Source organism: Choloepus didactylus, chromosome 5 (genome assembly GCF_015220235.1).
Source record: "Choloepus didactylus isolate mChoDid1 chromosome 5, mChoDid1.pri, whole genome shotgun sequence".
Taxonomy (NCBI): domain Eukaryota; kingdom Metazoa; phylum Chordata; class Mammalia; order Pilosa; family Megalonychidae; genus Choloepus; species Choloepus didactylus.
Window position 1 is genome coordinate 69068480 of NC_051311.1, and position 288358 is coordinate 69356837.

Below are 288358 nucleotides of genomic sequence, written 5' to 3' on the forward strand. Positions count from 1 at the left end.
AGGGGAACATCACAAAATCAACAGAAAGGTGGGGACTGCCTTGTCCCAAGCAAGCCTTAGGTCCTCACTTCATTACAGTCCCCTTGTCCTGATTGTAAAAGAAAATATATATATACCTCTTTCATTAAATTTGGGAAATTGTCTGCCATTATTTCTTTGAATATTCCTTCTGTCCCCTTTTCTTTTTCTTCTCCTTATGGGACCCTCATAACGTGTATATTGGATCATTTGATGGTTAGGTGGGTGTGGGGGTTCCCCTGGGGGGAGGCAGGCCTTTAAGTTACAGATACAAGAGACTGCAAAGAAATCTCTATCCTCTCATTATTCCTAACCCCCTTTCATCCTTTGCTCCCAAAAGTTTTATTGCTAGTGAGAAAGTAAAAAACAAACAAACAAACAAAACAAAACAAAAGTCACACAACAAAGCACTGCCCTTGACATTCTGAAGTTGGCCTGGTACTCACAGCTAGGTCACATTGTTTTCCCATTAGACATAATCATCTCACAGGGCATCGACCTCAGAAAAAGTTACTCTGAGGTCATGATAAAAAGACACAAAATGGGGCCATATCACAATGTTGTCTAAGCATAGACAACAACAAGGTCAATGTGCAACCCACAGAATACACACATCCCTCTCATTTGCTAAATGAGGGAATTTGTCTTCTTTACTCAATCATAGAATTGCCCATTCTTTCTGACTGCATCCAATCTAGAGCAAAACCCTGCTTTCCTGGACCCTCTCCCAAATCACCCAACCCAAACCCAAATCCTAATACCCTCTTAACTGAGACACCCCAGAGTTCCTCAGGATGTGTGTTCTCCTTTGCTTCAACAAGTAATAAACCAAGCCTATTTAACTACAGGTGTGTTCCTGGTGGTCTCCGGGGCAGTGACACCTGTGTAAAGGCAGTGGTACATCATGTTCATTCATATATGAATGCAGGACATTTTTATTGAGTACCATCTATGTCCCAGGCTCCCATTCTAAGGGCCGAATACAATAAAGATCAAAGCAGACAAAAATCTCTGCCCTAAGAGCTCACATTCTCATAGGGGAGACAGACAACAAGCAAGATGAGTAAATTGAATATGTAGCACATTGGAAAGTGACCATAGCAAAGAAGAAAAATAAAGCAGGATTCATTTTTGGATGGAATGGCCTGGGAAGGCCTCACTGAACTGAAGGAGGTGAAGAGTGAGCCTGGAGGATGTCTGGAGAAGGTAGAGGAAATTAGGTGCAAAGGTGATGAAGAAGGGGCCTGCCTGCCATGTTTGAGGACCTTCAAAGAGGCTGGTAGTTAAGTAAAAGGAGACAGAGAGGTAAGAAGCAGGGTCTTGTAGGGCCTTGTAGGGACTCTGACTTTCACTCTGAATGGGATGGGAAAGGTTGGAGGGTTTTAGAAGAATGATGTGATCTGACTCCAGCTACTGCCTGAGGCAAGCCTGAAGGAGCACGAGAGAGAAGGAGGAAGGCAGTAAGGAGGCTCTTGAAATAGTCCAGGCAGAGATGAGAGTGATTCGAATCAGTTATTTAGAAGAAATTCATAATATTTTTAACAATCACCACCCAGAAAATGACATAGTTAATCAGTAACTTAATCACAATAGTTTTATTTTCATTTTATTACTCTAAACTTTTCTTCTTTTACAGACAGTGTAGATTTTAATTCATGCAGCATGGTGATCTGTACTGATCTTTAAGGTTTGAGGGAATACCCTGGACAGACTTTTTAAAACATACATCTGGCTCCTGTTAATGTATTAGAGAGAATTAATTTTGCAAATTTATTACTTTTTTTTTTCATGATGTTGCGATTTTGTTTTACAGACTTTTAGTATGTCAAGTCTCTTCTCCTAATTCAATAAATGTAATGTTTTATTTCCAGACACTCAAGGAAAATACTAATGTGGTATTTTGTTGCCAATAATAAAAATATAGGCATAAATATTTATCAGAATAGAAGAAAGAGCAAAGCCATCCAGTTCAAAGCTGTACCCTCAATTTTGCAACACTAATTGTTAGCCTGGTTTCTAATAAAAAAGGTTTCAATGCAAAAAAAGAAAAAAAGCCAATAATGAGAAGCCTTTTCTCCCTCTCCCTCTCTGATGGCTATTACTGTCTCAATCTAATTGTTAATCAATGTCCTATCCTGATGGTTCTTAAATTCTTTGCTCTTGAAATACCAGTGTTCTGCAAGCTGGCTCTAAGGGTCCCAACAAGAAAGAAAACATACCTATATATATATTTTAATGGCAGAGGTTTCTCAAGTAGTTATTTCCTATAATGTTTTCTCAAAAGATCCATGCCTATTGGTTTACAATATAATAAACTATGATAAAATCTCTTTAAATCTCACAATTTGCATTAGCTACTAAATTTTATTATAGCTCCATTTCTTGTCATTTGCAAAGAACACTGGTATTCCTATCCAAACAAATTTTAGAACTACTGTGCTATCTTTATTCTACAAAACTGCTTCCTTTCCAACCTTAAAAATAAGGTTATGTTTTGTAAACATATGAAAATAGCTGTTACAATGTTACATGTACGAATGGAAAATTCACTACTATTCAATGTAAAAGATTGCATTTTTTTATGAAGCAAGAACAGAAGTGTTGTCAAGAAATGCAATCTGAAAGAGCATATAATTGTCTTTTTATAGCAGTATAGATTCTTAGCTGTTGTCAAAAAGTGTTAATTCTCTTTTAGGACTCAAAATTTCTTGCAGCCAAGATGAACAGTTTTCTTGGAAAAACACACAAAGTCTCAGGAACACATTTGAAATAAATTGTTGTGTCAACCTGTTTTAAAACCAAGCTTCTCAAAATAATCAGTTGATTTAATCCTTCACCTTTTAATTAAAGTCTTTAAACTGTGAAGCAATCTAACAGTCTCTGATAAATTACTTAATCCCTTTTAATGTCTGTTGTCAAGACTATAACTTAAAACACCTTCCTCTCCCCCATAAAATGACCCAAGCCATTGACTAAGAGAGCTGGAGTACTGGGCAGGGTATCCAGACAGAAACTAGGGATGGTGAGCTGAGGCTGAACCTCAAGTCAAAGAACTGGAAAAGCATTTAAACAGGAGAATTTTATACAGGGACCCCAGATCCTGGATCTGAATGTCAGGGTAAAAGACTGGGATGGATGGGCAGACACTTGAGAGACCAAAGTTGTGTCCAGATCACATTGTCTTCTTTCAGGTAGACATGCTTATTTTCAAATTCTGCCTCAGTTCTGAAAGAATTGCCTTGGAAACTGAAGTTGGCTTGGCTTTGCAAATAGCACCAATCTGTCTGTACAAAGCATACAGATTGGAGGAAGGCACGAACAGGTGAAATGTACAAAGAAGAAAGAGTAAAGCACTGTGGTTGATTACTGGTAGAGGTGTAAATTAGTATACTTCTTTTTTTAAACCTAGAGACACCCCTCACCCCAGGTCACCAGGTTGGACCAGGGTTTTCACATTCAAGTTTGGAAGACTATATGGTATTTGGGCCTCTCCAGCCCTAAGTGAGAGGCAGATTCCTAATCCTGGAGTCAGGTAGGCCTAGCTCCAAATCCCCATCATCTTCTAGTTCCTGGGTCAAATGGCTACTTTCAACCTCAGTTTCCTCATCTGTAATGTGGGGACCACCTCCTGGTGTTTTTGGGAAAATTAAATAATACTGAAGGCTAGCATTTATAAAGTATACTCTTTATAGAGAACAAATTGAAAATTTCTGTCTAAATTACAAAGGCACAAAACCTTTCACCTGGAAATTCTGCCTTCCTGTTATTCATAAGCATTCCTCCTAATTACCAAGATTGGAAACATACGTCCATTACAAATTGTGGTGGCCTCTGCAATGGAATACTATGCAGCTCTAACAAAGGATGAGATTGTCTTTACATATTAAAAACGGATAATCACCAGATATTATAATTCTTCTTTAAACTACATATTTGTTTTATACATGTGTACATATAGTTCAAATTTTGAAAAGTCATAAAGGTGGATGTGTAGACTATTCTGCCATTTTCCAAGGATTGTGATGGTTAAATTCATCTGTAAACATGACTAGGCTATGATGTCCCGTTGTTTGATCAAGGAATCACTCTCATAATTGTTACTGTGAAGATATTTCATGGACTTAAATCATCAGTCAGTTGATTGCATCTGTGGCTGATTAAATGTACAGTCAACAAAGGCCTTCAGCAATGAGTAAGGTCTTATCCAATCAGTGGAAGTTCATAAAGGGAGAACTGATGATTTCAGCAGTCAGATAGAAGAATTTCTCACTTTACTTCAGCTAACCAGCTACTCCTGGGGAAATCATCTTCACCTTCATCAGAGTTTCCAACTTGTGGCCTGCCCTTTGGAATTCCTACTTGCCAATCTCCATTGTCTCATGAGCTAATCCTATAATAAATCTCATAATATTCTCTTTGTTCTGTTTCTCTGGAAAACCCTGACTCGTATAAGTATATAAATATATACATATACACAGATATGTTTATACAAACATATACATATACTCACATATATTATGTACTGAGGAATATCACCAAAAGGGATACTCAGATACTGAAGAAATGGTTACAATGCTTGGAGGGGAACCACTTGGCTGAGAATGAGAAGTGGGCAGGGTTTGGGGCTGTTCTGTGAGTTGAATTATGGCCTCGAAAAAGATTTAAGCCTTAATCCTCTGTACCTGTGAATGTGACCTTAATTGGAAATAGGGTCTTTACAGATATAATCAGATGAGGTCAAGGGAATACCAAGGATTGCCAGAAGCTAGGAGAGAGACATGGATCAGATTCTTCCCTAGAACCTCAGAGGGAACATAGCCTGGCCAACACCTTGATTTCAAACTTCTAGTCTCCAGAACTGTGAGAGAGTAAGTTTCTGTTGTTTAAAACCACCTAGTTGGTGGTACTTTGTTACAGCAGCCCTAAGGAAACCAATACAGGGAGATTTCTTTGGGAGGTGTTCCTTTTTAGTACCAACTGAAAAATTAATGTAATTGAAAAACTAACAAAGTTCTTAGAAAGCTAAGGAAAATGCAAAATAATTCTGAGTATAAAGAAAATCAGGATGACTTCATAGCAAAAGTAATGTCTGAGTTGGATTTTGTTACAAAGATAATTTTTTATAATATTACCTAAAAAGTGGTATGCTTTTCTGCAATCTGGCAAGAAAAAGTCCTTTCCAGAAAATAAGAAGGTTTTTTGTTTTTGTTTTGCTCTTTGTGGGTTCTGGAGGGAGGGAATACCACCATCCAGAGCTTTAAGTTAAAGCTTATTCTGACAGGATATTAGCAGCTAATTATGGGCTGGTCAATTATCTATAGTAAAGGAAACTAACCATGGTTCATGGTTCAGCAGCTATTCAATAGGAATACTGAAGATAGGCTTCAAGAAATTGATCAGCATTATTAAGCACAACAAATTGCAGTGCACAATACCAGTATATTAATTACAACAAGTGGGAAAATAGCCTGTAGAATAATAGCCCTTTGATTGTAAACATGGCAAAACCATAGTTATAACAGATGAAAGTGTATGGAGGAATTGGATATGAGAAAGATGCTTTGGATGTTCTTTTCCATTTCTTTAAGTGCTTACTAGTTTTGGGTGAGTTATCTATCCTAGTTTTAAATAACCCAGGAAGCTGGAATCTACTTGTTCAATTTCAGATAATTTTTCCTTGGATTTTCTTAAGCACTTCAACTGTATTGCATTTCATCCAATTACACCTTTGTGACCAAGATTAACTTCTGATACAGTCTTTATTCTTTAAATTTATGATGCTATTTTTTTCTTTTTATTCTTCCTCACACTTTATTCTTGTAAATGCTTTTACACAGGTATATATACATACACAAATATATATATATACTTATGTATATACATATATATATTTTTATACATGTATTTGCACATATATACATATTCATATGTATATACACATACATATATATATATATATATACGTATATAAACACACACACATATATTTGTAACACCCCTCTCCAACAGGGTGAACCAGGGCTCCATTATCCTCCATATATTTACTTATTTGATCAGTTTCTCTGTGGGTAACTGCTTTTCATCTCCGTGCTGTACCCCCTACCACCCATGCAGATGCCCTTCTCACCCTGCTGGGGCTCTAACATGTTGCACTGGCCACAGAGCTGATCTCCTTGCCCACACACCACCCACATGGCACCTGCCTCAGTCCACTCAGGCCCCAGCACCCTGTGCCAGGCCACTCAAACCCCCATTCCCTATGCATGAGGATTTTCCACAAAGTTCCCTGGGTAATTGTAATGTGTAGCCATTGCCAACTAATATTATATATCCACTTAGTTCACACTTATGAAGCAAATAATTTTAAATTAAACTAATGTCTCATACCTGAAATATCACTATCAACCTTCAGTAAATCTGACTACAAGATGTCAAAACCACCAGAATTAAGCATTCCAAAATAATGTAATACATAAAGAAAGCAAGCACTGTTGGAATTGTGTTTGCATGTGTTTTCCTTCTCTTTTCAGTTTGTATCCTGTATCACTCACTATGATGATATTTTGTTTCTCCTTCTAAGGCACTAGGCTTCCACTTCAGGTACAGGGCTGGGTAAATAAGGAAGCTCTTGATGTTGCAGTTGAATCAGTCAGTCTGAATTCCTTCAGGATGTAATAACATATAGTATAGATCATCATGTAGCCAAGTGAATTATGCTGCTTCTATTTTTAAAAAATAAACATTTTACAAACACCAAATATAGTAAATTAATTCATTGCATGAATTTTTAAAAGATCATTAGAGAACTTCTACATTTGGTTGCCCATTTACACAAGAAGAGACTGTGATATACTTGGATAGTAGTAAAAAATAGTTGAGTTTCTGCATTAATTATAACAACACACACTAATCATGAATATGAAATACATTTTAATTCCTTAAAAATAAGTTCAGGAGGAAGATTTTGGTGGAGACTGAAGAGGCCTAAGGCAAAGCCCTATCATCTCAGGCTTCTCAGTTTCCTCAGCTTTTTTCCTCATCTGTCCCTTTCCTCTCCCTCAGAATTTGTATTCCCCCCCCTACCTTTTTTTTTACCTTTTGAGAAGGGGATGGTTCTTGAACAGTGCCTGGCACATAGTAGGCACTCGATAAATATTTGCTGTTTGTTGAATGATTTTTCTCTTTCCACTCTGGGAAACCTAGATTTCTGCATTCTGGGTGACCTTGATTTCTTCTGGGGCCTACCCCTCCTGTCTGTCCAGTTAATAATTCTCTCTTTGGTATGTCTCCAGAATGCTGGGTTTCATCTAGATCTCACTTAGAACTGTGCTGTAAACCAATGGCCACCATCCTAAGCCCACGTAGTAGTCAAGGAAAATGGAAAGCGAGTTGATAGCAGGTAGAAGTTGCTACAAGGAAGGGGTTGGGATTTTACATTCTAGAGCCATTTTGAGAAGGGGAATCCAGGCTCTGTCATGATTTTCAGGTATTTTGCTGTTCCTCTCTCAGCTGCAAGGAAGGTGTTACAGTATTAACCCCACTTCCAGTTTCCCTCCAAGCTCTGTTCTGAGCTCTCAATTCCCTTAGGAAGTGTCTGCCTACTCTGTCAGTGGGATCCCTTTCTCCCTCACGTTGAATTCCTCCTTTGCCTGGTCCATGAAGAGGGAAGAGATTGACCTTAGTCCCTAAGCCTCCAGAAAGCCTCCCACCTCCTGCCACAATCCCCACCTTCTCTTACCCCAAAAAAGGAATTGCAGCCCTGACATGGAAAGGTGTGTGCTGCCACCTAAATGTTTGAGGCAATTTCCTGGAAGAGGGGACAGGACACCCTCCACCTTTTTGTGACATCTCATCTCTTGCTACTGCCTCCAACCCTCCCCCATCCTTAGTTTTTTTCATATTCTACACTTCAAATTTCTATTTTGTGTTGAACTTGCTGCTTTTTTTTTCATATTGAAAAGATGACTGTCCCAAGAGCCAAAAATAAATGGGAATTGAAAAAGAAATAAAAAATAAGTTCATTTGTTCAACACTGTTCAAGACTGTTAATTACATACCATACACACAAGCCATAAAATTTGAAAATATTTTGAAATAATTTTTAATTTCTACATGTAAGCCTTGTATTCTAGTTTGCTAATACTGCCAGAATGCAAAACACCAGAAATGGATTGGCTTTTATAAAAGGGGGTTTATTTGGTTACAAGGTTACATTCTTAAGGCCATAAAGTGTTCATCAACAAAGGGCACCTTCGCTGGAGGATGGCCAATGGTGTCTGGAAAATCTCTGTTAGCTGGGAAGGCACATGGCTGGCGTGTGCGCCGAAGTTCTGGTTTCAAAATGGCTTTCTCCCAAGACGTTCCTCTCTAGGCCGCAGTTCCTCAAAAATGTCACTCTTAGTTGCTCTTAGGGTGTTTGTCCTCTCTTAGCTTCTCCGGAGCAAGAGTCTGCTTTCATCGGACGTCTTTAAAATGTCTCTGTAAACTACAGTTCCTCTTTCAGCTTCTGTGCATTCTTCAAAGTGTCCCTCTTAGCTGTAGCAAGCCCAGTCCTTCTGTCTGAGCTTATATAGTGCTCCAGTCAACTAATCAAGGCCCATGCTGAATGGGCGGGGCCACACCTCCATGGAAATTATCCTATCAGAGTTATCACCCACAGTTGGGTGGGGTGCATTTCCATGCAAACAAGCTAATCCAAATGTTCCAAATTAATCCCCACTAATATGTCTGTCCCCACAAGACTGCATCAAAGAACATGGCTTTTTCTGAGAGACATAATACATTCAAACCAGCACACCTTGTGTGGGTCACCTAATACAACATTCTGAGCTGTTCCTATCACTGATTCTAGGTTGTACTAAAGCTGCATTATATAAAGGTTGTTCTGGAATGCCTATGAAAAGGCAGAAGCAATCCCAGCATAGAATAATAGCCAATCCTTGAACATGCAATATACTAAGAAATACTGTTCCCTAAGAATGGGATTTGTTTTATTCACATATATGTGATACAAGGGAACATAGTATTCATTTACTTGGATCTGTTATGACCACTGGACTTGTGCTTAGTTAACAGGCTTTGTTCTGTAAAACAAAACAAAACAATAAAACAAACAACAGAAGACAACTGTAGATCATTCCTGTTAGAAATTCATAGCATCTACAATTCTAGCATGCATTGTAAAATTCAAGGAATGTGCCAAACTATGGAAACTTAGATTTCAATAGACAAGTAATTATATATGCAGGTTGAGTAGAAATATAACTTTAATTATTGAATTTGTTAAAGCTCTTTCCAAGAAAGAATCAGGTTCACAAAGAAGCTTACTTGCTAAGAAATATATTATGATTATTATTCTCAAAAAATATATAAAGAGTATGAACCCAATATCTGTATGTGAATCTTTTGCACTTTATTATTTTTTAAAGTTTAATTTTCTCCATTCAGCATCTTTTCAACTCTTTACTCATGACTCTACTTAAACATTAAGAATCTATGAATACTTCAACAGATCTTTCTGCTAGCATCAAACTGAGTTCCAACTTACAAATGGTTGAAGTAACTCCTGTGACTAAGCTTTCTTAGATATTTCTACAGTAACATAGCACATATCAGGAAGATAAGTATTTCAAGTAATAACTGCTAATGTGTGTCACATTTATTTGAGGAACTCAAAAAGCCATGAAACAACCTAATATCAATCTAACTCAACATGATTGAACACAAAGAGGGTTGTATGCTGCTATGGAAGAGAAAATAAGTGAGGGAATAGGAAGGGAGGTTTTGGGTAAACAGATGAAATAGAGAATCAAAACAATTATTACCATAATAAGAACAAAAAATGTGACTATGGAGAGACAAAAGTTTAGTCCTGTCTAGTTTCTGCTTTGTTGTGTATTATTGTGAGGTAATTGGAAAAGAAAAGAAAGCCTGTAGATCAAAGTTACTAGGAATTAGCAATGATGTAGAGATACCAAGTTTGAACACCGAAACCATGTTATTCCACAAATAATCTTTCAAATCTTTTACTTTGTCTTCGATACAGGTAACAGCGGACAGGTTTTTCCCCATCATTAAAAAAATTTCATGACTAAATTTTCTTTCTCCATTGAATTAAATGATTTAAGAATTATCTTTTTCACATTTTTTTAGTACTTATTCTGTCTGCAAAAACTAAATCTCAATATCTATCTATCTATCCATCAATCTATCTAATCTATCTTTTCTTTCTGGCTCCTAAGAAATTTTCTGATTTAAAGTACCTGTTGACTATCATCTCTAAATAATTATAACAGTATGTGGAAAAAATTGAAACCTACTTTTTGCATGTTTGTGTGTTTATATACTGCATGCTTTATTAAATTACCATTACTTCAACTGCTGCCTGTGGATTTTTTTCTTTTTTAGAGAAGTTGGGGATTTACAGAACACTCATGCATAAAATACAGGATCCCCATATATCATCCTATTTTTAACACCTTGCATTGGTGTGGAACATTTTTCACAATTCATGATAGCACATTTTTGGAATTGTATTATTAATTTTAGTCTGTGGTTTAACCTAGGGTTCATTGTTGGTGTAGTGTAGTTCCATGGATTTAAAAAAATATATGGAAAAAGTACATTTCCCCTTTTACCTACTTTTATGACCAAAAAAATATTCATTTTCTGAAGATTTCTGAAACATGTTACATACTTCGTAAAAAAATTGCAACATTTGTTCTAAACAACAGTCCTCTAATACAGTCCATCATAGTATGAATGACATCTATGGAACACATCTTTTAAAACACACTTCTTTACAGTTTATGCAAAAATCTTAATCAAATAAAGAAATGCACTTATACTCTAATGGAAAACATTTATGTCTGTAATAATTTAGGAATTCTTCACAGACATCAGTTATAATACATATTAAAGATGTAGCTCTCTCATAAAGCCATATTTTCCTATTGCTTAATTACATTTAGTTTACTAACCTGCTTCGGGGAATACATTTTGATGCTTTTACAAGATAAGTATTAGGTTATGATAATCCAACATACTTCAAGAAGCTGATTTCAGAGAAACTGTGCATGTAGAAAAAAAAGGGACAAGAAATGAAGCAAGCCTTGACTATGAGTAACAAATGTATTAAGGTAACAAGTTCATAAAAGCAATTTGAAAGATACTGCATTTATGAATAAAGTACACTATGCTAGAAAAGAAATTGTTGTGTTCCTAGGCATTTAAAAAATAGTTTTAATTCCCCTAAGAAAGGATATTTCTAAAAATGATTCTAAAATTTTCAAATTGAACAAAAAGTATATTTTACCTTTGCTTTTGTTCGCTGCTTGTCCTATAGTCACCCGATGTAGAGGCTGAATGGCCAAAGAATGCCCTGTCATGGTTCAGAGAAACACGTAATTCCAGAGGTAACTTAGTCCTCCAAGTTAAATTGGAATCTTGCACTAAATCTCTTGATAACTAAAGTTAGACTCTCTTAAAAGCATCTTGGTGTAACTGACCACTGCTTTCCGAAACTATCCAATTTCAATTAATTGTCTTAGGAAGAAAAGAACTTTGATTGAGACTGTAGTTGGAAAATTGGAAGGTAAAGAAGATTGTATATTTAGGATTTCCAGATTAAAGAGAAAAAACAGGTCAAGTGGTTTGCATACTACAACATGCATTATTTTAAAAACACATCCTAATGCACTATTCTTGAAGATAATGGATTAACAGACTCAGTGGACATTAGCTATTATCTTCAGTAAATACGACATTAATTTACTACAATGAATAGTTCAAGATGGTGAACTAAGAACATCCATTTATTACCTCATTTTCAGCACATTTCATTAGAATAAATACAATGTAAAGCTGAAAACAAGAAGGGGTGACATGACTCAGACTGGAAGATGGAATTGAATAAATGAACTTTTTAAAAGGGAAAACAAGCATAGAAGAAAGACACTTTAGAAATATGAACACATCCTTCCATTGGGGAAAGAGAGGCTCAGTAGCAAACATGCCCCCCACTCCCCGCAATTGGAAGTGGATGGAGGACCAATTTTCAGAGCAATCAATTAAAATTTGCTTCCAGTACAGCAGAACTAGTCAGTCAGTCAACTTCTCATAGTATGTAGAATGGAAAACAGCAGAGACATTTGAACAGAGGACAATTAAATTTAGAGAAAGATCTTCCTAGCTAAGTTTCACAGTTTGGATGTTGGTCTAAATACAAAAGCAGAGCTAAACTTGATATAACTAGGTCGCCCTGGTGGGGATGGAAGGAATGAAAAAGGATAGGTGGCTAAAACTCAAGGGAATTATGTAATTCTCCCATGAAAATTTTCTTCTTACTTTGATAATTGTGAGGGTTCCTACCACACTGCCCATTTTCTTCCCATATTCTCCAGCTGGAATCTTGTCAACATACACCAAACCTCTTCACAGAGTGGACAGTCTATCCACCCATTTAACACAAGGATCCTGTTGAGCAGCTATACCCAAATGCAGGCAAGAAAAAACTCTTAAGATGGTTCCATCAATCACTCTGTTCCTTCAAAAATATGAATGAACTGACCAAGGATCTTCAAATATTTGATAGAGACCTACAGCATAAAGAAAGGAGATGAACAAAGGAAAAACTGGCCTCAGAAGAAATGGAAGAGAATAAACTATAAAACAATAACAACAAAAATCTCAAAGAAGTTGACAAAACTATTGAATCCACAAACCAAAACAAGGCTACTTTGAAAAAGGAGCAATCACATTACAAGAAAATGTCTTTGAAGTTAAAATATATGAGTGTCAAAATGTGGTTAGGCTAAACTGGTATTCTAGAAGAAAAGTGAGCAAATCTATAATAAAAAGCAAAAAAAGACAAAAAGTTGGATTACGTAAGAAGCAACACAGAGAACAGATCTAGAAGAGCCAAGACTCATCTAATAGTAATGTCATTAGTGAAAAGAGAGAGTGGGGAAAGAAAGCCATGTGAAAAACGGAAGAAAATTACTCTGAGCTGAAGATTCAAGTCTAAATTAGAAGAGAAAGTCAGGCGGCTTTGTGCTGGGAAAGACACATAGTGGCCATCTCCCAGCCGCTGCCTAGCCCCTCTTTTCTATTATGTGCAGATGTTTTAATTCCACAGCCTGGGGCAGTTGTTGGGTCAAATGAAAATCTGTGACAATATCTTAAATCCCCAAACCGGGAATAAGCAGCCCCAGCTGCTTATTCAGTGTGGGAAATCTCAGTGGCCAGGGCACCCCCCCTCCCCCGCCTTGGTTGTATACATACGCGTACCCTCGGGCTGCATTGATTTGTCTTTCCTCTCCAACATAAGGATGCCATCCACCAATGCTGACCTAATCAACTGGCCTCCCTGGAAGACTGGTCACCATGGGATCTTTTCCCTCTGCTCTTTTGGACCCTTTGTGCTGTGTCAATAATAAAGCCGTCATTTGCTGAAGGTTTCTATTGTGCCCGAGCCTATACTCCCACAGTGAACCTTGTAGCAACTTGCTCCACACTTTTCAAAGAACGTCTTCAATATAAAAACTGTGGCATGAATTTACTAAGACCAGGAAATACATTTATGATACACTACTTCTAAGATGAAAACATACCCTCCTTCTAATTAAAAAATGGGTGGTATAGAGTCATTAGTGACTGGGGAGAACAAAAGTCTGATCAAAAAGTTTATGTGCAAATAAAGGGTACAGTGATTTTTGAGCAACTAACAGGAGGTAAGATATAACACTGTGCTAGAAATAGACAAAATGTCATTGTTCAGGTAATTCAGTAGAGAGACGAACTTTCTTTGGGTTCGTAACATGTACTATGTAATAACTACCATCTTAAAAGGTATAGTTCATTGGCTAAAGTTATTTGTAGTATATTTATATTTTGCTTATAGATGAGCCCTTCATTAATTTCTTTTAGAGAATTATCCTAACCATAGGAATAACATTTAAATCTTGATCTTTTATGTAAGAAAAAATAGAGGTATGTATATTTGATGTCGGATTAATAGACATAATTAATGACTTCTCATTTTTATGAAACAATTAACTGTTATTCTTTGGAAACAGAATTATGCAAGTCAAAATAAATTGCCATAAATATAGTATTTACTATGTTTTCTCTTCATTTTTCAACTACAGTGATGGTTAAGTTTACATGTCAACTTGGCTAGGTTATGGTGTCCAGTTGTTCGGTCAAGCAAGCACTGGCCTGATTGCTCCTGTGAGGATATTTTGTGGATTTAAATCATCAGTTGATTGCATCTATGGCTGATTACATCTACAATCAACAAAAGACACTGCCTTTAGCAATGAGAAAAATTTCATCCAATCAGCTGAAGGTCTTAAAGGGAGAACTGATTATTTCAGCAATCAGAAAGCAGAATTTCTCTCTTTACTTCAGCCAGCCAGCTTTTCCCGGGGAATTCATCTGCACCTTCATTGGAGTTCCCAACTTGTAGCCTGCTTTATGGTGTATATATATATATATATATATATATATATAGAGAGAGAGAGAGAGAGAGAGAGAGAGTCAGCTTTGTTTCCCTGGAGAACCCTGACAAACACACAAATACATCTACCTTAATTCTTATTCTTATGCTCTGATTAGGCACCGCTGTAGCTTAAACAGTGAAAAACAATATGTATCCTGCACTGATGTGTATCCTGTGCTTGATACACTCACTGGTTCTTGGGTAAAATTGGCCATACCTCTCATTCTCTCTATACCTTAATTTCTTCATCTTCAAAATGGTGATAATATTCATTAATTTATGTCTTCTCCTGCTTTACTGGAGTTCAGTGACTATCAAAACCCTGATATAATAGTTGAAAACTTGTCATCACTGTAAACATGGAAGGAACGACTCCTTGTCACTTACCGGCTTAGTACCAATTTTAATAGCTGCAAAAAGTTTTGTGCTTGGGTAGGAGACCCTAACTACTAAAACTGCACCCTTGGTATAGTAGGATACCAACAAAAATGGGAACTTAACAAATAGCTCTCAATTTAGCTTGCTGCATTTCATTGCCTCTTTAACTTTTAATTCACCCTAATATGAATGAATGAATGAATGAATGATGAATGTATGAATGGAAAAACAAATGAATCTAAATCTGAGGGTGATACAAAATTAATGAATATTATCACCATTTTGAATATGAAGAAAATAAGGTATAGAGAGACTGAAAGGCATGGCTAATTTTACCCAAGAACCAGTGAATGTATCAAGCACAGGATACACATCAGCGCAGGATACATATTGTTTTTCACTGTTTAAGCTACAGTTCTATCTGCATGCCAGGAAGAAGTAAGTACGAAGGTGCAACATTTGGAAAATATCATTGAGGAAATGTGTTCCTTAGAATAAGGGGGGAAAGAGTATTTGGGGTATTATAATTTCTTCTGAACATTTATGAAACAAGATAATCTGTACTGTAACTAGGTCAGGTTAAGCAAATTCTGAGCCATATGAATTTTTCAAACAAATTGCCAATGCATTAATTGAGAACTGAAAGAAAATAAATTGCCTAGATGCAGTATACTTTAATAAACTAACAATTTTTGAATCAAAGAGTTTCCCATATAAATTCTATTTTATTGGAGTCTGATAGTGTTTATATCCTGATATTAGTGATTGTTAAATAAAATTTTGACAAGCTGTGGTAATATTTTGGCCAAAGTCGAACCCTACCTAACAGCATTCAATACATCTAGAAGGTAATGGTTGCCTTCTTTAGCATCCACATTTTTGTGTGTCCCCTTTCCCACATGACATTATCACAAATTCTCGTATTTGCTATAAACTATTGAGGTTCTCAAGACCATTGTAGCAATATCTACTCACAAGAGGGACTCCTATTACTATCCAACTAGATGAGTGTATTTATTTAAAAAAAATAAAGTTGCAGATAGTATACCTTAGTTGAAATTCTTTTCAATTATTAAAAATAAAAAGATACCTTGACTAAAATCTTAGTTCAAATAAAGTTAATTAATGATCTGGTTCCCCAGTTCTCTCACTCATCCTCCTGTATCAGCTACACAGGACTTCCTGATGTTCTAGAACACTCTAGACCTGCTCTAACTTAAAGGCTTTTGCACATGTTTTCCCCTATTCTGTGAATGCTCTTCCCCAGATATTTTCCTGGCTTGTTCCTCTATAACTTCAAGTTATCTCAGAGAGATGCCTTATTTTACTGAGCTACATAAAATTACCAGTATTCTCCCATACTATCTAATCCTTTTATCCTACTTTATTATTCTTCACAGCACTTTCACCACTTGATCTATAAACATATTTGTTTATTTAATGTTTATTTATTATTGTTCATTGTTCCACACAAGAATTTAAGCTCGGCAATGGCAGAGACTTTGGTATGTATGTTCACCTCCATATCCCCAGTGCTTAGCATGATGTAAGTATACTATAATTATTTGCTGAATCAATTAATGGAGTCAATGATTACCTTTTTTCTTTAAAACCCATAAATATTTTAAAAGAGGCATGAAGTTAAGGGGAAAAAATCAACATTTTCTACTCGGTATATCAAGGAAAAAATGACACTGTAGTAGAGAATAAAAAAAAAATCAGCAGAATCATAGAGAAAATCATGCTGAGAAAAACTGATAAATTAGCAACAGAAGCCTTATTCTTCCCTGTCAAGAGGACTGAAGAGCTGTACTGGCAAGACTCTCCATGCCAGCCATAATAGCAGTGACACACAAATCCATTGTGCATGTCCTTTATTGTCTTCAGTTTAGTTTTTTGAGAAACGATGAAGCTGAGGCTTTTAAGGATGTATTTCCTACTGCTACTTTCAGGCATATGTAGATAAGAAGAAGATTCAGGTATTTTTCGAACACACCTTCCATTATTGTTACATAGATTTTTACTGCAGAGCTGGGCTGCTGATGTCACATTTACTGAATAATATCCCAAGCGTCCTTGAATAGATTGTTGCAGAGATAAGCAGGTCTCCTGTAGGAAAAACAGAGATATATTTAAATCACTCTCAATTTGTGATTCTATTATCCAAAGGATATTAATGCCTGAGGTTTGTATCTGGTAAGGCTAATGAGGAAGAGGATTTCAGGGGATTAATCATTTAAATGAGGGTCTAATCCCTTATAAAGTCACATCTTGGATTAGGAATATTATGACTAACAATTTCATATCATCTCAAGGGGAAGATGATTTCACATTTTTTCATTGGAAAAATGTAGAGATATTTATAGCAACAGTTTGAATAGATAATCACTAACATTGGATGATTTTTTAAAAATCTAACTTAGTGAAGCATTTTTAACACTTGTATGTAACACATGTTAACATTAGATCAGCTTTTTCTAAGATTCCAAGTCAATCCCATTTTTCTCCTTATCTCTCCAGAGATAACCATTCTCCAGAAGTTGATGCATAGTTTTTACACCCATGTTTTTATTACTTTACTACATATACATGTAATTATGAAGAATATATAGTCTTATTTTGTGTTTTGTAAACATTTAAATAAATGAATATATTATGGGATTTTTTTTTGCAACATGCTTTTAATTCTCAACATATTTTTGAGATTTTTTTCACGTTGATTATGTAGCTTTGATTCATTCATTTTAACTGCTGTTCAGTATTTCATCATCTAAATATACCATACTTTATCCATCAGTCAAGTGGTAGGAGGTAGAATATAGAAGATCCTTATTTATGAACAAATGTCCTAGTCATTTGTACTAGGCTACAGGATCCAGTGACATAGGTAGGGTTTTCTTCCCACAATGTATATCATTCATTGATGTGCCGGTAACGTTGAGTTTTAACACTAGGACTCAGATAAACCAGAAGAATCTAACTGGAATCTTGACAAGTGCCTGTTTTGATTCATATAGAAAAGGACCATTGGAAAATCCCAGTTTGTTTGTTAATATTATAAATTGAGTCTCCTATTAGGGTTTCAATTATTTTGCTCACTATGAACATTAATGAATAATTATACTCAATATATTACAGTGGAGTATTTTCTCAGTAAGAGAAGGCCACATAATTGTGAGTCCATCTTGTCAAGATTTGAGAGGCTCAAACGGGAAGCTCTAAGCAGAATAAAGTTTTTAATGACAAGTAGTTAAACAAGGTAGCACTTTGGTCAATAACAAGTTCTGAAAGTGCTGTGTATAGTATTATTTGATCCAGGTACATTGATTTTAGGCCAGCCTCCCACTATATTTGGGGACATAAGCTATTTTCAGTCATACAACATTCTTGGTTGTAGGCATCTGAGGGGTTTCTAGTACAGATGGAATAAAAACAAATAAAAATGACACCCCCTCCCCCAGCCAAAAAAAAGTTTGCAGGAAGCTATAATATAAACCAATTTAGAACAGCACTAGGCAAAAACAAAGTTCATTTCGTTCATCCCCTGTTCTGTGCCAGCCCTCCTTAAAACATGTAGCTTCCAGGACATCACATTCTCCTGCTTTTTCTCTTACTTCCTGGATGTTCTTTCTCAATCTCCTTTACTGGTTCTTGCTCATCCTCCCTACCTCTTAACTTTGGAGAACCCTAGGGTGAATTCTTTGATCTTTCCTCTTCTCTAGCTAAACTCCATTCTGCAGATAAACTCATCCTGTCTTATTGCTTTAAATACAATTCCCAAATGTCTATCTTTTGACCTTATTCCTGAACTGACTGTAAACCCACCCACCTACCTGATATCTTCCTCTGGACATTTCATAGGCATTTCAAACTTAACATACTACAACCCAATCTCCTGGTTTCTCCCTAACCTGCAAATCTGGCAGTTTTCCCCATTCTTAGCTTATACCACCTTACTTTTCCTAGTGTCTCAGGAACAAAACTTTGGAGTCATTTTTCTTTCCATTTTTTTTCACTCCCATATTTAATTCCTCATTAAGTCCTCTTTAGTCAACCTTCAAAATATATCCACAATCCAATCATGGCTACCATTTGGATTTGGGTTGCCATTAGTGCTCACCTAAATTATTGCAATAGCTTCCCTTTAGTGCCCTGTAATCTGTTCTAAATACAGCAACAATAATTCTGTCTATAACAGAATAAAATAGAAATTAAAAATTAAAATGGTAAACAAAGAAAATCCCAATTCTTTCCAGATTAAAAATACTCTCCCAAATAACTCAAAGAGGAAATTTAAAAATACAATTTCAAACTAATTAGAAAATAATAATCAGAACACTGCATATTAAAGCCAATAGATACAGCCAAATTAACTCTTAGAGGGAAATGTCTAGTTTTAAATGCTTTTGCTGACCAGGTAATCTGATTACCAAATAAGAAACGAGGCATTTTGGCATCAGCTTTCATTTGAATTCCTACTCAGCTATTCAGCAGCATAAGTGTTGGTTGATCTAGTATTAAGAGGTGTGTCCTTTCCATGTATGTTTTCCTGCTCCTGTAAAATCTGCATCCTCTCAGATATTTTTCTATTCTTGAAAGCGCCACCTCAGTTGCTACCTGCTTCATTGAGTGGATGTCTTTCCTATCTCCATTTTGTTACCAGTAGTGAGCCATCAATTTCTAGGACACCTGAAATAACCTTTCATTCCTGACCACCAGTGTGTCCACTCTTAGCTTCTAATTCTAAAACTTTATCCAAAAGAATGTGTACTTGTTATGCAAATTTGTCTCCTATTCTGTCTTTGATGCTGAAAATGTCTTAACAGACACTTTAAGGCATGTTGATATTAAACACATGATAAAACTCCTTATTTCAAAAGCATTGACTTTTTAAAAAGAAAGAATACAAATAAATAAAACATTTAATTGAAAGAGTTAACAAAATAATTTTTAGAAGAGCAATCTCTGAAAGGAAAGATAAAAAAGTGTAAACTAATACATTAGAAAATTAAATTGATTGATAAATCCAAGAGCTAGGTTTTCAAGAAAAGGAAACTATAAAACATTTACATCTAGCAAATCTAGTTAATAAGAAAGAAAGGAAAATATATATAAATAAGACAAGCAGAAGTTTCAGAGATTTTTTTAAAATTATAATTCCATAAATCATGTATTCTGTGATAACAAGTTAAAAGTTTTAATGATAAATTACAAAAATTGATTCAGGAGATAGAAAACAACTAGAAATGGATCAAGTTAGAGAAGAAATTAATTGCCACATAGAAGGTTTCTAAACCCAAACATTTTTTGTATATGAGTTACTTTCAACTTTTAAGGATTAGATAATTTTTGTGTTATAAAATTATTATAAAAAGAAAATAAAAAGCTATCTTTGAAGCAATATAACCATGATAGAAAAACCCACAGAGAAGAAAATCACAGGACAATTTCATCAGTAAATGTAAATGCCAAGTCTAAGCCAGGGACTGCAACTGTCAAAGCCTACAAGGACAACTAATGAGTTGGCACAACTGAAGAGAGGAAGCCTCATGTAGAGGAAGTGGTTGCCTCTCAACAACAGTGAAATCTGGGCCATTGGAGTCAGACAACTCAACTTTTCAAGAGAAGTTTTTTTTTTGCACCCAAAGCAGAAACATTTATTTATATATAAAACATAAAAGTTTTTAATTTTGAAGTCCCATTTATCTATTTTTTTCTTTTGTTGCTTGTGCTTTGACTATAATTCCTAAGAAATACTGCCTAACCCAAGGTCCTGAAGATGCTTCCCTACATTTTCATCTAGGAGTTTTATAGTTCTGGTTCTTATATTTAGGTTCTTTAATCCATTCTGAGTTTATTTTTGTAAATGGTGTGAGGTGAGCATCCACCTTCATTCTTATACATATGGACATCCTGTTTTCCTGGCACCATTTGCTGAAGATACTATTCTTTCCCTATTAGGCAGACTTGGCACCCTAGTCAAGAATCAGTTGGCTATAAATGTGAAGTTGATTTCTGAACTCTCAATTGAATTCCATTGGTCTATACATCTGTCCTCATGCCAATGCCATGCTGTTTTGATTACTATGGCTTTGTAATAACTTTTAAGATTGGGGAGTGCAAGCCCTCTGACTTCGTTCTTCTTTTTCAAGACGGCTTTGACTATTTGAGGACCCTAACCATCCCATATAAATGTGATGATGATTGGCTTTTCCATTTCTGCTAAAAAGGCTGTTGGAATTTTTATTGGGATTGTGTTTAATGTGGAAATCACTTTTAGTAGAATTGACATCTTAACAATATTTAATCTTTCAAACCATGAACTCAAATGCCCTTCCATTTATTTAGATCTTCTTTGTCTTTTAGCAATGTTTTGTAGTTTTCTGTGTACAAATCCTTTATATCTTTGGATTAGATTTATTCTTAGATATTCCATTCTTATAGCTGCTGTTGTAAATGGAATTGTTTTCTTGATTTCTTTTTCAGATTGTTCATTATTGGTGTGTAGAAACATTTCTGATTTTGGATGTTGATCTTGCACTCCACCACTTTGCTGAATTCATTTATTACCAAGAATAGCTTTCTTGTTGATTTTTAAGGATTCTCTGTATACAGGATCAAGTCATCTGCAAATAGCAAGAGCTATACTTCTTATTTTCCAATTTGAATGCCTTTTATTTCTTGCCTAAAAGCTCTGGCTAGACATTCCAGTACAATGTAGAGTAACTGGTGACATTGTACATTTGTGTTTTGTTCCTGATCTTACAGGGAAAGCTTTCAGTCTTTCACTGTTAAGAATGTCATTAGCTGTGGGTTTTCCCATATATTCTGTTCATCATGTTGAGGAATTTTCTTTCAATTCCTAATTTTCTAAGTGTTTTTTTAAATTAGTTTTTGAACTTTATTTATCAAAACATTAAAAAACAAACAATAAAAAAAAACACTTCAAACAAAAACAAAACAATGGAATAAGAAAAACAAATTAACCTAAAATAACAACATTGCTTCCAGTATGTTCCTACCATACCCCAAGAAAATTAACAAACCATAACCCAACAAAGAAGAAAAACAAATAATCTAAAATAACTACATTGCTTCCAACATGCTTGCTCCAGTTTGCCAATGCTGCCTTTTGCAAAATACCAGAAATGGATTGGCTTTTATAAAGCGGGTTTATTTGGTTACAGAGTTACAGTCTTAAGGCCATAAAGTGTCCCAGGTAAGGCCCAACAATCAATTGGGTACCTTCATTGGAGGATGGCCAATGGTGTCTGGAAAACCTCTGTTAGCTGACAAGGCACGTGGCCAGCGTCTGCTCTGGAGTTCTGGTTTCAAAATGGCTTTCTCCGAGGACATTCCTCTCCAGGTGTCAGCTTGCTCCTGGGTTGTGTTCTCCAAAATGCCTCTGAAAGCTGCAGCTCCTCCAAAATGTCACTCTTAGTTGCTCTGAGTCCCTCTGTCCATGAATTCTTTTATATGACTCCAGTGATCCAATAACACCCACCCTGAATGGGCGGGGTAACACCTCCATGGAAATTATGCAATCAAACATTTCACTTCAGTTGACTGAGCCACATCTCCATGGAAACACTCAATCAAAGAATTCTGATCAACACCAATAACACCTGCCCACACAACATTGCATCAAAGATAATGGTGTTTTGGGGGGAAAATTGCACAGAAAGTACAGACAGAGTTCATATACCCTATCTCTCTACACAGATACATAGTTCACTCTATTATTAACATTAATGAGGTACATTTGTTATAATTGATGGACTAATGTTGATACATTATTAGTAACTAAAGTCCACAGTTTATATTAGGGTTCATTCTTTGTGTGGCTTTCTATTGGTTCTGACAAATGCATAATGTCATGTATCCACCATTACAGTATCATACAGAATAGTTTCACTGACCTAAAATGCCCTGTGCTCCACCACATCCCTTCCCTCCACCCACCCCACCCCAAACCATGGCAACCACTCATCTTTTTACTGTCTCTATAGGTTTGCCTTTTCCACAAAAGTATACACTTTTCAGACTGGTTTCTGTCACTTAGCAATATGTATTTAAGGTACTACCACGTTTTTCCATGGCTGATAACTCATTTATTTTTACCACTGAATAATACTCATTGTATGGATATGCCACAGTTTATCCATTCTAATTTTTGGCAGTGATGAATAAAGCAGCTATAAATATTCATGTGGAGGTTTTGTATAGACATAAGTTTTCACTTCCTTTGGGTATTGTGCTAGTTTGACTCTGTTATGTATCTCATAACAGTCAATGCTCTTTTAATCCACTCCTGTAGGGGCAGACCTACTGTGGGTGGGATCTTTTGATTAGATTGTTTCCTTGGAGATGAGACCCACCCAATTGTGGGTGGGACCTTTTAATTAGATTGTTTCCATGGAGAAGTGATCCTGCCCATTCAAGGTGGGTCTTAATTAGTTTATTCGAGTCCTTAAGAGATCTCAGGGAGAGAGAGAGCTCAGAGCCAACACAGACCCAGATGCTTGGAGATGCAGACAAAAAGGTGTTTGAAGATGTTAAGAGATGAAGCCCAGAGTTTGCCCCAGAGAAGCTAAGTGAGAACCCACAGACACTTAAAGAGAAAGCCACTGGAATCAGAAGCTGAAAGCAATGCAACTTGGGAGCAAAGGACCAGCAGACATTAGCCATGTACATTCCCAGCTGACAGAGGTGTTCCAGATGGCATCAGCCTTTCTTCAGTGAAAGTATACTCTTGTTGAGGATACTAAGAGAAAGTATCTTCTTAGTTTGGACACTTTCATGGCCTTAGAACTGTAAACTTGTGAACTAATAAACCCCCACTGTAAAAGCCAATTCATTTCTGGCATATTGCATTTTGGCAGTTTAGCAAACAGGAACAGGTATATATATACCTAGGAGTAAAACTGCTGGATTATATGGTAAGCCTACATTTAGCTTTGTAAGAAGCCACAAGACTATCTTCCAAAGTGAATTTACTATTTTGTAGTCTCACCAGCAATGAACGAGAGTTCCTTTTGTTCTATATCCTCACAGCATTTGGTGTTGTCAGTGTTTCGGATTTTAGACATTCTAATGGGAGTTTAGTGATATCTCTTTATTGTTTTGATGCACAATTCCTTAAAAATATATGCTATCAAGCATCTTTTCATATGCCTATTTGCCATCTGTATATCTTCTTTGATGAAGTGTCTGTTCAGTTCTTTCGCAAATTTTTTAATTTTTTTCCTCATTATTGCGTTTTAAGAGCTCTTTGTATATTTTGGATACAAATCCTTTGGTATGTGTTTTGCAAATATTTTCTCACAGTCTGTGGCTTATCTTTTCATTCTCCTAACAGTGCCCTTTGCAGAGCAGATATTTTTAATTTTAATGAAGTCTAACATCAATTTCATCTTTCATGGATCGTGCTTTTGGTGTTGTATCTAAAAAGTCATCTCCAACCCAAGGTTATCTAAATTTTCTCTTATGTTATAGACCAGATGTTCATAGTTCTGCAGTTTACACTTAGGTTTATGAACTATTTTGAGTTGCTTGTGAAGGGTGTTAGATCTGTGTCTACATTCACTTTTTTTTTTTTTTTTTTGCATGTGGATATCTAGTTGTTCCAGCACCATTTGTTGAACAGACTATCCTTATTCCATTGAAATGTCTTTGCTCCTTTGTCAAAGATCAGTTGATCATATTTATGTAGATCTATTTCTGGGCTTTCTATTCTGTTCCACTGATCTATTTGTCTATTCTTTCACTAACATTGTGCTGTCTTGATCACTGTAGCTTTATGACAATTCTTGAAGTTAAGTAGTGTCAGTACTCTGACTTTGTTCTTCAGTATTCTGTTGGCTATTTTGGGCTTTTCCTTCCATATAAACTTTGGAATCAGTTTATCAATATCCACAAAATAACTTGCTGGGATTTTGATTGGAGTTGCCTTGAATATATACATATATGAAGAATTGACATTTTAATAATATTGTCTTCCTATCCTTGAATAGGAAATATTTCTCTACTCATTTAGATTTTCTTTGACTTTTTTCATCAGTTTTATTGTTCTCTTCATACAGATCTTGAATATATTTTGTTAGATTTATACCTACATATTTCTTTCTGTGTGTGTGTTAATATAAATGGTATTGTGTTTTTAATTTCAAATTCTAATTGTTCACTGCTGGTATATGGGAGAGCAACTGATTATATATATCAACCTTGTATCCTGCAACCTTGCTATAATCGTTTATTAGTTCCAGGGTTTGTTTGTTTGTTTTTGGTCAATTCTGTGGGATCTTCTACACAGACAATCATACTATCTGCTGACAAAGACAGTTTCATTTCTCCTTTCCCAGTCTGTTTACTTTTTAAGTTACTTGTCTTGTCCTGTTGTGCTAGCTAGGACTTTCAGTACAATGTTGAATAGGAGTGCTGAGAGGCAACATCCTTGCCTTGTTTGGCATCTTAGGGGAAAGGATCTAGTTTCTTAACATTAAGTATGCAGTTGTCTGCAGGTTTTCTGTATATTTTCTTTAGGAAGTTGAAGAAGTTTCCCTCTATCCCTAGCTGCTTAGAGTTTTTGCCATGAATGGGTATTGGATTTTTGTAAAATGCTTTTTCTGCATCTTTTGATATGATCACATGATTTTTCTTCTTTAGACTGGTGATGTAGTGGACTATATTAATTGATTTTTGAATACTGAACCAGATTTGTATACCTGGAATAAATCCCACTTGATTATGTAATATATCTTTTATATATGGTTGGATTTGATTTGCTAATATTTTGTGGAGGATTTTTGCATTTATGTTCATGAGAGATATCAGTCTGTGAGTTTCCTTTCTTGTAATGTCTTTGTTTGGTTTTGATATGAGGATAATGTTGGTTTCATAAAATGAGTTAAGAAGTGTTCCCTCTATTTCTGTTTTCTGGAAGAGATTCTAGAGAATTGGTATCATTTTGTCTTTAAATGTTCAGTAGAATCTACTGGTGAAATCGCCTGGGACTGGTGCTTTCTATTTTGGAAGATTGTTTAATTGTTGATTCAATATTTTCATAGTTATAGGCCTTTCCAGATTATCTATTTCTCCTTCTGTAAGTTTTGGTAGATTGTGTTTTTCAAGCAATTTGTCCATTTCATCTAAGTTATCAAATTCATGGGCATAGAGTTCTTCCTAATATACCTTTGTTTTTCTTTTAATGTGCACAAGAACACCTCATTTTAAAATATTCCCATATAATTCAGTTTTTTTCTACAACACAATGTGGGTAGTACAAAACATCTCCATGCCAAATTTTTGTAAACAAGTCCCATGTTTGAGATCTCAGATTTATATAAAATGAGGTTTCTGTCATCTCTCTACTATGCCATCATCTAAAAATCAAAATTAGGGCACATGTTGGTGATTGTTTTACTTAAATATAGGTTATGTGGTAGTACATTAAAAAATCACTTTTGGGGGCTCTTGGGAGGGCACCTCAGAGTAACAGTCTTTCTCCAGAGCAGCTAAAGTCAACAGTTTACAACTTAAGAAGCTGTGGACAGAAAATCATCAGCATTTTCTATTAGAAGCTCCAAAGTAAAAATCAAAGATGACGTATTCCATGTAACTGGTGTAGCTTTACAATCAAACTTATTTTCAAATTGCCAACTCCATGTAGTAGGACAGATTTATTTATCTAATGTTCACCCAATCAATGCTGTGCACACAGATTTTGATATAAGAAATTTTGCTCTTTTAAAAGGAGATGGCTCCAAGAAAGTATGCTGAGGGAGAAGAAAAAGCAAGTCCCAAAGTACACTGTATGATTCCATTTATATAACATTCTTGAATTGATAAAATTATAGAAATGAGGAACAGATTAGTGGTTGCCAGGGGTTAAGGAAGGGGTGAGAGTGGAGAAACATGAGGGGTCCTTGTGGTGACGGATATCAATCGTGACTGTATCAATGTCAATATCCTACCTGTGATATTATATTATAGTTTTGCAAGATTTTATCATTGGAGGAAGCTGGTTAAAGAGTATGTCATCTCTATATTATTTCTATTAACTGGATGTGAATCTACAATTATTTCAAAATAACAATTTTAATTAAAAATATTGGGGTGGGGGGGTGCTCAGAGACCTGCAGGGAGAATCCATGTATATGGAGGAGAAGAGCCTGGTCAGAGAAAGGGGAAGTAGTGGGAAAGGTTTGGGAGATAGGGAGATTTGGTAGTTGCCATTATCATTGAGACTTTGGGGTAACAAGAGAAATATTTAAAGGTGATGTTAGAAAGTTTTATTTGTGTGGTTTATCCTCCTCCTCTGTTTCATTATGAAACTTTTGATCAAATAGAACTTGGTTATCATTACTTTTGGAATTGGATTTGTGGGTTTGGGGAGATGAGTTTACATATCAGTTTCAGCAGCTCTTGAGGAAAATGAACTATCTCTTAAAGGAGTACACCAGAACCCAAAAGTGAATTTTGTCTATGTGATGTAAGTTAGATTTAATCAGACCATTTCAAATGTGTACTTCAAATTGGGGAAAATCCGTTAAGCCATTTTTATGTAATATAGTAAAAGAAACAACATATGGTTTTATGTCTGTATATGTGTGTGTGTGCATGCGGGTGTGTATACAGAGAGTGAGAGAGAGAAGTTTTGGCTGAAATTCAAAGCGTAAGACAATGGTTAATAACTGAGGGGTTATGAGGCATTTACCCACCTCCAGCCTATATAAAGAAATGGCTAGAAATCTGTAGGAAGAAGGAAGTTTTACTAAAGGAATTTGAAGGAGTAAAAAGCCCTGGAGCCATGTGAGAACCTCATGGAGCTAGGGGATTACAAACTCTGTAAGAGGTTCTAGGGACAAAAGTGGTTGAAACAGAAAATAATCTTGCTCCCATAGACCTCACATTCAAGTACGGAGAAATGAAAATAGACAATATAAACAAATAAATTTCATAGCATATGAGAAGGTGATGAGTGCTATGGAGAAAGACATAACAAGGAAGGGAGATGGAGAGTTTTGGACTGGTGGTGGTACATATTTCAGTTTTAAATAGGGTATTCACAGTGAAATTTGGGCCAAGTCTTGAAATGAGAGCCATGCAGGTATCTAGGGGAGAATGTTCCAGGAGTCAGGAGTTTGAATGCAAGGAAGACTCTGTGACTGGTGCCCAGTGAGTTAGGGGGAGAGTAAAAAGAGAAGAGCACAAAGAGATAAAGTGGAGAAGAATGTCCTGGAGTTTGGCTAAGGGGACACGAGCTGCTGGAGACTGTCCTCTGGGGAAGTTTGTAGGCAGAAGGCTAACTGGAGTAGCCCACAAAGGTATTGTTGAGGACAGACAGCAGCAGAGGGAGTAGCCTATGCGCAAACATTTTTACAGAGCAAGAGTACAGGAGTATGCAAAGTAGAGGCTAAGCCTAGTTATAATTGTGCCTAAGAGTCTCCCCCAGAAAACCTCATTTGTTGCTCAGATGTGGCTTCTCTCTCTCTCTCTAAGCCCACTCAACAGGTAAACTCACTGCCCTCCCCCCTACTCTGGACATGACTCCCAGGGGTGAAAGTCCCCCTGGCAACGTGGGGCACGACTCCCAGGGATGAGCCTGGAACCAGCATCATGGGACTGAGAAAATCTTCTTGGCCAAAAGGGGGAAGAGAAATGAAACAAAATAAAGTTTCAGTGGCTGAGAGATTTCAAATGGAGTGGAGAGGTCACTCTGGAGGATATTCTTATGTGCTGTATAGATATCCCTTTTTAGGTTTTAGTGTGTCGGAATGGCTAGAGGGAAATACCTGAAGCTGTCAAACTGCAACCCAGTAGCCTTGATTCTTGAAGACCATTGTATAACTATTTAGCTCACACAGTGTGACTGTGTGATTGTGAAAACCTTGTGGTTCATACTCCCTTTATCCAGCATATGGACAGATGAGTAGAAAAATGGGGACAAAAATAAAATGATGGTGGGATGGAATGTTTTAGGTGTTCTTTTTACTTTTATTTTTATTTTTATTTTTTGGAGTCATGAAAATGTTCAAAAATTGATTGTGGTGATGAATGCACAACTATATGATGGTACTGTAAAACAACTGATTGTACATTGTGGATGGTTGTAGAGAATGTGAATATATCTCAATAAAACTGTATTTTTAAAAAAAAGAGTACAGGAGTATGCTCATGGTCCAAGTGGGTGCCACAGAAGTTAGCCAGGCATATGTCTTCCAGAAAGGAATTGGTCCATAAAACTCAGGGGAAAGGGGACCTTGGGGAAAGAGGGAAGGGGAAATTGCAAGGTCAGCTAACGACTGAATTGTCAGTCAGAGAATCTTACAATGCAGAGGATGGGGGAGGGGTTGGAGGTCTCTAACCAAACCTCAGCAGCTTCTCAAAGGAAAGAGAGACCCAGCCCCTACATGGCAGCCATGTGTGACCTTCCACAGTCAAAGATAATTACAGATGTGACCAAATAAATACAAATAACATTGCCCACTTTGCTTACTTTCCCATCCTCCCACTCCTTTTCATACACCTATCTTCAAAGCAGCTGAACAAAGAAATTGACCATGCTCCTTTTCCCCATACCTCAGATTCAAATTTAGGGTGTGGGAGAAGCCAAAAGTTTTAAACTGAATAATAATGGTCAACATTTACAGGTACTTTTTTAAGTGTTTTGCATGTATTAATAATGGAAATCTCAAAAAAAAAAACCAAAAAAAAAACCATGAGGTAGATACTATTATTACTGCTATTTTACAAATAAAGAAATTGAAGCACACAGAGAGTCAATGGCTTGCTCAAGGTCATAGGGCTAAGAGGTGAATAAGTGAGGATCTGAACACAAGCAGCCTCACCACCTCCCGACCCCTGCTCCTAACACTCTGATTTACATCACACTGAATGAGAAAGTGATTGCTAGTATTTTTATATTATATGAGACCATATTTTTAATACCTGAAAATGAGCCTGTCTGTCAATACCCGGTAATGAGGAAAAGCTGTGGCCTCTGAATTTTCACTTCGGCAGTGGGACAGGGTGACAATAGAACACATTCAAAGGCAGTTGTTTAAAAATAAAAGTTATTTCCTATGTGCACTATTATCAAGAGTAAATTATTAACAAATCTTTATTATATATATTATACATATATACATACATTTCCTCCCATGTGTATTTTTATCATTAGGTAATCCGCTAAACAAAGAATCATTTTTGGAGAATCCACCCTCCCTAGTATTACTGAGATAATATTTATTCTTTAAATACAGTATCTTTTTTCATTGTTACCATATACTATGTCATATATTCTACTCAAACTTCTGCAAAGTAGGTTTTATTTTAGTACTGTTGTTAGGACAGAGAAACTGAGACTCCAAGAGGTTAGTCAACTTGCCCAAGATTACAACACTAGAATGTAAAAATTGGATTCTAACTCAGTACTGACTGATTTGAAAGCTTATGTTCTTTCCACATATTACTAACCACAGTGGCTGGTACAGAATAGATGCTCAAAAATGTTAGTCCCTTCCCCCTGAACTTCATTAAAGTCAAGTGAGCAGATTATGAGCAATCATTTGGTTCTGAGGTAAAGCAATTTTTAAAAATTCAAGGTGCTGACAGATGAGTCATTGCTTACCTTTGAAGCAGCATAATCATATCCTCCCCACAGTATTATTCCTGCTGCCCCCAATGCGGCACTCTCACCAATTGTATGTATTAAGTCCTCCTAGAAAAGAGGAGTCTTAGGGATAGTTTCTGTCATACAAATTTAGCCCTTGACAATTCAGTAATAAAAATTGTTATCAACTCTAGTAAAGATGCAACACCTATAGTAAAGAACACAGTGATAGAGAAATATTTTCTTTGTTTCTGAAACAAAGGACCATAGAGCAACTGGAAAAGCTAACTGTCTTGGATTTTTACATTTAGTTGATAAATATTTGTGATGTGTCATGAAAAGTTCTACATACTGAGGATATAAAAATTAATTAGAGCCCAGTTTTTTCTGTTCTTGAGAGACTGCTTTAGTCTGATGGTTGAGCCTCACATATAAACAAATAAGTATAATATAATAAATTAAGTTCTATATTAGTAAATCCACAAGGCATATTTAGATTAGGGGAAATGTTTAACTCTGCATGGAGGAGTCTATGAAGGCTTCCTTTATGAGGTGAAATGTCAAATGACTCTTTGAGAATGAGTAGGAATTCACAAGTCAGAGTAAAGAGAGAAGAGTTTTAGGTCTAGAAGGAAGAATAAGAGCAGAGGCTTATATGCAGAAAATAGCATGGTCCATCCAGAGAACTGACAATTCCTCCCTGTGGTTAAAGCACAGATGATCTGGAGAGAAGTGAAGGCAGCTGAAGCCTTGAATATAAGCAGGATCAAAATTTGAAGTCTTTTATCTAGTTTAAGGAGTTAGTATTTAGTTACAAATAATTTTTAACATGGGAAAGTCACAAATTTGACCTTTGAAATATATTTCTGGCTGTTGTATGAAGAATGCATTAGAGACAAGTCAAGATTGTAGGCAGGGTCACCAATTAGAAGAAGATGGAAACTATTCAGTGAGAAATGATCAAGTCTTCAACAAAGGCAATGTCAATCCTCATAAAGCAGAAGGGACAGATCAAAGAGCTATTTGGAAATTAAGACAGTGTTAGTTACCCATTGGATAATGGAGAGTGCAGAAGAGAGGTATCCAAGTGACTCTTGAGTTGGGTGAGTAGATAATTTACCAGATGAGAAACTGAGGAGATTATGTTCATGATTATAAGTCAAGAGGAAAGAAAAAGGAAACAGGCAGAGATGGAAGATAGAGGGGATGACTGATTGGGCAATTTGCATTCTTTCCTTCCTGCATGTTATGGAGAGGCAGAGTTCCAGTGCAAAGGTGGAGTGCTTAAAGACTAAAATGAGAAAAAATATATAACCATGCTACAGCAAAGCCTTTCTGCATTATAGCAAGGTTCCAGTAATACTAGTACTTGTGGTCTGAAATTTGTCTAAGTAATACAAGAAAGGAAATTGTTCTTCCATTATACTAACTTGCCTTACATTCCTTTAACATGAATCAAGTCTCTTATTCAAGTTGAGACACTTCTGAGAGAAAATGCCAAGCAGAATTGGTTGGGAAAAAAAAAAAACTGCATTGGAAAATTATGTTACTCAGCCAACAGGTGAGAAAAATCCATACTGTTTGTTGAAATATTAAACATGGAAGGCAACAGGAAAGCATTAATATACTTCTATGTAATAATACCTATGTAGTTCTAGACTTTTTAGTGAGTAAGGTATGTGGTCTACTGATTTCTGAAGTAGAGCTCAGAAGTGATACCCATAATTTATTTCAAAAGTCTAATATCATGACAAATGGGAAAAGCATGAACAAGTCTTTCATCAAATTGTGTCTCATCTCATGCTCCCATTTTCTATGAAGATGAATTGACTAAATGGATTAATATTATTTGCTGCTGTTATTATTATTAATAACATATTATAAGAGGCAGGGCAAGATGGTGGCATAGAGAGGTGTGGAATTCAGTCCTCTAAAGCAACTAGTAAATAGCCAGGAACAACTAATAAATAGTCTGTAACAACTGTTAGGAGCCATCTTTGACTGGACACACATTGTACACCAGCCTGGAATGGGTGGAATGGCTGAGATCACAGCATAGAACTATAAGCAAAGCTCCCCAAACCGCAGAGTTGACACTCCTCCCTCACTGGCATTGCAGGCTGAGTTTTAACACTTCTCTGTGGAAAAAAGAAGCAGGCTACCTGCAGCAAGGGAAAGGAACTCAACCAAGCTCCAATTGCAGTTTTAATTAACAAATTTGTACTACTGAATACAAGCTACAAACACAGATAAACCCAGAGAAAGCAGGAAAGGAACCCTGAGGTCTCTTCCAGCAGACAGGAGGCGGGGCTGATGGAAAAAAATAAAAAACAGGCTTTGGAGATGGCAGAGCTCAGAATACTAGAAAACAGCTGTGTCCCAAGAAAAGGGGCACAGAGAACTGGGTACCAACACCAGTCAACCAGCGAAACTGGGGGGCTGGGGACTGGCTCTGAAAAGGGGCTTTCTCTCTTTTTCCTTTTTTTTTTTTTTCTCCCATTCTAGATAGCTCATTAGAGAAAGCCTCAGGCATTTTCAATTGTCAGCACTAACCCAGGCAAGGGTGGAGTTAAGAGAGTCAGAGAGACAAAGGAGGAATTCAAGTGTAGGAGATAATTCCCTAAAGGGTATATTTTCCCTAAGAAAAAGGGGACAGGGCCCAGCTCAAGTGGTGGCCCTCCATTAGAGAATTCAGACCCCAGGCCTAGGAGGAATAAAAAAAACAGCTCAGCTTCTGACACCCTTGGACCCAGGACAGGACAGAATCTGCTGAAAAGTAAAGGGACTGAACCTCTTCACACCAGTGGGGAGCTGCAGGCTAACACACACTGCCTGTTGGACAGGATAGGGAAAGCACAGAGTCTAGAGTCCTCACAGGAAAGTCTGACAACCTTCTGTGTCTCATCCTCAGGGAAATGTGATACTGATTACACCTTCCTCCTGAGACCTGGGCCCATCTGGTCTGAGATAGAGAGGGATGGGGGTATGGGAATTTTGGGTGTTCTTTTTACTTTAACTTTTATTCTTATTCTTTTTTGAGTGTGTTAATGAAAATGTTCAAAAATTGATTGTGGTGATGAATGCACACTATATAGTGGTACTGTGAACAACTGATTTTACACCATGGATGATTGTATGGTATGTGAATATATCACAATAAAATTGAATTTAAAAAGATGTAACATACTATGCCTGAAATATTTTAGTCACTCAATAAACACTTCCTGAATGAATAAATTTCTACCCAGTCCTCTCAAAAGAATTTGAGAAAGTAACATGATTTGAGTAATGTCACATAAGGAATACTTGAGAAAGAAGAGTTTTATGAACATGATTGATGTCTTCACATAAAGAAGTGGCTATAGAAAAAGGATTCTATTTTATTTATGTTGTAAATTAGAACTAGTGACATGAGATTATCAGGAGGTAAAGTGCATTCAACATACTCAAGAATTTCCTAGGAGTTAAAATTGCCCCCAAATGGCAGTTTTTCTTATGAATTAGGGAGTGCCCCATCAAAAATGTTCAAGGAGAGGCCAGGCAAGATGGGCCTCCTGTTTCGGTAAGAGGCAGAGTAGACACCTGTAAAATTTCTCTAACTTTCTGCAATGATTATATGATTCTTTCCCTCCTAATGAATATGCCATTTTGAATAATAATAACTTGCAATGCCAAAAATGTCAAGTCCAGTCAATAATATTTGGATTAATGGATTTTATTCTGGAATATCTCAGTAAATGTTGACATAAGTTATCTAAGAGTTTTGTAATGTCTATCCAATAACCCTGTTCTTTGTTGGGTACTGGAATAATAGAATTGTTAGCTCTCACATATGACAGGAAATTTAAGTTTTTTTTTTAATCTAGCCACCCATCAATTGATTGAGTCCCTACAATAATGACCTAAGTGATGATATAGCTAGAGCTTGAACATGTACTATATTCACAAACTCATTATCTCCTCATTTATGTTAAGTCCAAAAACAATATCAGTTTATAAAAACCACTTTTAATTCTTTGACACTAACCACTAGATCACATTGCAGATGCTTACAGACAAAATTAACAAAATCTGCATTTTTCAGTTAATCTAATAAATTAAAACATAAACATGCAATACAATGGAAAACACAGTTGTTTAATAATCTATCCCAAACTTTATTTTGTATGTTCTTGATTTGAAAAATTGCTCCTAAGCTTTCATATTGAAAAAGCCAATTCTGAAATTTCTTCCTGGTAAAAATCACATAATTTAACTCAAGCTTAACAACTATTCTGCAGAAAATTCCTATAAATAAACTGGTAAGAATCATCATCCAAAATCTCTTAAGTAAATATCCAATACTGTGACACTCTCTCAGAATTGAGTTGACATGTGAAGAAATATATGCCTTTAATAATACTGTTCAATAATACTTCCTTAAGGGAAAATAAATTTCCTAAAAATTTTTTCCTAGACTCTATATAGTCATTCTACTAACTTTCCATTTTTATGTGGGTGACTGTACTTTTTCTTACCTGAGACAAAGCCTCCATACTATGTAAATAAAATGGTCTGGAAAAAATAAAAACTGGCAAAACATAGTCATTTCTAGCCATTTCGGCAATCCTCATGGCTTCTCTAACTCGATAGTGAACAAATTTTAAAGCATTTAAACTTGAATTCAATATTTTATCCAAAAATATTGAAGGATAAAGTGCAGTGCTTTTTTCCCACAGCCACAGGAGTTGATCATTGCGAAAAATTTCATCATTTGGGCAATTACCTGTGTAGATCTGTGGATTTATCCTGTAATCATAATTGTAACAGTCTGGGTAGAGATAAAAGCCCCATAAACATTTTGGTCTCATTTCCAAAGCCAGTGTAAGAGTAATGTTCATAAAATCCCTTCCAGCATTTTCAAATTCCTGTTGAGCAACTGTTTTCACTTTTGTATCAGACCAATCAGGATGGTGGTTTCTAGTGAAGGCTAAGGAATGGTTTTTATATATTATTTTATTGCCCCAATTTCTATCCCATTGGGGTTTCCAGTTTTCCCAGTCAATGACAACAAGTCCTTCTGATCTCCACCAAGGGATAACTTTTTCAATGTCATCAGCGGTTTTCCTAAGGTGCTTAGAAAGGCTCATATTCTGCGGTATCCCTCCATTAATGGATTTTCCATCTTGAGAAAAATAAGGGTAACGCCCTAATTCATTAGGATAAAATATGGCAATTGTTGATCCACTTTGAGTCTCTAAAGAGTTTGATATAATGTTAAACAATTTAAGATTTAGATCCACATTGAAGAAATGCTTACACTGCATCGTAGGGGCAGCCCAGAAAATGTTGAAAGGTCGGTTCTTGATAACAGGAGGCATTGCTGGTTTGCTAGCTGCATGACTAACCCTGATAAACAGCTGTAGCACTCCTAACCATGCCACCCACAGGTTATACATGGCTTGTCGTTCTCAGCTTTATAGCTGTTTCCTGTAAAATAATAAGAAAAATATTACACATGATGGTGCCGTATGTTCCTTCCGTTTGATATTACAAAATGAATATCAAATAAAGTAAAATCAAGGCAGTGTTTAAGCTGTCCTCAAAGTGACAGGGATTTTTTTTTTAATTTATGAAGCCTAATTTATAGTTTCAGCTGCCCTAGGGACAAAAAAATGAGGTGTTATTTTTTAAGTTGAAATGTGAAAAAAAAAAATCCTGTGCATAAAAAAGTAAAACTTTTTACACAAACCCTCAGCTATGTAAACTCTACACTTAGCTTTAATTTCCTATAACTCTGACTACACAAACCCAAACCATCCTGTAATGACAAACCTTTGGTCAGAGGGAACTAGAAAAGAATGAACTGATTACCTTAAGTCCTTGTTGATTACTGGAAAAATAACTCTAAGAATATGGCCTGTTGAAGATCAACAAACATTGACGTTTAAACAAATATTGAGTAGAACAAAAAGAAACAAACTACACTAGCAATAAGCAACATCTTGCTTGTTATTTGTGACCTCGAGGGTTTTTTTTTTTCTTTCTTTTTTCGCTTTTGAGACAGAGAATGAGCCACCCACAGAACCAGCACAGGCTGAAATGAAAGAAAGGTACAGAAGGCATTACCTGCTGTCAGTTACGGATTTTGGTGCTACCATGTTCTCTCATGTACATAAATAAGTCTAAAAATCTATTAGTTCTTCAATGCCATGGTTTTCTTATGAAGAAATTTGACTGTATTTCCACCAGTCAAATCCCAAATGAAACTTGGCTCTTTAACCCCAACTTCTAAATAGTCAGTTGGACCACAAACTGCCAGAGAATCTTCCCAGAGTACAAGCAATAATAATTAACACATTCTAACCAACTGGACCTCACCCTAAAAAAACAATATGGTTGAAGTTATTTATCCAAGTAGCTTTATCATGTACACATTTTTAAAAATAAAGGAAACACCAAGTTTTCTCTGATGTAATTAAACTCAGTCTCATTTAAGAGTCACACATTACTTCTTATGTGGTTCTTGCTCTTTATTTAATGTCTTAAATGCAGGAAATGACACCAACAAAAATCACACGTTAACTCTAGCAACACAGCACCCCAAGTAGGCAAAGAACATAGGATCCCTGCACATTGAAGTTTTATCAATGTATGTGAATGATAGTGTACTCTTTTAAATAAATTTGATATTATTGAGACAATGATTAGTTGTGGAAATTGTTATTATAGTATCAGATGAATCCTCTCCAAACATGGGATCTTAATATACACATACTCCTCCAAAAATATAAGAGTGAATGTTCTTCATCTTTGTCTAGGGTTCAGGGACAATATACGAGTGCTGTTAGAGTTTCCTAGGCTGTTCAAACATATACCAAGCAATGAGTTGGTTTTAACAATGACAATTTATTAGCTTATGGTTTGAGGCTGGGAAAAAATTCAAATCAAGATGTCATCAAGGTGGAGCTTTCTTCCCAAAGACCAGCATTCTGAGGCTGGCTGCCAGCTGTCCTTGGCTCCTCTTTCACATGGCAAAGCATGTGGCAATGTCTTCTGATCTCTCCCAGGTTCTGTCAATGTCCAGCCTCTTTCTTCCTGTAGCTTTCTCTCTGTTTGTCTGAACTTCATTCTCTTATAAAGGACTCCAGTAATAGGATTAAGACTCATTCTGATTGAGGTGGGACACACCATAACTGAAGTAACCTCATCAAAAGGTCCTACTTACAATGGGTTCACACCCACAGGAATGAATTAAATTAAAGAACAGTTTTTCTGGGGTACATACCACTTCAAACCACCAGACTCCACCCTCTGGATCCCAAAGGACTTGTTCTTTCTATATGCAAAATACAGTCATTCCATCTTAATATCCCAAAGTCTTAAACCATTTCAGAAGCAATGCTTAGTACAAAGTCTCTTCAGAATTGGTTGTGGGTATGGTCTGTCCTGGGGCACAATTTCCTTCTGTCGGTGGATCTGTGAAACCTGGAGAACAGGTTATCTGCTTCAGATACACAATGGAAGGAGAGGCATAGGATAAACATTCCCATTCCTATAGGGAGAAATTGGAAGGAAAACAGGGGTGACAGTTCCCATACAATTCTGAAACCCAGCAGGACACACTCCATTAGATTTCAAGGTTTGAAAGTCATCTATGGAGTGATGTTTTGTCCTCTGGGATAAAGCAACATCACTACCCCTTCCAAGTGCTTGCCCAGTAGACATGCCCTCCTCAGTGGGGTAAAATCTCCACCATCTCCAAGCATCAGGATGGCAGCCAAGCTCTCCACAAATGCCAGGGCACAGGCTCCACTCTCTCTGAGCACTGGGGTGGCAGCATTCTTCCTGAAAAATGGGGCAAAAGGCCTGCCTTCTAAGTGCAGACACAGACTCACCTTTTCCACATATATACGTGGGCCTGCTCTCTTGACCTGAGAAGATGTCTTCAGTTCAGACCTTCCATGGTTCTGCCCTTGAAGTGATTTTTCCTTCAATTTGTCCCTTCTGGGTCCCTCTTAGTCCAGTATGGCAGTGGTTTTGTTCGTATAAATTATGCAAAAAGCTTATCAGTTTTGCCTGTAGTGTAGAGGGATCCAAACCATCAGACAGAAGAACTTTCCACAGGTCCTTTCTGGGTAAGTGCATTCAAATCCTGACTTCCATGGAAATTTTTCACTGGTTCCATGTTCAGTTAAACCCTCACACTATATTCTCTGGGGAATCACTTTCCAGAAAATCAGTATTTTCCAAACCATCAATTTCTTGTTTCTTTCTGCCCAGGAGTTCAGTTCTCAGCTTATCCCTTTCCTCTTGCATTTTTCTATAAGCTTCAAGGAGAAACCACGCTGCATTATCCACATTTAGCTTGGAAATCTCCTCAGCAAAACACCCTAGTTCATCACTCTCAACTTCTGCCTTCCATCCAACATCAGAACTCAATTTCACCAAGTTCGCTGTCAATTTCAAACAAAAATCACCTTTCCTCCAGTTATGGGTAACACATTCATCATTTCCTTCTCAGGTCTTGTTGGAAGTACCTTCAGCATCCATATTTCTACGTATAGTCTCTTCAAAGCAATCTAGGCCTTTACTATCAAGCACCTCGCAATTCTTCCAGCCTCTACCCATTACCCAATTCCAAAGCTGTTTCTACATTTTTGGTATTTGCAATAGCAGCACTCCACGTTTCTGGTACCAAAAATCTGTCTTAGTTTCCTAGGCTGTTCAAACAAATACCATGAAATGGGTTGGACTGAACAATGGGAATTTATAAGCTTATGGTTAGAGGTGGGGAAAAAGTTTAAATCAAGGTGTCATCAAGGCAATGCTTTCTTCCTGAGGACTAGCATTCTGCGGCTGGCTGCTGGCAATCCTTGGCTCCTCTTTCACATGGAGAAGCACATGGTGGCACCTGCTAGTCTCTCCCTTCTCTTTCGGTTTTTTTGATGTCCAGTCTTTTTCTTCCTGTGGCTTTCTCTCTGTGTGTCTGAATTTCATTCTCTTATAAAGGACTCTGGTAATAGGATTAAGACCCACACTTAACTGAAGTAACCTCATTGAAAGGTCCTACTTACAATGGGTTTATACCCACAGGAATTGATTAAATTTAAGGACATTTTTTTCTGGGGTACACTCAATTTCACCCCACCACAAGTGCTCACTATCCAAAAGTATTACTCTTTACCTTATTCTTTCATGACTGCATGAACTGGATATATGTGCCAAAAAAAACTGATATCTTTGGGGAAAAAAAACTTCTGTTAGATGCCATGTCACACTACATTTTTTCCTTTTTTAGGATATTTTAAAATATGTTCTCCACATATATAAATAATACACAATCTATCTTTGCCACTTGCCTATGGAAATTCTATTACTTTGGGATTAACTTAGCCCCCAGTGTGCATTTTATAACAGACTTCTACTACAGAAACAAAATAATGCATTATGAATAGTATGAATTTTTTAATGTAACAAATTCTTTCCCCATGATGCTTATTGAGATTTTATTCCATTTTCTAGCTAGCTTTATCATTCAGAGTGGAGGACAGATCTACATTTTTTTACTTATAACATTTATTTTATATACATATATAAAATACATATATACACATACATATACATATATATATGTACACTTAGTTTCTAATCAACAAATCTTTACTGAGTATTTGGTATGTTTCAGGCAGTAAGCCAGGTCTAGGGATATGGTGGTGAAACCAACATAGTTCTTTCCATTACAAAAAGTTCTAGACACAATTGTGTTCACTACAGCTATGCTTGGAATAGATAAAGGGTAGAAATAATATATATGCCATCAACAGAGAGTCTGTCAAATAGATTGTGAAATACATTATGTTAATTCCATTAAATAATCTGAACTAAATATTTTTCCATTTTCTCATTTCTCTCAACTTTTTCCTTATTTTGCCATGAAAATCTTCACAGTGCAAAAGTCAGCTTTAAAGAGCCAATTCCAGATTGCCTCCTTACCTCTCCCTCCAGTCTCTGACACCCCCACTTCTACCTTGAAGGAGCCAACAGCAGCCTAGTGATTGGGAGAAACTAGCAGAGAAAGGAGAAGAAGCAAACCACACATCCCATTTCCTATGGGAGACTTTCTTCCATGGGAAAACCAAGTCAGGAAACTAGAAAAGTTAACTTTTATCAAACTCAGAATGTAATTTTAATAAACTTTAATAGTTTACTATTTAATCTAGTAACTTAATAATGTTTATTTAATGACTTCATTAGTCACATAAATGCTAAAATCTGGCCATGGTAATGCAGAATCTGTAGATGATGGTGTTCTGGTTTGCTAATGCTGCCTTTTCTCAAAACACCAGAAATGGATCAGCTTTTATAAAGGCGGTTTATCTGATTACAAAGTTACAGTCTTAAGGCCATAAAGTGTCCAAGGTAAGTCATCAACAATTGGATACCTTCACTGGAGGATGGCCAATGGCATCAGGAAAACCTCTGTTCATTGGGAAGGCATGTAGCTGGCGTTTGCTCCAGAGTTCTGGTTTCAAAATGGCTTCCTCCCAGGACATTCCTCTTGAGGTTGCAGATCCTCAAAAAATGTCACTTTTAGTTGCTCTTGGGGTGTTTGTCCTCTCTTAACTTCTCAGGAGCAAAAGACTGCTTTCAAAGGCTGTCTCCAAAATGTCTCTGTAAGCTGCAGCTCCTCTCTCAGCTCCTGTGCATCTTTCAAAGTGTCCCTCTTGGCCATAGCAAGTTTGCTCCTTCTGTCTCAGCTTATACAGTGCTCTAGTAAACTAATCAAGGCCCAAGCTGAATGGGCAGGGCCACACCTCGATGGAAATTATCTAATCAGCATTATCACCTACAGTTGGGTGGGCTGCATCTCCATGGAAACACTCAATCAAAGACTTACAATCTAATCAACACTAATAACATCTGCCCCCACAAGATTACATCAAAGAACATGGTGTTTCGGGGGACATAATACATCCAAACCTGCACAGTCGGCAACTTTGAGGGGTTTGGCCTGATGTTCAGTTCAATCTGTTGGTATATGCTTCAAATAAGTTGGGGGTTTTCAGAGTGAATGAAACAGCAATGTCTGAATCAGCAATGAGAAACATCTGCTCCTTCTCTGGCTAGTGAGTGTGACAGGTGAGAAAGATAACAACCATCAATTAAAGGAGCTGCAGGGGAAGCAGCACCCTCAGAGGCCAGCCAGTTTTCTATAATAGCAAGAAAGTAAATGGAATATTCACAGAAGATATATATGAGCTAAGGGATTTTCTTGATGGTAGATTTTGAGTTACAGAGCACTGGTTTGATGGGTCAGGCAGTACTGTGAATTTGGCTCTAACAGATACTATAGAGAGGAAAATACAAGCGATGAAGAACAACCTGGGAGTTTGGGTGGCATGTGTTGATGGTGATAAAGACTTGATGGAATGATTCCAATGGATTCTTAAGGAGAGGTAGAAAGAAAATCAAATTATCATAACAATAATTCAAATTATAGCCTCCTTCTTGTCATTGATATCTGTTGTGGGCTGAATTGTGTCCCCTAGAAAGACTGGTTGAAGTACTAGCCCCCAATACCTATGAATGTGACCTTGCCTGGAAATAGAATGTAATCAAGTTAAGATGAGGTCATACTGGTTGAAGGTGGTCCTTAAATCCAATGACTGGTGTCTTTATAAGAGAAAGGAGGGAGAGATTTGGAGTCACAGACACCCAGAGACACAGGGGAAGAGGCAATGTAAAGGCAGGAAGGAATTGGAGTGCTGTAGCTAAAAGTCAAGGAATGCCAAGCATTGCTGGCAACCACTAGAAGCTATTGGAGGCAAAGAAGGCCTTGCTGACACTTTGATTTTGATCTTCTAGCTTCCAGAACTGTGAGAGAATAAAATTCGGTTTTAAGCCACACTCTTTGTGGTAATTTGTCACTGCAATCCTAGGTAACTAATACAGAATCTCAGACATTTTGTAATGGGAAGTGTCGTGGGAGAGAGGCATCATTTTGCCAGCAGCACTCAGAGTTCTGTGTGCTTTTCAATTGTGTGAGAACAGTATCAAAGATGAGGAAGATGTGGTCTCACCATACTTTTTATTTTACATTCTCATCAACTGGAACCAGTTAAAATGGTTCTAAAACAGTTGTAAAAACTGTTTCATATATATTCATCTCTCTTTCTCTCCCTATATATTTTTTATATAAACATATATGCATGCATATGTATCTAGTAATGTAGATAGATGGATGGATGGATGGATAGATGGATGGATGAGAAAGAGTTCAAGTTCCTACTCAATCAGGGATTCCATTCTTCCAACTCAATGACAGCAAGTCTTTTGAATATCTCCTGCAGGGATTTATTTTTTACATCCTATGGAAGTTACTACTCATCAAGCTCAGTACAATAAAGCATTATTAACTTAGGATGAAAAATCACTTTGTGTTTTAGAACAATGCTAAACCAACGTAGGTTTGTATCTATATCATAAAGTCCCTTGCAATGTGTTATGGGGCATTCCAGGCAACAACAAAAGGTTTTTTTCTTAAAGATGATCCTTATTAGCATGAAAGTTGCAACCCAGTGAAAGCACCAGCATTGATAGATCTTTTAATTGCAGGTTACTTATGGTTTTGATTTTCTTAGAGAATGTAATAATAGTTTTCTAAAAGAAAAAGAAGAGAAACATTTCACTTCTTGAACATGTATATTCACTTTCCCTCCCACAATGCTGACAGAACCTCATCTTGTCACCTATTCACTGCTGGTGGGGATGTAGAATTCTGCAGCCACTCTGGAGGGCAATATGGTAGCTCCTCAGGAAGCCACATATAAAATTTTCATATGATCTGGCAATCCCGTTACTAGGTATATACTTGGAAAAGCTGGTCAATTGCAAACGTTTGGAAATGGATAGCAAATACTGTGTGATGAAACATAGTATTATAAATGCAAAGCTGAGTGTCAGTATGGCAAAAAGAGGAAGATTAGGGTCGTGTAAGTCACCAGAAGGAAAGCCAGAGGATAAATCTGGGACTATATATCTCAGAGAAACCTAGAGTGGATGATGATGGTGGTTATTGTACAAATATAAGAAAGTTCTTACATGAACTAGAACAAATGTACACCATTATTACCAGTGTTAATAATGGGGTGGTATATGGGAAAAAATACAATTAATGCAAACTAAGTTAACAACAACATTGTAATATTCTTTCATTAATTGTAACAAAGGCACTATACCAAAGCTAAATGTCAATAATAGGGGGATATAAGGGAGGGGTATGAGATTTTTTATTTTTTTCTCTTTCTTTTTGGAAGAAATGGGAAAGATCTCATGTAGATTCTGGTGATGAATGCTTAGCTATGTGATTATACCAGGAGCCATTGATTGTGCACTTAGGATGGATTGTAAGATGTGTGAATAAAAATTTTTAAAAGTTTATGTGTATTCACTATGGGTCAGTGAAATTCAGATTAAGTATCCATGACTAATATGGCACACATTTTTTAAAACTACATATTGCAATCCGCCCCCCACAAGTTTTGACATAAGAGTGTTAAAAATTTCCTACGATTAAAACCATGAAACAAAAATAAAACCCTTCACTAGATTAAAGACTCAAAATAAACAGATTTAGTCATCAGTGACACAATTTAAAGAGATTGAACAGTCTGCTTTAAGGATTTAAATAGCACTGCATACTTTCAGGAAAATATTTCAGAAAGATCAATCAATGGAGACATTAAAAGATGCAACATAGATGTGATGGAACTAAGATATGAATTAGAATAACTTGAAATGATAAAGTACTTTTTTTCCAATATTGAAATAGCTGAATTAAGGAAAAATTTTCACTTCAACCAATATAAGACTGACACACAAATTCATTCTTCAAATGCTTGCTGTAGTTTCCTGTGACAATCTTTGGTATTTTAAACATGTGACCTTTTGTATAAGGCTTCCATTAAGCATATGCAGATAAGAAAATTATTCAGACATTTTATAAATACACCTCCCATTATTGTTACATTGCCTTTATTGCAGAGCTGGGCTGCTGCTGTCACATTAACAACATAATGGCCAAATGATTCATTAATTAATCTTTGCCCAGTTAAGCAGCTATCCTAAAGGAAAAATAAAGATCAATTTATTCTAAGCTTAAAATAAACATTTAGAATAATAATAACAACAAAAAGTTACTACATATTAATAATTTCTGAGCAAGGTAACTGAGTTTCAAAGATAAAACATTAACTCTCTTAGAAGAAAATATATATTAAGTACCATTGTGCTATGAGGTCTGAAATATTTCTCAACATACAAAATACATTGACAACAATACAACAGATTGATAAACTTCACAATGTCTAAATTGAGATAATTTGTTCATCAGAAACATAAAAAGAATGTTAAAAGACAATATGTATTTCGTGGAATTTAAAGGAAATAATTTAACAGCATCACTTTCCTGTCCACCAATCATGTTTGGCTAAAATGAAAAACAGACTCATGTTACATTTCACAAATCACTCTGTCAATTTTCCTTAGAAAATGTATTTATTTTGACAGGTCTTCTAGATAAAGAAACTGTATGAGTTGTTATCCAATAGCTTTACATTTTGGGGATAAAAGCATTTATAATGTGCCTAAAGATGTAGCAACATGGAAAAAAAACTTATAGCTTAATAAATGAAATACAACATACAAAAAAAAAAAAGACAAATATGTGTCGACTGGGGGATGGTTGTTACAAAGCATATAACTGACAAAAGATTGATGTTAAAGAATATAAAAATCCCAACAAATCTATAAGAAAAGTCCAAATAGTCCAAAAGAAAAATGTGCCAAAAACAAACAAACAAACAAACAAACAAACATAAAATCAGGAATTTCTCAGAAGGGTGAAAACACACGGCCAAGAAATATTTGAAGAGATGCTTATTTGGAATAAGGAAAATAGGAATGTATTTTCTTTGGGATAAGGAAAAGGAAAATCAAGATCATAATGATATACTATTATATACCATTTGATTGAAGGAAAAGAAGTTGGCAATACTAAGTTTCTGAGAGAAGATAAAGCCACAGGAGGTACATGTAAGAATATTTATAGTAGTATTATATACACTAGCAAGCACCTGAGAACAACCAATGTATATATCAATGGAAAGTGGATAAATACATTCATACAATGGAAAATTATCCAAAAGTTAAAATAAATGAACTTCAGTGAAAGTGATTATATGGATGGATCTTAATAAAGTAATATGTGAAAAAAATGAAAGATCACATATAGTCTTATATAGCATTATACCCTTTGGATAAAGTTTAAACTAATTAAAATAAAAATGGATATTTTTAGAAAACAATAAAACAATGTAAAAGGGAAACCAAAGGACTGATGAATATAAGATTCAGAATAGTGACCTCTCACCCGGGGAGGCTAAGGAATCACATAGAAAAGGAGGATGATACGGTTAGATGTAGATTATTGTCAAGGTTCTAGCTTTTGTGAGGTGATGAGATAATGGGTTCTTATGACTTTAATAAAAAACTAACTTAACTAAATAATAATGGGTTATGATAAATCCAATTTTGTTCACTGAAGTTCCAGAAGTGTGGACTAGGGAACATAGAGGAAGTGTGGATCCCTGATTATTGTGAAGCCACTGTTAAGAGCCTTAGACTGTCTCCACCCAGATTTCTTTTACATGAGAGAAAAATAAACCCTTATACATTTAACCCTACTAATTTGAGTTGTCTATTATACATGACCTAACCTTATCCTAGCCTATACACTGTTGAGCTGAACTTGCCTGTTAAATCTTAAATCCATCCAACCCAAAATAAGGACTCACTTTTCAACCCCACCATCTTCCAGTTGGATGAAACCTGCTGAAGACTCTTTCTAAGGATTAGGAACTATCTGGAAATTAAGGAATTCCTTCCAAATTGGGAGCAATAAAGTGGTACTTTAAATTCATGTTTTTAAGATGAAGAAAAAAACAGATTTCTTGCTGTTCCACATCATCTCCAAAGTTGCTTTTAGTAATAAATTTATAATCTTCAAGAAAAAGGGCTTCTTACGAGATATATGAAGGAAGCTTTTGAAACTTAACATAACCATGCTAGCCTCACATTTTCAGTCTAAAATTCATGTCACATCCAGTAAAATGATCTATTGTTAGTTTCAGAAAGTTTCCTTCATCAAATATAATTACCTCATTATTTCCTATTTAATGAACCCATTAGTGGTTATGTTTGCACAAAGACAATTATAGTATACAGCAGCAGTTCTCAAATATTTTGGTCTTAGGACCCCTTTTACACTCTTAAAAATTACTGAGTTGCCAACCATAGCTCTGGGATCATTCCAATCTTTGGGGTTTCTACCCAAATTTCTATTTTCTCACCATCACCTTTGCCCCATCCCAGGACTTAGCTCAGATGGAGCATGTGGAATCCCTTTTCAGCGATTTACTAGCATCTAAATCTTAGTCACATCACCTCCAATTCTCCTCTATGCACATGTTGTTTGAATATTAAATCTCTTTTTTCAGAAAGACTGCTCTAAAATCATCATGCTTTTTCCCATTTTATATTTTATAGTACAATAATTATGCTAATAATCTTCCAAGCTTCAGTTATTGATATGGATATTTGGAGGGGAAAACCCAAGTCCCTGCCCTCAGGTGACCCACTGTCTGGTGAGGAAAACATGTAAACAGAACCTCACAGTATATGATAAGTCCTACAACAGTGGGGTGGAGGCAGAGTGATACAGAAGCACAGCATTGGGGGTCCTCTGTACTTCATCTGCAGTGGGAAACCAATGGAAAGAAATCTATTCTGAAGCCTTACTAGTCACAGTTGACTTATGAAGAAATTGCAAGATTTAGCCAGGCAGAATTATAGCGAGGCATATGCCTGGAAAGGGTTTCTAAGCAAAGTTATCTGTAGCTGCAACACAATGAAGCCAGAACAAATATTTCACCTTCTGGGACTTCCTTGCCTCATTCTCTTACTCTGGAGTTTATTTAAGGTGCTTGTCTGCATGTGTTTTGTAGGAAATGTACTGAAGATTATTTAAATTTTTGTCTTTTTTTTTTTTTTTTTTTGCTCCAGATTTAGCGAGAAAGGTCAAAATCTCTTTGTTGCTGTTGGGAGGTGTTCTCCCACCAATCGTTGCCCCATGCCCTTACATATGCACACCACTTCAGGATAGATACTCAAGGTTTCAAAATTTTGTGTCCACTTTAGAGGACATCAAGTTTTGTGGGATAGAAAAGTAACTCATCTGTTGAGTGTAAGAGTCAAAAAGGAAAATGTCTAATAGGGAAGCCCCCTGAAGAGAGTGCAAACATAACTGTTAGGTCCCACTGGCTTCCGTTTCTTCCCTCATTGGAATTAGCAGTTTAATTGTCCATATAAAGGAGTAAAATGGAATACAGCCACTCACTCCTCTCCCTTCATTATCCGAATCTTATCTGTCTCTTAAAACATGTCGAAGAGCAAATTTTCAGAGTAGGAGTCTATATTTCATAATATAAATGGGAAAGTCATGCATTTCCTCTCTGTTCAAAAACCTCAACCAGCTTCTACAGCTTCTATGAATACACTCTTCAATAACTACATAACAATACACCAAGGACTTCCGTATAAACTAAATCATTTAAGACATCAATTACCTCATTATTTCCTATTTAATGAACCCATTAGTGGTTATGTTTGCACATAAACAATTACAGTATACAGCAGCGGTTCTCAAATATTTTGGTCTTAGGACCCCTTTTACACTCTTAAAAATTACTGAAACTCTCAAAGGGCTTGCCTTTATATGTGTTATTTCTATCTAGAGATAGTTTCCATATTCAAAATTAAAGCAGAAATTTGGAAAATTTTTATTGTCATTTAAAAATAATAATGAGCCCATTATATGTTAATAAAGTAACATATTTTATATTAAAATAACTATACCTTCCTAATATATATTAAAATATTGTCATTGTTTTACATTTTTTGCAATTGTTTTTAAATGTCTAGCTCAATGCAAGACAGCTGGATTTTCATATCTTCTGCATTTAACATGTTTGACATCACACATCATGTTGTCTTTGAAAAATTATACTGTTCACTTACGAGAGGATAAGAGTAAAAAACTGCAATGTCTTAGCATTATTATGAAAAGAAATTTTACCTTGAAGATTCCCTGACAGGGAGTCCTCAGACTATATTTTGAGGACCACTCCAGTACAGTGTGACTGCACATTATGCTTTCCTCTTATTGGTAGCAGTTTCTCACCTCCAATTCACTGTTCAACTCTATCAAATCTAGATTTAGTCCTAACCACTCTACCCAGCCTGCTCTGTCCATGGCCTCCATATCGCCAAATCCAGTGAGTATTTCTCTGCTCTTTTCTTACCCAACCTCTCAGCAGCATTCAACACAATTGATTACTTCCTTTCTTCCTGAAATTTCTCTTTTTGATTTTTGTGAAATCACACTGTTCCTCAACACTTTGCATGGCTGATAGTACTCATCCTTTAATTCTTAGCTCATAGTTCCTTCCTCAGAAAAACATCTCTGTCGAATGGCCCCCTTCAATTACATGCTATCTTATTGCTGTCTTTCTTTCTCTTATAACTCATCATTTCTGTAGTTATAACTATTTGTTCATTTGTTCATTGTCAATCTTCCCCTTTAGAATATAAGTTCCATGAGTCTGGAACTTCGACTATTCTGTTCAATACTATATTCCTGTGTGTGCAATTTGTTGGTTAAGTAGAAAACTTTTCCACCTTGCTGCTTTTCTTTAAAATTACTCAAACAAATCAACACACTCTAGACAAAACTTTCAATTGGATTATCCAATTTAACAATAAGTTAGACTTAGTGCCAAATTTTTTTATACTGTACTTGAGGACTTCTTGTCTCATTCATTCTGAGAGAAGAATTTTAGATGCAGAAAAGAGGGAACATTCTCTAATTCAGCAGCCTATATGAAGTAAAAGTTTATGGTAATTTAGGTCATGTCACTTACTATTAAACATGGTTTTTAAACCATTCTTTGCTCTTCTTTTGGGAATGAGATTAGGACATAAATAAATAAAATTCAGACACGACTCAGACTTTTAAAATGTTTTTGATAATACAACAATGCTGAAACATCAGTGTACAGTTGAAAAGTTGCCAAGACTTCTAGGAATGTTTTAACATTAAATCCAAATGTATTTGATACTACAATTTGTAACTAAAACCTGGAAAACTGAAAGTCTTGCTATTTAAATCACTAAGGGAGAAAAGAAATCTGGGAAACTCTGTAATCACTAATCCAATTTTGTGGCACTGCTTATAAATTGTAAAATGTAGACTACATTTTTCTGAGTCCACCAATACAATAACTCAGGGTCATGTTCACTGAATTCTCCTACAGAAAACTTCTGGTCAGACAGGAAATTATTATAGTAATACATTAAGTGACTTTATTAGTAATCTCCAAACTTGTCTCTAGACTTCTACCACTCATATTATATGTAGCAGTCACATGGAAGACCCAACAATGAACAAGGAAAGGATTTACCATATAATTCACATAATTTCACTGTATGTACCTAATATATATGTTGCCCTAGAATGGGAATAATATATTGGGAAAAGTGCTGTCCCCTCATCAGATGCTTTGATGAATTATTGGTTTCTTCCCCTGTTATTCAGTAGAACTTGGTTTATATTTTGAGCACAGCACTTTTCATATTGCTTTTAGTAATTCTTTGTTTTCTTGCCTGGTTCTGCTTCTAGACTATGAGCTCATTGATGGCAAAAGTGATGGCTGGTCCTCTTTATTTTTCCAGCACATGAAACAGTAGAGTGCACACAGAGAAAGTGCTACAGATATTAAATAAAGTGCTATAGATAATTATTATTAATTAATCAGTAACTAGCCATACAAGTTATATCACCATACACTGGTCTGTATCCACATATGTAAAAAGAAGACAAAATTTCCACCCCATAAATTACTAGGCAAGATTGAGAAACAAATGAGATAATATATTGGAACTTGCTTTGAAGAAAAACACTAAAATGAAGCATTATATAATTCTCAGCATTCTTTAATTATTTAAAAAGCTGAAGATTCAGGCATAATATTCTGCTTACTACTCAAAGGATACCTCAGAGTGACTGGCATAGCTAAGAATTTTAAATCATTTCCCAAATAGTTAGAAAGTGCTCTTTTTCTCATTGTAATTTAATATTAAATCCCAAGCTATGTCTAATTGGGGGGGGGGGGGGCGGATATACAGATTGTGGAAATACCTATGGAAAAGGAAAAACACTCTCGAATGAAAGATTGGAAGCATATAAATGATAAAAATAGGCTGAAACACTAAATTCAGCAAATTTAGAGTTTAGCTGAAGCTGGAATTGTATTAAAATGAATGGCTTTGTGAAGCCTTTGATGATTTTAACACTCCTTTCTGAAAAAAAACAGAATACTCAGGTAAGGCAAACAGGTAAAGAACAGATATTGTGCTTTAATATAATAAGTTCCAGAACCAAATAATGATAGAGCTGAAATGACTTGGGAGATTTCATTGACCAAATTTCTTATTTCATAGAAAAGAAAACAGAGGTACAAGAGGAAAACTGATTTTTCCAAGGGGACACAGTATATTAGGAACAAGGGCAGGACTAGATCTCACATCTGCTCCACCTTCCTGTTTTGTACACAGCACTGTCTTTGTTGATTCCTGCTGTCTCCACCTTCCCAAATCACCATGTGAATGGAGGCCAAGATTAAGGAGAGGCTTGTCTTTGAGACCCTGCTTAGGAGATCTCACCCCCAACTCCAGAAATGAGCATACAGTAATTAAATTTCTTCAGGCAACAGAGTCAGAATCTGAGTTCACTGAATGCAATCCAACCACTGTCAAGTATAAAGCTATAATTATAAAGTAAATAAGATAGAATGAAATCTATTATAAAATAAAATAATAGCTACTTAGCTTAGGAGATCTCACCCCCAACTCCAGAAATGAGCATACAGTAATTAAATTTCTTCAGGCAACAGAGTCAGAATCTGAGTTCACTGAATGCAATTAAACCACTGTCAAGTATAAAGCTATAATTATAAAGTAAATAAGACAGAATGAAATCTATTATAAAATAAAATAATAGTTACTTATTGATTTAATTTATAGCTTGGGAAATTATTTTGCTTAAGACAAAAATTTAAAATGCCTGGTAAACGGATCAATGCCTCAGCTATAGCCAAGGACTAGAGAGATTCTAATACTTAGAACCAATTCAATTCAACAAACACCAGAGTTTACCATATTCATAGCTAAAGAGTGTGCTAAAAAGGGATTAAAAAAAAAAGTGAGTATAGACACAGCCCCTGCTGCCACGTAACTCAAAATCTACTATGTGTGTGTGGGGGGTGGCGTACGTGTGTATATATGTGGGGTGCAGGGAAGGGGAGGTGGGGGAAATGTACATCCCAAATAAAATGGCAGGCAGAATAGTAGGAGTGCAAATTTTTTTTTTTTAATCTTTAAGAAAATGGCTGTTTTATTGCAAAATTAATTCATGATCAATGCAATCTAATTATCTTTACTTAAAAATTTAAACAGAGATTTCTCAGAAACAAAAGAGGGAATGTTTTGATAATATGTAAAGATGAGAAGACAGTCTTTTGAAAAGAGCATTCTACCTGAAGATTATTAAAAAATTTACAGTAAAGGGGGCTGTAGAGGAGAATGGGATATCTTTAAATTTAACTTCCCAAAGTCCATATGGACATTTAAAATTAGCAAAACAAGAAAGGGGTTTCCTTTTATTTACTATCAGAAACTTCTGCAGCAAGCATCTGCAGAAATCATTCGTTCAGGAAGTATCAAGTATTTCTGAAGTATCTAGCATCTAGCATTGGTTGCTTTGGCAGTAGTTACATTCAGAGTTTGCATTTTAGTTTTTTCTCTCAAACTCACTAATCGGCAAAGTCACTCCTCCTTCCCTGGGAAAGAATAAGAGAGGATGCAGATAGAAGATACTATTCACTCTTGAATACTAGCTGGAAATTACCTGCCCTCAAGAACCATGAAGAAAAATGTGCTTGCCTAACACTCACTTGTGTATAGTATGACCAGACATTCTGGTTTGCAATTTACAGCCATGGTCCCAATGTGATTTTCAGGAATGCACCCTTTAATTTTCAAAACTTTCCCAATTTGGACAGTAAGTTATATGGGCACCATACATATGTGGCAATTGCTCTAAGTAGACTCAGGAGAATAATAATATTTAAAATAGAACTTTCATCATACATTCTACTACTTAACCCTACACAATGGAGGAATGCGAAATATTACCAAAAAAAAAGGACTATAAAATCAAACATGAAATAAAAAGAGGGGATGTATCAAGTAGATTGATAGTCTGATTTACTAACTTTATTCTTTACATATGAGTTAGTTAAAGTCTTTTAAACATTAGAGTAGGTTTTTATATTTTTTAACATAACTATAGAATTTTTAGTCATCTTAAATAAACTAATTTATAATTTTTTATCCTTTCTCTCCATGAGAGAAAAGGTGTTAGATAATCCTTCATTCAAGCTAATGATATACAGAAATATTTCGTCTATTCTTGAGAAAATATTAAGGTTCACAGATGGAAATAGACCAAAATTCCTTTTTCTGGATTAATAGCTCCCAATGCTACCTCCATTCCCACTCGATTCCACTTAAATTAACAGAATGATACTTTTAAAACATTTTTAGTAGGTGTAATAAGTGAATGATATCTCCAAGTGCCTCTGTCTAGAAACCAGGAATGAATGAGAAATAATATGAATAAGTATCTAAATTGATCATCTTTTCCATCTGTCATTGAGGGACAGAAAGATAAGTGAAGACTGTTCTTCAAGAAATTTACACTCTGGTTAATGAAATAGACATAGAGAACAATGCTGCATAATAAATTCTATTTCAAAATGATTTTGAGATTTAAAATGGATGAGTATTATACTAGGAAGAATTGTTAAAAACCCATACTGTAAAGAAATGGTGACTGTATTCAAATTAAATCATGGTAGATGACACACTTATTTGATTTTCTAAGTACCAAAATAAAAGAAATTTCTATTTTTACTTTATAATGAATTCATATACTAAAAAGTGTATTCAGAAAAAATGCTTATTGGAATGGAAGTCAAAGACAGATCTAGCTTAAAATGTAAGACATTTGTTTGCAGAAAAAATGTCTGATAAAAAGAACAAAAAAACATGGAACCAAAGTGAAAAAATGAAAAATGATTAACAAAAATGTTAACGAAAGGATTCATAATTGCCTTTCAAAGTATTATATTTTTTAAAGAGCTAAGAAAAACGAGCCTGCTGATGAAAAAGTAGGGAACTGAAATTATTGGCTAAAAAGGAGCTATGAAAATAAATATTTTTTTCTGTATTGCTTTAACAAGAAAATTAAAGGGAAATGGACAATTAAATGATATTAGGCTATTAAAAGAGAGATAGGAGAATACAAGCAATGTGAATCAGTCAGAGGGAAATCGTATCACTGGAGCAATACTAAAAGGGTTTACAATGAGTCTACTGATGTATTTAATTCTGATAAATGTGGGAGCCCTCACCTAGATTATTATAATAGCCTCCAACAGGTCTCCCTGCTTCTATTCTTGCCCCCTCAATCTACTTGCAACATGGCAATCACAAGGTCTCCTTAAAAACTTAGATCATGCCACTTCTCTGCTCAAAGATCTTAAATGATTCCCCACTTCTTTCATTGTAAAAATTAAGGCTTTACAGTAACCTGCAAGGCCCTATATGAACAGTCTCTCCTCTTATGTCTCTCCCCTCCCTCTCTCTACGACCCTACAATTGGCCAGCCATGTGTTTCCCACAGAGGCTTTGCTGCAACTCAGCAGTTCTTAAAGTATGTCCGAGGGATCCCGGTATGTCCCCAAGGCTCTTTCAGGGAGGCCACAAGGTCAAAAACAAAACAGAAGCTCTTTGGGGTCTTCAATAATTTTTAAGAGTGTAAAAGAGTCCTGAGACAAAAACTTTCAGAATTGCTGCTCTAGTTCATCCTTGAGCTTCCAGTGCTCTTCCTTCAGATATCTGTTTAGCTTACTCCCATACGTTCTTCAAGGCTCTCCTTATACTTTCCTCTCCCATTGAGTCCTACCCTTACTACCACTTCCAACTCCTCGACTTTTGATTCCTCCTACATCCTCTACTTTTTCTTTTTTCCTTACCACTTACTGTCTTCCAACATACTATACAATTTACTTAAATATTATATTTATTATTTGTCTCTACAACTCTAGAATGCAAGCTTCAAAAGGGTGGGCATGATTTCTGTTTTGTTCAATGATATAACCCGGGCACATGGAACAATGCCTCGTATATAATAGGAGCTTGTTGAAATAATGAATAAATGACTGATGAAGAGTTGATTAAAATAGATTTCCAGCAAGTAACACATATTCTTCAACATTTAATAAAATATTAGGAAAATGCTTAAGTGTCTATATACATCTAAAGAACAAATAATAACAAAAATCATCATGATTACAGCTTTACCGGTGAACCAAAAGTTTGTCATCTGTATCAGTCAGTAAAGAGACTGGATTTGATGCAGAACCAAATAACCTGAAATTTTCAGTGTATTGTAATAACTAAAGTTTATTTCCCACTCATACTACATGTTCATCTTGGGTCATCTATGTACTCTACTCTGTGATGTATCATTTTTATGCCAGGATCCAGACTGACAGAGAAGATACCATCTGAAATATTGGCAGTCACCATGGCAAAGGGAAAGAAAGCTTTGGAAGGTCTTATACCAGTAATTACATATTCCAGCTTGGGAGTGACACACAGCACTTCTACCACAACTCATTAGCCAGAACTAGTCACATGGTCCCACCTAACCAAAAATGTGACTAGGACATATAATCCTATCATTTACCTGAAGGCAGAATGCAGACATATTACATGAACAGCACTACCACATGATGTAATTGTGTTTGAAACCTGGAAAAACAATTTAATAATCAAGTTTAAAGAAATTCCCTGTGAAATTAGTGAATTCTATTATAAATAATAAGTGGTATATTACAGATTGATATCAGTAAACAGGTTATAATATGTTACATTAATCATAATGAACTTTATTAATGGTTGGGATTTGGGAGTCTTCATTCATTCTCTGCATCTTTTCTTCTTTCCTTGTCCCTTCCCTTTCTTCCATCCTTTCCTTCCTTCCTTCCTCCTTCAGCAAATATTTATTGAGCGCTTCTATGTACCATTAATGGTTTAAGTGATGGGAATTCAACAGTGAATAGACAAGATTCCTATACTCACAGAGCTTATAGTCTACTGGAAGAACAATGACAACAAACAAGTAAGCAGAATTTAAAAAGTCTAGATAGTTATAGATTGGAATAAGTATTATGATGGAGATAAACATTTGATAAAAAAAATAACTGGAATAGTCAGTTATTTGAGTCACCTTTTTTGAGGTGATATTTAAGTAGAGACCTATAGACTGTTGTGATGGTTAGGTTCATGTGTCAACTTGGGAAGGTGATGGTACCCAAGTGTCTGGTCAAGCAAGCACTGGCTGAACCATTACTGCAAGACATTTGTGGCTGCTTAATAAACCAGAAGGCCGGTTTATTAAATCATCAGTCAATTGGCTACAGCTGTGACTGATTACGTCAATGAAGGGCATGTCTTCCACAATAAGAGAATGCAATCAGCTGGATTTAATCCAATCAGTTGAAGACTTTTAAGTGAGACAGAGAGAGGACCTTCACTTCTTCAGCTAACCAGCAAAGCATTTCCTGAGGAGTACATCAAAGTTGTCAATTCGCTGCCTGAGAAGTTCATCGAACATCTTCATTGGACTTGCCAGTTTGCTGCCTGCCCTATAGAGTTTGGACTCATGTGTACCCACAGTTGCGTGAGACACTTCTATAAATCTTGTATTTATAGATATCTCTTGTTGATTCTGTTTCCCTAGAGAGCCCTAACTAATAAAACTGTGAAGGAGCTAATATTGTGAAGAACCAGAAGAAGAGAATTCCAGACACACAGAACATATGCAAAAATCCAGGCATGACTGAGAAATACCAAGAAGGCCTGTGTGGCTTGAGGAAAGAAGAGTGGTAAGGAATGAAGTTAGAAAAGCAAGTAAAGACCAAACCATGTAGGGCTTTGTTGATGAAGACAAGGGGTTTAGATTTTATTTTAAGAGCAACAGGTAGCCATCAAAGAACTTTAAGCAGGGGATTGACAAAATTTATTTTATATTTTTAAAACATCACACTGGCTACTGGGTAAAAAACAGAATGGATGGGAGGGAATTAGGAAGTTAAATGCAGAAATCCAGTTGGTTTGGATTAAATTGAGATAATGGAGATAGAGAGAAAGGAATAGATTCAAGACATATTTTGTAAGAAAGTCAACAAGACTTACTGCTGGATTATATGTGGAGAAAAAAAGAGGGAGAGATTAAAAGATTGAGGAAATTGGCAGAATAATCAGGCAGTTTATTGAAATGGAAAGGATGGGAGATAAATAAATTGAGATTGTGGGAAATCAAGAGTTATTGATTTAACATCTTAAATTTGAGATGCTTCTTAAATATCCAAGGGGAGATGTCATGCATTCTGAAAGTTTTAAATTAACACTAATTTAACAAATTGTATGCATTTATTACGTGTAAGGTACTACACTCAGTATTTTATATGTGTAATAAATTTATGTCTTACTAGACCCATATATTTGCAGAAAACTGTAATTCCCTTACATTGTCTACAATTATTCTGGTCTTCAGCTTGAATCCCTTACATCTTATTAGGTACAAAATCAACCAAATGTTGAAGTCTAGTTACATTTAATCCTATGCATCATTTTTTTAATTTTCTTGAATAAAAGTATCACTCAGTCTCTCATATGATCTCCCTCCCTCTTATCTCTCTCCCTAAGGATGGTGTCCTTTCATGTGGGGGTAGTTGGAAAGAGCTTATAAAACCTCATGACAGCAGTCTTGGAAGCAATATCCTTTGCCTTTTCTGATTTCTAATGCACAGTCAAAGAAATAATGACAGAGAACATCCCAAACTTAGCAAAAGACATATATGCACATCTAAGGTGCTCAGAGAACACTAAACAGGATACACATAAAGAAAAATACGTCCCATAATATATTTACTACACTATCACATGCAAAGGACAAGGAGAGAGTTCCAAGAGCTGCAAGTACGTCCCAATTAGATTAAGTGCTGATTTTTCATCAGAAACCTTGGAGGCAAGAAGGCAGTAGGTTGGAATACTTAAAATGCTGTAAGAAAAAAACTGCCAGCTAAGAATGTTATATCCTGTGGGACTCTTTCAAAAATGAAGGAGAGATTAAGACATTCACAGATAAACAAAAATAAAAACTGAGAGAATTTGTCACCAGTAAACTGGCTTTATAAGCAATGCTAAAGGAAGTTATTAAGGCTAAAAGGAAAGGAAACTTGACAGTGGTTAAAAGCAGTATAAAGAAATAAAGACCTATGATAAAGGTAGCCATTTGGGTAATTGTAAGTGCCAGTATTATTGCATTGTATTGTTTGGTATGCAACTCAATTTCTTATGTCCTACAGGTGCTAAAATGCAAATGCATAAATACTAATGGTAAATCTAGATTTACATGATTGTTATGTATTTAGGATGTTAAATTTTAACTGCATGGTAATCACAAGGAAAACAGATGAAAAAATATATCCAGATAGATGTGAGAAAGCAGTCAATATGGTACTGCACAAAAAAGCAAATAAATATAAAAGTAGGCTTTAACAGAAGTGAAGGACAAACAAAGCATATGACTTATTAAGGCTAAATAGCAAAATTGCAGAAAAAAGTCCATTTAATGTAAATGGATTAAAGTCTCCATCAAAAGGCAGGGGTTGGCAGAATGGAGTGCACGAGACTCACTTTAAGTCAAAGACACAAATAGGTTAAGGGTGAAAGAATGGAAAAATATATATACCATGCAAATAGTTATCAAAAGAGAGCTATGGTGGCTATATAATACCAGGTAAAATAGACTTTAAGTAAAAAACACAAGAGACAAGAGACAAAGGTGGTCTTTGTATACTGATAAAGGGGACAATTCAACAGGAAGATATAACAATTATAAATACATATGCAACAAACAGCAGAGCCCCAAAATATATGAACCAAATACTAAGAGATTTGAAAGGAGAAACTAACGGTTCTGTATTAACAGCAGCAGACTTTAACACACCACTCTCAATAACGGGTAGAACATCTAGTCAGAAGATCAATCAATAAGGAAGTTCAGGATCGAATACTACACTAACCAACTACAACTAACAGACATATCTAGAACAGTTCACACAACAAAAACAAATACACATTCTTCTCATGTACACATGGATCATTCTCCAGGACAGATCATATGTTGGGTCATAAAACATGTCTCAACAAATTCAAAAATATTGAAATCATACAATGTATATTTTCCAACCACAATGGTATGAAGCTAGAAATCAATAATAAAGGGAGAAACGGAAAATTCACAATAGGTGGGAATGAAAGAACATAGTCTTAAACAACCAATGGCTTAAAGAGGAAATCAAAAGTGAAAAAAGGAAATATCTTGAGGTGAGTGAAAATAAAAATGCAACATGCCAAAAATTATGGAATGAAGTGATACCAGTGCTGAGAGGGAAATTTATAGCCCTAAATTCCTATATTAAGAAAGAAGAAAGACTTCAAATCAGAGACCTACCCCCCAAACTGCAAGAACTAGAAAAAGAAGAGAAACTAAACCCAAACCAAGTAGAAGGAAGGACATAGCAAAGATTAGTGCAGAGAGCAATGAAATAGTGACTAAAAAACAATACAGAGAGCCAACAAAATGAAAAGTTAGCTCTTTCAAAAGATCAACAAAATTGACAAGCCTTTAGTTATACTGACAAAGAAAAAAGAGAGATAAAAATAATGAAAATCAGAAATGAAAAGGAGGACATTACTACTGATCCTGCTGAAATAAAAAGGACTGGAAGAGGATACTATGATAGCTGTATGCCAATAAATTAGACAACCTGGAAGAAATGGACAAATTATTAGAAACACACAAACTACCTACATCGACTCAAGAAGAAACAGAAGATCTCAACAAACCAAATACTAGTAAAGAAACTGAATCAGTAATCAAAACCTCCCAACAAAGAAAATGCCAGGACTAGATGGCTTCATAGGGGTATTTTATATTCCAAAAAGACTTAACTCCAATTCTTCCCAGACTCTTCCAAAAAATTGAAGAGGAGGGACTACTCCCTAAGTCATTCTATGAGTCCAACACCACCCTCATCCCAAAACTGGTTAAAGATACCAAAAGAAAAGAAAATTAGACCAACATCTCTTATCAATATAGATGCTAAAATCTTAAACAAAATACTAGCAAACTGATTCCAGCAGAATATTAAAATAATTATACACCAAAAGCAAGTGGGATTTATCTCTGGTATGCAAGATTGGTTCAACATAAGAAAATCAATTAAATTAATACACCACATTAATACAAAGAAGGAAAAAGAACACATGATCATCTCAATTATTTAGAAAAGGCATTTGACAAAACACAGCACCCTTTCTTGATAAAAACACTTCAAAAAATAGTACTAGAAGGCAACTTCCTCAACATGATTAAGGGCATATATGAAAAGCCCACAGCTAACATCCTACTTAATGAGAAAGACTGAAAACTTTCCCTCTGAGATCAGGAACAAGACGAGGGGTTCCACTGTCATTACTGTAATTCAACATTGTACTGGAAGTTCTAGTCAGAGCAATTAGGCAAGAAAAAGAAATAAAAGGACTCTGAATTGGAAAGAAAGAAATAAAACTTTCCCTGTTTGCAAATGATATGATCCTATATAAAAAAAAAAAAAAAAAAAAAAAAAACCCAAAAAAATCCATAGCAAAGCTTCCAGAGCTAGTAAATGAATTCAGCAAAGGGGCAGGGTACAAGATCAAAACCTAAAAACCGGTAGTGTCTCCATACACAAGCAATGAACAACTGAAAGAAGAAATCAAAGAAAAAATTCCATTCACAATAGCAACAACAACAAAAACAAATATCTAGGAATAAATGTATCCAAGGCTATAAAGGACTTGTACACAGAAAACTACAAAATGTGCTAAAAGAGATTAAAGAAGAGCTCAACAAATGGAATGATATTCCATTCATGGATTGGAAGACTATCATTAAGACATCAATACTATCCAAAGAAATTTATAGAATCAAGGCAATCCCAATCAAAATTCTAACAACATTCTTTGCAGAAATGGAAAAGTCAATCATCAGATTTATACGGAAGGGTAAGGGGCCCCAAGCAGCTACAAAAAGAATGAAGTTGGAGGACTCACATTTCCCAGTCTTAAACTTATTACAAAGCCACAGTAATCAAAATAGCATGGTACTGGCAAAAGGACAGACAAATAAACCAATGTAATAGAATAGAGAGCTCAGAAATCAACCCTCACATTATGGCCAACACATTTTTGATAAGGTGACAAATAACACTCAATTGGGAAAGAATAGTCTCCTCAACAAATGGTTCTGGGAAAACTTGATTTCCATTTGCAAATAAAACAAAGAGGATCCCAACTCACACCATATACAAAAGTCAACTCAAAATGGATCTAACACCTTGGTAAAAGAACTAGAACTTCAAACTTCTAGAAGAAAATATATGGAAGCATCTTCAGACCTTGTGTTAGGGCAATGGTTTCTTAGACTTTACCCACAAAGCACAAGCAACAAAAGAAAAAATAGATACATAGGACCTCCACAAAATTATTTTTTTTCCTCAAAGGATTTTATCATGAAAGTAAAATGACAACCTACACAAGGGGAGAAACTATTTGGAAACCAAATATTTATTATTAAATAAATAATATTAAAGGATTAATATCCAGAATATATAAAGAAGTCCTACAACTTAACAAGAAAAATGCAAAAACCCAAATAAACATTGGGCAAAATACTTTAACAGACATCTCTCCAAAGATACACAAATATCCGGAAAGCACATGAGAAGATGCTCAACATCATTAGCCATCAGGGAAATGCAAGTCAAAATCATAATGAGATACCATTTCACACCCATTAAAATGGCTACTATTTAAAAAATAAATAAATAACAAGTGTTGGAGAAGCAGAGAAATACAAATACTCTTTCATTGCTGGTGGCAATGTAAAATGGTGCAGCCACTATGAAAAACAGTTTGGTGGTTCCTCAGAAAGCTAAGTTTAGAACTACCATATGACCCAGAAATACCACTACTAGGTGTATACCCACAAGAACTGAAAGCAGGGACTTTAACAGACATTTTCACACTGATATTCATAGTGGCATTATTCTCAGTTGCCAAAAGATGGAAGCAACTCAAGTTTCCATCAACTGATGAATGGATGACTGGATAAACCAGATGTGGCATATACATACAATGGAATATTATTCAGCCACAAAAAGGAATGTAGTCCTAATATATGTGACAAAATGGATGAACCTTGAAGACACCATGATGAGTGAAATGAGCCAGGCACAAAAGGACAATATTGTATGATCTCACTGGTTTGAAATTATTAGAATAAACAAACTCATAGAGTCAGAATCTAGAATATAGGTTACTGGGGCATGGGGCAGGGATAAGGAATGGGAATTTAAGGTTTAAAATGTGCAGGGTTCCTATGTGGAATGACAGAAATGTTTTGGTGATGGATGGTGGTGATTGTAGCACAATATTGTGGACACAGTTAATTAACAGTACTGAACTATATATCTGAATATGATTAAAAGGAGAAATTTTAGATCGTATATATGGTAACAGAATAAAAATTTTTAAAATTCTATGGAACTACACTACACAAATAGTAAACCCTAAGTAAACCATGTATTTTAATTAATAGTACAATTATAAAAATGTGCTATCATCAATTGTAACAAATATTCTACACCAATGCATGATGTCAGTTTGGTGTGGTATATGAGAATCCCGTATTTTTATTCATGATTGCTCTGTAAACCCACAAACTCCCTAATAAAAAAAAGAAAACTTGTTATTAGGCCTCTTGTCCTGCTATGTCACTCCCTCTGGCAAGTCCTCCAGCCAGATATTCAGTAAATCAGGGTCAGTCTATACTTCATGGGATCAAAGGCAGACCAAGAAAACTAAAGCTGCAGACTTTCATCCATCTGACTATAGTACATTACTGAGTTTATTTTTATGTGACCCAAATTGGTATATGCAGCCTGCAAGTTTGCCTCTTTCTAGAGTCCCAAATGTTGAGTAGGAGCATACAAGAGCATCTCTCCACCCTCCATGTTACCCTCACTAACCAAAAAACCACACTGTAGGTAAGAGCCAGAACTGAGAGAGAGAAAAATGCAGAGAGACATCTGTTTCCTCCACATTCACTCTCTGGATCTTGTCTCATTCCCCCAATTCCCCTTATTTCAAAAGGAGTGAATTTACCTCAGAGAGTTGCCTAGCAGTCACAGGCAGAGGACATGATGTCTCTCCATCACCAGAGAACTACTTAGCTGAATTCTCCAAACCTACAAGGCTATTTTTGTCTTGCTGTATAATCCAAATTTATGTGTTAGAAGCAGAATTTTAATTTATTCTTTGTATTTGCATTCCTCATATAACAAATCCTAAATTCATCCTACACAGATGGAGGCCACCTTTACACTAAGATAAAGGTCATGAGCTCAGAAAGGCAAAAAAGAAAATTACATTATTAATTTTCAAAATATTACTCAAAATATATTTATTATCTGATTTAATCAGTCTTCACATCAAACTTATCAGATAGGTTCAATTATTACTCCCACTTTAGAGATGAGGAAACTGATGCTTATAAAGGTAACATAATACAGATTATAAAATGACATCTCTGAGACTCCAACCAGGTTGGTCTATAGAGCTTATGCTAGAATGCCTTCTCTTGAAATTTTTGTAGTTAATCCTTGGAAGAAGAGGAAAATAAAAGTCAAGGATTCAAACACAATAATTGTTACAGATGAATATAGATTTACTTAAAAGCTATACCCTAATAAAAGTCTGAACACAATACAATCAAGTAATGCATAGTTAGGAATGGTGTAAGACAGTAGCACAACCTTGCAGAGAGAAAGCTGGAAGCATTCTGGGTATGCATCCAAAGGTGAAAATCAACCCCAAAATCCCACACAGCAAAAATCTATTCTTTGTTCATACTACATCTTTCACATGAGTTGGCAGACACTGCTACTCCACACGGTGACTAAGGGATCCCAATCAATGGAGGTACCAGTATTGTGTAGTTGAACCACCTTGAGCATGCAGGTTCTTCAGTTATCCTCTTAGGGAAAGAGAGAAACTTGAGAAATCTGCCTGGACTTGTCACCACCTCAGCTTAGAAATGACACACTTCACTTGCACTCATATTTCATTGTTTAGAACTATTCCTACAGCTATATATATATTTGCAAAGGGACCAGGAAATATAGGAGAGCAAGTGGAATAATTTGTCTGTCTCTGCCACATCCCATGAACATAATTCACAGAACAAGCCCTCTACCCTTCATTTCGCAGGTTGCTTTTATGTCCAGGATAAATATTATTTTCCTTATTTCAGAGACTTTAAATTTTGTGGTTGGAAAAGAATATTAAAAGATCTTTATAAATACTTTAAATTATTAAAGTTTAAGTGATAGTTCTAAGGTCATTGTAAAAACAATTTTAAAATGAGGCAGTACTATGGGACAAGGAAATGCCCGAGAGCACAGCATAAAATCTGTAAGTAAAAACTGCGGATCCAAGCTGGGAGACCCCTTCCCCAACAGCCCGAGCTGCAAAGACTTGAGGTGCTAGAGAGAAGCTCTCTCCCAGCAAGCGAGTATAGCTCAGCTGAGCTCCAACTGGGGTTTTAAGCAGCAAGTGTGAACTGCTCACTACAAGCTATGAATCCCCAAAAAGCAGACAGAGGCTTTGGGTGATGACTGACCTTGGAGAGCCAGATGGTCACCGCGGACTAGCCCTAAAGGGAACTTTCTTTCCTTTTCTCAGCTTAGTGGAGAAAGCCTCAGCCATTTTCAGTTTCCAGTGCTCTGACCCAGACAAGGGTGGAGATAGCACAGGCAGAGAGAGACCATTGAAATGTTAATGACCTCTCCCTGGGGGGGGGGGGGTCTATCTTCTCTAAGAGGAAAGGGGTGGGTCCTAGCTCTACTACCTGCCTTCCATTCAAAACCAGACCCCAGAACCTGGGGGAAAACAGCCATGGGCCACAACTCCTTATGCTGGTCTGGAATTACAGGCTGACAGGTGCCACCTGCTGGGCAGAAAAGCACAGTGACCTGAGGTTTCACAGGGTGTACTAATTTTCTAAGACACACCCTCAGGGAAACCGGATACTGAATAGTTCTTCCTTCTGGGACCTGAGCCCATTCTGGTCTGGGAAAACTGATTGGGGTAACCAAGGAAACCATGCCTAGATGACAGAAAACTACAACCTACACTAAGAAAAATGAAGTTATGGCCCAGTCAAAGGAATAAACTTACACTTCAACTGAGATACAGGACTTTAAACAACTAATAATAAGTCAATTCAAAAAGTTTAGGGAAGATATGGCAAAATTGCTGAACCATATAATGAAAACACTGGGCATACATAAGGTAGAAATTGAAAGTTCGAAAAACTAACTGGCAGAATCCATGGAAATGAAAGGCACAACAAAAGAGATAGAAGACACAATGGAAACATACAACAGCAGATCTCAAGAGGCAGAAGAAAACACTCAGGAACTGGAGAACAAGGCACCTGAAAGCCTACACACAAAAGAACAGATAGAGAAAAGAATGGGAAAATATGAGCAATGTCTCCAGGAACTTAAGGACAAAATGAAAAGCAAGAATGTATGTGTCATTGGTGTCTCAGAAGGTGAAGAGAAGGGAAAAGGGGCAGAAGCAATAATAGAGGAAATAATCAATGAAAATTTCCCATCTCTTATGAATGACATAAAATTACAGATCCAAGAAGCACAGCATACCCCAAACAGAACAGATCCAAATAGGTCTACGCCAAGACACTTAATAATCAGATTATCAAACGTCAAAGATAAAGAGAGAATCCTGAAAGCAGCAAGAGAAAAGCAATCTGTCACATACAAAAGAAGCTTCCTAAGACTGTGCAGATTTCTCAATAGAAACCATAGAGGCAAGAAGGAAGTGGGGTGATATATTTAAGATACTGAAAGAGAAAAACCACCAACCAAGAATCCTATATCTGGCAAAACTATCCTTCAAATATGAGGGAAAGCTTAAAATATTATCTGACAAACAGACAATGAGAGAGTTTGTGAACAAGATACCTGCTCTACAAGAAACACTAAAGGAAGCACTGCAGACAGAAAGGAAAAGACAGGAGTGGCAGGTTTGGAAAACGATTTTGGGAGATAGTTGCACAGCAATGTAAGTACACTGAACAAAGAAGACTGTGAATATGGTTGAAAGAGGAAGGCTGGGACCATATGGGACACCAAAACAAAAGACGAACGATAAAGACTGGGACTATGTAACTCAGGGAAACCTAGGGTGTTCAATGATTGTAATAAAAGGTACAAATATGTTTTTACATGAGTTAGAACACATGAATGTCAACATTGCAAGGTGTTAAAAATAGGGTGGGATTGGGGGAAAATATAATCGATGCAAGCTAGAGTCTATAATTAACAGAAACATTGTATTATGCTTCCTTTAATATAACAAAGGCAACATACCAAAGCTAAATGCATATGGGCGGGGGTAGGGTGGAATAGGGGAAGGGTATAGGACTCCTGGCATTGGTGATGTTGTCTGAATCTTTATTCTACTTTAGGTTAATGCTATCTTTCCTTTTGTCACTTTCTAGCTATCAAGTTTTGTTTTGTTTTTTTTTGTTTGTTTTTTCTCTCGTTCTCTTTTCTTTTTCTTTTGCCTCTCTGCCTTCTTTGACTCTTCCTCTGTCTTTGTGGAAGTAATGGAGATGTCCTTATATAGAGAGTGGCGATGGTGCTGAATACATAAATACATGACTATACAGGGAACCAACGATTGTTTACTTAGGATGGAATGTATGGTGTGTGAACAAAAGTGTCTTAAAAAAATGGGTTGATGAAGAAACCCTGAGGGCACTATATTGAGTGAAATAAGACAGACACATAAAGGCAAATATTGCAGGGTCTCACTGATATGAACTAATTATAATATGTAAACTCATAGACATGGAATATAAGTTACCAGGATATAGAATGAGGCTAAAGAATGGGGAGCAGTTACTTATTATGAGCAGAATGTTCAACTAGGGTGAACTTAAATGTTTGGAAATGGACAAGGGTGATGGTAGCATGTTGTGAGAATAACAGTGCTGAAAGGTGTGTGAAGGTGGTGGAAACGGTAAGCTCAGAGTCATGTATATCACCAGAAAGAAAGTTGGGGGTTAAAAGATGGGAATGTATAAAACAGTGAATCTTGTTGTGGACAATGTCTGTGATTAACTATACAAATATTAGAAATCTCTCTCATGAACTAGAACAAATGTATGTCACTATAACTAGAGGTTAATAATAGAGAGGCATATAGGGAAAAAATATATACTTATTGCAAACTATTTACTACAATTAGTAGTATTTTAACATTCTTTCATCAACAATAACAAATGTACTATACCAAAACTATGAATCAATAATGGAGGAGGGGCATGGTTAGGGGTATGGGAGGATCTGAGTTTCCTTTTTTTTGTCTTTATTTCTTTTCTGGAGTAATGAAAATGTTCTAAAAATTGAAAAAAAACTTAATTGTGCTGATGGCTGCACAGCTGCATGATGGTACCATGGGCAACTGATTGTACACTTTGGATCTTTGGATAGTTGTATGGTATGTGAACAATCTCAATAAAAAATCAATACATACTTAAAAAAAAAACTCAGTTGATATCTTTAAGAAGAGTAAGGAAGTAGCACCATCTGGTGGGTGAGAATGAAATGAGAATTTGGGAAATTGCTTTTTGAGAGTAATTGTGGGTATATGATTATTATTATTATTATTATTATTGCCATAGTGGTAGTAAAGTTTCCCAATAAAAGCTTTTTGAGAGCCTCCAAATTGGGACCTGAAGAGTGAAAACCTCTTTTCAGAAAATAAGAATAAATAGTGTTTATCATTTCTGATTGACAGCTGCTCAAATGAAACCCAGGTAAATTAAAGCAGCCTCTTGTAATGACGAGAAGGTTATTTACAACCTGAGACCATTATCATCCAAGAGTTGAGCATCTTGGTAATTTTAGAAAGCTTACATTCGTTAGGCCAATACATTCGTTAGGCCAAAGCTGAGTGTAGGCCTTCAATTTGCTTAGTACCTATTAGCAAAAGGCCAGCAGAGGGGCTTCTTCACACCTATGTATTAGCCTATATCAGAAATTAATGGTGAGATTTTTTGACAAAGGTGAGAAAAATAAAAGTCTTCAGCATCTCTGTTTTCAAGTATCTGTGCCCCATTTCCTTCCTTAGTTGACATTTTCTCAAAACTTTAAATTGTTTCCTTGGGAAACTAAGTTTTGGGGTTCTATTTGTGCATAATGAAAGGTAAACTTAAACAGGGCAGTAATATCACTTCACTGGGGCTAGTAATGAAACTGTTCTGGAATATCAGCCTTTTCTGTGATGTTCAGTAGGAAGGGAAGGGTATAAGAAAAGTCACAGCAAGCAGACGCTAAAACATATAATGGGATAACCATCCATTTAGCATTAAGCCTTGTTAAGTCAGGCTTCTTTAAACAGTACCTACTTGATTTTGCCTCATTGGACATTAGAATTATATTTATTTCATAGTACTCAAATATATATGTCAAAAAATTCTAGTCAGTAGTTCTATAGTAGTCAAGAAAGATGGCCTAGACCAGGGGACGAGAACCAAAACTCTCGAACCAGGCTACCTGATTTTAAATCCTGGCTCTGCTGCGGGCAGAGTTCTGTTGTTAAAAAAAAATCTACTTCCAGATCTACTTCCTTAAAGATTTTGTGAGAATCCTTAAACCAGAGCAGCAAAAGAAACACTCTCGGGTCTGGTGAGGTCTGGATAACAATTCCTGTGCTGTCCTCATTTTCTATTTCCCCATGTCAGTACTTTACACTATTCAGTGTTTGAATTGTCCTTCAGGGCCTTATAGGGCTTTAAAAATAGTCCTTAGTCCTTGCATTGGCAAAAGTTCAAAGTTCACTAAATAAAGCTTTATAGAGGTTTCATTTCCCAACAATATAGTTTGAAACAGTTGGCTTCCTGCTTTACTTGTAAACCCTGGGGGAAGGTTTTTATTCATTTTCTTGGCCTATATACTTTTATCCTGAGTGTTCCACACTATGTGATGTGTTTCTGTCACTTGGCACTCAAGGAGCCAGTTCTATTCTGTTCCATTTGTTGAAGTCCAAACTGAAATGGATTCCTCCATGGTGCAGTACCATAACTCTTCTTATTAACTATTAAATATTCCGCAAGTAGTATTTCTGATTAACCCTGTTACACCTGTAGCAGTGTTGGCTGGTATCTAGGTTTCATATTTATTACTGTAAAAACAGTTAGCTCAGCATAAAGGAAAATATGCTGTTGAGTTGGTGATTTAGCAAATACATCAAATTGTTCTAAAGCCTAGAAGACAGAAGGGAACTGTATTTACTGAGAGTTTACTGTGTGGGAGGCACTACTTGCTTTAAGGATGATTTTGGTCTAGGTCAGGGTTGGAACATGGCATGAGGTCTTCAGTCTGCCCTTGAAAGCACAACTCTCTTTTACAGGATGTCCCAGAAGTTTCTTGACCATCATAGAATGTCCTGGAACACTGAAACAAATGCCCAGATACACACTTGGTTTTGCATAGGCCCAGGATATTTGTGGAAGGGAACAACTCAAACCTGGTCCAAAAACTGTGTTTAGGCATCCACACAGTCCAGGAACTGGGATCTCCTGAAGAAGTTTGGTCTGGAGAAAAGGAACTCATAGTCTGTTAAAAGAAGACATCTAGGAGAGCAGGTCTGGCCTGGTAGCTCATCTGAATATAAGAGAGAGTAGTGACACAAGACATGCTCGACTGTCTCTGACTTGCTCTCTTTGCCTCAAGTATCTGTGTGCTTTTAGGGGCCTAACTGTTTTTATGTGAGAAACATCTCTGGTCATGAAACACTAAAGGAGTTTTCCTACTGGCTACAGAGGGAGAAAGCATGAGATCAACAGTGTAGAGGTGAGAGCAGAAGATATGAGAAAAAGGAATTGGAGGCAAACCTCACACACTGGGTTTCCTAGAAAAAATAAATTTGGGGGAGTGGTTTCAGCCCAAACATGGAATTTTCTGCCAGTCAAGCAGGTGGGGCTCAACACCTTAACATCTGGGATATTATTATAACTACGAAATATTTATATGTATTGCCAGATGAAGTTTAAGGCTATTTGGGTTAAATGCATTTAACCTTCACCATTAATTTTACAGAAAAATTAAGGCTTAGTAAGGTTGTTTGCCCAAGTTCACAGAGATCATAAGTAGCAGAGCCAAGAATCAAACCAGAGCTGTCTGATACCAAAAGCTGTGATCTTTCCCCTATACCCTAAAGTTTATGGAAGATAAGCTATGGAAGAGTCAAAGGTGTATAATCAATAAGCATTTGCAGTGGTCCAATAATAATGATAATAAGCAACCGATATTGAGTAATTACTAAATGATGTGATTTGCCTATGCGACAATATGATTTACTGAGAAATTTATCAGTATCTTAATTTTTTTCTATTGTGTTTTATCAGTGATAAAATGAGGTCATGGCTCTATGCCCTTGATGTTTCCATCTCCTTCATTCCCAGAGTGAGAGTTCACAGGACTTATTTTTCAAAGCCCTCAGTCAATTAAAGGATAAGCTGTACTGTCCCAAAGAGAATGAAAATGTAGACTGCGGGCGAGTGGCCTAACCCTTGAGTTGCTTCTCCTCAAGGGAACATGGGGAGGGGAGAACTGTAAATTTCTTCAGGCACTTGGACTCAGCATCTGGAGGTAACAAGATGTTATATGGGAAAAAAATGTTTGCATACATGTGAGAATTGGCCATTAAATGCTGTGCCTTGAGCACCTTGACTAAGATTTTATGGTTAAGCAGTGAGCAATAAGGAAGACGGTGAGTAGGCATGTGTCAGCCCACCCAAAGAGGCAGTCTCCAGGTATGGCAAAGTTGTGTTTGACTACTATCATGTTTGTGCAGGTTGTACACACAGTGGTCCTGTATGTAGCAACCAAATGGAGTTAAGGGAAAAAAATGGCCATTTCTAATGGACTAAGAACCAGGCCCTCTCCCATTTTCCTGTGAACATGTAAGCCCTGGAGATTTTGTAATCTCCAATGAAGACCATCCCCAGTAATAACTGATATTGGAGTTCTTTCGACTTGGCGAATTGTGATCTTGAGATAACTTTCTTTAGAAAATAAAGAAACATGACATGTCTCGTACATTGAACGTCATATTCGCATCTGTTACACATACATTAACTCATTCTCTATTCACAAAGCATTTTACTGAGATTCTATTATCATCCTCTTTTTACAGGTAAATAAATTAGAGCTTAAAAAACTTGAGCAACTTCCCCATATTCATGCAGTTCATAAGCCTTTCTTAATACTAAGGATTTAGGCCTTTAAGATTTGTCAAAGGCCTATGAAAAGCCTTCTTAATACTAAGGATTTAGGCCTTTAAGATTTGTCAAAGGCCTATGAAAAGCACTGCAACAAAGCCTCATGCATATGCCTTGAAAACTAATTCAAGAAGTCTGTTACCACAAGCATATAAACAAATTGTTCCCCAGCATAAATAGGATTTGTAGCAGAATTTATTTTTATAAAAAAAATCTATTGATATTCAATTAAGTATAGAACATAACAGGGTTGTCCATAAACTAAACAGGCATGCCTTAGAATGTAGTTGGAGAAATAGAACAAAAATTAATAAAGTTATCTTGCACTAAATTTCAAGAGGGTGTTACAGATACTAGATGTTACAGGAATTTGGAGAGGAATACTATTAGATAGTATGGTGAAAAGATCACTAGACGATAAGTCAAGAGACAATAGCTCTAATTCTGACACAAGCCGTGTCACTTATAGCTCCATAGCCTTAAGATTCTTAAGTTCTTTGAGCCTCAGATTTGTCATTTATAAAATGTTGATAGTAATATGTTCTCTTCTTCTCTCACTGGATTTTTAACATTAAAATGTGCCAAAAAATTACAAAACTATAATGACTATGTAAACAAATGAAAGACTACTATTTTCTCCCTATTCATTAATGCCACGTCTTCATGATTCATGATAGCTGTCCTGAACTAAGAACTTAATTTGAGATGAAAAAATGTGGAAAACAATCAAAGAAACCTCAGAAGGTACTATTTTACTCTGAACATATTTTCTATTAATCAATTTTTGAGTATTTATGAAGTAGCATATAGAGCATATGTTTCAAAATGATACATTCTATTTTTCCAATGAAACATGTACATTTAACAGCCCAGTTAGGAAATACGGTAACACAAGGATGCTCATTATTGTTTGTGGTAGATAATTTGCCTGTTGTGGCCTGAGTATATCTTTGCTCAAATATTCTCTGCATTTGGAATACTTTTCCTCATAATCTCCCCTTGTCCAAATACAGACCATTCTTTAAGGTTCAGTTCAATAACCCTTCTAGTTGAAATCCCCAATTCCTCTAGGAATTCCTTAGAAAATGTGCACTACTTCTTCAGAATTGTATTCATCACTTATGTCCTAAATTATAGTTATTTGTATTCTTGTGTTGTTTCCATCTCCAGAAATAACAATCTTCTTAAGGATAGCATTTACCGATAAATCAGTCTTCCTCAGAGCCCACTAAAGCTCCTTCCCTAAGATGTCTCAATAAATATGTGCTGAATAAATAAAACTTCCAGGTTTATTCTGTTCTCTGGAGTTTGATCTCTTCTAATTTGTGTTTAACAAGTCCCATAAGTAAATTCTGTCAGATTGACTGTAATCTTTTATATATGGTAGTGGTCTGATGGTGAATATGTATTAGGTAGTGAATGGATGGAAAGCAGCAGCATGGGACTTTAGCCATGTAAAGAATAAGCTTGAAAACTGGCTTAAAATGGCATTTTAAATGAGGGAATTTTATGAACAGAGGCAGTGCAATAGCCCAGCTTTTGAAGTGTACACTGGTGACTGAACATTAACCAAGGTACCTCCTTGTTCTCACATGAAATGTTTTTGATATTGATCAGTGATATAAACTAACTGCTAAATATATAACAAAAGCAAAGTGCAAGAATCTGTGTACCCATCAAATATTTCACTTTCAAAGATATTTCTGTGCCCTTAATGAACAGTGTGTACTTTCCATCTAAATTCAGAACACTTAACACACTATAAAATATGTGAATAGACACAGTGGTACAAAGAGACAGATGACTTCTTAAGAGTAGAAAGCAGAACTGAGATCTATTTCAGATACTGGAATTTAAAAATTCCAATTTAGCATGCTTAATGACTAATATTCCTTGTACCTCTGGGGGAAAATTTGTCAAAATAGTATGGTTAGAGAACAGAGATTTGTTATTGAGTGTTCTTCAACTGGTTTTAGCACATCTAAAAGTTCCTAAGGCCAGAATTATTCTAGAAGACAATAATAATAACCCAGAACACATTCAAGTTCATTAAGCCAATATTTACTGGTTGATAACATGTGCTAGCACTAGGTTGAGTGCTGAGGACTCATCCATGAAGAAAACATGGCTCTCACCTCAAGAAGGCCACTGTTTAAGTGGGCGGGGAGAGACATACATGCCAAACCAGCTGGTAAGTCTTGATTGTAGTTTAATGTTATTTGCTTTTTCCTGCTGTTGATTCACCATGGTAAAGTAAATGATCTCCTTTCCTGTTCTTGAAATTGTGAGGTGTGCTCTCTCTTTATATGGCAATTGCCCATTTCTCAGTCAATAAACACAAACAGAATCCTTCAGAAAGAAAATTAAACTGTTTGGAGTTCAGGCCTGTTGAGGCAGATTATGCTAGATCATATCAGAAGGTGAATAGAGGTTATTTTTTGGAGTTGAAGAAGGGGTGACTGAGCACGAGAGGTGGGCTTCTCAGGTGTATAGGGTCTTGGATCCTGTTCCTATTCAGAACCCTGGTAGATGGTAGAACCTCTGATAAGGAACATATGTCGGTGGCTAGTGACTCAGCCTCTGTTGCTATACCTTGAGAGCCCTAGGGAAGGTTCCTGGGGCCGAGTTGAACATGGAGGAAGGGTACATTGCAAGCAACAGATCACCCAACCATCAAATAGGCTACATGAGCATGATAACTAGGCAAAAAGGGTAAACTAAAGTGAAGATTCCATTCCTCCACAATGAGATTAGATTAACTATATAATGCCCCTGGGAATCTTGAACAAACCAAAGAAAGGCTCTTTGGTAACTAATATTAGACATACTGACAGTCATGGAAAGGAAGTTAAAAGCCAGATTTATTTGGATTTTTCAAAATAAACATGACTTCTTTTACCAAAGAAAATGTATACCCCTTACAGTTATATATAAATATACACATATATAAATGTGGTAAATATTAAAATAGAAAATGTACTATGTACTAGAGTTGCTCACAGAAGAAAGCAACTACCACATTCCTAGATTTTAAAACTTGTTTGATTCCACTTTAGCATTTCTCTACTGGAATATGTCTTAAAACTGATGCATACTGTTAACGTTATGTTTTGTTTTTCTTTTTTTTCCTGAAATCCTGATATTATAGAATCAAGGAAATATCATAATTCCCTATAGGGAAATGCATTAGTTTGCTAGGGCTTCCATAACGAAATACCACAAACTGAGTGGCTTAAAACAACAGAAATTTCCTCTCTCATAGTTCTGAGGGCTAGACGTCCAAAATCAAGATGTTGGAAGGCCATGCTCTCACTGAAGGCTCTTCTTCTGTTATGGATTGAATTGTGTCTCCCCACAAAAATACACTCAAGTCCTAACCTGTGGTCCTGTGAAATATGATCTTTGAAGATGTTACTAGTTATGATAAGGACAAACTGAATTAGGATGAGCCCTAATCCAATATGACTGGTGTCCTTATAAGGACATGAAATTTGGACACAGAGAAAACAACCATGTGACAGATACAGAGATTCACACCATGATTACTGGCAAGCTACTGCCAGCACTGTACAAACTTCAGAGGAAACATGGCCCTGCTGACACCTTAATTCTGTCTTCTAGACTTCAGAACTGTGCGACAATAAATTTCTATTGTTTTAAGCCACCTGTTTGTGATACTTTGCTATGACAGTCCTAGCAAAGTAAGATACTTTCCTTGCTTCTTCCTGGATTCTGGTGGTTGCTGGCAGTCCTAGGTGTTCCTTGGTTTTTATCTGTATCTTCATCATCACATGATTTTCTCTCAATGTGTCTACCTCTGTTTTCAAATTTCCCATTTCTTATAAGGATACCAGTGGTTGGGAGTAGCGGCCACCCTAATCCAGTATGACCTCATCTTACTTTACATCTGAAAAGACCCTATTTCCAAATGAGGTCACATTTATAAGTACCAAGGATTAGGACTTCAACATAACTTTTTGGAGGATGCAACTCAACACACAAGAAGAAGAATGGGGAAAAGGAAGGTAATATAGAAGAATTGATTTCTAAATTGACTCAAAAAATGAGGAGTGAACAAAGTAGAATAAGGACAACATGCACCTAGGTGAGAACGTGTAGATAAAGCATAGTGAGTGCAAGAAAACCTGAGCATCTTTGGCAGGCAAATGATTTGGCACCTCTTTGAACAAATATACAAAAACTATTTGTTGAACATTTATTTAGAGGGCATGTAAAATTATGTTAATAAAAAATTTACATAGAAACAAATTTCCTTTATTGATTGACTTCTACTTGTCAGAACATAGCCAATATGACAAATTTAGTTTTTATTCATAGATTTAAAATTTGAATAAAAGATGAATCAAGTCCTTATTAAGCAGCATTGTAATCTGCATTTTGGGGCCTTGGAATTTGGACTGTAACTGCATGTACACAAGACAACTAAGTAAAGATAAGTTGATGTGATATTTTTATTTCTGCTCAAGGGCTTGCCTCTTTGGGCAGGAGTAGGACCAAAAATTTACATTTTGCCAAGAATGGCAAGTCAAAACCTGCATTATCTGGCAACATATTTTCAATGTAATCTGGGACTGTGTAGCCCCAGCTGGGGCTGTTCATGTGGCCCACACCCTAATCTGGCTCTAAGTTCAACGAACTTTGAGAAGCAAAAGTAGAACTAAAGACGTGTTTGTGGGAGAGATGGGAAATGAGGCAGTGTAGCACATTACTGTTTAAATGAAATACTTTGGCATATACAATCTCTCTTGATCTTTGCATCCTTGTGATTATAGGTATTATTGTCTCCATTTTAAAGATGATGAAACTGAGACTGAGGAGGTTAACCTGCCTTAGACCATCTTAATCAAATAGTAAGTGGGAAATGGAAAATTGAGCATAGGTCTTTTGAATCTCAACTCATGTACTGCCCACTACCTAAACACTGTGGCTATCTAATCCAAATGAGAAAATTTTTGTTTATTAAAAAAATCAAAATATTTAATTTTAAATAATATTTATGTCCCAACTATTAAAGAGAAAGAATAAAAGTAAATTATCCAACTGTTTTATGTTAGAAAAACACAACATCTCCCTTTGGTATACTCACTATAGGGGGCTCCTGCAGAATTAACAGGCTTGCTAATGGTGGAGTCCATGGCTCCTTATCTGATTCTAAAATGTGAAAGGTAACATAGGCAACCACCTCAAAATCCTAACCTGTCACTGCCAGGGCCCCTCCCACATCTTAGAGGGTTCCTTGTTTTCAATGGAGTTGGTGGCCCTTGTGAAAACTGACAAATTCAAATCAAAGCAATTGTGGTTTGTAAAGCTCTTTATAGAGTAAAGGTAAGCAAATTTATTTGTAGCAAAATATACACAATAAAAATCCCTTGGGATAAACATTACTAAAAAAAGTTGCTGAAACACTGGATTTTTAACCACAAAGTAATTTCCTAGTAATCAGTTTTGAATGCTGACAAGCTTGTTTTCTTCCAGGCTTTTTATGTATCATCTCTCTAATTCCTTTCTTTAGCAACAGTAAGAATGTTCCAAAATAATTCTTTTCAAGGACTCTCTGTCAGCAGCTGTGAAACTCTAAACTTTTGTTTTTATTTGACTGGTCATTAAGTGAGGTCAGTGTAGAGCTTATATCACACTTTTTGGCTGAATTAAGTGGCTTCTCAGCCACTTAAAAATGTAAGGTTCTAAATTCCCAACATCCCAAGAGTTTTTTAAAACCTGTTATGATATTGCTAAAATGTAGTACACAAAAAGGCGGGGCTAAATTTCTGACTATGTAGGTTTCAAATAGTTTGAAGTCATTCATCTGACAACATGTATTAATAAACAGGTTGAAATTAAAGAATCTGAAAAAAAATTAAAGATGGGTATACTTTAAAATACCAGAGGAATTATTTAGTATATAGAAGGGCAACTAAAGTATATGACAGTCAGGCCACAGAATTAAACTCTCTTTTACAAATATGCCCTATTGCTCTTACATGGACACACAGACACACAGACACACACACACACACACACACACAAACACACACTAGCAGCCAGGTACCTTTGGCAGAAGGTCTTACTAAAATAATAAAATTGGCTTATAAACATAGTTTATGAAAATTACTTTATTGAAAAGGAGTGACAAAATGCTATTGTGCATGGTGGTGATTCGGCATACTTCATTTCTTTAGTAGAGGTTCAGCATGCCTATGAAGTTTCTCTTCAGGATTGGAAAGAGTTGACTGTCCAATACTGAAGTGTAATCACTTATGTCATAAAATAATAGTAGTTAAAATCATAGGTAATTTCTTCAAACTCCGTAAATAGTATTTAATAGTCTTCATATTTGGCTTCCAATTATCTTTTTAAACTTATATTTGCCCCTCACCACCCAAACATATCCTCTAGCAGCATAGAATGTGGACTTTTCTGTCATTATATCTTTGTACAAATAAGTATCTTTGCCTAGAAACACTTCTATCTCTTTTGTGTCTGTCAGAATTTTAATTTTCTTCAAGGCTCTATTCACATATCATCTTCTCAATGAAATCCTTTCCAATTACTCTGGGGAGAACTGAACAGTTCTCTCTGTGTCTTAACACTTTGTTTAATTCTATATTTTGAAACTTAACACATTCATGTGTGTTCTACCACCGGATTAATTCCACTAACATTTATAGCATCAGTAATATAGGAAGGACTAGGAATACAATTAGGAAAAGCAAACAATTGACCAAATAGAAGGAAAAAAAGTCTCTGCATAGAGGAGGCAAACAAATCCAGAGATTTATGAGCAACTTGTCTGTGCATTATCAGTGCCCCAGGCTTAATGTATAAGAGGCATACAATGAAAATTTATTGAAATTAACGGAATTGAATCAGAATTTCAGGGCTGGAACTCAGGTTTCCTGATCATGAATAAAATAAAAACATTTCTTTAAGCAGGTATCTGTTGCTGTCACTGCTGCACTATAGAAAAGACAGAGGCTTATTATATAAAGATTATACATATGCATAATGATGAAAAATATATGCAAATCCTCCTACAGTAGAAACCCATTAGTCAAAAACCTGACCTTGAAATATTTTGAGTATGGTTAAACTAGTTTCAATGTGCAGTGTGGGTATTAATTCATATTACAGAAAAAAAGGACTTCCATGATGCAATAAATTTAGGAAACATAAAGTGTTTTGAGAACCTCATTTGAGAACTGCAGGTCCAAGCACCCTACTTTTCACCTATGCTTACAGCCCACTTCTTTGGTGGGGGAAAAAATCAAAGGTCTCTTTACAGATGTTCCTAAATGTCATGAACCTAGAAATGCAATATAGTTTTTTTTTTACAGAGGATATACTGTGTGTTTTTTTAAAGCAGGAGGATCCTTCTAGTATATAGTGAATTTTTACTCATGATTTATCTTTGACATATTCATGAAGAAAAATTTTGATAAGCAGAGTTATAGTGAAAAAAGACAGCATTAAACCAATAAAATAATTATTAAATAACTCAATATGCTATTTAACATCTCAATATGGATGTCATAGGTAGCCAAGAGCAAAGGCTATCTCTCTGTCTAAGCCCACTCAGCAGGTAAACACACTGCCCTCCCTGCTACATGGGACATGACTCCCAGGGGTGTAAATCTCCCTGGCAAGTGGGACATGACTCCTGGAGATGAGCCTGGACCCAGCATCGTGGGACTAAGAAAGTCTTCCTGACCAAAAGGGGGAAGAAAAATGAGACAAAATAAAGTTTCAGTGGCTGAGAGATTTCAGATGGAGTCGAGAAGTCATTCTGGAGGCTATTCTTGTGCATTATATAGATATCCCTTTTTCAGTTTTAGTGCATTGGAATCTCTAAAAGGAAATACCTGAAACTGTTGAACTGCAACCCAGTACCCTTGATTCTTGAAGACGATTGTATAACTATGTAACTTACATGGCGTGACCGTTTGATTGTGAAAACCTTGTGGCTCACACTCCCTTTATCCAGTGTATGGGCAGATGAGTAGAAAAATGGAAACAAAAATTAAATGAATAATAGGATGGGATGGGAGGGGGTGGGATGTTTCGGATATTCTTCTTTACTTGTATTTTATCCTTGTTTTTTGGAGTAATGAAAATGCTCAAAAATTGATTGTAGTGATAAATGCACAACTATATGATAGTACTGTGAACAACTGATTGTACACTGTAGGGTATGTGACTATATCTCAATAAAAATGAATTTTAAAAAGTGGAAAAAAGAGCAAAAGCAAAATTTTCATCATAATTTTTTAAATCTTCTTTTGTTCAAAAAAGTATTTTAAAACTCATGCTTTAAGGAGGGAGGGGTGAGATGGCAGCATAGAGAGGTGTGGAATTAAGTTAGTTCCCTGGAGCAACTAATAAACAACCAGGAACAACTACCAAATAATCTGGAACAACTGCTGGGGACAACTGTGACTGTCCACACATCGTACACCAATATGGATTGAGTGGAATGGCTGAGATTGCAGCATAAAATCTGTAAGTAAAAACTGTGAACATGCACCGGGATCCCCCTTCCCCCACAGCAGGCTGAGCTGCAGGACCTCACTGTGGGAGAAAGCAGCATTCTTGGAACAAGCAAATATAGCTCAGCCCAGCTCCAACTGGGGTTTTAATTAACAAATGTGGATGCTGAATACATGCTACAAACATAGACAAACCCCTAACAAGCAGCAAAGTACCCTGAGGTCACCCCCAGTGGAAAGGAGGGAGGGCTGATGGAAAAAAAAAAAAAAAGGGAAAATACAGATGCTTTAAGAGACTGACCTTAGAGAACCAGAAAACACCTATACGCTGGGAAAGACAGCCCAGAAGACCAGGTGCTCTATAAGACCAGTGGGCAAAATTGGGGGGCCATGGACTGGCTCTGAAAGGGGGCTCTCTTTCCCCTTTTCTCTCTTTCAACCTGAGTGGCTCAGTGGAGAGAGCCTCAGCCATTTTCAGTTCACAGCACTCTGACCCAAACAGGGGAGGAGTTAACAGAGACAGAGAGACAAAGCAGCTATTCAGATGCAGAAGATAATTTCCTAGGGGGTATATCTTCCCTAAGAGGACAGAGGTGGTGCCCAGCTCTAGGACCAGCCTGCCTTTTCAGAACTCAGACCCCATGGCCTGGGGGAAAACAGTCAAAGCAGAAACAAACTAAGCTAAGAATTAAAGAGGCCACACCTCCTTAAACCAGTCGGGAGTGACAGGCTGACAGGCACCACCTGCTGGACATGTTAGGAAAAACACAGCAGCTAGAGGTCTCACAGGAAAGTCTGTCAATCTTCTAAGACACACCCTTCAGGAAACTTGACTCTGAATATAGTTCTACTCTGAGACCTGAACCTGGTCTGGTCTGGGAAAATCTGATTGGGGTAACCAAGGAAACCAGATGCCTAGAAAACAGAATACTACAAATTACATTAGGAAAAACAAAGATATGGCCCAGTCAAAGGAACAAACTTACACCTCAATCAAGATAGAGTTGAGATATTGTTTCACTTTAATGAAACAATCAAAGATTTTCAAAGAAATATGCTAAATCATATCAAACACCAACTCAATGAGTTCAGGGAAGATATGGAAAAAGAGATGAAGTATATAAAGAAAACACTTGGTGAATATAAGGTAGAAATAGAAAGTTTGAAAAAGCTACTAGCAGAATCTATGGAAATGAAAGGCACAACACAAGAGATGAAAGACACAATGGAAACATACAATAGCAGAGTTCAAGAGGCAGAAGGAAACACTCAGAAACTGGAGAACAAGACACCTGAAATCCTGCACACAAAAGAACAGACAGGGAAAGAATGGAAAAATATGAGCAACGTCTCAGGGAATTGAATGACAACATGAAGCACATGAATGTACATGTCATGGGTGTCCCAAAAGGAGAAGAGAAGGGAAATGGGGCAGAAGTAATAATAAAGGAATAATCAATAAAAATTTCCCATCTCTTAGGAAGACATAAAATTACAGATCCAAGAAGCGCAGCATATCCCAAACAGAATAGATCTGAATAGGCCTATGCCAAGACACTTAATAATCAGATTATCAAACATCAAAGACAAAGAGAGAATCCTGAAAGCAGCAAGAGAAAAGTGATCCATCACATACAAAGGAAGCTTGATAAGACTATGTGCAGATTTCTCAATAGAAACCATGGAGGCAAGAAGGAAGTGGGGTGATATATTTAAGATAATGAAAGAGAAAAACCACCAACCAAGAATGCTATATCTGGCAAAACTATCCTTCAAATGTGAAGGAGAGTTTAAAATACAAACATTATAACTCCTCACTAATATGGACTAACTACAATGTGTAAACTCTGAGAATTGAATCTTAGAGCATAGCTTATCAGGGTATGCTTACTGTAATGGTTCCTAGATTGTAAGCTCTTACAGCAGTCACCTGTATTCCTGAGTTGTAATGCCTATCTCCAAATTCTGAGATGCTAAGGTCTTTATGCATAACCTGGCTGGTCTCTGGAAATTTGGGTATCTGTGTGACACCTGAAACTCAGAGCTAGAGCTCAGCAGCTATGAATGTCAGTATTACTGCATACAGCAACTGTTTAAAGAGCTGAAAAAGAATCCAGACTTCAATTAGAGATATGAATGAAGCAGATCTGGTTGGGACTAAAGCAAATCAGGCAAAAGGACGATACTGACTGTGTTTTAAAACTTCAACTTCTATGTGAGACCAAGGGAAGAGATGTTTATTTGGTGCAGAATATATATTTTCTGCAACACACTAAATAATTAACTTGTACTGTCAGTTTATTCAAATGCCATAATTATATGGAATCTTGAATAGGAAGTGAGATCTGGTAGGTTTGCACAGGTTCATGTGAAATAGTGATACATCCCAAAGTAATTTGGGCAGAGAATAAAAATATATTTGCAGGGCCTCCCAAAGGAGATGGAGGAAAATGCAGATATGTTGGACATCCCCACCTGGGTTATTACTGACATTCTCAGAAACATTGAGGACTAACAATTTAGTAGGCCGAGCCCTCAATCTTGGGGCTTGTCCTTATGAACCTTGTTACTGCAAAGGAGAGACTAAGCCTACTTATAATTGTGTGTAAGAGTCTCCCCCAAAGAACCTCTTTGTGGCTCAGGTGTGGCCCTCTCTCTCTCTCTAAGCCCACTTGGCAGGTGAACTCACTGCCCTCCCTGCTACATAGGACATGACTCCCCAGGGTGTAAATCTCCCTGGTAACACAGGACATGACTTCCAGGGATGAGCCTGGAGCCAGCATCGTGGGACTGAGAAAATCTTCTTGACCAAAAGGGGGAAGTGAAATGAAACAAAATAAAGTTTAGGTGGCTGAGAGGTCTCAAACATAGTCGAGCGGTCACTCTGGAGGGCATTCTTATGTGCTATATAGATATCCCTTTTTAGGTTTCAGTGTATTAGAATAGCTAGAAGAAAATACCTGAAACTATTGAAATGCAACCCAGTAGCCCTGATTCTTGAAGACAATTGTATAACTATGTAGCTTTCATGGTGTAACTGTGTGATGGCGAAAACCTTGTGGCTCACACTCCCTCTATCCAGGTTATGGATGGATGAGTAGAAAAATGGGGACAAAAACTAATGAAAAATAGGATGGGATGGAATGATTTCAGTGTTCTTTTTTACTTTTATTTTTTATTCTTATTTTCATTCTTTTTGGAGTAATGGAAATGTTCAAAAATTGATTGTGGTGATGAATGCACAACTATATGATGGAACTGACAGCTGATTGTATACCATGGATGATTGTATGGTATGTGAATGTATTTCAATAAAACTCAATTTAAAAAAATAGCCTCCTGTTCACCCCACTGGTGAAGGAGGGATTCCTGCATGCATGGATGGGATGGCTGAATATATGGCCTTCACTGGACAGATGTGATCAATAGCAATTTGTCAGTCACATATACTCAAAGCCTGGGAGAGGAGAACACTGCACACTGTGGAGAGACACTCAGGAGCTGCGCTTTGGAACAGAGTGAACAACCAGAGTCTGTGGGAGACAGTCTTTGTAGTATCAAGAGGGTAAAGTGTCCCCTGGTTTCTGTGGATGTGATTGGCTTGTTTGAATAATTCCACGGGCTGGCAGGGAATGAAAGCCAATACCCAAGGATAAGCAGGAACTGTCCCTGATCTGTTTGATAAGGAGGATTGTTTCATTAGGGGACCTTATCCACAGGAACAGAATTGGGAAGGGAACTTGTGGTTGAGCTAGATGAGGCCCTCCCAATTTCACTGAATGTCAAGGCAGTACATAATATTAGGCTGTAATTTTAAACCTTATACCACACAAATTTTCTTCTCTCCAGTACTCTGATCTGCAAACTTAGCTACTGCAGTCTCTCCAGACACTCAGCTCCTTGTCCTCAACTCAGGGAGTGCATCAAGCTCCACCTCTGTTCCTCTTCCTTGTACCACAGTCTGGAAACTGTCTCAAGGCAGTAAACTGGGACAACTGTATCACTCACTTCATTTTTTTTCCACCTCTCAGGTATCACCATCTTTTATTGCCTGATGTCTTCAAAAGTGTTGTTCCATATATTTCATCCAGTTTTTTTTTTTTTTTCAGATGTTTCAGGTAAGGGGGTATATCTGGTCCTTGTTACTTCATCTCGGTCAGAAGCTGAAGTCCCAAAAAGTTTCAAACATATATTGTCTACATACTCACAGTCTAAAACTGCAAGGAACTGCAAACAAATCATGAACTGTACTTTGTAGATTTTTTTTTTGGAGTGTTATGCATGTAGGATTACTGAAATAATTTTGCATGTATTGTAGGATTTAGGAAACAACTAAATACATTAATGTTAAGAATGAGGTTTTGCACTATGGGAGAAAGGAGACAGAAATATGGAATGGAAAGAAAATGATGATGAACCTAGGCTTTTTAATGTCTTTTCTCCTCCTATACTGTATATTCCCTTTCAGATCAATACTTTGACTTCTACAAAATCATCTATCTCTGAAGCAGGAGGTAAAACAAAGTGCTGCTGAAGACAAGTAAGAAGGTGAAGATGGGTAGAACCATATGAATTGTTCTAAATTAAAGGAAACCAAAAAAGACATGGCAATTAAATGCAAATTGTGATCCTGGATTGTATCCTGAATTAGAAAAAATAGCATAAAAACATTATTGGGAAGCTAAACCATGGACTATAGTTAATAGTACAATTACTAAAATATGTTTTCATCAATTTTAACAAATATACCACAACAACGCAAGGTATCAACAATAGGATGGTATATGGAAATCCTATAATTTATGCATGATTGTTTTGTAAACCTACAACTTCTCTAATAAAGAAAAAAAAGTGTGTAACTGAAAAAAATATGGGACAACTGGTGAAATTTCAATATGCATTATATATTCAATTACATTGAGTTGGTGTTAAATTTCATGCAGATGATTATTGTACTATGATTTTATGAGAATATCCTTGTTCTTAGAAAATACCCACTGAAGTATTTTGGGGTAAAGAAGTATAATATCTGAAATTATCTCTCAAATGGTTCATGAACAAATTAATAACATGTATAGATAGATAGACAGAGATGATAGGTAAATAGATAATAAACAGAAATAGATGCTGAGTGATAAATCAGTTGTGGCAAAAGGTAAATTGTTTATGACACTGAAGGGTATGGAGGAGTTTCTTGTGCTATTCTTGTTAAGTCTTCTGTTAGAACTATTTCAAAATGAAAAAAATAAGTTATAGTTTGGAATTTTAGAAATTCAGTTAGTATTTCTCCAAATTATTCTAAATTAACAAAGGCTTATAGAAAATAAACAAAAACATTAATGAATAAAATTGCTCTGATGCCTTCCTTAAATTTCCCATTTTAGAAATATAAAATAAGAAGGAGAAGGAAAAATGAGCTCATGATGGAATTAAAATAATTCTGTTATTCATTAACACATTTTCTAAACTGAATACTTTTTATAGCAATACAAAGTTCTGTTTATAATCAAAATACACTTATCTAGGACACAATCTAAAAGTAGCTCAGTTTTATAGAAATAAGCAAATAGTCTTTAATTCAAATCAGCAAGTATATAGTGAAACCTATCAAGTGCAACAGTGCTTTAAGCACCTGGAAAAATGAAAAAAGAGAAACAGAACCTATCCTCAAGAAGTTTATAATTTTATCAAGCTAAGAATTTTTGCATGCATGAATTAAAAAGTAAAATAAGTGGCATATGATTTAGTGACCAAATGTTAAGTATTGATTAGCCTGTCCAACTGAAATATAATGCAAGCCACGTATGTAATTTTAGATTTTCTAGTAGCCAAATTAAAAAAATTAAAGATATCAGGTTAATCTTAGTAATGTTTTATTTTGCCCAATATAACCAAAATACTATCATTTTGACATGTAAGCAATATAAAATTATTGAGATAATTTACATTCTTTTTTATAGTAAATCTCAGAATTCTGTGTCTTTTACACTTACAGCACATCTCAATTCAGACTAGCCACAATTCAAGAACTTAACAGACACATGTGACAAATGGTTACCATTTTGCACAGGGCAGATATAGACAATGATGGGAAAATTTTTCCCATAAAAATAGCACAATGGCAGTGTGTGGATTAGAAACTGCATCCATGTGGTCCTTTTGTAAATTTGATCCAAGTTTCCTCTGGTCTCATCATCCTGTGTACAAAAATGAGTTTCTATTAATGCCATTACTCAGTTGTGGAAGTTTGTTGTTCTCCTTTGCACTTGTGAGACTATGGTCTGTTGCAAAATTCCCTTTCATCATAAGTATTTTTTCAAGAGTCCCCAGAGGTGTCTTGTCCATGTCCAAAACCAATCCTTTCACCAAGTCTGGATGAGAGGTCACTTGAATGGACACACTATCACTGTCAAAAGCTGTGTATTCCAGTACATCCCAGATTTGCAGTTTAAGGCTCAGAAATGGCACTGCATTCCAGTCACAACTCCTGACTGGAATGCAGTGTGCCATTTTCAGCCCAAAAATATAGAAAATGACTCTCTCCCAAATTTTCTCTCTTCATGAAAATAGTTCCTTCATTTCCCACCCAAAGCACCTCTCCCCATGGGGTTCTGGTTTAATGCAAGGTCAGGAAAGAGACAACCCATTGCCCTCCATAGCATCTGTTTCTAGTTCCCAGGTTCCCATGCATAAAACTTCCTCAGACTTCTTGCAGCCCAAAACAAAAGCCCTCGTGCCAATGAACCCATGAAAATCAGGCTCTTCTTTGGACTGTCCTATCAGTTTTCAAAGATCCTAGGTATTCCTCAGCCCTAGCAGTGGACTCTGTCCAGTTTGAAGCTGAGCTCTCTGAGATATAAGGTTTTACATGCAAGTTAACTCAAATGCAGAGTTATTTAGAATTATACCTTACTTTACATAGTAGATGTTTCCCTGAAACATTTATGTAAATTGGAAATGTGTAAATTAATTTTTATTTAAAATGAATTATTAACTGTTAGGTGCACCTGGAAGATCCTCCTCTCATTTTCCAGATGAGAAGAGTGGCCTCTGCAGTATGAACATGCAAGCTTGAGATACCTAGGGACACCTCTATTTTTCCATATAACTGCAGGTCTTCTGTCTTCTGGTTTAGTGGCTTTCCATTATACCAGATGAATAGGGAAATTTGCTATTTTAAAGATTCAAATGGTAAATTATTTAAAAAGAGGGGAATGGGCTCTTGTAGTCTATCATCTAATGGGAAGAAAAAATAAAAAATAAAAAAATCCAGAGACTGAAATCAAGAAGGCTGAATCTAAGCCCCTGTCACAAATTGGCTACACTCTGTGTTTTATATGAGGCACAGAACAGAGTGACTCTGTTTCTGCATTTTTTGTCCTATTCCAGATGCGGTTGAGGACTAACAGAAAAATAATTGATTATTTTCTATGTGTGTTCTAGTATAAAGTATAAAACATGAGCTGTCTTGGCATTTTGAAGTATTTTACATGTATTTTCTTAATATATTTGATGAGTTGTTCTCTCATTCATTCATTCATTCATTCAAGAGGTGCTTATTTAACACCTACTATGTAACAAGGACTAAGCTAGGCACCAGGGATACGAGAGTGAAAAACACATTTTCCCTGCTCTCAGGTTGCTTATGGAGGAACATAAAGACAAGAGAAGCAATTTCAATACTGTTTAACACAGTGTATGTAGCTGAAGAGATACCTAACCTAAAGAAGGCAACCTGGAAACAGTGATACTTGAACTGAGACATTAATTATGGGTAGGAATTAGCTAGAAAAATGGCAAAGGAGGGGGGGAGGTAAATAATATAGAAATGAAGAATGAGTAAAGAAAGTGGATCAGAAGACCAGAGACAAAATCACATATTCAAGGAACTGAAGTTTCAGGGAGAAAGTACCAAGAGATGAGGCAGGTGAGATAAGCTTGAGCCTGATCTGGAAAAGACTTGAAGAATGTTAATGATCTGGACTTTATCCTGAGGGGAATGGAAGATACCCAAGAGGCTGTGAGCAACTTTTGACAAGATCTGATTTGCATTTCAAAAAGATCTATGGCTGCAAAGGCAAAGCAGCAAGGAACAGATTTAGCAGGAAGAAGATGCAGAATTGTCAGGATTTGGTGACTGATTAAAGGTCAAAGTAGGGGAGTATGCTACACTGCATGAGCAAAGCATAGAGGCAGGAATCAGCATGTGAAGCAATGTTTCATCCGCACCTGATTGCCCACTGCCCCAAAAACTGCCATGTTTGACATAGTATGAATGAATGTTTGATAAATGGATGGATGAATACGGATTTGCTGACTAAATGAATTGAATAATTAAAAAGAAGGGAACCAATTGGCTGTGGGATGTCTATCTGTAAGAGCCTGCTTTTTGCAGGGGACCAGAAGTGGAGTCACTGAGAGATTACCAGAAATGGAGAAAAAGTAAGCAGAATCTGTCTTGCTTCTGAACCCAATATAATTTATTTTCTGCAAGTATCTCGGGAGAAAACACTAGGTTCCAGTTTTGTTAATACAATTACTGATGGTCAATTTTCTATAATTAATTTTAATAGAGGATGTAGAAATAAGCACGTAGCCCAGCAAATTCAGGTTACCATTTGATTCTTAGTGTTTAGACTTAGTCAAAGTTTTTAAATGACGCCTTTATGGAAAACAGAAATAGGACTGATAGGACTGTTTGCATGTCTCTCTTTTTAGGACCAAAGCAAGTAATAGGAGGCAGAGGGAGGGGATGGTGGGTCAAGGGTTTGTGTTGGCTTGGAAAGTGTCCAGTGGTGGTGATTTTCTTATTACTTTGTATATTTATATTGTTTGAATCACTTTCTAACGAGCATGTACTACATCTGTATTCCAAACGAAACAAAACTTAGATTTCACACCAAAAGCATGAACAACAAAAAAAAAAAAGAGAGAGAGATAAATGGGACATAATCAAAATTAAAACTTTTGTGCATCAAAGAACTATGTCAAGAAATTATCAAGAAAGTAAAAAGACAACCTACAGAATGGAAGAATATATTTGGAAACTGTATTAGTCAGGGTTCTCTAGGGAAACAGAATCAACAGGAGATATCTGTAAATATTATGAGATTTTATAAAAGTGTCTTATATAACTGTGGGAAGGCACGAGTACAACTTCCATAGGGCAGAATGCAAGCTGGCAATTCTGATGAAAGTGTTCGATGAATTCCCTACAAGAAGCAGGCTGCCTGAAGTAGAGACAAAAATTCTCTTCTGACTGTTGAAGTCACCACTTATCCTTTTAAAGCCTTCTACTGATTGGATGAAATATCTCTCATTGCTGAAGAAACAAAGATATTTGCTTCATGTACAAATATAAACATATTCATAACAAAACAAGGAAGATATATTCATACCATTACAGTCCTCATTTCTGTACCTGGTCACATGGTCATAGTTCATATGTCACTACCATCTTCTACTACCTATTCCATATTCCCTTTACCCTCAGCAAGCACCTCAGCTGGCCATGGTTCTTTGCCTGGTGGGGTGACCCAAAACCATTCCTGAAGTTTCTGGCCATTGGTACTCCTGCCTGGATTGGGTTGTTACAGTTTTCCATTGACTTTAATCACAGGACACGGCAGTATTAAGAGACGCCTTAGGGAATCTCTTAACTCCCACGAAAACTCTTCTTTACCTCCACTGTGTTGTTGCAGTCCTATTTCTCCTTGATACCCAGGGCCAATCACCCCAGCCAGCAGAGTAATCTCCTACTTTGCCTGTTGATTCAGAGGCATAAGGAGCCCAAAAAGGCCAGGTGGCAGTCTTAACTTCCAGTTTAATGGAATTGTTGTAATGTCTCCTGGTGGAAGCACTCCTCCTTTTGGAACCAAGACCTGTAGACCAGCAGAGCTTAAGGTTGCAGAGACAGGAAGAAAAAATGGATCACTAGGGGTAATAGTGAGTGGTACCATTCCTATTTCTACCCCTTGATTCCTGGACCTGTGAATTCTGGCTATGGGAGAAACAGAACCATAGAGTGGACACTGATTCAGGGCATACACAGCCTCCTGGAGAACACTGCCCCAGCCCTGCAAGGTATTGTCAACTGATTGGCACCATAGAGTCTTCAAAAGGCCATTTCACTGTTCTGTTGATCCAGCTGCTTTAGGATGAAGGGAACACGGTAAGACCAGAGAATTCCATGAGCATGTGTCCATTCCCACACTTAATTTGCTGTGAAGCGGGTTCCACAATCAAAAGCAATACTGTCTGGAATGCCGTGATGGTGGATAAGGCATTCTGTAAGTCCACGGATGGCAGTGTTGGCAGAAGCACTGTGTGCAGGAAAGGCAAACTCATATCTGCAGTGTGTGTCTACTCCAGTTAGAACAAATCGCTGTCCCTTCCATGATGGAAGTGGTTCAATATAATCAACCTGCCACCAGGGAGCAGGCTGATCATCTTGGGGACTGAGTGTGGGTCTCTGCTGCTGACAGACTGGGTACTCTTCATTGGCTGTAGCCAGGTCAGCCTTGGTGAGTGTAAGTCCATGTTGCTGAGCCCATGTATAACCTCCATCCCTACTGCCATTACCACTTTGTTCATGAGCACATTGGGCAATGGCAGGAGTGGCTGGGGAAAGAGGCTAACTGGTATCCACAGAACAGGTCATCTTATCCACTTGGTTAGTAAAACCTTCCTCTGCTGAAGTCACTCTCTGGTGAGCATTCACATGGGCCACAAATATCTTCATGTTTTTTGTCCACTCAGAAAGGTTTATCCACATACCTCTTCCCCAGACTCTTTGTTACCAATTTTCCAATTATGTTCCTTCCAAGTCCCTGACCATCCAGCCAAACCATTAGCAATAGCCCATGAATCAGTATACAAACACACCCCTGGCCAGTTCTCCTTCCAAGCAAAATAAACAACCAGGTGTACTGCTCAAAGTTCTGCCCACCAGGAGGATTGCTCCTCACCACTGTCCTTCAGGGACATCCCACAAAAGGGATACAGTGCTGCATCTGTCCACTTTCGGGTGGTACCTGCATATCATGCAGATGAATGTGCAAACCAGACCTGAGTATTCTCTTCCTCAACTGACTGTATGGAACTCCCCAAGATGCCATAGCTCTGCACTGGGAAAGAGAGGGCAATGTGGCAGGAGTGGGGACCATGGGCATTTGGGCCACCTCCTCATGTAACTTACTTGTGCCTTCAGGACCCATTCGAATCCTATCTTGTATACATGACATCCTTTTTATGATGGAGTGCTGCTGTGCATGCCCAAGTTATGGCTTGGAGGGTCAGACAACACCCAGCTCAAGGTAGGCAACTCAGGTTTCATGGTAACTTAGTGGCCTATGGTTATGCATTTGGTCCCTACTAAGGCCCAGCAGCAGGCCAAAAGCTATGTCTCAATAAGAAAGTTATCTGCAAAGGACTGCAAGTCTTTGCTCCAAAATTCTAATGACCTGTGCTGTGATTCTCACATAGGGGCCTACCAAAGATTCCAGACAGCATCTATATTGGCCACTGATAACTTCCAGCACCATTGGATCTGCTGGATCATATGGCCCAAGTGGCAGAGCAGCTTGCACAGCAACCTGGACCTGATCCAGAGCTTCCATTTGTTTTGGTTCCCACTAAAAACTAGCAGCTTTTCCGGTCAGTCAGTAAATGAGCTGGAATAGCACACCCAAAGGAGGAATATGTTGTCTCCAAAATCCAACTAGGCATTGAGACTCTTTTTGGTTGTAGGAGGGGCCAGATGCAACAGCTTTATACTTTACCTTAGGAGGTATATCTCAACATGCCCCACAACATTGGACACCTAGAAATTTCACCAGAAATTTCTGGAAGGCCCCTGTATTTTTGTTGGATTTATCTCCCATCCTCTTACACTCAAATACCTTACCAGTAAGTCTAGAATAGTTGCTACTTCTTGCTCACCAGATCCAATCAACATGATATCATCAATATAATGGACAGCATGATGTCTTGGAGGGAGAAATGATCAAGGTCCCTACCTACAAGATCATGACACAGGCCTAAAGAGTTGATATACCCCTGAGATAGGACACTGAAGGTATACTGCTGCCTTAATAGCTAGAAGCAAACTGTTTCTGGTGGTCCTTACTAACAGCAATTGAGAAAAGAGCATTTGCCAGATCAGTAGCTGCGTACCAGGTACCAGGGGAGGTGTTGACTTGCTCAGGCAATGACACCATATCGGGAACAGCAGCTGCAACTGGAGTCATCACCTGGTTAAGTTTACGATAATCCACTGTCATACTCCAAGATCCATCTGTTTCCTGCACAGGCTAAATAGGAGAGTTGAATGGGGATTTGGTGGGAATCACCACCCCTGCATCCTTCAAGCCCTTAAGAGTGGCATTAATCTCTGCAATCCCTCCAGGAATTGCTTCTGATTTACTATTTTGCTAGGTAGAAGCAGTTCTAGTAGCTTCCACTTGGCCTTTTCTACCATAATAGCCTCACTCCACAAGTCAGTGAACCAATGTGGGTATTTTTCCAGTTTCTGAGTATGTCTATTCCAATTATGCATTCTGGAACTGGGGAAATAACCACAGAATGGGCCCAGGGGCCCAATGGACCTACTGTGAGATGCACCTGGGCTAAACCTCCATTGATTACCTGACCTCCATAAGTCCCTCCTGTGACCGGTGGACCAGAGTGACCTTTTGGGTCTCCTGGAATTAATGTCGCTTCTGAGCCAGTATCTAATAATCCCTGAAATATCTGATCATTTCCTCTTCCCTGGTGCAAAGTTACCCTGGTAAAAGTTCATAAGTCTCCTTGGGAAAGGCTGGAAGGAAAATTAACAATGTAAAATTTTGGCAGTGTAACAGGGTCCTTTCCCAAGGGACCTGGCTTTCCCCTCATTCAAGGGGCTCTGATCTGTAAACTCTCTCAAGTCTGGGTATTGATTAAGGAGTCATGACTCTCTGTTTTTGTAATTCAAGTTAACTTTTGTTTACTTGACCAAGAACTCTTCTGCTTATACAGGTCAAGTAAGAATTTAATAGACTGTTCATCTATTTTTCGTCTAGGTACCCCATGACCTACTAGCCAATGTTGTAGGTCTCTCTGAGTCAGATTATTTTGATTGCTGCTTTGAGTCTGCTGTCCATTATGATGGCAATGCCCATCTTGTCTTTGGCGATTAAGTACTGCCACATGGCTTCTGCCAACTCAGGATTTGATCATCCTCATTGTGTTTAAGGATTCCAGTTCAGTGACAGCAGTTCCCAGAGAATGCAGATTATTATTACAGTAATATCTGACCTACAGAGAAGGACAACCACAGAGCTCTTCAAGGACATGGTATTAGTCTCACAAATTTATTCCTTATACTTCTGGTGAAAGGTGTATCCTCTGGACATTCCTGGCATGGGTGAGCAGGTCTTACATGGTAAATACACTCTAACATTCCAATCTCCCTAAGCCTTCAGATCACCTCATCTACATTATGCCATGGCAGTTCTGGAATTTCTACCTCAGATAATGTCGGCCACCTTTTGATCCATGTTCTAGCCAACCACCCAAATTGTTAAAGCCCTTTCTAACCCCTTGAGCTACAAAATTGAATCCAGAATCTCTGCTTAGTGGGCCCTTATCAATAAATTCAGCCTGACCCAACTTTATAGTCCTTCCACCATTATCCCACACCCTTAATATCCATTCCTGCACATTTCCCCTGATTTCTATCTATAAAAATTGGAAAACTCACGCAGTTCTTTTGGGGTATAGAGTGCCTGCTCATGGGTCATACTTTGTATGTCACCTTTTGGGGCCTGTTGGGACTTTAGTCTAGTTATAAGTTTGGAAGAAAAGAGCGAGGTGGGGGTGGGTCACGAGAAGAATTAGAAGCGTCTTTCAAGCCAATTACCTGAGAACATTCCATTGCAGTTTCATCTGGTGAAACAGGAATAATCTCTCCAGACTGAGGAGTGAGGGCTATTTCCTCAGGGGAGGTGGTTACAGGTTTATCAGGCACTGTAGGGTTAATTTCTTCAGGGGGAGGTTGGATGGCAGATTCCTCAGAGCATACTGGAGGTTGGGTAGCTGTCTCCTTAGGGCAGGCTGGAGGTCAGGTGGTTGTTTCCTCAGGGCAGACATTACAGGTTTATCTGGTAAAAAACAGCAGAATCTAGGGTTTCAATGTCACCACTGCCATCATTATCAACTCATATGTCCTCATTCCAATTTTCAGGATCCCATTCCTTTTCAATCAATGCCCTCTCTTTGAAAGAAGACACCCTGCAAGTTTGGGAATTTAGTCAACGTTGTAACTTGGCCACTTGCACAATGAGACCCTGGGTCTGGTTTTCAAAGATCTCAAGTCAGCAGCTACAGGAAATAAGATTTTCTTTCAGGGCATGCATAGAAACTTTCATCTTTCATGTAGTGCTTAAGTGAAAATTTGAAGTCTTCTATTCATTCTTTTCTTTTATAACTGTATCCAGTGTATTTAGGAGCAACTAGCCAACATCAATATACCCTTTAACTCCACAAAACTCTGTTAAGGTGTCAAAAACACTCTCACCCAGAGCCTTTCCTCTTAAAGGTGTATGGGTAGCAGTATCCAATGGTGATACTTTGTGTATCTCTATTGCCAACTCACACCATGGACTGTCAGTGCCATCCTCATTACTGGAAACAGTCATTAGTGCTTTTGAATATAATCACAGTATAGAACCAATTGCAAAAATCCATTTTTAAGATTCTGTTTCTCAAGAACCACACCCAGTACCAAAGCTGTATTAGTCAGGGTTCTCTAGGGAAACAGAACCATCAGGAGATATCTATAAATATTATGAGATTTTATAAAAGTGTCTTACACAACTGTGGAGAGGCATGAGTCCAAACTCCATAGGGCAGGCTGCAAGCTGGCAACTCTGATGGACGTTTCTGATGAATCCCCTAGGATGGAGTAGAGATTAAAATTCTCTTTTGGCTGCTGAAGTCACCGCTTCTTTTAAAGCCTTCAACTGATTGGATGAAATGTCTCTAACTGCTGAAGAAACTCTCCTTAGTTGATTGTAGATGTAATCAGCCACAAACACAATCAACTTACTGATGATTTAAGTCCATGAAATGTTCTCGCAGTAACAGGCCAGTGCTTCTTTGACCAGACAACTGGGCACCATTACCTGGCCAAATTGACACATGAACCTAACCATTACAGAAACCATATATCTGATAAGGGTTTAATATCCAGAATATATCAGAAATCCTATAACTCAACCACAAAAAGACAACCTAATTTAAAAATGGGAAAAAAGACTTGAATAGACATTTCTCCAAAGATATACAAATGGCTAATAAACACATAAAAAGATGCTCAGCATCATTAGCCATCAGGTAAATGCAAACCAAAACCACAATGAGATACCATTTCACAGTTACTGCAATGGCTAATATTAAAAAACAGAATATAGCAAGGTTGGAAAGGATATGGAGATATGGGAATCTTCATGCATTGTTGGTGGGAATGCAAAATAGTGTAGCCACTCTAGAAACAGTTTGGTGGTTCCTCAAAAAATTAAGTATAGAATTATATGACCCAGCAATCCCACTTCTGAGTATACACCCAAAAGAATTGAAAGCAGGGACTCAAACATGTATTTGCAAACTAAAGTTCATAGGGGCATTGTTCAGAGTTGCCAAACAGTGGAAGAAACTCAAGTTTCCATCAAAGGAAGAAAAGATAAACAAAACGTGATGTATACATACAGTGGAAAATTCCTTAGAAGGAATGAAGTTCTGATGCATGCTACAACATGGATGAATCTTGAAGACATCACGTTGAGTGAATTAAGCCAGACACAAAAGGACAAATATAATATAACCTCAATTACATGAAATAAGCAGAATATGCAAATTCATGAAGTCATAAACTAGAATACAGGCCATCAGGGGCTAGGGACAGGTGGGAAATGGGGAGTTAATGCTAATTGGTATGGAGTTTCTGTTTGTGTTGCTGGAAAAGTTTTGGCTACAGATGATGGTGATAGAGGCACAACTTTGTGAATGTAATTATCACCACTGATTTGTATATTTGAAAATGGGTAAAATGGCAAATTTTAGTTTGTATATGTTACCATAAGAAAAATCATAGGTCTGTACAATGCAGCGAACCCTAATGAAAACTATGAGTTATAGTTAACAGTATAATTACAACAATATTGTTACATCAATTGTAACAAAGGTATCACATTAATGCAAAATGTTAATAGGGAAAACTGTGTGAGAGGAGGGTTTATGGGAACTCTATATGGAAACTCTACTTTTTACAAGATTTTTCTGTAAACTTAAAACAGCTCTAATTACAAAAGGGAGAGAAAACACAATGGGGCAACAGAAATTAAATGCTTATAATAAAAAGAAACAGAACTCATAGCCTAAAAACTTACAATTTAGGTTTAAATCCACTTATGGGATTTTTGCTATTATTTTATAAAATACGCTTTTTTTTAAAAATATTTTGTGATAATCTTTTAAGGAAGCTGTATTAGTCAGAGTTCTCCAGGGAAACAGAACCAATAGGAGATCTCTGTAAATATGAAATTTTATAAAAGTGTCTCACACAACTATGGGGATGAACAAGTTCAAATTCCATACAGCAGGCTAGAAGCTGGCAACTCCAATAAAGGTTTTCGATGAATTACCCAGGAGAAGCTGGGTTGTTGAAGGAGAGATGAAAATTCTCTTTTCTGAGTGCTGAATTCATCACCTCTCCTTTTAAAGACTTCAACTGATCGAATTAAATGTCTCTCACTGCAGAAGACACACCCCTTGGTTGGTTATAGATGTAATCAGCCATAGACGCAATAAACTTACTGATGATTTAAGTCCACAAAATGTCCTCACAGTAAGTTAGGCTAGTGCTTGTTTGACCAGACAATTAAGTATCATCACCTGATCAAGGTGACACATGAATCTAACCATTACAGTCCACCACTTGTCAACTTGGCAACTATACACATTACCTTAAACCATATTTGATCTCTAAATAAAAAGCAATAACAGACATATTTTTAAACCGAACAATATTCAGCTGTCCTGTGTACAACAAGAAATGCACTAAACCTCTCCAGAATAGGTTACAAGTTCTCATATAATATTCCCTCTTAAACTTGGTATCCTTTAACATAAATACCACAACATGAACAATACAACTTATGTCCTATGGTATGGGGATAAGCTAGAGAAGACAACAAAGATAAATTTCATCAATGGCCACACAGCAAAGGATAATCTTTATGTAGATGTACTGAGGAAAGACATACTAGTTATGGAGGGATCCCTAACACCATCAACTGGTTATTTTACCACCAATCACAAACACAGATCAACAAGGAGCCTCATCTCTTATTATAAAGGCCTATTTATATTTGTACATCTATATGTACATGTGCATATATAGCAATGGTTCTCAACTGGGGTGATTTTGTCCCTTGGGGGACATTTGACAATGGCTGGGGACATTTTTGGTTGTCAAAGCTGGGGGGGGTGTGCCAGTTTGAATGTATTAGGTCCCCCCAAATGCCATTATCTTTGATGTAATCTTGTGTGGGCAGACCTATCAGTGTTAATTAGATTGTAATTCTTTGAGTGTTTCCATGGAGATGTGCCCCACCCAACTGTGGGTGATGACTCTGATTGGATAATTTCCATGGAGTTGTTGGCCCACCCATTCAGTGTGGGTCTGAATTAAATTACTGGAGCACTATATAAGATCAGACAGAAGGAGCAAGCTACTACAGTCAAGAGGGACACTTTGAAGAAAGCACAGGAGCTGCAGATGAGAGACAGTTTGAAGACGGCTGTTGAAAGCAGACTCTTGCTCCAGAGAAGCTAAGAGAGGACAAACAACCCAAGAGCAACTGAGAGTGACATTTTTGAGGGACTGCAGCCTAGAGAGGAACATCCTGGGAGGAAGCCATTTTGAAACCAGAACTTTGGAGCAGATGCCAGCCACATGCCTTCCCAGCTAACAGAGGTTTTCCGGACACCACTGGCCATCCTCCAGTGAAGGTACGCGATTGTTGCTGCGTTACCTTGGACACTTTATGGCCTTAAGACTAACTGTGTAACCAAATAAACCCCATTTAATAAAAGCCAATCTATCTCTGGTGTTTTGCATTCTGGCAGCATTAGCAAACTAGAATGGGGGTACTACAGGCATCTAGTGGATAGAGGCCAGGGATTCTGCTAAACATCCAACATCACAAAACAAAATATTATCCAGCTCAAAATATTAATAGTGATGAGGTACAGAACCCCTGATATATAAGAATCAAAATTTATATACAGGCAGTCCTCACTTTACATGGTACCATATTAGCTGAGATTTGATCTCAGTGGAGAATGAAGACATGGTTCCAATTTGCATGAACTTCAGTTAACATGATACAATGCAAAGCAAGGACTGCCTTTATTTAGTTGTCAGTTAAAGTTGAACTATCCATGATATAATAGAGAAAAAGAAAAATTTCAGAGATAGATCTTCTCTTTAGCCTACTGTTCCCAAGGCAAAGTATTCATATTCCTGAAACTTCTTTCCAAAATCTATGTGTTCCTCATCATCTTTTTCTATTAATTCAACTACCATTATCATTTTCTCTTCCTTCTCGTGAAGCTCCCATATCCAATAAATTCTCAAATCCTGTCAACTCTATTCTTACTATATTTACCACATCCATCTCCTCATTCATATTCTCAGTGAAACATCCCTAAGCCATATCTTCCTTTTTCCTCTCCAGACTACCATAATAGTTTCATAACTAAAGAAAGAATATCCATTGTATAATCCATTTTAAACAATTTAATAAATAAAATGTATTTACTAATAAATTACTTTTCTTAAAGCACAACTCTGATCATGTAAATTTCTCATAATTCCTTGATCAAAACCCTCTAATACTTCCGCATTGTCTACTGAATAAGCTGATCCTATTGCACTCCTCTAGTGTCATTTCTCAACACTCCTACATGATTAAGGTTCCGCCTGAGCAGGATTACTATACTTCATTACACGGTCACACCCTTCTCTTTCCAATCCACATGCCTTTCCCCATACTGCTTACTCACCCTGAAACTTTGCCCCTGACTCATCCTATTCATCCTGTTACCTGTTTTTCAAGGACATCAAACTTTAATGTTGGCTTTTCTACAAGGTCTTCCTTGGTTTCCTAGAGGGACAGGGAACTTTCAAGAGACTTTTTGTTTTTTAAATCTCACTTACAGGTAATGATTCCTAAATGCCCATCCACAAACATACTGTCAGTGACAAAAGTTTTCTCCTGCCCATGATAAACTGAGATGAAGAATAACAATGTAGTGAACTTTTTAAAAGGTAAATTTATTCAGTATAAGCAATTGTCTTTTATTTTGATAATCTATCCTAATTTTTAGAATTAAAATACACTATCCCTCAATGAAATTTTGGTAAAAGAAATAATGGCTAAAATCCTTACCTTAGCATAAATAAGAGCTGTTAAACTTATGTTTGTCATATCAATTTTCAAGGGAAATTTTATTCATCTGTGAAATCCCAAAGTCTGTATTTCGTACTTTATCTTATATTACTAGGTGTTCAAGTTGTTTTCTTCCTTTTTTAAAATCACTTTCTGTTATGGACCTGAGACAGCTCTTATTACTCCATGAGATTATTTGCAATGGTACTATATAAAGTATAAAGCAGACAGATGTTTGCATCTCATAATCTCTCACATTTGACGGTTAACTGAGGTGGACATTGTGAAGTGTCGCCCAGATCTCCCTTCCAGGAGTACTCGTTACCTCAGCTGCTGGGAGTACTGTTGACAGATAGGCTTCAGTTGCCAGTTCCTTCAGGGACTGCCCGGACTATAGAGAGCCACTTCACCTAAACGCATGGCACTTCCTTGACAGCTCACATCCAGTGACTAACTGATACTATTTTTAGAACTCTCTGAGGGAATAGAGCTAGAAAGGTTCCAGAGGTTTTCATGGGATCAGCCAAAACTGTTGCTGGGTCTGCATCACAGTTATATTTCTCCTTCTGCCTACTCCTGCTTCTTTCCCTTCCATTCAACAGATATAGATCCCCTGAATAGTCCTATAAACTCTGGAACATTAATCGTGGACATTCTTATAAACTCCTAAACAGTAACTGCATTTCAGAGTTGACTCTCTATAAAATCCAACCTGCTTCATTAACTCTTTGAAACCCAAAACTATATTCTTTATCTCTGTATCCTCCCAAGAGCCTGTTTCTTGAACATAGTAGATAACTTGAAGCAACAAGAAAGGTTAATTAAGGTAGACCCTCTTGCTTGAACTTATAATTCTCCCTAAGAGGGGAAAAAAAAAAAGATTAAACAGATACAGGTAATAAACTCATTTTTTTTGCTGTTACAACATCATAAAAATTCTACTTCAGCATTAGTAGAGTTTTAGAAGCTGACATGAGAAATAAAATTCAAAATGTCAAAATTGCATGTCATCCACTTAGAAAGGTTCATAGATCTCTGAAAACAAAACTCTAGCACACAAAAAGGAAATTATTAGAAGGATGGGTGACTCATACAAACCTTACACAGGACAGAAATGAGGGAAAACTGGGGAACACGGCAAAAGGTAATGGACAATCTCCCTAGTGAGCCACCATCAGAATGAATCAGCTCCTTTTCTGGTTCTGGGGGTACTCCTCTTAAAAATCAAACTCCAGGGAAGAATTGTTTGATTGGCCTGGTTTGGGTCACTTGCCCACCCTGTAGTAAAAAGATGACAGCACACCTGGATGGACAGTTCTACCAGCACTATATGCAAAAGGAGAAGATGTAGCTCCTCAAATGACAACTGAAGTGCTAGTACTAAAATAAGGATGTGTGCTTATGTACAGTACACACTGATGAATCTTTCTGCCTTATACAGGTCTTACCAGATAACATAAGCAAAGAACATCCTGAAATTCTTGGCCCCAATATGAATTAAGCATGTACTGTAGCAGTCATTATCCAATAAATGCAGCCAAAATGCCCTATAGTTTCACATATGCAGAGATGCTAAATAAATGAAAATATAAGACCTACCTCATCTAAAGCATATCTATGAAAGTAAAGTGAGGGCAGGTTGCTTGAATTATTGAGATCATTGCACAAATTGTCGTGGTTTTTTTTTTTGGTAACAGAAATTTGATAATTAATGCTATTTATTTTTACTATAATGATGTAGTATTTACATCATATATGATTTTGGATGGATTAAGTGGCTGACTAACATGATATTGCTTATTTTCTTATTCTTCTAAAGTTAACCTTAAACTTACATGCCTTGTCCTTTTTTACTGAATTTATTTACATACCCTTGTGGTAGGGTTGCCAGATAAAATATAGTTCAAATTTAACTGGGCATCCTACTTTTCTCCCCTAAATTTGGCAATCCTACTTTATGGTGTACACCTGATGCTTTTGCCTATCATTCTCTCTACTGCTGGTGATCACATCCCTCATTTCCTTCAAAAAACTACCTTTCCCACTATTAGTACATGTGTTATGGGTGGAACTGACCCCACAGGTGCATAACCAAACTTTACAAATTGGAACACCAAAAACACCATGCCACAGTGACTGGTTTAATAATGGGCCCATGACCCAGATCAAGACAATGAGAGCCAGACCTAATACTTTTACTCTAGATGTGAGAAAAAGGGAGTTTTCTCATACTGTGAAGCTGGTAAGTTATAATTTCTCAACCTTTAGGGGGCCAGCATATGGAGAGGGCCTGTCCAAGAATCATAGCAAATAAATCGTAAAGATGGAGAATGAAAGGTGGAGTTCTAACAGCATCATTGAGCCCTAGATCCAGCTAAGCCTAATGAAGTCCACCTTGGACTTTTCAGTTATGAGAGCCAATAGATCCAATTCACTTTTTTTATATATATATATAAACTACTTGCACTTAGATTTCTGCCACCTGCAGTTAAAAGTTCCTTCTACCAAAAGAAAATTTAGGCAGAAAAGGCATATACAATAAAATTAATAAATAGGAAATCAGAACCAAGTAAAGGAGGATGAAATAAATAAATAAACCAATCCTAAAAGTTATCATAGTTCAATGACTCCAATGTATATGTACACTAGTGATAGTTTATGAGATGATTTATGTAGTACATAAATAACAATTCTTAATAGTTTAATATTTATTTTAATGTGAATTAAAAGTATAGCTAGCAATCAAATACAAGTGTTCTTTAAATTACATACGATAAGGTAAAAAAAAATATTAAAATTAGAATTTAAATTATTGTTCTGGAAGTATATGGCAAACATCGTGAAAGTAAAATGTCTGAAATTTTAAAAGCATTCATGTAGTTAATGTGATTAAGCATCAAATTATGCTCTGAGTATCCTAGCAGCAGGGGTAGGGAGGGTGGGAGAAGAAATACGTTATTTTAAAGCTATCATCAGAGAACAGGAATAGTGTCAATGCTTCTGGAAAGCCTATTCTCTGCAACTAAATTTCAAAAGAAATTTCTCATGTAGTTCTTTTATAGAGAGACTAATTTATATTACTTAGCGAAAATATTCTCAACAATAGTTTTATAGCCAATATAAAAGTTAATTCATATTTTTTTCATTTAACAATCTTCTATAACGTCAAGAGTTTAAAAAATTTAACAGTGCATTTAGTTCTATGAGAGGCCAAGTTAATGTGGTACAACCATGCAGCCTTCCAGGGATCTAATTTAATCCAAAAATAAAACTTAGGTTATGTAGGGATTTGGATGGGGAGCATTTTCATTGAAAACTTCCCTAAATCCCATGTTTCTTACTGTTTCGTGAGTAGCTGAATAGCAAACTATTAGGATTTATACTGTTTGTCCTGGTTTTAGCATACTAGTGTTCTATATTGCTTGAGGACAGATTCATATGCTTTCAAAATCAAGAAAACAAAAAGACAACTATTATTGACTACCAAAGGAAAAGGCTCTTTGCAATTCAAAGAGTTCTATAACACCCACAATTAGAAGCCTTCTCATAATAGGTAAGGCATAAACATAATTTCCCTCAGAACAGAATATAAATTTAGCTATCCACTTTAGTAAGCCTTTTCAATTAGAAGTTATAAGAATAGAAGTTGGAGAGTATAAAACTAAGAATCTAAATTTGAAGAAAGAACAAGCAATCTAATGAACAAAAGCAAGAGGCAAATGAGAGAAAGATCAGAAAGAGTTGGCACTGTAAAGCATATGTTTTGGAAAGAAATTAAAATAGCTTAAGGAAGAGAAAAATGAAATAAGTTAAACCTATGATAGGAACATATCCACAAAATAAACCCCCTTGGGACAATGTCTTGCTATATTAAGGAAAAGGAAGAGTATATTGTTTGCTATTTTTAGGTATAAAACAGTTTTAGTCATAGCCTTGGTTTAGATAAATACTTCTAAAGACTAAGAGAAAGAAAGTTCCTGCACTGTTTTGGTAGTAAGCTAGTTGAAGAAATGCTGGCTACAGAAAAATGGCTACAAAAACAGTTATTCCTTTAAGTCTTAGTTCCTGATAATTTTGAACATTCGAAAGTTATTTTTTTCTTTTCTTTGTATAGATATTTGCCTCATAAAGGATTAATTTTTGAAAAGACAATTTTTTTCATTAGCAGCTAATACTACTTCTAAGAAAACTGAAAGAGGAATTAGGGACAAATTATTAGAGTAAGAGACCATGAGACGTACCTTTCTCATCACACTTTACATAGAACTCGGATATTCAATACTGTCGTATATGTCAAGAGCAGTGACTTCCCCACCATATTAATGATTGCATTTTAAATCCTTGACTTGCAAAAATTCCTAACAAATAGTTAATTGTATACTGTCAATTTCTCTCTTTACCTTTATTGACAAAGCCCCTCTTCCCAGTCCCTACCCAAACTTGCTAAGAAAACAAGAAGATTGTTCTATACAGATAATACCTTCTCTTGGCCAGCACCATTCTTCACTCTCAGAGTGACAATTCATTTATCACTTATAGTTTTGTTAATCAAAAGAAATAAACACAAAAACTTCCAGAAATATATGTGTGTATATATAAATATATTCATTTTTTCCTTGAGAAGCTGACAATTTTTTATTTATATTTTGAACAGTGAATAAAATGTTCAAAATAAGTAGCTTCTAAGCCCTTAGTGTTGTGTATTTTGCACAGAAAGATATTTAGACAGAACTTTTTAATATAATATCATGTAATTCCTGGGCAATCCAGTACTACCATTGACTATATTTCTAGCATTAATAGTCATTGCCATTTTTAAAATAAAATTTTGTTTACTTTGCTTATGAGTTTTTTATGTATCAGGAGTGCAAATGAAAGGAAAAAGGATTGGATAGGAAGCTGGTACCTGGCAAAAGATCTTCCAATGAAGGTTAGGAGAATTTCTGAAAGAACTTTCCTGGCTGTGGAAGGTTACTTGGCATTTATACCCAAATGGGTGAGAACAGAAGTCTCAGCCATTATTCAAATATTTAGCATCGAGAGATATAAAAAAAAAAATTTTTTTTTTTTAATCAGAAAAGGAGATAGAAAGCTTTAAGGAATCTGGAGTAGTAGATCCCTAAATAATCCTTCCTTTATCTATCCCTCCCTCTGTTTTAGCTTCTTCCATTGTTAACCAACAAATACTTATGAGAATCTGTGTTAGGCCGTGGGGGATCACATACATAGAAAAATATATGGAAACATATACATGTAAAAACACAGGATCCATTCCCTTATAATCTAAGGAGGAAACAAAAAAGTACAAGTAAGTTTAATTCATTTAAACCATAATGGAATCACACACAAGTTGCAATGCAGGCACAGAGGAACAAGGGGCAACTCACCTGAGAAATTCAGAAATGGCTTTACTTGACCTGATTACTTAAGGAAAAGCTTACCAGACAGACAAAATTAGGGAGACAGGAAAGAAGACATTCCAAGCCAAGGGAATATGGTATGAGAAAATGTGACTAAGTAACTACAAGTACTGATGGATCCTAGAGTTTGAGGGGCCAGAGGTAGGGAGTAGGAGAGGAGTTACCAGAGAATGAGGCTGAATAGGTGGGAAAGGATAGATTTTGAAAGGCTTTATATATAAAGTTAAAGAGTTTAAGTCTTATCCAGTCCCTACACAAACTTGCCAGTAAGGAATGAGGAGTCTCAGAAGAATTTTTTTAGTAGGGAAGGTAACATGATCAGATTCTCATTTGCATGGTGGCAAAAATGTACAAAATGAATTGGGGCAGTGAGACTAAAAACAGGGAGACTAGTATGGAGGTCAAGGATGGCCTGATTTAGGGCACAGGCAGGAAAGATGAAAAATAATATAATAAAGACCAAAGAAGAGAGACAAAATAATAGAACTCTGGATGGCATCCATGTTTAAGACACAGAGCCCGTAAAAAAAACTTAGAGTGAGTGGTGATACAGGTCAGAAAGATAAACACCATAATGGTTGATTGATAGTGGAGAGCCTGCAAAGGAAAAAAAAAAAAAAGTTAAATGTTAAATGTTAGATGTCACATAACTAAGGTTTAAATATGTTTTCAGGGATTTAGTAGTTACTAAGTCATTGGTGACCTTAGTCATTGAAATGTTGAAGAAGGAAACAAGCTTACATTGATGAGTAAAAGGAAAAGGAAAAATGGAGATGATAAGTGTAGACTATTCGTCTTAGAAGCTTGGTTGTGAAGAGATACAAGTTAGTAGCTAAACAATCAAGCTAAACAGTCAGTTAAACAGGCAAGAGATATTTGAGCATATTTATATTTTTATTGGAAAAAGCCAATGGAGAAGGAAAGATTAAAAAACATAGGAAAGATGGCGAGTAATTGATGAGGAAAGTTTACAGAGAAATATAAAGTATACAAAGGCAGAAACTATTTGGGGAAAGGCAAAGAGCATAGAGATGCCAGACCTAATGGGTACCTGAGTTACTTTCATTGTTACTTGAAGAATTCCAAGGGCTGTCACATGAACTCCATGTGAGGAGAGTGCTAACTATGGTAGGATAGAGAAGTCTGTGACTGTGTGGGAACTATCTGGAAATCAATTCACCACTGTGAATGAATGGAATTGGTGGTAAATGCAGCTTCAGGTACTATGTTGGTTTGGATCTATTATGTCCCCCAGAAAAGCCATGTTCTTTAATGCAATCTTGTGGGGGCAGACCTATTGTGAGTGGGATCTTTTGATTAGGTTGTTTCCATGGAGATGTGACCCACCCAACTGTGGGTGACCCTTTTGATCAGATCATTTCTATGGAGGTGTGATCCCTGCCCATTCAAAGTGGGTCTTGATTAGTTTACTGAAGTCCTTAAGAGAGCTCAGGGACTGACACAGGCCCAGATGCTTGGAAATGCAGACAGAAAGACATTTGGAGATGCTAAGCTGAGATGAAGCCCAGAGTTTGCCCCAGAGAAGCTAAGAGAGGAACCCCAGATGCTTAGAAAGGAATGCGCTGGAAGAGCAAGCAAGGATGCACAGGAGCTGCGAGAGAGAAGCTAAGAGAGACAGAAGCCCAGAGACATTTTGAAGAAAGCTATTTTGAAACCAGAACCCAGGAGCTAAGGACCAGCAAACACTAGCCACGGGCCTTCCAAGCTGTCAGAGACCAGATATCACTGGCCTTTCTTCAGTGACAGTATCCTCATGTTGATGCCTTAGTTTGGACACTCTTATGGCCTTAGAACTGTAAATTTGTAACCTAATAAATTCCTTTTATAAAAGCCAATCTATTTCTGGTATTTTGCATAATGGCAGCTTTAGCAGACCAGAACAGGTATTATGGAAAAATTCTGGTTCAGAAGGTACACCCTACTATCTAGAGAGACAACAATCCAGAAAAGTGGACACTAAGAGAATTTAAAATAAAATAACAGGATGCTTAGAGTGAGGGCATAGAGGAGGTGGAATTACTTGGAAATCTAGGAAATCATCATCAGAGAGCCCTATAACTTGCAGAAGAAATCTATTCTCTTAGACCAATATTCAATAGAGGCAAAACTCTGTAGAAATATTAGCAAATGATATTCAACAATATATAAAAAGGATAATGAATCATGATCAAGTGGAGTTTATCCCAGGAATGCAAGGCTATTTCAACATTCAAAAAATCAGTGTAATTTACCGTATAACACGCTAAAAAGTAGAAACCATATGATCATATTTAACATATACAGAAATAGCATCTGACAAATTTTATCATCCATTCATGAGGAAAAACTCCCAGAAAACTGGAGAAAAAAGAGAATTTCCTCAATCTGATAAAGGACATCTAATATCATACTTAATGAGCAAAACTTATAGAAGCAGAAAACAGGAAAAAATTAAAGAAAATCAATCAACACAAAGATGGTTTCTTAAAAGGGTCAATGAATTAATGGTAAAAAATTGTTATTCCTAAAATTTTGTTAAGAAAACACCTTTTAATGCACACTATGTGACTGAATATATTCAATAATTTCAAAAACTTGGTTTATGACTATTTGATACATGATCCAAAGGTCTAGTTATAAGCTCAGTTTATGTTTATACTATGACTTATTTTAACAGCCACAGCTGAAAGACACTTTATAAAAGATATATAGATACAAATGGAAGTACCCCATTAGTTGTGCTTTAATGAATTCCATACACCTTTAATGAATTTGTCAAAATTTTGATATAAATTTCTTACAAACTAACTAAGAAGTGTTTCATTTCCATATTTTCCCCTGAATATAAACCTCACTAAAATATTTTATTTGGAAAAATTTTTCAAAGGCTAGAAGATTCTGTTTCAAAGTTTTTAAGTTCAGAAATACAAGTTTTTACAGGTAACATATTTTATCATTTTGGACCTCAAAATCACATAATGACGGATTCATTCCCATATAGTCATTTCAAAATATTCTTTGGATAAGTTTCTTTTGAAAAGCAGTGACTTTCTCAATTATGGTTAAAAATCACCTTTACCTTGAAGGGACATATTAGATGTGTGTCTCTTTTCTTCCTCCTTCAAAAACATCTTCTTGACAGCTATTTGTTGTCATACGAAAGATCAACACACTTGGAATATTTGTCTGTTTTGAAAAAAAAGTGACTCAACTTACAAGTTAACGTTACAAAAGAATACGATTCAAAATTTACAAGAAGGTAACTAGTGAATTTTTTTGTAATAAATGATCTTCATGATAATTTCCTATATCATTAAAAACTATCTAAAATACTATAATCCGTAAATCATTAGTTTAGCAATCCAGGATCAAATTGGCTTCTGGCTATCTCAGTCCTACAAATGCTAAAGATAGTTTCTTTCAGAATTGTCACAGAATGTCCCTGAGTGTCATGCTGTGCTCTGAGGTTGGAATTTATAAACTAGAGTTTGTCATTCTTACTGGTTAATGTATCCAATACCATCTCACAGTCTTTGAATTCCTCATACCTTTATTATTTGATGGCCAAAAAATCCATGCTCTTCCTTAGAGCAAGGGTCAGCAAACTTTTTCTGTAAAGGGTCACACAGTAAATATTTTGAGCTTTTAGGTCATACAGTCTCTATCACAACTACTCATCTCTACAGTTGTGGCACAGAAGCAATTATAGATGATACAGAAAACAGTGAGTATGCCTGTGTTCCAATAAAACTTTATTTATAAAAATAGGCAACAGGTCAGATTGCGTCCTTGTTGTAGTTTGCCAACCCCTGCCCTAAATACTTGTTCTCAGTAGGTACTAGATTCTAATAACTAGAGGCAATAATATACTTCTGTTTCTCTGCTAGTTTTCTATCTTGGAATATGAATGAGTTTCACTACCTCCTGCCTCATCACAGGCAGAGAACCAATTCTAAATAACTCAATTTCTGTGAATAACTGTTGCTGATGACCACCTTCATTGTACACATTTCAGGTTCACAGTGCAAACAATAGAAACCGACCCTGGCTAACTAAGTCAAAAGGGAATTTATTTAAGGATATTGTGGGACTCATAAGCCAGTTCATTTCTCACGGATAGGTCAGTTTGTTAGACCACCTTCCTTTTCTACTTGATATCATATTAGTTCACTGCAGTAAATAACATAATGCTGACATGACCTGAAGAGCAGGAATTGCAAGTAGCCTAACTGAACTTGTCAAATAAATGAATGCCAGGGGAGTTAAACATAATCAAATACCTCAGGGAAGTTTCTGGGGGTCTAGTGTTCAGAGGCATGTAAAAATACATCCTTCAAAATGAAGGGCATGTTGTTATTTCTTCCGCGGCTTTTCAGTAAGAAGGCGGCTTGGTGGGCCTCTTTGGATGGTTATGGCAATAGTCATAATTGGATGCCTTGTTTCAACCTATTTATGCAATGATCACAAAATTGCTACCTTGGAGCGGATCAGAGACCAAAGAAGTCTCTGCAGAAAGCTCAGACTGAGGCCATTGTCCCTTATGATACAGCAAATATAATAGTGCATGGAGAGTCTGAGGAAGATTAGGTTGTTGTATGGACCTACATTAAAACAGGAAATTGTGACAGGAAGATACATTCTCCCTATGTGTATCAGAACATTATAATGTAATACATATAAATATGGCCAAGTAATTTGAACTAATATTCTTGAAAACCTTTTATTTGGGAGATCCTTGAGCTTTAGTTCCATTTAGTAGTAATAGCTATCATTTGCTGAGCAACTATTAAGTTACAGGAGGCTTTGTAGAAGGTCTTATTACATACATTATTTCAATTTTACTGCCTACATAACCCCATGAGATAGGTATTATCTTCATTTTACAGAAACTGAGGCTCAGTGAAGTTGAGTAATTTGACCACTGTAGAACTGGTCTTTTAACCAAGGTCTCTGTAATGTCCATGTTCTTTCCATTATATTATGCTGCCTTTCAATGAAATTTAATCAATAGCTGTTCATGTGTAACAGCCCAAATATATCCTCATGTTTTGTTATACTTTTTTGTATTTTCTGATTTTAGGCACAGGCAAATGAAGAGGTTGAACTTCATAATTGTTATGATCCTCTTTGGCTCTAAAGCACTGATTCTAAATTAAGCTATTGAATTGAATGACTCCCAAACAAGGAATAAGGAACTTATTCTAACATGACCACTGACTCTGGTTAAATCATTTGACTCATTTGACTCAGTGTTTTTCCTCATTGAAAAAAAAAAAAAAAAAAAAGCTAACAATGTTAACTTCTAGCCATGGAGAACTGAGAATCATGCTGATTGATTTAACAATTAACAATTATCAAGTATTATATACCAACAAAATAAGGGAGTGAATCATGACAGATTTAAGAAATAGAGGATCCAACACAGAAAAGATGTGAAGAGTAATCCCAGGATAGAAGCAAAAGAAAATTCCAGATAATAGCTATGTAGCCAAAAGAGCAACAGTCCAGATTAATATAGGATAATGTAGGGCTCTGTGAATGTATCTCATAGATTCAAAATACGTGTGAAAACAGTATGTGGAAGGGTTTTATAGTTCTATTAAAGAAACATAAAAGGAATAGAAAAAAATTAAACAAAAGGTATACTGAGAAAAATATTGAGGGTAAAATTAAACAAAAATACACTGGCACAAGAATGTAAATAGAAGCATTGTGCATTACTTGACTTCTTAGGGATAATACACATTATTCTGTGTGATAATGATTTAAACACAAATTGTGTTGTAACTCTATTGGGGAAGGAGAAACAGAGGAGTGATAGTTTAAGAGAGACAAATCTTTACCATTTAAAATAAGAAGTTAACTGATAATGCTTTAAATTGATAAATCAACAGATAGCAGCTTATCATGTTATTTAGAAATATATATGTTCAAAGAGTTCAAAGTAGATGTCTGGGGATAGATGGGGGTAGAGAAGAAGTAAGCCTGGAGCTTGTGGTTTTTGTTCTTGATGTTGTCGCTGTTATAAGCTTTGAATATTATTTGATTTATTAAATTATACATAGGTATTACTTTTATAAAAAGAAAAATTGATTTAAAGAATTTATATGGTAAAGGAGGCCATATCTTTAATACTTTCAGCAAGGCAACGGGGACATGTGGTATCTTTAAATCATCCTAAGTATGCAGGCTGCCTACCTGTCTATAATGTAGATTGACTTTGAGCTTAATAAAGAGGCCAGTTTTTCTTCTCTCATCTGGAATACTTAAACTGAGAGGCACTGAATATTCATTAAAGTTAAACAGCAGTAGCCAGAATACCAGTAAGCAGCATCCTGGGAACTATAAGATACTTAGCTTTAAATCGTTTAATAAAGGTAGGTTTTAGGCATATGGAGACTAGGCCATATAGTGATAGTGACTATCAATGGTTGCGATGGTTTGGAGCTTTATGGATCCCAGAAGATCATCTGCTCAAAGCTAATCTATTCCTGTGGGTGTAGACCTATTGTGGGTCGGACTTTTGATTAGGTTATTTCAGTTGAGGCATGTTCCAGGTGAGTCTTAATCCTCTTACTGGAGTCCTTTATAAGAGGATGAAATTCAGAGAGAAAAACAAAGAAGCTGAGAGAGAAAGACACAGAAGCTGAGAGAGAAAGCCACCGAAATAAGGAGGAAGCCACTAAAGAAAGAGGCCAAAAGAAAGGAAACCCAGAAGAGAAAGGAGAGATCAGCAGACATCACCATGTGCCTTGCCATCTGACAGAGGAGCCCAGTATTGCGAGTTGCCAGTCTTTGGGGAGAAAGCATTGCCTGCTGATGCCTTGACTTGGACATTTTCACGGCCTCAGAACTGTAAGCTTATAAACTAATAAATCCCCATTGTTAAAAGCCATCCCCTTGTAGCTGTATTGCATTTTGGCAGCTTTAGTGAACTAAAACACTGGTTAATTAATTAGCCAGAATAAGAATTCAATTTTCCACTAGCATAAATAAGACATCAGAATAGGCTGCAAGTTATTTATTCCTAAAAATACAAGCGCCAAAGGAGCTTGTACTCAAAATGAGTTTAAAAGAGAGAGGGAGAAAACAACGGACAGTTTGCTAGCTTATTTTTCAAGATTTTAGTTGAGAAAAAGAAGGTATTCAACATTTAACTTGGAAGAACATGTATTAGGACAAATTCTCTTAAGCACTGCTGTATACAACATTTATATAAAAATGTGCAGATATTTTACAACATAAGCCTTTTAAATCTATGACACCTGAAGGCTGCATGGGAGAAGTGGCATTCATCAGCCCTGCAGTAACCAGGTTTGTTGCTATTCTATGTCTATAATCTAGTTCTGCCATAGTTAAGCAGCACATCAGTACCAACAATTATGGCTACAATTGCTGCTGAATGCCAAAGATCCCTGTGCGCGCTACCTCTACATTCCCCCAAACTGAAGGCTGTCACTATATTTTAAATCATTAACATTAGCAAGAGGAACAAGGTGTTTCAGAGGACTTGAAACAGTACATAAACAATGACATTTGTAGAGAAGAAAAATGGCTAACAAGGGCCCAGAACAAGAGAAAATTGTGAAGTATGATAACAGCAGGGAAGGCATCTAAAATATGGCTTCATTCCCAGAAGTAAGCTACCCTAATGCTTTATTTTAAAATGAAGGCTTTACCTTAAAGGATCATAGTAAAGAGAGAAAGAAGAAAATAAAAGTACTGGAACAGATTCTAGTTAGTCAAAGAAAGTCAAATGGAAGAAATTAAACTTAAGAATTGCCTTATTCTTATAGTTACAGACACTGTAATACTGCATATATAAACAAAATCCCTATAGTCTTCTTAGCTTATGAACTTAAAGATTATTCAGTTAAAGGGAAGTAGAAAACTTCTTATTTTCTGGATCAAATCCAATCTTTCAAACTGGGTAAAAAAGAATTTGAGATAAGAAAATAACTTTACAAAGAAAACAGAAGAGAAGGATGTTGTGTTCTGCCAAATAGAGGATATGCTATCAAGAATGAAAGGAAGAAAGGACTTGCTAAAACTTTTGAAACAAATACAGCCAGTACTGCTTGGTCTCAGGATGAATGAGGAAAAAAATAGAATCCTTTATGCATGGTAAGGGGGGGAAAAACATACTGCTTGTTCACGTGCTTGAAAGAGCAAGGAAGCCATATTTCCAAGGTAATGTTCATGCTTACATTTTTCACATTTTAAGAACAACATCAAGGAGTTGGAATAAATACAGAAGAAGGCAAATGTAACAAGGGAGTAGAAAATGAGAACTTAAATTGCAATTTTATGGACAAAGTACTCTATTTAAAGCTTTGAGGAAAAATTAAAGAAATGGTTTGTATTTTAGTTTCCTGGGCTGCTCAAGCAAATACCATGAAATGGGTCAGGTTAAACAATGGGAATGCATTAGCTTATAGTTTTGAGGTTAAAAGAAAGTCCAACAAGGCATCATCAAGCTGATGCTTTTTCCCCAAAGATTGGGGCTTTCTGGGGCTGGCTTTGGCGATTCTTGGTCCTTAGCTTGTCACGTGGCAATGCACATGGCAGCCTCTCCAGTCTCTTCTGGGGGTCCTTGATTTCAGCTTCTTACTTCCTGTGGCATTATCTCTCTGTCTGAGTTTCAATTGGCTTATAAAGGACTCTAGTATTAGGATTAAGACCCATCCTGATTAAGGTGGACCGCACCTTAACTGAAGTAACCTCATCAAAAGGTCCTACTCACAATGGGTTCACACCTACAGGAATGGATTGAATTTAAGAACATGTTTTTCTGGGGTACATACAGCTTCAGAACACCACAGTTTAGACTTGAGATAAGTCTATGGTGATTATAATTTTTAATCTTCATTTCTATAGAAAACAGAACAAGGGTAAATGGTCATAAAATTGCACTTAGAAATAGACATTTAAAATTTCCTGAAAGAAAAAAATGATTAAAATAATGGTTTAGGCTAACAAGACATTGTGAAATTATTGGAACCCAATAGTTCTCAGCATGGGATAGTTTCTTCTTCATCTCATAGCTACACCATCCATTCAGCTATCCTGCTACAGCTTAGATTTTCCACAACTGTCCCCAACCTCTCTCACTTTCCTGTCTTCAAAATAGTTTGGTGCCCTACAAGTTCTAAAAGCTGGCATTTCTAGCTTAAGGATTTCTATCATTTAATTTCTATCAATTATACATCAATATGATTCCATCTCTGAATTTAGAGTTTAAAAATTTTTGTTATACTGGGATTTTATATATATATATATATCCTATTTGGCATAATATATAGCCAAATCAGAAATTCTACTAACAGAGTTATGGCCCAAATTAACCACCATATTTTTGGTGAAATAGTTGGAGTTCTAAATTTGAAGGAGGACACTTTTCAAAGAATCAGGCTTACATAGAACATAGGAAAAAAAAAAAAAAAAAAAGACACATTTTAGTGCAACTCTTGATCCCTTACCTAAGGGAAAGAAAACAGAGCAGACCAAAAGCAATGACTGTCAATAAGAGACAACTAATATTTGAGTAACCACTATGTATCAGGTACTTTACATATGCCATCTTGGTAAATTTTACAATTTTGAAGTAGGTGTAATAATCCCTATTATATTGCACCTTTATGAACTACAAATTGTTTTCATTTTACAGATGAGGAAACATCAGAGAATGAAGCCCTTACTTTTGTTACTATTCTAGTTTGCAGGTTTGAAAACATTAGGATTCTGATACCTATTATTTCTCAAGAGTTTGTAATGCTTTCTGCTATCTGTCATTGTGCTTTCAACTTACAGGAACTGCACTTTTCATAGGAGACAAATTGATTTAGCTTCTAGGATTATTTTTAGATCTTTAATTCAGAAGCAACTCCAGGTTTACGTTTCTACTGCTTTTCTAAAAAAGCTAATTATTTTATAAATGGTGCTTTTGGTTTTTGTAAAACTCCTTCTCTCCATAACGTTATCAATCAAGTTAAATTTTGAAATATCGTATTTTAGGTGAGGACTCCCAAAACTCTATGTTTTCATTTTATTTTGCAGATTTATTCTTGCTTAGCCAATTTCATTAAGGGCAGCTTTAATTTGAAATTTTCATAACTTTTCAAAATGCATTGAAAGTACTTTGTCAACGTTTAGTATAAAAGAGATTTGTATTGGAAACTATCAGATTTTAGAAATGACTAGTTTTACCAAATTTTAATTGTTTTGATTGATCTGATACATGAAATTCTGTAAAATGAAATTGAGGAGTTAGTGAGCGTGATGGTAAAGTTTACGCAATAAATGCTTATTTGTATAATGTGAAGAACAGTCAAATGAGTATTTTATGATTCACTACAGTTGGTATTATTTATCGTCTCCAAAATTTCGTTTTACAAACCAGTTGTCTGGTATTTCATTTACTGACCAAATGGGGTTATCTTAGGTAACTCAATATTCTGAGACATACAACCTAAAAATAAAAAAATAAAAAATTCTTGAGATTTACTTCTAAGGATTAAACCTGATATCGTATTTTCCTGTGTGACATTCCAAAACGGATACATTTATTTTGAATCAAAAGAAAACAGGTCTTTGGCGTTTGAGAGAAAAAAATTATATTGAGCTTAAACAAAAGGTGTATTTTCCAATTTACATGACAGGGAAAAAGTGTTCAGTGTTCAAGGCCCTTAAAAAAAAAAAACCTGAATTTAAGTGTTATTTATATATTTAACCCACATGAAACGCCAAGCCACGGGTAGAAATCTTTCCTAAGTGCGTTTGGTTTTTTTAACAGCCATCACCGGATCTCTCTTTCACAATCCTAGGAGAGGCCTGTTTGTTCCTCCACTCCCACTGTCGAAGTTGGGACAAAGGTTTTGAAACCCCAAGCACCTGAGGCTGTGACCCAAACCGGCGAGGACCAGAGGGGAGCGTGTCTCTTCTCCCCAACTTTCCGTCTCCGGATTTCAGATCTTTTTGACAAGCGATGTGAGCGTTCTGCTTCCAGGCTTCAGAAAAAAGAGCCATTCAGAAGCGTGTGACCTCGGTCCTCACGGACGTTCACGTAAAGGTGTGCGCCCGCATAAAGGAGACCGGGCGACTCGGCCGCCGAGGCTAGCGTCTATCTTCTATTTTTAAGCAGCCACTAGGCCTCGCAGCCCACAAATCTGAACCGGAACCTACGCCAGACCCTCAGCCCCTCGCCAGACCGCGAAGCCTGTGCCTCGGCCGGAAGGAGGCGGGGCTTCGGACCGGCGCGGCGAGGTCCGCCACGGCTAAGGGGTTCCTCCCGCGTTTCCGGCTCACCCCCGTCTCTTGGGTCCTGTGGTCTCGCCCGTACCCGCTGCCATGTTGGATTGTGCGGCTACCGCCGCCGCCGCCGCCGCCGCCGCCGCCGCCGCAGCCGAGGGAGCGTTGGAGGAGGAGTTGAGAGTTTAGCGCAGGAGCAGGACTGAGAACACAAGGCGCCTCCGGCCCGAGCCTAGCCGGACAGGATCTCGGAGCTTCCCTTTCTCAGCGCGGCTTAAAGGCGGCCCGCCGTCTCATCCTTCTTTCCTTGGCCTCCTCCTCCTTCCCGCTCCGGAGAATCTGCGAGATGCTGCGCCTCTGATTCCCCTCCTCCCGCCTCTGTCACCGAGAGGGGGAACGAGCGCTCGCCCACTTGCTGGAGAAGACGGCCCTGGTTTACCAGCTCCGCCGGCGAAACCATGAGCTCCGGCCAACAGCAACCGCCGCGGAGGGTCACCAACGTGGGGTCCTTGCTGCTCACCCCGCAAGAGAACGAGTCCCTCTTCACCTTCCTCGGCAAGAAATGTGTGGTCAGTGGCCGAGACCTGCGTCGCTAACCCCGTTGTTATCTCCCGGGCCCGGTCTTGAGGGCCAGGAAGGGGGAAATGGGAGCGGGGAAGGAGGCGGGAGAGGCGCGGGGAGGATCCAGCTGCCGGCCTGGCCTCCCTCCCTGGCGTGGGCTGTGGACGCCGGGGAGGCAGGACGCCGCTTCTCTAAGCTGCCAGGGCGCAGGGGAGTGTCACCTCCGCAGGCCTGCCCTGGAGCCTTACCGGGACGGCCCCCCATCCGCGCCCTTGCTGCTGGTTCAAACTGCTCTCCGGCCACAAGGGAATTTTGTTGCTTGAGCCTCATGACCCCAGAAACCGGCTCCTTCTCTGGCTTCACCTCCTCGATCTGAGGGCCTTTTTCACAATGCCAGTGGTCTGAAGAGTGGCTAGGTCGGGAAATAAAGCCCAAATATGAATGAAGCGGACCTGAAGGTGGTTTTTAACCCCTCTGTAGGGTCTTAGGAGGGAATGAAGTCTAACGTAGGTTCCTGGGCCTTCTTCGGTTCAGAAAACGAGGTCAGGAAATGTTACTGCTTCCACTTGCGGAGAAACAGAGTTTATTTCCCCAGCAATTTCACCCAGGCCCGCTTTCTACTCTGTTCCTCGCTGATTTTTTTTTTTTTTTTTTTTTTTCTATTTTTAAAATTTGCATTAGTGGGAGGGGGTGCTTCTCTTCCGCAACCATTCTCAGGGAAATAGCAATCTCGGTAGTAGTTGGCCTTTGGGCCTGAGAATAATTCTTAGATTCCGGGTGTGTGGAGGATTTCAACCCCAGATGGTTGGTTGGGAGCAAGCAGTTCTGTTGTGGGATGGGGAATGTGTGTTGTTGACGGAAGCATTCATTACATTGGCTGCTGGCAATTTTGGAGGTGGGAAGGTTCTGCTCCGTGGTGTAGGCCTTGTCAGGCTGCATCTTACTGCGGTGGCTTGCTTGACCTGTGGTTGAGCTTGTTGAAACGCTGTCTGAATCCCTCTTCCTTGCTTATGAGCACCAGCAGATTATGTGCCACTGGGACCCAGGGAATTACCTAAGGCAATTTCAACAGGGATGTACCGTTTTATAACCTTCTTTAGTAAAGTTAAATATGTCAAACCAGACTACACCTATTTGTTTAAGAAGATTAGACAATTTCTGAAAGTTAATGGATTAATTGTTAACTTCACAGGAGGCAACCCTTTGTATCCTGTGCCATCCAGTTGGAGATTGAATCATTACATTCAATTTCAGATGTTTTTCAATGTTTCATAAATTAATCTTTAAGAACATAATTTAGGTTTACTTATCAGAAGTATGAAACAAGAGGTAGACATAAAATCGGAATTTTGGGAAACAACTTTGAAGATAATCAAGTCCTCCCCTTCACATTCACTTTTTAAACAAATGAGAAAACTGATCCAGTGTGCCCGAAGTCACACAGCCATTTAGTAATGTAACCTGAACTAGAAAACCAGGACTCGTAATGCCTCGTCTGTTGTATTTTCCACTATCATGTTGTTTTAGAAGGTATGTTCTTAGTTGTTAACTGATTTTTTTCTAAAAGTGGTATTAAAGGAATAATCACTTCATTTTTTTCCATCAACAATGTGATTAAAATGTAAGGTTCTCAGCAGCTAATTTATGCATATTTTCAAGTTAGGAAAATTTCTAGCACTTTGAATGTTTACATTCTCTGCAAATGAATAAAAATAATTTGAATTTTGCTGGCTTATTACATTTGCTATGTAATGTGTATCAAAAAGGAAGTAGCCGTATTATGTTTTACATACCAGACATACTAACTTTAGGCAGGAAGGCCATTACATTTTTACAGAAGTGCACTGACTAATTGTTCTGAGCTTTCTAGTAGTGTTCACTAGTTTCAAAAAATGACACATGGAAGAATGCTGTGATAAAGAAAGCATTGCTCACTGGTTAGTTTAAGTGGACTGGCTAATAAGCTACTGAATTAAGATTGCCAAATGCTCAGTTTCTTTATGTCATCTATTATTAATGAAGGCACTTTAACTTTTGAATTTTTTCTCATTTAAAACCACACTGTTACAGTTTCCTGCTTTTGTAGGATGAAATTGTTGCAAAGATTATCTTTAATATTTGAAGTCCCCAGTTAATAGAGAGTGGAGTAAGAATATTTTAATTTTTGGGGATAATCCTTTTTTCTTTGCGCTTTATGCAGCAATTGTTAGTTTAAAACAATACTGAAATATATTGTCTCAATAAATCAAGCATTAAGATTTTTTTTCTGCTCCCCACTTTGTTTTTTAATGCAATTTTATTGAGATATATCCACATAAAGTACAATCCTCCAAATTGTACAGTTGTTCATAGTATCATCATATAGTTGTGCATTCATCACCACAGTCTTTGAACATTTTCATTACTCCAAAAAATAAAATAAAAATTAAAATAAAAAACATCCAAAACATTCCATTCCCCTCCCCCCCACATTGTTCATGTACTTATTTACTTTTTAAATGTTCATTCATTATTTTTTTTAACTTCATCAAAATATTTAAAAACAAACAATAAAAAAACATTTCAAACAAAACCAAAACAAAGGAATAAGAAAAAGCAAATAACCTAAAATAACCACATTGCTTCCAACATGTTCCTACCATACCTCGAGAAAATTAACAAACCATAACCAAACAAAGGAATAAGAAAAACAAATAACCTAAAATAACTACATTGCTTCCAGTGAGTTCCCGCCCTAGCCCAAGAAAATAAACAAACTATAACCAAACAAAGGAATAAGAAATACAAATAACCTAAAATAACTACATTTCTGCGAACTTGTTCCTACCATACCTCCCAAAGATTAACAAACCGTCGTGGTTCCTGCACATTCCCATAACACTAAGTTTACCCTCCTTAATTTATCTGTTCTTGTTAGATTATTGTTCCCCCTACACTATTTGCTGTCTGTCACTAGGTCCCCTACATTCTACAATTTAAAACATTTATTTTACATTTTTCACAGAGTTCACATTAGTGGTTATGTACAATATCTCTCTTTTTGTGCATGGCTTATTTTCACTCAGCATTATATCTTCAAGGTTCATCCATGTTGTTATATGTTTCGTGACCTTGTTCCTTCTTGCTGCGGCATAGTATTCCATTGTGTGTATATACCACATTTTGTTATCCACTCATCTGTTGAAGGACATTTGGATTGTTTCCATCTCTTGACAACTGTGAGTAATGCTGCTATGAACATCAGTGTGCAGATACCTGTTCATGTCACTGCTTTCAGATCTTCCGGGTATATACCGAGAAGTGCAATTGCTGGATCGAAGGGTAACTCTATATCTAGTTTTCTAAGGAACCACCAGCTTGTCTTCCAGAGTGGCTGTACCATTATACAGTCCCATCAACAATGAATAAGAGTCCCAGTTTCTCCACATCCTCTCCAGCATTTGTAGTTTCCTGTTTGTTTAATGGCAGCCAGTCTAATTGGTGAGAGATGATATCTCATTGTGGTCTTAATTTGCATCTCCCTAATAGCTAGTGAAGATGAACATTTTTGTGTGTGTTTCTTGGCCATTTGCATTTCCTCTTCAGAGAACTGTCTTTTCATGTCTTTTGCCCATTTTATAATTGGGCAGTCTGTACTATCATCGTTGCGTTGTAGAATTTCTTTATATATGCAAGATATCAGTCTTTTGTCAGATCCATGGTTTCCAAATATTTTTTCCCAATGAGTTGGCTGCTGCTTCATCTTTTTGACAAATTCCTTTGAGGTGCAGAGGCTTTTAAGTTTGAGGAGTTCCCATTTATCTATTTTTTCTTTTGTTGCTTGTGCTTTGGGAGTAAGGTCTAAGAAGTGACCTCCTAATACAAGGTCTTGAAGTTGTTTCCCTACATTATCTTCTACGAGTTTTATGGTACTGTCTCCTGTATTGAGGTCTTTAATCCATTTTGAGTTAATTTTTGTTGATCTTCTCAAAGAACCAACTTTTTCTTTTATTTATTCCCTCTGTTCTTTGTTCTCTGTGTCATTTATTTCTGCTTTAATCCCTGTTATTTTTCTTCTTCTTTGTTTAGGATTAGTTGGCGCTTCATTTTCTAGCTTCTTCAGTTCCATTAGTTCTTTGATTTTAGTTCTTTCTTCCTTTCTAATGTGTGTGTTTAGAGCTATAAATTTCCCCCTCAATACTGCCTTTGCTGCATCCCGTAGGTTTTGATGTATTGTGCTCTTATTTTCATTCATCTCAAGATATTTAGCAATTTCTCTTGCTATTTCTTCTTTAATCCTCTGATTCTTTAGGAATGTGTTGTTTAACCCGCAGATGTGTATGAATGTTCTAAATCTTGGATGGTTATGACTTCTAACTGTATTCCATTGTTTCCAGAGAATGTGCTTTGAATAATTACAATCTTTTTTAATTTATTGAGGCTTTTTTTATGGCCTAGCATATGATATATTCTGGAGAAAGTTCCATGAGCACTAGAGAAGAATGGATATCCTGGTGATTTTGGATGTAATGTTCTATATATATTTCTGTTAAGTCAAATCCATTTATCAGATTGTCTGGGTTTTCAATTTCCTTATTGATCCTCTGGTTGATTTATCTACAGAAGAGAGTGATGTATTGACGTCTCCCACAATTATTGTGGAAATATCCATTGCTTCCTTCAATTTTGCCAGTGTTTGTCTCATGTACTTTGTTGTAGCTTGATTGGGTGCATAGACATTTATGATTGCTATTTCTTCTTGCTAAATTGTCCCTTTCATTGATATATAGTGTCCTCCTTTGTCTCTTATAACATCCTTGCATTTATCTGAGATTAATGTGTTACTCCTGCTTTCTTTTGGCTGTAGCTTGCATGGAATATTTTTTTCCATCCTTTCAGTTTGAATTTCTTTGTGTCTCTGGGTCTGAGATGAGTGTCTTGTAAACAACATATTGATGGTTCATATTTTTTAATCCATTCTGCTCATCTACCTCTTTTAATTAAGGAGTTTAATCCATTCACATTCACTGTTATTACTGTGTAGGCATTTCTTGAGTCAGCCATCATATCCTTTTGTTTTTATTTGTCAGATATATTTTTTCCCTCTCCCTCTTTATTTCCTTTAACGTACCATTATGTGCTGGTTTGGATGTATTATGACCCCCATAACACTGTGGTCTTTGATCCAGTCTTGTGGGGGCAGATGTATTAGTGTTGATTAGGTTGGAATCCTTTGATTGAGTGTTTCTGTGGAGATGTGACTCAATCAACTGTGAGCAAGACCTTTTGATTGGGTAATTTTCCATGGAGGTATTACGCCACCATTCAGGGTGGGTCTTAATTGAATCACTGGAGTCCTACAAAAGTGTTCACAGACAGAAGGATGAGCTGCAGCTTACACAGACATTTTGAAGATGACCATTGGAAGCTGATGCTGACATTTCAGAGAACACCATTTTGAAATGCGCCCTGGGAGCAAGGAGACACTAGCCATGTGCCTTTCCAGCTAACAGAGGTGTTCCGGATACTAACAGCCTTTCTCCATTGACAGTACCTTACCTTGGACACTCTGTGGCCAAATAAACCCCCTTTATAAAAGCCAATCCATTTCTGGTATTTAGCATAACTGCATCATTAGCAAACCAGAACACCTTAGTTTGGAACACTAAAACTAAACTAAAACTCTTTAGTTTAAAGAACTAAAACTCTTTAGTTCTGAGCCCTTCTCCATACCTCTCTCCTTTCTTTTTTTCTCTGCCAGTAAGTCTCCCTTTAGTAACTCTTGCAGGGCAGGTTTCGTTTTAGCAAATTCTCTCAGCATTTGTTTGTCTGTGAAGACTTAAGCTCTCCCTCAAATTTGAAGGAGAGCTTTACTGGATAAAGAATTCTTGGTTGGCAATTTTTCTCTTTCAGAATATTAAGTATTTTATGCTACTGCTTTCTCGCCTCCCTGGTGGCCACTATTTAGTCTTATGTTGTTTGCCTTGTATGTGGTGAATTGTTTCTCTCTTGCTTCTTTAGAACTTGCTCTTTGTCTTCAGCATTTGCCAATCTGATCAGAATATGTCTTGGAGTGGGTTTTTTGGATTTGTTCCGTTTGGAGTTCATTGGGCGTCTATGATTTGTGAGTTTATGTCATTTAGAAGGGTTGGGAAGTTTTCCCCGACAATGTCTGAATACTCTTCCTAGACCTTTACCTCTCTCTTTCCCTTCTGGAACACCGAAGATTCTTATATTTGTGTGTTTCATGTTGTCCATCATATCCCTGAGATCCATTTCAAATTTTCTGATTTTGTTCTCCATTCATTATTTTGTACTTTTACTGTCTAGAACATTTTCTTCAAGTTCGCTTACTCATTCTTTGAGTTCATATAATCTGCTGCTATGTGTTTCTAGGATCTTTTTAATTTGATCAGTAGTTTTTTTTTAATTTCCTTAAGCTCATCTTTTTTTATTTACTCTTGTAAATTCTTCTTTATTCTCTTCTAGGGTCTTCTTGATGTCCTTTATATCTTGAGCCATGATCTTGTTGTTTGTGATTACTTCTTTGATTAATTGTTCCAACTTATGTGTCTCCTCTGGTTTTTTGATTTGGGCATTTGGGTTATCCGTATCTTCTGGTTTCTTCACATGCTTTAAAATTTTCTGTTGCTTTTGGCCTCTTGGCATTTGATTATCTTGATAGGGTTCTTTTAGGATATGCAGACTTATTTGAACAATTATCTATAATTTGACAGAGCTACACCTTGGTGGAATGCATGTTCTCTGATCTACCGCAGATGGCACCCTCGAGCTACCTATTACCCTCAAGCCAGTTCTCCCCAACTTCATCTGTGCAGCGAGTGGGTGTCCAAACTTTGTGGAGGTCCAATCAGTGTACCAATTTTCCGTGTGCAGTTGGGACCACCAGCCCTGAGGGTGGAGATAGTGTGCCCTCTGCAGAACTCCCAGCCATTCCCAGAGTCTTAAAACTGCTGCATGAGTCCATCCCTTCAGCTCAGATTCCCCTCACTCTCACTGCCACAGGCCCACAAGTCCCTGGGATTGATATAGAGCTCTTGGCACTTCCGTGTGGGACCCCACCTCTAAGCTGTGCACTCCGTGGCCCTCCATGGAGGAAGACTGTGCAACATCACAGGTGAATGGAATCCTCAAGGAAAGCTCTCTGCTGCAGCACTGCAAAAGGGCATTTTCCAGCCCTCTGAAAAGCTGGCTGTTTGGGACGTGGTAACGTCCCACTTCCGCGGTCCTCTTCTTGCTGCAGCAGCCTGTTCTTGGCTCCGGGACAGTTAGCTGCAGGTGTGCAAAAGACTATCATCTATGCCAGATACTGAGGTGGGTGCCCAGGGCATGGAAAGTACTCCCCACAGCGCTCAACTGCATGACTCTTGCTGCCGGATCTGCAGCCCCTTTCTGGGTTTTTAAACTAACCTGCCTCCAGACGCTGACCCGAGGTTTCTCCCCACTGTTGCACGGCTGCCATTTCCCTAGCAGCCTCGAACACTCATTTGATTCCAAATGCAGACTCTCAGTTTCACCAAATGCACAGTCATTGTGGATGTAGTGGACCTTGTCCAGCCGGTAGAACCCTAGAACTGCTATTCTAGAGCACTTTCTGTCTTTTATCTAGTGTTTTCCATGGAGAAGTATTTTGCTCTGTCTCTCCTAATCTGCCATCTTGGATCGACATTTTTTTTTAAATTGTGGTAAGGTATGTAAAACATAAAAATTGCTATTTTAATCATTTATAAGTGTGCATAAGTGTGCAATTCATCAACATTAATTACATTTACAGTGTTGTGCTAGCATCATCACAATCCATTACCAAAACTTTTTTAATCATCCAGAACAGAAAACACTCTACCCATTAAGCAATAACTCCCCATTCTCCCTTTACGCGGCCCTTTATAGTGACTTTTTAAAAATTTATTTTTAACTTGACCTGAAAGTTTACTGTAGAAGTCGGTTTCTTTTGAAAGAGTACTCATTAAAGACCTGATAGTTGGAAAAAAAAAGAGGTATAAGAAAGATACCCCAGAGTATAAAATGCTGCTAAAAATGACATGAAGAGGTCAAACTTATGAGCCAAACCCAGAGTAAGTTGGGGACATTGAAATATTTTTCAAGTTTCATTTTAAAGTTAAATTTCTCTCTTAGATTTGGAGAAACTGAAACTATTTAGAGGTGAAGTTATTTATTTACCATACCTGTGGTTCCAGAATAAAAAACTTTAGAATGCACGATTTCCTTCCTGCCATAAAAATATCAGAGGGAAAAAGTACCTAAGAAATTATCGTATTAGTAAAGGAACTGAGTGATTTCTATGCATTGCATAAGCCAGTCAGAAATCTAAATGATTTCCTCAGTTTTTATCAGTGAAATATCATGATCAAATATTTGAGGGTTTAATGAATACATACCATCATACCAATATCTCAGAATACAAGGAAGTGATAAGGAAGATCCATTCCTTACCCTTCAGTTGTTTACTGAATAGCTGGGGAAGACAGAAAGAATGCATGAGAAGATATTGCAGTATAAGGCAGCATATAATACAGACTTGAATAAGAGGAAAGATAGTTATCATTGTGGGATTTGATCCATTCTTGTGAGGCGTGAGCAGGAGGACCTTAAATGGCTTATAGAATTTATGTCAGGAGCAAGAAAGCACCTCTGTGTGAGCAAAAGTTTGGAGTAGAAAATATTCAGGTAGTGTTTGGAGATATTGAATAAAATCAAAATAAAAAGGATAATGAGGGATAATAAATCTTTGGTCTTTGTGCTCAATGGCAGATACTGCCAGTCACTCACAGCCTCTGTTCCTACTGAGTCCGGATTGATTCCAGAAACTTCAGCATATCCTTTCATGCTTGCACTGCTAATAAGTCCACGTTCATAGTAAATGAAATCTAGATGCCATTCCAAGGCTAGATGCTGGAAACATTGTGAGGCAAAAACTGGCAGTATTTGGTTGTCTGTGTGAATTCCAGATTACAGCAGAACCTCCTAGTGGAAATGGCTGAACAGTCAGGATTGTATGACTAGAGCTTTTGGATTAGACACCTGTGAAGGTGTCAGCACAGGTCAAAATTACAAAGTGGGTCAGCCTAGCCCATGTCTGACTTGATAAGCATTTGAGAAGGATGGCTTTTGGTGAGGAGTTGAAGGGGGAGAGATATGGGCACTTCAATTTGCCAGAAAAGTGGTTTCATACATACTGTTCTGCAATTTAACTTTTTCCACTTATATTTGTATATCTTTCGTATATTTCCATATATTTGTATCTACTGCATCCTTTATATTACTACACCCTATATTTTGTCTGTTTCTTTTGAAAATGCTTTTTTCTTTTCTGCCCGAAGTATACTCTGGGGTGCATTGGGGTGTCGTATTAACCTGTGCAAAGTAACAAGATTCCATTCCCCATTCTGGGTTCCATGCAATCATGTTGTTTAAATAAACTGGCCATATGGGTTATATTAGAAAGCATGCTACAGAGAATATAAATGTACCAAATAAACATCTCTTAAGTAACAGTCAAAACTCAGGAATAGATGTGGCTGCTCTAAGAGGTTACAGTCTATGAACCTTTACAGCAAGCCTCGTTGAACACTCCACACTCTTGCATCGTCGATTACCCAATCTCTGTCCACATGTTGGCTTCTTTTAATCTATTAACCTATACTGATGGATAGTTTGACTTCCCAAATTTTTGCCTTTAGGAACAATGCTATACTGAACATTCAAATGAGTATTTCTATAAGTCCTTCACAATTCTATATTATAAATCCTTAAGAATGAAATCAGAAAGCAGGAGCATTAAAAATGTTAATAGATACTGCTGAATTGTCCTCCAAAACAGACATTACCAAAACTCTTTATTTATTCATATCAGCATTAAAAAATATTTTAAAAAAATATTTTGTTCTTGAAAGTCTCACAAGTGGAAAAAAAAATCTTATTTGTAGTTTTTAGTGAGGTTGTACATCTTTTCACATCTGTTGGCCACTTACTGTTCTGTGAATGGCCTAATCATGTCTTTAAACCATTTTTCTAATGGGTTGTTTGTGCTTTTGTTATTGACTTGGAAGAACTGTTTGTATATTAGGGATATGTGTTGCAATTTAGGGGGGCAGTTTTTAAATTATCTTTTGACTTTTTTAATGGTTTTTTTAGTCATTGCAAAGGTTTTAAATTTTTGTGTAGTTAAGTGTAATTATCTTCCTATTACATCAAGTTTTTATTTAACACTTTCCTAGCTCATATTTTCCTAGTACCTTTCTGGTTTTAATTTGAACATATACATCTTTGTTCTATCTGGAATTGACTTTGGAAAACAAGCACAGTAGAAATCCAGCTTTAACCTTTATAATATACTAAATTACAGGGTGTATTCAGATCTGTTTCTACATTCTGTTCTACATTTGTCTGTTTCTTTGCTGGTACACAGAATTTTAATTATTGTGGCTTTCTAAAAATGTTACAATGTGATGATGGTAAGTACCTCATTCTTCTTTTTTCAGTATTTTCTAGCTATTTTTATATGCTTTACCTTTTTAAAGATTTTATCCTCCATCTCTCCCCACCCTTGCCAAAAATATTTGCTTTGGTTTGAAATAGCATTGGATTTGCTGATTGATTTAGGAAGAATTGACATCTTGAGGTGTCCCATTAGAAAACATATTTTTTTATTGTTTTGTCTTCTTTCCTTCTACAGTTTTTTAACTTAACATATTTACTAATCATTTCTTTTTTTGATAAAAAATTTAAGTACGAAAGTAATACCCAGTTATACTCATTTAAAATACATGCATACACATACTGCACCAATACTGAGTAAAAAGTGAAAGTGCTTCTCATCAACCAATACAATTGTATTCCATAGAAAACTCTTCTTAGTTGTTTGATGTGACTCTTTCCCACCCTTTTTATATGCATGTGTGTATGTGTATATATATATATATATCCATTTTAGCTGTAAATATCATGTTCTGGACATATATTGGCAGTTTATGAGGTACATATAGAACTACCTCATGCTTTTTTTAAAAACACAATTTATGGAAACTTTCAAACATATAAAATAGAATATTGTAATGAACTACATGTACCCATCTCTCATCTTCAGTAGATGTCAACTCATGCTCAATATCTCTAGCCACTTTCCCCTTCCTTGTATTATTTTTAAGTAAATCTCGGTCTTGTACTTTTTTCCCTGATCAGCCTGGCTACAGGTTGCTCAATTTTATTGATCTAAAAGAACCAAGCTTTTGGATTCATTTTTTTTCCTATTGTTTTTCTGTTTTCTATTTTATTGCTATGCCCTGCTCTTTATTTCCTTCTGCTTGCTTTGAGTTTAGTTTGCTTTATTTTTTCAGTTTTTCTTAAGGTGGAAGCTACTGAGATAACTAATTTGACCATTTTTCTAATACAGTCTATACATTTCCTCCTAAGTTTTGCTTTAGCAGTATCCCACATATTTGAATGTGTTGAATTTCCATTTTAAAACACTTTCTAATTGCCCTCTTCATTTCTTTGACCCATGGGTTTTTTCTAGAAGTATGCAATTTAGTTTCCAAATATTTAGGGGTTTTTCAGTTATCTTTGTGTTACTCATTTATAATTTAATTCCATTGTTGGATAACATACTGTGTAACTTGAATTCTTTTGTATTCATTGAGCTGTGATTTATAGCACAGAATATTGTCTAAATTGGTTTTCTTTGCATACTTGAAAATAATATTATTCTACTCTTGTTGGCTAGAGTGTCTCACAAATGTCAGTTAAGTTAAGTTGGTAGATAGTGTTGTCTTCTTTATCCTTACTGATTTTCTACTTGCTCTATCAGTTATTGAGAGAGGGGTGTTGAATTCTTCGACTATAATTATGACTGTGTATTTCTCCTTGTAGGTTGCTTCATATGTTTTGAAGCTCTTATTAGATGCATAAACACTTAAAAGAACGTCATCTTGATGAGTTGACCTTTTCATCATTATAAAATGATCCCCTTTATCCCCAATATACTTCTGCTTTATAATCCATTCTATCTGAAACTAATATAGCTACTGTAGCTTTCTTTTGATTGGTGTTATCATAGTATATCTTTCTACATTCTTGTACTTTCTTTGGATCTGTTATTTGTCTTTATATTTAAAGTGGATTTCATAGGCAGCACATAGATATTGCTTTCTCTAATCCAATATGATTATCTTTACCCTTGAATTGGGATATTTGGGCCATTTACAATTCATGTGATTATTGATATGATTGAGTTTAAATCTGCAGTCTTGCTGTTTTCTATTTGTCCCTTATGTTCTTTCATCCTTTTTCTTTCTCTTCCTCCCTCTCCCTCTCCCTGCCCCCTTCCCCCTTCTCCCTTTGCCTTTCTTTGGATTACTTTAGTGTTTTTAATCTCCTGTATAATTTCCGTTTTATCTCCTTTTTTTTGCTTGTCAGCTTGAACTCGGATTTGTTATTTTTTGTAGTTGCTTTACTAGTGTACATCTTTAATTCATTAGAGTCTATTTTAAGTGTTATTTATATCACTTTACACTATGGTATAGGAACTATACCATAGTATTCTTCCATTTCTTCCCTCCTTGCTATTGTGCTTTATACTGTTGCCATACATTTTACTTCTCTATGTATTATATACTCCATGATACATTGTTACTTTTGTTTCAAACATTCAGTTTTCTTTTAAAGAGATTTAAATAAGAGAAAACAACTTAGGTGTTCACCTGCTTGGTTATCATATCTAGCACCTTTCATTCCTTTATTTAGATCCACCTGCCTCTCTGGTATCATTTTCCTTCAGCCTGATGCACTTTTTTTTAAAACAAGCATCTTTTGTAGTGCACTCTGCTGCTAATAAATTCTTTCATTTTTGTATATCTGAAAAAGTCTGTATTTTGTTTTCATTCTTGAAAGATATGTTCACTGGATATAGAATTCTAGATTAATAGGGGTTTTTTAACCCCCAGTACTTTAAAGATGTTGCTCCCATGTCTCCTGGCTTGCATTATTTCTGACAAGAAATTCATCCTGCCATCCTTATCTTTAATTGTCTGTACATAATTTATCCTTTTTCTTTGACCACATTAAAAATTTTTCTCTTTATCACTGCTTCTTTGTGCCTTTTTTTTTTTTCATTTTAAATTCAATTTTATTGAGATATATTCACATACCCTATAGTCATCCATGGTGTGCAATCAGCTGTTCACAGTACCATCATATAGTTGTGCATTCATCACCCCAATCTATTTTTCAACATTTTCCCTTATACCAGAAAGAATCAGAATAAGAATAAAAAATAAAAATAAAAAGGAACACCCAAATCATCCCCCCCATCCCACTCTATTTTTCATTTAGTTTTTGTCCCCATTTATCTACTCTTCCATCCATACACTGAATAAAAGGAGTGCAATCCACAAGGTTTTCATGATCACACTGTCACCCCTTGTAATCTACATTGTTATACAGTAATCTTCAAGAGTCAAGGCTACTGGGTTGGAGTCTGGTAGTTTCAGATATTTACTTCTAACTATTCCAATACAATAAAACCTAAAAAGTGTTATCTATATAGTGCGTAAGAATGTCCACCAGAGTGACCTCTCGACTCATTTGAAATCTCTCAGCCACTGAGGCATTATTTTGTTTCATTTCGCATCCCCCTTTTGGTCAAGAAGATGTTCTCAATCCCATGGTGCCGGGTCCAGATTCATCCCTGGGAATCACTTCCTGCATTGCCAGGGAGATTTACATCCCTGGGAGTCAGATCCCACGTAGCGGGGAGGGCAGTGAGCTCACCTGCCAAGGTGGCTTAGTTAGAGGGAGGGGGCCACATCTGAGCAACAAAGAGGCCCTCACGGGGGGACTCTTAGACACAATTGTAGGCAGGTTTAGCCTCTCCTTTGCAGTAACAAGCTTCATAGGGGCAAGCCCCAAGACAGAGGGCTCAGCATGTCAAGCCATCAGTCCTCAGTGTTGGTAAGAACATCAGCAACAATCCAGGTGAGGAAGTCCAACACCTCTGCATCCTCCTCCAGCTCCTCAGGGTGGGCCCTGAATGTATATTTTTATTCTCTGCCCAAATTACTTTGAGATGTGTTGCTATTTCACTCTAATCTATACAGACCTTCCATATCTTACTTCCTATTCAAAGTTCCATGTAATTGTGGTGTTGGAACAAACTGACTGTAAAAGTTATATTGTTTAGAAAATGTAGATCCGACACCAAATAAACATTTCTTCCCTTGGTCTCATATGGAAGTTGAAGTTTTAACACACAGTCAGTTTCAGCCTTTACCCTTCGACCCGATTTGCCCTAGTTTTAACCAGATCTGCTTCCTTCATATCTCTAACTGAAGTCTGGGCTCTTTTTCAGCTTTTTATTTTTAACAGTTGCTGTATGCATTAATATTGACATTCATATCTGCCAAGTTCTAGCTCTGAGTTTCAGATGTCACAGATACCCAGTGTTCCAGAGACCAATCAGGTTATACACCAAGGGATCAACATCTCAGAGTTTGGAGACGGCCATTGCAATTCAGGAATAGATTTGACTGCTGTAAGAGTTTACAATCTGGGGACCATTACAATAATCATTTCCCTTTTAGGCTGTGCTCTAAGATTCAATTGTGAGTTTACACATTGTAGTAGGTCAATATTGGTGAGGCTTTGTAGCGTTTGCCTTTGTTTCTGGCATACTTGACTTAGAATGCTGTCTAAAGGATCCATTCACCTCCTTGTGTGTCTCACAACTTCACTCCTCGTAGTTGCTCAGTATTCTGTTGCATGCATACGCCACAGTTTACCATTCTGTTCCTCAAGTCACTGTACCCTTAGGCCATCCCCACCATTGCAAATCATGAATACCTCCTCCATAAACACAAATGTGCAAATATCCATTCATGTCTCTGCTCTCAGATCTTCCAAGTACATACCCCATAATGAGGTTGCAGGACCTTGTGGCCCCCACATACTTAACTTCTTGTGGAACCACAACAGTGACCTCCAGAAAGGCTACACCATTTTGCCTCCTCATCAACTGTAAATAGGTACATCCCTCTCTCCATGTTTTCTCCAGCACTTTTACATATTGATTACTTGATCATATTGATATGTTCACTTAAACATATTGATTACTATGAGAAAGTGTTTTTTTTTTTTTGGTGAATAATAAAAAAAAAGAAAAATAAAGTGTCATACAATACATTAGTAAGGACAGAAAACAATACCACTACTAAGAATCCCATATCCCTCCCTTATATCCCCCTCTCATACACATTTAACTTTGGTATATTGCTTTTGTTACATTTAATGGAAGCATATTACAATGTTGCTGTTGACCATAGACTCCAGTTTGCTTTGATTATGTTTTTTTTCCCAAATACCATCCATTTTTCAACACTTTGCATGGTTGACATTCATTTGTTCTCCCACATGTGAGAACATTTTTGTATTTGTACAATTAATAACAGTCGTTGGCCGCTCCAGTTTTTGCCAAGTTATACAGTCCCATTCTTCATCATCTATCCTTATCTCTGGTGTCATACATTCCCTTATCCCACCTCTTTCAGCTTTTCTCACAGACATCTTTGTTCAGTGTACTTACAATATTGTGCTTCCATCACACAGTATTATGCTATCTATTTCTGGATCTGTACAATCAATCCTGAACATTCTGTATTCCTTCAGCATCAAATGCCTGATCTCTTCCCTCTTTCTATCTCCTGGTAGCCTGTGTTATCAGGTTTTAACTCTCCAAGTTTGCTCCCCGTACAGTATTTGTCCTTTTGTTTCTGGCTAACTTCACTCAACATAATGTCCTCAAGGTTCATCCACATTATTATATGTTCCATGTCATCGTTCCGTCTTACAGCTGCATAATATTCTATCATTTGTATATACACCACAGTTTATCCGCTCGTCTGTTGATGGACATTTGGGCTACTTCCATTTCACTGGCTTTGAGCAATCCGAGTATGATATGCCTTGGTGTAGTTTTCTTACTGTTTCTGTGTTTGGAGCTTGTTGAACTTGTTGGATTTGTGGGTTTATAGTTTATATTAAACACAATTTTTAGATACTATTTTTGCAATATCCCCTCACCCTAGGACTTCATTTGCACATACATCAGATTGCTTGAAGTTGTCCCATAGCTCACTGCTATACAGTTCATTTCTTTTTCTTCAATCTCTTTTTGTGTTTCTGTTGCTTAGTAGTTATTATGTCTTCAAGTTCACTGATCTTTTGTCCACACTGTCTAATCTGCTGTTAATCCCATCCTCTGTATTTTTTATCAGTGATATAATTTATCTAGAAATTTAATTTAGGAATTTAAAAAAATATATATTCCATATGGTTACTGAACATGTTTGATTTTTACTCTAGTTCCTGAACATGAGGTATACAGGTATTATAACTATTTTAATGTCCTTGTTTACTAACTCTATCTGTGTTATTTCTGGGTTAGTGTCTCTTGATTGATTCTCTTGTTCACTATGGATCACATTTTCTTGCCTCTTTCCATGCATGGTCATTTTTGATTGGGTGACAAGACATTGTGAATTTTACCTTGACTCTGTTAAGCAGTCTCTGTAATTTTTGATGGGGGGGTATTTTTTAATGTTCCATAAAGTCCTTTCTATAATTGCTCTATTTTAATAGCAACCTACTTGTTTTTGCCTTAATATTTTATTTATTTCCAATATACTAATTGATATTTTTTAAGTTTTTTTTCTTCTTTCTTTCTTTTTTTTTTTTTTTTTTTTGGAAGTACTTGTATATTTGTGTATTTGTGTAGTCCTTCTCTTTTTTGTTCCTGATTTTCCTCAAATGTGTGATCGTTCTTGTTGGTTGATCTGTATTTATGTTTGAAGGTTGCTTGTTCAAAATAGGTGAGTGGTTTAGATTTTGTTTCTGCTGTTCCTGATTTTTTATCTTAATATCAGTTATGTTTTTTAACCAATTTGGAATTTGTTTCTCTAATGTGGGTTGAGAGATATAACTTTATTTTTGTTTTTGTTTTCACAAAGACTGCAAATTATTCCAGTACCATTCACTGAATAGCTAATAGATACTTTAATCACTAATTTAAAATATCACCCTTACAAATATTATTTCCCTACCTTCATGGTCCATTTCACGGTTCTTTTTTCCTGATTTTATCTCTCTTAAGGCTTTTAACCTTATAAGTGGCACATTCACATTTATGTGGAAATGATAGTTTAATGTTGTTATATTTTGGATCATGTCTTCTATCTGTTACACTCATTAGTTCTTTTTTCATTTCTTTTTAACATCAATCAAGGTTTATTTCCTTGTTATTTTTTTCTTTTAGTGGTTTAGGAACTCTTCATTTTCTTGTCTTCTAGTAGTTACCCTCAAAATATTTACAAGGATAAGCAAATGTACAGTTTTCTGTCTACACTAAAATGTATTGATACTCTCCCTCTTCAAATCTGTGTTGAATTGAACTGTCAGAAATTCTTACTAGAAAACCTGGAAACCAGGGAATTGTCTTCATGTGTACACCCACATGCATCCTGGAAGACTCATTTTTGTGCTACAATTTTAATTGATTCTGGTATATTGTTTCTCTCTCTTCCTTTAGCTCAAAGAAACCTGTTCCTTTCTAAAACAAAGAGACTTCTACATAGTGCTAGGAAACAGTTTGAAGTAATTGAAATGATTATATAATACACAGCTATGAGACTGAAAATAGCTGATAGCAGCCAATTAGCTTATTATTTTAAAAATAACGTTTCCTTCTCATTACAAATATAATATAATGGTTATTATTAAAGATTTTTACCTGTACTGTTCAGTACAGTAGCTGGTAGCCACTAACCACTTGTGGCTACTGAGCAATAGAAATGTTGATGAGTTTGAATTGAGATGCACAATAAGTGTAAAAATACACACTAGATTTCTGAGACTTAGTATGAAAAAAAACATAAAAATTTTCAGTAATAATTTTTTAATATTGATTACATGTTGAAATGATACTGTTTTTATATATTAATTTAAAGTTTATTAACATCAAATTCACCTGTTTCTTTTAACTTTATTTAATATGAATTCTAGAAAAATTGAAATTGGCTTGTGGCTTGCATTATATTTCTATTGGACAGCAGAGATTTAGACAGCTCACAAAGTAATAATATAGAAGTGAAAATCATCTGTAAACCCCACCACCCGGAAATAACACCTATTAATATTTTTGTGTATTCCTGTCCAGCAAATTTAGTCTGATTCCTGATTGTCCTCCTCCCCTAACCCTGGCAATCACTTTTTGATTTCGGCCTGTTTTAGCCTCTCTCTCTCAGTATATTTTTGAAATTCATCTACATTATTGCTGCATGTTTGTTCTTTTTTATTCTTCAATAATATTCCATTGATGAATACACCACAATTTGTTTATCCATTCCTCTGTTGATTGTTATTTGAGTCGTTTGCAGTTTTTAGCAATTATGCATAAGGCTCCTATGAATTTTCTTGTACAAGTTTCTTTTTTGTATGTGTAACATATTTTTATTTATCTTTGGTAAATACAGAGAGGATTTTATCATAGGGAAGGTATATATTTATTTTTGTAAGCAACTTTCAAATAGTTCTACAATTGACTTGATCATTTTGCTCTTCCTCTTGCAATTTATGAGAGTTCTATGCATTCCACATCCTCACCAATGTTTGGTATGGTCACTCTTTCTTGTTTTAGCTATTCTAGAGGATGGGAAATGATGTCTCAGTATGGTTTTTATTTGCATTCCCCTCATAGCTAATGATTTTGAGCACCCTTTCATGAATTTATTATCCATTTGTGTCTGTATTTTATGTGGCTTTTCAAGTTTTTTGCTCATATTTTAAATGGGTTGTTTGTCCTTTTATTATTGATTTGTAGGAATGTTTTGTATATTCTAGATACAAGGCCATTGTTGGATATATGTACTTCTGAAATTTTCTCCTAGCTAGTGGCTTGCCTGATTTTCTCAAAGATGTCTATTTGATGGGCTGGATTTTTAGATTTGATAATATCTAATTTAACATTTTTTCTTGTATACAAAGTGCTTTTTGTGTTCTGTGTATCTTTGCCAATCCCTGCGGTCACAGTGATACTCTTGTTTCTTCTAGAACATTTGTAGTTCTAACTTTTATGTTTGGGTCTATAATCCATCTTTAGTTTTTTTATATGTTATGTAGTAAGGGTTATATGAGATAATCATATGATTTTTTTCCATAAGAGGTTCATTTTTCCCATACAGATACTCAGTTTATTCAGCACCATTTTTTAAAAAACCTTATCTTTTGTCATTGAATGGACTTGGCAATTTTTTCGTAAATAGTTGACCATATATGTTTGATGTATTTCTGGACACTTCTGTCCCCTTCAGATATGTTTCTATCCCTATGCCAGTATCACTCTGATTTGATTATTGTAGCTTTACCATAAATCTTAAACTCATGTAACTCCAACTTTTTTTCTTTTTTCAAGATTGTTTAGTCTATTCTAGGTCCTTTGTATTTCCACCTAAATTTAAAAATCAACTTTCAACTTCTTTCAGGAAAGTCTGCTGGCATTTTTATCGGGATTGTATTGAATCTATTGATCAATTTGGAGAGAGTGGGCATTTTAACAATATTGAATTTTCCAATCCATGAACATAACATACATCACTATTCACTTATTTCTAAGTATTTAATGTATTTTCTGCTATTGCAAATGGTATTTCTAAACATTATTTTCTCATTATTAGCTGCTAACATATAGAAATATACCCTGTATTGACCTATATTTTTGGCCTTGCTAAATTCATTTATGAACTCTTGTAGCTTTTATTTTGATTTTGTGGTGTTTTTATGCATTGTGAATAATGAAAGTTTTGCTCCTTCCTTTCCCATTTTTATGCCTTTTATGTATATATATTGTTCTTGCCTTATTGCCCTGGCTTGGACTTTACAATGCCAAATAGAAGTGGTGAATGAGAATGGAAATCTTACCTTTTTTTTTCTTTGTTTTGTTTTTTACTTTTTTTTTAATTTTAAACTCAGTTTTATTGAGATATATTCACATACCATACAGTCATCCATGGTGTACAATCAGCTGTTCACAGTACCATCATATAGTTGTGCATTCATCACCCCAATCTATTTTTCAACATTTTCCCTTATACCAGAAAGAATCAGAATAAGAATAAAAAATAAAAATAAAAAGGAACACCCAAACCATCCCCCCCATCCCACTCTATTTTTCATTTAGTTTTTGTCCCCATTTATCTACTCTTCCATCCATACACTGGATAAAGCGAGTGCAATCCACAAGGTTTTCACGATCACGCTGTCACCCCTTGTAATCTACATTGTTATACAGTAATCTTCAAGAGTCAAGGCTACTGGGTTGGAGTCTGGTAGTTTCAGATATTTACTTCTAACTATTCCAATGCAATAAAACCTAAAAAGTGTTGTCTATATAGTGCATAAGAATGTCCACCAGAGTGACCTCTTGACTCCATTTGAAATCTCTCAGCCACTGAAGCATTATTTTGTTTCATTTCACATCCCACTTTTGGTCAAGAAGATGTTCTCAATCCCACGGTGCTGGGTCCAGATTCATCCCTGGGAGTCATATCCTGCATTGCCAGGGCAATTTACATCCCTGGAAGTCAGGTCCCACATAGCAGGGAGGGCAGTGAGATCACCTGCCAAGGTGGCTTAGTTAAAGAGAGAGGGCCACATCTGAGCAACAAAGAGGCACTCAGGGGGGCACTCTTAGGCACAATTATAAGCAGGTTTAGCCTCTCGTTTGCAGTAACAAGCTTCATAGGGGCAAGCCCCAAGACAGAGGGCTCAGCATGTCAAGCTTTCAGTCCCCAGTTTCCCTTGTTTTTGATATTAATGGGTGAAGTAGGTTTTTCGTAAATGTTTCTTTATCAGATTGAGGAAGTTCCCTTCTGTTCCTACTTTAGGAAGAGCTTTCACCATGAATGGGTGTTAAATTTTCACCATCCATTGAGACAATCATGATTTTTTCTTTATTCTGTTAATGTGAAATGCCTTGATTTTTTGAATGTTAAACCAATCTTGTATTCCTTGATTTAACTCCACTTGTCATGAGTATTCTTTTTTTTTTTTTTTTTTTTTTCTGAATTTGACTTGCTAATACTTTGGATTTTTGAATCCATAATCATGAGGGGTATTGCTCTGAAATTGCCTTTTTAGTATCTTTATAAGTTTTACTAATTGGGTTCTGATGAATTCATTGGACTCTTTAAAACATCCTCCAGATCTGTAGCTAATATGGGTTTTATAGTATATGAATTACGGTTCCTTAAAAATACTTATTTACCTTCCTTTCTTGTGATCAGAATTAATATTCGAGACTCTTGCAGTCTTCATGTTGAGTTAAAATTTTTAGTTTAGAGAAGGAATTGAAATCTTCCCTATTTAGAAACCAGTGGGACAATTAATTTAGGTATTTTCTGGACTGAGACAGTATGCTGATTGATTAACAACAGGGGTTCTGTAGTAAGGCAAATTTGAGCCCATAACCGAGTTCTGTCAGTTGATACTTCTGTGACCAAGAACAAGTTATAAATATGTATCAGTTTTAATTTCCTCATGTATGATCTTGGTGCCTTTTAGGATTGATATTAAGAGAGAAAATGCAAGTACAGTTCTTAGCACTGTGCCTGACACCAGTCCACAATTCAAGACAGTTGATATTAGTATTATTATTTAGAATTCCAATGGGGAAAAAGACATAGATATTTCAAGAAAATAGTTTTCTTTTTTAGAAATATATCCTTGATGTAAATTGAAATAGAAATACACTTCAGAGGTATAAATTCTGTGTAAAATTACCTGTGTTCTAATTGTTATCTTTGCATTTCTTAACAGTTTTCAAATTATTCCCTTCCTCTTTTTGAAAAACAGAACCTTGAGGTTAAAGTGCATGCCTTATACTTACATTTCCATGGCATAGTAAGAAAGAAAGGTGGGCTTAGTTAATATTTATTGAATGATTAACTAGTAAATTGCATTTATATACAATATATGTACCACAACATTGAGTAAAAGATGGGGGCATCATCTCTTTCTAAGAGTGACTTAAAAACCACAAAAACATTTAGTTAACTAAATGTATTGTAAATTATGTACCACTTCTGGGCTTATCAGACAACTGGCCTTGATCTGCTTTGAAATTAGTGGGGGTAGTACATTTTTCTTTGTAAAACTATATGTTGACTTTGATATGCTTTTTTTCTTTGTCCCCAAACTCCTGCTCCCCCTTCTATGTGTGGATGTAATGAGGGAAGCAAATTCCTTGTAATATGTGACATTTAAAATATTAGGAATGACCATGCATTAACTGTGATTTTCATCATATCATATAGACATTTTTGTTTAAAGGGCCAGTAAGAAAATTGTTGTTGTTCTTCTGAAAATAATTTAAATACCATAAATTAGCAAACTCTACCCTTCAGAAAAAAATCATTTAAGATAATGTATCAATAATCAGTATGATTCTCTGATTTTTTTTTTTTTAATATTTCAGTGAAAACTTTTTGTTGGCCTTTTGGATAGAAACAAGAATTTTTTTTACCCGGAAGGATGATGCCATCATACTTCTGCTAGAAACAGCTCATGGCCTCCTCTTTGCTGATGGTGTGTTTGGCCCCAGTGCAGCCTGTCCTGCACTTCTTGTCTGTAATGCTGAAACCTGGCCTACCCAGCACCACATCGAAGTCCAGGCCATAGATAACAATGCTTGGGTAATATTTGATCCCCAGATAAAATTTCAGTTCAGATTAGCAGTTGAATGAGCACTGTTCCAGGGGCCAAGGATTCATAGTAGTAGAATACATAACCTTCTCTTTAGAGAGTAAATAGTGGTGTACTGGTAAAGCAGACCCCACAAAGAAAGCTATGAGAAACCACTCAGTAATAAAGTGCTTCTTTGAATAAATGAAATGTTATGAGAATATAGAGAGGGAGAGTGTTTGTTTACTTGAGGAAATTGGGAAAATCTTGACCAAGAATATGATACTTGGACTAGGCAAAAGGGTTAAGTAAGAGTTTGAAAAGTTTCACAAGTGATATTCCACTAGGGTGAACACCTGGAGCGAGTCAGTGTGTGTGTTTGGAGATCTGCAGTTTGGCTGCTGTATCTGATTTTTATATTGGGTTCATAGCAGGAGATGAGCTACAATGTGTTCTTACCTTAGACTAAGAAAGAACTTGAATCTGGCTAAAGAGCTTGTACCTTATTCTTTAGAGGTAGATTCCTACCTCTTATGTTTTTGAGTGTGAATCTGTATATTAAAAGATAATTGGCAACAATATCAAAGAATTCATGGAGAATAAAATAGAGGTAGAATGTCCACTTAGGAGGCTCTTACGATATTTCAGACAAAAAGAAAAGTGTACTTTTCAGGTCTCATTTACATAGTTTTATTTTTTAATAACATGTACATATAATGAAAAAGTGTGTCATTCTCATTGGTTTCCATTAAGATTTCATGGCAGGAGAGTATACATAAGATGAATATTTACTTTAAAAGATATGTTGTTAAGGTTCTTTTTGTACAAAGAACAGAAACTAGTTCTGGCTGACATGAGCAAAAATGGTATTCATTGGCTACCAAAGTATCCCGTGGAATCCCAAACAGAATTGAAACTTCAGGAACAACAGGATCCAGAGAATCTCTGAGAACAGCAGGAAGTCAGTGGAATTTCTCTCAACTCCACTTATCTCTTCCTCCTACCCTTCAGTACCTTTGTCTCTGTTTGGGATTCTAAATTCCTGAGAGAGGAAGAGCTCATTTTTGGACAGAGGCAAGGGTTCTCTAACATTAGGAGAACAGGGGGTGGGGAACAGGCAGGGCCTGCAAGAAAGGTTTGTCTTACGTATAAAGCTGTTCAAAATCATATTAAGATATAGTGCATGATTACTTATTTGGTTTCTCACTGACCTTTTTGTAGTAGTTTAGCTAATACAAAATAATATGTAATAAAGTACCACAAACTGGGTGGCTGACAATAACAGAACTTTATTGTCTCACAGTTACAGGGTCTAGAACTCAAGGTGTGCTAAATCAAGTTGTTAACAGGGCCATTTTCCCTCTGAAGGTGTTCTGGGGTGGAGTCCTTCTTCACCTCTTCCAAGCTTCTGGCAGCCCCAGGCATTCCTTTGGCTTGTGACAGCATAATTCTAACCTCTTTCTCTGTCTTGGCATGGTGTTCTCCTGTGATCTCCATCTTCAAATACTGTTCTTCTCTAATATTTCTGTTCTCTTCTCATTAGGAAACCATTTATATTGGATTAAGTGCCCACCTTACTCCAATTTGACTTTACCTTAACTATGACATCTGCAATGACCTTGTTTCCAAATAAGTTCACATTCTAAGGCACTGGAGGTTAGGACTTCAACATACCTTTTTGGGGAACACAGTTAAACCCATAACACTTTTTAAACCTGTTTTAGATGCCATGGTTCAAAATATTCACTCTGCCGTAATGAAATGCTTTTATACTTAAAACTTCGATCCCAAATTTGCAGTCAGTAAAGGTATAAGCATATCTTTTTCATATCTTTGCAAGCTCGGGGTTTGTTTGTTTTTTTTCCTGACTATTTTTATTGCCCTACCTGCTGAAAACAAAGGAAATACTCGTCATCTGATTGCCACTTCTGTAAGCTATTAAGTAGAACCTCAAAATGAACTTATTGGAAATACAGGGACTAATAAATCTGATAATAGTTGTAATATGATAGTAATTTACATTCAGTAAGTGCATACAATGCCAAGCAATGTTGTAAGTACTTTATGTGTTAGACACTTTATATGTATTATTTCATTTAATCCTTACAATAACCCTATGATGAAGGGAAGGGCCTGATAAATAGATGTTTGCCCAAATCACTGCTTGTGAGTGCTCAAACTATGATGTTTTAAAAACCAACTTCCTTCCATTCCATTCCTTCCTTCTTTCCTTTCTTTCTTCCTTCCTCCCTCCTTCCCTCTCTCCCTCCTACCCTTCCTTCCTTTCTTCCTTCATAGCTTATATGTTTGAGCTTGTACAAGCTCTAAGGGTATAGCTGGCTGAATTTTTACACGTATATAGCCATGCAATGAATACTCAGTTCAAGATGTATATATATTTCTTCTTCTCTGGTGAGCTAGCTCCCTTACGCCCCCTCCCAGTTGATTCCCACTCAACCTCACCCTTCCACCCATGCACACATACCCTACTGTTCTGTGCTCTAACAGCACAGATTAGGTTTGCTTTCATTTCTGAAGTGGAATTGCTGGGTTGTAGGTTATGTGTATGTTTAACTTCAGTAGATATGGCTAAACAATTTTCCCAAAAGGTTGTACCATTTATTTTCCTGAGCAGTATAGAACATTCCAGTTGTTACATATTCTTGCTAACACTTTTAGCTCACTGTGGTGTGCACTGGTTTAAACTAAGCTCTTCACCTCTGTGTTATGAAACTGTGAATGTTGTGTTGACTAAGTTGAGGTTGACCTATGAAGTATGGTGGAAACATTTAATGATTTAAGACCACACTGTTTTTATCACATTGCTTTTATATATTTGAGTGTGTGCATGTATCACATATATTAAATACCATTAGTGACTGTATTACTTTTGACATTTTTCATTATCATTATTCAGTAAGTATTGAGCTACATTAGTCATTTTACCAAGTACTACAGTTGGGGTAGTGAAAGACAGTGAAGTGTTTAATTTTTTCTCTGGATGAATGTACAAAACTGGGAATTAAAGCAGCATTCATCAGAAAGAAAATCCATTTATCGAATACATTGTTACAGCCTAAATTATATTGCTATCACCTACGAACAGTATATTTCTACATTTTGGAATTTTAAACTTCTGTTAAACTAGTTAAAACTTCTGGTTTATTTATTTTTTGGATAACCTATAGGGCCTGTTAGCACATTAAAAGTAATTAACAACAAACAGTGGTGCGTTTGACCTGAATAAACAAGTCGATACTTGCCAGTACATAGTAGTTTTACGCGCACGCGTGCACACACACACACACAATCTGTCATTTCTTTGTACTAATAGTCTTTGGAGGTTGTCTAGGAATTCATTGTGGCAAAGTTTCTACCTTCTAACTTGACATAGATAGAAATGAACTTTTGATATTCTTATGTTCCAGAATGATATTTACCTTTTTTTAATTATGTATCTGAATTGGACTACAAACAGCCTTTTGATACTCTGTACTTGATACTTAAGAACAGTGGGTTGTCATTAACTAAATTAGCTGATCATGTTGTTAAAATAGGATTTAATGATTTAATTCTAATTATTCTTTAAGGTTGGCATTATGGTAACTTTTTACTAAATTTTATTCAATGTATTTTTTAAGTTTTATTGTGCTAATGTATATATACAATGCAAACTTTCACAGTTTAACCACTTTTATATGGTGCAGTGCAGTGCAAATGTATTTTTAATTGAACTTTAATATTGTTTGTGGGTTTTGATTTTGGTTTTAAAGGTAGAGTGCCATTTTTCCTTCTCCCTGTATTGTCACCTTCCTTTTCCTCTGGAATCCATTTTAAATAAAAACAATGCTTACAGTTAAGAAACATGTGCCAGGAACTGTTCAGGGCACTTTACATGTATTAACTAATTTAATCTTCATAACCCAAAAGAAGTTAGTAGTATTATCCCCATTTACAGATGGGAAAACAGAGATAAGGAGATTAAGTCATTGCCTGAAATCACCCAACTGATAAGTGGTGGAGTCTGTCATAGAGTCTGTGCTTTCAGCCATCACACTAGTCTGTGGAACATCCCCGATTCTCTCCCCTCACCCTGTCCCCATGCAGAATTGAGGGCTCCCTTCTCAGCTTTCCCGGAAGACTTTATTTCTGCTTTCATTTTGGTACATGTATCTATTTTAAACATGTCTCCTTTACTAGGTTATTACCTCCTTGAACAGGAACTATCTCTTAATTATCTTTCTATTTTCTTCATGTAGTAAATATTTGTTAAATTGAATATAATGTCCTATTCAAATTTAGTGTCTAAGTTAGCCACACATTTCATGAATAAATATGATTGTTTTATTGAATTAGATACGAACATTCCTTTGACTGATGAGTCCAGCTCAGATCTACTCTTGATCTTACACATTTTGCATCTTGTTCTAAGGAAAGTATTTGTCTTAAATCCCTTTCCTGAGACTTTGCAGAGCAATACTGTCCAAAAGAATTTTCTGTGGTGATGCACATATTGTATGTATGCTGTCAAGGTGACTGGGGCAGTTGAGCACTTGAAATGTAGTTAGAGTGACCAAGGAGTTGAATTTTTAACTTTATTTAAATTTAAATGCCATGTGTGACTAGTGGCTACCTTATTAGGCAGTATGGCTCCAGAGAGCAGAAGGAAGGAGTCCAGAACCTGAGAGCAAACAGTGCCTTCCTGCCCAACCAGGCCACCCAGATCTGGAGCTTACCTGGAGATGACAGTAACATTGCAAATGGTCTACTTAATTCAAAGTGAATTAGTTTCCAAATAATTTTTACATTTTAAAAGATTAAGTATATTTAAGTTATTAAGTATATCCATGGGATCTAAGGTCACTTTATCCATTTAAAGAGAAAAGTCATTAGCTTGCTGTTTTTGCCTTAACAGTGCTCAACATAATTTTATGGAGTAGTAGTATATAATATGAAAACTGCAGATCTCCCCCTACCCAAGTTCTTGATGGATTAATGGTAAAGACATTTTAAAGAAGAAATAACATGATCTACCTTAGTCAGCTTCCTACTCCTTCGTTTCGAATGCCCAGTTATGCATGTTACACATATTCATTTGGTTTCATTAATAATAACCAGAGTTATCAATACTGAATTAATGTATTATGAAAAAAAGTTGCCTTTTGAAAACAGCAGCATTGAGCTTTCTGAGGAAGGATAAGCCTATTTTATTGAATACATTTCAAAATAATTGACTAGATCATTATTGTTTTACACTGTCATTTTAAGTGTCTTTATATGTAAATACAGTATAAATTCTACAAGCATAACTTCACAAAAGGTTCCTGCCTCTTTTTTCTTGTCTAATTTTTATACATAAAGTATGAGAGAATCTCAAATATTGTAATTAAAGTCCTTAGTTCCTTAGCTAGGTTGTATAATGAATTTAAACTGTTACTTGTAGAAAAGCTCTCATCCTACCCTGTGCTTTCAGATTCTCATATATGGTTCATTTGCTCTCAGATTAACCTTCCTTCTGCATGCCCTTCACCCACCTTGATTGTATGTATGAAAGTCAAGCAAATTAAATGTGCTTGTATGTGTAATACGTACATATATCCCTGTGACTATTCTGTAAAGGCTTAGATGATTAAAAGTTGCTGAATGTAGAATAACACATATGGAAGACAAAGCCAATTGAATTTTAAACTTGCGTATCATGATTAATCATGTTTAAGAATTCAGAAGACTGAAATGGAAAGTTTATGAAAGAAATCACAGATTTTGGCCTTCATTACAGGCATAGACTCTCTTCCTATAGTAGCCAAAGTTTGCTTTTTATTAGTTTATACCACTATAGGCATCACAGTGTGTTATTCAGCGATGTTCACTTTTAATTTTTAAGGTGAAGTCACACTTGAAAGATACTACAGATGCTTCCTAACTACAATTCTAGGCTGGAAAGGTCATCTTTTTTTTTTTTTTTTTTTTTCTTTTTTCAGACTTACTTGTGTGTCTGTGTTTTTTCAAATCAGTATTTAAATTTTTGAAAAGCTAAAATATTCACGTGGTTTAAAAATAATAAAGTATGAAAAGAAAGTCAAAAGTTTAACACCCCATTCTACGTTTGCCCCCATCCTTCCTCCCCTGACAAAACAGACAGGTACACCACCACTAAACAGGTAGCAATTGTTATTAGTTTTCTGTATCTCCTTCCAGTTTATAGATACTTAAGTGAATGCAATTATTTATTCCTGCTATATTATACAAATGGTAGCATGCTAACCCTTGGTTTTACATCTTGCTTCTTTCACATAGCCAGGTATCTTGGAGCTCTTATTATATTATTAAAGAGCCTCTTCATTCCTTTTTTAACAGCTGTAGAGTACCCCATTGTATTGCTGAACTGTGGTTATTGAATCACTTGACTGGGTGTTTTTCTTGATGATCTAGAAAATTCCAATTGCCTGAATGATTCTGGATAAGAAATTTTAAGGTTCTGAAGATTTGAATTAATAAGTTTAAGATTTAAAATATTTTAATGGTTTTGATAGAGGTCTTTCTAAGCTGTGTTACCGATTTATCCTGCTTTGGTTAAACAGACCACACACATTACTGAACTTACTTTAATTCTTTATAATTAACTAGCTCATCTGTTTGAACATTTTGAACATCAAATATTTTATTATGCTAATTTAGCATGCTACAAAGCCTGTTGTTACTGTAGGATGGAAAAATCTCTTTTCCTGTTGTGTCTTCAGAATTTATTGATTTTCACAATAGTTGGGTTTGACTTTTAGAGTTATTGCCAGCCAGTTATAACTCTTCTTTCACATTGTATATTATGTTACCTTTGATTCTTTAATATTTCTCATTCCTACTAATTATAGATGCTTTTATTTTAGTGTTTTGTCAGTTTGTTACTATTCCAGATAAATAAAGTTCTTGACTGCATTCCTATATTTTCTGAGAACATGGGCTAGAACTGGAGAAGATTTATTCCAGCTCTGTTGTCCAGGAAGCACTTGTTGGGGCTTCCTTCCAGGAGAGTTGTTATTAGTGTTTACGACTCCTAATGGGAACACCCCTAAACTAGTTATATCAGAGATCATAATTTTTCTGTTCAGAGCATTTTGTTTTCTCCAAATGAATTTTAGTTTCTCAACATGTTTGCTTTTTATTGGCTCTTTGATGCTTTATGTCATCTTATTCTTGAACATTTCCCATTCAGTAAAAATCGTTTAACCCATCCATTTGTGTAGTTTGAAAGAACCTAATCACATATCCATCAACTGACTTTTGAAGAGAATCTTGACAAGGCTCACTGATAGGAGGAACTGCTTCTTTCTTTTGATGACCAAAGCATACAGAAGTGTATTGTTAGCAAGCTTATGTTGCTTATCTTCATAAATAGTTATTTGTAGCAGTAGATTAAATGTTAACACTTTTTTTCTGATTTTAGCAATTATATAATTGTGTGCCATGTGCTAGGTGAATACAGAAATAAGACAGGGCCATATCTTCAAGGAGTTCATAGTCTAATGACAAGACCTAAGTGAACAGATTATAATACAATAACTGCTATAAATACAACGTGCTGTGGGAACCTATGGATAGTCACCCGTTCCAGACTTAGGGAGAGAGTAGGTCAGGGAAGGGGTCCCTGAAGTGATATGTGAGCTAAGATTTGACAGATGAGTAGTTAGCTAGGTAAAAGGAGGGTAAGAGAGGATGTTCCACTTTGGGAGCATGGAATTTGAAATGGAGGATCAGAAGTGTGACAGAGGTTAATGAGTTCTTAGAGGGAACATTACTGTGTGTCTTCATTTGATATGATGCAATGTGAATGAAGCAGCACATGCATTTCTTTTTATGATTGGATAGAAATTGTTTCTCCTGTCATTTTGCTAGTATTCTGCACTGACCAGAGCATAGGTAAAATATCATGCACTTCATTTTAACAAGCAGCCAGATTGATAATGGATCTGTATACCAACTCAGATGAGGAATGATTTTTACCTGAAAGAGAGATGATCTGAGAAGTGGGGTTGCTGGGGGTCATATCTCTCTAGAAGTGAAAATGTTCTTGCTGCTACACTGAAATAAGTATTCTGTAATTAGAGGAATAGTGTGTATACCCGTTTTGCATCATTGTAGTTATAGTACCTAGCTAGCATTCTGCCTGTCACATAGTAAATCCTCAACAGATATTTAAATGAGTGAATAATTAATAAAATGCCTATGAGGGGGAATTGCCAGGAAAACAGGCTTAGGTTTCATATTAAGAATTTTCTAACAGAGCTGCTCAACAATGAGGTATTCTTTTTCCACAATTTGTGAGCTCCCCATTACAGCAAGCATTCAAGCAAATGCTATGTGATCATCTATTAAGAATGTTACATGAAGGATTCATACTTTGGGTTGAGGACTGAATATAGAAGAAGCTTTCCTCCTTTCACCCACTCCATTGACCTTTTGCACCTACTTTATTCCATGGTTTTTTGAAGTTGCTCAGCCACAGTTTTCTTAAGAGGGTGAGGTTACTGCATGTTAAAAGTTTATTAAGTATGGTTTGGCAAAATGAATATGTTGGCTTAGAGAGTTGTTCATTTTCTTTAAATACAAAATTCTGTTGTTCTGATCACTGTATTATTTTCTTACCTCCAGTGAGGCTTACCCAGTCTTTGTGATCTGAAGCTTATATGATTTGGTGGGGTTCTTTTTAGGTATGAAAGTGAATGTTTATTTAGTACAAGAGAATATTATAACAAATACCATAAACATCACAAAATCCAGAAAAATAGTCTATTGATATTATTAGTAATTAACTGCCTGACACCTCTTCTATCCTTTTTTTTTTTTTCCTACTGTTTTTGGTCACATATTCACTGAGTGCCTCTTCACATAACAACATAATAATATTTTCTAGAGAGAGAGAGTAGAAAAATAGTCTAATCGTACCTCTAGTATGAGACTTGGCAAATTACGGCCCATGAACCAAATCCAGCCCTTTTTTTTTTTAATTAAATTCAGTTTTATTGAGATATATTCACATACCATTCAGTCATCCATTGTGTACAACCAGCTGTTCACAGTACCATCACATAGTTATGCATTCATCACCCCAGTCTATTTTTGAACATTTCCTTACACCAGAAAGAATAAGAATAAAAATAAAAGTAAAAAAGAACACCCAAATGATCCCCCCATCCCACCCTATTTTTCTTTTAGTTTTTGTCCCCATTTTTCTACTCATCCATCCATACACTGGATAAAGGGAGTGCGATCCACAAGGTTTTCACAATTACACTGTCACTCCTTGTGAGCTACATTGTTATAAAGTTGTCTTCAAGAGTCAAGGGTACTGGGTTGAAGTTTGATAGTTTCAGGTATTTACTTCTAGCTATTCCAATACATTAAAACCTAAAAGGGGTTATTTATATAGTGCGTAAGACTGTCCACCAGAGTGGACCTCTCTACTCCATTTGAAATCTCTCAGCCAGTGAAACTTTATCTCATTTCATTTCACATTCCCCATTTGGTCAAGAAGATGTTCTGAATCCCATGATGCCAGGTTCAGATTCATCCCCAGGAGTCATATCCTGCATTGCCAGGGAGATTTACAGTTCTGGGAGTCAGGTCCCACGTAGAAGAGAGGGCAGTGAGTTCACCTGCCGAGTTGGCTTAGCTAGAGAGAGAGGCCACATATGAGCAACAAAGAGGTATTCAGGGAGAGACTCTTAGGCACAATTATAAGCAGGTTTAGCCTCTCCTTTGTAGTAACGAGCTTCATAAGGGCAAGCCCCAAGATAGAGGGCTCGGCATACTAAGCCGTCGGTCCTCAGTGTTTTTGAGAACAGTAGCAACAATCCAGGTGAGGAAGTCCAACACTTCCACATTTTTCCCCAGCTCCTCGGGGGGCCCTACATATATATTTTTATTCTCCGCCCAAATTACTTTGGGATGTGTTGCTATTTCACACTAACCTTTACAAACCTACCAGGTCTCACTTCCTATTCAACATTCCATGTAATTATGATATTTGAACAAACCGTACTAGTTAAATTATTTAGGAAATATACATCCTGCACCAACTAAACATCTCTTCCTTTGGTCTCACATGGAAGTTGAAGTTTTAAAACACAGTCAGTATCATCCTTTACCCTTTGGCCTGATTTGCCCTAGTCCTAACCAGATCTTGCCCTAGTCCTAACCAGATCTGCTTCATTCATATCTATATTTGAAGTCTGGACTCTTTTTTCAACAGTTGCTCTATGAGCTAATACTGACATTCATATCTGCCGAGCTCTAGCTCTGAGTTTCAGGTGTCACACACATACCCAGTTTTCAGAGACCAATCGGGTTATACACAAAGGGATTAGCATTTCACGTTGGACACAGCCATTACAATTCAGGAATAGATTTGACTGCTGTAAGAGCTTACCATCTAGGGACTATTAAAATAATCGTTCCCCTGATAGGCTGTGCTCTAAGATTCATTCTGAGTTTACACATTGTAGTTAATTCATATTGGTGAGGCATTATAGTATTTGCCTTTGTTTCTGGCATAGTTCACTCAAAATGCTGTCTACAGCATCTATTCACCTCCTTGCGTGTCTCAGCTTCACTCCTTCTCGTTACTGCTCATTATTCCATTGTATGCATACACCACAGTTCACCATTCTAAATGGTATCCTTAGACCACCTCCACCCATTGCAAATCATGAATACTGCCTCCACAAACACCAGTGTGCAAATGTCCATTCATGTCTCTGCTCTCAGATGTTCCAAGTACATACCCCATAATGAGGTTGCAGGACCTCTGGCACCCACATACTTAGCTTATTGTGCAACCACAACACTGACCTCCAGAAACAGCCCAGTTCTTTTTATAAATAAAGTTTTGTGGAACACAGTCACATCCAAATTGTTTATGGCTGCTTTTGCTCACTACCGTGACAGAATTGAATAGTTGTGAAAGAGACCCCCTGGTCACAAAACCTAAAATATTTACTATCTTGCCCTTTACAGAAAAAGACCCTAGCTCTAACATGTTTATTATTGGTAGTTGTGAAGCTGAAAGAAATTTTTGAATAATTACTGGAATGGCACATCTGTAATTTCCTTCTTGGTGTTTTTGCTCAGAGTGCTTCTCTGGCCCCTCCCCCAGAAGTGTCCATGAACCTTGGTCATAGTATGTCCCATCTTTAGCAGGAGACAGGGCAACACTTGTTTTAGGACCTTCTCCTTGGTGTAAAGGGTAAGGTCTGGATGCATCCTCTGGTCCACCAGACACAGTTTATTCCTGGGGGCTGGGCAGATGGAGAGAGAGTGTATCCTTTATGGAAGGTAGAGAAGCGCTCCCCTCTCTCCCCCAGGACACTTGCTGCTATCTCCATGTATCCCCAAAGGAGAACAAGCCATACCTTTTAAAGGCATCCTTCCAATTTAAGAGGCCCTGAAATTTAAACTTAATTGGCTTCATGGTAAATCCACCTCTTCTCCTGAACATATAATTTACATCTGTTTGAAGTTATTCCTTTCATAAAGATCATTTTTTCTCATGCAACAGCAGTCTGTTTATTTTCCCATCACCACTACCAACAACAACCCCTCTCCCCTTGCAAAAAATAAGAAACTTAAACCAAATGAGGAGCAGTAGAAGAATAAAATTATATTAAAGTTATATAGTTGGAGAATCATCTTATGAGTTAGAGCGTAAGATATGACAAATTAGGAACTGAAATGAATCAATGAGTAATATATTGTGAATATAAAATGATCAGCTGATTAGGAAATTCATCCAGCCCAGACTAATGTTTGCTCTTTTGCAAATAAATTGACCTGACTGTAAAATGAGGGGATTGAATTATGTGCTTGATAAAATTTATGGTAGAGGGTATCAGATGGTATTTGTCTCTAAGATTCAGGAAGACCCAAACCCTACCAGTGACCACAGTTCCCAGCTTTCCACCTTCTCATCCCAAACTGTTGCTTAATGCATGGGGAAGTAGTAGGAGGATAAAAACGATATTACTCTCTGGTTAATCAGGGTTTGGGTCTTAGCTGATAATGTGAAACTTTGGTCAACTGAGTTGGGAATCCTAGGGGACTTTCTTCCCATCCTCATTCCCTGAAAACCCAAACATACACTTCAGGTTTTACCATAATCTAGCCTACTTTGAAATGGAGAAATGGTGAGAGGGAAGGATGAGACAGGAGAGGAAAAGGAAGAAAAACTCCTTTTATGCGGTTCCACTTAAACTACAGGGAAGGAAGAGGCAGAAGAGGGCAAACCACACCTATTTGCTAACCTTTTAAAACAGTGTCCTCATCCTTTTGCAGACTTGAAGCATGGCATAGTCTGTAATGAAATCAGTGTCCCTCCCACTTTCTGTATATGATTATCTGTACATGATTACCGTTCAAGTAGAAAATTCAGGAGGAAAGAGTAAACTTTGGCATTTGTAATTTTAATATCAATAATTCTGACTGCAGATAACACTGAAGATCTGTACCACATAGTAATTTATAATTTTCTGGATATATGAATCTAAATCACAGGCACTACATGTGGTTGGTTTGTGGTTGTAGGTGACTCAATGAGTGAGCTGAGGCTACTTCCCAGTCCGCACCTTTTAGTATGGCTTTTGTAATAAAGTAATTTATGAAATGGTTCCAAAAAAAAGAAAATGTGTTGGTGATGAAAGTTGGGTCTCAAACGTTTATGGTTTGTAGATAAAAATAGAAAATGTTGATAACTGGTAATTTAAAACAGATGTCCAGTATAAATGGAATGAAGGAATTGGAACCATCTATTATAGGTTGAATGTTTTTAATTTTTTAAAACAATCCCCTATATCTGTTATCTGTTGCTACAAACAAACCACCTCAAAACTTTGTGACTTAAAGCAATATAAATTTATTATTTTTAACTATTCTGTGGATTGGCTGTGGTTGGGTAGTCTGTTGTAGTCACCTAGGCTCACTCATGCTATTGCATTCACTGACAGGTCTAATGGGAGCTGGGTTTAGCAAGAACAGGCATGATGGCTGGGTCCTCGCTCTCTACTTGGTCTTTCATCCCAGGTTATAGAGCACCACTTCCAAGAGGGCAAAGTCCAATGTACAAGTACTTTTCAGGATTCTACTTGTATTACATTTGTCCTTGGGCAAAGCCAGTCACATAACCACGACCTTAGTGACTGGTAGGAGGAGAATGTACAAGAACTGGGATACTGAGAGGCGTCAGGGAGCAATACAGGAATTAGTATACCACTCTACCACCTATCCAGTGAAGGTTTCCAAACTGCATATGGCCATTTATTCCTCTAAACCACAGAATTGAGCTATGTTTGATGTAACTTTAATATTGTCTGTAATTTCATTCCATGCCACTCTTCCTTTTCTTATTTTCTGTCCCACCCAGTTCTCAAAACTCCCCTAGCACTTTCTTTCCCATGGTAGGATTTTTGTGGATGTGTCTACCTGCATCGTTCTTCCCTCCTCACTTCCTTCCACCTCTTTGCGTGTCTGATTCATCTCTTTTCAGTCTTCCTGGGAATCACTTTAATGAAGCCTTCCCACATCAGTTAGGTTTTACTTTCTTTCTCTTCACAGTATTTGCAATAGTTATTAAATTCTGTCTTCCACATTAGACTTTGTTTCATGAGGACTGTCTGTCTAAACCATTTTTCCCCCACCCCATCTATCAGTCTTTTGTACGTAGTAGGAGATTATAGAAAATACTTTTATTCAGTCTTTTGATTTCTCTTTCCACACTCAGTTTATTTTGGATATTTATTGAAAAATATATATCCTTTAATAACATTGTATATTTGTTGGCTTCTAAAAATAATAGTTGTAGACTGTTACTCAGTACTAAGTCATCTTAGTACCTGTTGTAGGCACTTGACTACTAACAGTGAGGCTTTATAAGTCTGGTATTTATTTTCCAGTTTTTCCCCCATTATTAGCTAGTTCTGTAATCAAAGAAACACCTATTTTCCTGATCTAAAATTTTTATTCTGACCTATTATATAACGAGACTATCTGAAAGTGTGAAAGGAGTTTAAACTACAGAAGTGCTGGCTGTTTGTGGTTTAAGTCTTATTCAGGATGAAGCTCTTTTTAACAAAGTTGGTGTAAGTTTAGAGGGAGTTGGAGGAAGTGGCCGTCTTCTTAATTTTGGGTCGGTATGGCAGTGGCTAACATGTGAAAGTAGCAGTGACTCTTGGAAGAGAACCACCTATCCCAGATTCTCATGGCTTTTGGAGGGGGCTGAGAGTCTTACATTTTCCTGAACCATTTGTCTCTTTTCAAAATTGTGGGTTTTTTAAAATAATGTCATACTTACAGAAAACTTGCAAATAAATTATAAAGAATTCCTGTGTATCCTGTGTATCCAGATTTGCCAAATGTTAACATTTTACCCCAGTTTTCTCTCTATATATATATGTATGTGTATACATGCATTTTGTTTTTTACTGAATCACTGGAGAAGAAGTTGCAGAAAAATACTTGAGGGTATATATCCTAAAACCAAGGCCGTTCTTGTATTCATTGTCATAGTATCATTATCATAATCAGAATATGTAATTTAATCTAACAAACATTTTTTTTACTAGGGAACAATGAAAGTGTAGGTGGAGTGAACATATAAGCTTGCAAAACTATTTTAAGGAATTGCAGTCTATTTAATGGGTAAGAAATCAATGCAAAATATTCTACTTTAGTATAAGGTCATGACATAACAGGTTTAGTTACACAAGATACACAAAAAAATACTCTAGAAACACGAAGAAAAAGCATGTAGTCATTTCAACATAGGGAATCTGGGAAATGATTCTTACTGGATTGGAACAGAGTCAACCCAAGAGAGATGAAGGGCCCTGCTGAAGGGTAGTGTGAGTGAATTCATACCTCAGAATATATCCCCAGTATTATTTCTGCCCTTGACAATGAAAGTTCTGAGGATGAATATGTTATTGCAATAAGTCAGTACTGAAATATCAGGAATGCATGAAATATCACAGGTTCTATTTCAACAAAAATTAATGTTTTTTTTTCTTTTAATTAACAAATTTTAACATTATTGGGCTAATAAGATTTGTTTTCCTAAGCATTTGTTCGTAGGTTGTTTTTCAATCATGTCTTCTTAATTATGAAAGGCAAGACATACTGGAGTTGGTTAGCCGTAATTACCTTAAAGGAATGGAAGGAATGTTTTTAAAAACTTAATTAAACTACTGTCAGTCTAGAGTTTGAGATTGTCACTGTTTTTATGTTGCCTAGCATTTATATTAAATATTATGTATGTAAGCTATTCTTGCGTTTTTGCATTTGCTATAGTTATTCTAAACTATATAATCGTGAACTTGTAAATATCTAATTATCAAGTAATAAATTACAAATTTACCTGTAAGTTATCTAAATTAATCAAGAATTATAAGGTGCTATGATATGTCATTTTCAGACTCTGCCAGTTGAAGATAGGAAGGAATGAAATATACATAGACTGATAAGAATTACTTCATTGTATGAAGCATACCAATATCTTCATGTGTTGTGCTGGCAGGATTCTAAGTTGGCTAATAAATGAAGTTAAAAGAAAGCCTTAGAAAGTCTGTTCCAACTCCCCCAGTCCCCTGCCCTTGCCTTGTAGCTCCCAGTCTCTTTGGTAGAGCTAAAACTTACGAGTTTTCAATAACACACTCTTTCCTTCCATCAGCCCCTTCTCCCTTCCTCCAACTAAACCAACTTGCCTGCTTATGCGAGTTTGGATTCTCCAGGTGGTTCTAGTTCTTCAACCCCACATTAGGGGCAGAGTGCTGTCCTTTGGGTTGCACAAAGATGTCTTTAGATCAGATGTTGCTGTTTCAATTCTGGAAGTGTTACCTATTTCAGCAACTGCCATTGTTTCCTAATCCCCATAACATTATAGTTTTTGTAAATACGAACACTTCTAGATTTGCTGCTTGTTCATGTTGTTAATTTGTGGTACTGGTAAGAAATTTTGTTCTTTATAATTTTGTTTTCTTGAACATTTTAATTAAAAGCTGGGAGAGAAGCTTTCAAGGGCTTTCATTCACTGTTATATCTTATTGTGATTTATACAAGTAAAACAAATGTACTCTACACTTTTAAAATTAATCTCACTTAAAATAGCTCCCAGTGTTTCCGTCTTCACATTTTCAAAATGCTACATTGAAATTTTCATTCAGAGAATTACTATAATAATGACAATAATTATGATAACTTGACCATGACAGCTACCATTTCTTGGGCATGGTTTGTAACACTGCTAAGCAGATTACCCACATTAATTTAATCTTAATTTTAGGAGGTGTGCACTATCATCACCATTTTATCAGTGAAGAAACTGGTTTTAAGGAAAATTTAGTGTTGTGCCTAAAGTCACACAGCTAGAAAGTTAGATTTAGTAGGGTGAGAATTTAAATGCAAATCTGACTCTGCCTGAACTCTTAACCTCTATATTTGCTTATGTAATAAATCAGCAACAAATTAGCACATTAGTTTCTGTCCTGGTGTATCTTTTTTCAATTTTTGAAATTGAAAAAGGGAGGAAACATACTTTTGTACCCTCTGCTAAAAATTTATTCTTGAGGTTAAAAAGGAGGACTGCCATGTCTTGAATTTGAGATGAAGTGTTGCCTATGGGATTTGTAAGATAAAGTATGCCTGTTTATTGTGTATTTTCACTTAAAAATGAACTAGTGTTTATCCTGTAGTTTTCCACTGGAATTTTAATTGTGTTATTTAGAATCTAATGACTATAAATTTTATAATTTGCAGACTATGTCTTCAGCAGTTGTACAGTTATACGCAGCAGATCGGAACTGTATGTGGTCAAAGAAGTGCAGTGGTGTTGCTTGTCTTGTTAAGGACAATCCACAGAGATCTTATTTTTTTAGAATATTTGACATCAAGGTGAGTTTTGTTTTGCTTTCCTTTTAAACTATAGGTGATTAGGTTTTCTGTCCCAGTTATAATTGAATGTAGATTTGTTTTCTTTTAAAAGTGTATTCATTATATAATATTTAAATTATACTTAAATTAGAACTAAAAGGCAGAAACTTGGTTTTAGCTATGTAAGTATAAACATTGTGACCAAATGGGAACATGGCCTAACAACAGAGCATGAATTAGCTCCCTATTTTATCTTTCCACAGCCACCAATCATTAGAGCTATTTTTAATTATGCCTTTGGGTTTTAGGCTTTCCTCATATTCTCTCCTTTTCTGATATACTCCTTTTTTCCACCCGGTCCATTGCAGACTAGCATACAAAGTCCTTTCAGAGAACAACAAAATATATTCTAGATTGATATGTACTATTATAATTTATGTCAGCCCAGATTTAAAGCATTGTACAATATCTATAATGTATTTGCTACCCATTTTTCCTTATATTACTTCTCAACAAGATACATTCACATTTTTACAAGCTCTGTATCCCTCAGTCTCAATCATAAATTAACTTTGTCCTAGTTTGGATGCCCTTTGTCAGAGATTCATCTCTTATAGTTACCGTAAAAGTAAGTATTTTGCTGAGGTGAAGTCTCCATTATTTTTTTTAAAATCTTTCCATAATAAGCCATTTTTAAATGTGACAAGAAATATAATTGAAGTATAATTACAGAAACAAAACAAAACCAAAATCAAAAACAAGCTTTGAACTCCTGGGCCATACTTACTCTCTGACTGTAACCAAGCTTTTTTATGTCTCTGGGCCTGAGCTTCTTTATTTATAAAATGGGATAGCCATCTGGGTCTGGTGCATACTCTTTCCCTGAGATTAAATGAGACTTAAGTTACTGCACTTTGAAATGAGTACTTCTTAACATTCATTTCTTCTTACCCCCAAGACAGGTGAGGGATGTGACATACTCTTGTACTAATGGTGATTTACTATGGCAGTGATTCTGGGGCATGGGGAACACATGCATAGTTTGAAAGCGATCCCTAGTGCTTTGATCTATTTCTCATTACCTATGAGAAGCACTGTTTAGAAATGGACTACACATATAACTCCATTGAGAAAAAAGGAATTCCATTACAGTGATTGTAATGTATGTACCTAGTATATTTGTAATATTTTTAAATTGCAGTCTATGTAGAACTTTGCATTTCAGAATACGGCTATGATTATGTGTTTTCAACCACTCATTTCCAGTTGTAGATAACCATTACTGAACACTTGTAAATAGCCACCTTAGTTATTAAAATTACATGTATTTTTTATGCTTTGGACATAGGTATGGCAGCCAATCATGGCTCTCTTGTCCATCGTTTAGCCTTGGTGGGCTTTGCTTATCCGTCTCTTTTCGTAGCATGGTTGATCCTACTAATACCAGTTGTTAATCAGGATGCCACCCTGCAAAGTTAGAAATTCAAAGATTATTAATGAGCTTCTACAGAATTGAGGAAAAGAGCATGAAATGTTCCAAATGTCACTGTAATATTTGATAGCATATAGTCTGTATATTGCTGATGGGACTGTGCATTGGTAATTAGTGCCTTTACAAAAGTATCCTCCTCCTGGATACCACTGATGATCTAGTAATTTCTGACTTATATATTTGACCAAATAACTATATTTGGGAATGATTGTCTAGTGATTTTATATCTCAGTATACTAAATTAAACTTACTTGATATGTAGATTTTATAAAAGAAACTTTATCCAGTGTTTACTGTTTTGTTATTGAGAAGTTAGAGTTAAAATTGTTATATGTTAAGTGTTATACATATATATATTATATGTGTATGTGAAAGCTATTGTTTAAATATAAACAGTTCCCTTAATATGAGTCATCTGCTTTGCTCCATTTCTAGAGATGATCTTTTTGGTAACTCTCAATTTATTTTTTCTAGGATGGGAAACTATTGTGGGAACAAGAGCTATATCATAACTTTGTATATAATAGTCCTAGAGGATATTTTCATACTTTTGCTGGAGACGTAAGTCATTTTCCTTTATTGCCCTATTCAGTGTATTTGCTTTTACATTTGTCCATGACATGTAAGTATTGTAAAATAAAAAGAAATACTTTACTTTTAAAGCTTATTCATAGGTATTACAGCTAAATAAGAAGAAATGGCTAAGATTTTAAGGGCAAAAAAAAAGATTTCAAAGAATAATGTAAATGTAATTTGCTATGGTAGAAAAGAGATTTGTATTTTTTCATTCTCTCTACATCTTAACCATGCTTAACCTCTCTTGGCCTTAGTTTCCTTACCTATAAAAATGAAATTTAAATGTCCAGTAATCCATTGTAACTTTTGAATATGAAATAGGATAGCAATTCAAATTATTTTGTGGAAGAATAGTTCATGACCCAGAAGGGTGCTAAAGTACAGTAAATGAGGCCAGGCAGGAGATGGAGATGGGGTGGAGGGCAGTGGGGACAGAATAAAAAATTAATTGTATATGCTTGGGAAAATGTTGGAATGGTTTCTGTACTAAATGCTTACAGGAATTATCTGAGTATATTAGTGGTGATTTTAGTTTCTTTGTTTTAAATATTTGCATTTCCTAAATTTTCTACAATGATTAAAAAAAAAAGACAATTGGGCTAGATGATGTATACACAGCTCTTCAGAAAGCATTCTTCTCCAACTATTATTTTTCACATTTTCCATTACAGGATATAAATATATGCATAAAAATGTGTGTGTGTGCATTGAATGCCATGATAAATAATGTCAGTGTTTCTACATTTTTAATAATTTACCTAAATTAAGTTTATAATTTAAATACTACCTGTAATTAAGCTGTGAAATAAAAACATAAGCTAATAAAAATAGACTTCGCCTGTATTTGACCATCTTTTCCAGTGTTTGTTTTTTGTACTCAATATTATTTTCAGAGCCTTACTGAAAGCTCAGATTCAATTTACTGTTTATATTTTAGCTGAAGGGGAAGTATTCTTTTTAGTATGTGCCTACTTGATAGGTAACTTTTCTTATGGTATTCTTTTACTTTACCTTTTCTGTGCTTTTTACCTTCATAGGTTAATCAGATAGTAAACTAATTTCTTGTCTGCTAGTATAGTCAACCTTTCCTTCCTCAGAAATGTACTTCTGTTGGTCAGCATCTTTTTCTTTATATAAAACTAAGTTTGTGCATTTTGTTGTTTACTCTTTTAACGAAACTATTTTAGACTTGTCAAGTTGCTCTTAATTTTGCCAATGAAGAAGAAGCAAAAAAATTCCGAAAAGCAGTTACAGACGTGTTGCTCCGGCGGCAAAGGAAATCTGGTAACTATTTTTATTATTATTATTATTATTTTAAATAGAATCCAGTAAACTAAGCACATAGACCAAATCTGACCCATCACCTATTTTTTGTAAATAAAGTTTTATTAAAACAGTCACTCTCATTTGTTGATGTATTATCTGTGGCTGCTTTCTTGCTACAGCACTGTTGAGTAGTTAGACTATATGGCCTTCATAGCCTAAAATGTTTACTATCTGGCCCTTTACCGAAAAAGTTAGCCATTCCCTACCTTAAAAGAAATATCTTTATTGAGAACTAATTTTTTCAGATTTTCTAAAGGACCCATCCTCACCGCTTTTTTGTGTTGATAAAATTCCGTGTTTACTGTTCTGGTTTTGCTAATGCTGCCATTATGCAAAACACCAGAAATGGGTTGAATTTTACACATTTACAGCTCTAAGGCCATAAAAATGTCCAAACTGAGGCATCAACCAGAGGTTACCTTCACTGAAAGAAGGCCATTGGCATCTGGAACACCTCTGTCAGCTGGGAAGGCAGGGGGCCAGTGTCTGCTGGTCCTTTGCTCCTGGGTTGTGTTTCAAATGGCTTTTTCCAGAATGTCTCTGAGCTTTTGTCTCTCTTAGCTTCTCTCAGTTCTCTGCTTGGTTCTCCTGGGACGTTTTTTGCCAAGAACCTAGAGTTCTCTCTTAGCTTCTCCAGGGCAAACTCTGGGCTTCATCTCTTAGCATAGCATCTCCAGATGTCCTTCTGTCTGCATCTTCCACCTTCTCCAAGCATTTGGGTCTGTGTCAGCTCTTAGCTTCTCTTGGGGGCATACTCTGGATTACATATCTTAGTTTCTCTCCAAAATGCCTCTCCCAGCTTCTCCTCTTCATGGGCTGTCTTAAAGTACTCTAGTGAACTAATCACTGGATAGTGGGGTCACATCTCCATGGAAATTATCTAATCAAAAGGTCTCACCTACAGTTGGGTGGGTCATATCTCCATGGAAACAACCTAATCAAACGTCCACCCTAATCAAAAGACTTATTAAAGTCTGCCCCTACAAGATTGCTTTAAAGAATATGGCTTTTATGGAGGATATAATAGATTCAAACCAGCACATCTACTGACTTAATTTAAGTATTTTATAGTTTTTGAAACAAGATTTTAGGCAAATCTAGAAGCAAAATAAGCAGTTGCAAACAAGATCTGTATTATTGCCTTGTCTCTATATTTTGTGCCTAATGTTGTACATTAAGAAAACATAAGAAACTTAGTTTAGTGCATGATATGATTCTAGTACATATAAACCAGTTTGAGACTGATGCTGAGTTGTATAGTGCTTTAAATTCATTGGTATAAAACTATTGTTTGGCAACAGTATACCAGGTCTTTCTATTATAAAGTGAGGGAAGGGTGATTATGAAAGGTGAACATCCTCCAAAATCAAGCAGATTCAGGCAGATCAATTTTAGGAGAAATGACATTTGGAAATTGAGATTAGCAAATAGATCCCCTTAAAAGTAACCATGTGCTTATACTCCTTGAGAAGTCTTCTGTGTTTCCAGGGGTACATGTTACCCAAGTTTGAAGATCACTGTATTTTTCATTTACCAATGAAAGAGAGTAAGACAAAGAAAAAGAAGATACTAGATTCCGAACACAGGAGCATAAAAGCATGCATTCTATTTTACACATCTTTGCCATTTCAGTGGGTTTTTGAGAATGCGATGGGTAAAAATGAAAATAAAATGAACTGAACTGTCACGTCAGTATTGCCATCCTAATATATTCCACCTTGTAATGAGTGAGGAGGAAAATTATTATGGGCCTGTTATTTTTTGTTACTTCTTTTGAGACCAAGAACATTTACCACTTGATTCCATTGTAGGAAAGCATTTAATGCTATGGTACTGAAACCTCAGCTTTAGGAATGATTGTTTTCAGTGTCTGTTGCATGCTGTGGTGCTAGGCTAGGGATCTGTGGGGTTTTGGTCAAACTATGTGACACTTTCATTATGAAAAGAGGTAAAAAAAAAAACATACTTAAAATATGAAATGATTGGCTTTGAAAATGGTAGGAAACTTAAAAGTACCTTTCACCTTCTTACCTGGTACAGGAATTCTGGTTCATATAGTTCCTAAACTTTTGGGCAAAGTCAAAATAATGGTGTCCAGATTTGAACATAATACTCCATATATAGTCTGACTAGTACTGTGATACTATAACTTCCCTTGATATGTTATACTGTTTTGCTAATGTTTCTAGCAAAGGCCTCACATTGATAGATTCCATTCTGCTTTGTTCAACCAGACATCACCCTTTTTTTTTTTCATGTGGATTGCTGTCAAGCCAGGATAGCGTCGTAGACCTAAGTAATTGCTTCTTAGAACTTAAACTCTGAACTTTATATATATCTTAATATATTTTCATATTTGCATCACCCATCAGTTTAAGAAGTATTTCCTCTCTGGATACAGAGGTAGCAACAGCACTTTAGAAACTGAAGATTGGCATTCATTCACATAAATGGGAGATGCTTATGTGGAATGTTTCAGAAAGTTACCTCATTACATCACCAGATGGAGCAATACATGTATATTTCCCATTGCTAGGATTTTTTAACTCATCTGCCAATTAAATCTTGTTGATTTTTGATTGTGGTTATTTATAAAATTATTTTGTTGAGTAGATTATTTGTATTTCTCATAATTTCAGAAAATTTTATATTAGAAAATCTATGGAAATTATATTTCTTTAAAATTCTTCAGAATTCTTTTGAACATTCTTAAAGCCAAAATAGTTTCTTGCTTTGAGAAAACCTGGTATGTAAGAATGTGAATGTAAAGAATTGACAACGGTGCTCCTGATTTTCCCTCCTACCTAATTGGCTGTATTTTAATATTTTGGGGGGTCTTTTCACCAGTGCTCAGTCTTTTCTAGGTATTTTCATTCCCTTTATATTTTCATTCAGTCCCATAGCTTTAAATACGTCTATCTGCTGATGATAACCATTGTTTTATCTTCAGTATTGATCTTTCCCCAAACCTTCAGATTCTGTCTACTCAAGTTGAGTATCAAAATAACCTTCAATAATTGATTGTACACTGTGGATAACTGTAGGGTGTGTGACTATATCTCAGTTAAGCTGTATTAAAGTAAATAAACCATGGGGGACAGAGGGGAATGGGATGTTTTGGATGTTCTTTTTTATTTTACTTTTTGGAGTAATGAAAATGTTCAAAGTTTGATTATGGTGATGAAAGCACAACTATATGACGATACTGTGAACAACTGATTGTACACTTTGAATGATAGGATGTTATGTGATCATATCTCAGTAAAATTGTATTTAAAAAAATAGCCTTCAAATTCAGCATGACCAAACAGGGCTCTTAATCCGTGTCTCCCACTCTCACAACCATCCCCACTCAGACCTGTTCCTATTCCTTTTCTAGACCTGTTCCTATTCCTCTTCTAGTCTTTCCCATCTCAGTAAAAAGGCAGTTGTTCCACCTAGTCAGTCAGGCTCGTCATGGTCCCTCATAAATTCTATCAGTGTGTCTTATCAGCTCTACCTTCAGAAATATGTTTTGAAACTTTATTTATCATTCCCTTCACTGCTACCACCCTAATTCAAGCTACCGTCATCTGTCATCTGGACATAGCTCTATGACTGGTCACCTTGCTGCCATGCTAGCTACCCTACTATCTCTTTTCCAAACAGTAGCCAGAGTAAACTTTTCAAAACATAGATCAGATCATGTCCCTTGCCTTATTCAAAACCCTGTAAGAACTTCTGTCAAATATTGAGTAAAATCTATTATCCAGCCCCTGGTTTTCTCCTTCTGACTTATCTCCTTCCACTCTTTCTCTTAGTCACTCCAGTCCAGACTTCATGATGTTCCTTCATACTCTTCCCTCCTAAGGACCTTTGCATATACTGTTCCCTCTCTCACTTCATTCAGATGTCTGTTCAAATGTCTGTCCTCTGAGATACCATCTTTTTTTTTTTAATTAATTTTTTGAGATATATTCACATACCATGCAGTCATACAAAACAAAGCATACATTCAGTTGTTCACAGTACCACCACATAGTTGTGCACCCATCACCAAAATTAATTTTTGACATTTTCATTACCACACACACAAAAATAAGAAGAATAAAAATTAAAGTGAAAAAGAGCAATTAAAGTAAAAAAGAACACTGGGTGCCTTTTTTTTTTCCTTTTTTTTCTTCCCCCATTTTTCTGCTCATCCATCCGTAAACTAGACAAAGGGGAGTGTGGTCCATAAGGCTTTCCCAATCACATTGTCACCCCTCATAACCCACATCTTTATACAATCATCTTCAAGATTCATGGGTTCTGGGTTGTAATTTGATAGTTTCAGGTATTTACTGCTAGCTATTCCAATTCATTGGAACCTAAAAAGGGTTGTCTGTATTGTGCGTAAGAGTGCCCACTAGAGTGACCTCTGGGCTCCTTTTGGAATCTTTCTGCCACTGAAGCTTATTTCATTTCCTTTCACATCCCCCTCTTGGTCAAGAAGGTGTTCTCCATCCCACAATGCCGGGTCTAGATTCCTCTCCGGGAATCATATTCCACATTGCCAGGGAGATTCACTCAGCTGGGTGTCAGATCCCACTTAGAGGGGAGGGCAGCGATTTCACCTGCCCAGTGGGCTTAGCTAGAGAGAGGGCCACATCTGAGCAACAAAGAGGCATTCAGGAGGAGACTCTTAGGAACAATTATAGGGAGGCCTAGCCTCTCCTTTGCAGCAACAGTCTTCCCAAGGGCAAGTCTTGTGGTAGAGGGCTCAGCCCATCAAACCACCAGTCCCCTATGCCTTTGAGCACATCAGCAACCATCGAGGTGGGGAAACCCAACACCCCTGCATTCTCTACCAGCTCCTCAAGGGGGCTTTGCATATTTTTTTCATTTTTTTTTTTTCTTTTTAATTAACTCTTTTTTTTTAAATCAACTATATCAAAAAAAATTTTTTTTTTAAAACATGCAATAAAAAAAACATTTCAAACAAACTGTAACAAGGGAGTAAGAAAATAGCTAACCTAAGATAACTACTTTACTTCCAACATGTTCCTACTCTACCCCAAGAAAATAACCTAATATAGCAACATTTCTGTGAACTTGTTCCTACCATACCCATCAGAAATTAACAGACCATAGTCATTCCTGGGCATTCCCAGAACATTAAATTTGCCCACAATAGCTTATCTGTTTTTATTGGGTTATCATTTGCCCTTCCTTAATTGCTCTCTATCGCTAGTTCCCCTACATTCTACATTATAAACCATTTGTTTTACATTTTGAGATACCATCTTTAACCACTTGTACATTCACTTAGAATAAGCACAATTAACTTAAGGACTGTGAATTAATTTTTTATGTTGATGTTGTATTATATTTGTCTAATAATACTCTTTTGTTTTCTAACAGAGAAAAGACGAGACCCCCCAAACGGTAAGCTTTCTAATAATTATTGGTCAAAAAGATTTTAGATTACTGTTTAATCCTTATAAAAACTTGTACCCTACATTAATACCTAATATCCATTATCACATACTGTAGTTTGTTGTGTTCTTATTTTAAAATATTGAGTGACAGGTGAGACTTAGAAAATGTAGTGTTATTTGGCTTTTCTTCTATGAGGAAGGAAGAATAGGGTGACCATCACTAGTATTTGCATCTTAGTTCTATATACACAATTGACTGAGTTTTGAAACTGTACAATATAGTTTAAAATTTTCCTTAAAACTGTAAATTTTGTCCAACACGTTTGTTTCTTTCGTACCTTAAGATTTATCCTCATTTCAATATTTCACACTGTTAATGTGAAACAGCCCCTTTCAGTACAAATACTTACTAAGATGGTTTGTTAGAACAAATAGTGGCTGCACATAACCCTCTTTAATTTGATAATGAATACTTAAGTATTATGGATTCACTTATTTTTTTAAAAAACTATTGAATACCAGAAAATGAAAGTGGGATGCTAAGAAGTAAAAGCCAAGCTCCCAGACCTCTAAGGCAGAGATTCTCATTCTGAACTCCATATACCTCTCTGAAAGTTTGAGCTAAATTTATATCTCTTTGTTCTTTTCTCTGAGAAGAGAGGACATATGGTTTTCATCAAATTTTAGTGGGGTCCCTGGCCCTATGAACCATTGCTCCAGGAGCCTTCATTACAATGTGGAATATGGCTGCCTTTATTTAAAAAAAAAAAAAACCTCAAATCCTTTCATCAGAACTTAGAGTGATTATCCAATTTACATAATACAAATTTCTTTAGATGTAGCAACTATTCCAGTTTGCTAATGCTGCTGTTATGCAAAATACCAGATATGGATTGGCTTTTATAAAGGGTTTATTTGGTTACAAAGTTACAGTCTTAAGGCCATAAAGAGTCCAAGGTAAGGTATCAACAGTAGGGTACCATCACTAAAGGATGGCCATTGGTGTTTGGAAAGCCTCTGTTAGCTTGGAATGCACGTCACTGGCGTTCATTTGCTCCCAGGTTGCATTTCAAAATGGCTTTCTCCAAAATGTTGCTCTTGGGGCGTTTTGTCCTCTCTTAGCTGCAGCTCCTCTTCAAAATGTCTCTCCCAATTGCTGTAAGGTCCCTCTGTCTGTGAACTCCTTTATACGACTCCAATGATCCAGTTAACACCCACCCTGAATGGGTGTGGTAATACCTCCTGGAAATTATCACTCACAGTTGATTGAGTCACATCTCCATGGAAACACTCAATCAAAGGATTCCAGTCTAATCAACACTAATACGTCTGCCCCCAGAAGATTGCATCAAAGAACATGGTATTTTGGGGGATATAATGCATCCAAACCAGCACAGCAACTGTTGCTGATTGTTGGACTTTTAAACAAGGATATATTACCATCTGATTTTGGCCTTCAATTTATAAGCCTGATTTAAAAAACAAACAAACAAACAAACAAAAAAAAACAAGAACCAGAAATTGCTGTACTAAATTTCGGATTATATAACTTATTAAATCTTTTAAAGGGGCTAGCAGAAGTTCAGTAGTGCTTACCATGTACCAAATATTATCTAGACTTTCTTACTTAAATGGAAATATTAATACTTAATTTACAAGGCTGTTGTAGGGATTGAATGAAGTAATCAAAGCACTTAGCATAGTGCTGGTACCTAGTAAATGCTTACTAAATGCCAGTTATCGTGATGAAAAGGATGACAACAATAATAATAGCACCTGCTATTTAATAATGATTTATTACCTCCCAGGTCCTGCTCAGTCACCTTATAAAGTAGTTCCTGTTTTCCCCATTTTATAGATGAAGAAAACGGGTATTTTTGTTTCCTAAGCTTCTCCAGGCAGAAACCATGAAATGGTTTGGCTTCAACAGTGGTAATTTATTCGCTTACAGTTAGAGTCTGGGAAAATGTCCAAATCAAGCCATCATCAAGGCGATGCTTTCTTCCTGAAAACAGGTTGCCAGTGATCTTTGGCTTCTCTGCCACATGGCAAGGCACATGGCAGTGTCTGCTGGTCTTTCCCTTCTCTTCCAGTTTTTGTTGATTTTAGCTTCTTGCTTCCATGGTGCTCTCTCGCTCGCTCTCTGTCTGAATTTCGTTCTGTTTTTAAAGGACTCCAGTACAAGGATTAAGAACCTGAGTGAGGTGGGTCACACCTTACCTGAAGTAGTCTCATCAAAAGGTCCTACTTAAAATGTATACACACATACAGGAGTGGATTAAATTTAAGCATCTTTTCCTGGGGTACATACAGCTTCAGACCACCACATCCCACCCTCTGGATTTCAAAAAGACATGTTCTTTTTACATTCAAAATACATTCATTCCATCACAATATTCAAAAAGCCTTAAGTCATAGAGAAACAGTACAAAGTCTCATCAAAATCAGTTATGGGTGTGGTCTGACCCGGGGCATAGTTCCCCTCCATGTGTGGAACTGTGGAACATATAGAACAAGTTATCTGCTTCCAATATATAATGGAAAGGCAAGCATAGGATAAACATGCCTTTTCCCCTAGAGAGAAATTGGAAGGAAAACATGGGTCACAGGTCCCAAACAATTCTAAAACCCTGCAAGGCATACTCCATTAGATTTCAGGATCTGAGAGTCATCTGTAGAACAATGTTTTGTCCTTTGGGCCTGATGGAGTAGGCAGCTGCACCCTTTCCAAGTGCTTACACAGCAGCTCTGCTCTCCCTGTATACTAGGATGAAGGCTCCAACCTCTTTAAGCATCAGGATGGTGGCCAGGCTCTCTTAAATCCCCAGGACCTAGGGTCCACATCATCAGGCATTGGGGTAGCAGCCAAGATTCTCCACAATCCCCTGGGCATCTGAGAAAACTGGGGTGGTAGCACTCTTCCTGACCAACTGACAGAAGGCCCATCGTCTCCAAGTGCTGGGGCTTACTCATCCTTTCCACACCCAAGAGTGGGTCAGTTCTCTTGACCCAAGAAGATTTCAGCTTCCATGGCTTTAACCTTGACGTGATTTTTCCTTCAGTCTGTCCCTTTTCTGTCCCTTTTGGTCTGGCTGGCAGTGGTTCCATTCATACAGATCTTGCAAAAAACTTGTTGGTTTTGCGTGTAGTACACAGGGATCCAAACCATCAGACAGTGGGATTTTCCCCAGATCCTTCTTAGATAACTGCACCTCCAATCCTGATTTGCACTGAAACGGCTGACTGGTTCCATGTTCAGTTAAAGCCTCACATGGAACACTAGGAGCACTATCCTCTGGGAACTCACTTCCTGGAAACTCAGAATTTTCCAAACCTCAGTTTCTTGTTTCTTCTGCCCACGAATTCAGTTCCTAGCTTATCCCTTTTCTCTGGTATTTTACTAAAAAGCTGTACTTTTTGCGTTTAGTTTGGAAATCTCTTCAGCTAAAAATCCCAGTTCATCACTGTTGCGGTTCACTAATGCTGCAATTTTGCAAAACACCAGAAATGGATTGGATTTTATAAAGGGGGTTTATTTGGTTACAAAGTTACAGTCTTAAGGCCATAAAGTGTCCAAGGTAAGGCATCAACAATAGGGCACATTCATTGGAGAAAGGCCAGTGGCATCCGGAAACCTCTGTTAGCTGGGAAGGCACGTGGCTGGCGTCTGCTTGCTCCTCCCAGATTGCATTTCAAAATGGCATTCTCTAAAATACCAGCTTTCAACGGCCATCTTCAAAATGTCTGCCTCTGCTGCAGCTCTGAGGTCCTACTTGTGAACTTTGTAAGACCCCAGTGGACTGATCAAGTCCCGTCCTGAATGGGGGGGGGCACACCTCCATGGAAACAATCCAGTCAAATGTATAACCCACAGTTGAGTGGGTCACATCTCCATGGAAACAACTTAATCCAAAAGGTTCCAACCTAATCAAGACTAATAACATCTGCTCACGATATTGCATTAAAGAACATGGCTTTTTCTGGGGTATATAATATTTTCAACCCAGCACAGTCGCTTTCAAACTCTGTCTTCTATCCGACATCAGAACTCAATTTTGCCAGTTTGCTGCCACTTTAAAACTCGGATTGCCTTTCCTCCAGTTTCCAGTTATGCATTTGTCATTTTCTTCTAAGTCCTCAACAGAAGTACCTTTAGCATCCCTATTTCTACAGTCTGTTCAAAGCAGTCTAGGCCTTTTACCTCAGGTACCTCACAATTCATCCAGCCTCTACCCATTACCCAATTCCAAGACCATTCCCACATTTTTGGTATTTGCAATACCAGCACCCTACTCTCCTGGTACCAAAATCTGTTTTAGTTTCCTAGGCTGCTCCAGTCAGACATCGTGAAATGGTTTGGCTTAAACAATGGTAATTTATTTGCTTAACGGTTAGAGTCTGGGAAGATGTCCAAATCAAAGTGTCATCATGGCGATGCTTTCTTCCCAAGGACCAGCTGCCAGTGATCCTTGGCTCCTGTGTCACATGGCAAGGCACGTGGCAGCATCTGCTGGTCTCTTCCTTCCTTTCCGGGATCTGTTGATTTCAGAACTGGGGCACAATTGTCACATAAGTAATGTGGTTGGGCAGTACTCTCTGCAGTCTGACTCTGGAGCCTGGCCCCATAACCATTATACTACAATGTCAAGATGACTATGACAGGGAAACCGAGACCTGGATATGGGAAGTAACATGCCTCAGGTTACACAGTCAGTAGCAGAGGCAAAGGAAACAGGTACAGCTGAGTCATGAGCCATTCATTTGTGATCTCTTAAGGCAATGTAGAGATTTTTTCTTTATGTGTGTTCATTTTAACCTCTTTTAAAATTATTAAATTACTGTGTATTCTGTGAGCATATATTGAATACCTGTGGGACAAGCTTCCTGGTGGGGGCATGTAAAAAAAAGTAATCTGAAATTTAAAAATGTAGATGATATACAGATCATGTAATTGAAGATATAAATACTTTATGGTTTTTTTGTTTACATTTTCATATAAAATATTTTTCTGACGAGGCACCTAATTTCCATGCATGGATAGAATTTGGGAATTCTTGACTGTGGTAACTCACAATTACCTCTACTAAGAAGAGAGACATACTTAAATGTGGCTTCTTTCCTTGAGATTGTTGTTTATTTTATAGTTTTTGATCTATAATTTAAAGCCTTTGGTGCAATAGCCCCAAACTTTCTTTTTCATTAAGTAAATGGATAGTTTTAAAAAATAGAACTGTTAAAAAACAAAATTATAGAGCATGCATTGCCAATATTTATTATTTATTTATGAAGTTATTGAATATATTGCATACATAAAAATAAATAAATTATAAATAGAAGTTTTAATATGTTTTCCTGCTCTGCAGTTGATGTTCTTGCTCTCCCCACTATGCAGAGACCACTATTTTCGAGGAGGCATATTACTTTTCTGCCTTTGATGCACCACCACTTGGTGGCAGTGGGTATCTTAACCACATCATGCTATGCCCATGTAGATGCTTGGTCTTTGTCCTCATTTGGATTATCAGTTTACCAGACTTTTTCAAATTATAACTATTAAAAAGACATGTAGGGGTAACATATTCCTAAGATGCAATTCAGAATCTTCCTCACTAACTCCTAATCCATACATCTTTCTTTTTTCTTTATTGGCCATTCAATGATTTGTTCTCAGTTTCAGGACTGCTTAAACATGGAAGGTTTCTGGGCCACCTGTCTCTCAATTATTTCACCTTGATGAGAGTTCTCTGCTTTTTTATGTAATTAAGAGGAAGATTTTAGCTGTTCTTTTAGATTTAAAATTAACTGGAAATGTTTTTTTCAGTGAAAATATTTTAAAACCCTTTCCTATGATGGTTTTCCTTAATCAGAAGAAATAATTTGTCATTTGACTATTTTTTTGAGGAGAAAAAGAGAAATAACCACCTCTATTATGTATTTACTTTGTAGATGGTCATAGGATGAGTTTAATTTTATAAATGGAATAATTAAATTAAACCTTACTTAAAAGGACTTAAGATTGTAAATGATCTCTGTTACCAAATCTTCCATAAATTCTAATTAAAAAAAAAAGACCCTGTACCTTATCTAAGGCATCAGTTTTTAGTGTCACTTTTGAAAAAAAAAATGTTTAATTAGGCTTTAGAACATCATTTTAAACTTATTTCCTAATACCTTTAAACTCTAAAGTAAATGACTGTTGTTAACAGAAATAGCCAACTACCTTAATCTCTTAAATGTGTAGGAAACCTTGTTTCCTAAATTCTGAAGGTTGTTACTCAGTAAATATTTATTGAAGTGAACTAGAACTGTTGGATTATAAACTGAGAGAACTGATAAATTGGTGAAGAAATAATATATGACATTTGTAAAGTTACCATTAATCAGTCACCTTATGGTTTGGCTTTTATGTAAAAGACTAGTTAATAGAAGTGTAATAGTGGACAAAGAAGTGAGATACAAGAATTCACCTTTGCCTCTGTCACTAATTGTGTGACTTTAAACAGATCATCTGACTCTTCTTGCCCTTCATTTTCTTCATCTGTAACATGACAGGTTTAGAAAAAAACTCTAATATTCCATCTAATGCTAATTTTATATACATTTCTATAATCTGGGTTTTCCTATATGGACTTATTTAAATACTCTTTTTAACTGGGTGCTAATGAAATTCATCTATAATATTCCTAAAGGGGTAGTGCTAGGGCTTTATAAACTGCTTGGCAGAAGCGTTAACAATATATTCATGCCTGATTTTTTACTGCACTGTGAGTTAAATTTTGTTGTTCATTTCACATGCTGCTTAAATTTTGTTCTGTCCTCTTCATTCTCGAATCTTCTTCAGTGGCAGTTACTTTTTCTAGTGAGTCATGAATCAAGCTGACAAGAACATTAAGTTCATCATTGCCCAGAAAAGAATTTACTGGCTTAGATAATTTAACCATTAAACTTTACCCAATTCTCTTACCATTTAGATCATCTGTAATACAATAGATTGCTTATTTATATAAGCTAAAGCAGCAAAGAAATGTTTTTGCTTTTTTCTCCGAAAACTAATTAAGGTTGACTTTTTATGTTGTTGTTTTTAAATGATGAATTTGATTGATTACAGTTCCTATTTGAAAACCTATTTTAGAAAGGTTGCTATATAGAGAGTGCCTAACTGTGATATTCCTAAATCTGTCTTGTCACTTCTTAAATTCTATTAAATATAAAGATGATAGTAAACAGAATTTACAGCATCTTATTGTGGAGGATTTTGCTGATACTGACTGGTAAATGTAAGTTATAAGAAGAAAGATGGCAGAAAGGGGAAAATGAAAAGTAAAACAGTTCAGTAGATGAGTATGAAGGTACAAATCTGATCCCAATTCTGGATGTTCTTAGTAAGTCCCTTATTTTGTGAAACTGCAGTGAATCCTGAAATTTGATATCTGAACAAATTTGACAGTCCAGATCTTTTATCTACTATCTAATCAACTTTTCAAGTCATTCTGTATTGTTTAACTATCCTTCCTTTCTTGATCTAATCATTTTCAGGTTATCCCTTGACACTGAATCAGCTTTTAATGATTTTATCCGTATTATTCATTAGCTTCTGTTCTTCCAAGAAGAATTTCTATCTTGCCAATATAAGCAACTTCCTTTGGAATTAATTTTTATTAAATTATAACTAAAACTTTTATATTTATATAAAAGTAGACTTTTAATATGGGTAGAAAATAGATGAATTTTGGTGACATTAAAAATATACGTTTTTCCAAGTAGCTTACTTATCCAATAATGTAGCTGATAGTGTTCATAATTTCATATTAGCAGTATTTCAGCTTTACTATTAGTGTAGAGAGGGAGAAAATCTGTTTACCCATGTGCGTAAAACTTTTCTTTATGATAACTTTAGTAAATAGGTATATTTGAAGTTTTTAGCATGAAAGATTACAGTTAAATTAGCATTTAATGATACCTGATTTGCAGTAGCCTATAATTTCTGGGAATTTCTTTTTGCCGCTCTGATTTGATTGGGGTTCACCAAGACCACCTCCAGGGCTGATGATTTGTTCATGCAGATTTATTACAGTAAAAGTATGTAAAGCAAAATCAGTAAAGGGGAAAGGTGCATGGGGTGAAGTACAGAGGAAACCACACACAAGCTTCCAAGTCCTCTCCCAGTGGGACTCACAGGACGCACTTAATTTCCCCGGAAATGAGTTGTGACATCACAGTTGAATGTTGTCTATCGGGAAAGCTCGTTAGAGACTAGTGGCCCAGAGTTTTTATTGGGCGCTAGTCACACTGACACCCTCTGCCAAGCATGTACCAAAATTCCAGATTCCCAGAAGGAAAGAAGGTTTTCAGTATAAACTGCCTTGTTTGCATAAACAGTTTTTGTTTGTGGCCCAGTGAGCCCTCTCCTTATCAGAGAATGGTGAGGACCCTCCCAAAATCCAAGTTTCCAGATGCCAGCCAAGGGCGACCCTTGCAAGCAGGCCTTTGTAAGGGTGGCACCCCCAGCCCTGCTGTGTTAATTCTTCTGCACAAGGATGATAGTATTTTATACAGCATTTTAAAAGTTGTCATTAATGCAGTCATCTCAAAGGGATTCGGGCTGATAGGTTTTGTCAGAAAAAGAAAAATTAAAATAGGATCTCTATGTAACATGTTTGCCCTTTAATTAAATCTATTAGGAATTTTTAAGTGGAATACATTTCATTTAGGCTCATGATTTTAAGACTAAGAAAATTTTTGTTAGTTATAGACAGGTTTTTTACTACATTTAGTGTTATGCCTGAAGATGTTGATAATATCTTTTGGTGTCTGAGATATTTTTACAGTTGATTTTTGAGGAAAATGACTGTTTTGAGAATTTTTACATTTTAAGTTTTTGAGCTCTGTACTTCTGATATCCAAGGTATATCTATACTGATGGGGAAAATATTACTGCCCTTGAATATGGCAATTTTGCTAAAATGATAGTAATAATTTTACTGTTTTTTCCTTGTATACTAATAAAATTGAAGCAAAAATGTAAGAGTAGATTTCTTTGTTCAGTTTAAAACAAAGTTGATACTTCTTTCATTTTCTTTATCCATATTGTTATGTAATTTATACCTCTTCATCATTGAGTACTGTATTAGGTATGAGGCTTAGTCAAAATCTGAGGGATCAGACCAACTGAATTTAAATTCTAGTTGAAAGTTCATGTTCTTCATTAGACTTCGTGAAATAATGTATCTCTGGTAATGTGTATAAAAATTAATTACAGGTTTTTGAAATTTAGTACTTTTCACATTATAAAATTTTAATGTGCAGATTTAAATGAAAATTTAAATAATTGTATTGACATAGTCCTACTTCAGAAAGAAGATATTATTTAAATTTTAAATTACTACCATATTTAAATTTTAACTTAAATGATATCCCTTTTATGTTTTTTTGGCTTTATTTGCAGGTCCTAATCTACCCATGGCAACAGTTGACATAAAAAATCCAGAAATTACAACAAATAGATTTTATGGTTCACAAGTCAACAATATCTCCCATACCAAAGAAAAGAAGAAAGGAAAAGCTAAAAAGAAAAGACTAACTAAGGCAGATATTGGAACACCAAGCAATTTCCAGTAAGACAATTCTCCTGTTATCCTTGTCTTTCCTTTTGATTTATTCATTGCTGCTCATGATTTTTAAACTTGTTAGAAAATTTTGTTTTCTTTTGGGGAGGACCCTTACATTCATAATTTGCATACCTTTTTAGTTAAAAAGGTTTTGTAGTAGGTTGTTTTATGTTTTTAGTTTTTTTAAGGTAGTTGCCCAATAGGCATTCTATGAATCTGCTAATCTTATAGTTTATTTACCTTTCCATCCATGAGTAAAGAAAAATTAAACCAAGTTGTTTCTTCAACTACTTGTTAAACATAAAAATCATTTCTCAATTTTCTCTACAAATTGCATTTAGTAATTGCCTAGAGGCAACAAGCCTTTACTATTGCCACATCATTTCTCAAGCATATGCATTATATCATTTGCTGATTACAAAGCCTGCATTCTCTCAGGCATATAGTGCACATATTCTTATGATAGTTTAGCAGATGAAAAAAGTGGTTACTCAGAGAGATGGTGCAAAAATGTTAAGTCACAATTAATATCAGAGTCAGTGATAGAATCCTGTTCTCCTGATTGCTTGTCCATGTTTTTTCCCTGAATATAGTTGTGTCTATGAGAACTCCTAGTTCAGGCCCAAAATTCAAAGACTGGTTGGAATTCATGTAAATATAGTGTATGTTTTTAATGCCCTTTAATGCATTTTTTGGTCTTTTTTCTATATTCTGTTTTAGACACATTGGACATGTTGGTTGGGATCCAAATACTGGCTTTGATGTAAGTATCATTCCAAGCCATGAACATTGTAACTCTAAATATGGGGTAATTTTATAGCCTACCTTTAGATTTTTATGATTATTCATTTTTGGAAATTCTAGTATTTATTTGAATGTGCATATGATTATGTATATATACCATTGAAGTTGAAACTAGAGTATTATTTTATCATTCATAGTTAATTCTCTAAAGACAAAGTTTTTGTAATCCTCAGTTTTATATACTGTATAAGTAAAATCCTGGTGTTTTGAAAACCAAGAGAGGAAGTGCTAAATGACGATAATTTCAAGGGAATAAATGCCAAATGATTATTAGAAGTTATTGTAATCAAATTCTGAATCTCCAGTTGAATTATTGGGATTTTTTTCATTCTACTATTTCATCATTCGTTCATTTATAGCACTGTTGGCAATAAGAACTGTTTTTAACATTTTGACTGTATTTTGGTTACCTAAGTTCTATGTATTTCACATTTGACAAATAATCGGTTAGGAAAAATTATTTCGAAGAGACATATATTTGTGATTGACGTGATAAATCCTTTTCGTTACTTTTGTTATAGCTACAGTTTTAACTCCAGAAACATACATTGAGTTCCTGTTCTTGCTGGGTGTTGTACAAGGTGCTTGGGGATGCAAGCAGGTCCTTTCCTTCAAATTTTCAAATTGTTTTACCTTTTTTGTGTTATATTTGTGATTATGCCTAAACCTTACCTAGGATAAGGTGAAATAGGTGAACACTGAAGATGCCTGAATCATGAATGGGTTAGTAAAAATCTAAACGAGATGCCCTTATTTTGAAAATAGGGAATGAAAAAGAGAGGGGGAAGTATGAACTCTATTCTTTGTTATCTGTTTTATTTTATTATAAGAAAGTTTAGTTAGCATATAATAATGTAACTATAGCAAAACTTCATAAACTTAATAGAAAATAACTTCATAAAAGACACAAATGAGAATTAAATTTTATCATACTTATTTTTTTAAAATTGATATAGTTAGTAGTTATTTTATCTGTTGTAGCTGAATAATTTGGATCCAGAATTGAAGAATCTTTTTGATATGTGTGGAATCTCAGAGGCACAGCTAAAAGACAGAGAAACATCAAAAGTTATATATGACTTTATTGAAAAAACAGGAGGTGTTGAAGCTGTTAAAAATGAACTACGAAGGCAAGGTAACTTTTATTTATATTAAACATTCTGATCTATTTCTTCTTTTGAATTTTTTGAGGTCAGTATTATGGAAGACAGCTATACGCATTCATACCTTTCTTGAGTAGAATGTTTGAATTTATGGATAACTTGTTTGGCACAAAATGTGAAAGCTTGGTAAGGTTTTGCTTATTATTAACAAGTTTTATATTTAATCTATGAAAATCCTTAGAAAATCTTCTGGATGTTGTTCTTTAGGATTAAGGATTGTAGTTGTCTAAATATTTGATATATATTCATTTTCTCATCAATAATGCAAACATTTTCAAAATGTAAATAATGTAAATCTATTAATCTTGACATGCAAACCTTTTTCTTAGATAACATATAAAATTTGTCTTTCAGTACCTGAAAGCACAAACATCTTTTGCATCCTTTTAGGATCTGATATTTCGTCTTGTATTTTAGTTGTGCCTTAATGGTCACAATAAAATGCAGATACGGTAACTAAATTTTCCAGTAAGTCATCTGCCCCCTTGTCCATTTGGGACTGCTTTTCTTCTTCCTAGTTTTAGCTTACTCATAATAGAGAGGGTAGCAGAGTAAACTGCAGCTAAAAATGCTCATTTAAAAAATTTAACTGTCATTTTAAATTCAGTGTTTGGTTTATCTGTGTCTTTTGTTTACTGCTTATGATTATTTAATCTTCGATTTATTCATTCACCCTTAAGTTCAGTAAACATTAGTATGCCAGCACTGGTTTCTACTCAGGATATTTAGAAGTAAAAAAAAATATGGTTTCTGCTCTCAAAACCTTACTGTCCAGTGTGTAAACAAATATGTAAATAAATACCAGGTCATTAATTGCTACTTTGGAAATACAATGCTAGTTCCATTGAAACTGCACAAGGGTAATTTATTTTACTATGTAAAAAATAGTAAGATTTCCAAATTTTGTCAGTTTTTAAAAACTCATCTTGGCCACAGCACCACTGTTGTTTTTAAATGTTCCTAGTGTCAAAGTTCTTAGCATGCAGGTGATGAAAGGTCTTAAGGACCCTAGTGTGTTCCTTGACTCTCTCTTTCTCTGCTGTTAGCACACACTTTAACTGCCAAATGAAGTTCAGGGTCTCTTTGAGCTCTCTGAATGTATAAGTTTACATATTACTCTTAACATTATTGGACCATTCATACTGTTCCCTCTCACCCTGAATACCTATAACAGGGAGTTGACCATAATAACTTGATTGGGTTTTTTATTTAAACTTTGTTATTACTACTTGTTATTCTGGCTGCTTTTAAAACATCAAATTAGGCAAAGTCTTTCCTGAATTAAATTACCTGTATTTGTATTTCTCCTGTTTGTTTGTTTTAGGTATTTAAAAAATGTGCTTTGGTACAAAGTTAAATTCTTACTATATTTAAGAACTTAATCACAATGTGGGACCTTTTAGACATCAAAGAATGATTTTGTGGAAGATAAATTTTTTTTAAAGGAAGAGTAAAAAGGCAAATTATTTGTTGAGGAAATTTTTTCGAGGCTTAGCATATAATGTAAATCAATCTTCAGAAGTATAAAGAATAAATTTATGAATTTGTTTTGAAAATAAGCTTTTTACTGAATCAAATCTCCTGAACCTGATTTTGCAAAATCATGTAATCAGGTGTATACAAAGTAGTAGGCTTATGATTTCCAACATGTCTTTGTGTCTGGGAAAATTGAAGTTCATTAACTCATAATAATCTGTTCTGTAGGTCCACCACAATGGAGTGGTATGTATGTGGGATGTTATTTGACCCAGTGCTCTAAATTATGCATGCTGTGATGTGTTGGTTTTCTGGAGTGCATATATCCTGACTCCAAATCTAACTTCCATTGACGTTTTCTACCCTCTATTTAAACTAATGTTTTGGTTATATGGATGCTAAAATTAAAAGAAAATTTATATAAGTCCAAGCTAGTATTTCATCTATAATTTAGATAATTTTATTGAAATTCTGTGGACTTTTAAAAACACCTCTTGCCCACAGTACCATTTCTTTATTATTATTCCTTCTTATTTTTAGTGATTGCTGTTTTACACTGGGCACTTTTTCAACCACATCTATAAAATATACAAAAGTTTTTACATCATTTTGGGGCAGGGAGCAGAAACTAACCAGAAATAAACACAGTTCTATAGATTCTAGCCTCAGGGAGTTGTCAGTATTCCCATAAATTTAATTTATGTTAAATATTTTTCTATATGCTTCATCTTGATGAAAGTGCTGAGAGCAATTTTTTTGTTTCCTAAATTCTATACTATTATATTTGTCATGTTTATATTATTTCAAAATCTCTTCTAATTCCTATAAATAGCTAGAGAGTATCTACCAACTATTCTTAATATGATCTGAAATAATACTTAATTATTTTTAAATATATCAACATTTTTTTGTGTGCGATCAAGACAGGCATTTTCAATGTGCTCCAGTCTTCCTTTTTAACAAAGCTTTGAGAGTAAGATTAAGTTTTTATTTGTTAAAATTTTATTTATATTTTTCACCTAGTTTCTTTATAAAAATCTAGGAAATACTTTTGCCATTCTGAATCTGGTATGTGTGGTGACTCCGTTTTGAAAATCTGTAGACAGACTTTCTCATAGTGGCTGTAGTGTCTGCTTGGCAGACATTTTTGTGCATGTAAACCTAACTAGCTTTTTGTCATCTGTTCTTTCCTCTCCTTTTGTAATTCTTTCACATTGTTACCTTGTGTAATGGTTTGTCTTTTGGATACTTTCCTTCCTATGTAGACGTAATACAGACTATAAAATTGAAACTTGATAATAGATGTTTTCTTCAAGAAAATAGAGAAGTTTCCTGAGTCACTTTTTAAGGTAATAGAAATGCTGAACTTACGCTATACTCAGAAAGAAATTTAATTCTCTCTACTGAAGAAATACTATTTTATATTTAAAAGATTATGAATTCAAAGTCATTGGTGAAACCATGAGAAATGATTGGCTGTTTAATTCCTTGTGAAATAGAGTAGTCTGGTTCTTTTCCTGCTAAATAGCAACCAAATCATAAAAATTCCAGTAGAGACAAATATCATTGGTATGTGAGATATAAACCTAAAATTGATAAAAACAAAATTATTGCATCTGCTTAAAGGGTTTGATTCACTGACTTATTCAGGGGGTATAGGTAATATATATTTTGTCATATCCTCTGTTTTGTTTGGGTTTTTTTTTCCCTCTTTGATTGTAAAACGTAGGTCAGAAAAGGAGCTCTTTGCTTTCAGCAAATTTTGAGTCTCCTTACTTTGAATCCAGTGAGAAAATTGGGAGAACCTTAGCTATAAACCCCAACCCCAAGTATAACCTTGAGTATAAATCTTAGGAGCTTCCTTTTTGATGGCCTGTATCTAGGTGGGGTAACTCCTGCTTTCTGCTGTTTATTGTTTCCTGTTTGAAATTTTTGTATGCCAGGAGACAATTACCATGTGAGTATTGGCCTTTCTACATATTTCTTCCAAAGTTTATGATTATACTTGATGGCAATTTTTATAGCACAATTCCCACGGATTACCCCAAAGGAAATTGTAAGCTACTGTTTTATTCCCTTTGAAATGAGGGTTGTTGTTTTTTTTCTTCCTGGTATTATTGCATTACTGAGTGTATAAGCCTGTTGTTATTTGTTATTAAGGTAGATATTTTTACCCGTATAAATGGGTAGGAATATTCACTAATACCATAGTAGACTTTGTGTCAGTAAATACAAATAGCTGTTATGGCTTCTAGGATTTTTCTATTCCTGAAAAGAGCTGCATGTTTTATTCACTCTTTAAATGAAGGGAGAAATAATGAGGAATTTTATTTTTATGTGAGTTTGTGTATATTGTCAAATTCATGCCTCCAAAAATGTAATAAAAATAAAAATTACTACTTTGAGGAGTAGTCCTTTTTCCCAGTTGAGTCTCTAAAAATTCTGTCCTTTAAGTTTCCATTTTCACTTGGTTTAAGTAGAATAAGAATCATTACTATCAAAATAATGGTAATATGTTATTTAACTTTAATTTAATTTTGCAGTGTAGAGAAATTCTCAGTTAATTTGTATATTGGTTAGTCCATGCCTTCTGAATAAGTACCATTTCAACTCAGCAACCAGTCCCTCTATTGTCCCTACTAGAATTGCTAATCATCTTTTAGAAATACAGGACATTATATTATAAAAATGCAAATATAATTTAAGTGACAACGGTTTATATATATGTATATTTTAAAGCATTTATATTTGGGTTTTAGCTAAGATTAATGTGAATACATTTTGATGAGTTATGCTCCATAGTTATTCAATTCTGAATGTGAATTGATTTTATAAAGACACTAAATGTGCTAGATTCTTTAAAGAAGGAAGGTATCCATTAATTTTTATTAAAATGTAAAATAATGCTTGTTGACCATGTTCAATTTCATTGTTATATTTTCATTATTATGTAACAAGTGTTTATTCCTCTTACCTCTAGAAATGGTACCAATTCCTAAAAACTGAATTTTACTTAAAGTTTTAGCAAATATTTTTCAAGAAACAATAGAAAGGTGATTCTCAACTAGAATTGCAAATTATCATCTGTAAAATAAAATGTAAAGATGAGGCCTTTTTTCTTGATATTTTGATTTTATACATGTTAAAGCAAATTGCTTTTCCAATTTATTTGTGGGGGAAAAACATGCTTTTTTTCTGTTTTTATTTCAGCACCACCACCTCCACCACCATCAAGGGGAGGTCCACCTCCTCCCCCACCCCCTCCACATAGTTCAGGCCCTCCTCCCCCTCCTGCCAGGGGAAGAGGTGCTCCTCCTCCACCACCTTCAAGAGCTCCCACAGCTGCACCTCCACCACCGCCTCCTTCCAGGCCAGGTGTAGGAGTCCCTCCACCGCCACCAAATAGGATGTACCCTCCACCGCCTCCATCCCTTCCTGCCGCAGCACCTTCAGGGCCTCCTCCACCGCCTCCACCTCTATTGGTGGCAGGATCAGGGGTACCACCCCCACCGCCTCCACCTCCGCCTCCTCCAGGGCCACCTCCTCCCCCTGGCCTTCCTTCTGAAGGTGACCACCAAGTTCCAACTCCTGCAGGAAGCAAAGCAGCTCTTTTAGATCAAATTAGAGAGGGAGCTCAGCTGAAAAAAGTGGAACAGAACAGTCGACCGGTGTCCTGCTCTGGAAGGGATGCACTTTTAGACCAGATACGACAGGGTATTCAGCTAAAATCTGTAAGTAATCTGCTTTTTTGATTTTAGATCATTTGTCATAATGGAATGTTAAGGGAATTTATAAGAAATCTTTGAAAAAAAATTTTTTTTTTTTAGTTTACTATTCATTTTTTTTTTAATCCTACAAATTAAAAAAAATATTTTACATACGGTGAAATGTACAGATTTTAAGTTCAGTGTTGGTAAATGCCTATCCCCATGTGACCCATATTTCTATATCAAAATGTAGAACATTTCCACCACCCCAGAAAGTTCTCTCATGCCTTTTTCTAGTCAGTCCTCCTCGCAAAAACAAACACTCATTTGATTTTTATCACCATCCATTAGTTTAGCCTGTTCTAAAATTTCATATAAATGGAATTTTACAGCATGTTTGCAATTCATTGTTCTAGACTTTTCCTTTTTTAAAAGAAAGTACTTTAAAGAAAAATCTATATTAAACTATGAGGAAGGAAAAATAGCCCTACTTGAAACCAGTTGGAATCACCTTGGTATATTGCAACCAGTAACTTTATGAAAATTAAACCATATTCTACAGCTTCCATATCCTGCAATTTAGATTAGTAGAGAATCAGACTCCAGAGAAAACTGAGAGACTTCTAATAGAATTTCAGAGAGTGAAGGCAGATAATTTTGGATTCTCTGAATTGGATGAGGTCATCCTTTAATATTATAGAGCAGAGGTCAACCAACATTTTTTTATAGAGGACCAGATAGTAAGTAGTTTAAGTTTGCAGTCCATGTAGTCTCTATCACAGCTTCTCAACTCTGCTGTTGTACTGCAGAAGGAACCACAGAGAATATATAGATGAATGGGTATGATTATGTTCTAAAAAAACTTTATTTATAGGCACTGAAATTTGAATTTCATATAATTTTCACGTGTCACAAAATGTTCTTCTTTTACAATTCTGTCAACCATTTAAAAATGTAGAAAACTATTCTTAGCTTTCAGGCTGTACAAAAATAGGGGCAGTCTGTATTTGGCCTTTGGGTCTTAGTTTGCCCACCCCTGTCCTACAGCCTAACTTAACCTTTCACGTGCTTCCTTTTGGGACTTTTTATGTAGTCTCTTAGTTCCAAGAGGAACATCTGTTCTATAGGACTTCAGACATGTTATGGATAGTAGATTTTTCTATTAATTGAATGGAAATGAAAAAGGACATTTTATTTGAATATGTTTTTATAATATTGGGAATTATAGTAATCTTTTAGATGTCAGAAGCTTTGGCTGGGAGGAGAATAATGGATAGGAAGCACAACTAATTGAAAACATTTAAACATTAGCATAGCACAGATTTAAGAAACTTTTGATCTTTAAACTGTATCTAGATCTTTTCTTGACATGTATTCAGAATAACTCTTGGACCAGCCTGTGAGCAATCATCTCCGCTCCCTCCCCCTGATTTAGTTCAGACTAAAGGTTTCTCAGGAGCCCTTGAAGAGCTATGAGTTAGTGGGGAGAATTCATGTCAGAATGACCACAGCCCAGGTGAATATGAGGTTTTAATAGATTCATTTACTTTCAATTAGCTTTTACCTTAGGTAATGCCTCTGTCTCTCTCATTTCCATGCCTTCCTCCCCTAACCTATCTTTTTGTCTCCCTTTTCTGTTGCCTCTGTCCTCTGCAGCCAACTTTTGTTTCTCTCAGTTAGCCATAATAAGAAAGTGTTTTATTTTTAATGAATAAATTGTGTCCTTTTTTCTTAACTTAAAAAGTTGGTGAATTATATTTCTTATTTACCCTCCCTGTCACTCCTTCCCATCCCAGTTCCCCCACAACCACCAAAAAACAAAACAAACAAAAAGCTGTCAATTGTTCTGTAAATTCCTTTTAGAGGAAAAAAGTGTTTTCCAATCTGAGTGTAGGAACATGTCATCTCTATCCTAAAAAAAATCACTTTCCTTCGGATTGTAGTCAGATTAGTATCATGGAGGGCATACTAAATGAAATATTGGCATGTTCTGTACCTGACCTAAGTCCATGATTTTACTTCATTTTTCTAAAATACCCATTCTGTGGGTGAAATTTCTCTGGCCATGTTTCTTTGAATAGTCTATGTAAATCTATTTATTCTATGATAAATATGACTGACATAAAACCACAGAATTACTTTAAAGAGCTATCAGGGGATATAGAAGTATTTACTTATATTTTGAATTACATGTTTATAGTATTTCAGATAGCCCCATGTCCAGCTAAGTACTTCAAATATGTGTTTGATGACATTATTTTATTCCTGTTTTTTGTATTATCAGATTGGCTTGAAGGTAGTCTAAATGTTACCCTTGTTGCTATTATTTTTCTTTGAGTGCATCATGCTGAAATTTAAAGCTCTAAAACTATGTCTGTTATTTTTTTCATTTGTTTATACTTCTATAACAGCAGTAGTTAATATATACACTTCATAAAGACCTGAATACTAGTGAATGAGTCTGTATTTTGTGAGGAACAACTTTGAATATTTTTTTAAAGTCTCAAGCCCAGAGAGAGAAGAAATATTAGGGAAGAGTTGTAAAGATCAAAATGAAAAGTTTGTCCTAATAAAATAATTTTTCCTTGGGAAATGATTTAGAATTTTAAAGTAAATATCCTTTTAAGTATATATAAATACATGTATTTTAAACCTTGTATAATTTAGTACAACTGTACCATTTAACCTTTAATTATGTCAATATTATGCCTTTTATTCTGGATAAAATAAGCTCAAATTCATTAACAAATGAATATTTAAAAGAACTACTCATTTTAGTCAAAGTGAGTCTAGGAAAGTTATCTTTTCTAAATTATACATTTTTTCCTGATCCCTACAGAACTCCTGTATTCCCTTTCTTAAAATATGAGTATTGCAATCAAAGATAATTTCGTATAGACTATCATTCTGAGAAATTGGATTTTAATGAGAGCCTTTGATACTGATTTTTTTTTTTTTTCTGAATGTACTTTGTGGCAGACAGAAGTACTTAACAAAAAGATAGTTGCTTTCTGAGGGAGGAACATTTTGAAAGCTATCTAATGGATCTCATTAAAAGGAAGTTGTCTATGAGAGAAGAGGTTCATTTTGAAATATACATATATTAATTTTATCTTTATAACATATGAAGTATAAATATATTTAAAGGTCTAAAGCTTATTGGTGAAACTGAATTTTTCTAGGAGAACATGAATCTGTTCAGTTACTTTTAGAGAGCTTGAGTGTGCTTCCTACCTAACAGCTAATAATCATCTAAATATTATCACTAGGTTTATAAAATAATGTCCCTTGACCATGTCCCTCTTCATCTAATGCTTTATGTTCTTGAATGAACAGAAGTACCCCAGATGAAGGACAAGTATTACTCAGGAAAGACTTTGATTGTTATCTAAATGTAACCATCAGCTTGGAAATGTATTGATGTCATATACATTAGGAAGGAGAGGAAACATCTCTTGAATAATTCTTTTAAGGCAGCAGTTTGAGTCATCTTAATTAATCCTGCCCTTGTTTACTTGCTTGCTTTTGTTTTTAAGCAAGAAGTGGTTCTAAGAAAGTAAGACTTTATGGAAACAACGATTCATTGTTAAGGATTTATTACTCAATTTTCCTACTTTCTTTTCCAAGGTATCTGATGGCCAAGAGTCTACATCACCAACACCTGCACCTACTTCAGGAATTGTGGGTGCATTAATGGAAGTGATGCAGAAAAGGAGCAAAGCCATTCATTCTTCAGGTACATTTACATGTGTATATGCATATAGTTAATAAATTTGAATGTTTGCAGCTCTATTATTTTCTTTTCATTTTAAGACTTAGTCTTTGCATAGCTTTCTCTCTGCTGGTGGCGTAATTTATTGATGCGGGTTCTGGGACTTCTTTAAAGAAGCTGTTGCCTGTGTGACAGACCTGTTTGAAATGTTATAGATACCAGGATGCCACAGCCCTAACAACTTTTTTTTCAAGGATCCTAGATACCCACACCCTCAAAGAGAAAGAAGGAAAATAAAAATAGTTTATTGAGCATCTGCTATGTGCTAGGAAATCTGTGGGTTAATTACACATTATTTTATTTAATCTTCATATCAATCATATGATTTATGAATTCTCTCCATGTAACAAATAAGAAAGTTGAAGTTCAAAGATATATTAGATCTAAAACCCAAGATCTGATTTTAATACACCATGCTGGAGAATAGACCAGGAGTTCAGGGAATGAACCATGTAGTAAACTGGGAAGAGTATTCAGGTGGGAAAGAAAACAAGTGCAAGGTCCCCAAGGTTGGAGAATGGTGCTCAGTAGACCTGTATGGCTGGAGCAGAGTGAGGTAAGGAAAGAGTAGTAAGTGATGAAGTATGAGAGGTAGTAGAGAACAGTGATAAGGCTTTGTAGGCCATGAATAAACATGACTTTTAATCTTGAGTGTGCTGGGAAATCATTTGCAGGGTCTTAGCAGAAGAGTGACATGGTATGACTTATAATTTAACAGGACCTTTTTGGTTGCTGTATTGAGGACAGATTTAAGTGAGCAGGGGTAAAAGTGAGAGAAGTCAGTTAGGCAACTGTTACAATTAAACACACAAAAAATGAGGGAGGTTTGAACGAGGGTTGACAACACCAGTGAGAAGTGGTTGGATACTAATTATATTTTGAACATGGTGATCACAGGATTTGCTAATGGATTAGAAGTGGGGTTTAAAAGAAAGAGAGGAGTGAAGGATGACACCAAAGTTTTTGACCTGCAAAACCAGGAGAATAGAATTTTCATTAACTGAGAAGGGGAAGTCTTTGGTATATTCATGCATATTACAGTTAATATCTAAACTTATAACAACCTCATTTGAATTAATACCAACTTAGCTTTAATAGTATACAGAACTCTGTTCCTGTATATCTCTGTTCCATCCCCTTTATGTTGTTATTGTCACAGATTGCCTCTATACATTGTGTGCTCTTTAAGATAGATTAATACTTATGTATTTTTTTAATAAATCATAGCAAAATAAGAGGAGATACGAACCAAACATACAAGAATATTGGTTTTCATGTTTACCTATGTACCTTTACCAGTTTTTTTATTACTTTGTATGGCTTTTAGTTACTGCCTAGCATCCTTTCATTTGAGGCTAAAGAACTCCCTTTAGCATTTCTTGTAGGCAGGTTTACAGTGTTGAACTTCTTCAGCTTTTGATTATATCTGGTAAAGTTTTAATTATTTATTCATTTTTAAGGATAGTTTTGCTGGGCATAGAATTCTTGGTTAACAGCTTTTTCTTCAGCATTTTAAATGTCATCCCACTGCCTCCTGTTCTCCATGGTTTCTAATGAGAAACCATCTATTAATCTTATTGAGGATTGCTTGTATGTTAATCTTATTGAGGATTGCTTATATGCTTCCCTCTTGTTGCTTTCAACAGTTTTCAATAGTTTGATTATACAGTTTAATTATGGTATATCTCAGTGTGGATCTCTGCATTTTTCCTGCTTGGAGTCTTTTGAGCTTCTTGGATGTGTAAACTCATGTTGTTGTTTTTTATCAAATTTGGGAAGCTTTTGGCCTTTATTTGTTTAAATATTCTCTCTACCCCCTTCTCTGTCCTCTATACTTGATCTTGTCCCACAAGTCTCAGGCTCTGTTCTTTTTTTTTCTTCGTTCTGTTTTCTTTCTGTTCCTCAGACTGGATAATTTCATTTGACCTATCTTCAGGTCTTCTTTCTTCTCTCTGTTCATATCTGCTGTTTGAACCTCTCTAAGTGAATTTTCTCTTTGTTGTACTTTTCAGCTCTAAAATTTCTATTTGGTTTCTTTTTTTAAGTCCTATCTCTGTGTTGATATACTCTTATTTGTTGAAAAATCATTCTCCTGGTTTCTTTTAGTTCTTTGTCCATTGTTTCCTTTAGCATATTTAGGACATTTGAGTTTAAGTCCTTGTCTAGTAAGTCCAGTTTCTATGGACAGTTTCTGTTAATTTTTTTTTTTTTTTTGTGAATGTCACTTATTTCTCTGCATGCTTCATAATTTTTTGTTGAAAACTGTACATTTTGAATACTATGATTTACAAAAATAGGCGGGGGAGACAACAATACTCTCTGGGTCTTTGCAGATTGTTTCTTTGTTGATCTACATCTTCAACCCTTAGCCAGGCCATTAGTAACTCTGCCTTAGCCTTCAGTTCTGCTTTTGCTAAGCCTAAAGACCAGCCAAAGGTAAAAGCTTATAGTTTTCTCAGTGTTTTCTGAGCATGAGTCCTCTGAGCATGTGTGGGATGTTCTTAGTTCCCCTTTATATGTTGTAACTTTTCAAAGCCCCTATTCTTCCAAAAACTCTTTTTTGCAGCTTCTCTTCCCAGTTTTTCTGCATGTCTGTTGTTTGCCCCAACTAATATTTTTTTGTCCCAGGCAGTAGCAGCTTTTACATTTGGCTGTCGTGAATTTTTTTTGAGTACTGTGTAGCCTCTCCACCCTGATAGAGTTCCAAGTTAGGCGAAACAAAGGTAACTTTTTTCTGGCAGTCCTTTGGGGAAACCCCAATTGGGTCAAAGTAGAGGAATGCAATTCCTTGGGAACAAATTCTAATCAGTGGCCTTTATTCTGACTAAGCATTTATTTGGGTTGTTGTAAACCTTTGGCTATCTTCCAGAGTTCTGATAAGGTTGATTATGATAGTTTTTGTCAAGGTTTTTCAGTGTTTATGGTGAAGGACAGCCCCAAGATCTCTACCTTGCCATTTTTACTGAAGTCACCCTCGTTCCTCTGAGGGGGAAGATTTAAGAGGAGAAGTTTGAGAGGAAAGATTAGGAGTTTGGTTTTAGACATACTAAATTTGAGATAGCTATTAAAAATTTAAGTGTACATGTTGAGTAGGAATTCAGTTACGAGTCTCTTGATATAAATTTGCATGTCATTTGGATATACCTGGATGAATGGTACTCAAAGTAATAGAACTGGATAAGATCAGCATGGAAGTGAATATAGATAGGAAAGAAAAGTTCTAAGGTCTGAGAGCTGGAGAATGTGGTGTCTTAGAAGCCAAGAACATGTTTGAAGGAAGATGGGTGATCATCTGGGTCAAATGCTTCTGATAGGTCAAGAAACATGAGGACAAGGAATTGGGCTTTGGATGTAGCAATGGGAGGTCATTAGTGACCTTGAAAGAGCAATGTCAGTAGATTCAAAAGAGACTAGGAAGTGAAAATGAAAGCTGTAAATACCTGGACCACTTATTCTGGCTTAGTGTTGATGAAATCCTGCCTGTCACTGGAATTGGGGTCTGAAAATATACTGAGTGTATTTTTTACACCTTTTCTCTAAATGCAAGGCCTTTGTTTTTCTAGTTTATTTTTACTTCTCTGAATGTTTATTTAGAAAATATTCATCTAGTTTACCTTATTTTATAATGCAGGTGGCCAAATTTTCCTCTTGAAAAATAAGACTTTCTGACCTCCAACTCAGCTGAACCTAGCAATTGATATTGACAGTACTGTAAAAAATAGGGTTACTTAAATTGATATATGTTGGTCACGTATTTTCTCACTGCACTTAGAGAGCCACCTTTATGATTTAGGTAGGTGTCAACATAACATTCAGCAGTACTTTGATAGCAGTAGTAAGTCTCCATTTATCTATTTATACATCTTCTTCATGCCTAGTTAGGGCCTTTGAGGACAGGAAAAATGGCCCATCCATCAATATATGACTGAATTCTTACAGCAACTAGTACATGGGAGAATGTTGTTGAATTGACTCAGGAGTGTAGAACTGTTGAGCCATATGGCAAAAGCTTGAGATTGCAGAAGAATAAAGATTGCTGAGAGGAAGCTCAAGTGACTAATCACTGTGAAGTTTAGGCTGAATAGGAAAAGGAAAAAAATTAAAAAGATAACTTCAGGTATAGAAAACTCACATGTTAGGACAAATTGTGCTAGGTGCTGACAGTAGAGAGAATAAATAAAAGGTCTGCATTTTGGCCAGATCATGTGAAATACATGACAGGAGAAAATATTTATTCTGCTTTGATATCTTTGGGTTCTACTAAATACTTTAAAAGTCTTTAAAAAGGAAATAATTAACTTTATATAGTAATCATGCTGATATAATGAATATGTTTTTTACTTATTTTTGGTCCCATTTTTTTAACTATTATTATTCATGTCGGTAGTACTCAATAATAGGATTATCAGCTACTTCTTCCTCTCCACCATGGATACTGATAGAATCCTCTTTTGCCACTCTATAAATGTCAGCATAATTGGGTGTTCTTGACACCTTCATCCAGGTGAATATTGTGAAACATGTCTAGCCTAGGCTTTCGATAGCAATTTGTACTCTTCTTTGTCTTACTAGAAACATTAACATAGCGGTTAACATGCAATCCAGTGAACTTCTATCCAAATAATGCCTCTAAGGAGGTTTGAATGGGACCTAAGTGATGAGAAAGAATCTGCCAGACAGAAGGCATAGCTACTGCAAAAACTCTAAAATGCTTGGCATGTTTGAGGTACGGAAAGAAGGCCATGTTACTAGAAACAGTAAATTGAGGGAGAGGACATTAGATAAGTTGGGTGGGGATAGACAATAACTAGACAAATCATGTAGGGTTTTGCAGTGTGAGGTAACAGGTCAGATTTTATTCAAATAGCAGAGATCAGCCACTGGAAAACATTTGGAAATGTAACAACATGATAATTTTTAAACTTAGAACTTAGATAGTATCAATCCATTAGAATTGCAGTAATCCAAGCAAGATTTGATGGTGATGTGAGGAATAGTAGTGAAAGTGGTGAAAGGGGGCCAACATGATGGATTGGATTTGGAGGATGTTGGAAAAAGAAGAGTCAATAATAATTTCTAGGTTTTTGGCTTAGTTACCTGGGAGGATGATGATTCAATTACTTGAGATGGGGAAGACTAGGATGGAGGGGGAGATTAGGAAAAGAATAAAATTCTAAGCTTTGAATTTGAGAATCTGTGTGAAGAGTACAAGAAGGCAGTTATTTACAGTATTTGGGTCTAAAACTCAAAGAGGCCAGCCCACGAATGACTTCACACATTAAGAAACATTCAGGTTGTAACTTGTTACATGTACACTAAGAGACTAGAACCAAACTCTTCTGGCTCCTGTACTGATAATATTCAACTCATCATCAATCATACTCTAGATTTATTTCATTAGATTCATTTTAAACTATCTTAATAAGTAGATACCTCCAGAAGGCAAATGGTTTGTATTTAAGGAGTTAAATAATTGGAAACGTCCTTCAAGAATTAATTGTATTTATACATATGTTTTAATTGTTTGTCTTGATGATTTTCTTCTAGATGAAGATGAGGATGAAGATGATGAAGAAGATTTTGAGGATGATGACGAGTGGGAAGACTGATTAACATATATTATACATATATATATTTTTAAGTTGAAATACTAAACACTACTTTCTGTCTGTGGATTCTGTAAAATTATCATGTAAATGTTCTACCGATTTGCTGTATATTTTTGTTGCCTTTTTTGCTTTTTTTTTAATTAATCTGTGCAATACCTCATTTAATCTTTAAAGGTTTGTCATAATCCTCTACAAACTACTCCCTGTTATTGTATGCAAGCTTACACCAGGATGCTCACTTTATTTGTGAATATTTTTCATTCCATCACCAGGGGAGTTTAAATATTATATATGAGACTGACAAAGACCTTAATGTAATTTAGTTATAATCCCAGAAGGAAAACACTATTTTCATACCCTACTTTTTCTGTACCTAAATTTTCTTATTAAAATCTAGTATAGCACTACATTCTTTTTTAAGCAGTTGCAAACCTTAGTTTATTTAGCCCCTTTATTTTGAATACCATGCTACATGAATGTTGAAATTGATACATCGCACAGTTCTCTAGACATCAGTACACTGATCCAGTGTCTCAAATTTTAGCAATATGCTCTACATAAAATCACTACAGAGATGCTCATCAAGAACATCAGTAACACACCTCTCACAGCAATATTGTCCATTGTTGTACAGTGGTATTTGGAGGCTGGAATCATAAGGAGCCCTTACATACCTGCTCATGACCAAGGTTCCAAGGTTATTTATATGCTGTAGCAAATGTGGCAGGCTCTTTTTGGCAAAATATATATATATCTTTAAATATATACACGTATATTTTTATTATTCTGAAACAGAAGTGTTATTTAAATTGTTGGAGTTCGGGGAGCTATGGGGAAAATTTTGTTCTACATGGAATGAGGGACATACATTATGGTTGTTCCAGTATTTGGTTAAATAGACTATAAAAAATCAGAACATTATAAAAATGGCATGGAATTGAGTATTTTTATTTTGCGGTTTGTATGGATTGAGATATTCAGAAAGACCAACCGTAAAAATATAATCTAGAAAACTGGCAGATGGATATACTGTAAGGCTGAACTTAATAGACAGTAGTTTTCTATTTTGATAACTTCTCAAGGTTTTTGTCAAGTATCAGGTGAAGGTTATATTTTTCTTAAAAGATTGGTGGTCCTAATGTCAAATTTGTTGGAACACAAAACTGAATGATAGACTTTTTTAAAATAAAATTTTACATCCTGCGCATTTGTTGTGCATACTAAATGGTGTGTTAAAATTAGGGTTTCCTTGCCTCTACAATACACTAATCTGTCTAAAGATGGTTGTTTCATATTTATAGTGCTGATTATCATACCTACCTACTTAAAATATCAGGTAGAAAATTATCTGATTTAAATACATTTGCATATTTTTCTCACATTGAGTCATATGCAGAATGTGGTTCCAAATGTATTTCATTGCTATATTCACAATATCCAACTAAAAATTAAGCTATTTAGATCTTAACTGACCAACCAAAATCTAGTATTGGTATGATCTTGACAGGCTGGACCTGCAAGATGTAGCTTGAATTTTAACCAGTTATCACATAATCTCTAGTGATCATGCATCTAGTTACCATAAGACATAATTTAAAAGGTTTTGTTGCTGAAAGCAGTAAGTGGTGCAGTAAAATAGTTAAGTTATTCAAATAATGTTATCTCCTTGCAAGAATAATTTAAGCACATGGGAAAGATTCTAGACTTTTTGTTTCTTGCAAAAACAGTGCCCTCAGCTGCTAGAAACCTTTATCTGCTTACTTTCATTTTTATTGTGGCTTGAGCTCAGCGAGTCTGGTGTGGATGAGGCTAGACAACTAGTAACCAATAAAATTAGGAATTTGTGCAAATGATAAATAGAAAATTATAATTATTTTAAATAATATAAAACATTTTCCTTTTTTTTTTTTTTTTTGACAGTATAAAAAACATTTTAAATTTTCCAGAAATGTCTTCAGGGTAATGTCAATTTAAGATCTCTCTTAACTTAACTTAATTCAGGGTTTTCCAACTAACCTTTGTACAATAAATATTTATTAAGAGCTGCTCTGGGCAGAGGATATCAATTCTTTGGATTGGAAACACAATTTTATACCTGTAAGATGGATGTATAATTTGCCAAAGGTAATTGGGTTTATTCTTTCTTCTTTAAGACAAAAAGATTTTTGTTGTTGCACAAAGTCTGTATTACTATTGGTTGAAACACAGCAGCTGTGGAGTTCAGTCTGGCATGAAGACTAAATGTGCTTTCAAGTAAGACGTAAAGGTTGCATGTTTCAGTCCTCCACCGTTTTGCACTATGGGCAGCACTATACCTGTGCTTCATCTGAAAGCCTCCCAACTATACTCCAGTTAAATGATTGTCTGATAGCCTTCGCATTTAACAAACAAGCATGAGGCTTTTTATATCTAAATGCTATGTGATAGACAATTTCAGCTAGCCACATATTGTATGTATGAGATTCATAAAGACTTGCAATCATTCATTTCCATTTATCAACTGAAATTTTGTTTAGTATGTGAATTTTTTTGAAATGTATAGTGAATAGGATGTTGCACTGGTGGCAATTCATCATGGAGCATAATAAAATTAATTTGACCTAAATAGTATAAATTAATGTGTTTTTATTAAGAGGTTAAAATAATTAAAATTCTTCAGCTTACATAGCAAAGGGTACACAGCAATTAATAAAACTGGTTGAAGTGTTCAGTAGACGGCATACCCTGAGTGTTAGTGTGTACTATTAAATAAACATGGTGAACAAAAGAATGTTACAGGCTGTTCTGTTGGGAAACATGACAGCTGCTCAGCAGCTCCTCTGGAAGCCACTTCTGTGGTATACAAAGCATTTGCATTGCAAGGTCAAACTTTTGGAACTCTTTCAATGTACCAAAGATGTTGAAGTTTTCTAAGCCAGAATGATATTGGGGTTAACTGGTAATTTTAATAAAAGCCAAACATAGCAATTCATGTGGGACTTAAATACCTTTTAATAAATGACCTCAAACATGGTCGTCTTCATTTTAAACAGGAAACTAAGCTTCTGATAAATAGAATTTTCTGTTCACTGACCCTGGCACAAGTGAGTGGGTGTCTGAAGATTAAACTGAGTTATGGAATCCAGTGTGTAGGATGCTACAAAATGGCTTTAGAGCTTTAGGCAAATTTAACAAACATTTCAAGAATAGTCATTTCTGTTAAAAAGTTTTCTGTTGCACAAATGTGAATACTTAAGAATGTATTGACCAAACTATTTTTTTAATTTTTAAAGAGAAACATGTCTTAAAATTGTTCCTGTCACATTGTATGTATCTAATCAAAGGAGAAATTCCTGAAATAACTTACTCTGCTTTAGGAGTCGAGTTCCTAAAAGGACAAATATAGAGATAAGGCCTATTTATAATATAAAAGAAAAACCCTTATGGAAAAGTTGGAAAATCTTACACTGCACATTTATTTTACTGGTATTGTCACATCTCACCTCTAAAACACAGCATTGTCTTACAATGTTAAACTTCTTTTTTCAGGAAGCTACCAGGATAGATAGTGTAGTAAATTGGCTTTTATGAAGATGATGGGGAACATACTTTGCAGTTACTACCAAGACTGCCTTTACCTTCTCTAGGTGATAGTATGTTATCCTCCATTGCCATAAAGGAACCTATTGAAAACTTTGGCTTTATACCCAAACATATCCAGATGCATCTGCCATACCTTTTTTTTTTTTTTCCATTGCGCCCAACATAGGGCTCAAACCCACGCATAACTTCTTTTTAATTTTTAATATACATTGATGGCCATACCAACTGTTGATACTGTTTCTAATTTCACAGGTCCAGTGTAAATCAAAACTGGATATGTACACCACCATTAAAATTGACAAATCAATAAATGAATGGTACATAGTTATATTGAGTAAAATATAAATGATGGTAACGTGTAGGTGGTTTTCTGTTTAGGTAGATATTTGTGAATTTTCTACTTAGAGATTGGGGACTTGCTGGTAAATTTGAACTGAACCCTTAATTCTTTAATAACCACAAAAATCTATTATACTTGCCTTAGTAAAGATTTTTTTTTATTTCTATTTAAGGTTAGTTTTAACAGTGTTGAATTGCATTATAGAATATAAGCAAAAACCATTTTCTGTGTTGAACTGGTTAACATTTATGACCTTAATTAAGTTTTATGATGCTTAATATGAGGATATTCATCATGGTTCAGATCTAAGAATTCAGTAGGATCAATATCACTATATGTAAGTAACTGTTAAGAACTAAGTATGTGGTTGTCTCTAAGATACAACGTGCCCTTACATCTTTAAATCTAAAATATTTATATCACAACTGAAAGATAATTGGAAACCATCAAATTATATCAGAACAGAAAGACATGGAGGCCTAGCCCCTCATTTTGCAGGTGAGGGTACCAATATTCCGAGTGGTTGAAGAGGCTGGCCTTTGGTCTCTTAGAAGGCGCTGATGATACAAGCCATATCTTCTGATATACTAGTTCGGTCATTCTTTCCCATGCATCATAACATTATTTTACCCTTGTTTATATATATATATATATTTCAACTTAAGGATTAATTGCAGATTTTGTTTGTTTCTGAGGGTTTTATAGCTATAAATTTCGCCTTTTCTTTTCTCACATATCAGCTGGGTGTTGATAGAAGTCATCTGTATCCTGCTGCTGTCTCTGCCCAGGGAAGCTGGCTTCCTTTGAGGAGCCAGCCTCTGACTGAAGCCTGTGATATTTTGGCTCAGTGGTGGCAGTCACTCTACATTGTCCAGGCATTTGGTCATCACAGGGTACTTCTGTCATTTGGTGCTGGGTTGAAATGAAGATGAGCTTTTATTCTATATCAAAGTAATTTGTGTTTCTTATGAATATGCTTCATCTTTACTTAAACATAAGTATTTGTTAAACCTTTACAGTCAGCTTGCCTGACAGAAAATTAGTTTGAGAATGTATTAATCATTCTGTGTAATTTTCAGTCAACAGCTGCACTGCCAATTTAAAGACCGGGAGTTCTTCCAGTGACACAAGGACAAACTGAACACTTTAAATCCAACTTCCTAGTTTTGTTATTGATGAGAGAAGGGAGATTCTAATTTGGTTGCATGTACTTCACTCTTATTGGAAAAGAAACAGGAAAATAAATCTTAGATCTAGTGTTTGTGATGTTGAAAGAAACAAATTTTAAGTGGAAAGAAAGGGCATTATCTTGTCCAGTTAACTATAGGGAAGCAACCAAAAAATAACAAATGTGTTTATAAATGTCTCCAGTCTATAGCTGTCCACTGGACAACTATAATTAGCCCTTTAAATTAGCTTCTGAGCCTAAAAAGGACAACCTTTTATTTTCTCTTTCTGTCTTTCTTTTTTTAAAGGTAGGTTGGGAGTCTAAGGAGAGAGAAAATAAAAGAGAATTTGTGTTGCAAGCAGATTTTTTTTTAAGCATAGTAATTGGGAGAACATGGAGTAAAATTAAGAAATCTACTAGACTCTCCATTTTGGAAGGATGGAAACTAGAAGTTAATGCAATAGTATATTCAGTTTTTTTATCAGGCAAGAATGTGAATGTAGAAGGACCAACTTTTTCTTTGAATTTATCAACCTTAGAATATATGTATAGTTAGCTAAAGCTCAGTCTATACCAGTCCATTCACCTGTAAGGGTTTTGGTTTCCTTTTTTTTTTTTTTTTTTTTTTAATACTTCGAACTTTACTGTGGGTATTTGCTGAAGGTTGTGATGTGGCTAACATTACAGTTAAATAATTATGAGTGTTTAATAAGCACAGTCTTAGAATTTAATCTACTTTGTTTCTAAGCCACCTGTAAATGGAGTACTTTATGATTTTAAGTGGCTTTGCTTTGTCCAGGATTGAATGCCTTAACACTGTAGAAAGTGTTTACATTGGATCTGCTGCCTAAAGATGTTTACAAAGTTCAGGCAGATTCTGAGCCAGATGGTTGCTTTAAATCTGCACAGTGCCTAAAAGTTTTACAGCCAACACACCCGGGTCAGTCTGACATGGTGTAGGCTTGTTAGATCTTATACAAAAAAAAAGAACCTCTATGTACCACCCAAACCCTTTCAGCATCCTTGTTACTTTGGCATTTTTGTCACTTTGCTTGCCAGTACCCAAAAGAGAAACTGGTTTGATGGAAATTACTTTCTTTTTCATATATATTTCTTTTCCCAACTACCTAAATCTTATTAAACCTAACAGCATTCTACCAGCTTGAAAAATAGGGTAGGGAGAAGCAAATACATTGTGCATTTGAATTCAGTTTTGATTCTGTAAAGACTTTCAAAGCCCACTTCACGAATCATTATGTACAATTGAACTCAAATGGGATGTGATGGGTTGTTGGAAAAGATAGTGTAACTTGTATAGAAAAGAAAGCAATTGCTATTTCTCCTACATGTGTGGTAACACATGTAGGATTATCTTCCTATCTTGATCTTAGTTTGTGACATTTTATGTGTTAAAATTGCATTATTGGTTCCACATATGAAATACTTCACATTAGAATAAAAGTTTGGGGTATCTTTCAACATGTGAAAACAATTGCTGTGTCTTAACATTGGTAAGATGCGCCATAAAATTAAGAATAGGGATGGGCATTGTAAAAAATGTAGAATAATATTTTGAGAGTTTTGCCTAAAATCTTTCAAATATACAAGTTTCTTAATATGAATGGGAACTGGTGAATAAAGGTAAGGAGGAACAGGAGCATAAGGAAATGTTTTTATATCATTCCTAATTCAGAATGTTTTAGTTATCTGATTTCTTTTTAAAGTCACCAAGTGTTATCCTATGCCTGATACTAAAGCAAACTATTTAAAATCATTATTGTTACTGTAAGTTGGGAGTAGGCCCCCAAATAAAACAAATCTTTCATTCCATGTACTAAAATGTCTCTCAGAATAATAGAGAAATTCATGACCACATAATGCTAAGTCCTATTAAGAATAGAGAAATTCATGACCACATAATGCTAAGTCCTATTAAGAAATCAGGCTTCCCCACCCCACCCCACCCCCAGCAACTCCTTAGCAGGTTTTTAGAGTTGGCAGTCAGGTTAGTAATAGATGGTGTGCTCATGACATATTATGAAAGGATGGCAAAGAGGCATGCACTGAAGAAGAAAAGGAGGGTCAGAGAAACCTGGACACTAAATGGACCTGCTCTCACATGCGTACCAAGCCTATCTAAAAGCATGAATCTCTAGAGATTCCAGCCTTGGAGCTGCTTAATGTTTTTTGAGAAATTATCTTTGTTTTGGTATGCATGTGCATAAACATTTCTGTATATTGATTCATATAAAATTATTTATGGATCTACCCTGACCTGTGGAAATTAAAAACAACTTACTCAGGTACAGAGAGGACTTAGTGTCACATATTCTGTGGTTGACTCCACTTAGATTAAGAAATAGCTTGTAGTTGGGTTGTTAGCCATAGATCATAATTCGTAAGAGGTTTACATTATTGCACTTAGCATCTAGTAAAGTTTTGGGAAAACAGAAAAGGAAGAGAGGAGATTTATATTTGCAATCATTACCCAGAAGATTGGCAATGGGTTCAGTGGTAAAAACTTAGACGAGTTGTAAGATTTGCTGCTTACAGGCTGTTTTATGCAGGATTGTTAATATTGAATTGCCATCCCTAAGCATGGTAAGAGTTGATATCACTGACATAATGTAGGAAATACATGTATACCCTTTAAGAGCTGTGAAAGCTAAAGCAGCATTTCTCCATGGCTGTTGGGAAAAGTACCATCTGGCTTGGAATTTTGGACATGCAAAACATGGTATTTAGAGGCACATAGGAGCCGGAGGCATTTTACATTTTGTTATCTATCTCTTCCGGAATAAACAGAATGAATAATTGTATACCTTGATACAGGTATATCTATTGCACTATGAGAACTGTCCTGGCTGTCTTTTGGAAGAACAAATATTGCTATGTAAAGTCCAAAATGTATAAAACTCTTTTCATCAAGTTGTTTGGTTTCAAGACCTACACTCCCAATGGTATTTTTTTTTTTTTTTTGATAGCATCTCCCTAAAAGATAGAAACTATTGCACAATGTTGAACTGTTATCCAAACAGGAAGAAACAGCAGGTTTCAGAGAGTTGTGAGGTTTGCTCCCTGGTCTTCAGTGACTGCTTATTTTGAAAGCATTATCCCCTCAAATCACTCTCCAGCTTTATTCTTTCTCTGAATATTGTGCCTACAACCTCAATTCGACTTACTGTTCCTAGAGATTATCCAATACAATTTGTTGTTTTACAGCTTCTGCCATTCCCTCCCTCTTCCTTCCCCCATCACAGAAATTAACAGTAATAGGTGATTAAGAGAGCTGGGATGTATAAAATGCACAAAACAGGGTTTGATTTTACACGTGTGGGTTCTAGAAACTTGTAAATGAATTGATATTGGGTGATAGGGAGCAATGAAAATTCCATGGACTTCACAAAGTAATAGCAAGAACACCTTCAAATTTCGGTCCTGCTTTGTTGTGGCAATAGGCTAACCAGCCCCTAGAAGTGTTTTCTAGGAAGCACTTTCCCCTGAGGGGACAGTCAACACCTGCTTACTTAGTTTGCAATTCCTTGTGTAGACTGCCTTCTGAATTCTTCAGGGCAGCGTCTCCTGGCTCTCACTCCTTTTTGCAGATGTAACTGTAATGTGGGCACTCACCTAGTTTCAAACTGGACTACTTTTTGATGATAATGATGAAAACATTTTAAAGGGCTTCCAGAAGTACCAGGACTATACTTACTCCACTTCCAGATCTTTCATCACTGTGATGTTTCCTTTGAGAAAAATCATGTTTAAAAAGATCCATCATAATACCAGCCAATATTCATCAGAATGCTTATTAAGCATGAAATATTTTACATGAGGAAGATACTGTCCCAATTTTTCAGCCAAGGCAAATGATGCTTAGGTTAGATAATTTGTACAAAGCTAAAAGGCTACTAAGAGGCAGAGCTGGGTCTCAAATTCAGATCTGTCTTTATGCCAAGGATGTGCTCTTAACCACTGTAGTACCCTACCTGCTGGTGGCTTTAGAACACCAGTGATAGTCTGGGTAAAAAATTAAAATGTTTCTCCAACAAACATCTTTATTTCAAATATAGAAGGCCTGGGATTTTTTCTGCTTAAGCAGATGAAAACACTTGAAGGGAATTGCTGTTTTCAAAAAAAGGGGAATACAACAGAATGGAAAATATGTAATCGTGCAGTTAAACCACCAGCCTCTAAGGCAATGCAAATTTTGAGATTAAAGCAGTCTTAGATTTTTGGAGTATTAAGTGAACTGCATATCTTCTATAATTTTACTTTGGTTTGCTCTTCCTCAACCCTCATTACTTCCTCCATCACTGTTAAAATATTTTTTCTTTTGAAATATAAGACTGGGTAGCTGGCATGTGTGAGTAATCCCAAATGCTTAATAAATGATCATGCAAGTATTTATTTGGAATTACCTCAGAGGCCTCTCTGTGAATTTAAAATAATCTCTGCCAGTGTCTTACTTCCTTAAGCATTCTCTGTTTAGTTCATTATTTTTTTTTTTTTTTGTCAACCCAATAGTGACTTTTAATTTATGGATGTCATACATGGCAAATTGGATTTGCTTTGCCTTTTTTCTTTTTCCTTCCTTTTCTTTTTTTCCTTAGGTTAGGAAAAGAGTTTGCATTTTGTTTCTTCAAAAATTGCTTTTATTAGTGACAATTTCTGGGGTAAAAGGATTGTTATCCATTCCAACAAGTTCAGACAGGTTAAGATTCCTGCTAAACCCTCTTGAGTTTCTCTGCAAAGTATGAGCAAAAATTTTTGGCAGCATTTAGAGAAAAAGGGTGTTGGTGAGTATTATTACCTGAACTCTCCTGAATGTGACATTTTCAGCTTTCTGCTGGCCTTTATTACATAGTCTCCTCAACTCCTGGTTGGTAACATGCTGATAAAGCAAGAGCTGTAGATGACTGAAGTATAACCTCTAAAAAGGAATTCACAAATAAATATAAATAAATGTATTTTCTCCCTGACTCTTCTTCTGTGTTAAAAAAGCTTCATTTTTCTAATTTTGCTTGCAACAATAGAGTTCTTCTGATCTGCTATTTGTTTACAGAGGTAGGAGAGTGTATTGCTTTCTAACCTAGCGTGTTTTGCTGCCACCACCCCACATCCAGGCTTGAGGAATTATTCCATGATAATTTCAGCGAGAACAATTTGCAATTATAACCTGAGAGTGACTTTAGATAATTTATTTTTGTTGTTTATGTAACAGATTAAAGGATCATCTGAGATTTCATTAGAAAGAAATTTATCAGTTTGTGCTACTGACAACAGTATTTTGACCAGGAGACTGGCATGCCTTTTAATTACATGCCTAATTTTTAAAAATTCTAAATTTATGACCCAAAGACTGAATAACCGCCCCCCTCCAAAATAAAAAGTTGCATTGCTAACAAACTAATTATAAATACTGTCAGGTTAATTATACAACTATGTTTCAGTCTGGAACAAGTGACTCGTCTGATAATTAGTGTAGAGTAGCCAGTGCACAGATAATATGTAAAGTCAAAACTTTAGCTTTACAGTGCAAATTTGTCTAATGAACTCAAGACCTAGGGTTTTAAAAATTCTAATTTTAAAGATAAAATTTTACCTCATGGTAGTTCATTTAGAGAATAGGGCTTCCATTTTCCAGTTGTCAGTCGGCTTGTCCAAACACTCCTGACTTTATACTATACAGCCATCTAGGACTACAGCTCCCAGATCACGCATGGAAAAGGGGTAGAATCTTGTGGGCAGAGGGGGGATGGCACTAGCAAGAGTAGATGCCAGATATTCTTAGAACCTTGGCCCTAAAATGTGCACACAGGGAGTTACCTATTGTTGACTGCTCCTTAGCTATACGTTCTCTGGAGCTATTCACCTCCATGTGTAGGTAACTGCCCTGCCATAGAACCTGGAGCCAGTCTTGCCTCTATGACCTTGTCTTACAACCATGATCTTTTTAATAAGCATAACAATTTTTATTTCAAAGTAAATACTGTGAGTAAAAGCAAAATTGAAGACAATGGATTTGTTTTCAATGTATACACTTGTGCAGGTTGGATGTATTATGTCCCCCAAAATGCCATTATCTTTGAAGCAATCTTGTGGGGGGCAATGTATTAGTGTTGATTGGGTTGGAACCTTTTGTTTGGATGTTTCCATGGAGATATGACACATCTAACTGTGGGTGATGATTTTGATTGGATGATTTCCATGGAGGTGTTACCCCACCCATTCAAGGTGGGTCTGAATTAAGTCACTGGAGCCATATAAATGAACTGATAAACAGAAGAAGCTGAGCAACTGAGAGTGACATTTTGAAGAGGAGCTGTAGCTAAAAGAGGACAAAATGGCCCAAGAGCAACATTTTGGAGAACACCATTTTGAAATGCAACCTGGGAACAAGCAGATGCCAGCCACGTGCCTTCTGAGCTAACAGAGGTTTTCCAGACACCAATGGCCATCCTTCGGTGAAGGTACCCAATTGTTGATGCCCTACCTTGGACACTTCATGGCCTTCAGACTGTAACTTTGTAACCAAATAAACCCCCTTTATAAAAGCCAATCCATTTCTGGTGTTTTGCAAAATGGCAGCATCAGCAAACCGGAACAACACTACATGCCAAGATTTTCATACACCCTCTTTCTATTCCACCATCCTCCAGCCCCAACCTCTGCTGCTGGGAACCATCTTTCTATAGGAAGCTCTGAACCATTTGCTATTGAACTATACAAACAGGACCAGTGACTGTTGCTCTTGTTTTGTCACTATGCTCTGCCCTATCCCATCTGACTATTCCCCTAGCTCCTTGCCTGTTCCCTAGTTCAGCTCTAGAGTGTGGCCTTGCCTTGTCCTTCCCCTGCCATTTCAAAGATGGCAGTCAAATGCCTCAAGCCCATTGCCAAAGTCTGGGTCACTTCTTGCTCTGGCTGGCCCCCCTGACTCCATGTTTCACATCCCTCCCCCAACACTACCACTACCATAAGGCCTATTTGGTAATGACTGTCCTACCTGGACAAGAATTTTTCTTTCCTGACTGAATGGCCCCCACACCTGGCCATTCACATGGACTATCTGTTCTCTGACTCCAGGGCATTTCTAATTTAGCTTACCCACCTTTGATCAATGGATTGATTTATAGTTCTCAGTATCCTTCTCCAGTAAATGGAAACCATGGAATACAGCAATTCTTAATACTTGGTTTTTTTGAGAAGCTTACCATGTTACCACAGAGTCCAATAATATTATACACCAAACGTTTCCAGGGTAAAATCTTTAACCTCTCTTCTCCTCTTTGGCTTGGAAACATTTTAATGTGTCCACATATCTGATCTAACGATATGGTTTTCAAAAATAACATATGATCTGTCACGAAGCTCTGAACTGAGTAACTGGGGCTTTTTTGATAGCTGAGCAACACCATTCATGTAATATCTAGTCATTGCACAAAGAAAAAGGATTCTGTACCACTGTTGGCCAATGTTCCAAGACTAGGTTTTCACCCCCTTGGCTTGCTGTTCTTGAATTAAATGTCTTATGTAATATGTCACCCAGTAGAGGAAAGAAAGCCAGATATGGGACGAGTGATGAGATGACACTATCACAATATCTCCTCACTGTTGTTGAGTAGCTAATTGTCTCTATCTATTCAAATATATGTGCTGTGTGCTTGCTATTTTTTAAGGTACAAAGATAAGATATAGTCCCTAATCTCAGGTTATACCATCTAATAGGATAGTAGATTAAGAGATTAAGACAAGCATAAGGAGAATATAATGCAAGGCAAAATGTGGTAGGTACCAAAAGAGAAGTCTGAGCAAGGAACAATGAAGGAGGATGGAACAGATAAATTTCACAGGAGAAATGGACCTGGAAAGAGGAGTAGCTTACTGACTTAAGAATATGGGGGAAAGAGCATACTGAACTGAAAAAACAGCAAAAGCAAAATCATGGAGGTGGGAAAGCCAGGATGGTGTTTGAGGATCAAGACCAGAGTGTCATGCTGACTGAAGGTGTTGAATGAATCAGAAGTTTCTGTATCAAGCAAATCTTAGCCACTATATAATGTCAGAAATGCAAAATGCTTTTACCATAAAATGTGAGTGCAATATTCTTTTTTAGTATCTTTTCTGAGAAGTATTTATTCATTCCCTTTAAAAACTTGTACTGAATGTGTTAGACTTTATTGAATGATTAGAAATGACTAATGTGCTCATAATATAAAGAGCTCATGATATAGTGAAGAAGAGAGAATAAAAATCATTATAGTTCATCATGGCAAAAGCTGTGCTAGCAGTTGTCATCAATGTTGAGTCTGTGGATATCAAAGGGAGCTGACTGTCAGGTGGAAAGAAGGGAGGGATAGGAATAGGGAACAATGAGTTACATATGAGACTGATTTTGAAGGGTGAGTAGGTGCTACTCAGAGGTGGGAAGGGAATTCCAGGCCGATGGGATGGTGTGTCAAGTGATGTGTGTCAAGAGGGGTCATCATTTGTTCAGTGAACTGCATATTGCTTGAGCACAGAGTACATGAGGGAAAGTGATAGAAAATGAGGCAGAAAGATAATCAGGGTTGTGTTTGCCATGCTAGGGATTTGGACTTTATTCCGTAGAAAATGGGTTACCAATGAAGAATTTTAAACAGGTGACTGATGCAATCAAATTTGCATTTTGGAAAACTATCACTCTAGCATTGGTCATGCTGAAGATAAAGTGAATAAGAGTGGGGACAGGTAAACCAGCTGGGAGGCAACAGCAGTAGTCCAGAAAACAGGCTGGAAGTGGCTGCACCAGGTTTTTTGTGGTGGTCAAAGACAAGATGTAGCATTTTCCAGAATGGAGAAAATTCTATTCACAAATATGATTTAGGGTTGCTCCTGTTAAATAAAAGTCCCTTTTGGTCTGCTGGCCACATTTACCAGTTTGTAAAGACAAAGGTAGAGTTGGAGCTGCCTTTGGGAGGAGAGCAACACGGAGCTGAATTTGCTCTGCATGGTGGAGTGAAAAGAATTTGGAATTTCCAAGTGTAATTTAGAAAGAAGGAAGTGAGGAAAAGTCATGAGAGATGAAGCAGAAAGAAAGAGATAAACTAGCAAGAAAATACTGTCTATTATGTGGGATAAAATAGCCAGTGGAAAAAATCTCTTGTGGACAGTTAGCCAAAGGATTTTTAATAACAGAAGTATCCCCTGTTCAAATTCAAGTCATTTGTGTTGCTGTGCTGTGAACCCCACCTTCATCTGCCAAATTTTCATGCAACACTGAGTCTGTGGAAATCAAGAAAGAGGGCTGCTAGCCACATCAAGTCAATGTGGTTTGAAATGGGGACATTAATCATAAGTTGGCAAGATGCAGGCTTGGTAGTAAGGTTATTTTTCCAAAAACTTAAGGCCTCTAGATTGTTCCTATGCTGGATAAGCCCTGAAACCCAGAGGTACCATTCACTCCAAGAACATCAACCAGTTTCATTGCTCTACCCCATAAGGTCAACACCCCTTTCCAGCACGAAGAAGTTAAAATGGTCATTGCTCAGATATCCTTGAATATAGAATGATTAAATGAGAGGGAGGAGTTGTAACTGAGAAATTAGGATTTAACAAATGATTGACTACTGACTCATTAGATAGGTATTTCATTTTAATTTCTAGTGTATTAGAATAGCTAGAAGGAAATACTGGAAATCGTTGAGCTGTAATTCAGTAGCCCTGTTCTTTGATAATGATTGTATAGATATATAGCAAAAAAAAAAAAAAAAAAAAAAAGAAAGAAAGAAAAAAAAGTCAGTTGCCCATGTTTGTATGGATCTACTTCTGGATGTTTTGTTCAATCCACTGATTTATATATCTATTTTTTGACAGTACTACACTGTCTTAGTTTACCTACCTCTATTGTGAGTTTTAAAATTGGGTAGAGTGCAATACTAGGGGTTATAAGAGGGGAGGGATAAGGGGTACAGGATGTTTGGGGTTTTCTTTTTTCTTTTTATTTCTTTTTTTGGAGTAATGCAAATGTTATAGAATTGATCATGGTGATGAATGCACAACTATGCGATGGTACTATGATTGTATGGTGTGTGACTATATCTCGATAAAATTACATTCTAAAAAAATGCAGGCTTGGACCCTGGAGGGAAAGATGACTATAGCAGATAAGTTCCCAGCACCCACCCCTACATCCCAGGAAATCTCAGAAATTTTGACTATTCACAGAGATAGAATGAGGTTTCTAATCGACTTTATCTGGGTCTTAGTATATGTAAAAATATATGTATTTTTATTCATCATGTCAAATAAAAATAACATACCAGGAAAAAAGTGCCTTTTTATCCCAAGACATGGGGACTCTCCAACTCTGCACCAGAACAGCACATCCATTGCTTTGAAGCATTGCACTATACTCCTTCACTCTTGGTGAGCCATGCCATTCTTTGCCTACAGTCTGATTTCTATCTCCACTGCTCCTGTGATGTTGCTTTCACCAAGGTCAATAGTTCAAGTGAACACTTTTAAGCTCTAGAACTCTCTGTGGAATTTTTTTGCTATTTACTGCTCCTTCCTTATTGTCACTCTCAGCTTTTGCCACAGGGCTCTCCTCTGGATTCTGTCCTCCCTCCCTGGTCACTCCGCCTCAGTTCTCCACACCCTCCATGGGTGACCTCATACAAACCCATACCTTTAAATACTACTAAAACCACATGACCCCCAAATCCTTACCTCCAGCACAGATCCCACTCTCACAATTCTAGACAGACACATCCAAATAGACAGGTACCTTAGACACAATATATTTAAAACTGAGCTCATCTTTCTCCTCCAAAATCTGCTCCTCCTATGTTCCCTATACCATCTTGTAGCACCCCTATCCACCCAAATGGCGAAGCCAGGAGTGGACTCCTTTCTTTTGCTGCGCCCTGCCACCTGCATCTGATGGAACTAGATCCTGTGAATTATAGGCTTTCTTAATCTTGGCTCTATCTGTTCTGTCTTCTTTACAGCTATACAGCATTCACAGTTCAAGTTTGTGTCTCTTCATTCTTAGATTATTTTAATGGTTCTAACTGGTCTTCCTGCCACCAGCACCACTGAGTTTGTCTTCCTCCGTTACATAAGTGATATTTTTAAAACCTATATAAACATCATGTTGCTCCTCCTCTTGAAATCCTTTGATGCCTCCCATGGCTTTCATAATTAAGTCCACATTCCTTAGCTTACACTAAGTTCTTCTGTGAATCACAGCCCATCTCATCTGCTGATACTCTCCCATCCCAGCCTTTTATTCAGCCATAGGAAATTTTATGAACTTTTTGAAATGCATCTTACTAATTCATGCTTCTGCACTTCAGATAGGCATATAACTTGGCTCAGAGAAAAATAGTAAGCATAGCAATTTACTTAAAACCTAATTTCCAGTTTTGGTATACCACAATGATGTCTCACAACTCTTGTCTATCTGGGAGAAGGCTTTTAGCTCTGATTTTCAGCCAGTTATTCTTTCTCTGGGCTTTTTGGAATAGAAAAAAGTTAGAATAACCAAAAGTAAGGGATTAGTTGGAACCAACTAAATATTCAACAACAGGGGACTAATCAAAATAATCTAAAATCCAACAGTTGTGGAAATTGCTTACAAAAAATACGGTGGATAATATAATGGTATGTAAGCTCCCTGCCTCTTTTAATATTATTAAGTTTTTATTTTGAAATAATTTATTACTTACAGGACAGTTGCAAAAATACAGACCCCATTCAAAGAACTCCAACATATCCCACCCACTCCCAGATACCCAGAGCAACCAATTTTACCATTTTGCCACCTTCCCCTCTATCTATCTATCTATCTATCTATCTATCTATCTATCTATCTATCTAATCTATCATTTTTCTGAACATTTGAAAACAGGTGCACACATTGTAATACTTGAACACATAATACTTAACATGTACATTTCCTATGAACAAGAATATCTACATAAATGATCATCTTAATGCAGTTATCAATTTCAAGAATTTAACATTATATAAAGCTTACATTCTATATTCCAGTTTTTTCTTATGTCCTTTTGAGCATTTTCTCCTCCATTCTTAGATCCCATCCAATACTCATGTAGTGCATTTAATTGTCATTATCTCTTTATCTTTCTTCTTTTAATTGCAGAAAAAATATACAACATAAATCTTCCCATCCTAGCCACTCCCAAGCATACCATTCAATGGGGTTAACCACGTTCACAATATTGTAGTACCCTAACCACCATCCATTACCAGAGCTTTCCCTTCACCCTAAACAGAAACCCTACACTCATTTTGCATTTTTGCCCCATTGCTCTTTTCTCCACCCCTCATAACTTGTACTCTGCTTTCTGTCTCTATGAGTTTACATATTCTCTGCTTTTTTCTTTGTGGTTACTATGGGGCTTAAATTTAACATCCTAAATCTATAACACTCTCATTTACTTTGATACCAACTTAACTTCAATAGTATTCACAAACTATGTTCCTAAACCTCTCCATCTCCCCAAAATTACAAATTTGTTAATCCAAAACCATTGATTTATCATTACATTTTATGCATTTGCCTTTTAGATTCTTGTAGGAAGTAAAAAGTGGCATTGCAAATCTAAAATACGATAGTACTGATATTTATATTTACTCATGACATTTTGTTTACTGGAGACCTTTATTTCTTTATAGGCTTCAGTCAATTGTCTACTGTCCTTTCCTTTCAACTTCCAACCTCCCCTTAGTATTTCTTGTAGGGCCAGTCTAGTGGTGATGAAGTCCCTCAGTTTTTTGTTTATCTGGGAATGTTTTAATCCCTCCCTCATTTTTGGAAGATAGTTTTGCTGGATATAGAATTTTTGCTTAAAGGCAGCTTAAAATATGTCTTCCCACTGCCTTCTTGCCTCCATGTGGAGGCTCCCTTTTATGTGGCACATTGCTTCTCTCTTGCTGCTTTCAGGATTCTCTATCTTTGACATTTGACAGTTTATTTTACTGAGCAGTGTAGATCCATTTGGATTTATCCTGCTTAGAGTTCACTGAGCATCTTGGATGTGTATATTCATATCTTTCACTAAATTTTGGAAGTTATCAGCCACTACTTCTTTGAATATTCTGTCTCTTCCTTTCTTTTTTCTCCTTCTGGGGCTCCCACAATGTGTATAGTGTTATGCTTGGTTGTGTTCCACAGGTGCCTCAGGATCTGTTCACTTTCATTCATTCTCTCCTCCTTCTACTCCTCAGACTGGATGATTTCAATTATATTATCTTCAAGCTCACTGATTTTTATTTTATTTTTTCTGCCAGTTCCAATCTGCTGTTGAGCCCCTCTAAGGAATTTTTAAATTTCTGTTTCTGTGGTCTTCAGCTCTCTTTTGTTCCTGTTTATAATTTCCATCTCTTTATTGATAGTCTCTTTGTGTTTATCTGTCACTTTCCTGATTTCCTTTAGTTCTTTGTCCATACTTTCCTTTGGCTCTTTGAGCATATTTAGGATCTTTTTTTATTTTTAAATCTTTTAAAGCCTTTGCTGAATGGCCCAGGGCAGATCCTCCTCATTGATGGTTTCTAAAGTTTTAATATCCCCCATTTACCTGGGCCATCACTTTCTGGTTCTTTGTATGTTTTGTAATCTTTTGTTGAAACCTAGACATTTTGGTGTTTTACTGTGTTATTGCTGGAATTTAGACTTGGAGGCATCTGTTCCTTAAGCTTGTATCCAGCTCATTTAGTGACAGAGCTTTCTTGTAATGCCAGTACAAAAAAGAATAATAAAAGAGGGAAAAAAAGAATACACATTTCCCAGACTTTATAGATTGATTTCTGTTCTCCTTCAAGGCTTATCCATAAAATGAGTTTAAAGCATAGCTCCAGGCTAAAGCATAGGGGCCTCCCTGTTTCTTTCTGTATGTGAATCTTGTCTTGAGTATATGTGCATGTTTGGCCCTAGGAATTTTCCTTTTAATAAAGTTCTGAATGTCCCCTCACAGGGGAAGTAGTTTTCTCACAGTCCTGGGTACTGCACTGTATATCATACAGCCATCAATCCCCTGCCCCAGGTAGCCACTTGATTGCTCTCCCATAGTGTTTTGTAGGGGAGCTCTGAGAGCTCTACTTGCAGGACAAGTTCTGGGACAGTGAGCCCCTTAGGCCACAACCGGACAGATTTGGCCTGATATATGTGCTACCAGTATGTGTACAAGGATTACTCTGCTCCCTCCAGAACCAGGACCAGGGATTCACCCTGGGAGCACAGGAAAGCTCCAAGCAGAGCTGGGGAGGGGTAGGGGAAGGAAAGCCAGGGCACTAGGAAATCCTACCACTTTAGGTAGCCTTGTCCTTGATTAGGCCCTTACCCTGTTACTATAGTCTGGTGGTTTGAGAAAGATGTTTCTGCCAATTCTCACTGGTTTTTCAAAGCTTCTGTTGGGCAAGTAGCCCTGAAGTTTCTCACTCTGCCATCTTGATCAGCACAGACTATTTTCCCCTTTTTGTAGAAAAAATAATTATATATGTATACAATATGCATTAAGAAGAATTTAAAAGGACATACATTAAAGGGTTATCAGTAGCTGTTCTATGTGGGTGGGCTTATAGCAATTCTTTATATTCTTTGACTTTGTATGTTCTGATTTTTCTTAAGGATCATATATGATAAAGGAAACTATACAAGAGTCCTGTTCTTAATCCACCCAAACTACCAATACAATTAAAAAAACAACTGAAATATTATCTTTTTATCAAATCATTGTTTTCACAGAATTACATTAAACCCTATGATTTCTTAGCTGTTTTCTATACTATCCTGTTTCCTCAAACTGAAATTTCCTTTCCCATTCCTCTCCCCCATCATTCAACACTTTTTCAGCCTGGTGACTCCTCTATTCTTTAAAATCCAAATCAAGTATCACCTTCTCCAAGATTCTTTCCTTGACCCCTTCGTTTGTTTTAGATCAAGAGTCTTCAGTAAACTATGACTCACAGACCAAACCCACCCAATACCTATTTTTGCACAGCCCATGAACTAAGAATGATTTTCCCATTTCTAAATGGCTGGCAAAAAATCAAAAGAAGATTTTGTGACATGTGAAAATTATATGAAATTTAAATTTTAGTGTCCATAAATATGGTTTATTGGAACACAAACATGCTCATTCATTTATGTATTGCCAATGGCTGCTTTCTCCCACAATGATAGAGTTGAGTAGTTGGTACAGACACCATATGCCCCACAAAGTCTAAAGTATTTACTCTCTGGCTCTCTACAGAAAAGTTTGCCAACCCCAGCTTCAGATGATCAGACTTTCTCAGATCCCACATAGGATCCTACACCTGCCTCTAGCTCAGCTCTTACCACACATTCTGGAAAGATTAGTTTCCTTAGGATTTCCCGTGGCTTTGAGACAGAGGACTTTCCTATTTGACTTGGTGTCCCTGGTATCTAACACAGTACCTCATACAGAAGAGGCACTTGGCAAATAAGCATCTGTGTGCATATAATATTCCTCCACTAGAATGCAAGTTATGCAATTCACAAGGACAGAGATTTTATCTCATTTGTTCAGTATATATCCCCAACCTCTAAAAGAGTATCTGGGATATGGTAGGCACTCAGAAAATATTTATGGAAGCTGTTAAAGTGCATGACTTTTGGTAGAATTTTATAGTTCTTAGATCAATTATTTCATGTCATGCTATTTAGTGATTGTTGAAAATGAAACTCAATCTTCAGAGCCTCAGAAAAACAAAACAACAGTTTTAACTTTTTCTTGAAAGGAAGTAGTTATGATATCTTTTTGAGAACATATTGATTTACCCCCATCTTTAGTGTATCTCAATACAGGCACTTCATCTTGTTATTATCTCTTTATTTCATTCACTTCTAGCAACTGACTTAGGGCAGGTATTAAATCAAGATCTTGCTGACACTGAGTTATTAAATACCTTGTGGCAGCAGGGCTGGTGAAGTAGAGTGAAACTCAGCATTTTGGCTCCATTTCAAATCAGGATGAGGTGTACTTTAAGAGACTAATGTGCACATATAAATCATGGCCTAAACACTTAATCTGGTCTTGGACCTCCTCACTCCCAGTGAGCTGAGAGCTGAGCTCATAACAGCTTTATGAGTTTGCATGGAGAATAGACTAAAAACCCTTCCTGAGCTAAATAATGATAGTTATAATACCTTGCATGTTCACAGTACAATATCCTGCCATAACATGTTCTAGCCATGAAGAAATGTTTTTCCTTATGATAAATATGCTCACTTAGTATCTGACTATGTCACACTGTACTTTTTATGGGCCTAATAATATTTTGTTTTGTAGATTGAGTGTGAGGGTCCATATCTTTGTTTAAATTTTGTAACTCCATAGTGCTCTCTCTTGAGGTCAAAAGAATCCCAGCAAGGCAGCTTTTTAAACTGCAAAGGAGAGAATATTTGTATCCCAATCACTTACATCTAGTGAAAGTCTTGGCCAGTATACCCAGCTCTGCCAGCTCCTGGAAAAACAGTTACTAGCCTCTGCCTCCTCATTTGGGAGGACTGGTTGCTGCACATTCCCTTCTGGGCTTCGTGCATGGTTTCATCAGTGACCCAGTTCATCAGCAAACATTTCCACCTCTGCCACATCATGATGGATTTGGAGGTTGCTCATTTCCCATTCTTCCTCTTCCTATTTAGAAGAGCCCCATCCTCAGTGCATACACAAAGATCAGGAGAAAGGTTTATCTTGGCTTTCTGTTCTAAATTCACACACACAGTCACACTCATGCACAGATTCTTTTCTCCAACCACTTTTCAAAACTTCATTGTTTGCTTTCCTTTGTTTGAACTATAATAATGAGCATGATTGTGAACACTAATGGAAAGAGGTGAAAAAATGAAGTCACTATTAAGGGGAATTGTGAAATCTCCACTGTTGTTCTAAGAATGGGGAGCCTTTGGAAGGTTTCAGTCTGGATGGAGACAGGCAAGTGAGATGATGTGGACTGAATATGGGGTTTGCAGTCAGAGATAACAAATGCCACCTTAATCTCTCTGTGCCCCAGTTTCCTCATCTATAAAATGGGGATAGCACCTTTTAATGTTGTTGTGAAAATAATTACAAGAGACAATTTAGATAAAGTGCCTGGCAGATGATAAGAGTTCATAAAATATTAGTCCCCGTATACATGGAGTTAGGAAACTGATTTAGCTCTTGGGCTTCTGGAACCTTCTGAGTATATCAGTTGTCCTATTGAATAAGGGAATGGTTGAACAATAGAAACAGATTGAAGGAAATAGACCCAAGAACTATTGGAGAAATTTTCTAGTGTAAGACAATCCTTTTGATTGGAGATAATCCAAAATTGTGTGCCAATTGTTTGCATAAAAGCAAACAATTATTGAATAAGTGGCCCAGAAAAGATTGCCAAGACCACTGTTAGAATCTGTAGGACACAAAAGATGCATTACTAATCATAGTTAATACAAAGGACTTTAGAAGAGGTTTATAGCTTTCCTGCATTAGTAGAGTATTAGAGTGGAGTGAGGGTAATTGCTGATGGATTTCTCTTATTTGACTTCACACCTTCTGTCTTAGGAAAGACAGAGGAGGATGGAATGTTAGCTGGTATTGTAAATGCATGTTTGCCTGTGCACAGGAGTGTGTCATGGATGTCAGCATCACCACTGTTGTGTGGCACCAAAAAGTAAGGCTGAGACTACTGAACTTAGGCTTGTCCTAGAAGAGTTCAAAGGGAGACTTGCATGGTGAATCTTTAGCATCACCCAAGGGAAACTCCAAATTCGGAGGCTTCTCCTTCAGAAATTTTCCTAATACTTATTTCCCCCCCACCAAGAAACTTCTTAACTTTATTTTTTTTTCTTTCTGGAAATAGTTGATCTGGATGAATTATTGAATTGAACTCTCGGAAACTATCACACCTGTGGGAATTTGGGAGCATCATCTGCCATCCTGGGTCTAACATCACTGCAACAGGGAAGATAATGGCCGCGTTGAAGTCTTTTCTGGACCTTTTCCTTCTCCCAAAAGAGCCTTTTAAGAAAGCTCTTAATTATAGTCCTTTAAAAAGAGATCTCATCAGGGTTTTTTGGGACATGAAGAAACAAAGAAAAGCAAACGCTAAGGATCCAAGCCCTTTTTGAGTGAGAATGTAGTATTTTTAATACGTAGCAATGTTACATACACACCTGAGGGATGTTATCAACTCGCAGAAAATAGTAGTTTGGTTTATTAAAAAAAGAAAAAAAAGCTTCACTCCAAATTTATTGGGATTACAAAAATAACAGCAAATTTCATTAACTCATTACAGCTCAGAGTAACCAACACCTCTAGAGATATGAAAAGCTTCTTTAAATAAACTGTCTTTTGCCAATACAAATCTCTTGACATAAAAAAGTTTATTTTCATATTTACAGAATAAGCATGCCGACTGCTTCTTAAAATTCTCCTTGAAATTAATGGGTGAGGCTATTTTTAAATTCAGGGAACATTTTAAAATGAAGACGGTATTTTAGAAAAACGTCTCACAATGCATTTTATTTAATATCACTGAACAATTCTGCATCCTCTTCTAATGATCATGATTTTATCGCAGAGCTTCTGGAACTTCCACCTACAAAAATAGGGGATTTTCTTTCAATAAAACAGCACAAAAGATAAAATGAAACATATCTGTAGGATATGTTTCTATCAGTAAAGTCTGACAAAGACTCAGGTATGGATTGATTATTGCTACATGGTATTCAAATTTTATATGATAAATTAAGTTCTAAAATCACTCGCAACTCCACGGTAAAACTTCTGTCAAAGGATGAATCCTTTCGGAATGAAATTATAAGCCCCAATTTTCTTATAAGGAATTTGGTGTTTTCACATGTTGGAGTGTCTTTAAAAGGGCCTGGGTTGCTAAGAAGCCCAGGCACACCTCCCAAATGGAAATGTACTCACTTGTGCACATGCTCCTAATGTTTCAAACTTGGTATGCTTGCTCTCACATACTAAAATATTTAAGCTACTAGTAAGTATTTTGAGAGTCAACTTTGGTACCATCATGCAATGGGGGCTGACTCATTTACTAAATCTGTGCCCAAATGCTTGTCCCCAGGTTACTTACCCGCCTTAGCTGTCTTATGCTGCTTCCTCTGATTGCTTCCATAAGATTGTCATGAGCTGATCTCTGTGGAGTAGAAGGTCGAGAACTGTCTTCCATTTTCTTCTCTTGCACTGACTTCAGAGAATTTTTTATTTCCTTTAGGATATTGTTTGGCTGTTTCTTAACCTTTTTCCCTTTCTTCTTCTTCTGTCCATTTTGTAAGGCCCGTTGGGCACTCTCCTGTTGTTTGATGACTTCTGCAATGTTTCGAGTGATCAACTTTTTCTCTGGGAGTGGAGGAGGAGGAGGTGGTGGTGGAGGAGGTGGTGGTGGTGGCAGCACTTGGGGTGGAGGGGGTGGTGGAGGAGGAGGGGGTGTGGCTACAGGAGACGGAGCATGGTTCCTTGCAGTTTGGATTTTCTTGGGGAGTTTGGGGGATGACCAGGGAGAGTGCCTGGGTGATGCATAAGGTGAAGAGCCAGGTGTTCCTCTTTGCCAGACTTTGGTCCTAAGATTAGATCCTCCATTATATCCCTCTTGCTGTTTCTGCTCCTGCATCCGCTTTTGCCTCTGTTTATCCATATTTCTTGTCAAAATGCTTGTCATGCTCATTCTTGGTCCTGGGAGCTCGAAATGGTAGCCCAGCCTCAGCAGTGTTGTGTTCTCCTTCAGCAGCTTGACTATCTCCATCTCCACTTGGCTACCCATGATGTGCCTTTGGTTGTGGAAGCGCAGCTCGGTGAGCACCGTGTTGTGCTGCAGGGCTTTCATGATGGCCAGGATCCCCTTTCCCGTTATAAAGTTGGTTTCGATGTTTATGTTGGTGATGTGCTCATTGACTTTGAGCATTTCTGCAATGGCCATAGCCGCACTGTCATCAGCTCGGGTGTTGGCCAGACTGAACGTCTTCACCGTCGTGTTGTCCTTGAGGGCTTCGGCAAAGCGAGTAAGGGTCTGTGTTGTGATGTTTTCTATATTGTTCAAATTGACTTCTACGGTGTCAGGGTCATTGTTTTTAATCTTTTCCAAAGCCTCCTCAATGACCGTAGGATTCCCACAAGGGTGAATAGCAGCAGGTGACTCTGTGTTCCTTCCACTGTGGCCGTTGGTCAGATTTATGTTTTCTAATTGACTTCGAAATGTTGTTGGCTTAGAGTTGTCGGATTTAACACCATCATCATTTACAGATCCATTAATACCTTTCACATTCTCAATTGTTCTTTCTTCGTCATCGCTGTCTGTTTCTTCTTCCTCATCTTCCTCCTGGGACTCCCCCTGCTCCTCTTCTTCAGTGTACACCTCCTCGGAGACCTCACTGTTACTTTCAGTAAAGATAAGCTCTTCCTCACTCTCCTCTTTGTCTTCTTCTGCAACCTAAAGAGTGTGGTAGGTATCACCATTAATCTTTTCATTTTTAAGTATATTCTTTAATTCATAAAAGTAATACATGGCAAACAATATGAAAGTGTACCAAAAGAGAAGCTAATAATCTCTTGCTTTGGTTCTCACCCATCTATAATTTTATTACACGTGTTATCACAATAAAATTAAAAAAAAATTCTTCCCTAAATTTGCCTTCAATAGCAGATGTGGCAGGAGCCATGTGCTCTCTGCCCCACTTTGTCTCAGGGTAGACAGAGGCACCATTTGTTCCTCCAGCATTTACTTCCTCTGAAGTGGCAGCCCGACACGGGCACCCAGAGACTCCACACCACCCGAGAGCAGCTGCTGTACCTGGCACTGATCTGGGGCTGCTGTTCAGGACAGTGGGAGGTCAAAACTCAACTCTGTGCAGAAAAAAATTCAGGTCATCCTTTACAGCAAATCAGCTTGAAACCTTGAGCTAGACCAGGGTTCAATGAGATGGAACGTAGAAGACCAAGTAACAAAGATAATCAACCTTGGCACTTACTGGATTCTAATGATAAAGTGGAACAGCAGACAACAATAGAAAATATGAAGTAATTCATTGCCTCAACCTGATTGTCTTAAATTATTTAGCATGTATCAATTATGAAAGGCTTTCTGGCAAACACAATTTCATGCTATCTTGGTCTTTCCTATTTACAAAATGCTCTGAAAAAGGAGCCCAAGTGACTCCCTTCTCCTTTATCTTTTTCTCGCTATCTTTTCTGATTTGAAACAAAACGAAACAAAAACTGAAAATTGCTGACAGAGCCTTTTTAGCCCTTTCTCTTCTCTGAAGCCCAAGGGCCCTCTCCTGTCCCCAGAGCCTCTATGTTGGCAGCAGGCATTTTTTGACCCCAAAGGCTCTTGCTGCCTGAGCCATGGGGAAGAAGCTTCAGATAACACTACACTTGTCTAAATAGAAGTCTGTCCCCAGGTTTGTTTGCCCAGTTGCTATCACAAAATAGCCTCCAGTTATCCACTTGTTTGGAGTGGCAGGCACCAAGCGATGGCCTGGGGAAAGGGTCAGCCACTCCAGGATGGTTTGTCTTAATTTACTCACTTATTTAGGAGCAGAAGGGAGAAGATACTGTGTGTGTGTGTGGTGTACACACATGTGCAATAGAGAGGCATAGTGTTGGGTGGCAGCTAGCTTCAAGTCACTCCCCAAGAACACGAGTGAAAGAGGAGGTGATGGTTCTAGTCAAGCTTTTGCCATATGTGAGACAGAGGAAGACTCATATGCCCCTTAGTGGAGTAAATGGATTACCTGGGGAAAGGAGAGTATTATAAACTGGGTTCTCATCACCTCCACCTTCTCCTCACCAAAGCCCTCTGCATATCTTCTTAAAACATGCCAGTTGTGCTTTTAACTGTTTCAGTATTTGGAGAAAAGGGGCTTGTCTCAAAATCCAAGGCATACTGCTTTTTCATTCTACCATTATATCTTTATCCTCTTTGGTTCTTTAAATATCTTTGGGTTCTATCTGGAAAAGATGTTTTCCGCTCAATGTATTTGGAAGGATTATATTCTGAAACTTATCCAGCAACATGAGTTTTCATGTAACATCTAAATGACATTTCTTCCAGAAAACCTTCTTTGACACCACCTCCAACTCTTCCCTGCTATGTACCCCCATAGCATTGTTCTTCTCCTTAATAGAGCACATAGCACACTTTATTTTAATTACTTGTCATTTTTTCCCAATAGACTGTTACCTGGGTGAGGGCAGGGACTGTGTCTGTTTTGCTCACCTAGCACAGTGCTTAGCGTGTAGTAAGGGATAAATAAGCATCTGTGCATTAACGGATCTAAGTTGGCATTGGTTATTAGTAGTTGAGAGCCAGTAAAAGGCCCAGAGAGAGTACTGAGAAGGGTGGAATGGTGTGGGGAAACGGTGACCAGTGGTCCTGATGTGCCTGGACCTGAGGGGTTTCCTAGGATATGAAACTTTTAGTTCTAAAGTCTAGACCATCCTGGACAAATCAGGACAGTTCCTCACTCTAGGTGGGGAAGAATGACACTAGGATGGAGAAAGCTGTCTGAAGATGGGAGGCAGGAGGATGCAAACACCAAAACTTGTCCAGTCTATAAATTTTTCTGTACTGGGACTACCTATACTACTCCAGATCACTTACATGCCTTTGCTCTGGAGTTAAATCCTGATCCTTGTGCAAATGGGGGTGGGGCCTAGGAGGTGGGTGGCAGGAGCGGGTGAAGCCATGAGGGGTGAGGTGGTAAGGGGCTGGACAGAGAGAAAATGAATAATGGTACACTAGGGAATGGACAATAAGAGGAGGTGGTCAACATTTTCTCCTAATTGCCAACTTGGCATTATTAACATGAACAAGGAGGCAAGAGGCTTGGTTTTGGTTCTGGTTTTGGTTCTGCCCATAAAGAGCTAGTTGCAATAAGAAAGTTACTAAACCTCTTTGGGTCTCAAATCAATTATGGTAGAGTTCAATGGTTCTGAAACTTGAGCGTGCATCACAATCACCTGGTGGGCTTATAAAACCACAGATCACTGGGGACCCACTCTCAGAGTGTCTGATTCTGTATGTCTGTGACAGGGCCCTAGAATTTGCTGTTCTAAGAAGTTCCTAGCTAGTGCTGATACTATTGGTTGGGTGCCCATATTTTAAGAACCATGGTCATTGTGCCAACAGACTTTGGTTTGAATTTCATCTCTACTTAGAAGCTAGACTGAGTTTCTTAAATTCACCTAGTCTCAGTACCTGCAGAAAGGTAAGAATTTAAATGAGAGAATGTGAGTGAACTCATTGGTATCTGGCCTAGTATCCATCAGGTCCTCAATCCACGAGAGCTAGAATCTTGGGTCCCCAAGGCTCCCTGGAGTTCTAAAGCAGTATATGTTTGTGTGAAACTAGGTGGACAGAAGACTGTCATTCCACAAGCATTGGATTTGATTTACATAAGCCCTCATAGAACCAACAGTCTGATACCAAGACTCCCATCATCTTCTTAAGGTCCATACCATGCCGTCTGTCACTTACAGAGGTGCTGCTCTGCCCCTCCCTCAACCATCCTCCCTGCCCCCCGACAGCCACCCCCAAGCTGCTTTGAGTTTTTTTCATGTGGTGGAAATGGATTTACAGCCTCTACCAGCAAGCTTCTGCTCGCCACTCCTTGTGATTACAATGACAACTGGCCAGCAGGGAAAGGGCAGCGGGAGAAAACTTAACTAACCTAGAAGGGAATCAAAGATCATCAACACGGCAGTCTCTCTGATAGGGCTGATAAGCCCTTGTCAGGGATCAGCAAAACCTTTGGCAGGGGTCAGGTGGATGTCATCAACAGTTGACAACAAGCTTTGCCCTTCATTTCCCACCACTCCTATGGCACTATGACATTAAATTGCCTTGGTTGGGTTATTGCTACAGTGACTGTATGTTCTGGATATTCTGAGACAATTTTGTTCTTTTCATGAAGGGAATTCTTTAATAGCTATAATAAAAATGTCATTATATTTTATATATTTGCTCAAAGTTTTGACACAAACTCCCAAATAAGGGGGAAAAAAGGATTTCTGAAAAATATGGTAGTGGAGGAACTGACCATCCCAAATCCTGGCCTGTCACATGTGTCCTTCCTTCTCACCTCCCCCTCTAGCCCCTCACCACAGGCGCCACAGTGGCCTTGGCAGACTCTGGTTTGATCCCAGTTGCCCTTCTGGCAATGATTGACAGGGACAAAGCTCACACATATCTTGCTGTAAATGTATCCCACGCACCCTATCATCAAGATCATCTAACAGTTCCTAGATTAATACCATGGATGGCTTGTGTTTGGCCTCAGGCCATTTTGATTTTAAATGATTCCCGGGTGTTTTCCAGGGGTTATAAACTGTTGCTCTTGACTTGAGTTCTTCTAAGAATTCAAGAATTTCTTTGATATGTTTTAGTGCCCTTATTGCCATTACTATTTTTTAAGAGCATAGTCTTTTGAATTTCCTTCTGGAAATGACTCATTTGGCAAATTCAAAGTAACTGTTTACTGGGCAGTGAGCGAGAGCTTAGTAGACCTAAGCCTTAATATCAGCATGTTTTCTGCCCTCAGAATCACCAGTGTAAAGAAGGAAGGGATCTTAGAGCTAATTTACACAGGTATGTTTAACCTGGCCTCTCAGCTGAGAGCATGTGTCATCATCTTAAAATTCTATACATTTTGTGTATATATGAACATATATGTGTGCATTTTTTTGATGAAAGGGTCCACAGCTTTTATTAAAATCTCAAGGGGGTTCTTTATTTAAAAAATTTTAATGTGGTAACAGACACACAGCATAAAATTTCCCACTTAAACCACTTTCAGGTACACACTTTAATGGTATTAATCACATTCACGATGTTGTGCTACCACCGTCAGCATCCATTACCAAAACTTTTCCATAACCCCAGTCAAAAACTCTATACTCATTAAGCATTAACAACCCCCATCTCTGGTAACCTGTAATCTACTTTCTGTCTCTATGAATTTGCATATTCTAGTTATTTCATATAAGTGAAATCATATAGTATCTGTCCTTTTGCGTCTGGCTTATTTCACAAAACATGTCAAAGGAGTTCACCAAAGAAACTCTGGATCCAACTCCCTCAGTGGGCAGGTGGGACACAGAATCCTGCAGAATCTGTCAAGGTCTAGTGGCAGTGCAGGGACTAGAAACAAGGCCTCCTGAGCCTCAGTCCTGTGTATTTCCCACCACCCCACATTTCTTGGTTCTAGAGAAAAAGAAGACTTATTTTTACTTTAACCATCAGCACCATCAAAGCAGTCTCTAAAGGAAACTTAACTGAAAAAAAGAAAATCAGAAACAGACATCATGTTACGTCACCAACTAATAGCTCAAATTAGACTTGCCTGGCAAAATATCCAAACCTGTACCTTGGCTGTGAATTATTTTCTCCTTGAAGATCCCCATTTTAATCAATCAAGGAATCACAGCTCAGAATCTTACATGATCCATCAGGTAGCCCCAGAAGTTACATAATGAGCCTGAGAAATGTTTCGGTAGCAGATGCAAATGAGTTTAAAGAAAGGAAAAGCGTTGGGGACTGAAGAGTTAGAAAAACCCAGAGGTGTCCGGGTTTGGGAGACAGGTAGTGGGAGCAGTCAAGGAAAACTTTGGAGAGCCTACCTTTCCACACTCCCCCAGCCTCTCCTTCTCCAAGAGTTTTTGGGACTCCTTTTCCCAATAGGCCATCAGTGCCTCTCTGCTGAATGTTCCCGTGGGTGTTTTCTCGGTCAGGCTCTTTTGCCTTAGCCCCACAGGAAGTCTGTGATCAGGTTCAATGTCTTCCAACTCCCTCTCTAGCTCCTTCAGCTCCTCAGCTGACAGAGAAGCGAGGAGCTCGTCCTCATCGATGGACTCATATTTGCTTAGACCTCTTCTGTAGCCAAAGGTAGACATGGTCCCTGCTTTGTCAGATCCACAAGGAGCTTGAAGAACCAGGCATTCAAGGCAACCAGAGCAGGCAGGGAGGCAAGTGGGCAGGCTGGTCAGCAACTGGTGCTAGGAGTGGCTGCGATAGCCTTTTAAGAGTGATGATACAGGGCTGTGACAATGCAGAGAGGGGTGAAAGCACAGGCTGTTTTAAGCATCAGACGTCAGCTAGACATTTGAACACAAAGAATGTCACATCGGTGGTGGCTGGAGGTCTCAGAACCAGTGGGGATTATTGACATAGTCTCCAGGGCCATATTTAGCTGAGCCTGATAGCTCATGAGGACAGGCAGGCAGTGCTGCAGATAAGGGAGTTACGCTGTTCCTCTTACTTTGCATTCAAACAGCAGGGGAGTAAAATTTATTTTGAAAACGACTCGCCACCACCAGCATGACCATGAAAAGATTCCTTCATAATAATGTTAAGGCTTCAGAAATGACTCCACATCACTCTACGGACACTTATTCTGGTTCTCCTATAAGCATATCATGGGTGGCATTGGTGGGAACAGAAGGCCATAATAACATAGCACTTCCTATTTTTATTGTGTTTTGCAGTTTACAAAGTACTTTAATGATTTTCCTAATCACAACAACAGTCCTGTGAAATGAGTAATATTGTACTCATGTTATAGATTTTGACAACTGAGGCGCTGAGGAACTGAGTGAAAAATTTGAGGTCAGACAGCTAGAAGCACAGAACTAGTTTTTTTCCCCCTGCACAAAATGGCTCCCCTCTCCTTAACATGGATATTGGTCAAAAACTAGTTTTGTGAACAAAAGTCCCAAAAGAAAAATATTAATACTAGGTACAATTTTTTGAAGACTGATACTATGCCAGCCCAGTGTGAAGCATTTTACTTATTTTATTTCATTTAATCCCACAATCCTGTAAGGTATATATAATTACCTATCATATTATACTGGTCCCAACTAGAGCAGTAAAGTCACCAGCCCAGGGTCACACAGTTAAGCAGTTGAGTCAGAATTTGTATCCAGATTTGGGATGAAAATTGAAGAGAGGCTGACTTGAAATTATGTATATACACATATTCTTATGAATGTGATAAAGTATAAACATGGTCTATAGGACCTCATAAATATAACACCATGTTAGTATACACATATACAAATCTATTAGAATGTGTATGAGTAGAAATACATATTTATCAATACATGCATTGTATACAAGATTTTGTTTATCCATTCAGCAGTTGATGAACATTCAGATTGTTTCCAGGTTTGGGCTATTATGAATAATACTTCTGTGAAAATTTGCATATAAGTCTTTACATGGTCATAAGCTTTCATTTCTCTTGGGTAGATTCTTCAGGATGGAATTTCTTGGTCAAATGATACATTTACATTTAACATTTTAAGAAACTGGCAAGCTGTTTTCCCAAATGGCTGGAGCATTTTACATTCCCACCAGCAGTGGAAGAATATTCCAGTTTCTCCTCATCTTCACTTGTTGTTGTTTATCTTTTTGATAATAACCATTTTGGTAGTTGTGAATCTCGCTGCAGTTTTAATTTTCATTTCCCTAATGACTAATGATGTTGAGTATCATTTATGTGCTTATTGGCCATTTTTATATCTTCTTTGGTGAAATATTTATTTAAATTTTTTGCCCATTTTAAGTTGCATTGTTTTCTTATTGAGTTGTAAGAGTTATTTTTATATTCTAGACCCAAGTCCTTAATTAGATAAATGATTTGCAAATATTTGTTCCCATTCTCTGGCTTGTCTTTTAGTGTTTTTTGAAGAGCCAATATTTTTAATTTTGATGAAGTCCAATATTTTTTCTTCTACTTTTTGTGCTTTTGGTGTCATGTCTAAGAAATATTTTCTTAATGCAAGGTCATAGGGATGTACTCCTATGATTTCTTCTAAAAGTCTTATAGTTTTAGCATTTACATTTAGGTCTATTGTACATTTTGACTTGATTTTTGTGTGGGAATAAAGTAAAGGTCTAAATTCATCTTTTTGTATTTGGATAGCCTATTGTCTCAGCATCATTTGTTGAAAAGATTATGCTTTCCACCATTGAGTTGCCTTGACACCTTTGTGGAAAAGTAACTGACCATAAATGTAAGGATATATTTCTGTACTATCAGTTCTGTTCTATTCACCTGTATGTTTATCCTTATGCCAATATCACACAGTGTTAATTACTGTAGCCTTGTAGTAAGTTTTGAAATCAGAAAGTGTAAGTCTTCCTACTTTGTTCTTTTTCAAAATTGTTTTAGCTAACTATTAAGATCTTAACTCACGGTTTTCAGCCTCCACAAAAACTGTGACTCTTTTCAGTGATGCTAATGAAAGAGATGATAATGAGTTAGAAATGACAAGTTCATTAGGTTTCTTAGGGCCTGTAGCATATGCTTTTGTGTAGCTTCAGTAGTGGCAAATCTTTTTTATTTGAAAATGGGCTTGATTTTTGGAAATGGCATCAAATCACTGTAGCTAAATCTGGTGAATAAGATGGGTTATTCAGTTCAGCTGTATTCACTTTATTCACATTTTAGGTGAAAAAGATAAATGAGGGTTACAACTATGTAAAAAAAAACTATGTGTTTTGTGAAAATGAAAGATGAGAAGAAAATAGAAGTATGCCATAATACATGTTTATTTCTTTAAATAATTATGTATTGAGCATGAATGAAATGCTGACCACTGTGCAAGTTTCTGAGTATATAGTATTTGTAAATTTTCTGTAACATTTTTATATTATTTTTATCCAATAAATTTTATTTGAAAATCTATTGAGCACCCATTATGTGCCAGACTCTAATTTAGGTGTTGAGGTTAGAGCTGTGAACAAAACCAACCAAGAAATTCCCTTCTTTTATGCAGCTTACATTCTAGTTGAGGGAAACAGACTGCATAAAAATAAACAAGTGAATATCAGAGAAAAAAAGTTCTATGAAGAAAAATAGAGCAGGGTTAAGAGGGAAAAGGCGAGATTTGGGGGTCACATTTTATGTAGGGGAGTTCTTTCTAGTAAGGTGACATTTGAGCACAGATATGGAGAAGTAAGGGATTGATGCAAGCAAATTATAATGCATATTAATTTATCAAATATTCTTAAAATCACAGATTCTCAGATTTCAAAGTTACTGTGAAATACATGAACCCCCTGTTTAACACTTCTATAAGTGATTATCTAGTGTTTGCTTGAACACCAATGAAAATCATACATTTCTAGTAGCTCATTCCATTGCTGGATGGCTCAACTCATTGGATAATTCTATGTGTTGAAACTGATCTCTTGAAAAATCTGACCATATATTTTAGTTTCTTTGTTGCAACAACCCAGAATAAATATAGTTTCATGTGAGTTTCTTCTTTCAAATCATGTGTGGCCCAGGATGACTCTGAAAATGACTCCAAAAGAGATGCTGAAGTGTTTTGCTGCATGGCATCCTCACTGAAAAGAAATGTGACCTCTCAAGGACATTAAGAACAATAGTCATTTAAATATATTTAGATATATTTCAAAAAATAGTACATTTATTAAAAATCACTCTTTATTGATAGTTATCACATCCCATGGATGATCTAGTTCACTGGACTTCAAATATTCACATAAAATTTAAATATGTTTGATAAACTTCTATTGAGTGACAAAACATCACCACCTGGCCTTGGGTATACTTCAGCATGATGAATAATTGAGATCTCGTTGCAACCTTCTCTACACTGAGAAAAAAATCCAGTCAGATATGTGTTCCAAGAATCAGCATTTCCTATTCATGGGATTTTTTTTTTTTAATCAGTCACATTGTGATTTTTTGTAGAATAGATTTTAAAGTCAACAATGACAACAAGACTTTCAAAGATTAGCCATCTTTGGAAGACAAAATGAAACAACAAAGCTCTATCATGGGGAGAATTGTTTTTATGGTTCTTTATTCCCCGTCAAAGACAATCAGTTACCCAATCTCCCAGTGTATTGGCAATTCCATTCTTAGTGAGCTGGAGTTTCCTTTCTCAACCATTTTTCTTCTTTTGGTTTCCCCTATTATTTGTTTGTTTGTTTGGTTTTAAGTCAACTAGAATTACAAACAGAAAGTTAGAAATTGATCCAGTCCCTGCCCTGAGGAGCTCATAGTTGTGGGAGACAGGTGAACAGTGACAAAGCGGTACAAACAGGCACTGGCCCAGGTACCAAGGAGAGGAAAATCTTGGAGCACAGATGAAGAAACATCGTGTTCTGCCCGGGTGGAGTCAGAGGAGGCCTCACAGGAAAGGTGACTTTTGAATTGGACTTTTAAAGACGAGGAATATTTAATTAACCCCAGAAGTGCAGAGAGCAGCCCTGTAGCAAATACACAGGAGTATGAAAAAAGCAAAGCAAAAAAAAAAAAAAAAAAAAAAAAAAAGGCATTGTTGGGCATAGGGATGGGACCAGCTGGAGGTGAGGCAGAACCATGTCCTGATTCATGCAGTATTTGAAGTAGATATAGTTTGGAATCTTGCTCCCTCCTTTTTTTCTTTCTTTTAACACAGCCACCAACATTTTGCCCTGCACATTTTAAGTGCTTACAGATATTGAATATTGTTGATTTGAAGGGCTCTGTAGGCCATGTCAAGGAGTTCTGGACTTTATTATCATCCAGTGTTAGGTGGAAATCTCAACGTTACCCCACAGCCATCATCCAAAACCACAGTCTGTCTTTTTAAATACAGGCAATTGTTAGGCCTAGCAAATGTCTTATTAATGAAGACCTAGCAAGAGCATTTCAGCAGAACTCATCAATAACTTCAAAAATTAGCAGTACTGGCTCTGCCAGCAGACCTGCCATTTCAATAAACAGTATTTATAGGCAGTGATCAAAAGCCTCCTAAACCATGTAATGTATTACTTACTTCAGCCTGATCTTTCATATGGCAGGAGTCAACATTTTCTGAAGATGTACTCTGCTTATTTTGCGTGCAGTTTTGGCGACTAATGTTTAGAAAGGTTGTTTTCTTACTTTAATAATCCCCCAATTTTAGGAGGAATTTGATAATTTCAGGAACTGTTTGTTTTTTGAACTGTTTGCACAGTTAATAAATGTATTAACAAAGCATAGTTAATAAATGTATTAAATGAATAAATTTAATAAAAACCTCACTTCTACTGGTCTTCTGCTTTATTCTACAATAGGTCCTTGTCATTCACAGATTTAATAGTCATGGTTTCAATAATTTGAAAGGGACCCTAAAGCCCAAGAATTATAGTGATTTTACTGAGCTAAAATTTGAATCTTTAAGCTTAAAAACATTCCTTGAAACTACCTTGAAAATCTCCATCTGATGTCTTACAGACACATAAAACTCAACCTGCCCCAAATTAACGTCTTGAGTTCCTTCTTTCTGCCTTTCCCATCTCTACCCCAGGCCTCCATATTTCTGATAATGGTGCCCCCCACTAAATCCAGCGGCTGAGCCTGTGTGTTACGTTTGGCTCCTGTTTCTCTCACCTCCAACATCATATCCAATTACAAGGCCTGGGCTTCTATAAATAGCTCTTGACTTTCTACTTCATTTCTGTCTCCACTTCAGTCTAAGCTGCTATCCTCATTTTCTTGGATGTTTGCAACAATTGACTATCAGTCTCCCTGCTGCATTCTTGTTTTACTCTTTCCTTTTCCACAATGCAACCAGAGTTGCCTTTTAAAAACAGAAATCTCATTAGGTCATTCCCTGCCTAAAACCCTTAAATGGCTTGCATTGCCCTTCAGACAGTACCTCTAGCCTTTTGCTCTATTCCCTTAAGATAAGGCCCTTCTTACCTCTCCAGCCTCAACTTGGCTCACCTCCTTCCCATCTCACACTTAGGCCACACTGGGCTTCTGGACGCTCCACAAGCTCTCCATGCCCAAGACACTGCACATGTTCCTCCCTTTGCCTGGAATACCTTAGCCTCTTTACTTCCGTAGGTCTTAAGTAACACTTCTCCAGGGAGGCTCCCCTGATGTCTCCAGCCAGCTTAGTTCTCCCAGCACCCACAAAACTCTTCCATAGCAGCATCACACTTGGGATTGCTGGTTTCATGTCTATCTTCTCAGGGAGGCTGTTACCTCCAAGAGAAGGGTATATTTACCCCATTCACCATTCCCAAAGCCTAGCACACTTATTAGGTGTTCAGAAAATACATTGTTAAAAAATAAACAAGATGAACTGGAGTGTAGGCAGGGAATCCAGGTCTTGTGGGGCCTGAAGATTATACAGTACTGGGGGGGGGGGGTCTTTAAGAAAAATAATTTAAAAGTATTAATGCAAAATTAGATATGAAACTGAGAATGTATTTAAAGCAGTAATAGAAATAATGGCAAATTACTGGGCCCTACGTAAACTGGGTTTCTTTCTCCTGAGATCGCTTTAGGCAGTTTATCAGAAATGCCTACAGAGAAAAACTCTCTAATTGTAACCTGGCTTCTCCTCTCCACTCAGGACACTCTGCTGCTCCTGGAAGTCACGAGCATTCACAGGGGCTGTGAAGCTCAGGCTTAATTAGCTTCAGGATCAATCTGCCCTAAGTGAATGAATGAACCCACCAAGCCCATAAGTGTTCATAGCTCAAGGTGGTGTTTTTGTTTATTTTGTGGATGCCCTCCTTGTTGAAACTGGCCTCAATTTGCTAATGGGGAAATGTGGGAATCATATACTATAGTGTTATTTGCAAATTTGGGAAATCTGGAATGTCTCTTAACTTATTCTCACAGATGTCAAATGTCTATCCCGTTAACAAGCTGTCCCTCTCATCTTCCCTCCACCCGTTTTTTGTTTCTTCTAAATCTTACCCAATCTGTCTCACCTGATCTCTCTCATCCTACCAGAGAGAGAGAGAGGTTGCTTCCTGAAATAGATCTAACATGTTTTCCGTTTACACAGTAGCTTTTGGGTTTTCAACATTTTCTGTGGATGGTTCATAACAGAGTTTGTGAACCAATCTCCTAAGGAAGTTAAGCTTCCGACTTTGTCAGTCTGTCTGCTGAGAGAGGCTCCCAGAGGGAATGTCAGGCAAAGGTCAGGCTCTGGACAGACAAACAAGCCGCAGGGATCAGATGAGAACTGGCAACCCTTTTATCAAGTCTTCACCCTCAGGCATGGCAGCCAAGAAAGTCTCCTAGCTATGCCAACGTATGGTCATGAGCATGAGTCAAATTTAAAATTATTAGAGCTATTTATAATAATAATATTTTGCAACTGTATAACATTTATATTTAATAAAATGCTCTTACATTCAGTCAATATGTCAGTCAGTACAACATAGTAATATGACCTCCATTTGATGACTGTGTAGCGCTACCACTTAACCACTTACAGTGTGCCAGGCAACGCTTGCTGAAATAGATACTTTAACCTCCATTTTACAAATGATTAAAATGGAGTCTGAACAGATCATTAAGAAAATAAAGACAAAAAATGAATAAATAATAGGGGGTAATAAGGGATATGGAATGTTTTGGGTGTTCTTTTTTATTTTTATTTTAATTCTTATTTTTATTTATTTATATATTTTTGGAGTAATGAAAATGTTCAAAAATTGATTGTGGTGATGAATGCACAAGTATACGATGATACCATGAACCACTGATTGTACATTTTGGATGATTATCGGGTATGTGAATATATCTCAATTAAATTGCATTAAAAATGGAATCTGAAGTTCTGAGAGGTTATGAAATCTCTTTAAGGATACTTAGCTAGTGAGTGATGAGCCTCGTTGTCATCCGTAAGTCCAAGCTGCCTCTCATGTTGAGATTTACTAGTTTGTCATCTTAAAATATGTTAACAGGATGGGAGGAAAGTTGGAGATTCGTGATAGAGCATCTAATGTTTTGCTTGTATAAACCAGTTCAGTTATTGTTTGTTGTTCTAATTTGGACCTTCAAAAATGAGTCACATGCAAGCAAATGGAAACATAGACTGATAATGATAAAACTGTAAAGACAAAAAATTATTCCCAGAAAAATTTTTTTTAAAATGAGGCATGAATAGTGAACTTCATCAATAATGTCTTTTGTCTTATGCAGCAAATCACTAATACGTAGTTCTACCTAGGAAACAGGTAACAGATTAGAAATATGCTATCTGAAGTTCTAATAACAGAAGCTTTACTTGGGGTAGACTAGAAAGTCTGAGACTTTCATTAAATATGTGATTTTACTGAATTAGTTTATTTACTAGTTTAGTTGCAAACCTGACTACTGATATTACAGTTTTGGACAGATTTGCTCACTGTGACATTGGGAAGAATGAGGTGGAAGGCAAGTACTTAAGACATGGACCTTTTCCTTCCTCAGGTTCATGACAGCTGTCCCTTCAGAAAACTTCAAGTCCTGCAAGGAAATGATACTTTAAAAGAGCAGAAAAGCTGAGCTCCTGCTGTAGAAGAGGGGACAGTAAGGTTTATTTGATGTCAACGTGCTCAATAATGGGACAGTCTGTGCTTGAAAGCTGGTATCTGGCTACTGAACCTTTTTTTATTGCCATTTCATCATAAAACCAAAGGCACTATCTTTTCACACAGATTCACAGTTCCTCCCTAACTGTTACTTCTATAGTTCCCCTGTGTTCTCCAGATCAGTAGCCCTTTGAACGCTGGCCATCTCTGATTTGCACTCTGGAAACTCCGTTCCATGTGCCCTTCTCCCTCTCATCTCCTCCAGGTCCCCCTCCCCACTTCTTCCTGTCCCGGCTGCTACACCCCCAGCGAGTCTGACCTGCTTTTCAAGCATGTTACAAAAGACCCATTCCACTGATAACATTATCTCTTGCCAATTCATGCCCTTAACAGGACAGGATACCTTCAGTTTTAGCTCTCCAATCTATACAGTTTTGTGTGCTTGTTTTTCAAATGATCAAAGATGGGAAAGTCATATTACAACCAGCCTGAAAGTGTCAGAGGCTGACAGAACAGTCTGCATTTCCTGGGTTGAGGGTCTGTAAGAGTGGTAAGGTAGCAGCCTTGCGCTGCCCTTGAAAGCTTTTAATGGTCTTATCAGAGCAGCAAAACTAATAAATCATGTGTTGCTAGCACAGGAACCAAGTGCCTTCCAGTTACTTTCCTTTGAGCCAGATGATTCCTTTGTTTAGCTGGGCCGCCTCGCAAGGTCAGGTCGTAACCATGGCATCACTTGTCAGTGAGAGACATGTTCCTCCTCTTTTTTTTTCTTCTTGTGTAAGTGATTTACTGAGATGTAATTTAAATATCATAAAATCCACCCATCTTAAGTGCAAAATTCAGTGAATTTTTTTAGTAAATTTACAGGGGTTTTCTACTACCACCACAATCCAATTTTAGAATATTTCTATGCTCCCTAAAGATCCCTTATGCCTATTTGCAGTCAACTCTTGTATCCACACCCCAGGCCGGGAAACCACCAGTCAGTTTTCCGTCTATATATTTGCCTTTTCTGGGCATTTTGTATAAATGGAATCATACAATATGTGATGTTTTATGTCTGGCTTCTTTCACTTAGCATAATGTTTCTGAGTTTCTTCCATATTGTATGTAGCATAGTATTCCATTGTATAGATAGGCCAAATTTTGTTTGTCCATTTGTCGGTTGATGGACATTTGCATTGTTTCTACTTTTTGACTATTATGAATACTGTCCTCCTATTCTTGGTGAACTAAAATTGGATGGGGTGGGAAAAGGTTGGGATTTGAAGTCAGGAGTCCCAAGTTGAGGCCCAGTTCTGCCATTTATTAACTTTACTGTGAAATTGGTTTCCTGATCCATAGAGTGGAGGTAATTAACCCCTTCCTTTCCCTGCCCTAGAGTAATTGTAAGAATTAAGTGGAGTGTTTTGTAAACCAGAAGCATAGGACAAATAAAAGGACTTATTATTGGAGTAGCCCTTGCAGAATGAATTAAAATGGACTACACATTTCTCGAGATTCTTTCCATATTCTTAGAACAAGTGGTTAAGACTTCGTTCAGCAAGAAACATCTATTCTTTTTTTTTACTGTGGACTTCAGGTTCTCACCGTTTTTCTCTTGCCAAAGCCTATTATCTAGAAAGGTTTTAATATCATTCTCCCCCTATAAATTTTATTTGTATTTTAAACTTTATTTTTGATTGTTAAATAAAAGGCTTTGTTTCCTGTTGAAGAGAGGGTCATTGGATCCCTAGGATCACAATAGAAAGTCATATTCACTATAGTTCAAGTTCAGATTTAATAAGGACACCCTCCAACTCACAAATTCAATTTGGCATCCTGGGTTACTTCAAGTGATTATGAATGAAGGTACTTGGGGCAGAGTTGAGCCCAGATGGAGGGACTTCCAATGAGTCAAAGTTTAAGCAAATCTTAGCATCCTCCAGTCAAAGGTGATTAAAATTGTCATTTCATTGAAATAATATTAAACTAATTGTGGTAACTAGATTGTTAGGGACATAGATTGTTGAACACTGTTATGCTGGGCCGGTTCTTAGACTTCCACAAAGCATAAAAAATAGCTTCCTTCCAGAGCCAGTGGGAACTGCTTCAAAGAGAAAGAACCGGCTACTGGTATCTCACACCTACTCAATTCAAAAGTGAGTATCACAGTTAGCCCCCTCCACACCTTCTACTGAAGAAGCATTACTTTAAATCTCTTCAGGAAATCCCCAGGATGGAGGACTTCTAGGACTTCCCAGTTTATTAGAATCTGAGGCATAGAATGTGAGTACCAGCCAGTGCCTCTGGTGAAGTCACAGACCAATCCAGAGTTAGAATCCAGGTGTTGCCAGAGCCCAGATTCAAATGACTAGACTATCTCCTTCCAAAAACAGCAAATCCGCAGACATCGCCAGTGCTCCTGAGGTTACCTAACACAGGCCACGGAGGGCAAACAAGTCTATTCCTTCCACACAACTTCTCGCCTGAGATGTCCTTTCTTCCCTTGTCAATGACTGATGATCATGTCTCTGCTGATGAATATGTGGGGTTTTATGTGTGAGGGACAATTCTCTCCTAATTTTTCATTCTCTGAATTATCTCACAGTGCTTATAGATGATAATGAGATGCTATATACATCTCTAACAATATTTTTGATATTTTTAGATCTGAACAAGGCAATCTGCAGATACGTCCCATAAGAACAAAGTTCTTTACTTTGGCTACTCTGGCATTGCCACTGCCACTATGTAATAATAATAATGAGGACTTGGGTTTCACATGAAGGTGTTCTTGTTAGACAGTTCTTTATATACTTAGCTTGTATCTTGTTCAAAATCAATCAGCTAATAATTGGCAGAGCCAAATTCAAACTCTAGTCTGTTTGATTACAAAGTATTATGTCTGTACTATTGCATCCCATATGGCTTTGCCATAACACCGACAACAATGTATTTATGTACTCATGTTCTATATGTTTATGCCATATATATCTACTTGTGTGTGTATAAGTTTGGCTATATGAATGTAATGTTTCATTTTCTTCCATAAATAACTTGCAGCAATTTAGGATTTTTACATGTCCTAAATAATTTCTGAATTGGATGATGACTCTCTATATAAGAGTAATGTGACTTGAAAACAAAAGTTAGATACAAATTTCTGATATAAGGTCAATGGCAAAAGAAAGGCTTAGGTATGTTCTCTATGTCATAAAAGACCCCATCTTATTTGGAATTTACATGCTGTCTGATCCATGTGTACTGATTTTTCAAAATCCTGCATCAAAAGAGATCTTACTTACAAATATTTGTTGCACAAAGCATACACAATCATTGTCACACTTTCACTGTCATCTGAGTGCCTGAAAACATGTCCTGTGACTGATTAAACTGATTAACTTATATTTTTCAGGGAGCACTGTACTTCAAAGTGCTTATTGAAATTAATTTTAGCCAGAAATTGAGATACTATTTAATGATTGTCTACTGAAATACAAAACAAACAATCAAGTGAGAATTCAGATCTGCTTCTTTTTACTCAGATTCTCTGTATGATACAAAACAAAATCCACTGCCCAAAACAGCCATGGACATTTCACCGGCATAGGAAGTTGGCATCCCAACTCTATCATGTAAATTATACAGTGGTTAAACAATCACCAGTGTAGAATGGTTTCACTTCTCTTAAGGCTCTTTGGGGAGGAGCAGTTGTTGCCCTCTCCTGGATAAAGTGTCATATTTTAAAAGAAACAGAGTCCTAATTATATATAAATTACTTCCTCCTCATCATTTGGCACCCTTAAAAAATACTACTAGAAAAGTCCTAAATACGGTGATATAGATCAAATCTGTTTGGATACTATGATTGTATTAGTATTGTAGAATACATTCTTTTCCTGGTTTAGAAATATCAGAAGAACCATTTTTAAAATGTATAGCATGTGCAGTTAATTTATATCTTTACATTCAAAAATGTCTTGAATGTATTTATACAAAAATACACATTAAAGAAAATGTCAAAGCTTTAATGTACTAAAGTTTATTTAATATCCAAAGCATCAAGTATATTTACACAAAAATAGATTAAAGAAAATGTCAAGGCTTTAGCATATTAGAGATTATTTAATATCTGAAGTATCATATAGCAGACTTACATCCTCATTATTATTTATTTAGAGCAATATTTGTAATAAAACAATGCATTATAATCACAACTAAGAAAGCAACATAGGAATTATGAAATACTATACACAAAACATAACAGTTCAAACTAAATATGAGTTTAATCTATATAAAACATATCCTTTAGAGAATAAAGAGGTTAAAATTATAGTTCCTAGTTGTACAGTTATTTTTCATTCTTATCTTTCCAAGAGAAAATATACAATTTGAAAAATTCACAAATTAGTGAAGTATTACTGTTGAAAGAATGTAGTAACTTAAGGTAAAAATAAATATAAGATGAAGACGTTATTGAAATCTAAGAAAAATAAATGTCAAATAATTACATTATTAAGATTTCTTAACCAATTCAGTGATTCATAACTATCATTTCACCATGAGATCACTGATTATTTTTGCCTGGGTCTTATATAATATTCACTAACTTAATGTAGTCAACAAATAATTAATGAACTCCGTTCATGCTCTAGGGAATGTGATGAACCATGAATAAACACTGGAAAACAAGATAGACATAGGTCCTGCCCTCAAGGAGCTTACAGTCTAGTAGAGAAGACAAATGGAAACATAGGCACCTGTAAGATAGCATGAGAAATGCTATGCTGGGGCCAACCATCCCAGGAGAAATGACATCTAAGATAAGACCTGTAAAGTAAGGGAGAGTTGATCCTGTGAAAAGGGGCAGAAAGAGATAGAATGAGAGTTCCAGGTAGTGGAAGAAGGAAATGCAAAGGACTGGACATGCAAGAGAGCATGTCTATTCTGTAGCAGTGGTTGCCAAACAAAAGTCCTCAGCTATTTGTTGTATCAGAATGAAATTTTCATCCATCAACAGTGAAATGAGCACAGTATTGTAAGTCTTAGCAAAGCTAAAGACATTTAATTTAATTTTAATGACTATGTCTTATTTTTTGGCATTAAACTGGCTCCTCTTTTATGAAATGACAGTGAGAGTAGTTTTTTTGAAAATAGGTGACTCTAATTTTAAAATAAACAAAACCAAAGACTACTGCTGTATAACACCTAAAAGTACAGGAATCACTGTTCAAAGAATAAACTTGTAGAAGGGAGTTTAATATGGTTAAAGGGAAAGGAGAAGAGGGCAACATCAAGAGACAGGCTAAAGAGGACAGCAGGATTTCATCATGAAGGGTATTTAAGAAGCTTGGACTCGATGTTAAGAGCAACAGGAATGATTTTAAGGAGGGAAATGACACTGCTCTTTGAAAAAGATCACTCTGGGATGCTGTGTTGCTACATGTAGACTGTGTGTTGGAAGGGGCAAGACAGCAGGCAGGGAGGCCATTTAGGCAGCATTGTGGTATCCCAGAATTGGGGTGTCAGAAGAGGGACTGAATAGAAGACGACGACCTCAAGAGATAAACTTAACATGATTTGTTGACTTGTTATACCTTGTAAAAAAAAGGGGGGGCAGGAAGTGGTGGTTATCAAAGGTGGAAGGTGGAGAGTTCATTTTGGGACATGTTGAATTTGAAATGCCTCATGTTCAAATGTCCATTTGGCCAATAGTTTATATAGGTCTCAAGCACATAGAGAGTTTCAGATACAAATTTTGCAGTCACCTACATATAGCATATACGTAGTAATTAAAACCATGGAAGTGGATGAAATTTCCCAGAGAATTTAGCATGAGAAGAGAAGGGGACTGAAGGCCTATTACTAGGAACACCCAGATTAAGGAATTGGCAGGAGATACGCAAACCAGAGAGGAGCCAGAGGTGGAGTAGTAGGGAAGTGGGAGGAGAACCCAGAGAGCAAGGTGCATGAAAACCAAGGAAAGAAGCCATTTCAAGGACAGAGAAGGCAACAGTGTCAAATGCTGCAGGAGCCAACTGAAGGAGGGACTGAAGAATGTTCACTGAATTTAGCAACAAGGAGGTTGTTAGGAACCTTGAGGAAAGCAGTGGAGGGAGCAGAAACCATGTTACAGTGTGTGATCCTGCAGGTAGGAAGCAACCCTTTAATACAGCGCAGTTACAAAAAGGAGGAGAGAAATGGACCAGCAACTAGCAGGAGATGTGGGTTTGAGAAAGTTTGTTTGTTTGTTTAAACAGAGAAGAGACTTGATCATGGATAATGTTTTAGATAGGAACCACTAGATAGGGAGGGTTTGAAGACTTGCAGCTAGTGAAGATAATCAATAGAAATTCAAATGCAAAATATTGACTATCTTACAAAATTACAATATAAAGTTCTTTTAGGATGTAAAACGGGGTGTTCCCTAAAGAACACATGATCCACCTATGAAATTGTTAATGGATTTCAATACATTCAATAATGTAAAATAATTCCAAAGAAATTTTCTGGGGGAGTAAGTAAAAAATACATTTTAAAATATTGTTTTAAAATTATGGCAATTTTAGCTGTTGACCATACAGGTCATACTCTTTAAATAATATGTATCTTCGGATAGTTGGTGGTAGAGGAAGCTTCTCCATCGACTTTGGCTGGCAGAGTCGCTGGAGTCCCATAAGTCTTCGAATTTTTAACCGGCACAAATGTTTTAATGAACAAGGATTCTCTAAAATGAATGGAAAAAATAAGCAAAGAGTAAAAACACTGTTCTTGGAGATTCAGGCTGTTTTAGAATAACATAAATAGTGTCATTCTGAAAAAAATGTATGCACACTTTAGCAATGGTGGCTTTAAGTGAAATTCAAATCATAATTAAGCATGCTAGATCACTCTCCTGGAATGCGAATTCCATGAGGGCAGAGATTTAGTTTGTCTCTGTGCCAAGAAAAGAGTCTGCCTGTGTTCAACTAGAATCTGTTGAATGGATTTGTTTTAAGAAAGCAAATGTTCACATCTCCTATTTATTTGTTAGAACTCAGTATTATAGAGATACATGTCTTTACTGCCTCTCTCTTCTACCAATATTTCTGATGACTGATTAACCTGAAAACATCTGATACAAATTATTCCACATATCCATTATGCACTCTTAGGTTAGTTTCTAGCATCTTATTGATGCTTAAATGTGTTATATTTTCCCCCAAATCTCCCAAACTTTCTCAAATATATGTTAGCCCTTATTTTCAATTCTTACTTTGTTATCTGTATTACAAATACAATAACAATATAATACACTAGCATATGAACTAATGAAAGGACAACATAGCACATGGCTCAGATTATGGCCTCCGGATTCAGTTGGTTTGGGTTAAAATCCCGGCTCTGCTACTTAGTGGTTGTGTGATTTTGGGCAAGTTACTTAACTTCTGTGAGCTCAATACTGTGAAATGCAGAAAACAATGACACCTACCTCATAGGATGCTGTGAAGATTAAACAAATTAATCCATGTTAATATTCCAAAAGTGCTCAGTATATTGTAACTACTCAATTAAGTGTTAGCTATCACCTGACTCAATAATAAAAGTGATCACATTTCTGTTACATTTAAGAATATCAATATTCAAATTATTATACTTAAGCAATGTTTTCCAAAGATGATTCAGGCTAAATTATTATTACCAAAATAGGCAGATAATCCATCTCTTTAACAAACTGACAATTTTATTTTCTTCTCTGACAAATACGCTGTCTTACGCATACCTGGAGGAACCCTGACATCCAGTGGTTAACCACACGCATAGCGATCAGATGATTTAACACTTTATACTTGCAATAATGTACATTAAAACAGCAAAAACTCTCCCTGGTCTTATTCTTACTTGGATTATCTTTCCAAAGTCATCAAAATTGATGATTCTTTTGCAATAAAAACACATGGACAGTTAACTCCCATTTAGGAGCAAAGTATGTGCTCTTTATGACAGAAATTAGTGTGGTATTGCTTTGAAGTGAGACAGATAAGGGTTCAAATCCTTGCTTGCTGTTTTCTATATCTACGACTTTGGAAAATTAACTTATCTAAGGCCTAGTTATTTTTTTCCTTGTGATTTTCAAAATAGTTTTAATCTTTGACTTATGAAATAAAATACAAATAGAGAAACTACATAAAACAAATGTCTAGCTTGTCTTAGTTTCTTCGTGCTGCTTTACAAAGTACCACAAACTGGGTGGCTAAAAACAACAGAAATTTATCATCTTGCAGTTCTGGAAACTGGAGGTCCAAAATTCAGGTGTTGGCAGGGCCATGCCCACTCTTAAATCTACTAGGGAGAATGGTTCCATGCTTCTCTCTCAGCTTCTGCTGGTGGTTTACCAGCAATACATGGCCTTCTCTGCCTCAGTTGTCACATGGCTTTCTCCCCTCTGTCTCTCTCCTGGTTTGAGTCCAAATTTCCTCTTCTTATAAGGACAACAGTCATATCAGATTAAGGGCTCACCCTACTCCAGTATGACCTCATTTTAACTTGCCTAATTCCATCTGTAAAGATCCCATTTCCAAATAAGTTCACATTCTGAGGTACTGGAAGTAGGACTTCAATGTATTTTTTTGAGAAATACAACTCAATCCAAAACAAGCTTCATAATTTGTTATTTATTATAAAGTAAACATCTTCAATAATCTCCCAAGCCAAGGAATAGAACTTTTCCAGCCACCCCAGAATTCCGTACCTCAATCCATCCAAATCTCCATCCCTTTCTTCCCCCATAAATAACCATTATTCTGACCTTTATAGCACTCACTTTCTTTAGAGTTTCATCATCTAAGTCTGCTAACCTTACAATATAGTATTGACAATATGTTTTTAAATTTGATGTGTCATCCAAGTCTCTTTTAATCTGCTGGTTCTCCCCTCTATCTTCTTCTTTTCCTTTCAGTTAATCTTTGAGGAACCCGAGGCATCTGGCCGAATGATTGCATATTCATGGTGCAGTTCCGTGTCCCACTGTTTTCTGTATTTCCTGCAAATTGGTGGCTGGATCCAGAGACTTGATCAGACTCAGATTTGATCCCTTTGGCAAAACTATAGCTGGAGGTATGTTCTTTCATTAGGGAGAAAATAATATGATATTAGGAGCAATTGATATTCAATGACTATTTATTAGCTTTCTGGAGGTTGAAATGTGGTGATACGCTAATGACATTTCTTTTTCATTTATTATTTGGTATACTTTTTTTTAAACTTTATTATAGTAAAAGGATGCAAAGAAGAAGCCAAGAAAAAGACACAAAGGGTGAAGTCTGGGAGGGTCTCAAATGCAAGATTCTTTGTCCTCTCCATGTGGAGCCAGAATGTGTCACCCTCCTAGCATAATGATGTCATTACAAATCATGGAAGTTCCTATTATTTGGTAAATTTATAAAGGGATACTTTTTGTTTCTCTACTTCTTGATTTCTAGTATTACCAACCATATAGAAAGACAAAATAAATGCTTAAATTTTTCATTTTATTTACTAAATTTTAAGGTAATAAATTAACTATTATTCTTGAGCTGACCAATTTTTTAACAACATCATAAATTTAAACATATTTGATAGGTTTCTAGCCATTGAAATAATTACCCTTCCAAAGCTTAAATTGTACTATCTTTAGCTAGTGAGAGACTCTTCAAGTTGGCTCCTGCATTTTTTGACATATGCTTTGGTAAACTTTGAGAGTTTCTTTGCTATATGGTATGACTAGTTGTTCTAGGCAAGAAATCTTACACATTTCTTTCCCCAGACCTGTAATCATCCATTTCTCCAAGAAACCCCAGTTTCTTTTGTAAGAAATGACATTTCAAGGCCACAATCTGGGTGCTAGGGATGGTCATTGCTGGTCATCTTTATTTCTAAGTCTATTGAATGGGCAGAGCTGCACACACACACACACATTTTCAAGATAAAATAGTTTCTTAGCTTAAGTTGAAACTTCCAATTCAAATTCAGGACCACCGGATTTTTCTTTCACCTTCTGTATTACTATGTGTTTCCTTTTTTCCTTGCTGAAAATACTCATTCTCAAGGATACAAAGAATAATGGAATTAGAATATCCCATAAATACACATCTACTGAATATATTTCTCATTCTCAGCAAAACAGTTCTTATATTGTGCCACCATCAATATAATTTCTGAGATATCTCAAAATTTTTTGCATATGATCTCCCCATTTTTCTCCCATTTAAAAAGAGCTGGACCATATCTACATTATCTGAAGGACAATATTAGAGGAACAATATTGCTTGAGTTCCTGTATATTGTCAATAGTTTGTATTGATAACTGAAAGCCAATTTTGCTGCATATGCATCCTTGCTTCACATTTTCTTTCCATGGATGGTCTTAAATATATCACTCCATTTTCTTTTGACATATAGCATTGTTGGTGAAAAGTTCAATAATGAACTATATCACTCCATTTTCTTTTGACATATAGCATTGTTGGTGAAAAGTTCAATAATGAACTACATTCCTTTACAAGTCACTTTCTTTTTTTTGCCTATATGCCCAAAATATTTATTAATTTGTAATTTATAGTTTTAAATATTTCTTTTTATTACAGAAAGTTTTTCTCTAAATATTGTTTTTGTATTTGTTCTGTTTATTGCCTGTTCATTGCCTCTCTTCAAGTCGTTTTGAAGATGCTGATCTCAAATTCTTTTATCTAGTCCTTCATTTATATTTGATTTAAAAATTTTTCTTTCTTATCATCTTTTTTCTTTCTCATCATCTTCTTTTCCTCTGAGGTATACAATACCAATACAACAGCAATATGTAGTACTTTGTGTTTATTTCTTTCACTTAGCATCCATTTATTTTAATTATTGTTATTTTTTTCTAAATTAGAGAAGTTTTAGGTTTACAAAAAATCATGAAAAAATACAATGTTCACATATCCCCCCATTGTTGACACTTCGCACTGGTGTGGTACCTTTGTTACAATTGATGAAAGAATATTGGAATATTACTGTCAACTGTAGTCCGTAGTTTACATTAGGTATATTTTTCCCATATACCATCTGTGCCAGTTTGGATATATTATGTCCCCCAAAGCCATATTTTTTAATGCAATGTTGTGGGGGCAGACTGATTAGTCAGTTGATTAGGGTGGTAATGTTTGATTAAACTATTTCCATGGAGATGTGAACCATGCCCATTCACAGTGGGTCTCAATTAAATCACTGAAGTCCTATAAGAGAGCTCACAGACACAAGGAGCTCAGAGCAGCTGAGAGAGACTTTTGGAGAGACCCAGATGCCTTGCTGATGTTTGGGGATGCTTGGAGATGTGGACAGAAAGACATCTGGAGATGCTAAGCTAAGAGATGAAGCCCAGAATTTGCCCTGGAAAAGCTGAGAGGACCCCCAGATGCTGAGAAAGAAACATTGGGAGAAAGAAGCAAGGACACAGAGGAACTGAGAGAGGAGCTAAGACAGACACCCAGAGACATTTTTGGAGAAAGCCATTTTGAAACACAACCTGAGAGCAAAAGACCAGCAGATATCAGCCACTGCCTTTCCAGTAGACAGAGGTGTTCTGGATGCCATTGCCTTCCTTCAGTGAAGGTATCCTCTGGTTGATGCCTTAGTTAGGACACTTTTATGGCCTTAGAACGCTAAGTTTTTAACCAAATAAACCCCCTTTATAAAAGCCAATCCATTTCTTGTGTATTGCATAATGGCAACATTAGCAAACCAGACCACCACCCTATTATTAACAGTGGTGTACATTCATGAAGGAACATTCTTATATTTGTACTATTAACCATATATAGTCCATCATTCACAACAGGGTTCACTGTGTTTTAGAGTCCCATATTTTATCTTCTAACTTTCTTTCTAGTAACATACATGACCCAAAACTTCCCCTTTCAACAACATTCACAAACATGAATCAGCACTGTTACACTCACAATAATGTTCTACCATCACTACCACCCATTTCCAAACATTTACAATCAACCTAAATAGAAATTCTGCACAAATTAAGCAACAGGTCCCCATTCTTGACCCCCAGTCGATCCCCTGGTAACCTATATTCTAGATTCTAACTCTATGAGTTTCCTTGTTAGAATCAGTTCATATCTGTGAGATCATACAATATTTGTCCTTTTGTGTCTGGCTTATTTTACTCAATATAATGTCCTCAGGAACATCCATATTGTCTCATGTATCAAGACTTCATTCCTTCTTACAGCTGAATCATACTCTGTCATATCTATATACCACATTTTGCTTATCCATTCATTGGTTGATGGACACTTGGGTTGCTTCCATCTTTTGGCAATTGTGAATAATGCTACTATGAGCATCAGTGGGAAAATGTCTGAGTCCCTGCTTTCAGTTCTTCGGGGGATAAACCTAGTTTTGCTGGGATTTTGATTCAGATTGATTTATAAGTATTGACTGGGTTGGGGAGAATTAATATCTTAACAATACTGAGTCTTCCCATTCATGAATGTTGTGTATCTCATCTATTTCAGTCTTCTTTGATATCTTTCATTATGGTTTTTGTAGTTTCCCTTAGCCTTAGATTTTTTTTTTAATTTTATATAAGTAATATTTATTGCATACCAACTGTATACAAGGCACTCTGGGCAGGAGGCCAGAGAAAACACACGGAATCTTGACTGCATCCTTAGCCTTAGTTTTTTCTTTGTAAAAATAGACATAAAATAGCTAACTCTGCAATTTGTGAGGATTTCATGACGTGCTCTACACAAACAATTCAGATAACTTTACCTAAACTTACCATGCAATAAAAATAATATGAAAATATTAACAATTTAGTTTTGAATACAGCTAAATTTAATACATTTTTTTAAATGTTCTAGACACTATACTAACCATTTCATCTACATTATCTCTTTGAATCTCCACAACAACCTTATGAGGTAAATACTATCTTAGCCTCATTTTGCAGTGGGAAAACCTAAACATAAAAAGGATAAGTAATTGGATCAAAGTTATATAGCTAGTGTGTTTACAGGAAATAAAAGATTCCTTCCCTCAAGTGGAACAAAAATGAAAAAATAAATTATTGGATGTTTTTGTCTGTGTGTATGAAACTATATCAGCCCTGAAAGACATCTGCACAATGTAACTCAGCAATCCTGCTCCTAAGGAAAGGCCAGTATTCCAACCCAACCTGGGTCTATCTTGAACTTAGAGCTCAAATTCTAGGCTCATATTACAACATTGTTCATCAGATTCTCTAAGACTTATGTTTTCATTGCCATGAAGTCTTTTGCAGTAGAACTTACTCCAGGAGAAGAGTCACTTGAGAAGAATCCAAGATTATCTCCGAATCTGCATAAGTTGAATTACCACTTTTTCCAGCTAGTCAAAGTCACCATCCTTTTCACTAGCCTTGCTACAGTGGTTAAAACAGTCGAAATTCAGATTGATTAAATCATTGTGTGAGACTGCAGTTGAAACTAAATGCTTAGATGAAAACCACTATTTCATTCATTTCTTTTATAGACCTTTATACCCAACAAATATGGTACTGAGTCAGTTCAATGTTTCAGTTTCATCTCCTTTGTTGTAAAATATAATTAACTGAATTTGAATAAAAGTTGCCTAATCCCAAAGTATAGGCTGTTGTAATTTTATGTTATCAAATTTAAGACCCATTTAGACATATTAAGAGTGCCAGATTATTTAAATTTTATGGGAAATTCTAGGATGATTTTTGTGCTCCATGAAATTGATGTCCAAGTAGATTTTTGTTGGGGATTGAATCATGTCCCCCACAAAAGGCAAGCTCAGGTTCCAACCCCCGGTCCTGTGGGTGTGAACCCATTTGTAAATAGGACCTTTGAAGATGCTATTAGCTAAGGTGTGACCAGACTGAATGAGGATGGGCCTTAATCCAATATGACTAAAGCAAAGGAAATTGGTCATGGAAGGAAAAGCCAAGAGAGGTAGCCAGAAGTTGAAAGTCAATGGAACCCGGAAGAGAAAGTAGACACCACCATGTGCATTACCAAGTGACAGAAAAGCCAAGGAACCCCAAAAATTGCTGGCCAGCAAGAAGACACTGACCCCAGGAGGAAGCAAGCCTTTTAGCTTCTGAAACTGTAAGCCAAAAATTCCTGTTATTAAGTCAATCCACTGTATGGTATTTGTTTTAGCAGCTGGAAACTAAAACAATTTTGAAAGTCAGTTTTCCAGTCATATTTTGGAACAGCAAACCTCTCCAATCTTTGTTTTTTTTCCTAGTCTCTATTTGTATTTGGAGTAATTTAAGATGCTTTTCATTGAAACTTTTACAATATGATTCAATTTTATAATTATAACTAAGAACTTCCACCTAGAGAAAGCAAAATGATATGAAGAATATAAACCTTTGAGGGTAGCAATTGGTCAATAAAGCACTGAGAAAATTAAAAAGACAATTCTAATTCCTTCTATTCATTTATTTACTCTGTATTTACTGAACATTTGCTATTTACTAGGCACTATGCAAAGCCTTGAGAATACAAAAAGAAAAAGAGGTACCTGCCCACATAGTGATTATAGTCTACATATTGTATGATATTATCAAAGTTAACTATAAGAAAATGAGTTTTAGACAGATTGTTAATAAGTTATAGTATTACTCAAAGCTGGAAAACATCAAGAAAAACAACACAAATGTGTGTTTTTTACATCAGAAAGTATTATGAATGTTACAAAAACAGAAAATTCTTAAAATCAAGTAAAGTAGCACTGAAACAGTATCAAAAAAATATTAAGAAGTTTCCCCCATATATATATTTTTAATAAAAAGTTTATTGGCAAAAATTTTTTCTTTACCTAGTATTTGACGGATTTCCGGCCATTCTTTCTGTACTTCTAGTGCAGACTTCAATTTAGCACACAGAGGGACGTAATCCACATAATCTATTAATATTCGAATAACACTGCCTACCAAATGTTTCATCCAAGGAACTGTAATAAACTCACAGAACTGAAAGAATTGATGAAATTTAACTTAGTAGTACTTTTAACATGCCATTTATACAAGTACTCAATTTTGTTATGAAAAATTACTATCTTAGTCATTTTATCTTGGAAATAAAAGGTCTTCCCCATTTCCCCACCGCTTATCACGAAACAAAAATGAAAAATAAATTGCATGTTTCTGTGAAACTATCAGCCCTGAAGAGATATGCCTGACTGTGATGTGATGATAGTCAACATAACATGGTAGAAGCATGCTTCTTTCCATCTAGCCTCAAGAGTCCACCAAATAAGCAGAAATCACTAATTGCATACATTTTCACATTCTACACTCAGTTTGTTATGACCCTAATTCAAGAAGAAACGGCATCTTTTTGCTTAGCTTTATGTTTATATTCCCATATCAATCTCTGCAAACAAAAATTTAAGAATGAAAAAAATATAAAAGTTAGAATTGATCTTCCTTTTCTTGTAATATCCCCAAATGAGTGCAAGTTATTAAGAGTTAGGATGATGTACCATTATGAAGAAGAAAAGGACATGACTCACCGGATTATCTTTTATTACACAAGACGTCCATCCCGGCAGGACCTCTTCCTCTATCTCTGACCACATAAAAGAGTTTCCAAAGATGTCCCCGTGCATACATTCAAAGCACATCTCCACTTGGTAGCCATTATTCAGCAATAGCCTGAGCATTACTTCATCATTTAGGGCATACTGAATGGCACTGGGGAAACGAGTGTCATTCACATGCATAAAATAACAATTAACATTAGCTCCATGTGAGAGAAGCAGCATGACAATTTCATGATTATTGGCCCTCACTGCTACAAGGAGACAGCTGAGGGGATCTAGGTTTGGATCTGCACCTGCAGCCAGAAGTACTTCCGTGCAATGGATATCATTATTAGAAACGGCAAAATATAGTGCAGTCTTCCTCCTGTCGTCATAACTCTCGGAAATATGGTCAGCAAGCAGAGTGTTGACATCAAAACCAGCTTCAATGAGTAGCTCTAGACACTGTACATTTTGTCCATCTGCTGCTGAGTGAACTGGTGTTAGTCCACTTTTCCGGATTGCATTTTTGGATGTTACTGGGATAAGATATTTCAGCACACTAAAAAAAAGTCAAATACCCACATACCATGAAGAAAAACCAAGAAATAAATAACCCATTTTCCTAACTAGACAAGAAAATACAATTTGATTAATTTCCTTTATTTTCTCTAGACAACCTTACATTAAAGCATTAACCTTTGTCCATTGACTTACTATTTAGTTTAGCTTTGATTTAACTCCCTCTTGTAAATATTTCTGGGACACATGTAAACATTTCTGGGGTACATGCTGGATCTTATATGCTTGGTCAAGAATTGTGGATCCTTAGGAACCTGGACCATCTTACAACTTTTTTCTAAACAGCATGGAATTTATAAGCAATCAATGCTATTTAATAAAAAAAAAAAAAGTAAGCTCATCTGATGCCAGAGAAGAATGCTTTATTATCTTGACCATTAGAATCATGGAAACGTAGAAAGTTAGAGCTGAAAGTGACCTTGCATAACCCCTTCTTTTAATAGAAGAGCAATAAAAGTCCAGAGAGGTGAAACGACTTTCCAAAAGTCACAAAGGTTGATGTGGATCAAGGATTAGGATTTCATTCACTACTCCTCTTTCACTGCTTTCTGAGCAATCTATCCTTTAATATTGGCCATGTGCACCATGTCTACTTCCATATAACTATTGGCCAAAAGGAGAGTTTTTATTATTTCACCAACCTTACATCAGATCAGTTGAGGTAACCACAGTTTGTGTCTCTTAAGTACACGTGATAAATAGCTGTGAATTTCACATTGGACTGACAAACTAGACATAAGTGAGGGCTACAGCAGGGATCTCTTGTGCCTAATTCAGAGCTATTGTGTTAATTTATGAACACTGGAAGTCAGTCCAGGTAAACTTTTAAAACTTGTCACTTAGCATCAATTACATGTCATTGGCCACTTAACTATTGTGGCTACTGAAAACCATAAAGTCTAACTATTTCAAAATTTTTGAATTTATGATATGTATTTAACTGCTTAAAGCCATCTTCTCATGGCGGAGAGCTTAATATTGTGATTTATAAGCTTCTATTGATGTGTTGATTGAGGCAAATTTATGATTAAAAAATCTATCCAACCATTTATATGAAATAAAGAAATGCAAATTTATAACAAAATTTTATCTATTCAAGAATATATTTCACATTTTACTATAATATTCTGGAGATTTTAGTAAATAATTGGAATGACACTGATAGTATTGTTAAACATTTTAGTCCTTATCTACAAGGAAAATTTTGGCAACCCCTTAGCCTTTTTTTTAACTGCAATTTTATTGAGATATATTCACACATCCTATTATCCATCCAGAGTATACAATCAGTGGTTGACAGTATCATCATTTAGTTGTGCATTCATCACCACAATCAATTTTAGAACGTTTTCATTACTCCCCCCAAAAATAATTTAAAAAATAAATAACAAATAATAAAAAGAGTACCCAAAACATCCCATACCTCTTATCCCCCCTTATTATTTATACATTTTTATCTTTATTTTATTACTCATCTGCCCATACACTGGATCCAGGGAATGTCAGTCATAAGATTTTCACAATCACACAGTCACATGATAAAAGCTAGCTAGTTACTCAATTATCATCATCAAGAATCAAGGATACTGCACTACAGTTCAACAGTTTCAGGTATTCCCTTCTAGCTATTCTAACACACTAGAAACTAAAAAGGAATATCTATATAATGCATAAGAATAACCTCCAGAATGACCTCTCGACTGTGTTTGAAATCTCTTAGCCACTGAAACTTTATTTTGTTCCATTGCTTTTCCCCCTTTTGTTCAAGAAGATTTTCTCAATCTCACAATGCCAGCAACAGGCTCATCCCTGGGAGTCATGTCCCACGTTGCCAGGGAGACTTGCACCCCTGACATTCATGTCCCACATAGGGGGAGGGTAGTGAGTTAATTTGCAGAGTTGGCTTAGAAATACAGGCCACATATGAGCAACACAAGAGTTTCTCTGGTGGTGACTCTTAGGCATAGTTATAAGTAGGCTTAGCTTTGCCATTGGAGAGAGAAGATTCACAAGAGCAAGGCTCTAGATCAATAACCCCTTAGCCTTTTGCTAAACACATTTTTTAAGAGAAAGCTACTCTTGGAGAGGCTTGTGTAGCATTCTCACTTATAATTTACTTCCTTCTAAAAGAGAATCTCTTTTCATTATACAAGTAGTATTGTTCATTGTGGAAGTTTTATAAAGTGCAAGAATATAAAAAGAAGGGAAAAAAATCAAATGAGTCTAAGCATTTAAATTCAGCCATTTGCAACCATAATTATTTTGTCTATTTCTTTTTTGATTTGGGGGAGTATTGTATATAGAGAGACTTGTGGCTATACTATCTATATGATTTTGCATTTTTAAAGTTAGAATTATCACCCTATGATTTATTACTCACAGATAATGTCCCTCGTAGGCAGCTCGGTGTATGGGAAGATGCCCTGCTCTGTTAGGTACATTCCCACTTCCTCCATATTCCAGCAGGAGGGAAATGCAGTCAGGATTGCCTCCTCCCGCTGCCTCAAACAGAACTGATGCCCCATCATCCGCCAAAGCAAACACATCACCACCTAGTCATATAAAACACATGGTATTATCATGACTTGACAGAATTACCAAATTATTCCCTTTAAAAATAACCTGTTGTTTTCCTTTCTTCCTAGGACTTAAAATTAAAAGTGTAGAATTAAGAGCATCTGTGTTCTCAGTATTTTCAATAAACAGTTCTGCAGCATGTTTCATTTTGTTAGAAAATCTTTGGGTCACAAAAATGTCTGAGAAATCAACAAGTCCTTTTCCATGATATACAATGTTCCTGGAAAAGGGGATAGTTAGGCTTTCTAATTCAAAGACAATAGTTAACACTCTTGCAATTCAACAAATAATTATATGCAAACACTGTGTGTGACCCTGCAGAAGATCCTAAAAAGAATAAGTCTGACTACCTTAAGGAGATCAGAGGAGAAATGAAACAAAATACCATCAAAGACCTCAAACTGTAGAACATCCAGATGGCATTACTACTAGAAGGCATAATGTAGGTGAAAGACGTCTGTGTTTGAATCATGGCTCTGCTACTTACTGTGAGAGTTTGGCAAGCTATTTACTTCTATGCATCTTCATCTCCTCATCTATAAACTGGCTTAATTCAGGTTATTTCATAGAGCTTATTTCATAGTTTAAATGAGGTTGTATTTGGGAGCCTCAGAAATGTTGGCTTTGTCCTGATAGAAGATCTTTGGGTATCTTATGGTCCTAGTCTTCATTTACCAATGAGGAAACTGAGAGTCAGAGAGTTAAGTGACTGGGCTAGGATCACACAACTAGTAGGTGGCAGAAACCAGTTTAGGGACCAGAACTTCTAGCTCCTGGTTCTGTAATCATATAAAGTACTTTTGGGATTCGAAGGAGGGCAACAGCACAATCTGTTGGAGAGAATTAGGAAAGGCTTCAGGAGGAAGTGTCACAAAGGAATGACTTTAGATGGTACTGGTGGGTATTCTGGATGGGGCAAGAACCTGGACCAAACCCAGATAGAGGGAATGCCAGGCATGTTTGGGAATGCCACCAGTTTATTTTGGTTGGCAGGTTGGAAAAGTGAGGGGTAAGCCTTGAAAAACAATGCTTTTTTATGCTGTGGGGACCTGTGCATGATTCAGTAGGCAGTGGGAGCCACTGAGGACTTGATGAATGGTTGAAACTGTTGTGGTTGTCCTTTAGGAAGAAGAACTGAGCACAGTCTGGAGTATGGATTCTCTGACAGGAGACAGGAAACCAGAAGAGGGCCAGGACACGAACACATTAGTCCAGAGAAGATGCAGGAAATTGGACAGGATGGCAGAAGGATTGCAAAAGGGGGCATCTGTGAGAGAGAAGCTATAGGCCTTGGTAACTACCTGGATGTGGGAAAGAAGGTGATGGAGGAATTAGTGATGAATCCAAGCTTTCAGTCTTGGCTGAAAGAAACTATTATGTCAGGGAGTGGGAAAGGAAGAGGAATTCCATTTAGGAGAAGATGCGTATGAGATCCTTATGCCATCTATGGGAAAACCGGCTATCTCTAGAGAGAGCAATCAGGGCTATGTATGTAGATTTGTTGAATTGAATTGTGGAATAGAGGTTTATGGAGGGGGCTGGGTACAAAAGCCTGGTGCCCAGTTACATTCAGGGGAGGAAAAGGAGCCAGTAAGGAATGGAGGAAAGGAGAGGCAGGAGAAAAGTCAAAAAAAGTGAATTCCTTTTCACATACCTTTGTGGATTAGGTGTTCTAACACATCACAGTGACCATATTCAGCAGCAACACCTAACGGTGTGACTCCAAATCCGTTCCTCAGATGGACATTACCTCCATGGTTTAAGAGCAAAGCAATGATATCTTTGCGGCCTTGTTTAGCTGCTTCATGCATGGCTGACCACTGCTTGACACAGGGCTGGTCGAGGCTGGTGTTATATTTAATCAGAGCAGATACCATGTCATAGGAGCCCTCCTTTACAGCTTGAAATGATTTTAAAAAGAACAGTCAAGAGCAGGCATGGTGACACCAATACGTTAGATAACATTAAATTAATTACCAAAGTTAATATCAAGATAGATATGAGTGAATCCCTTTTCTTCTACAAGGCCTATCCTTCTATTTCTCATTCCCAAATTTCTTTTTGTATAGTGTAAGTTTGCAAGATGATCCTGATTTTTCTTCAAGACCCTAAAAGGGGTAAGATTTTCATGGAAAACAATGCCCATCACCAGGATAGAATGTTGTGCATACTCTTTTTTAAGCTTCAATTTCTTCATCAAATGAAAATATACCCATTATAGGGTTGTATAAATTAAGGTATGTAAAATACTTGATGCAGTGCCCAGTTCATAATGGAAGCTCAATAAATGTTACTATTACTATTAATAATGTGATTCATTACTCCTAGGACTCTGGAGCCACATGTGTAAATAATGTTCATCAATTTTTTTCTGCTACAAAAAAGGTTTTTTTTTTCACCTAAGACATAAATAATTATTAAATAAACTTCTCTTCTCCATACTCTTAATGGGTGATTGCCAAAAGGACTGTTTAGAATCTAGGTAGGTCAATTTTTCTAAAAGGGTAAAGTACACCATAGCTAATGGGCTATGATTTAAGTGGTCATCCCTAATAACTGCGATTACACTGCTGAATGTTTTATTTCCTTTACTTTATTAAGTAATTGTCCTTATTTAAATATAAATACTTCAGAAAGATGGAACACAGTTCTCTCATCCATAAGTAAAATCTGAATTAGAAACAGAGCAAGGTGAGTGCCACTCTCTGCAAAAGGGGGTATTATAGTTCCATTCATTCATTCAATCATTCATTCATTAATACAAGCTAGCTATATGGAAGGCCCTGTGCTAGGCATCGTGGGCAATGGAAAAAAGACAGAGTTGGTTCTCACTCGTGGAATTTCCAGTCTAGGGACCAAGCCTGCCCTGTCTTCTATTTGAAGGGAGACTCACAGTCTGGGCCTTTGCTGGGATGTGAAGCCACAAAAAACATCCTGGGCAGCCAGGAGGCAAAACGAGAAAGGTTCAAAGACCAAAGCAAGGGAAAGGGCTACAGAATGTGCAGTAGGAGGACAAGGCAATCTGCCTCCTTCATTTGAAGTCACACAAGCCATTTCAGTTTTTCGCCTGTCACTGTCTAAAGTAGAGTCTAGTGACAAATGCCTTTTTCTAAATAGCCCAGCTGCCACTGGCAGCTCTAATTAGGGTGAATTACCTCATCCTAGCTGGCATTATAGCAGAGTAAACATTAAGCAAATTAAACGAATTAAGAGAAATGAGTCCTCATTTGTCTTTTCTAATTAGAAAAATGCATCACAGTGATCACCTCTTCCCTCATAATCTTTTACTTTTGTCTGACTCAGAGAACATGTTGACTAGAGATGTTTGTCTTCATGAAAATAACAGCATAAATAGGCTGTCTTCAACTTAACTGTAAGGGTGGCAGAGCCACCCTGGCAACCCTGGGCCATTTACTTCTGAAATGCTGTGTGTGGGAGAAAAAAATCTCCTTTCTTTTGAATTCAGTTTTTTGTTTGTTTGTCTGTGTGGGTGTTTTTTTGTTGTTGTTGTTGTCATTGTTGTTGTTACAGAAGCTTTGCCTGTATGCTAACTATAATAATTAGATATTTGTCAAATCCAATCAGAGTTTGGGAAGTCTGAAAGCTCTGACCTGGGGGAAGAGTAATTAAGAAGGGATGAGACCACAATAACTCCTTGCTGTGGAGACAGTATCCCTTTAACAAATTGTGTCCAGGGTTGGAGCACCTGCCCAGGTGTCTTTCCTTTCCTGATCTGCTGATGATCCCCTGCTACAATCTCTAGCTGCAACTCAAATGCAGCCACCTCTTTGATAGCTTAATGGATTCACTGCTTTTTTTTTTTCCCCCAATTTTGCTCTCTTATAGCATTTATAACTCTAAATTGTCATTCTGATCAAATCTAGCTCTCCTACTAGAATCTTTGAGAGAAGGATGGTTATTCCATTTACTGGTAAAGCTGCACTGCCCAGCACAGCATCTGGCAAATGTGAGATCTCAGGAAATGTTTGTTGCATTCATGTTGTTGAATTAATATCATCGTGAGTAAAGATTTTGCTAATATTCATAACTTTTCTAAATTTTCTTCTAATAATATTTAGGAGCTGTAGTGGTACTTAACTAGCTATAAGCACAAGTCCTGATAGTTTACCTTCTTCCTCTGTGGTTGTTAAATATAATCTTATTACCTCTTCCCTCCTCCCTCCAGCAACACACACACAATTTAGCAATGGCTCTCCTCTCCTGAGTATATTTCATATGGCAGAGGTTTTACATAAATGTTCTCTAATCTTATAACATTTCTGCATGGTAGGTGCTGTATTCCCATTTAATACATGAGGAAATGGAGGCCCATTGAAGGTAATTAACAGGATTGCAACCTCACAGCTGGAATTCAAATTCAGTTCTCAGATGTCAAAGACTGAATTCTTACTCCACCACCCATGGTCCCTAAGAGAAGGGAAATGTTTTCTTTGGTCTTTTGTAGTTAATCTGTCTCAGCTTCCACAAATAGAAATAGCAAATAGCAGGATACACAAGACTAAGTAAAAGCTGATAAAGGACACCTTCAGATTTTTCATCATTCCTTTGTTGTGTCACAGTTGCGAAAATCCTTGAAGTTGCCAAATTCTGCATCTGTGCTCAGAATCTGCAGACTTCAATCTCCTTTCTGGTTTGGCCTGATCCTGATGTGGACCTTGATGTCTCTCTTTGGAATCCCCATTCTGCCTCTTTCTTCTGGCTACATATTGCACACACAACCCTCCTTTAAGCTGTACCCTACTTAGAGAATGTTCCTTTAGAACTGGCACTGCTAACCTCATAAATCTCCTATTTCACATCCCTCCTGGTTAGTTGCACTCTCTATAATTTGGTGCCAAAAGATGTAGCCATCTTTTACATTTGACCTCATTATGGGATAGGAAAATAAAATCATAGGACAGATGAGATAGGGGTTAGGGGAAGCTCAGGAAATAAAAAGGGATGAGGTCATATAATTCTAGCCAAAACACAGAGGTTTCCCATAAATATTTACTATTTATTATTTGTCTCAAATTATAAAAGTTCTAGAAAAAAGGTCATTTACCAATCAGAAGGGGTGTCTCTCCTTTGTCATTTTTGGTGTTGGGACACACTCCCTTTTCCAGTAAAGTTCTTACATTTTCCACCAGACCAGCTCTGACTGCCAAAGTCAAGGGTGTTTCTCCATCACAGGTTTTGAATTCCCAGATTGTCTTATAGGATGCTACGATGTGAAAGCATTGTGTTGAAGACTCAAAATTTTTACTTAAAGAATACCACATAGATCAGAATAAACCAATATTATATACATCTGACTGAATGGAGTCAGATGAATGAAAAGGGAAGACTAAAAGGAGATATGATTTAAGTTTGCAAAATGTTGAATATAAGTAGATACATGTGGACTTGCTCATCAAAATGACAATTAGAAAACCAACATCTGTGTTTTGAGATTTTTTTTTAATGTGTTGCTAATTCTCATGATCAAATGTCTATCATTATCTCCTAGAACACAGAACTAGAAACAACATTGAAGATTAAAAGGATACTCTCAAAGTGTTTTATAAGATGCCAAGATGTGAAAAACACTATTGGAACATCAAAATTATTGCTAATGCTTAACATTAGGTTGATCTACTACAATATTTGTTGATATTTACATTAAGGAAATATTAATGTAATATAAGGGCAAATATTATAACTACTACTTCCCGCACTGTATCTTGTGGAAACTGGCTTCCAAAAGAAAATAGTTTTATATTCAAATTAATTAATCCGTGGTATACAGAAACTTGTATTGCTTTTAGACAACAACCACACCTTCCCACTAACCTGTCACATTCTTAGATAGAAGGATACAATGGGTGAACCCTGAACCTGACAAAATGTGCTCATTTTTGTATTCTGAGTTTAAATCATGAGTACTACCTTTTTCAAATTCTTAATAATCCTTTTCTCTGCTGGGTTTTTTTTCTTGTGATATTCATTAGGAACACCTATAACTTATAGGTTCTTGCTCTGGTTTGGTCAAAGGGGTTTTATGTTCTCTTACCATCCAGAACAATTTCAAGTATTTGCTGAATGGGTTGAACAACAGCCTCATGCAATGGGAACCATCCTTTTTCATCAGCTTCATCCAATGCATATTTATATTTCACATAGTCCTGGAGCTCAAGAATGTGACCTAAATTAGACACACGGGCTCATAACAAATTTCTGTCTTGGCAAGTTGGAATCTCTAAATCCATTCCATTGTAAATAATACACCGGTTTACCTTGCTTTATGGCCTCCACAAGTTTTCTGTTTTGATCACTTAGGGGTACAAATCTACGAAGGAAAGAAAAATAAGGCATATGTATACTACTGGAGTACCTTAAGGAATTGAAATTTTAATTTATGCTGAATTTTAGTACATAATTTTAATCAAGACCTACAGTCAATGAACTCACGTGATTTTACATGCTTTAAAAATGTAAATATCTAGGAATTAGATGCAGAGCATACTTACGATACACTGGACCTAGGACTATTAGCGAAGATGAGAAAATACAAGATTATAACCCTATCTCTGAGATTAGTTCTAAGCAGTGAAAAAGGAGTAAGCAATTAGAGTCAGAAGACTTGGGTTCAATTCACAGATTGGTTTTGTGATCCTGGGAAGGCCAGTTGGCCTCTGGATCTTGGTTTCTTTTTCTGTAACATGATGAGATTAAATAGGAAAATCTCTAAGGCTCCTTCCAGCTTTAAAAACTCCGTGCTTGATAAAGGCCCATTACTTTGAAATTAATAATTGCTAACTAGATACTTTACCTTTTCCAAGTAAATTTGACATACTTGGGAGCATATGTTCTACACTGCATGTTGAGTCTTCAATCGACTGATCCATGAGTAAAAACAGGCTGTGTGTTTACTAAACAAACTCCCAGTCCCTAGCTCACCGGGTCACAATTTAACCTCTCGGCATTCTCTGGTGTGTGTGTATGAGTGTATGTGTACATGTGTGTTTTATTCAATGGAAACAAGGTATTTCCTAACAATTTAATTTAACTTTATTAATTGGAAACATCTGCTTGCATTGTAGGGTTTTGAATGCCTTCCTGGGGACTCTAAAGACTTAGAATCTGTTGGAGAAAAGGGAAAATTAAAAAGACAATAAATTTAAATATAATCTTCCATTTTTGTAAGGCACAAAAACAATAATTTTATAACACCAAATCTATACAAAAACACTCCTAAATTTCAGAATACAGGACCCTAATGATAGAATAGAACATGAAGGTAAAGTAAAGGTTATATTTGCCAGAAGTGTAACGTATATTGTTCACAAGAAAATTTTATTTTTGCAATTTCAGACTATAGCTCCTTCTAACATAAAGCATCAATTTTATATATATTTTAATTTGTCAACCTCTGTTGTTTGAATAGCATATAAGTAAGAGAATAGACTGTGGCTTATATATTACCTTGTCATATACAACAAAAGCCCACAAATTCTTCTGCTGTCCATTGAACTCATGGATTACGTGGGTTAGCATTATTCTCTACATTTCAAAGGTACTCAAATGGAATATGTAACACATAAAGGGTTATTTGAGTCAGTACCAGAATGGACTCTAGAGTACAAAGATCTCTGTATATCTGAGTATATAAAAATAATATTTGTAAATTCAATTTAGAAAATAGGCAATTGTACACAACAGCAAATTCTACTAGGAATTTCCAATCTACAAAATTTCCATTTTCCACAAGAGGTGAGGATTGGTGGAAGAGCAGATGGCTAAAATTTATGCACCATGGCCCTTGTAAACTCAAAAGACTTCCTGCCAGACAGGAGGGGTAAGCATTTTCCTCAAGGAGCCAGGAAATGGTGTCCACTTTGTCTTACAACAAAATAAATGCCTAAAGAAAATTTTTTTGAGGGCAGTCCATTTGAACATTACCTTTCAGGATAAAAAGCGGTCTTGCCGGCTTCAATGGATTCTTGAATACTGAGCTGAATATCATAACTTGTGAGATGGTCTTCATCAGCGTCATCATTAGTGTCCATGCCTGGATGTAATTTTGAAAGAGGCAAATTTCAGATCAGCACATAGAGTTAATGTGGAGAATGCAAAAAACAACACTAAAATACTTCTGCCTTTCCTCAGTTAACAAATATAAATGCAGTTAATATCTTAATCCACATTATAAATAAGGCCCATTTTATTAAAGTGTTCCCACTTTTGAAATCTTTAATTACTTGCCTTTTGAGTACCTACATTTTCTAATTTTTAACTCACTTTTTCCACACTTCTGACACACTATTTTTGCCCCATCAATATTCCCAAACACTGCTTAGAACTCAACCTAAGGAGGAGTAAGACACTGGCAGTAATAGAGAACTGTGATCCTTTCATATCCATTACTTTCTTTATTCTGTTTCTGCTATGTTTGCTAATTTGCTAGTTTATGCCTTTCCTTGGGCCAGCGATAGTTTGAGTTGGCTGCCTTTAATTGCAGTTATTTCTGTACTTGCATTCAATTTCTTCTAACAGACTCTGCTGGTTGAGGCCAAGAGCTCTACCTCACTCATCTCTGCATTCTTTGCAACTCTAGAAGGTACTTGACACAGGGAAGCTTCCCAATAAATATTTGTTGAATTAAAGTAGAGAAAGGGAATGCCAAAAATGTACTGGCCTGGCCTTGCTCTTGGAAAGTTGATAGGGCAGAGAAAACACCAAGAAAGCTTTAAATAGAAGGAACTGAAAACTTCAACCACAGTTCTTTTTGAGAAACTACTGTCCAATCTCACATATGAAGCAAACAGTTTTCCAAATTTCCAAACTTCATAGTAAGAAGGGAGAGAGTTGGTCTGACGAAAATAGCCTTAGGCACTTGGAGTACTTTCTTCCTGACTGGCTCTGTTGGGTGTGATAGATCCGTAGCTCCCTGGGTGGACCAGGAAACCTACTTCTATGGACCACCTGCATTCCTGACCATGGAATGATCCTTCCCAACACCTTAGCAAAGGGGCATCCTAATACAGGAAGGCCACAATTAGGAATGTTTGAACTGCCATTATAGGTGCAGGTATGATAAAGCTCAGTTTTATTAAATGAGGCTGACTGGGAAACATCAGTAGGTAAATTAACCCTGCAAGCAGTAGCAGAGTAAAAATAGACTCCTATTTTGGAAGAAGAGTCAAAAGCAGAGAGCTTACTTATGTAATTTACTGAAGGATATTTTAGTCTCCCTAATCTACCCACTCGTTTTGACCATATCAAAGCTGATATGAATGGTTGAGCAGAATGTGCACTACAAGAGTGTGCCTGACTGTAGAAATCCAGCCAACTGTTGCCTAATCAAACTGTATACTCTGAGGCAGTGCTATGTTTTCCCTGAGGGGGAACTGTCTTTTCCCAATTTGCACCGAGTGCTGTATGGCCTATGGCAGTCGTGAACTGTAGTGGGCATTCTTTCAACTCAGGAAGCCAAACAAAAAGAGGCTTAATTATTTAGAGTTTGGAACAAAAAGGAGAAGAGATAGATGTGACACCATTTATCCTCTAGTCTGCCAATTCTTTTCCCAAAGTAGGCAGTTCTAGGGATTTGATTACTCTTCTTCATGAAGAATAAAGCTATCATGGCTGTGAGGTTCATGATGTTTCTTGGACCATTACATGGCTCCGTTGGGTCCCCAGTGTTAGTTTCTTGGCTTGTCCTATACAGGTGATTATAAGGTCTGATGGGGTCTCAGAGAATCATTTGAACAATTGAGACAAGGACCATCTTAACTGTATCCCTAGACTAGCAACCAACCCTCCCATAGAAACCCCTCCCTTCTTCCTGCCCAGTTCTAAACATTACAAGCTGCTGTCCTTGTTCGGCCCATCTCCCCTAAAGATATTACTCCAAAATGTAGATTATTTCTCATTGGCTTATTTCTTCCAAATATCACATTAGAGGAGCAAGCGTCTCACATTACTATTGGGTCAATTGCTTTTTCTAACTGAGAGAGAAAATTTAGTAGAAATAAAAATAGTTCAGCAGCTAGGTTGACTAGCCAATACAAAATTATCTTTGATTCATGGTTTTTTCAATCCAAAACATATTCTCTATATGAAGCTTTCCACCTTCGTGTGTCTTTTTCAAGGGGAGATAAACAAAGCAGTATTCCATGGGCAATTTCCAATACACTGTTTGACACCTGCTTTACCCCTTCTCATTCTCCAAGGTGTTAGATAGTCTCAAACTTTAGGACAGTTCTGTACTCTGACAGCTAAGTTTTGTGACATGCAAGGAAGACTGCTTAAGAAATCAGGGGCATTATTATGATTTTACTGTTCATTTTTCTTTATTGGTGATCTTACCATCACCTTGGAACAGAAAGGATAGAATAGTGATAACATTCAGTGACTGCACCTGAGATAGTAACAGAACTCCATTAAGCTCTTCCCTCATGCCATCAACCCAGTAGCCTCAAAAGGCTGACATGACCTCAAGGATCCTAGTCAACAAGTAGATTCAAATGGTATTTTATTTTTATTTACTGTTTATTGGCTCATTGTCTGTCTCTTCCCTTAGAATGTAACTCAATAAGAGCAGGCACTTTTTCTGTATCCCCAACACCTAGAGAAGCACCCATTTCATGGTTTGTGATCTCTAAATGAGTGCTGAATAAATGAGTAAACAAATGAACACTGAAACATAATCCAGCCTCTGTTTTATTGTTAGAACTGATCATTTCTCCCAGATCTGGACTCGTTGTTCAAACTAAACAAATTTGATTGCCTACTCTGTACTTGGCTTCATTTTCCTCATTTTTGTGATTTTACGTCTTATTCCTCTTCTTCCATGAAGCTCTCCCAGCTGTTCCACATCCATGGCTCAAGCAGCCTCAAGTTTGGCACAAGAATTTTCTCCTATGAAAGCCTTTGCTGGAGTTCTCTCATTCTTCTTTGGCTTTCCTTATCTGTGAATATCTCCTTCTTATGCTTTATTTGTCCACTACCCAGGTTTACACTCATTTTGTATTTGCTTTGCAGGTTCTTCACATATTTGTGTTTTGTACTGTCATATGGACTATTAGTTTTCTGAGGGAAAAGGATCTTACTTTCTTATTCCTTTGTATCTTTTCCTTTTATTCTCACTCCTAGCCTACTACAGCAAACACCTGTCCTCCGTGGTCACTGGAAAAAGTTGTTGACTCATTACTGGTGGACAACCGCTAGGTCTTTCAGATGGCACAATTAGATGATGAAGTTAAATCTGAGGCATTGCCTATTGCCTTCCCCACTAATATTACTGTGGTGATAGGGGGATTGCATGGCTCTGGGATTAGTAATGGGATACAGAGACTTTCACCTATTTAAATCAAAGGCTTAAATCTAACCCCATTTGAAATTTGGACTTTCAGTACATAAAATACCATAGGATAGAGCACTCCTTAGAGAATTGAGTTGGTCTGTGGAACTTTTTTTTTTTTTTTTTTTGAATGTTTTCTTTAACTACTATCCAAAAGGATGTTATCTAGGACTCTTAACTGCTTTGTATCCTAAAGACAGCAATGTGAAAAGGGAGGGAAAACTGTTATTAGATGGAACAACCCACCTAAAAAAAGCTATCTGCAATGTTTTTCTGAAATCTTGGGATGAAGTAAAGAGCTGTGTGAAGGGTATAATAAGATGTCAGACAGATAATCAAAGGAGCATTGTTGGAATACACTTAGAGATGTCAAGATGAAATGAGAAAGGCAAGATGAATGCTATTTATCTATACGTGAAATTAAAAATGACTAGGACTCAATCCCAACTGAAGGCACACAGCAGTTTTTTGGAAATTATTGAAATAAAGTCCTACCCAGGAGTTTGAGAAGAGAGTGAACAGTATTTTGAAATTCTTCAAGACTTATTTTCCCCACAGGTGTCCCACTTCTCAGTCCAAGGAAAGTAAACTTTTTGAATAATAGCTTGCAATTTAACATTCAATTCCGTTATGGAGAACCCCACTAGTGAGATTCATTTATTTTCCTTAAGTAAGTGATTTACAAAATAATTGGACCAATCCTATTGAACAATTAGTCTTTTCATTTAAAGCACTAGTAGACCTCACTTAGGTTCAGGCACTCTTTTACTGAAAGGTATGGATTTTCTCTCCATAAAGATGCATACCCACTTAAAATTTTGCATATAAATTTAGGGAATTTGTTGATCCTCTGAAGCTCTTCCATGTAGCCATGTAAAGAACCATTAAATTACAGAATTCTAAAATTTATTATTCAGAAATCAATAATTATTAGCTTACTTTATAGATAGGCTGAGTAAAATCCTAAATTTAGATAGCAGGAAAAGGGAAAGTTTGGTGATCATGTGAATTCCACAAAATCTTTGGTGATAATAAAAATTATGAAAATAATAATAATCACAAATTGTTGAGTGTTTGCTTTATTATTATATGCCTTATTATAAAATCTCACTTCAGTTTTTTATTGTAGGTATTATAGATTCATTTTGCATAAGTGAAAACTAAGGCTTCAAGAAGTTAAAAGACCCACCCAATGTCACAGAGTTAATAAGTAGCATCTGGAGTGAGCAGGAAGTACATTCATTTTTAACATCTTTCAGAAGTTGCAGGAAAATATTTCATATTCTACTGCCTTTAAAAGAAAATATTTCGTTCTTGCTCTTAGCTAGCTCTTAATGACAATAATTCCAAAAGCAAAAAATAGCTTCCAGAAACACATAAATCTTATTTGGCCCCATGCAATCAGGCTTTCTGCTGCTTAGGATGGTCTGAAGTGTCCTAAGTTTGCCTTCATGTTCTCCTTTTTGTCTCATAGTCTAAAAATAACTCAATCCCTCCTCCCCACCCCCCACCGCCCCTGAAAAAAAAGATCAATATACAAGCTGGTGACTGAAATGGTCAGGAGGTCGGGATGATGTTGCAGGGAGAATGATGCAAAAGTGAACATGAGTATATGTCATATCTCTGCATTGGATTCTCTACATTACGTCCAGTCGATGATCTATGCTAATGCTTTACTATTAAGGTGGTTGGCAAGTTTGTGGGGCCCATTGGAGCTTCCTGTGAAACAAGAGAGCTCCTACAGCACAGGAGCAAGTTTCCCCTTGCTTTCCCTGAACAAGGGCTTATATAACTTTGCTCCCTATAAATTGTTCAGTTGACTTACTCGCGATTATATCCAAGTCTGTTTACCCCACCTACCCTCACATAGGGCTTTAGGCATAACAAAATTGAAACCATCTCTTTGGATCCAAGAAGAGTTGGTCTTAAGACTACACATGATGGACAGTTGCTTCCGTGGTGCAAGAAAGTACTTCACATCCATAAATATCACACTTGCATACAGCACCTGTCACATCGTGCAATTCCAGGATGAGGGATTTTGTTTTTGAGAGCTTATCATTCCATCTTCCAGGGTTCCTTTTAAAATGCCAATAGCACATACCTGGCCCCAGTGTAGAACCAGGATCTCCTGGAATAGTTCCTGGGGGTGGGATGGGGCTGAGAAGATGGCAGAGAGTCCAAGGCTGGGTCTAAAGAGAGGTGATGAAAGGGGAAAAGAAAAAGCAATATGGTAAAATTTTGTTTTCTTCACAATTCTATACAAGGCCAGCCCAAACCCAAATCCTGGGATACTGAAGGGGGTGCAGGTTTCTGCTGTGTGGAATGGGGGACCCTGATTCCCTAAAAAATATTTCTTTTACCTTAAAACTACTATGGTACTTGAGTGATGAGTTCATCTACTGGAGGTCCCAGAGAGAATCAGGATTTGTCCTAATAAAAAAATAGCAATCATTAAGGACATTTTCATTATTTTTTTTTTTTTTTGGTTTGCTTGAGAAAATAAGTTGTTATTTACAAATGAATGTTCACTTTTTTTCTGTACTTTGACCACTTACATGTGTGATTTTAAGGCTATATTGAAATCAGTACAAATAGAATTTTGTTACAACTTTGGCATTTATTTGACAGCTGCACACTTTATTTTTCAGACTGCTGTAGCCCGAAGTGGCAAATTAGATAAATGGCTTCAACAGGGTGCTTTCAGCAATAGAATCAACTGGCCCTGAAAAGATTTCAGAGAGAGGTAAAACTCTTTGTCAGAAATGGGTTGCACCACACAGTCACAGAGAGCTTATACTTGCAAGTAATATGTTACAGTAATTTCCTCTCTATAGTATTTGCATTTTCTTCTAGAGAGAAATTCTGTGGGTGACAGGGAGAGCTAGACCAGTTTTAGCAGCATTTATCTTAACAGCACGTGTTCTGCTGATAAATTTAAAACAAACACAGGAACACACAAACAATATTAGTACAGAAAAGGAGTGCTACTGTTATGTGGCCTCAAAGAGATACAACTCAACATTTTAGAAAAGATTAAAAGGCAAAATTAACATACTGGTCTTTAGACACTAAGCGTAGTACCTGGCACATGATGGGATTCGGTAAGACTTTGTTGAAGAAGGAAAGTGGAATGATCAAATATACATTATTCTTAAAATTAACAAAAGAATAGATTAACCTTGCATTTCCTCTCTAAGTCAAACCTTTATTTGTGCCAAATTCATTTTCAATTTTAGGACTGCAAATAATTAATGCTTAATTTCTATACAAATTCGCTAATTTGATAAAATCTGTCATACTAGTTGTGCTTATCTCTAGTTTTGATTATGAAATTAGAATTTTTTTACTCTCCATTATTGATTTCCAAGCTAAATTATTACAGAAATGTAGGAGGATGCATGTTCACTTTTGAAATAACACAGCAGTATAGGAGATTTCTGTGCATATGTACATGGATTTCTAGGGGAATATAAACTTATAGAATAGAGAAGAGTAGAGAAAGAATGACCCCAAAAAGGAAACTCGTTAACAGATATGCCCTTATCACAAAATAGCATGATAATATGATTTAAAAATAGCCTACACTGTGTCTGCAATTCTACATCAAAGTATCTATCTTATGGAAATAATCACAGATGTGGAAAAGAGATTTGTGTGTGACACTGCTCATCTGAGCAGTATTTAAACTGCCATAACATTATAAACAACAGAATGTCCAACAATAGGGAATTTATTTGATACGTTATTGTATACACAAGCAATGGAATACTACGCAGTTATTAAAATTCAAATCCTTGAAGAACATTTAATGATGTTTGTTAAATCAGATCTGACCAGCCACTTTTAAGGAACTGAGATTGATTTTATGGAGCCAAAGCTTACAAAGCCCTTCTGGGAGAACTGGGCTAGGCCTGGGTCACAGATGGGAAGGTAGGTCATTTCCTGGCAGGTCAGTACCCTTGGGATATTTTGGGGGACCTCCAGAAGACAGGAATTTTGCCCAAATTTATCGATACTGTAGGTGAAACCTGGTGGAGAGAATTTCTTGACTTTGGGAAGGGCAGAAATCTGAAAGACTAATGGTTTACCTGTGTTATCCAAGCAGAGTCTCAGTTACCTATGGAGACAGTTTATTTTATGTCTGCATAAGATTGAAAGTTAATTTTTCACTAATCAGTGGTGTCACCTGAGGAAGGTGCGGCCAGTTACTGACAATTAAAACGTTGCACTCAGTTTGCGCAACTGAGTTTTAGCGTGAACTAAAAATGTTTTGACTGTAATAATTAACTACAATAGTAATAAAAATTAGTTATCTCTAGACCTTAAAAAAAAAGTATGGGTCTTATACATAATATTTATTCTCTCTAAAAATATTTGTTCGTAGGCTGGTGTATTTTGCTTAGCATGACAGAAGTCCTTTTCTAGTGCTCGAGTCAATTTACCACTTGAAACTCACTGAAACGATAATAAGCAGTTGCATTTTTTTATATTTTGTTTTGAAATCAAGATATAATCATGATATAAAGTCAAGATAGAAAATGCTAGAGGCAGTCAAGTATGGCAGTTCAGCCCTCCCTCAGATCCTGGCCTGCCAGTTGTCAGCTGCATTTGACTTTCTGTAAGTAATCAGTATTACCTGTTATTGCTCTGTAATTGAACCCATCTGGGGTGGGGAAGTAGAATTCTAGTTCCTTACTGGCAGTTCTAGTTCTATTCCTATTCCTCACCCTTGAACAGGCACTCAACACACCCAGTATTTCTTTCTCCTTTCTTCCTAGAATCACTAAACTTCAGAGTTAACGACTGTCAGTTCCTCCCACTCCACCCTTAAATTCCATTTACAACCTGCCTAACAAGTAATTGTCCAGCCTCAGCTTGAACACTGAAGTGACAGGAACCTTACCGGGATCTCCCCATGCAGCCCTTCACTTTGGCCAGCTTTAACAATTAGGAAAAACAAGCTAAATCTATCTCCTTGAACCATGATTTGCTGGTCGTAGTTCTACGCCTCAGAGCCACACTAAGAAAGTGACATATACCTCCTCCACATGTGAGCACTTTAAACATCTTTTAGGAACAGTGTTTCTTCATATGACATGCCTTCATCTTCCTTCGCCATTTTGATAGCTTTCGTTTACACATACTCTAATTTATCCATCTCTTGCTAAAAATGAGACCCTGGGCTCTGAATGCAGCAGTATAGGTGCAGTCAGGCCAATGTAGCATTAAGTGGGTACAACCACGTCCCTTTTCCTAGATACCACAGGTCCGATAATGTGACCCAAGATCAGATGAAATTTGGGGCTGTCAGGTAACATGCTTGATTTTTCCCACATTGTTGTTGTGTGATTCTCTGCAGGACTCTTTATTTACCGCTACCACATTTCATCTGTTTTAGATTCAACCATTCTTCCAGTTTGCCAAGATCTAATGTATTTTCTCTTCCTTCAAGTAGTGCTGTTTGCAGATTTAATAGGCACAACTTCTAGATGTCATCTGCTCCATTGATAATGGCAAATGTTCAAGAGAAATTGGCATAGGGCAGAGGTCTCCAGGTTGACATTGATCTGTAGTTTAGCAGCCTTAGAGAAGAGCTGTTTATCCAGTTATAAATCCTCCCAAGGACACTGTCCTCTAGTATTAATACCTTCTTTTGGTAACAGGACCATTAGGAAGAGATATTGTCAAATATCTTGTTGAAATTCAGATGTACAATATCTATCTACTATATTCCTTTGCTCTAATAATTGAAAGGAGAAAGGAGGAGAGTTGACCCACCAGCTTTTAGTGATTATTTTTTCCCTAAGGATTTGAAGACCATCTTATTCATTCATTCAAAAATACGCATTCAATGTTTGTTGTGTTCCATGCACAGCGCTAGGCACAAGACATAGAGAATCCACATCCTCAGGGAGTTCGCTGCCTTGACGTAATATATTCTAGACTTTTCTCAAGAAACAACATCAGATATCGATCATCATCCTCATCATCATCTCTCTCCTCCGTTACAAGGTATAGCACAGAGCCATATTTGTTATATTGTTATATTTGTTATATTAAATTTAATAATTATAACTAACATTTATTTAGTGCTTGCCTGTGATAGTCATTATGCTAAGCACATTGTACATATTATGTCACTTAAGTTTTACAGCATACTTCCCCCCCATTTTACAGATGAGAAAACTGAGGCACAGCATGGTAAGATAATTTGCCCAAGTCTGCACATTTAGTGAGTGCTGGAGATGGGATAAAAACCCAGTCATCTGACAATAGGGGCCACACAGGCTTAACCACTACACTGGAACTGACAACCCAGCTACTGTGATGGAATTAATGAGAAAAGACAACTCATTTTGTAACCTAAAAATTCATTTTGTAATCTAAAAATTCATGAGCCTCAGAAAAGACTTTCTAAAAAATTCAAGCTAACAACCAGCATACCTATCCAACAACTCCAGTAGAAACAGAAAGATTCAAGGCAAATTTTCATTTGAAAATAAGATATTCACATAAAAAAAAACTAAAATATAAAATTAAGTTATTTTATGGCAATAAGTTAAAGCTTTCAGCACAAAGCAGTGATAATACTTCCCTTGTCCACATCTCTGCTATTTCATGGAAATCAAAGCATTTTAGATGTAGAAGCTGCCTTAAAGTTACCTGTTAATTTAAGAACCTGATGGGTGATGGATCAGATATATTTTCAGGCCTTTCCAACACCAAGATTCTATGATATAATTTGCAAAAGCACATTTCCATTTTATTGTGTTTCTTTTTTCCATCTACTAATTTAAAGGAATTTTCAATCTGAACAAAAAGCATCTATCTTTTGCAACAAGTGATGAAAAGGCCTTGGTACAGACTTATTTTAATTATTCACTGAGAATTATTTTTCTCAAAAACCAGGGGCCAGCTGTGACCCTTATGGGATTCTATGGCATATTGACACTTCCTATAAGCATATTCATTCTTGATCTGTTTTTCTCATGCTATAACTTTTTAGTATGCTTAAAAATTATGCAATTGAGCTGATACTCTATAAACAAACCAAACAACCCTGTCTTTCTTCTATAATTAAAAAGGCTCTAGAGAGGCAAGCCCAAAGGTGATCAATCCGGAAAGAAAGTAATGAGTAGCTACTGCAATATGTATTTCCATCTGTTTAAAATATTCCCAATACAAACTACTCATTAAGCTAGTTGGTGAGGTAAAGATCAAATATTTCATAATCTCACCTTTTGGAATGATCATCTTGTCATTCTTATCCAGGGATTTGCCTTCCTAAACTAGAGGAAGTGTCCTGGAGCCAATGTGTTCCTCTGTGTATCTAAAATTAAGTAGCCAGTTGGTGGTTAAATTAAGATCTGACCTTGTACAACTGAAACATAAGCGGTTCCTGGCACACAGCAAAGTATTACCCATGACTTCTCCAGACCTCATCAAAAGAAACACAAGCCCACAGAGGTATAATAAGATTATATGTGTCCTGATTGGTTCAGAAAGCGCTCAGGAAAACAAATGATCTGCCAATGATGGTTCCTGCTGAAGGAACAAAACAAAATCACTTAAGTAGAATTAAAATATATTTTTAAGTGATTTGTTCAAGATACAGATCTGTGAATCTGTGTGTCTGCAGAGCCAAATCTACTTTCAATGAATTTTAGTGCACATTATTTTCTCATTCTTCATCTTTTAGACTTATGTCAAAACTCATAAAAGACAATATTCTTATTATACCAATTTTCTGTCTGTCATTTTATTTGCATTTAATAACTGCCAGTTTGATAAACAGATGGAGCTATTATGAAACAGTCAGTTGACATTCAATTTGATCAAGAATTTTTAGCTCTAATTAAACTGAGTGTATATAGTTTTTAACGAGTAGCAGAAGTAAAGCAAGAAGAAAATAGGAATTTTCATTGGGAAGGGTTGTTTTTTTTTCTATCAGAAAAAAAAAAAACAATAAAATTCAGGGTCTTACTGTTAAAATAATCTGCCTTAAAGTTGTTTTGACATGGCTATCCTCTGATTTATTGGGGCCACTGTCAGCAATCGCAAAGCCATCTGGCTTTGGTTTCCACCACTCCACTAACACAACTTTTCTTAAGAGTCTAGTTGCCAAGGTCAATAGATACTTTTCAGTTCTTATTTTGTAGTCCCTCCATTGGATTTGCCACCCACTGATCTGTCCCTCCTTCTTGGAACTCTCTACTACCCATGCTTCTGGGAGCATAATATGCTTTTGTTTTTCCTTTCATCTCTCTGGCCTTTTTTCATACCTGGTGTTGATAAATAAATGCATGGATTGTAGTGAATTTACCAGTTTTATTTCAAAATTTGAAAAACTGTAAATGTGAAAACAGAGTTCCTATCTCCTTTTACACTGTGAAAAAGAGACTGCATTTGAAGCAAGCTCTGAGGAATATTTTGTGTTTATACCACAATTAACCATGCCTTGAAATAGTTAAGGATGACCACTAAAACACTGTGTTCATTTTATAATTATTGATTTAATTTGGAATTTTCAATAAGAATTCTTGTAAAATGCAGCCAGCATTCATGAAACACTTTGTGAAATACCTTTATAAAAGACCTTTTAACTGACAATATTAAAAATTCAAATTAAGGTTGAAAGTATAATGCAAATTTATGGGAAAATGTGTATCTAACATTTTAAAGTGTGGTTTGGCCCATTTCAGGGAATTTCTGCTCATACATAAATCAACTTTTGTCTGTTTTATTCAGTTACAAAGTAGTTCTTATACATCTACATGTCATACATTATTTGAAATAACGCTTAAAATGACGTAGAGGACAAAAAAAAAGAGACTGTGTGGTGAAATAAATGAAAGAACATGTTAGTGAAGACATAGACCTGTGAACAAATCTTGCTTTACCACGTATTGTCTCTGTCACCTTAAATTTACATTTTCTGAGACTCAACTTACTCACCTGTACTATAGGAGTGATGATGATGGTGATGATGATGATGCTGCTACTGCTGATATAATGACCATGGCATCCACCATTTTCATGTGGTCTGTGTCTCAAGTAGTTAATCATCTATGTACACACAGTAAAACATACTTTAAGTAATTCAGATACTTAAAAGAAGAACCTGGTTGTAATGTCAACAATTACCTTCATATTTGCCTGTTTTGGAAGTTGCCTTTTCCTATTGGTTTTCTCAAGGTGGAAATATAAAGAATCATAGATTTTTGAACAGTAGTTTGCTCTGATTTGATTAGCAAGGGTGAGTTTCAGGAAGGGATATGATTAAGCAAGTGAAGGACTATTGAATACTACTCTTGTTCTGAGGAAGGTCCATATAATGATACTGACATCCAAATACATGTCCCTACTATCTATATATAGCAATAAATGTGAGTCCTGTTCCAAGATGACAATTATAGCAACTGATATGGGAAGGCTTAGGTTGAAATGGTTGGAGCACAGTGCTAGAAGGATCATCACTGTAACCACCCATTTTTTTTTCTTAATTTTTAGAACAAGGGATTTGGGGAGCATTGTATGGGAATTTCCATGGAGCAATGTGGCATATCTTGGACTTCAAGTTTAAAGTGACTGCTGCTGCTCCACTTCTCCCCTTGCCCATACTCTGTTCTTGAACACAAAAGTGTGGAGCTTGCAGGCCTTCGACTACAAATTCGATATTCAGCTCTTACTATGATTAGCCATACCACTACACTCCCTACCCGCACAAAGCCATGCATCATGTTCCTTTAGGATCCAGCACAATCTTTATAAAAGCCTCATCAGAGATGCAGCTTTATCTCTGCTTCTGGGCAAAATGATATTGTTCAGATACTGTAACAAGTCCCACCCTAAGTTTCATCCTATTATTTTGTTGTTTAGCAAGCAATACCTATGTACATCCCACCGCGCTCCATTTTACTTTACTATATTTGATACTTTCTCCTCCTTCCTCCCTTTCTGCACTTTTTTTGACCCTGATATCTGTGATCGAAAGTGCACATTTTATTTCAGTTGTGCATAAAACAGGGTAAAAAAAAAAATGCTTTGTCCTTTATTTCTAGCAATTAGTTTTGTTTTTTGTTTGTTTGTTTTGGGTTTTGTTTTGCTGAGCTCTACACTGATTTTTGCAGACTGAAAATCAAACAGCTGGCTGGCGAGTCAAATGTATTAGTGCTGCATTCTGTAACAGTGCCGATGTCACAGGCTCCTGGAAGAACCCACATTGTTGACGTCACTCTGGTCATTTAGTTTCCATGCAGCAGCACAAAGCAAGTGACAAGAGGGATATTTTAAAATAAGGTAGCATTATAGATAGACACACTAAGCTAAAGATGAGCACAAATTGGGGAGTATTCTGTATGGGGGCTTAATTACAAGTATCACTTTATCACCGGAGTCTAGCAAAGTGCTTGGCGTAGGGAAAGTGTTCATCAAATATTTGTTTGATGTTTTACTAAACACTGGTGAACTCATCATATGAGTTAACAGTTATTTTCTATCTTATTTAACCAACCCTTAATTCAATAAAAGCTGCGTAATAATGAATTTTAAGAAAGCTTGTCAATTTTTCTTTCCCTTTCTTCCCCCTTTCTCCCTCCCTTCCTATCTCCCTCTACCTCCCTGCTCCCTTTCTCCCTTCTTTTCTTTTCTTTCCGTTTTGGAACAAAGCTCTTAATTTTCACTACTGTGAGAAGCATTTCAAATGTGTCCAAGAGAGACGACCCCAGATTAAAAGGCAAGTAACCTGTAGTTTAGTTCCAGATCTGTTGTGTGAATTAGGGCAAATAATTTAAATATCTGTGCCTTGGTTTCCTCCTATGTATTAAGCCCTCTCTCTTTATTTCAAATAATTGTTATGAGAATAAAGTAAGAGCATGACTATGAAAATGCTTTGAAAAAATATTAATCACTATACAGATATGGGACTTACTATTATATTATCAACGGACATTAAAGAAACTATTCCTTTTGGTTGTCATATTCTATACAAGCAGTCAAACATTTTAATATGTGTAGAAAGTGGTGTGAGACACTTCAGGGTGTGCAAAGATGGTTGGGACACACAGTTCTAGTCCTTAAGAAGCTCACCACTGAGTAGAGAACAAAAATGTAGAAAGGGAAACAGACTTGGTAAGAGAGAGAAAACGTAAGTAGGCTGTGCAGGGAGTGTGGGGGGATAGTCAGAGAACAAGGACACACACACCTTTGAGCTTTAAAAAGAGAAAATGGTTTTACATTAACGGAACATCCAACTACTTTTCAAGCCTTTCTTTTCCTTCTGTTCTGTTCTAATTCTTGCTTCCGGATATTCTAAATTGATGGTGCTAAGGCAAGGAGACTTTCATTATTCTTAGTATTTTATTTATATAAACCAAATGATATCATAACCAAGACTGTGTAATAGAGGGTTATGTTGGTAACTGCCAAAGTAAATTTTGAATTATTCAAAATTCAGTATTCTATTCTTTTTGAAAAGAATTGATCTCGTTAGTGTAACCATTGTGGTTCACTTTTCAATTGAAGTGGCTAATGCATAATGACATTCCATTAATTAATATTTGATTTAATGAAGAATATTTTTAACACTATCTGCAATAAAATAAATTATATAATTTGATGCAGGAAACTTATGACACTAAAATTCAAAAATTTCCATGTAAAACCATCCTTTTTACCATTGAAAAATCCTGCCTTTGCCCCTCTTTCATTCAGATCTTTTTTTTTTCTCCATTTCAAATTTGACCCACCATTTTGTGTATGTGTTAAAACAATTTTGAAATAAGGTTAAGCTTAGTGATTCTTTCAGGAAACTAGAAAAGTGTGATCATTTTTGCTAAACTCAGATTTACCTTGGTAGAATAGTTTTAGTATTGGGACAAAATACTCTAGATTTTCCCAATACAATATTTCTGCTAAATAAGCGGCTTAGTTATATGAGGACAGTCTCTATATATATCAGATCATGTGACTTGATTTGGAATTTCAATGTGCAACTACCATACAAATAAAGCAATTTTCACATTTCCTTCAACTATTTGCTGAACTATCTGCTGATATTTGCTGAAATATCAAAAGTATTAAAATGTAGTTAAGTTTTGAGGTTTTGTGAAAGAGTTTTTATGCAACTTGTAATAATTACAATCTGACCCAACTAATCTCATTTGGGCAAATACTTTCAAAGAAGTTTGGAGTAGATTTCAAAACTGAGGAAACTCACTGGCCATAGGGCATCTTACAGAGTCAAGAATGATAGGATCCAGAGAAGTAGATGAACTTGGGATTCTCACCAATTTAATATCTTACTCAATATTTGACAAATATTTATTGAGCATCTACAGTGCCAGGTATTATCCTAGGCACTAGGTAAACTAGGGACCTACTAGGTCTCTGCCCTTGAGAAACTTACATTTAAATTGGGGATAGAAATGTTGAACAAGTAAGCAAAAAAACTAAAAAAAAATAAAGATTACAGTAAAGCCTATGAAGAAAATAAGCATGACAGTAGTTGGTAATTAGTTTGCTGAGGCCTTCCTTGGAGAGGATGGTCTAGTAAGAGAATATATTTGTATTAAGACCCATGGAAAGGTATAGAGGACAAACAATTCAGTCAGATGGAACTGCAAGTTTAGTCTTGACTTTTTGTCTTGCGGCAAAAAGAATGTGCCATGTTTGAGGAATTGAGGATAATGCAGTGAACCAGGACTCCTTGAGTGAGGGAGAGGATGGGAGGATGGGAATGGGCCTTGGATAGAAGCTTGGGTTTTATTCCAAGTACACTGCAGAGTGAACTGAATTGTTTTGAATACGTGGTGAATAACCTGATTTATTATTGAAAAGGAGGGTATCACTTAGGGGAAACAGACAGCTTTATAGGACTATGTGATATCTGGAAGGCAAGTCCTCCCTCATAATTTTCCTTTTTAAAAATATTACTGTTATTTTACACATGGCCTATTTCAGACATTTGACTCTTAAAATCATATAGCTAAAATGAAATTGTGACTGGGAATACAGTAAGGATAGATTCCTTTGGGGAGAATGGACAGCTCTACAATGTTGAATCCTGTCACCCAGGAATATGGTATGTCTCAAGTTATTCAAAGCTTCTCTATTGAACCTAAGTAAAGTTTTTTATGAGTTTTCATTTGAGTCTACAATATTTCTTAAATATTTACTGCTTAATACTTTTATTTTTTACAGTTAGAATTATTTTTCCAGTATATTTGAATTGGTTATTGCTAGGATATAGAAAATGAACCATCTTTATTTATCTTGATTCAGTTGCCTTTCTGAATCTTCTTTGTTCTAATGATTTTAGGGTGGTTTTCTTGCATATTCTACTTTTTTAAAACACTGGTATCAGGCTGAGTGATTGAATGTATTGTGAGAAATATTAGACTAGCTTGTTAGTAAAAAAAGAGAGAGATTCTTTTATGAAACATTTAGAACAAGTAACTCATATTTAAGCACAAACTATAGGATTTCTATAGAGCAATGGTTCGCAAGCTTGGCTCACACTGGCATCACCTGGGAAGTTTTAGAAAACTGATGCCTGGACCCCACCCCAGATACTTTAATTCCTGGATATCAGAATACTCAAAACACCATAGTGATTCTAAGGTGTAGCCAAACTTAGGAACCATTTCTAGTAGTTATATAAGATAAATACTGTTATACAAAAATATATTTCTTTCATTCCTAATTTTTACCTTCTGCTTATCTAACTCCTGGTTTTAAAGAAAAATCTATTTCTTACCTATACCCATTCTTACTTAGCTTCAAAAACTGTTCATTCATTCATTCAACAAATATTTTCTGTTATGTTCCAGACATACTGTTCTAGGTTCTCAGGATATGACAATGAATAAAACATCACTGCCTAATATGCATGGATTTTTTATCTTTTTGAAGGTAAAACTAAGAGTATCTGTTTTGAATTGGATGTTGGGTTTGTGAGAGGGGAGATCAGGATTGAGCCTAAACAACTAGAAGGATACTGTTGTCATTAATAGAGACAAAAAGTTGCCAGAAGGAGGAGAGTCAAGCTCAGTTTGGATCCTGCAAAGTTTGAGAAACCTATTAAAGTCCAAGGGGAAGTGTTAAGTAAGCAAGCGAAGATGAGTCCAAATTTATGAGAGAGACCTGATCTAGAGGAGTAAATTAATTGGTATTTAAAGCAATGACGGTAGATGAGCTCACACAATGGTACACATAGATATAAAAATGAAGAGATTCAAGATGTGAGCCCTTGGGTTAACCAAAGCTAAGACAGAAAAGATGAGAAGGAGTCAGAAAAAGAGACCAAGAAAGAGCAGCAGTGAGTTGAGGAGGGTGTGATGTTGCAACCCAAGGGAAGAAAAATGTTTGCAGCAGGAGGGAGTGATCAGCTGTATCAAATTCTGCTGCTAGGTCAAGTAAGATGAGGGCTGAGAACTGACCACTGGATTTAGCAACCTTTAAGTCTGTTTCCTATTCCAGAATCATCTTACAAATTGCCCAGGCTTCTTTTCAGTGGTTTCCCATCTTTATCTCCTCTGCCCTCTCAGCATACCATGAAAATGTTATGACTTAAGTGGATGGAGTATTACATTTATGGGATTGTAACACCTCATGTATCACTTCACTGAATCTGTAAATGTTACCTCCTTTTCCTGTAATTTCTGTCTCTGAAAAATCCCTCTTTCAGCTCATTTTGTTTGCCTTATTTTGTGAATAAGGGCCATTGATTCACAATAATCAGTTCTTTTAAGGTTTTTCCTACAATCAGTTCTTTTAAAGTTTTTTCTATCAACTGCTTTAGAATACAAAGAAGTATCCCATATAACAGAAATTTGAGTATAATTTAAAATTGTTTTATTAAAGAATCTTTAAAAATCATCAAAGACTGGGTGTGCAAGTGGTTGAGGTGGAGGGTAGGACTGTGGTATATAGCCTCTGTCAGAGAGGACTTTGGAGCTGTTCAGATTTTTGCTGCATTTCAAGGTCCTCAACTGCAGCCTCTCCCCACAATTCTGCTTCAGATGACACAGCTCTTCAGAAAGACAGGTGCCTAGGCACTTAGAAATGAGGCAATCTCTTACTTCTCTGGATCCTCATTTCCTCAGTTTAAATATTCAAAGTCAGACCTGCAATTAGATGTGCTCTAATTTCCTTTTCAATTTTAAGGATCTACAATGCTATCATTTTATGAATTCTATAGCCTGAACATTCCTTACTAATAAGGTTTCAGATTCTGCTAAACATGTTTTTGCTTGTGATGTTTACCATCTTTTTGCCTTATATCTGAATTTGATTTTAAAATAGACTCTAATAGATTAGTTTCTTAAACAAGATCTACCCTGGTTTCTTTCACAGTCCTGACTATTCGTTCTGAGCAACCTTAATTAGGTGTATTCCCCTTTGAATAATGCTGCATTCATTTATTCACTAAGCATGTATTTATTAGCTACTATGTGCCAGGCACAATGATAATATTAAATAAGGCAGTTCTTACTCCTAATCTATGAGGGAGAAGAGATGAAGAGAAAGTGATGCTTGTCTTCAGAAGGGGACAAAAGGTGTCCACAGAGAAGCTAAAGGCTTGAGCTGAGACTTGAAGGGTGAGAAGGACTTTTATGGATAATCTATAAAGGAACAGGCCTACAAGGCAGGGAGAATTCTCAAAAGTCTGGGGAAAAACAGCATTTTGGGGATGTGAAGGAAGATTCAAGCACTTTACAATCACTGGTCTCAGAATGCATTGAGGAGCCTGCAGAAAATGAGCAGGAGATTTATGTAGGAGTCAGAATATGTAAGACATATACTGAACTAGGGAATTTAGGGTTTTCTTTTATTTCTTCCCCTTGGCCAGTGGAGGTGGGAGGGCTTTCTCCCTGGGGTGACCTAGGGTGTGTATAATTATTCTATCAGAATATCTGAAAGACTTGTATATAGTTTGGACATTTGAAACACATACATTCCCTTTGGATATTCTAATACACCTCCTCCTGTCCCTATCCCCCATCCTTACACATCCTTCCATCCACAGAGAGGAACATTCAGACACTGTGGAATGAGTCTGTCTGTCCCACGAGTGTTCTGGGCCTGAGGACAACTGTGGGAGGCAAGAGGAAGTCACAGGAGCATGTTAGCCAGGCAAGTGGCACAATCAGAATGGAAACGTCTCCCTCCTCTCCTTGTTTTGCAGATATTTTACAGTTAAAATTGAGGTGTAGATTTTGTCTCAGATTAAGTAGAGGTACTCTCAGTTTGTTACAAATGGACCCAGAGCAGCAGCCACACAGTTTCTTCCCTAGTACTGCCCCAGAGTGTGTGGCCAGGGCAGTTAAAAGTGTCTTTACCGTTTGTGAATTAATCCATGTGCTTTACCTAAAAATTTCATTCATATTGCTTTAAGTGATTTGCAGAAATATTTTTAAAAAGATCCTTGAGGTCCCCTATTTATTCCTTAAAACTTGTCAGAGTGAGGGTGTGACAAAAGGGAGACTATGGCATATTCAAAATTGGATTTAAATCAATGAAAGAAATTTCTAATTTTAGAAAGTTCTCCTCAAAAAGGAGGTTTTCACTATCTCCTGAGAATCATTTCCTCCAAGCAATGTTTAAGTATCTTGTGCAACACACATTCTCTGAGAAAGACGTAACATCTCCTCTCTCCCCTCTCCCCCTACCCAAAGAGCTGAAGGAAGCTGGTGGGAAGTAGACACTGTCTTGCCATTGATTAAATTATTTGTAAACAACAGCCGGTTCTCAACAGAGGTCAAGCTGAACTCTCCAAGCACGAAAGCTAGCACCATCTAGTGGGAGGAAGGTCACATGGGAATGGATGTCCAGGTTTGCTCTCCAATCCTGTTAAACTGAAATCTTTGCTAAGACTTAGGTATGCATTGTGAACGCATCAGTCTCTTTTCGTAACACACTTAACTCAGATGGTACCCTACTGAGCCTTGGCACTGTGTTGTGGAGTGGTTTGCAGCCTAATAATTATAATGATGGCTAATATATATTGAGCTCCGAAAGCACTATGCTATACCCTTTCCTCAGAGCTTCTATCTAAAGTTGTGCATGTTATTGCCTGAAAGGGTGAAAGGATGAGGGGACTGAAATCCATATTCACCTCCACTCACCAGTATGCATGACCTCATGAAGGGCTATATCCAATTAGGGAGAGGGTGGGAATTTTCTAAATTGCAGAAAGGTGCTGTTTGATGTGGTTCTGGTCCTTTATATGTATTATTTCATTTGATCCTCACAACATTTCTACAGAACAGATAATGTATTATCATACTCATTTTTGCAAAGGGCGGGTAAAACTTACAGGGTTACAAATATCCTTTAAGACTGAGACAATGATGAAATGAAAGGGAGGAGTTTTATGACTACTGAATCATTATATAGATATTTCTTTTTAGTTTCTAGTGTATTTGAACAGCTAGAAGGAAATACCTGAAATAGTAGAACTGTAACCCATACTATACTTTGAAATTTGCTCTATATCTATTTGTTAAAATGTACTTTGAAATTTATCACTTTTCTGCATATATGTTATAGTCACAATAAAAAAATGTTAAAAACAAAACAAGACTTAGAGGCTTGAGTAAATTGCCCAAGGTCACATAGCTAGTGAGGGCGGAGCTAGGATTTTGACCCAAACAGACTAATTTGGGAACTAGCATTCAACAATTACTCTAGATGCCTCCCAGAAGTGTGAGCGTGTGTATGCATGTGTGCTGATGTGGTAGAATCACTGCCCTGCTCCTGCCCACGCTGGAGTGAGAGAGGCTGTGCAGTGTCCTTCCCCCACAGTAATCCCTGCTCAAGTAGCTCAAAGTGGAGCCAACCAAGCTGAGAGTTGCCCTGTGCCTTGAAAGTTTGCTTGTGATGGCTGCTCCGCTCAATGATACAAGCAACTCAACAAGAAGCCAAACCAAAACCTTATGAAGTCCTGAATTAGAGAACTTGGGGTGGCAAGACACTTCAAAACTTCATCTGCTCTCTTGGCTTAACTTTGTTTTCTCTCTGGACTGGCTATATTCATTCTTCTCTCTGTATTTTTACTCACACTGTCACCTACCTCAAATGCTCTTCCTTTCCACTCATCCATTTCTGCCTGTAGAAATCCTTCTCCTTTAAAATGCAACCGAAACCTTCCTTCATCTCTATGAAGTTTTTCTAATCCTGCCAGATTCCATCTCTTTTATTCCTTTATTTTCCTATGGGATTTTGTTTGTTTCTTATATATAATTATCTATGTACACTTCTTACATCAAATGTTTATTGGAACGTTTTTAAGGACAGGGTGTGTTACACGTGGGTTTTGTGCAATATGGCACTTCAGTGAATGTGAATTGAATTTAAAGCCTGGGGACCTAAACAATGGCAATAGAAACATGTAACTTGAATATACATTTTATGTTCTCACTTAAAATAAATGTCTAAATAAGACTCATAATACAGGAAAAGACAAGCTGGGTATCTTAAGCCAAATCCTCCATTCATTTTCAAGCATAATAGATTTGTTTTTAATAAAGACCTAGTGAATAATTTAATTAGCATGAGTCACCATAATTAACTCAGCTCTGAGGACCTAAGGAGTTGTAGATTTGCAAGTCTCTTGGTACCAGACAGGTTATAAACTAGTTCAGAGTTAATTTTTAGCTTTCATTTTGGCTATAATTATCTATGAAGTCCTCAGGCTATAGTCAGGCAAAGATTAAGTAGAAGGGAAAAAAATTAAAAAACCATTCAGGGTATTTCTGAGACTACTTATAGAGAGTTTATTTTGCATAGAAGTGAATTGGTAATAAAAAAGAATTCAGAGAACAAACATAATTATTATAACCTCTGCCTTGAGTATACAGCAACATAGAAATTTAACAATAGCTATTCATTTAAAAATAAATTTATGATTCTTTTTCTGAAATTACAACTACGAATGTATTTCCTTTAAAATTTTACCAATTAAACTTTAAAATTATGAAGGGAAAACATGCTGTTAGTATGGAATTGACATGTTCAATGATAATTGGTAAAGTAAGCACAGCCCACATTTTTTGTATATTGGATAACATTTACTGTTACATGAATCATACTTTTACATATAAAATAACTTAGCAAAAAATTTTGTTACCATAGATTTATATTACCAAAGAAACACACAAACCTGGGTGTTTTAGACAAGTTGCTGAGTAGGAAAAATAATACTTCATAAAGTTTAAAGAAAAGATAACAATTATTCAAAAGTTTGAACCTCTATGAGAAGGAGGAGACTAGAACTCATAAAATTCTAAAGATGTACACACAACGTCTCATTGAGAAAGAAAAAGATGAGGGATTGAATGAAATCACTGTTGTTTACAGTGATCTCATTTGATAGGGACTGGTGATAACTGAATTAGGAAAGCTAAAGCCTAAAATTAACTGAGCCTGCATGAATGAATGAATGAATGAATGAATACCTAAGTACTAGGAAGATACCTGTTGAAAGGTACAGAAAGAGATGAGGAAGAGGGAAGAAGGACATGTCCACACTTTTGGAAAATGGCAATATGTCAAAATCACGGTTGCTTAGGCCTAGCAAAGTTGCTTACTAGAGACTGAAAAACATGCACTTCTATCACAGAAACATTGCTGGTAATTCTTGAGCAATATAGAAAACGAAAGACCCATTAAGAGACTTTGGATGGGAAAATATTGCCATGAATTTTTAAAACTGATTCAGAATATAAGCTAGTAGTTCACGAAGAGCTAGGGCAGAAATAGCTAATCCAGTACAAGTTATGAATAACTTTTTATCACTTGAACCTTATTTTACTATTCATCCGTCCTTTTATTCATTCAACATTTTAAAATTGCTTTCTATGTGCAAGGCACCATACTTGGTATTTTTTTTCCAAAAATAATACTAGACTGATAAAGATCATGGATTCTATGGTGCCTTTGTCAAAATACACTCCTACCAGCACTGGGGATAAGATAAAGGAAAATGAGATAGATGGAACAGATAGTGGGCTTAAAACTCTTTGTCTAACCATACCCAAAGAAAATCTTAGTAACGGACTTAAATCCATTGGCTCTGTATTGTTCAACAAGTTCAAGATATTTATTAATAACATTTCTAACCAATTGCCACAGGGTCTTCAAACCTGGGAAGAGAGGGATATTCGAGGAAGAACTAAAGTTGACTTACAGTGATACATAAAATATGACAAAATGGCATGAATTAAAATGGGACCGAAAACAAAAGTGGAACTAAAATAAAAAATGTATAGCATGATGATGTGTTTACCTATCTTAAGCACACAAAAACTGGGCCTTAAGTTTCTTAACCTCTGTTAAAGAAAGGGAAGCCAGGCCTGTTATAGATATAATTAATATAAAAAATAGTTATTGGTCAACAAGAGTGACAATTCTTCTCAGTATCAAAGTAAGAATGAATAGCACCCCCCACAAATAATATAAGACAATTGCTTATATTTTTTATCAAAATATGAAATCTTCCCCATATGCTGGAATAATGGGAAAACCCCAACATTGGAATTTATCAGAATTGTATTAAAGCCTCCCATTGAAGTTCAAAATATGTCATATAGATATATAAGGTGAAGACCTGGTTTGATAGTCAATAATGTGAAAAGAGATTTCAGTTACCAAATTAAGTATGAGCTAGTTGTGCAATACCTATTTTTACATCTACAACTGCAATTTTATGAGATAGTAATACAGGAATAGTTTCCATATCAAAATAGATAGTAAGAGGCCTTCTGTTTTGAACATAGCTATGTTAAGTTGACATCTTTCTCCTTCTCCTCTGGGCAAATAGTGCAAAAACAAGGAGAATGATAATTTTATCATTTTCTTTTCTCGCTAGGAACTGACAGATACTGTCTAGAAAGAATGAAAACCAAGAAAATCATGTAATATTTAAGCATAGAATTAAACACTAAATCAAAAATGCAAAGCTTCCTAAATATCTGAAAAACTACATAAAAATAAAAACAGACTGCATAGGGAAAGAAAATTTTAAAAACTACAAAATACAGAGCAAATGTTTCCATCATATCATTAAACATAAATAAACCTAACTCATTGATTAAGGAAAAAGATTGATTTGACATATTTCTGGTGGATTCTTACTTCTCCATATTTTTCTCCCTTGTGTGTCTTAAGTAGTCCCCATGGGAGTTAGAAGTTAGCAGAGTAGGATGTGAATCCAATGAAGTCTTCAAGACTGAAATAGAAAAAATAATATAAAAAGAGTACTGGGGAGGAAAATAAGACTGAAATTAAGATGTGATGAACTGCCTACAGCTAGATAAGAAATGAATCTATTCTTCAGGGAAAAATATTACTTTATACAAGATCTTTTGAATAAAGTATAGTGGGTTAAGGAATTAACTGGCATTGCTGCAACACTGATTTGCTAGAATAGAATAGAATAGAATAGCTTACTAAAAGTATTATTTAAATAGCACAGTCCCAGGCCATTTAGGTTCATTTGAAGAATAGAGAGTGAGTTATGTACAATCTCCTGAAAGATCCCTCAGAGCCTTCTTTAATCTATACCTCCAGTGATCTTTAAGTGTGAAATACTGAAGGTAAAAACAGAATATTGCTGGTAAAAAGAAAGGATTTATGCTATTCAAAATCCAAGCCTTTCTCATTTCTTATAATTTCTAATGTTTCCCTCAAAGCTTTATCAACCTGTCAATTGATTTAAAGATATTTGTTAGGTACACCTTCCTTATGACTAGCTCTGTAGAAAGTGCTATGGGAAAGGATAAGAATGAAACATTATGTTTTCTACTCTCAAAACTGGCAAAGAGGAAGCAGGAATTAAACCATTTCTAAGCTGTGTGGTACAAACTCAGAATAAAAAGAAATCAGAAATGGGTGAACTAAAGTCAGAGTGTGCTGGTAAATGTTTAACAATCAACTTTCTGGGAAGAAAAGTCCTGTTTTATAACATTTTCTGTTTTCCAAGCTGTAGATACTCCCACCATTGCCAATTTTAAGCTACCAATTTGAGTCACTAAAAGTGAAGTTGGGAAGAGATGTGCATAGCTAATTCTTTTGAGTCAGGTCAAGCCTCCAGCACACCACTGACTAAAGTAGTTACTTCAAGAAGAAATTACATAAGGCAGCCTTAAGAGAGGTCATTTTGTGGAGGAAAAAGGAACACATCCCTAAATCACAGAGGAAGCAAGAACATGGTGGCATGTGGGCCAAGGGGACAGGCCTTGCTGAAGTGTCAAGGGAAATAAAATTGGTAATAAGAGTGGGCCTTGATTTTGGAGGGCCTCAAATATTGGCATGTTGTAGCTAAGATGAAAATATTTGTCTTCAGCAGGAAGCCAGGTACCTTTATTCTGAGGTTATATCAACTTCCAGGATGTTCTCCTATTCCCTCGTGGCATCCACTCATAGTAACTAGCCCTGTTTCATGAATAGAATCTAAGAGTTTGTGGGCTGCAATAGATGGCTGTCACCTTCTCTGAGGGTAGTAACACTCAGACTTGGGACTTCACTTTGAGATTAAAATATGTTTCTCCTGCAGAAGTCAGACAATATTATGCTGAGATTGTATATTCCTCTGTGAGTTACTGTGTGAAGAGAATTTTGAGATCAGTATTAAGAATCCAGGAAGTTTAGAGTCTCTGCAGAGATTTTCAAAAGGATGGGCTTAGATGGAGGACATGAATTATAGGGAAAAGAATAACTGACTTATGGTGTAAAAAGTAATATTAGGGTGATATCATCAAGATGGTAGAGTGATATACTCTCAGGCCCTGTTCTCCCACAGAAGCTTTAAGCAGTAAAACAAGAACGATCTTTTTCAAAGCCCCAAAACACAGTTAAAAAGGTTGCAATAGCAGGGCAAGCACCCAATTAAGAAAAAGCCAACTTACAAATGGTAGGGGAAAAAAATGAAAAAAATAAAAGAAAAATAAAAGAAAGAAACAAACAAAAAACGATAGGAAAATGCATGGTTCTCTTGCTGATCCCTCCCCCATCCCCTCAACAGCTCAGCGCAGGCCAGCCAATGCTCCCAGTGTGAGGCTGGCTTCTGGTTCTGGAGGGAGAAGAGTAACCCTTGTGCACATGTTAAGATGCATGCATATCTGTGATATCCTATCTAGTGGCAGCCTGAAAGACTGAACCAGGATACATGTCACAGGCATGTCATACAAGAATTTGCCCTGCATGTAGAGGTGCTCACAGAGCACTCCTACAGAATGCTGTAGGAGAACAGTCAAATTGCAGCTGCCTAGGAAGAAAGATTGCCAGCTGTGGGACATACTGTGTAGTGCCTGGGACTGTGATGAAATACTATTTTTTCTGGGGGAATGGGGCCATTTGGATCTATGGAAATGGGGAGAAATTGTAAGATAACATTTGCATGTCCAGCCAAGCCATATGAGCAGAAAAGACTGAGCAGGATCCTATACTGTTCTCTAAATTCATTATTAGCATGTTTATGCTCTGAAGGAGTGCACGCACATAGGCCAAACTGCAAAGACTAGGAAATGTATTTTCAGTTTTGTTTTTTCACTCCTGGCATTCAAAGACATCTCTGTCATAACAATAGCTGGATACAAGCTTAAAGAACAGATGCCTCAGTGGCTAAATTCAAGGATTAAAATATTAAAAGTTCAAAATATCCAGGTTGCAACAAAAGATCACAAAACATAGAAAGAAACAGGAAATAATGGCCTGTGCAAAGAGCAGAATAAAGCATTAGACATGATTAATGAGGAGGACCAGACTTGGGACATACCAGACAAGGACTTTAAAAAAATGGTCCTAAATATGCTCAAGAACTATAAGAAAACATAGAGAAATAACTAAAGGGCATAAGGAAAATGATGGATGAACACAAAGAGAATATCAAAAAGAGATGGAGATCATGGAAAGGAACAAAACATAGCCAAAGACCAAAGTAATATAAATAAACAATTCCCTACAGGGGTTCAACAGAAGATTGGAGCTGGCAGAAGGAAAAATCAGTGAACTTCAAGATAAGACAATTGAAATCATACATTCTGAGGAGCAGAAAGAAGAAAGAATGAAGAAAAGTGAACAGAGCTTGTGAAACTTATGGGACACCATCAAGCATTCTAATGTACACATTGTGAGAGTTGCAGAAAGAGAAGAAAGTGAGAAAGGGGCAGAAGGGATATTCAAAGAAATAGTGGCAGAGAATTTTCCAAATTTAATGAAAGATATGAATATACACATCCAAGAATCCTGAAGAACCCCACACAAGATACACTCCAACAGATTCATGCCCAGACACATTATAATCAAACTGTGCCAAAGACAAAGAGAGAATCCTGAAAGCTGCAAGGAAGAAGCAATATGTCATGTTCAAGAGAGACTCCATAAGATTAAGTGCTGATGACCATGGACACAAGAAGGAAGTGGGATGAATATTTATAGTGTTGGAAGAAAATAATTTCCAACCAAGAATTCTATATCCAACAAAGCTGTCTTTCAAAAATGGAGAGAACAAGACATTGCCAGAAAAACAAAAGCAAGCAGGAATTCATTACCACTAGATCTGTTCTACAAGAGATGCTAAAGGGAGTTCTTCTAATTAAAAGGAAAGTACACTAGAAAATAGATTGAAGCAGCATAAAGAAATAAAGATCTTTGGTAAAGGTAACTATATAGGTAAACATAAATGCCAATACTATTACACAGTATTTTTGTATGCAACTCCATGTTTTACTTCTTACAATGTAAACGCCTAAAAATAATGATAAATCTACGGTTTGGACACACAGTGTGTAAACATATAATTTGTGGCAAGAACAACATAAAGGTGGGGGAACAGAGGGGATAAAACATAGATTTTATATTCTGTTGAAGTTAAGTTTGTATAATGTCAGATGACATTGTTACAGATTTAGGATGCTAAATTTTAGCCTCACAGTAGCCATAAAAAAATATCTAATAAACATACACAGAAGGAAATTGAGGGAGTGATGTCATCAATATGGTGATGTAAACAGCTACTGAAAACTTCTCTTCAGAGATTCAACAACAACAAAAAAGGACAGTTCTGAATTGTTTGAACTGTTGGAGGAGGATATAGACTGGAGAAAGACCCTGCAAATACCAAATTAAAGAAAGAGAAGAAATATAAGGTAGGAATTTTCTGTCTCAGACCAGCCGGTTCTCTCCTCCCCCGACTTGGGCTCAGTGCAGGAAAGGCACAGAATCAGCAGATGGGAAACCTCCCACCAGAGACACAGATCTTAAAAATCTCTCACAGCAGTTGAGACATACCTTCACTCTTTGAAGACCCAGGTGACAGGGGAGGACATTTCAAGGCCCAGATCAGTGAGGGACAAAGAGACTGAGAAAATGTGGACAAAGACTGTTTCCAGCCCTGGGTCTGAAAGCTCTTTCCCCACCCTTGAGGGAAGCAGCAGCTGGCAGCTGTCTCCTTGCCTTGGAGACAGCTGGAGTGCTGTATCAGCTGAAGGAGTACTTTGTCACAGGTGGAGCCCCACATCAAGCCAGATTTTGGCCAGCAAAGTGAGGGCATAGGAATCCCGCAGTTTGAGCCTCACTGGGTCATACAAAGCCTGTGCTCTGAGACAAGGCAGTCTCTGAGGACAACCAAGTTACTGAATAGCACCATCTGCTGAACAGTCTGGAATGTGCAATGGGAAGAAAATGCTTTTTAAAAGAGGCTTCAGACCCTTTCTTAGGAGCACAGGAGCTGATCTACATGCCCTCTATGGAAACCTGGCCCTGTTTTGGCTGAGAAATATGGAAGACCCAACTGTTAAAGCAGGGCCCCCAAAAATACCCAAGTCTTGCTAGCTTTGGGAAAATAGAGCACCACTGGAAGCCAGCAGATTTGTATTACCACACACAGTGAACTTGCTGGGGTTCCCAGTGCCTACCTCCTAACCCTGTGGCAGGCCACAGTGGGTGCATGATTTTGAGGGGAAGACTGGGGGGCAGAGCCAATCTGACAATTGGCCAGGGAGAGAAACAAAGAAAAGATAGGGATCAAAGTCAACCAACAAGAAAACCTTAGGCAAAAGAGAGAAAACAGCCTCCAGAATAAACCAATCAAGAAAATCAGATGTCTAGATAGCAAAAAATCATGAGCCACATCATGAATCAGGAAGATATGGCTCAGTCAAAGGAAGAAACTAACACCTCAACTGAGATTCAGGAGTTGAAACAACTGATTATAGATGTTCAAGCAAATCTTTTAAATCAAATCAATGAGTTGAGAATGTGACAAAAGATATGAAGGATATAAAGAAGACACTGGGTGATCATATGGAAGAATTCATAAACTTGGAAAAACAAATGGCACAACTTATGGGAATGAAAGGCACAATACAAGAGATGAATATAACACAGTGGAGACATACAACAGCAGACTTGGAGGGGCAGAAGAAAGGATCAGTGAGCTGGAGGACAGCACATCTGAAATCCTGCACACAAAGGAACAGATAGGGAAAAGAATTGAAAAATGTGAGCAGGGTCTCAGGGAACTGAATGACAACTTGAAGCACATGAATATATGTGTTATAGTGTCCCAGGAGAAGAGAAGGAAAAAGCAGCAGAAGGAATAATAGAGGAAATAATCAATGAAAATTTCCCAACTCTTATGAAAGATATAAAATTACAAGTCCAAGAAGGACAGCATACCCCAAACAGACTTGATCTAAATAGACCTACTCCAAGACACTTACTAATCAGATTTTCAAATGTCAAAGAGAAAGAGAGAATTCTGAAAGCAGCAAGAGAAAAACAATCTATCACATACAAGGGAAGCTCGATGAGACTAAGTATGGATCTCTCAGCAGAAACTATGGAGGCAAGAAGGCAGTGGTATGATATATTTAAGATACTGAGAGAGAAAAACTGCCAACCAAGAATCCTATATCTGGCAAAACTGTCCTTTAAAAATGGGGGAGTTTAAAATATTACAGATAAACAGATACTGAGAGAGTTCATGAACAGGAGACCTCCTCTACAGGAAATGCTAAAGGGAGTTCTACAGACAAATGGGATAAGACAGGAGAGAGATGTTTGGAGAAAAGTGTAGAAATGAAGATATCAGGAGTTAGAAAGACAGTAGAGATTGGTCATTTGATGTTGAAGGAGTGTGAAATATTCTAGAGGATTGATTAGATAGATCCAGAAATGAATAGCACAGTACTGTGTGATGGTAGCACAATATTGTAAGGACACTGAAAAAAGATGACTGTGAACAGGGTTGAAGGAGGAAGGCCAGGGGTATGTATGACACCAGAAGGAAAGATAGAAGATAAAGACTGAGACTGTATAACTTTGTGAAACCTAGAGAGGTCAATGAGTGTGGTTAAATGTACAAATATAGGAATGTTTTTGCATGAGGGAGCAGCAAGAAGGAATGAAATTGTGAGGTATGCAATTAGATGAATGGACAGCCAGGACAATAGGTTGAGTGGATAAGCCAGAAATGAAAAGACAAAATATTATAATGCCTCATTAATATGGACTAATAATAACGTGCAAACTCTGAGAATTGAATCTGGGAGCACGGGTTATCAGGCGAAGGCTTATATAAAGGTTCCTAGATTGTAAGGTCTTACAGCAGTCACATTAATTCATAAGTTGTAACAGTTATTTCTAAAGTTTGAGATTCTGAGCTGTTTGTGTGTGATGCGGTTGGTCCCTGGAGCTTTGGGTGTCTGTGTGGTGCCTGGGACTCAAAGCCAGAGTTCGGCAACTGTGAGCATTGGCGTTGCCCCATGAATCAACTGTT

At 36.5% G+C, this 288358-nt stretch overlaps 4 protein-coding genes across 4 annotated transcripts; 1 reads left to right on the forward strand and 3 right to left on the reverse strand.

Moving 5' to 3' along the window:
* Window positions 1-12824: 12824 nt before the first annotated feature.
* Window positions 12825-116744, reverse strand: LOC119535335 (hyaluronidase-4-like). Its single transcript, XM_037837756.1, has 7 exons — window positions 115591-116744; window positions 107780-107886; window positions 35027-35978; window positions 30528-30617; window positions 16893-17005; window positions 14423-14486; window positions 12825-12842 (listed from the first exon to the last, which is right to left on the reverse strand). The coding sequence occupies exons 3-7, from the start codon at window positions 35945-35947 to the stop codon at window positions 12825-12827; spliced, it is 1206 nt and encodes a 401-aa protein (XP_037693684.1). The 5' UTR covers window positions 35948-35978; window positions 107780-107886; window positions 115591-116744.
* Window positions 115710-193696, forward strand: WASL (WASP like actin nucleation promoting factor). Its single transcript, XM_037836262.1, has 11 exons — window positions 115710-116516; window positions 156046-156180; window positions 158126-158212; window positions 159415-159511; window positions 164936-164959; window positions 174398-174566; window positions 175281-175323; window positions 176346-176499; window positions 181214-181734; window positions 185338-185446; window positions 191030-193696. Exons 1-11 carry the CDS (start codon window positions 116406-116408, stop codon window positions 191089-191091), a joined length of 1512 nt encoding a protein of 503 aa, XP_037692190.1. The 5' UTR covers window positions 115710-116405; the 3' UTR covers window positions 191092-193696.
* Window positions 193697-214769: 21073 nt separating this feature from the next.
* LMOD2 (leiomodin 2) lies at window positions 214770-222112 on the reverse strand. The gene is made up of 3 exons (XM_037837606.1): window positions 221836-222112; window positions 215298-216643; window positions 214770-214796 (listed from the first exon to the last, which is right to left on the reverse strand). The coding sequence occupies exons 1-3, from the start codon at window positions 222110-222112 to the stop codon at window positions 214770-214772; spliced, it is 1650 nt and encodes a 549-aa protein (XP_037693534.1).
* A 14967-nt stretch (window positions 222113-237079) lies between these two features.
* ASB15 (ankyrin repeat and SOCS box containing 15) lies at window positions 237080-257278 on the reverse strand. The gene is made up of 9 exons (XM_037837546.1): window positions 257172-257278; window positions 255506-255558; window positions 255283-255414; window positions 254296-254454; window positions 250885-251130; window positions 249034-249205; window positions 246063-246633; window positions 245367-245520; window positions 237080-237252 (listed from the first exon to the last, which is right to left on the reverse strand). Exons 1-9 carry the CDS (start codon window positions 257276-257278, stop codon window positions 237080-237082), a joined length of 1767 nt encoding a protein of 588 aa, XP_037693474.1.
* Between the last annotated feature and the right edge of the window lie 31080 nt (window positions 257279-288358).

Coding starts and splice junctions, on each gene's coding strand:
- LOC119535335 (XM_037837756.1), bottom strand. CDS start 35,947: ATGTATAACCTGTGGGTGGCATGGTTAGGAGTGCTACAGCTGTTTATC. Junction 30,618..35,026: donor GTATGGAGGCTTTGTCTCAG/GTAAGAAAAAGT, acceptor CCTCTTTTCTAG/GAGGACTTAATACATACAAT. Junction 17,006..30,527: donor ATGATTATGCTGCTTCAAAG/GTAAGCAATGAC, acceptor TTTTTCCTACAG/GAGACCTGCTTATCTCTGCA.
- WASL (XM_037836262.1), top strand. CDS start 116,406: ATGAGCTCCGGCCAACAGCAACCGCCGCGGAGGGTCACCAACGTGGGG. Junction 156,181..158,125: donor TTAGAATATTTGACATCAAG/GTGAGTTTTGTT, acceptor TATTTTTTCTAG/GATGGGAAACTATTGTGGGA. Junction 176,500..181,213: donor AAATGAACTACGAAGGCAAG/GTAACTTTTATT, acceptor TTTTTATTTCAG/CACCACCACCTCCACCACCA.
- LMOD2 (XM_037837606.1), bottom strand. CDS start 222,112: ATGTCTACCTTTGGCTACAGAAGAGGTCTAAGCAAATATGAGTCCATC. Junction 216,644..221,835: donor GGGGGAGTGTGGAAAGGTAG/GCTCTCCAAAGT, acceptor TTTAGGTTGCAG/AAGAAGACAAAGAGGAGAGT. Junction 214,797..215,297: donor GCATAAGACAGCTAAGGCGG/GTAAGTAACCTG, acceptor CTATTTTTGTAG/GTGGAAGTTCCAGAAGCTCT.
- ASB15 (XM_037837546.1), bottom strand. CDS start 257,278: ATGGACACTAATGATGACGCTGATGAAGACCATCTCACAAGTTATGAT. Junction 246,634..249,033: donor GCCTACGAGGGACATTATCT/GTGAGTAATAAA, acceptor ACTTTTTTTTAG/TGTGCTGAAATATCTTATCC. Junction 245,521..246,062: donor GTGTAATAAAAGATAATCCG/GTGAGTCATGTC, acceptor CAATTCTTTCAG/TTCTGTGAGTTTATTACAGT.